Source organism: Salvelinus namaycush, chromosome 11 (genome assembly GCF_016432855.1).
Source record: "Salvelinus namaycush isolate Seneca chromosome 11, SaNama_1.0, whole genome shotgun sequence".
Lineage (NCBI taxonomy): Eukaryota > Metazoa > Chordata > Actinopteri > Salmoniformes > Salmonidae > Salvelinus > Salvelinus namaycush.
In genome coordinates, this window is record NC_052317.1 from 9,244,080 (window position 1) to 9,532,437 (window position 288,358).

Consider the following 288,358-nt stretch of genomic DNA (forward strand, 5'->3'; position numbering starts at 1 on the left):
GCTATCTACCCAACGTTTATTGACTTGATTATTCCCGTCATTCTTAGTTTAGCTAAGTGGTGTAGTTGTTGTGCATTCTCAATGGACATTCTGGTGCATTCGTAAATTCGCTCTGGCTATCTACTCCGATTTCAGAGCAGTCTCGTCTGAATGAGTGTACCTGTGCCAGATGAATAACTGATGAATTTTACGAACACTGGCAAAAAAAAAGCATAATTAAATTGTTCCCAGCAGCACGGTTACAGTCGCCAACGCTCTGGATAACATGAAAACAGCCTAACCAGCTCTGCTAGAATGAGGAAATGGTCAGAGTGAGGTGTTCTTTAGGATCAACCATACTCCTCGTGCCAGTGCGTCCGGCCAATCTGACAACACTCTGAATTAAAAACACCCAGAGCGCACTCTTGCACTCCAGATTGAACTCATGAACAAACCCAAAATCATAAAATGTTTAGCTAGTGACTTGTCATGGTAACAAGCTAGCAAGAGGTTGCAAAGCAACGGCATCAACTTCCGGTAGACAGGCGAAGCGCTAGTATGCTCAACTGAAACGAAACCGTTCGTTTACAGTATACTAAAATGAACTAATAGTATATACTCATTAAGTATGTAGTTTACAGTATGTTAGTTTGGGTATTCGAACACTGCTCAGGTGTACTTACGTATCTCATCTTCTGTAGCCAACGTAACAATGTAGCAAGCTTTCTCGCGGTAATGAGGAAATTAATCAACCACATCAGAAACTTCGGAGGTAGAATTTGTGCACAAAACATTTTTTACAAGATATTAAGACAAGTTGGGTGAAATTGAGGTACGTAAAGCCAGCGTTTTCTTCATAATAAAAAGGGAAAGTCTGTATTTTCCAAGCTATTAATTTGCCGCCAACATCCGGATAAATGTGTAGACAACAACTATGGATACAAATTCATCCCAGATAAAAAGTGTCATGCTGTTGGTGATTTCACGGCTGGTATGTAGTAAAATGTCGATATCAGCAGTTACTACAAGTGGCTCGTTGGTCTAGGGGTATGATTCTCGCTTTGGGTGCGAGAGGTCCCGGGTTCAAATCCCGGACGAGCCCATTTTTTGCCACCGTAGTCCTCACATTTTATTCAACATTTTCGGTATGTTGTAGCAAGGCTAGTTATCATAAAATGTTCTTCCCTCTAACATCGTTAGATCGTCTATCCATGAATGCATCTTGATCTGGAATGTGTTTTTATAGGTTGCTTAACTAATTATGTTGCCAGCCGTGACCTCTAAGACTGAAAGTAGGCCTAATCACACTTGAAAATGTCATGTCTCAGAAATAACACAGGGATGGATCTAACCTCACGGTTACCTATTTCCAAATATTTATTTAAATAAATGTACAGGTTACTTGCTGTATTATAGCTCAATGAATGACTGTATACTGATCTCTACTGGCCTTCTTCAGTACTGCAATCGTGTGCAGTTAAACAAATGACCTGTAGACCTAATCTGCCCTACCAAGCAAAAAGGCAGTAACTGCTCATTTGGTCGAAAATGAGGTAATGTCATTTTTGCAACCTTAAATACATGCTCAATCATGTGGAAAAATATCCTGCCTCCTGAACTAAATGACTATCGCCCCGCTGCACTCACTTCTGTCATCATGAAGTGCTTTGAAAGACTATTCAAGGATCATATCACCTCCATCCTACCTGATACCTTAGACCCACTCAAATTTGCTTACCGCCCCAATAGGTCCACTGACGATGCAATCGCCATCACACTGCACACTGCCCTATCCCATCTGGACAAGAGGAATACCTATGTAAGAATGATGTTCATTGACTACAGCACAGCATTTAACACCATAGTACCCTCCAAACTCGTCATTAAGCTAGAGACCCTGGGTCTTGACCCCGCACTGTGCAACTGGGTCCTGGACTTTCTGATGGGCCGTCCCCAGGTGGTGAAGGTAGGAAACAACATCTCCACCCCGCTGATCCTCAACACTGGGGCCCCACAAGGGTGCGTTCTCAGCCCTCTCCTGTTCTCCCTGTTCACCCATGACTGCGTGGCCATGCACGCTTCCAACTCAATCCTCAAGTTTGCAGACAACAAACACTACAGCGGTAGGCTTGATTACCAACAACGACGAGACAGCCTACAGGGAGGAGGTGAGGGCCCTCGGAGTGTGGTGTCAGGAAAACAACCTCTCACTCTACGTCAACAAAACAAAGGAGATGATCGTGGACTTCAGAGAACAGCAGAGGGAGCACCCCCCCATCCACATCGACGGGACAATAGTGCTGAAGGTGGAAAGTTTTAAGTTTCTCGGCGTACACATCACAGGCAAACTGAAATGGTCCACCCACACAGACAGCGTGGTGAAGAAGGCGCAACAGCGTCTCTTCAACCTCAGGAGGCTGAAGAAATTTGGCTCCTCACCTAAAACACTCACAAACTTTTACAGATGCACAATTGAGAGCATCCTGTCAGGCTGTATCACCGCTTGGAACAGCAACTGCACCGACCTCAACAGCAAGGCTCTCCAGAGGGTAGTGCGGTCTGCACAACGCATCACCGGGGGTAAACCTGCCCTCCAAGAGACCTACAGCATCCGATGTCACAGGAAGGCCAAAAAGATCATCAAGGACAACAACCACCCGAGCCACTGCTTATTCACCCTGCTATTATCCAGAAGGCGAGGTCAGTACAGATGCATCAAAGCTGGGACCAAGAGACTGAAAAACAGCTTCTATCGCAAGGCCATCAGACTGTTAAACAGCCATTACTAACATAGAGAGGCTGCTGCCAACATACAGACTCAAATCTCTGGCCACTTTAATAAATGGACTTAATAAAGGTATCACTAGTTAAAGAACGCCACTTTAATAATGTTTACATATCCTACATTACTCATCTCATATGTATATACTGTGCTATACCATCTACTGCATCTTGCCTATGACGCACGGCCACCACTCATCCATATATTTATATGTACATTTTCTTATTCATCCCTTACATTTGTGTGTATAAAGTAGTTGTTGTGAATTTGTTAGATTACTTGTTAGATATTACTGCATTGTCGAAGCTAGAAGCACAAGTATTTCGCTACACTCGCATTAACATCTGCTAACCATGCGTATGTGACCAATAAAATTTGATTTGATTTATTGTATTGTGTTTTGGAGAAAATGGGGGTCATGTTAGCAGTAACTGCATAAAGTTACTGTGAAACCAAGGTATATAAAAGCAATTTTTCTCAGTTCCACGCTATGAGCAGTTACTCCCTTTCTGCTTGGTAAATGCCTGCTGCTGGTCCTTTACACCTTACATCAATCAATCAATCAATCAATCAATCAATCAACTAATCAATCCATCAAACAAATTTATTTATAAAGCCCATTTGACATCTGCCGATGTCACAAAGTGCTTTACAGAAACCCAGCCTAAAACCCCAAACAGCAAGCAATGGAGATGTAGAAGCACATGTCATGTTATTGTCAGCACTAACCTCAGTGTGTGCATTGATTTTTCTTGGTGTGCTTCTCCAACTTGCTCTAAATCTAGATGCTTCTCCAATCATGCTATTGGGGTTTGTTTTCAGATTGGCTTTCTGTCGTGTCTTAGTGTTTTTTATCATGTCTCCTGTCTTGGTCATCATTGCTCAGTGTTTACTATGGAAGCAGGGGGAAATGCAAGAAATATGCTTCAGAGAAACACAACAACGAGGCACATTCATAAGGAACGTTTTGATAAAGAGGAGGATTACCAAGATTTTCCAGTCCCTTATCTTTTGCCTGTGTTGTGTATTGCGGAGCTCTACCCAGCCCACCTCAGAAACGGGCACAATGGCTCTGTCAAAAGGGAAATAAACAATAAAAATGAACAGTAAACATTACACTCACAGAAGTTAGAAATAATAAAGACATTACAAATGTCATATTATGTATATATACAGTGTTGTAACTATGTACAAATGGTTGAAGTACAAAAGGGAAAATAAATACGCATTTCTATGGGTTGTATTTACAATGGTGTTTGTTCTTCACTGGTTGACCTTTCCTTGTGGCAACAGGTCACAAATCTTGCTGCTGTGATGGCACACTGTGTGTGGTATTTCACCCAGTAGATATGGGAGTTTATCAAAATCGGGATTGTTTTCAAATTCTTTGTGGATCTGAGTAATCTGAGGGAAATATGTGTCTCTAATATGGTCATACAGTGGGCAGGAGGTTAGGAAGTGCAGCTCAGTTTCCACCTCATTTTGTGGGCAGTGTGTCTTCTCTTGAGAGCCAAGTCTGCCTACGGCGGCCGTTCTCAACAGCAAGGCTATGCTCACTGAGTCTGTACATAGTCAAAGCTTTCCTTAAGTTTGGGTCAGTCACAGTGGGCAGGTATTCTGCCACTGTGTACTCTGTTTAGGGACAAATAGCATTCTAGGTTGCTGTTTTTTGGATCATTCTTTCCAATGTGTCAAGTAATTATCTTTTTGTTTTCTCATGATTTGGTTGGGTCTAATTGTGTTGCTGTCCAGGGGCTCTGTGGGGTGTGTTTGTGTTTGTGAACAGAGCCCCAGGACCAGCTTGCTTAGGGGACTCTTCTCCAGGTTCATCTCTCTGTAGATGATGGCTTTGTTATGGAAGGTTTGGCAATCGCTTCCTTTTAGGTGGTTGAAGAATTTAACGGCTCTTTTCTGCATTTTGATCATTAGCGGGTATCGGCCTAATTCTGCTCTGCATGCGTTATTTGTTGTTCTACGTTGTACACGGAGGATATTTTTGCAGAATTCTGCATGCAGAGTCTCAATTTAGTGCTTGTCCCATTTTGTGAATTCTTGGTTGGTGATCGAACCCCAGACCTCACAACCATAAAGGGCAATGGGTTCTATAACTGATTCAAGTATTTTTAGCCAGATCCTAATTGGTATGTCAAATGTTATGTTCCTTTTGATGGCATAGAATGCCCTTCTTGCCTTGTCTCTCAGATCGCTCACAGCTTTGTGGAAATTACCTGTGGCACTGATGTTTAGTCCAAGGTATGTATAGTTTTTTGTGTGCTCTAGGACAACGGTGTCTAGATGGAATTTGTATTTGTGGTCCTGGCGACTTGACCTTTTTTGGAACACCATTATTTTGGTCTTACTGAGATTTACTGATTTACCTAGAAGATCTAGGTGCTGCTGTAGGCCCTCCTTGGTTGGTCTCTCTCTCTCTCTCTCTCTCTCTCTCTCTCTCTCTCTCTCTCTCTCTCTCTCTCTCTCTCTCTCTCTCTCTCTCTCTCTCTCTCTCTCTCTCTCTAACACACACTAAGGACATATGGATGGTGGTCACTCCTCTATGGGGTTTACGGTTTAGGAAGGGGGAGTATGGAGTATGGAGGCAGGAATAGTACTGACATCCTGGGATGTGCAGCGAACCAGTCTGTGATTGCAGCAGAGTGGTGGAATGCCACATTATCGCACCAGGGACACCTGAGCAGAACATGAAACTTTGTGTACACAAAATGCATTCAATGACCACATTCTTTGAAATCCATGAACTCTTTTCTCGTTCATACTCCACCACCTGCAAAACTATATATTTGCATAATATATCATGTGAGTAGGAATGAGAAAAGAGTTAATGGATTTCTAAGAATGTGGTCATTGAATGCATTTTGTTTGAAAGCAATGAAAAAATATTAATTGTTTGCTCCACGTACACTTCTGTTCACTGACAGTGTGAAGAGTTTTGACAATGTGACTTCAGTTTTGACCAATGCATGTTAGCAATTGAAAACAACTGTATTGCAACAAAAGAGGACAAGTCACTCTGTATGTAAAACGTGTGTCTCTTTTCCTTATCCCTTGGTAGGTCCCTGTTTCAAATGCAGTAGTTCATAAATTATGGAGTTGGTGAAGGATGACCTATCACAAAACTGATAGCCGTTCATGAGAAAGATCAATATCATCTTCACAACCTACCTTGTTTTTTTGTTTTTTAAATATGAGGAGTTCAATTCATTTGAGGTGGATATAAAATCAACTATGGGTTAGTATAACGCTGATATCAGATGTGCTAGTTTGAAAGTCGTGAATCATGGTCAAGAGTTGTGACGCTTTCGTTCGCTCCGATGTCAAGTGCCCCTACCGAACGCTCACCAAGGAGGATACAAAATGAACTGGACTGAATTTGAAGCTAATCCAACTGGGGAGCACTCTCACGCCCTTAACCACTCTGCCATTTAAAAGGAAAACATCGCCCCGTTTAGCCGACACCTTTCACTTTCAAGCAGCACTTAATTTACCGCAAGACATTTTAAATCTAGCCCGCATTATTATTTGTGCCCTGAGCTCTTTGTCACTTCCTACGAGTCGGGTTGTGACAAAAAACTCACACTCATTCTTATGTTTAATAAATGTATCGTATAGTGTGTGTGTGTGTGTGTGTGTGTGTGCGTGCGTGCGTGCGTGCGTGATGGAAGAAAAAACAAATTTGAGAGTGCGCAGCTGGAGGTTGAATGTTAAAAAGAAATTCCCGATGAAGGGCAATTTTTTTTTTGATAGCCTAGTCTTAAGACATCCTATCTGGGAACTGTGGTTTAAACCTGCCTTGCTCGAAGGGCAGGTCGACAGAATAACGTCGTCCGCTCTAGGCCTCGATCCAGCAACCTTTCAGTTACTGACGCTAGGCTCGAACCACTAGGCCATCTGGCGCCACAAAAGAACAAGTCGTATATACTCATTAAGTAGTATACAGTATGTTAGTATGGGTATTTGAACACTGCTCAGGTGTCCTTCAGTATCTCATCTTCTATAGCCAGCGTTACAAACTGGCTAATGAGGAAATTAATCAACAACTTCAGTGCTCGTGAAACTTCGGCGGTAGAATTTGTGCACCAAACATTGTATTGACTAGATATTAAGGCAAGTTGGGTGAAATGTAGGTATGTAAAGCCAGGGTTTTCTCCATAATAAAAAAATGAAAGTCTGTATTTTCCAACTTATTAATTTGTCGCCAACATCCGGATAAATGTTTTGACAAAATCGATGACTTCAAATTCATTCCATACAAAAAGTTTCAAGTTCTATGTAGTAATATATTGAAATCTGCGAATCTGTTCACGTGGCTCGTTGGTCTAGGGGTATGACTGACGTTTTGGGTGCGAGAGGTCCCGGGTTCAAATCTTTTGCCACCGTAGTCCTCACATTTTTTTCAACATTTTCGGTATGTTTGTAGCAAGGCCAATTATCATAAACTTTTATTCCCTCTAACATTTACATCGTCTGTCCATGAATTCATAGTGATCTGGAATGTGTTTTTAGAGGTTGCTTTACTGATTATGTTGCCAGCCCTGACCTCTAAGACTGAAAGTAGGCCTAAATGACACTTGAAAATAAATGTCTAGTCTCAGAAATAACACAGGGATGGATCTAACCTCACGTTTACCTATTTCCAAATATTGATTTAAATAGATGTACAGGTTACTTGCTGTATTATAGCCCAATGAATGACTGTTGTTATAACTGATCTCTACTGGCCTTCTTCAGTACTGCAATCAGTACTACAAATGACCTGTAGACCTAATCTGCCCTACCAAGTAAAAAGGTAATGTCATTTTTGCAACCTTAAATACATGCTTAGTCATGTGGACAAATATCCTGCCTCTATTTTATTGTGTTTTTGAGAAAATGGGGGTCATGTTAGCAGTAACTGCATAAAGTTACTGTGAAACCAAGGTATATAAAAAGCCATTTTTCTCAGTTCCACGCTATGAGCAGTTACTCCCTTTCTGCTTGGTAAATGCCTGCTGCTGGTCCTTTACACCTTACATCAATCAATCAATCAATCAATCAATCAATCAATCAATCAACTAATCAATCAATCAAAAAAAAAATATTTATAAAGCCCATTTGACATCTGCTGATGTCACAAAGTGCTTTACAGAAACCCAGCCTAAAACCCCAAACAGCAAGCAATGGAGATGTAGAAGCACATGTCATGTTATTGTCAGCACTAACCTCAGTGTGTGCATTGATTTTTCTTGGTGTGCTTCTCCAACTTGCTCTAAATCTAGATGCTTCTCCAATCATGCTATTGGGGTTTGTTTTCAGATTGGCTTTCTGTCGTGTCTTAGTGTGTTTTATCATGTCTCCTGTCTTGGTCATCATTGCTCAGTGTTTACTATGGAAGCAGGGGGAAATGCAAGAAATATGCTTCAGAGAAACACAACAACGAGGCACATTCATAAGGAACGTTTTGATAAAGAGGAGGATTACCAAGATTTTCCAGTCCCTTATCTTTTGCCTGTGTTGTGTATTGCGGAGCTCTACCCAGCCCACCTCAGAAACGGGCACAATGGCTCTGTCAAAAGGGAAATAAACAATAAAAATGAACAGTAAACATTACACTCACAGAAGTTAGAAATAATAAAGACATTACAAATGTCATATTATGTATATATACAGTGTTGTAACTATGTACAAATGGTTGAAGTACAAAAGGGAAAATAAATACGCATTTCTATGGGTTGTATTTACAATGGTGTTTGTTCTTCACTGGTTGACCTTTCCTTGTGGCAACAGGTCACAAATCTTGCTGCTGTGATGGCACACTGTGTGTGGTATTTCACCCAGTAGATATGGGAGTTTATCAAAATCGGGATTGTTTTCAAATTCTTTGTGGATCTGAGTAATCTGAGGGAAATATGTGTCTCTAATATGGTCATACAGTGGGCAGGAGGTTAGGAAGTGCAGCTCAGTTTCCACCTCATTTTGTGGGCAGTGTGTCTTCTCTTGAGAGCCAAGTCTGCCTACGGCGGCCGTTCTCAACAGCAAGGCTATGCTCACTGAGTCTGTACATAGTCAAAGCTTTCCTTAAGTTTGGGTCAGTCACAGTGGGCAGGTATTCTGCCACTGTGTACTCTGTTTAGGGACAAATAGCATTCTAGGTTGCTGTTTTTTGGATCATTCTTTCCAATGTGTCAAGTAATTATCTTTTTGTTTTCTCATGATTTGGTTGGGTCTAATTGTGTTGCTGTCCAGGGGCTCTGTGGGGTGTGTTTGTGTTTGTGAACAGAGCCCCAGGACCAGCTTGCTTAGGGGACTCTTCTCCAGGTTCATCTCTCTGTAGATGATGGCTTTGTTATGGAAGGTTTGGCAATCGCTTCCTTTTAGGTGGTTGAAGAATTTAACGGCTCTTTTCTGCATTTTGATCATTAGCGGGTATCGGCCTAATTCTGCTCTGCATGCGTTATTTGTTGTTCTACGTTGTACACGGAGGATATTTTTGCAGAATTCTGCATGCAGAGTCTCAATTTAGTGCTTGTCCCATTTTGTGAATTCTTGGTTGGTGATCGAACCCCAGACCTCACAACCATAAAGGGCAATGGGTTCTATAACTGATTCAAGTATTTTTAGCCAGATCCTAATTGGTATGTCAAATGTTATGTTCCTTTTGATGGCATAGAATGCCCTTCTTGCCTTGTCTCTCAGATCGCTCACAGCTTTGTGGAAATTACCTGTGGCACTGATGTTTAGTCCAAGGTATGTATAGTTTTTTGTGTGCTCTAGGACAACGGTGTCTAGATGGAATTTGTATTTGTGGTCCTGGCGACTTGACCTTTTTTGGAACACCATTATTTTGGTCTTACTGAGATTTACTGATTTACCTAGAAGATCTAGGTGCTGCTGTAGGCCCTCCTTGGTTGGTCTCTCTCTCTCTCTCTCTCTCTCTCTCTCTCTCTCTCTCTCTCTCTCTCTCTCTCTCTCTCTCTCTCTCTCTCTCTCTCTCTCTCTCTCTCTCTCTCTAACACACACTAAGGACATATGGATGGTGGTCACTCCTCTATGGGGTTTACGGTTTAGGAAGGGGGAGTATGGAGTATGGAGGCAGGAATAGTACTGACATCCTGGGATGTGCAGCGAACCAGTCTGTGATTGCAGCAGAGTGGTGGAATGCCACATTATCGCACCAGGGACACCTGAGCAGAACATGAAACTTTGTGTACACAAAATGCATTCAATGACCACATTCTTTGAAATCCATGAACTCTTTTCTCGTTCATACTCCACCACCTGCAAAACTATATATTTGCATAATATATCATGTGAGTAGGAATGAGAAAAGAGTTAATGGATTTCTAAGAATGTGGTCATTGAATGCATTTTGTTTGAAAGCAATGAAAAAATATTAATTGTTTGCTCCACGTACACTTCTGTTCGCTGACAGTGTGAAGAGTTTTGACAATGTGACTTCAGTTTTGACCAATGCATGTTAGCAATTGAAAACAACTGTATTGCAACAAAAGAGGACAAGTCACTCTGTATGTAAAACGTGTGTCTCTTTTCCTTATCCCTTGGTAGGTCCCTGTTTCAAATGCAGTAGTTCATAAATTATGGAGTTGGTGAAGGATGACCTATCACAAAACTGATAGCCGTTCATGAGAAAGATCAATATCATCTTCACAACCTACCTTGTTTTTTTGTTTTTTAAATATGAGGAGTTCAATTCATTTGAGGTGGATATAAAATCAACTATGGGTTAGTATAACGCTGATATCAGATGTGCTAGTTTGAAAGTCGTGAATCATGGTCAAGAGTTGTGACGCTTTCGTTCGCTCCGATGTCAAGTGCCCCTACCGAACGCTCACCAAGGAGGATACAAAATGAACTGGACTGAATTTGAAGCTAATCCAACTGGGGAGCACTCTCACGCCCTTAACCACTCTGCCATTTAAAAGGAAAGCATCGCCCCGTTTAGCCGACACCTTTCACTTTCAAGCAGCACTTAATTTACCGCAAGACATTTTAAATCTAGCCCGCATTATTATTTGTGCCCTGAGCTCTTTGTCACTTCCTACGAGTCGGGTTGTGACAAAAAACTCACACTCATTCTTATGTTTAATAAATGTATCGTATAGTGTGTGTGTGTGTGTGTGTGTGCGTGCGTGCGTGCGTGCGTGATGGAAGAAAAAACAAATTTGAGAGTGCGCAGCTGGAGGTTGAATGTTAAAAAGAAATTCCCGATGAAGGGCAAATTTTTTTTTTGATAGCCTAGTCTTAAGACATCCTATCTGGGAACTGTGGTTTAAACCTGCCTTGCTCGAAGGGCAGGTCGACAGAATAACGTCGTCCGCTCTAGGCCTCGATCCAGCAACCTTTCAGTTACTGACGCTAGGCTCGAACCACTAGGCCATCTGGCGCCACAAAAGAACAAGTCGTATATACTCATTAAGTAGTATACAGTATGTTAGTATGGGTATTTGAACACTGCTCAGGTGTCCTTCAGTATCTCATCTTCTATAGCCAGCGTTACAAGCTGGCTAATGAGGAAATTAATCAACAACTTCAGTGCTCGTGAAACTTCGGCGGTAGAATTTGTGCACCAAACATTGTATTGACTAGATATTAAGGCAAGTTGGGTGAAATGTAGGTATGTAAAGCCAGGGTTTTCTCCATAATAAAAAAATGAAAGTCTGTATTTTCCAACTTATTAATTTGTCTCCAACATCCGGATAAATGTTTTGACAAAATCGATGACTTCAAATTCATTCCATACAAAAAGTTTCAAGTTCTATGTAGTAATATATTGAAATCTGCGAATCTGTTCACGTGGCTCGTTGGTCTAGGGGTATGACTGACGTTTTGGGTGCGAGAGGTCCCGGGTTCAAATCTTTTGCCACCGTAGTCCTCACATTTTTTTCAACATTTTCGGTATGTTTGTAGCAAGGCCAATTATCATAAACTTTTATTCCCTCTAACATTTACATCGTCTGTCCATGAATTCATAGTGATCTGGAATGTGTTTTTAGAGGTTGCTTTACTGATTATGTTGCCAGCCCTGACCTCTAAGACTGAAAGTAGGCCTAAATGACACTTGAAAATAAATGTCTAGTCTCAGAAATAACACAGGGATGGATCTAACCTCACGTTTACCTATTTCCAAATATTGATTTAAATAGATGTACAGGTTACTTGCTGTATTATAGCCCAATGAATGACTGTTGTTATAACTGATCTCTACTGGCCTTCTTCAGTACTGCAATCAGTACTACAAATGACCTGTAGACCTAATCTGCCCTACCAAGTAAAAAGGTAATGTCATTTTTGCAACCTTAAATACATGCTTAGTCATGTGGACAAATATCCTGCCTCTATTTTATTGTGTTTTTGAGAAAATGGGGGTCATGTTAGCAGTAACTGCATAAAGTTACTGTGAAACCAAGGTATATAAAAAGCCATTTTTCTCAGTTCCACGCTATGAGCAGTTACTCCCTTTCTGCTTGGTAAATGCCTGCTGCTGGTCCTTTACACCTTACATCAATCAATCAATCAATCAATCAATCAATCAATCAATCAACTAATCAATCAATCAAAAAAAATGTATTTATAAAGCCCATTTGACATCTGCTGATGTCACAAAGTGCTTTACAGAAACCCAGCCTAAAACCCCAAACAGCAAGCAATGGAGATGTAGAAGCACATGTCATGTTATTGTCAGCACTAACCTCAGTGTGTGCATTGATTTTTCTTGGTGTGCTTCTCCAACTTGCTCTAAATCTAGATGCTTCTCCAATCATGCTATTGGGGTTTGTTTTCAGATTGGCTTTCTGTCGTGTCTTAGTGTGTTTTATCATGTCTCCTGTCTTGGTCATCATTGCTCAGTGTTTACTATGGAAGCAGGGGGAAATGCAAGAAATATGCTTCAGAGAAACACAACAACGAGGCACATTCATAAGGAACGTTTTGATAAAGAGGAGGATTACCAAGATTTTCCAGTCCCTTATCTTTTGCCTGTGTTGTGTATTGCGGAGCTCTACCCAGCCCACCTCAGAAACGGGCACAATGGCTCTGTCAAAAGGGAAATAAACAATAAAAATGAACAGTAAACATTACACTCACAGAAGTTAGAAATAATAAAGACATTACAAATGTCATATTATGTATATATACAGTGTTGTAACTATGTACAAATGGTTGAAGTACAAAAGGGAAAATAAATACGCATTTCTATGGGTTGTATTTACAATGGTGTTTGTTCTTCACTGGTTGACCTTTCCTTGTGGCAACAGGTCACAAATCTTGCTGCTGTGATGGCACACTGTGTGTGGTATTTCACCCAGTAGATATGGGAGTTTATCAAAATCGGGATTGTTTTCAAATTCTTTGTGGATCTGAGTAATCTGAGGGAAATATGTGTCTCTAATATGGTCATACAGTGGGCAGGAGGTTAGGAAGTGCAGCTCAGTTTCCACCTCATTTTGTGGGCAGTGTGTCTTCTCTTGAGAGCCAAGTCTGCCTACGGCGGCCGTTCTCAACAGCAAGGCTATGCTCACTGAGTCTGTACATAGTCAAAGCTTTCCTTAAGTTTGGGTCAGTCACAGTGGGCAGGTATTCTGCCACTGTGTACTCTGTTTAGGGACAAATAGCATTCTAGGTTGCTGTTTTTTGGATCATTCTTTCCAATGTGTCAAGTAATTATCTTTTTGTTTTCTCATGATTTGGTTGGGTCTAATTGTGTTGCTGTCCAGGGGCTCTGTGGGGTGTGTTTGTGTTTGTGAACAGAGCCCCAGGACCAGCTTGCTTAGGGGACTCTTCTCCAGGTTCATCTCTCTGTAGATGATGGCTTTGTTATGGAAGGTTTGGCAATCGCTTCCTTTTAGGTGGTTGAAGAATTTAACGGCTCTTTTCTGCATTTTGATCATTAGCGGGTATCGGCCTAATTCTGCTCTGCATGCGTTATTTGTTGTTCTACGTTGTACACGGAGGATATTTTTGCAGAATTCTGCATGCAGAGTCTCAATTTAGTGCTTGTCCCATTTTGTGAATTCTTGGTTGGTGATCGAACCCCAGACCTCACAACCATAAAGGGCAATGGGTTCTATAACTGATTCAAGTATTTTTAGCCAGATCCTAATTGGTATGTCAAATGTTATGTTCCTTTTGATGGCATAGAATGCCCTTCTTGCCTTGTCTCTCAGATCGCTCACAGCTTTGTGGAAATTACCTGTGGCACTGATGTTTAGTCCAAGGTATGTATAGTTTTTTGTGTGCTCTAGGACAACGGTGTCTAGATGGAATTTGTATTTGTGGTCCTGGCGACTTGACCTTTTTTGGAACACCATTATTTTGGTCTTACTGAGATTTACTGATTTACCTAGAAGATCTAGGTGCTGCTGTAGGCCCTCCTTGGTTGGTCTCTCTCTCTCTCTCTCTCTCTCTCTCTCTCTCTCTCTCTCTCTCTCTCTCTCTCTCTCTCTCTCTCTCTCTCTCTCTCTCTCTCTCTCTCTCTCTCTAACACACACTAAGGACATATGGATGGTGGTCACTCCTCTATGGGGTTTACGGTTTAGGAAGGGGGAGTATGGAGTATGGAGGCAGGAATAGTACTGACATCCTGGGATGTGCAGCGAACCAGTCTGTGATTGCAGCAGAGTGGTGGAATGCCACATTATCGCACCAGGGACACCTGAGCAGAACATGAAACTTTGTGTACACAAAATGCATTCAATGACCACATTCTTTGAAATCCATGAACTCTTTTCTCGTTCATACTCCACCACCTGCAAAACTATATATTTGCATAATATATCATGTGAGTAGGAATGAGAAAAGAGTTAATGGATTTCTAAGAATGTGGTCATTGAATGCATTTTGTTTGAAAGCAATGAAAAAATATTAATTGTTTGCTCCACGTACACTTCTGTTCGCTGACAGTGTGAAGAGTTTTGACAATGTGACTTCAGTTTTGACCAATGCATGTTAGCAATTGAAAACAACTGTATTGCAACAAAAGAGGACAAGTCACTCTGTATGTAAAACGTGTGTCTCTTTTCCTTATCCCTTGGTAGGTCCCTGTTTCAAATGCAGTAGTTCATAAATTATGGAGTTGGTGAAGGATGACCTATCACAAAACTGATAGCCGTTCATGAGAAAGATCAATATCATCTTCACAACCTACCTTGTTTTTTTGTTTTTTAAATATGAGGAGTTCAATTCATTTGAGGTGGATATAAAATCAACTATGGGTTAGTATAACGCTGATATCAGATGTGCTAGTTTGAAAGTCGTGAATCATGGTCAAGAGTTGTGACGCTTTCGTTCGCTCCGATGTCAAGTGCCCCTACCGAACGCTCACCAAGGAGGATACAAAATGAACTGGACTGAATTTGAAGCTAATCCAACTGGGGAGCACTCTCACGCCCTTAACCACTCTGCCATTTAAAAGGAAAGCATCGCCCCGTTTAGCCGACACCTTTCACTTTCAAGCAGCACTTAATTTACCGCAAGACATTTTAAATCTAGCCCGCATTATTATTTGTGCCCTGAGCTCTTTGTCACTTCCTACGAGTCGGGTTGTGACAAAAAACTCACACTCATTCTTATGTTTAATAAATGTATCGTATAGTGTGTGTGTGTGTGTGTGTGGTGCGTGCGTGCGTGCGTGATGGAAGAAAAAACAAATTTGAGAGTGCGCAGCTGGAGGTTGAATGTTAAAAAGAAATTCCCGATGAAGGGCAAATTTTTTTTTTTGATAGCCTAGTCTTAAGACATCCTATCTGGGAACTGTGGTTTAAACCTGCCTTGCTCGAAGGGCAGGTCGACAGAATAACGTCGTCCGCTCTAGGCCTCGATCCAGCAACCTTTCAGTTACTGACGCTAGGCTCGAACCACTAGGCCATCTGGCGCCACAAAAGAACAAGTCGTATATACTCATTAAGTAGTATACAGTATGTTAGTATGGGTATTTGAACACTGCTCAGGTGTCCTTCAGTATCTCATCTTCTATAGCCAGCGTTACAAGCTGGCTAATGAGGAAATTAATCAACAACTTCAGTGCTCGTGAAACTTCGGCGGTAGAATTTGTGCACCAAACATTGTATTGACTAGATATTAAGGCAAGTTGGGTGAAATGTAGGTATGTAAAGCCAGGGTTTTCTCCATAATAAAAAAATGAAAGTCTGTATTTTCCAACTTATTAATTTGTCTCCAACATCCGGATAAATGTTTTGACAAAATCGATGACTTCAAATTCATTCCATACAAAAAGTTTCAAGTTCTATGTAGTAATATATTGAAATCTGCGAATCTGTTCACGTGGCTCGTTGGTCTAGGGGTATGACTGACGTTTTGGGTGCGAGAGGTCCCGGGTTCAAATCTTTTGCCACCGTAGTCCTCACATTTTTTTCAACATTTTCGGTATGTTTGTAGCAAGGCCAATTATCATAAACTTTTATTCCCTCTAACATTTACATCGTCTGTCCATGAATTCATAGTGATCTGGAATGTGTTTTTAGAGGTTGCTTTACTGATTATGTTGCCAGCCCTGACCTCTAAGACTGAAAGTAGGCCTAAATGACACTTGAAAATAAATGTCTAGTCTCAGAAATAACACAGGGATGGATCTAACCTCACGTTTACCTATTTCCAAATATTGATTTAAATAGATGTACAGGTTACTTGCTGTATTATAGCCCAATGAATGACTGTTGTTATAACTGATCTCTACTGGCCTTCTTCAGTACTGCAATCAGTACTACAAATGACCTGTAGACCTAATCTGCCCTACCAAGTAAAAAGGTAATGTCATTTTTGCAACCTTAAATACATGCTTAGTCATGTGGACAAATATCCTGCCTCTATTTTATTGTGTTTTTGAGAAAATGGGGGTCATGTTAGCAGTAACTGCATAAAGTTACTGTGAAACCAAGGTATATAAAAAGCCATTTTTCTCAGTTCCACGCTATGAGCAGTTACTCCCTTTCTGCTTGGTAAATGCCTGCTGCTGGTCCTTTACACCTTACATCAATCAATCAATCAATCAATCAATCAATCAATCAATCAACTAATCAATCAATCAAAAAAAATTATTTATAAAGCCCATTTGACATCTGCTGATGTCACAAAGTGCTTTACAGAAACCCAGCCTAAAACCCCAAACAGCAAGCAATGGAGATGTAGAAGCACATGTCATGTTATTGTCAGCACTAACCTCAGTGTGTGCATTGATTTTTCTTGGTGTGCTTCTCCAACTTGCTCTAAATCTAGATGCTTCTCCAATCATGCTATTGGGGTTTGTTTTCAGATTGGCTTTCTGTCGTGTCTTAGTGTGTTTTATCATGTCTCCTGTCTTGGTCATCATTGCTCAGTGTTTACTATGGAAGCAGGGGGAAATGCAAGAAATATGCTTCAGAGAAACACAACAACGAGGCACATTCATAAGGAACGTTTTGATAAAGAGGAGGATTACCAAGATTTTCCAGTCCCTTATCTTTTGCCTGTGTTGTGTATTGCGGAGCTCTACCCAGCCCACCTCAGAAACGGGCACAATGGCTCTGTCAAAAGGGAAATAAACAATAAAAATGAACAGTAAACATTACACTCACAGAAGTTAGAAATAATAAAGACATTACAAATGTCATATTATGTATATATACAGTGTTGTAACTATGTACAAATGGTTGAAGTACAAAAGGGAAAATAAATACGCATTTCTATGGGTTGTATTTACAATGGTGTTTGTTCTTCACTGGTTGACCTTTCCTTGTGGCAACAGGTCACAAATCTTGCTGCTGTGATGGCACACTGTGTGTGGTATTTCACCCAGTAGATATGGGAGTTTATCAAAATCGGGATTGTTTTCAAATTCTTTGTGGATCTGAGTAATCTGAGGGAAATATGTGTCTCTAATATGGTCATACAGTGGGCAGGAGGTTAGGAAGTGCAGCTCAGTTTCCACCTCATTTTGTGGGCAGTGTGTCTTCTCTTGAGAGCCAAGTCTGCCTACGGCGGCCGTTCTCAACAGCAAGGCTATGCTCACTGAGTCTGTACATAGTCAAAGCTTTCCTTAAGTTTGGGTCAGTCACAGTGGGCAGGTATTCTGCCACTGTGTACTCTGTTTAGGGACAAATAGCATTCTAGGTTGCTGTTTTTTGGATCATTCTTTCCAATGTGTCAAGTAATTATCTTTTTGTTTTCTCATGATTTGGTTGGGTCTAATTGTGTTGCTGTCCAGGGGCTCTGTGGGGTGTGTTTGTGTTTGTGAACAGAGCCCCAGGACCAGCTTGCTTAGGGGACTCTTCTCCAGGTTCATCTCTCTGTAGATGATGGCTTTGTTATGGAAGGTTTGGCAATCGCTTCCTTTTAGGTGGTTGAAGAATTTAACGGCTCTTTTCTGCATTTTGATCATTAGCGGGTATCGGCCTAATTCTGCTCTGCATGCGTTATTTGTTGTTCTACGTTGTACACGGAGGATATTTTTGCAGAATTCTGCATGCAGAGTCTCAATTTAGTGCTTGTCCCATTTTGTGAATTCTTGGTTGGTGATCGAACCCCAGACCTCACAACCATAAAGGGCAATGGGTTCTATAACTGATTCAAGTATTTTTAGCCAGATCCTAATTGGTATGTCAAATGTTATGTTCCTTTTGATGGCATAGAATGCCCTTCTTGCCTTGTCTCTCAGATCGCTCACAGCTTTGTGGAAATTACCTGTGGCACTGATGTTTAGTCCAAGGTATGTATAGTTTTTTGTGTGCTCTAGGACAACGGTGTCTAGATGGAATTTGTATTTGTGGTCCTGGCGACTTGACCTTTTTTGGAACACCATTATTTTGGTCTTACTGAGATTTACTGATTTACCTAGAAGATCTAGGTGCTGCTGTAGGCCCTCCTTGGTTGGTCTCTCTCTCTCTCTCTCTCTCTCTCTCTCTCTCTCTCTCTCTCTCTCTCTCTCTCTCTCTCTCTCTCTCTCTCTCTCTCTCTCTCTCTCTCTCTCTCTCTAACACACACTAAGGACATATGGATGGTGGTCACTCCTCTATGGGGTTTACGGTTTAGGAAGGGGGAGTATGGAGTATGGAGGCAGGAATAGTACTGACATCCTGGGATGTGCAGCGAACCAGTCTGTGATTGCAGCAGAGTGGTGGAATGCCACATTATCGCACCAGGGACACCTGAGCAGAACATGAAACTTTGTGTACACAAAATGCATTCAATGACCACATTCTTTGAAATCCATGAACTCTTTTCTCGTTCATACTCCACCACCTGCAAAACTATATATTTGCATAATATATCATGTGAGTAGGAATGAGAAAAGAGTTAATGGATTTCTAAGAATGTGGTCATTGAATGCATTTTGTTTGAAAGCAATGAAAAAATATTAATTGTTTGCTCCACGTACACTTCTGTTCACTGACAGTGTGAAGAGTTTTGACAATGTGACTTCAGTTTTGACCAATGCATGTTAGCAATTGAAAACAACTGTATTGCAACAAAAGAGGACAAGTCACTCTGTATGTAAAACGTGTGTCTCTTTTCCTTATCCCTTGGTAGGTCCCTGTTTCAAATGCAGTAGTTCATAAATTATGGAGTTGGTGAAGGATGACCTATCACAAAACTGATAGCCGTTCATGAGAAAGATCAATATCATCTTCACAACCTACCTTGTTTTTTTGTTTTTTAAATATGAGGAGTTCAATTCATTTGAGGTGGATATAAAATCAACTATGGGTTAGTATAACGCTGATATCAGATGTGCTAGTTTGAAAGTCGTGAATCATGGTCAAGAGTTGTGACGCTTTCGTTCGCTCCGATGTCAAGTGCCCCTACCGAACGCTCACCAAGGAGGATACAAAATGAACTGGACTGAATTTGAAGCTAATCCAACTGGGGAGCACTCTCACGCCCTTAACCACTCTGCCATTTAAAAGGAAAGCATCGCCCCGTTTAGCCGACACCTTTCACTTTCAAGCAGCACTTAATTTACCGCAAGACATTTTAAATCTAGCCCGCATTATTATTTGTGCCCTGAGCTCTTTGTCACTTCCTACGAGTCGGGTTGTGACAAAAAACTCACACTCATTCTTATGTTTAATAAATGTATCGTATAGTGTGTGTGTGTGTGTGTGTGTGTGCGTGCGTGCGTGCGTGCGTGCGTGATGGAAGAAAAAACAAATTTGAGAGTGCGCAGCTGGAGGTTGAATGTTAAAAAGAAATTCCCGATGAAGGGCAATTTTTTTTTTTGATAGCCTAGTCTTAAGACATCCTATCTGGGAACTGTGGTTTAAACCTGCCTTGCTCGAAGGGCAGGTCGACAGAATAACGTCGTCCGCTCTAGGCCTCGATCCAGCAACCTTTCAGTTACTGACGCTAGGCTCGAACCACTAGGCCATCTGGCGCCACAAAAGAACAAGTCGTATATACTCATTAAGTAGTATACAGTATGTTAGTATGGGTATTTGAACACTGCTCAGGTGTCCTTCAGTATCTCATCTTCTATAGCCAGCGTTACAAGCTGGCTAATGAGGAAATTAATCAACAACTTCAGTGCTCGTGAAACTTCGGCGGTAGAATTTGTGCACCAAACATTGTATTGACTAGATATTAAGGCAAGTTGGGTGAAATGTAGGTATGTAAAGCCAGGGTTTTCTCCATAATAAAAAAATGAAAGTCTGTATTTTCCAACTTATTAATTTGTCTCCAACATCCGGATAAATGTTTTGACAAAATCGATGACTTCAAATTCATTCCATACAAAAAGTTTCAAGTTCTATGTAGTAATATATTGAAATCTGCGAATCTGTTCACGTGGCTCGTTGGTCTAGGGGTATGACTGACGTTTTGGGTGCGAGAGGTCCCGGGTTCAAATCTTTTGCCACCGTAGTCCTCACATTTTTTTCAACATTTTCGGTATGTTTGTAGCAAGGCCAATTATCATAAACTTTTATTCCCTCTAACATTTACATCGTCTGTCCATGAATTCATAGTGATCTGGAATGTGTTTTTAGAGGTTGCTTTACTGATTATGTTGCCAGCCCTGACCTCTAAGACTGAAAGTAGGCCTAAATGACACTTGAAAATAAATGTCTAGTCTCAGAAATAACACAGGGATGGATCTAACCTCACGTTTACCTATTTCCAAATATTGATTTAAATAGATGTACAGGTTACTTGCTGTATTATAGCCCAATGAATGACTGTTGTTATAACTGATCTCTACTGGCCTTCTTCAGTACTGCAATCAGTACTACAAATGACCTGTAGACCTAATCTGCCCTACCAAGTAAAAAGGTAATGTCATTTTTGCAACCTTAAATACATGCTTAGTCATGTGGACAAATATCCTGCCTCTATTTTATTGTGTTTTTGAGAAAATGGGGGTCATGTTAGCAGTAACTGCATAAAGTTACTGTGAAACCAAGGTATATAAAAAGCCATTTTTCTCAGTTCCACGCTATGAGCAGTTACTCCCTTTCTGCTTGGTAAATGCCTGCTGCTGGTCCTTTACACCTTACATCAATCAATCAATCAATCAATCAATCAATCAATCAATCAACTAATCAATCAATCAAAAAAAATGTATTTATAAAGCCCATTTGACATCTGCCTGATGTCACAAAGTGCTTTACAGAAACCCAGCCTAAAACCCCAAACAGCAAGCAATGGAGATGTAGAAGCACATGTCATGTTATTGTCAGCACTAACCTCAGTGTGTGCATTGATTTTTCTTGGTGTGCTTCTCCAACTTGCTCTAAATCTAGATGCTTCTCCAATCATGCTATTGGGGTTTGTTTTCAGATTGGCTTTCTGTCGTGTCTTAGTGTGTTTTATCATGTCTCCTGTCTTGGTCATCATTGCTCAGTGTTTACTATGGAAGCAGGGGGAAATGCAAGAAATATGCTTCAGAGAAACACAACAACGAGGCACATTCATAAGGAACGTTTTGATAAAGAGGAGGATTACCAAGATTTTCCAGTCCCTTATCTTTTGCCTGTGTTGTGTATTGCGGAGCTCTACCCAGCCCACCTCAGAAACGGGCACAATGGCTCTGTCAAAAGGGAAATAAACAATAAAAATGAACAGTAAACATTACACTCACAGAAGTTAGAAATAATAAAGACATTACAAATGTCATATTATGTATATATACAGTGTTGTAACTATGTACAAATGGTTGAAGTACAAAAGGGAAAATAAATACGCATTTCTATGGGTTGTATTTACAATGGTGTTTGTTCTTCACTGGTTGACCTTTCCTTGTGGCAACAGGTCACAAATCTTGCTGCTGTGATGGCACACTGTGTGTGGTATTTCACCCAGTAGATATGGGAGTTTATCAAAATCGGGATTGTTTTCAAATTCTTTGTGGATCTGAGTAATCTGAGGGAAATATGTGTCTCTAATATGGTCATACAGTGGGCAGGAGGTTAGGAAGTGCAGCTCAGTTTCCACCTCATTTTGTGGGCAGTGTGTCTTCTCTTGAGAGCCAAGTCTGCCTACGGCGGCCGTTCTCAACAGCAAGGCTATGCTCACTGAGTCTGTACATAGTCAAAGCTTTCCTTAAGTTTGGGTCAGTCACAGTGGGCAGGTATTCTGCCACTGTGTACTCTGTTTAGGGACAAATAGCATTCTAGGTTGCTGTTTTTTGGATCATTCTTTCCAATGTGTCAAGTAATTATCTTTTTGTTTTCTCATGATTTGGTTGGGTCTAATTGTGTTGCTGTCCAGGGGCTCTGTGGGGTGTGTTTGTGTTTGTGAACAGAGCCCCAGGACCAGCTTGCTTAGGGGACTCTTCTCCAGGTTCATCTCTCTGTAGATGATGGCTTTGTTATGGAAGGTTTGGCAATCGCTTCCTTTTAGGTGGTTGAAGAATTTAACGGCTCTTTTCTGCATTTTGATCATTAGCGGGTATCGGCCTAATTCTGCTCTGCATGCGTTATTTGTTGTTCTACGTTGTACACGGAGGATATTTTTGCAGAATTCTGCATGCAGAGTCTCAATTTAGTGCTTGTCCCATTTTGTGAATTCTTGGTTGGTGATCGAACCCCAGACCTCACAACCATAAAGGGCAATGGGTTCTATAACTGATTCAAGTATTTTTAGCCAGATCCTAATTGGTATGTCAAATGTTATGTTCCTTTTGATGGCATAGAATGCCCTTCTTGCCTTGTCTCTCAGATCGCTCACAGCTTTGTGGAAATTACCTGTGGCACTGATGTTTAGTCCAAGGTATGTATAGTTTTTTGTGTGCTCTAGGACAACGGTGTCTAGATGGAATTTGTATTTGTGGTCCTGGCGACTTGACCTTTTTTGGAACACCATTATTTTGGTCTTACTGAGATTTACTGATTTACCTAGAAGATCTAGGTGCTGCTGTAGGCCCTCCTTGGTTGGTCTCTCTCTCTCTCTCTCTCTCTCTCTCTCTCTCTCTCTCTCTCTCTCTCTCTCTCTCTCTCTCTCTCTCTCTCTCTCTCTCTCTCTCTCTCTCTCTCTCTCTAACACACACTAAGGACATATGGATGGTGGTCACTCCTCTATGGGGTTTACGGTTTAGGAAGGGGGAGTATGGAGTATGGAGGCAGGAATAGTACTGACATCCTGGGATGTGCAGCGAACCAGTCTGTGATTGCAGCAGAGTGGTGGAATGCCACATTATCGCACCAGGGACACCTGAGCAGAACATGAAACTTTGTGTACACAAAATGCATTCAATGACCACATTCTTTGAAATCCATGAACTCTTTTCTCGTTCATACTCCACCACCTGCAAAACTATATATTTGCATAATATATCATGTGAGTAGGAATGAGAAAAGAGTTAATGGATTTCTAAGAATGTGGTCATTGAATGCATTTTGTTTGAAAGCAATGAAAAAATATTAATTGTTTGCTCCACGTACACTTCTGTTCGCTGACAGTGTGAAGAGTTTTGACAATGTGACTTCAGTTTTGACCAATGCATGTTAGCAATTGAAAACAACTGTATTGCAACAAAAGAGGACAAGTCACTCTGTATGTAAAACGTGTGTCTCTTTTCCTTATCCCTTGGTAGGTCCCTGTTTCAAATGCAGTAGTTCATAAATTATGGAGTTGGTGAAGGATGACCTATCACAAAACTGATAGCCGTTCATGAGAAAGATCAATATCATCTTCACAACCTACCTTGTTTTTTTGTTTTTTAAATATGAGGAGTTCAATTCATTTGAGGTGGATATAAAATCAACTATGGGTTAGTATAACGCTGATATCAGATGTGCTAGTTTGAAAGTCGTGAATCATGGTCAAGAGTTGTGACGCTTTCGTTCGCTCCGATGTCAAGTGCCCCTACCGAACGCTCACCAAGGAGGATACAAAATGAACTGGACTGAATTTGAAGCTAATCCAACTGGGGAGCACTCTCACGCCCTTAACCACTCTGCCATTTAAAAGGAAAGCATCGCCCCGTTTAGCCGACACCTTTCACTTTCAAGCAGCACTTAATTTACCGCAAGACATTTTAAATCTAGCCCGCATTATTATTTGTGCCCTGAGCTCTTTGTCACTTCCTACGAGTCGGGTTGTGACAAAAAACTCACACTCATTCTTATGTTTAATAAATGTATCGTATAGTGTGTGTGTGTGTGTGTGTGCGTGCGTGCGTGCGTGATGGAAGAAAAAACAAATTTGAGAGTGCGCAGCTGGAGGTTGAATGTTAAAAAGAAATTCCCGATGAAGGGCAAATTTTTTTTTTGATAGCCTAGTCTTAAGACATCCTATCTGGGAACTGTGGTTTAAACCTGCCTTGCTCGAAGGGCAGGTCGACAGAATAACGTCGTCCGCTCTAGGCCTCGATCCAGCAACCTTTCAGTTACTGACGCTAGGCTCGAACCACTAGGCCATCTGGCGCCACAAAAGAACAAGTCGTATATACTCATTAAGTAGTATACAGTATGTTAGTATGGGTATTTGAACACTGCTCAGGTGTCCTTCAGTATCTCATCTTCTATAGCCAGCGTTACAAGCTGGCTAATGAGGAAATTAATCAACAACTTCAGTGCTCGTGAAACTTCGGCGGTAGAATTTGTGCACCAAACATTGTATTGACTAGATATTAAGGCAAGTTGGGTGAAATGTAGGTATGTAAAGCCAGGGTTTTCTCCATAATAAAAAAATGAAAGTCTGTATTTTCCAACTTATTAATTTGTCTCCAACATCCGGATAAATGTTTTGACAAAATCGATGACTTCAAATTCATTCCATACAAAAAGTTTCAAGTTCTATGTAGTAATATATTGAAATCTGCAAATCTGTTCACGTGGCTCGTTGGTCTAGGGGTATGACTGCCGTTTTGGGTGCGAGAGGTCCCGGGTTCAAATCTTTTGCCACCGTAGTCCTCACATTTTTTTCAACATTTTCGGTATGTTTGTAGCAAGGCCAATTATCATAAACTTTTATTCCCTCTAACATTTACATCGTCTGTCCATGAATTCATAGTGATCTGGAATGTGTTTTTAGAGGTTGCTTTACTGATTATGTTGCCAGCCCTGACCTCTAAGACTGAAAGTAGGCCTAAATGACACTTGAAAATAAATGTCTAGTCTCAGAAATAACACAGGGATGGATCTAACCTCACGTTTACCTATTTCCAAATATTGATTTAAATAGATGTACAGGTTACTTGCTGTATTATAGCCCAATGAATGACTGTTGTTATAACTGATCTCTACTGGCCTTCTTCAGTACTGCAATCAGTACTACAAATGACCTGTAGACCTAATCTGCCCTACCAAGTAAAAAGGTAATGTCATTTTTGCAACCTTAAATACATGCTTAGTCATGTGGACAAATATCCTGCCTCTATTTTATTGTGTTTTTGAGAAAATGGGGGTCATGTTAGCAGTAACTGCATAAAGTTACTGTGAAACCAAGGTATATAAAAAGCCATTTTTCTCAGTTCCACGCTATGAGCAGTTACTCCCTTTCTGCTTGGTAAATGCCTGCTGCTGGTCCTTTACACCTTACATCAATCAATCAATCAATCAATCAATCAATCAATCAATCAACTAATCAATCAATCAAACAAATGTATTTATAAAGCCCATTTGACATCTGCCGATGTCACAAAGTGCTTTACAGAAACCCAGCCTAAAACCCCAAACAGCAAGCAATGGAGATGTAGAAGCACATGTCATGTTATTGTCAGCACTAACCTCAGTGTGTGCATTGATTTTTCTTGGTGTGCTTCTCCAACTTGCTCTAAATCTAGATGCTTCTCCAATCATGCTATTGGGGTTTGTTTTCAGATTGGCTTTCTTGAAACATGTTGGTATTACAGACTCAGACAGACACTTGCCAGTTGGTCAGCGCATGCTCAGAGTACACGTCCTGGTAAACAGTCTGGCCCTGCGGCCTTGTGAATGTTGACCTGTTTGAAGGTCTTACTCACATCGGCTGCGGAGAGCGTGATCACACAGTCGTCCGGAACAGCTGGTGTTCTCATGCATGTTTCAGTGTTGCTTGCCTCGAAGCGAGCATAGAAGTAATTTAGCTCATCTGGTAGGCTCGTGTCACTGGGCATCTCTCAGCTGTGCTTCCCTTTGTAGTCTGTAATAGTTTGCAAGCCCTGCCACATCCAACGAGTGTCAGAGCCCGTGTAGTATGATTCAATCTTAGTTCTGTTTTGACGTTTTGCCTGTTTGATTGTTCGTCGGAGGGCATAGCGAGATTTCTTATAAGCTTCTGGGTTAGTCCCACTAAGCGCAAATCAAATGGGATGGCGAATCGCTGCAGAATGCTGTAGTAGTCCTGCTGGTTAAGTATGCCTTGAATTCTAAATAAATCACTGACAGTGTCACCAGCATTAGAAATATTTTATTTGACCTTGTTTCAATGTTGATAGTAAAATGGTATGTTTGAATCAACGTCATTGTCATCAATGTCATGATATCAATCTAAATAAAGAGGTATATTAAAATAAAACCTTAAGCCACAGTCCAATGATTTCTGCCTGAACAGTAACTCCTACTGGTACATGAGGAGTAACGAACTTCAATGAGAACAAGTCTACAATCCAGATGCCTACCACTATGTACGCTGCTTGGCTTTTGAAACAAGCTGTGTTGGTTTCAGCTGAGCTATCATGTCAACACATTGAGATATTAATCAGCTTAAATACAAATTTCTTTAGACTCCCTAAATAACATTGAATAGTTGAAAGTAACTCCTCTAACTTTTCTTAAACAAGTTGTATGTGAAAGTAAATTCGGAGTGAGGTTGGGTTTATATAGGCTACATTGACATCTGATTTCCCCAACAAAGGACACCATCATGTAGCTAGGTATACTGTCTTTCATCCATGGTTGATTGAATCTTTGGAAATTTAGAAGTAGTTACCATTAGCCTTATAAATAGGATGCCAAATTCATGATAATAATAATAGCTTTTGATATTGTCTTGTATATGAAGGATGGTTGGTTGATTTCAAATTTAATCTACACGTTATTAATGTGTTGGATTCACGTCTCCATCTCAACCAAAAATCAAAGTTGAAGAAAAGGATTAAATCAAACCAAACTTTATTTGAAGTGCATTTAAAGTGCTAACCCTAACTTAGATTTTTTGGTTGAGATGCAGACTTGAATCCAGCATATCAATCGTTCATGTGCAGGTGTTCCTAATGTTTTGTACTCTCAGTGAATATTATGAATAACATATATAAAATGCAATATACATTAATATCATGAATTTGTCATCCTATTTATAGGGCTAATGGTAACTACTTCTAAACTTCCAAAGATCCAATCAACCATAGAAGAATGATAGTGTACATCTCTACACATTGGAATGATGGTGTCCTTTGTTGGGCAAATCAGATGTCAATGTAGCCAACATAAACCCAACCTCACTCTGAATTTACTTTCACATACAGCTCGTGTAAGAATACTTAGAGGAGTTACTTTCAACTATTCAATGTTATTTAGGTAGTCTACGCAAATGAGTTTGGAAGCTGATGAAATATATCTAATCAAATATGTAATTCAGCATAATTTCAACCACCCAATAAACGTTATGAACACCTGCTCTTTTTATGACGCAGACTGACCAGGTGAATCCAAGTGAAAGCTATGATCCCTTATTGATGTCACTTGTTACATCCACTTCAATCAGTGTAGATGAAGTGGAGGAGACAGGTTAAAGATGGATTTTTAAACCTTGAGACAATTGAGACATGGATTGTGTGTGTGCCACTCAGAGGGTGAATGGGCAAGACAAAATATTTATGTGCCTTTGAATGGGGTATGGTAGTAGGTCCCCCCCCCAAAAATTACGTTTCTTTGTGGAATTTTCAATTCAATTTTAACGTATACATATTTCAGATGATTATGTTAAAATTAGATTGATGTGACAACCTGTTAGTCAGGTTGAGTCAATGTACTTAAGTTGAAGTTTTACCCTAATTTCAATGTTTACAACGCAGGTTGAAATGAGATGAAAACAGCAGTCTACTGGTTGATTACTTTTTTCCAAATCCAATGTACTTTCCACGTTGATTCCACGTCACAATACGTTGACAAATTAGGTTGAAACAACGTTGACTCAACCAGTGTGTGCCCATTGGGATACATGCCAGTTGTTAGTAGTTAATGTCAACAGAATAGAGCAGCAAGTATTTAACTCAAAATTAGCAGGGCTTGTTTACTTTTTGAACTCTGTGGTTACCTGTTTTTTGCCTTTTATCGAACAGAAAGTTCTTGGTGCCCTGAGGTACAGCTACCCCCACTTCTTCATTCTTCTCTTTCGTTTACTTTCTTCCCCCAGGTCTTTTGTACCAGTCAATTTCTCTCAACAGCGTGACTTCTTAATCCACCTGAGTGAATGGGGGACAGTTTTGACATAACAAGAAAAAGATAGACTCCCGAGGACCAGTATCTTCAGAGCCCGGATGATAACCGGATCATGTCTGCCATTTTGTGCTACTGGCAGTTTTTCTTATTACCCAAGGTTTTGTCGAATTTTAGAGAGGAAATGCCGTCCTCACAGAACATAGTCACACCAAACACTTACTTACACAGACAGACTGTACAGAAAACAACACATAACACTGCCATCATGTAGTTACATTTCTCAGAGCTTTCCTCATACAGCGTAAATCATTTCGGATGACAGCATTATTTATTTATTTAAAAAAAAAAAAAAAAAACTTTTTTTTTATTGAATATCCAAAACATACCATATACTTGCAGTGAAGCCGCTCAACAACTTCACCACACCAGTCATCCAACAGACTCCCATTCAGAGCGACACACAGAAGCATCCAGGGTCAACGCCCTGCTCAAGGGCATGTCGACAGATCTCCCACAAGCCCCCCCCCCCAAAAAAACGGGGACTCGAACCCTCCAAGATCCCCCCACAGTTCCCCATAGCTGTCCCTCAACCATCCGAGACCCCTCCCACAGTCAAACCCCCAAGATAAAAAATATATAAAAAAGAAAATGTATTCCATTCCCCACCCCCAAGAACCCCCCCTATGCACTAATGTAACAGTTTAACTTTACGGCGTCCCCTCGCCCCAACACGGGCGCGAACCAGGGACCCTCTGCACACATCAACAACAGTCACCCACGAAGCGTCGTTACCCATCGCTCCACAAAAGCCGAGCAAGGGGCAACACTACATCTAGGTTTCAGAGCAAGTGACGTAACTGATTGAAACGCTACTAGCGCGTACCCGCTAACTAGCTAGCCATTTCACATCCGTTACACTCACCCCCCTTTCAACCTCCTCCTTTTCCGCAGCAACCAGTGATCCGGGTCAACAGCATCAATGTAACAGTATAACTTTAAACCGTCCCCTCGACACGGGCGCGAACCAGCAGTATAACTTTAGTACGTCCCCTCGCCCCGACCTCGGGCACGAACCAGGGACCCTCTGCACACATCAACAACGGTCGCCCACGAAGCATCGTTACCCATCGCTCCACAAAGGTCGCGGCCCTTGCAGAGCAAGGGGCAACACTACATCTAGGTTTCAGAGCAAGTGACGTAACTGATTGAAACGCTACTAGCGCGTACCCGCTAACTAGCTAGCCATTTCACATCCGTTACACTAACAACTAAGACAATGAACTAAGACAAGAAAAAGACAAAAGAAAACAGAAAACAACAATGCAAAAAAAACAAAGGACATCAAGGATGACTAAAATCGTAACAGCAAGGCCAACTGTATATGTTTGAGTGCATGTCTGGCACTATTTACATATGTGTGTTTCCGTGTATGTGTGTATTTGAATGAGAGTGTGTGTATATGCATGTGTGCAAACACCTGCACAGCATCAGCCTCTAGCTGACAGCATTATTGGAAAGAGTGGCAGGGGTGTTGTCATTATCTGCACACTCTCCTACTAGGGGACTACCTGAATTTGTGTTTACACACTTTGTTATTTTAATCCATTCACTGATTTCTTCAAACTGCTGCCTTCCTAAAGCAGAAACCAACAGGATTTATACCCTGTTCTGTAGAAGCAATCAGCCTCGCTGCATGGTCAACGCCTCCTGTGTCTGAAGCTCTGAACTGAACTCACCACAGCAGATAGATAACATGGCTGTGGGGTTACTGTGGATCCACTGACCCATGCTGCCAGGCAGTTTATCCACACAGCCCTCGGGGAAGCCCAGAACGGACCACGCAGGTGGTTTATTAACGTCTTTATAACCTCTGCCCCAGTATCAATTGTTCTGTCTTTAAAGTGGCCCTGCAGTGCCACTGATGTACAGAGTTGAGTTAACCATGTTAGGTTGGCGCTGGATTCAAATAAAGAAGGCCTCCACTCTGGTTTAAGTGTCCTTTTACCCTCCACTCCCAACTCTGATCCACTGGTACCAAGTCTATCAGGGTAAAAAACTAATAATAATAATAATCTGTCTGACTTTAATAAATAATAATCCCTTCGGACTTTTTAGGGTTTTGTCGGATGGCCTAGGGGCTTCCACTTCTATTGAGGCACCCCCGAAGAGGGGTGTATTTCCCTTATCCCTCCAAAAAGGTGTCCCTCGTGGGACTAGATCTTTAGAAAGTTTAATCCTAATATAAATGTTTCTGTGTTGTGTACACATCTGCTCCCCCCCAGGACATTCAGGCATTTTGCCCTGTCCTATAATTTCAATATCAAGGAAAATTGTGTAAATATATATTTGATCAGATAAGGGATACTATTTGTATTTACCAGCATTTCAAAATCAATAGAATCATCAAGGACTATTGAATTATTTCTGTGATTATTATTGATTACACTGAGATAGGAATGGTGGCTGGGTCAGGTGAGACACAATTACACATATTAAGTCAATCGAGGGTGCAGTTCAGCAAGCATTTCTATGAACCTGTCATCTTTTAAGGGCAGTTTGAGAACTGTGGAAAGTGTGGGCATGAGTAGTAATTGTTTAAGTTTGTTAGGCTACCTGAAAAGACGTGGCATGACCTGGCAGTCACCTACTAATGTGGCCCTACTGTTATTTTGGCAGGTGATATAAACAAGGTTACACTTTCCTTAGCAATGTTTCCTGTTTCTTTCAGAGTGAAAAACATAAATGTCTCTGTTTGAGTGAAGAAACCCATTGTAATTTCTACACATTTTAGTTGGAGATTACTATTATTTTTGTTAAAAAATGTACCTTCATTTAACTAGGCATGTTAGTTAAGAACAAATTCTTATTTACAATGACTGCATACACCAGCCAAACCCAGACAACGCTGGGTCAAAATGTGCACCACCCTATGGGACTCCCAATCACAGCCAGTTGTGGTACAGCCTGGATTTAAACCAGGGTGTCTGTAGTGACATCTCTAGCACTGAGATGCAGTGCCTTAGACCGCTGCGCCACTTGGGAGCCCAAGACATGTCATGACACCTCTTGCATTTAGTTGTCATTTCAGGACCATGGAGGCCACAGTAATCCAGATGAGATGAGTATCTAAATTCAGAATACATTCTCTGCTGGTGGTGAAAAACAAACAGTGCCCTAATACTGTGTACAAATGTGACATAATGGTAGTGAGTGATTCTTCACGTCCGTGAAATGTATGTTGTCATTATAGGGTTTCAGGAACCAGGTTTCCATCAGCCAAACTTTTAATGCACATAAAGTACATGGCCTGATGGAAACAGCAAATTTGTTGGTAAACTTACTTTAAAAATGTCGTCAAAACAAAATACGCCAGACAAGGTGGCATCTTCTGTGTCGTTAAAATTATTTATGCAAGAAATGGCAGAAGAATCACCTATATGCGCAAATATGGATAACCATCATATTGAAGTAAACTTGGAGTCATGCAATGACATGTTGTTTGGTCCTCCCACTACGACTAGTGAACGCATGCAGTTTATTAGTCTACTGATGAAATAAGTTATGATGAACTTCACAGGGTGGTGAAACTGCAAGGTCATGAGCTTGATGTTCCTTTCCAATAAATATTAGAGGAACTTATTCTGGTGACATGATGATCGATGTTTGCCTGCCGTTTGACAAATTAAAATAACCTCGCTCTTTTGTCCATAATAATCTCAGAAGGTACGGAATACCACCGTGGTAAAGTTGGTTTCAGTTTTGATACACCAAAGGGTGTGCAATAATGGACAATTGAAATGAGGTTGCCAAGTCAAGTGGTTGAAGAGCTATTGAAATGTGAATTTTGTGATCATGCACATTGTTGACAATCCCTAACTAGTTGCATTGACGGTGCGCCAGGCTGCCCAAACCGTTGCGGTGTGATTATGATCAGAATCGGGAAAATAAGACCTGTGCAATGTTGTACACCTGTTCTTCATAAAGAATGGAACCTGAGATATGTAACATAAATCTTTCGCGAGCTATTGAAGTTTGAAGGTCCGCATGTCTGGCGAATATAGAAACCAATTTTACCACGGGTGGCTATACTAGCACTGTATCTGAGCTGTTGGCTGGAACACACGTGCCAAAACCAGAGTGGGCACATTCCCTATATCAGGGTTTCCCAAACTCAGTCCTGAGCCCCACCTTGTTTTTGCCCTAGCACTACACAGCTGATTCAAATAACCAACTCATCATCAAGATTTGATTATTTGAATCAGCTAGGGGCAGGACCAGGACCAAGTTTGGGAAAACTTGCCTGATAAAAGGCAACACTTTTTGTGACAAAACCCTCAGTAGAGTTGAAAATGCAATGGAAATCCATTTAACTTGTATTTTATTTATTTGGTACAGTAATGTTTATGTGCACTACTTCATCAGGCACAGACTTGAAGTAAATTTGATGGAAACATCTCTTTTGGGAAAATGCACATATTTTATTTATGCAGATTTTAGAATATTCACATGAAAACCTGTCCCCAATTGGATGGAAATCTAGCTAGGTTTGGCAAAATAAAATACAATAAAATTTATTTTGCATATAAACTCAGCAAAAAAAGAAACGTCCTCTCACTGTCAAGTGCGTTTATTTTCAGCAAATATTTGTATGAACATAACAAGATTCAACAACTGAGATATAAACTGAACAAGTTCCACAAACATGTGACTAACAGAAATGGAATAATGTGTCCCTGAACAAAGGGGGGGTCAAAAACAAAAGTAACAGTCAGTATCTGGTGTGGCTACCAGCTGCATTAAGTACTGCAGTGCATCTACTCCTCATGAACTGTACCAGATTTGCCAGTTCTTGTTGTGAGATGTTACCCCACTCTTCCACCAAGGCACCAGCAAGTTCCCGGACATTTCTGGGGGGAATGGCCCTAGCCCTCACCCTCCGATCCAACAAGTCCCAGACGTGCTCAATGGGATTGAGATCCGGGCTCTTCGCTGGCCATGGCAGAACACTGACATTCCTGTCTTGCAGGAAATCACGCACAAAACAAGCAGTATGGCTGGTGGCATTGTCATACTGGAGGGTCATGTCAGGATGAGCCTGCAGGAAGGGTACCAGATGAGGGAGGAGGATGTCTTCCCTGTAACGCACAGCGTTGAGATTGCCTGCAATGACAACAAGCTCAGTCCGATGATGCTGTGACACACCGCCCCAGACCATGACGGACCCTCCACCTCCAAATCGATCCCGCTCCAGAGTACAGGCCTCGGTGTAACGCTCTGACCATCACCCTCGGTGAGACAAAACCGCGACTCGTCATTGAAGAGCACTTTTTGCCAGTCCTGTCTGGTCCAGCAACGGTGGGTTTGTGCCCATAGGCAACGTGTTGTCGCTGATGTCTAGTGAGGACCTGCCTTACAACAGGCCTGCTGTCTTAGGCATCTCACAGTACGGACATTGCAATTTATTGCCCTGGCCACATCTGCAGTCCTCATGCCTCCTTGCAGCATGCCTAAGGCACGTTCACGCAGATGAGCAGGGACCCTGGGCATCTTTCTTTTGGTGTTTTTCAGAGTCAGTAGAAAGGCCTCTTTAGTGTCCTAACTTTTCATAACTGTGACCTTAATTGCCTACCGTCTGTAAGCTGTTAGTGTCTTAACGACCGTTCCACAGGTGCATGTTCATTAATTGTTTATGGTTTATGGAACAAGCATGGGAAACAGTGTTTAAACCCTTTACAATGAAGATCTGTGAAGTTATTTGGATTTTTACAAATTATCTTTGAAAGACAGGATTCTGAAAAAGGGACGTTTCATTTTTTGCTGAGTTTAGGTTCAACGTTTAGGAAAGGGATTATATTGCTTTCTACACTCCGATTGGTTTGCCTGAGTGCGACAGTCCTATCAGGTTGCGTGCAGCCCTGCCCAGCATCATTTCTGCTTTTCAACTTGGCATTAGCTTGCATTGCAAACAACTTTAGTTTCTTGAGAAATACACAAGTGATTCAACTCGCAAAGGCATTTGTATTTATCTTTTCTTTAAACTCTGTTAATTAGCCTATACCCAATTTGGTTAGCCTTCATTTTCTCTCCTGTACCACATCTCCACCAACACACCAAAGGAGTATGAGCAGTTGATGAGGTGAATACCTATACCTTTATATTTACATCTATAGATCTTTTAAACTTTTCTTTGATGTTGATGCTCATTTCACCGTGCGCTTTTGAGATAGCAAAACCTTTGGATCACATAAAGAGACCCATGAACGCTTTCATGGTGTGGTCTCGCGGTCAGAGGCGAAAGATGTCACTGGAGAACCCCAAAATGCACAACTTTGAAATCAGCAAAAGACTTTGCGCGGAGTGGAAGTTGCTAGATAAGCAACCATACATTGATTAGGCCAAGACCTTGCGAGCACAACACATGAGAGAACATCCCAACTACAAGTACAGACCCCGGCGCTAACCCAAGAGTTTGCTCAAGAAAGACTGTTTCCTTTTTCCCTTGCCCTTACTCGGGGATGCAGAACATTTGAAAGGATTTTCCACGGAGCCCCTTTTGGCTTCCGCAGAGAAAGCTAGAGCCATTTTGCCGCAGATGTCGTCACCATATTGGCTGCTTGGCCCTGGTAAATTCAGCACCGGCGCTGTCCCGAGGATCTCAGAAATGCCAAACTAGCTGGCTGCCAACGTCTTGGATTACGCGCCATCTTTGGGATACCAGATTTGCACGTTTGGGATCATGCCCCAGCCAGCAAACTCACCCGTCACCCACGAGCCCATGGTACGTCGTGCCCTGTAACTGTGGCGCGTGGTCGGCAACGAGTTTACAGCCTCATGTTGCATACATTATTTTTCCAGGTTTGAACAAGACTGGGATAGACCCGTACTCCTCCTTACCACGCTTTTCACCTTTGAGATGAATTGGAACGCCGACTGCGAGCCAGGCCTAATTGCCCAACATCAGTGCCCGACCTCACTAAAGCTCTTGTGTCCACCTGTGGTAAATTAATTTGATTGGACATGATTTGCAAAGGCACACACCTGTCTATATAAGGTCCCACAGTTGACAGTGCATGTTGGAGCAAAAACCAAGCCATGAAGTTGAAGGAATTGTCCCTAGAGCTCCGAGACAGGATTGTGTCGAGGCACAGATCTGAGGGAAGGGTACCAAAATATTTCTGCAGCATTGATGGTCCCCATAAACACAGTGGCCTCCATCATTCTTAAATGGAAGAAGTTTGGAACCACCAAGATTATTCCTAAAGCTGGCCGCCCGGCCAAACAGGGGAGAAGGGCTTTGGTCAGGGAGGTGACCAAGAACCTGATGGTCACTGTCAGAGCTCCAGATTTCCTCTGTAAAGATGGCAGAATCTTCCAGAAGGATAACCATCTCTGCAGCACTCCACCAATCAGGCTTTTATGGTAGTGGCCAGACGGAAGCCACTCCTCAGTAAAAGGCACATGACAGCCTACTTGGAGTTTCCCAAAAGGCACCTAAAGGACACTCAGACCATGAGAAACAAGATGCTCTGGTCTGATGAAACCAATACTGAACTCTTTGGCCTGTACTCCAACACCATCATTAAGTTTGCAGATGACACAACAGTGGTAGGCCTGATCACCGACAACGACGAGACAGCCTATAGGGAAGAGGTTAGAGACCTGGCCGTGTGGTGCCAGGACAACAACCTCTCCCTTAACACGATCAAGACAAAGGAGATGCTTGTGGACTACAGGAAAAGGAGGACCAAGCACACCCCCATTCTCATCGACGGGGCTCTAGTGGAGGAACGGGTTGAGAGCTTCAAGTTCCTTGGTGTCCACATCAGCAACAAACGAACATGGTCTAAGCACACCAAGACAGTCGTGAAGAGGGCACGACAAAACCTATTCGCCCTCAGGAGACTGAAAAGATTTGGCATGGGTTCTCAGATCCTCAAAAGGTTCTACAGCTGCACCATCGAGCGCATCCTGATTGGTTGCATCACTGCCTGGTATGGCAGCTGCTCGGCCTCCAACCGCAAGGCACTACAGAGGGTAGTGCGTATGGCCCAGTACATCACTGGGGCCAAGCTTCCTGCCATCCAGGATTTCTATACCTCTATACCAGGCGGAGAGTATGGCCACAGCACTCCAGACGGGTGGATTTGTCCTGGGCCTGATAGGTGCTGCCGCCATCATCGCTGCCACGGGGATGAACAACTGGAGCGTCAAGGACCGCCAGGGGGAAGTGGTGACTTCGGCCTACACTTATAAGGGACTATGGCAGAACTGTGAGACGGGCACCTCAGGCTTCACCAAGTGCCGGCCCCTCTACAGAATCCTGGGCTTCTCAGGTAAATTACTTGGGATTTATGCCTGTTTACACAGGCAGCCCAATTCTCATGTTTCCCCACAAATTGGTCTTTTGACCAATGAGAAGATCAGCTCTTTTGCCAGTAATTGGGCAATAGATCCAAATTGGGCTGCGTGTGTAAACATCATTTAAAGCTCTTTTCCAACTGATTTACATTGTAAGGTTGGGGGAATTCACTCACCACCAATGTGTAGTAGAGCCCACCTGGGTGATGCATGCCAACATGTCTACATTTAGGTTGGTGTGGTGGCTTTACCGAGACAGTCTTTCAGGGTTCTAATTACACATTAACTTGTAAGAGGGCCTCTGGTCCAATTGGGGTGGCCATGATTCAGTGTATGGAGAGCAATTCAGCTCCTCAAAGTTGAGTCATTCTGCTTTTTAGTTTGTCCTCTCCCACACTTTGCCCTGGCCTACTCCTACCAGTATGCAATTGTGTGTCATGGTTCTTTGCCAGGCTCATGTTCAGTCAGCACCATTATCACAGGCAAAACACATAACAGAGAATCAGATTCAAATACCAACAGAATACATTTCAGCGTGTTATTCATATTGCCTTGATCCCTGGCAATTTGACTGGTAAACTCCTACATTTATGTGGCTCATATTCACTGACTTAATTTCTTAGTTTCTGTTCTGAAGAGGATATCGCAGCTTGTTATTGATGGTGATCTGGTGTGGTCTTCCAGGTACCTTTCAGGCACCGAGGGCACTGACGATAGTGGGCATAGTCCTGGGTGTTATTTGGGCAATGATAGCCCTGTTCTCACTCAAGTGCTATAAAATGGGCAGCATGGACGATTCCCCCAAAGACAAGATGACCCTTACTGCAGGGGTCACGTTCATCATTGCAGGTAAGGGGACAAAAAAGGTTTATTTATCAATGCATGTTGCTTGGAGTACAGCAATTCAATTCTCTCTGAATTTCTTTGGCGATTATGTGTAACCACCCAAGTCCTCACTACATCAAATGTTAAAATAAATATACAATTCCAATTTTAGCAGCGTGCCTTAGTTAAACACTCCTATTGCCACTGATAGGATGAATTCTCCTCTCTTCCCCTCTCAGGCATTTGTGCCATTGCTGGAGCTTCCATCTATGCCAACCCGATAGTGACCAGTTTCATGACGACCGCCTACAACCCCAACTACGGAGGAGGGATGGGACAGGGGATGGGAGGAGGGAATATGATGCAGAGGTAAGAGTGGATGTCGTGTATCTGTATTTCCATATTTGGTCAGGGTTTTGGTATTAGACAGGTGAGTCAGGGTATCGCTATAGACAGGCGAGTCAATTCCTGACTGTGCTTTTTCTCTGTGCCACGTTTGGCCCCGTCCTCTTTGTTGCCTGGACAGGTGCAGCTTTCTGTTATTGGGTGGGATACCGAAGGGTGTGGCCTTCAGGGGACTGCAACCAGACAAGTCAACAACAGTTCTAAATCTTTCATAATTTTCTAGGTTTTCAGTATGTAAAAATATACATTTTGTGAAGACTTTTTCCCGCTGTTACACAGGAGTCACTTACAAAGCCCCCCCCCCCCCCCCCCCCCCAAGCCCACAACAGGCCAGTCAATCACCACCATGCAGAAGATGGGAAGAGAGACAACCAAAAATGTATCATTCCTGTTAGATTCAGCATTAATAAATGTGAATCTGCATTGAGGATAGGGTTAGGTCTTTAAATGTTGCTCAGAATATAGTGCTAGATTCATTAGAAGAGTTTTCATACATTTTACTGCATGTTATTTAAAAGTGTGTTCTGTTGTGGTTGAAAGTGGGCTCCATTTTTATACTGGCAATAACCATTTGTTTCAAGCTTTCATTTGTACAATGTAATAAACCAAATAAATCTGTAAAACTCCCTCTATGCATCAAAAGCGTATTTTCTGCATTTCAAATGGCCTACCATAACATTGAGTTAAACTGAGTAGTGGACTGTACTCATACCGGCCATGGAAATTATCAACATGTGATACTATTTTCTTCCACTAGATGGCATGAATGTTACACCCTTTGGCAAATCAAAGCTACCCTCCATGTCAGACATATGGTTTTCGTGAGTGTCAGACTACCAGAAATATGCAACACAGCACAATTAATTGAATGCAGTGTATGCTCAAACAGATGACACACAAAAAAATAACTTGAGTCATTTTATTAATTGTAGCGTTTTTCCTCCCCATTCAAATTCACACACTGGGGAATCCAGTCTCTCTCCACTGCAAGATGCCCAGAGTGACACACAGGGACATCAGGTCTCACATCCCAAAATGTGGTTTACTGTGAGGCCTTCACTAATGTGTTCCTCCCCGAAACATCTGCATGAAGCGAATGACTTGGCCCCCCCCACCCCAAGATCCCACCACTGAAACCATAAGTCATATTTCTTTTAAACTACAGAGACAACTGACAGATGGGAGAATAAACTACAAAAAAGGTAACAAGCAGTGAACATCTTTACAGTCTCTCTTTGTCTACTTCATTTCAATAATTTTGATGTTAATGCCAGGTATTTTGCAGGTAAGTTCAGGTAGTTCAATCTTTACAAATCTATAAACATCCGTTTTACATCCTGGCACATGTCAGTTCACAAAATCTACGGACGAAGTTCATGATTTTCAGTTACTACAAAAAAAAGTCCAATAGTGCATTCCCTTTAAACAATAAAATCCAAAACAGTGCACAAATTTGTAGCCCCCCCCAAAAAAAAAATGTTGGTGATGAGTACTACAAATCGGTATTATATACTTCCAACTTCTCGCTCAGGAATTCTTCCACACTATCCGTGTTCCACTTGAGGATGCTGAGTTCTTCAGCAATGTTCCCGTTATCGTCCAGCAGCTTTAGTATAGGGTCTGCGCCTCTCACATACTGAAACAAAAATAATAACAGAGGACTATCAGGACTGTGGCCAAACAAAGTTAACCAATTCCAACATAGCCATTGTAATGCCTATAAGATAATAAGAACTCCCTATACGGTGTAATATTGAAACATTATGGTGTGGCATAGGGTTCATTCCATAATGACAGGAGATTATGTTCAAGACAATGTGGTTATTTTCATTCCAAAGTTGTAGAAAAGCTGTCAGAGAAACAACCACTTCTTTATTGCATTTAACTCAACTAATTAATTGTACGCAACAGGCAAGAGTATCTACAATTCATGTTGTACCTTAATTTGAAGACCCTTGAACATCTTCGGCTTGTCAGACCTGACAAAAGCTGTGGACACAAAAGGTCAACAATATCAAAGTTCTAATGAATTAATCAATTGATGGACAGTTCTATTTTTTTTGCACAAAGCTTGTAAACAGAAGCCGTTGGGAAAACATTATTCGGTAATCAAGTCAAAAGGGACATACAGTTGTGAACGCGAGCGTGCAGCTGTCCGGAACACAAACAGTGCCATAAGGCAGAGAGCTCCGAGGCTCTACCCCACACAAAGGCAGGCTACAATAACAGCCCCTTCACAGCCAACTGACACCCAGATGACAACGGACACCAATAAGCGTTACCAGGTGGGTGGTCCCGCGACAACACGTTGACACAACTCACCTTGGACTTGAGGGAACCTCCCCAACTTTCATCCACACACTTCCAGGATGGCCCCAGGGTAGAGCTGTGGAGGGGAAAGTACTGTGTTAAGTCCTGTGGTTGGTCAGGGTGCGGCTCAGGATGCACATGTTGTTCTACTGGAGGAAGACTAAGCCCTGGGAGCTCAGCTCACATCAATTTGAAAAAAAGAACAAGAAACTTGACTAATACATCAGCTCATCACTAAAACCAGCAAAACAACTCCAGACGTCAGGGGCCACAAGCTAGTTCACCTCCTTGCCTTTTTAAACATACTTGATTACGGCGTGGTAACTAGCAATCACTGGTCAGTCAACGATATTAATTCATTCATTAAATTGCCAGGGAGAAACGAAGAAAAGAAAAAAACAGCAGGACTACGGCCCTCGAGAATTGGAGCATCTTTGTCCTAAACCATTGCTGAGATTTATCTTCGCAATCCTTTGGCCAATAAACAATCCAACTACCTTCCTGACTATTCATTTTTACACACTGACGCCCACCCACAGTGAAGCTCCTGGCGTTGAGTTGGGATAATGTGATTCTGGGCAGTCTAATTCGTAAACGTGGTAGACAGGCTCTTCATCAGGGTCATTAAACTGTGAGCCTCTGCATATGGAAGGGCTCTGACGGATGGCAGCTTTGTGACCCGCTGGTAATCAAAGCTCCACACCAAAACACAATAACTTAGCGGAAATTGGAGTGTCACAGCAGTATTTCACAGGCACGCTGTTACTGGGAACACAAATTAAATTACACCAGCAAGCTTCCTTTCCCTTAAGCCAGGACAGCAACATTTATTCTCACAACACACTGCATGGGAGGAAGTCACAGTTTTGTTGATTATGGGTGCATATCGACAAAGGCTTGGACACAGACTTGGCAGGGGGCACCTGACACACGCTAACTCGGCATACATCAATAAGTGCGCAGGAACTGGTCATATTTTATGTAAATCACCTGACTTTTCAGACATTGCTGTGAATGGAGGACTGTCGAACATTAAAACAGAAAGATTATAGGCATTGATTTGTATGGCTGAATGAGTAAATGTATAATCATCTCGCGATCGACTGGTTGGGCACCCCTGCGGTAGACCATTCCATACTTATGGGCCGGCTAAGGAGTATTGGTGTCTCTCTGAGGAGTCTTTGGCCTGGTTTGCTAACTACCTCTCAAAGAGTGCAGCGTATAAAGACAGAACATCTGCTGTCTCAGCCACTGCCTGTCACCAAGGGAGTACCCCAAGGCTCGATCCTAGGCCCCACACCTCTCAATTTACATCAACAACATAGCTCAGGCAGTAGGAAGCTCTCTCATCCATTTATATGCAGATACACTCTTCTACTCAGCAGGCCCCTCCCTAGATTTTGGGTTAAATGCTCTACAACAAAGCTTTCTTAGTGTCAAACAAGCTTTCTCTGCCCTTAACCTTGTTCTTAACACCTCCAAAACAAAAGGTCATGTGATTTGGTAAGAAGAATGGTCCTCTCCCCACAGGTGTGATTACTACCTCTGAGGGTTTAGAGCTTGAGGCAGTCAACTCCTACAAGTACTTGGCAGTCTGGCTAGATAGTACACTGTCCTCTCAGCACATATCAAAGCTGCAGGCTAAAGTTAAATCTAGACTTGGTTTCCTCTATCGTAATCGTCATCTTTCACCCCAGCTGCCAAACTAACCCTGATTCAGATGACCATTCTACCCATGCTAAATTACGGAGACGTAATTTATAGATCGGCAGGTAAGGGTGCTCTCAAGCGGCTAGATGTTCTTTACCATTCGGCCATCAGATTTGCCACCAATGCTCCTTATAGGACACATCACTGCACTCTATACTCCTCTGTAAACTGGTCATCTCTGTATACCCATTGCAAGACCCACTGGTTGAAGCTTATTTATAAAACCCTCTTAGGCCTCACTCTCCCCTATCTGAGACATCTACTGCAGCCCTCATCCTCCACATACAACACCCGTTCTGCCAGTCACATTCTGTTAAAGGTCCCCAAAGCACACACATCCCTGGGTGGCTCGTCTTTTCAGTTCGCTGCAGCTAGCAACTGGAATGAGCTGCAACAAACACTCAAACTGTACAGTTTGATCTCAATCTCTTCATTCAAAGACTCAATCATGGACACTCTTACTGACAGTTGTCGCTGCTTTGCGTGATGTGTTGTTGTCTCTACCTTCTTGCCCTTTGTGCTGTTGTCTGTGCCCAATAATGTTTGTACCATGTTTTGTGCTGCTACCATGTTGTCATCATGTTGTGTTGCTACCATGCTGTGTTGTCATGTGTTCCTGCCATGCTATGCTTTGTCATCTTAGGTCTCTATGTAGTGTTGTGTTGGCTCTCTTGTCGTGATGTGCGTTTTGTACTATATTTATTTTTAATCCCAGCCCCCGTCCCCGCAGGAGGCATTTTGGTAGGCCATAATTGTAAATAAGAATTTGTTAACCGACTTGCCTAGTTTAATACATTTTTTAAAAAGTTACAAAAATGGCCCACGACATGCTCACGAATCCGCGGCAGAAAGATAAAACAGTTCCGTAATATTGGACATAACTTTTAAATTATTTTATCTGGAGGTACACGGTCTTTAGCGATGTAAAGGCGCGAGGATTGAATGTAGCCGTGTTCCGTTCTGCGCTTACAAGGGTCCGTGAAGAAATAGTTTATCTGGTGCTTCCCTCTGCAATACAATTTTCAGTTGGCTCTCATTCAACTGACTCACTTACTAGGCAGGTTAGCGCGAGAGTGCGTGATACAACGACTAGAGCGAAGCGGCTCCCTCTGCGGGCCAAAACAAGCACAACACCCCTTGCCTATAAATACTGTGAATTACAAAATGCCATAAATTTGGTCTCTCCCACCCTCTACAGGAAACCTAAACATGAGCAAAAACAGTACTATTAATACAGAAATTACCCCTTTTTCACAGCAACTATTGTCTTTTCTTTGATGTTACAGACAAACTAGGACCAACAATAGTAGCCTGCCTCTGACTTCATCAGAAACGTGCCCATATGATTATAGAAATTAATCAAAATAATACCAACCTCTTTTGAACTGGGGTGGGGTTATTTATTTAATGCATTATACTGCCATTGTGCTATGGTAACGCACAATTAATAAAGATGGTACCATATGATAATTATTGGTACCATTTTTCATAATTGTGCATTACCATGGTAGAATGTATAATGCAGGTTAAAACCATGGAATTTCCATGATCCACAACTACCATGGTATAAATTAAGCGATATTATTATTTTGCGTGCATGGCAGTACCACCATACTTCAAGGCTAAAACCATGGTACATTTTCATGAGTCAGACCATGGTATAAGTGGAAGTACCATAGTAGTACCATATTGAAATAACCATGCCCATTTTTTGGGCATTTTCTAAAACGATTTGAGTAAAAACTCATTAGAATGGGCCAAAACCCCAAAAGGCCATTGCTGGCTTGCTCCACTAATGGAACTGGAGCGACAGTAATATTAGCCTGCAGAGAGGCAGCAGGGCCGTAGGTGCAACTGAAGGATAATTTCTGGACAAACAGAGAGATTTGATTGACAAAATGTCCTCTATGCTCATCGAGGCTCATTAAAACAATACAAAGTCCTTTCGCAAATATTAATAATGCAGCAGAATGTAGTAGTGCCATCTCCCAGGTCTCCTAAGGATTAAGAAGAGGGGCAGAAATGTGATGTTTTTAGCTCAACATGGAAAATGGCAACCACAGCCTTACAGTACATGTTTTCCTTTGTGGCACAGTTGTCAAGAGGGTGGCGCTCGTGAGGGTTCCCATACACAGTATAAACGTATGCACTTACTGTAAGTCACTTTAGGAAAAGTGTTTGCCAAGTGGCATATAATTATACATTACAGGACTGAGGTAACAATCAAGAAGTGACATGAGGTGTGCTGCTGCTCACACTGCTCTCTGTAGGCTTGCTCTCCTAAGTAGTGTTGCTAGGATACCACAGCACGTGGGCTTAGTTTAATCAAGCAGAAATGACAGTTGTTTTGTACTCCACCACCTGAATCAGCTTTCAGTCTATTTGAGTAGTCGAAGGCTTGTTAAGGACAGAGTGGTAGTGTGATGATACTGCTATAACAGCAACCTTTTACCAACTTTCAAACACTGGGACATGTAAGCTGCAGTGGCGGTCGTTGCCGTTTAAGATGAGGGAGTAGGGCTGTTCAACGTGGCCGTTTAGTCACGGTAATTAGGCTTCTGCAAGCTCTGATGCGGATGGTCATTAGTAGCCTACCAAACCTGCTACGCATCACTATTGTCTCTCTAACCACTCTGACATCAAAGCAAATGTAATGTAAAAGAGAGCCCACGAGGTCATGTTGCACAACAATTCTATAGGCAATAGCGTGAGAAAACCGAGTTAAATGGCCTCTATTAGAAAGAGGATCCCATCAGCTTTCTATAAGCTATGCCTACTATATTTATTTCTCAACTGTCCTAATATTAAGCACATTGCTTATCTTTACATGAGTATAGCCTACCTGGCTGACACGAAAATGAACCACACACACACACAGTACCAGTCAGTCAAAAGTTTGGCCACACCTACTCATTCAAGGGTTTCTTTATTTTTACTATTTTATACATTGTCGAAAAACAGTGAAGACATCAAAACTATGAAATAATACATATGGAACCATGTAGTAACCAAAAAAGTGTTAAACAAATCAAAATATATTTTATATTTGAGATTCTTCACCCTTTGCCTTGATGACAGCTTTGCACACTCTTCGCATTCTTTCAACCAGCTTCACCTGGAATGCTTTTCCAATAGTCTTGAAGGAGTTCCCAGATATGCTGAGCACTTGTTGGCTGCTTTTCTTTCACTCTGCGGTCCAACTCATGCCAAACCATCTCAATTGGGTTGAGGTCGGGTGATTGTGGAGGCCAGGTCATCTGATGCAGCACTCCATCACTCCATATTTTGGTCAAATAGCCCTTACACAGCCTGGAGGTGTGTTGGGTCATTGTCCTGTTGAAAAACAAATGATAGCCACACTAAGCGCAAACCAGATGTGATGGCGTATCGCTGCAGAATGCTGTGGTAGCCATGCTGGTTAAGTGTGCCCTGAATTCAGAATAAATCACTGACAATGTCAACAGCAAAGCACCCCCACACCATCACACCTCCTCAGTGCTTCATGGTGGGAACCACACATGTGGAGATCATCCGTTCACCTACTCTGCATCTCACAAAGACATGGCTGTTGGAACCAAAAATGTCAAATTTGGACTCATCAGACCATAAGGACAGATTTCCACCGGTCTAATGCCCATTGCTCGTGTTTCTTGGCCAAAGCAAGTCTCTTCTTATTATTGGTGTCCTTTAGTAGTGGTTTCTTTGAAGCAATTCGACCATGAAGGCCTGATTCACGCAGTCTCCACTGAACACTTGATGTTGAGATGTGTCTGTTACTTGAACTCTGACATTTAATTGGTCTGCAATTTCTGGAGGCTGGTAACTCTAATGAACTTACCCTCTGCAGCAGAGGTAACTCTGGGTCTTCCTTTCCTGTGGCGGTCCTCATGAGAGCCAGTTTCATCATAGCGCTTGATGGTTTTAGCGACTGCACTTGAAGAAACTTTCAATGTTCTTGCAATTTTCCGGATTGACTGACCTTCAAGTCTTAAAGTAATGATGGACTGTCGTTTCTCTTTGCTTATTTGAGCTGATCTTGCCATAATATGGACTTGGTCTTTTACCAAATAGGGCTCTCTTCTGTATACCACCCCTACCTTGTCACAACACAACCGTGTTGACGGTTCCCATTGATGATAGTCGGCGGATATGCTGATTTGAGACTCGTAGTATGATGGAAAAGTTTGAAGCGTAGGGGACGGTTCTGTCAGCATGACAAACTCTCTGACCTTGTCGGGGCGTTGCTACTTACTTATGTACAGTTTATAGGAGATAGGAATGTGATTTTAGGAGGTGTAATTGAATCCATCTTAACAAAAATACTTTCATCATTTTCATATTATATGCACAACTTATTGGATGGAAACTTGACAGATAAAGGGGATCTACTTTCCAAGTTAAAGTCTTTTGTTCATACAGTTAGTGACATCACAAAATGAAAACCAATATTACATTTGTTTTCCATAGCTCCATTGTTTTCCAATTATTGTTCCATTATTCACCGTTTACCGTGTTAGAGTTTCGGCGGGAAAAGTCTTAACAAAGAACATTCCTTGGGTTAAATACTGAAGCGGGAAAGAAAGTCTTCTTCTACAACAGGGCGTGAGGTGTCAAAACCCCCACCAGCTCCTTCCTCCCCTCTTCTGTGGGTGAGAAGGTCCGGTTATTGTCAACCATTGCCAAGCTGATCTGACCCATTGTGATCCTCACAGGACAGTCATGACACAACACAGGTCGAGAGAATTTTGAGTAATCAAAGTGACAGTGACACATTTAATACGCCTTGCACTCTTGCCCGCATCTAGCTGATCTAGGGTGTAATCATTCGTCCAACAGTTGCAAATGAGAGTTTCTATTCGAAAAATGTTTATCCCTGTTTGGTTTGCTTCCGTTCAAGAAAAGTTTTTGAACAGAAATCGGCAGAATGAATTCACCCGATCACACGCAAAACACAGTTCACTTTCATAGCAGCCACATAAAAACACCAAGATCACTTTGCTCGTTGTATATAATGCCTTCTCACAACTATCTACGCACCCTCCTCCTCCTCTTCTCACCTTTTGCTGTCACTTGTGGACTTCAGTGCACAACACATCAGCTTTCTGTGACCAGGCAAAAACAACTTTCCAAGCCAAACCTTTATATCATAACCGCTAACTGCTACACACAGCCTACATCGTTGTCATGTCATAGTCAACATACTAGAACACGTTAGTAAACCCGCTACAGCATGTTAAACCGGCGGCAATATATTATAAAACCAAAAGCTTACCTTGACTTGGAAGAGTTCCAGTGTTGGATTGCCATAGCCACCTAGCATCCCTCTGTCTGATTCTGGTGTTTGAGTAGGCAAAACTAGCTAGCTGCATTCACTAGCAAAAATTATATATTATATATATATATATATATATATATATATATATATATATATATATATATTATATATATATATATATATATATATATATATATATATATATATATATATATATATATATATACAGTGGGGAGAAGAAGTATTTGATACACTGCTGATTTTGCAGGTTTTCCTACTTACAAAGCATGTAGAGGTCTGTAATTTTGATCATAGGTACACTTCAACTGTGAGAGACGGAATCTAAAACAAAAATCCAGAAAATCACATTGTATGATTTTTAAGTAATTAATTTGCATTTTATTGCATGACATAAGTATTTGATACATCAGAAAAGCAAAACTTAATATTTGGTACAGAAACCTTTGTTTGCAATTACAGAGATCATACGTTTCCTGTAGTTCTTGACCAGGTTTGCACACACTGCAGCAGGGATTTTGAGGTTGGAGAGGTTGGAGTCTGTTTGATTGAGTGTGTGGACAGGTGTCTTTTATACAGGTAACGAGTTCAAACAGGTGCAGTTAATACAGGTAATGAGTGGAGAACAGGAGGGCTTCTTAAAGAAAAACTAACAGGTCTGTGAGAGCAGGAATTCTTACTGGTTGGTAGGTGATCAAATACTTATGTCATGCAATAAAATGCAAATTAATTACTTAAAAATCATACAATGTGATTTTCTGGATTTTTGTTTTAGATTCCGTCTCTCACAGTTGAAGTGTACCTATGATCAAAATTACAGACCTCTACATGCTTTGTAAGTAGGAAAACCTGCAAAATCGGCAGTGTATCAAATACTTGTTCTCCCCACTGTATGTATGTATATATATATATATATTTATTTATCTCTAAATGAATTTGTTCAAAACTTTCCAACTATAGTCTCTCTTGCTTTCTGAGTCAACTACTCACTACATTTTATGCAGTGCTAACTAGCTGTAGCTTATGCTTTCAATACTAGATTAATTCTCTGATCCTTTGATTGGGTGGACAACATGTCAGTTCATGCTGCAAGAGCTCTGAGGTTGGAGGATGTCCTCCGGAAGTTGTCATAATTACTGTGCAAGTCTATGGAAGGGGGTGAGAACCATGAGCCTCCTAGGTTTTGTATTAGAGTCAATGTACCCGAAGGAGAACAGAAGCTAGCTGTCCTCCGGCTACACCACGGTGATACCCTACAGAGTGCTGCGGAGGCTACTGTAGACTAGCGGTCGACCGATTATGATTTTTCAACGCCGATACCGATTATTGGAGGACCAGAAAAAGCCGATGCCGATTAATCGGCCGATTTTTTTTTCTTTATTTGTAACAATGACAATTACAACAATACTGAATGAACACTTATTTTAACTTAATATAATAAATCAATAAAATCAATTTAGCCTCAAATAAATAATGAAACATGTTCAATTTGGTTTAAATAATGCAAAAACAAAGTGTTGGAGAAGAAAGTAAAAGTGCAATATGTGCCATGTAAGAAAGCTAACGTTTAAGTTCCTTGCTCAGAACATGAGAACATATGAAAGCTGGTGGTTCCTTTTAACACGAATCTTCAATATTCCCAGGTAAGAAGTTTTCGGTTGTAGTTATTATAGGAATTATAGGACTATTTCTCTCTATACCATTTGTATTTCATATACCTTTGACTATTGGATGTTCTTATAGGCACTTTAGTATTGCCAGTGTAACAGTATAGCTTCCGTCCCTCTCCTCGCTCCTACCTGGGCTCGAACGAGGAACACATCGACAACAGCCACCCTCGAAGCAGCGTTACCCATGCAGAGCAAGGGGAACAACTACTCCAAGTCTCAGAGCGAGTGACGTTTGAAACACTATTAGCACGCACCCCGCTAACTAATCTCGGGAGTTGATAGGCTTGAAGTCATAAACAGCAGAGCTGCTGGCAAAACGAAAGTGCTGTTTGAATGAATCCTTACGAGCCTGCTGGTGCCTACCATCGCTCAGTCAGACTGCTCTATCAAATCATAGACTTAATTATAACATAATAACACACAGAAATACGAGCCTTAGGTCATTAATATGGTCGAATCCGGAAACTATCATCTCGAAAACAAAACATTTATTATTTCAGTGAAATACGGAACCGTTCCGTATTTTATCTAACGGGTGGCATCTATAAGTCTAAATATTCCTGTTACATTGCACAACCTTCAATGTTATGTCATAATTACCTAAAATTCTGGCAAATTAGTTCGCAACGAGCCAGGCGGCCCAAACTGTTGCATATACCCTGACTCTACGTGCAATGAACGCAAGAGAAGTGACACAATTTCACCTGGTTAATATTGCCTGCTAACCTGGATTTCTTTTAGCTAAATATGCAGGTTTAAAAATATCTACTTCTGTGTATTGATTTTAAGAAAGGCATTCATGTTTATGGTTAGGTACCTTTTTTGCGAATGCGCAACACGCTAGATAAACTAGTAATATCATCAACCATGTGCAGTTAACTAGTGATTATGATTGATTGTTTTTTATAAGATAAGTTTAATGCTAGCTAGCAACTTGCCGTGGCTTCTTACCGCATGCACATAACAGGCAGGCTCCTCGTGGAGTGCAATGAGAGGCAGGTGGTTAGAGCGCTGGACTAGTTAACCGTAAGGTTGCAAGATTGAATCCCCGAGCTGACAAGGTAAAAATCTGTCATTCTGCCCCTGAACAAGGCAGTTCCTAGGCCGTCATTGAAAATAAGAATGTGTTCTTAACTGACTTGCCTAGTTAAATAAAGGTGTGTAAAAAAAATATATATATTTTTTTTTAATCGGCCAAACCGGTGTCCAAAAATACCGATTTCCGATTGTTATGAAAACTTGAAATCGGCCCTAATTAATCAGCCATTCCGATTAAACGGTCGACCTCTACTGTAGACCATTGCAAAAACAGTGTGTTTTAATCAATTATTTGGTGTAGTGAATATATTTAGTATAGTTTTATCTAAAAAGGATAACTTTAATGTTTTCACAATTGTTATGAAATTCACTGAGGATGGACATCTCCTTCCTCCTCTGAGAAGCCTCCACTGGTCAGCTGATAATGGTGAAACGACCCAAAGATTATTATCTTCCCAGCAATCATAGACTACAGCGAACTAATAATAAAAAGGGCTGAGCAATATGGATAAAAATCCATATAACTGAATCTCTGGTGGTACTATACTTTCCGAATGCACTGTAGATCACAAATTAAAAGATAAAACCCACACACAGTAGCAATGTATTAATCTAACAGTACATTTGCTATCCAACTCATAATTGAGAGCTGATAAATTAAAAGTAAACCTACAGAAAGCTGAGAGCATCCTCTTTCCAGCTGTGACAAGAGGATAGCTGTGTTTCCCCAGCAATTGGATTTTAAAATGTTATTCAATCATAACACTTACGGAGCATTTGTCCCTCTGGGAAATAAGAGTGTGACTCACTCGACACAGCAGCAGGCCTCGGCGAAACAGATACATGGGCAGGCAGGCAGGCAGACACTTTCATTACAGGAATCATGACGATAAAGTACTATACTGTTTGACTAAATCATGGTTTTAGCCTCCTAAAAAAACAGGCCGTTTTAGTGAGGTGAATGTACAGCCCACACAAATGCAACCAATTCATTTTTTAAATTCCCACAGGCAGGTGTCAAAAGGTCGCAAAAAGGGACTAAAGGGTTGCAGTCTGGAGCCCTGCCTTGTAGGCTTTTCACTATATGCATACTCTAACTTTTGTTTCACTTCAATGAAAAAGGCCTCCATCTTTGCAATCAACACTAGCCTAGGCAAAGGCTCCTCTCTCGCTTTCTCTCTCTCCTCAGCAGCAGAGCAGCCCCGGACAATTTATTTTATTGGCCAAAAGCCAGCAATTACCTGCTAACGGAAACTCTGTGCCCCAGTGGCTTTCCATAGCACCCCTACACACATCGTGGTGCGCTCTGACTATTGTGCTGATGGCGCAAAATCTGTATTCTCTTCGCTAAACCTGTCACTCAATCATTTGAACTTTTTTTTCTATTTTTATACAGGGACATAAAACTAAAACTGAGGGGGCTAAGCCCCCTTTTGCCCCATCGTGGAGCCAGGTATGTACTGATATACAGTGCCTTCAGAAAGTGTTCACACCGTGACTATTTCAGAATGTTGTTGTGTTACTGCCTGAATTTAAAATGAATTAAAATGTAGGTTTTTTGGTCACTGGCCTACACATATACACAATACCCCATAATGTCAAAGTATAATCAAGTTTTTCAAAATTTTTACAATTAAAAAAGAAAATCTGAAATGTCTTTAGTCATTAAGTATTTGACCCCTTTGTTATGGAAAGTCTAAATACGTTCAGGAGTAAATATTTGCTTAACAAGTCACATAATAAGTTGCATGGACTCACTATGTGCAATAATAGTGTTTACCATGATTTTCAATGACTACCTCATCTCTGTACCCCTCACATACAGATAATTGTAAGGTCCCTCAGTTGAGCAGTACATATCAAAGACAGATTCAACCACAAACATCAGGGAGGTTTCCAATGTCTCGCAAAGAAAAGCAGACATTTAATATCCCTTTGAGCATGGTGAAGTTTACACTTTATATGGTGCACCTATACACCCAGTCACTACAAAGATATAGGGGTCCTTCCTAACCCAATTGCCGGAGAGGAAGGAAACCGCTCAGGGATTTCACCATGACGCAAATGGGGACTTTAAAACAGTTACAGAGTTTAATGGTTGTGATAAGAGAAAACTGAGAATGGATCAACAACATAGTTACTACACAATACTAACCTAATTGACAGAGTGAAAAGGAAGCCTGTACAGAAGACAAATATTCCAAAACATGCATCCTGATTACAAAAAGCTAAAGTAACACTGCAAAAAAATGTTTTTTTATCCTGAATACAAAGTGTTATGTTTGGGGCAAAACTAATATATTACTGAGTACCACTCTCCATATTTTCAAGCATAGTGGTGGCTGCATCATGTTATGGGTATGCAATCGTTAAGCACTGGGGAGTTTTTCAGGATAAAAATAAATAAAATGGAATGAAGCTAAGCACAGGCAAAACCCTGGTTCAGTCGGCTTTCCACCAGACACTGGGAGATTATTTCAATGCTATTCATTGCCTACAGCTCAGCATTCAGCACCATAGTGCCCTCAAAGTTCATCAATAAGATAAGGACCCTGGGATTAAACACCTCCCTCTGAAACTGGATCCTGGACTTCCTGACGGGCCGCCCCCAGGTGGTAAGGGTAGGTAACAACACATCCACCACGCTGATCCTCAACACAAGGGCGCGTGCTCAGCACCCTCCTGTACTCCCTATTCACTCAGGACTGCACGGCCAGGCACGACTCCAACACCATCATTACATTTGCCGATGACAACAGTGGTAGGCCTGATCAGTGACCACAACGAGACATTCTATAGGGAGGAAGTCAGAGACCTGTCAGTGTGGTGGCAGGGCAACAACCTCTCCCTCAATGTGATCCAGACAAAGGAGATGATTGTAGACTACAGGAAAAAGAGGACACGAGCACACACCCATTCTCATCGACGGGGCTGCAGTGGAGCAGGTTGAGAGCTTCAAGTTCCTTGGTGTCCACATCAACAACAAACTAACATGGTCCAAGCACACCATGACAGTCGTGAAGCGAGCACGACAAAACCTATTCCCCCTCAGGAGACTGAAAAGATTTGGCATGGGTCCTCAGATCCCCAAAAGTTCTACAGCTGCACCATCGAGAGCATCCTGACTGGTTGCATCACTGCCTGGTATAGCAACTGCGCGGCCTCCGACCGAAGGGCACTACAGAGGGTAGTGCGTACGGCCCAGTACATCACTGGGGCCAAGCTTCCTGCCATCCAGGACCTCAATAACAGGCGGTGTCAGAGGATGGCCCTAAAAATTCTAAAAGACTCCAGCCACCCTAGTCATAGACTGTTCTCTCTGCTACCGCACTGCAAGAGGTACCGGAGCCCTAAGTCTAGGTCCAAGATGCTTCTTAACAGCTTCTACCCCCAAGCCTTAAGACTCCTGAACATCTAATCAAATGCATTGCCCCCCCCTATTTTCCACCACTGCTACTCTCTGTTATTATCTATGCAGTCACTTTAATAACTCTTCCTTCATGTACATATTACCTCAATTACCTCGACTAACCAGTGCCCCCACACATTGACTCTGTACTGGTACCCCCTGTGTATAGTCTCGCTATTGTTATTTTACTGCTGCTCTTTAACTACTTGTAACTTTTATTTCTTATTCGTAGTTTGTAAACTGCATTGTAGGTTAGGGGCTTGTAAGTAAGCATTTCACTGTAAGGTCTACATCTGTTGTATTCGGCGCATGTGACTAATACAATTTGATTTTGACCTTTCAGCAGGTCAATAACCTAAAACACAAGGGCAAATCTACACTGGAGTTGCTTACCTAAGAAGACAGTGAATGAAAGAACATGACATGCACGCAAGTGACCTAGTCGATCCTTGCTTATACACCTCACTACATCCTCTCCTCGCCTCTCATTGGCACTGGTCTGAGTAGGACTGACCGGGTGAAACTCAGGCTATTGATGAGCTTCCAGCACATTATTGTCACCCGAAAATGATTTTCCAATAAGTGCAGATGAATGGACAGAGACAACAACAATTGATATACCCATAGATAGTCTAAATGCAGCCTAATGTCTTACCTTCCTGGACTCCATATGGGCCTCCTGCTGGCAGCACTGTTTGCAGACAGGCTGGATCGAGCTCAGGCTGAACTCCCCCAGCAGGTCACAGGAGCTGCACAGGAGGTTGCTGGAAAAGCCCAGCTCCCTGCATGACTCGGAGGACAAGTTGGCTCCATATGCCGACAGCTGAGCAGGAGACAATGGGAGACATTGGATTGGTTGTCACATTACTTATTGTTAAGTACATCTCCATTTAGCCACAACAGTGGCACAGATAGAGTATGGGCTGGCATACCAATCAGTAATGTGGAGGAATCTCACATTTACTTTTTATTTATTTAACTAGGCAAGTCAGTTAAGAACAAATTCTTATTTACAATGGATGGCCTACCAAAAGGCAAAAGGCCTCCGGCGGTGATGGGGGCTGAGATAAAAAAAAAAAAACTTATAAATAAAGGACAAAACTCACATCACAACAAGCGAGACAACACAACATAAAGAGAGACCTAAAACAGCATAGCATGGCAGCAAAACAACAACATGGTAGCAGCACATCATGGCAGCAACACAACATGGTATCAGCACAAAACAGGGTGCAAACATTGTTGGGCACAGACAACAGCACAAAGGGCAAGAAGGTAGAGACAACAATACATCACGCAAAGCAGCCACAACTGTCAGTAAGTGTCCATGATTGAGTCTTTGAATGAAGAGATTGAGATAAAACCGTCCAGTTTGAGTGTTTGTTGCAGCTCGTTCCAGACGCTAGCTGCAGAGAACTGAAAAGACGAGCGACCCAGTGATGTGTGTGCTTTGGGGACCTTTAACAGAATGTGACTGGCAGAACGGGTGTTGTATGTGGAGGACGAGGACTGCAGTAGATATCTCAGGGGGGAGTGAGGCCTAAGAGGGTTTTATAAATAAGCAACAACCAGTGGGTCTTGTGACAAGTATACAGAGATGACCAGTTTACAGAGGAGTATAGAGTGCAGTGATGTGCCCTATAAGGGGCATTGGTGGAAAATCTGATGGCCGAATGGTAAATCAAATCAAATTTTATTGGTCACATACACATGGTTAGCAGATGTTAATGCGAGAGTAGCGAAATGCTTGTGCTTCTAGTTCCGACCGTGCAGTAATATCTAACAAGTAATCTAACAATTTCACAGCAACTACTCGAGAGCACCCTTACCTGCCGATCTATAAACTACGTCTCCGTAATCTAGCATGGTCATCTGAATCAGGGTTAGTTTGGCAGCTGGGTTGAAAGAGGAGCAATTACGATAGAGGAAACCAAGTCTAGATTTAACTTTAGCCTGCAGCTTTGATATGTGCTGAGCGAAGGACAGTGTACCGTCTAGCCATACTCCCAAGTACTTGTAGGAGTTGACTACCTCAAGCTCTAAACCCTCAGAGGTAGTAATCACACCTGCAGGGAGAGGGGTATTCTTCTTACCAGACCACATGACCTTTGTTTTGGAGGTGTTCAGAACAATGTTAAGTGCAGAAAAAGCATGTTGGAAACTAAGAAAGCTTTGTTGTAGAGAGGTTATCCCAAAATCTAGGGAGGGGCCAGCTGAGTATAAGACTGCATCTGCATATAAATGGATGAGAGAGCGTCCTACTGCCTGAGCTATGTTGTTGATGTAAATTGAGAAGAGCGTGGGGCCTAGGATTGAGCCTTGGGGTACTCCCTTGGTGACAGGCGGTGGCTGAGACAGCAGATGTTCTGACTTTATACACTGCACTCTTTGAAAGAGGTAGTTAGCAAACCAGGCCAAAGACCCCTCAGAGAGACACCAATACTCCTTAGCCGGCCCACAAGAATGGAATGGTCTACTGTATCAAAAGCTTTGGCCAAGTCAATAAAAATAGCAGCAGAACATTTCTTAGAATCAAGGACAATGGTGACATCATTGAGGACCTTTAAGGTTGCACTAACACATCCATAACCTGAGCGGAAACCAGATTGCATAACAGAGAGAATACTATAGACATCAAGAAAGCCAGTCAGTTGACTATTTTTAAGTTTTTCCAACACTTTTGATAAACAGGGCAAAATAGAAATAGGCCTATAACAGTTAGGATCAGCTTGATCTCTCCTTTAAATAAATGACAAACTGTGGCTGCCTTCCAAGCAATGGGAACCTCCCCAGAGAGGAGAGACAAGTTAAAAAGGTCTGAGATAGGCTTGGCGATGATAGAGGCAGCAACCTTAACCTCTCTTGGGTAGGTGGCAGTATTTTGAATTTTGGATGAATGAGGTGCCCAATGTAAACTGCCTGTTACTCAGGCCCAGAAGCTAGGATATGCATATGCATGGTAGTATTGGATAGAAAACACTCTAAAGTTTCCAAAACTGATAAAATAATGTCTGTGAGTATAACAGAACTGATATGGCAGGCGAAAACCTGAGGAAAATCCATCCAGGAAGTGGGATATTTTTGATGTGGGTACTTTTCTATTGAATGCCTATACAGTATGTATTTGGATAGGACCCAAATTGCAGTTCTCATGGCTTCCACTAGATGTCAACAGTCTTTAGACATTGTTTCAGGCTTGTATTCTGAATAATGAAGAAGAATGAGACCATTTTTCAGTGGACTCTAGAATGAACCAGAGCTGTTTTGAGCGAGTGACCCGATTGCGCGCCGTTCGTTGTTTTTCCTTTCTATTGAAGACGCTATTGTCTGGTTGAAATATTAGCGATTATTTAGACAATAGACAACCTGAGGATTAATTATAAACATCATTTGACATGTTTTGACGAACTTTACCTGTACTATTAGGATGTATTCGTCTGCATGTCGTGACCGCCTTTGAGCCAGTGGATTACTGAACAAAACGCGCCAAAAAAACATTTTTGGGACATAAAGAGGAACTTTATCGAACAAAACTAACATTTATTGTGTAACAGGAACTCTTGTGACTGCAACCATATGAAGATCATCAAAGGTAAGTGATTAATTTTAATCGCTATTTCTGACTTTTGTAATTCCTTTACTTGGTTGTAAAATGTTTCTATGCTTTTGTAAGCGGGGCGCTGTCCTCAGATAATCGCATGGTATGCTTTCGCCGTAAAGCCTTTTTGAAATCTGATACAGCGCCTGGATTAACAAGAAGTTAATCTTTAAATCGATGTATAACACTTGCATTTATATGAATGTTTAATTTGACTATTTCTGTATTTTGAATTTGGCGCGCTGCAATTTCACCGGATGTTGGCCAGGTGGGACCCTACTATCCCACCTTCCCATAAGAAGTTTTAAAGAAGAAAGGGTCTAAGCCATCTGACCCAGATGTTTTTTTGGGGTCAAGTTTCAGGAGCTCCTTCAGCACCTTGGACACCTGCAGGGAGAAACTTTGTAGCGTGGCAGGAGAAATAGAGGGAGGAGCACTGTGGCTAGTCACATTAGAAGGGGTGGGAGATGAGGAAATGTTGGACGGGCAAGAAGGCATGGCTGAGTCAAATAGGAATCCTGACTTAATGAAGTGGTGATTAAAGAGCTCAGCCATGTGCTTCTTGTCAGTAACAACCACATCAACTTTAAGGGACATGGGCAGCTGTGAGGAGGGTTTATTCTCCAGGTCTTTAACCATTATCCAGAACTTCTTGGAGTTAGAGAGAGAACTGCTCCTTAAAGTAACTAACTTTGGCCTTCCGGACAGCCTGAGTGAACTTATTTATCATTTGCCTAAATGAGAGCCAGTCAGCCTGAGTATGCGTGTGCCAAGCCTTTCGCCAAATGCAATTCTTGAGGTGGAGTAACTCTGCAAGATCACGGTCGAACCAGGGGCTTAACCTGTTTTTAACTCTACATTTTCTATATGGGGGCGTGTTTGTTAACAATACCACTGAAAATGTAAAAAAAAGAAGGTCCAAGCGTCTTCGACAGAGGGGATCAAGCTGATTCTATACCATTTTACAGAGACCAGTTCATGAAGGAAGGCTTGCTCAAGTTTTTTAGCAAGCTTCTACGACAAATCAGGACAGTTCCTTTCATTGAGCATTCATTACTAACACAAAGTAGTGTTGTGGAAATTCCGTACATAAACATTAATTTATATACACGTGTTTATTATATACACATCATTGGGTCGTGTGCATGTAACCCGTTTAAATGATCGCGTTCATCTTCACAGAAATACAATAATGAGGTTAGCTAGGTAGAATGTTTGCATAATCTCAGCTGCTGACTGTCTCGCCGTGGTTGGCTCTTCCCTTTGTCACTTCAGTCTTTCATCTATCACAACTCGCGTTAAATCGGGTTTGCGTTAAAGTGCAGTATGTAATTGTTAACGTTTAAGATGTACTGTCATTTGTAGCTAACGTTAGCTGGTGAACGAATCAACTTTCGTAAACCGGTGCGATTTTGATAAGCCACGTCATTCGTTTCAAGATAGCTAGACTGTCGCGGCAACGGAGTGAGTATAAATCGAGTGTAACAAAAGAAAATCTGCCATCCGATAAACGCTGTGCTATGTATACGTGTGGATATTCTTATTTTTGTTGATAAACCTACCGTTTGTATGAGAGAAAGAAGCCACAGGAGATACACCTCCCCAGGCATTTTGGAGATTGCTTTGTTAGGGAAGGAAATTGAGGACCCATTAAAAGTAGGAAGTAGTACTGCCAACTGCCTGATGTCCTGTAAATTGCAATATACACGCTTTTTGGGTTCTCTTTATATTCAACACACTGTGATTTTATATTCGCAATAATAATATCTGATTGTTTATCATTATCGGTCTAAAAGTTGTAATTTGTTATTTTTCTTCCTCTTTTCATATGGCTAACAGAAAGGCACCTTTGACTTTTCTTCTTTGATCAGACACAAGTTACTACATTCCATTCGCACGTGGACACCGCCCCCTGTTGCCAAATTCAAGAACTGTTTAAAATGTGTCCAATCCCGTTACAACAGACTTGACTGTTGGCCAATGAAAAGCCTATCCAATTTAGTGGACTGTTGGTTCCACCAATAGGGATTTTGTAACTAATATAAATCATCTGACGAAGATAGGCGTGCGGAGTGAACTGAACGGGACACAGCTCTAGAGAGGAAGAATCGCAGACACGGAGGAACACAAGGCCGTTTCTGTTGAAACCCTTGTGTGTGTGTGTGTGGGGGGGCATCTCAACGTCAAGACGGTATTGAGGTTTCATGCAGTTCTCTTTTATGAGAGTACATTATCCTATGAAACAAATCATTTTGATCTGAGTGTGTTCCCTACTGAACAACCAGGGATGTAAACACTGGACAAGAACAATTCAAATGCACAGGGCCATACACAGACACAAATTCGCGCTGTGATTGACAACGTTCCACTTCCTTTTATGTAGTATTTTCTAAACAAGGAATGACCTGTTCTCACTGGACTGTTTGATGGGGCTTCTAAGGATCATGATGCCGCCAAAGTTTCAGCTTCTGGCGCTGTTGGCATTCGCAGTAGCCATGTTCTTCTTGGAGAACCAAATCCAGAAGCTGGAGGAGTCTCGGGTGAAGCTAGGTAAGACTGCGTTCTAACTGTCCATGTTAGTCATGCTGCGCGCAGAAGGTAATACAACAAGGAAAATGAGTCTGACATCCAATAGGGGTTGAATCATTGCTAAGCGTTTGTCAGCATGGTTGTCAATTTAGGGTTATCTTGTGACAATTCTGTCTGTGTGAAGTGACAAACTGGCATTTTGAGGGCAAACCCAGGTGTGAGAGTGTGTGTGTGTGATAGATATATATCCAATTTGCAGTCAGATTGTGTTTTTGCCAGAAGATGCCAACCATACAGCGTACACTTACGCTGTTTACACTAAACTGCACTGATGTCCGGACGCAGTCATGGTTACATTTAGCCCAATATTGGACTAAAGGAGCCTAAGGTTACTCCTTAGTCCAAGGACCTTACATATTCTGTTTTAAAGGGTGAATTGGCTCTGGGAGCCAAAACAGCCAAATACTCCATTTGAAATGTGAACTGATTCTCAATTGCTGTACAGTTCTAGAAATAGCCCTCTACTTTACTTTAATATCACATCAAAATCATTAAACAAATTTAAAATACACACTTACTGTACACTGTTTTAACAGTTGCAGCTGACAGTATTTTTCAGTGACAACGCATTTGTGATGTCTGTCTTGTTAAAACACAGGTAATTAGCACAGGTATAGTCCATTCGGTCTTCCATCTGTTTGTCACGTAAACAAGCGCTGTAACATGGAAATATGGTTGTGTGGCAACCCTAACCCTATAAAGGTGTGTATCTATTAAACCTTTTGAATTGAAAATGACTTCTCGCTGTTATGAAAGATAAGGTCCTTATGCTTCCAAAACCGTACCACAAGTGATGCGTGTTTATGTTCATACCAAGCGTCGCAGCTCTTAAACTACAGGAGACGCCTTCGTCCAATGACTCTTATATGTAATGGAAATGAGTCACGATCAAGGGCTAGGTTACATTAAGACACTGAAGCCTTGCGATACGTACCTCAGGAAAACGTACCTCGATGGTGTGTGTATATACAGTTGAAGTCGGAAGTTTACATACACCTTCAACAAATACATTTAAACTCAGTTTTTCAATTCCTGACATTTAATCCTAGTAAAAATTCATTTTTTTTTTAGGTCAGTTAGGATCACAACTTATTTTAACAATGTGAAATGTCAGAATAATTGTATTATTTCAGTTTTTATTTCTTTCATCACATTCCCAGTGGGTCAGAAGTTTACATTCACTCAAATAGTATTTGGTAGCATTGCCTTTACATTGTTTAACTTGGGTCAAACGTTTTGGGTAGCCTTCCACAAGCTTCCCACAATAAGTTGGGTGAATTTTGTCCCATTCCTCCTGACAGAGCTGGTGTAACGGAGTCAGGTTTGTAGGCCTCCTTGCTCGCACACGCTTTTTCAGTTCTGCCCACAAATTTTCGCTTGGGGTCATTGTCCATTTGGAAGACCCATTTGTGACCAAGCTTTAACTTCCTGACTGATGTCTTGAGATGTTGCTTCAATATATCCACATAATTTTCCTCATAATGCCATCTATTTTGTGAAGTGCACCAGCAAAGCACCCCTACAACATGATACTGTCACTATCGTGCTTCATGGTTGGGATGGTGTTCTTCAGCTTGCAAGCTTCCCTCTTTTTCCTCTAAATGTAACAATGGTCATTATGGCCAAACAGTTCTATTTTTATTTCATCAGACCAGAGGACATTTCTCCAAAAAGTACTACCTTTGTCCCCATGTGTAGTTGCAAACAGTAGTCTGGCTTTTTTTATGGAGGTTTTGGAGCAATGGCTTCTTCCTTGCTGAGCGGCCTTTCAGGTTATGTCGATATAGGACTCATTTAACTGTGGATATAGTTACTTTTGTACCTGTTTCCTCCAGCATCTTCACAAGGACCTTTGCTGCTGTTCTGGGATTGATTTGCACTTTTTCACCAAAGTACGTTCATCTCTAGGAGACAGAACGCATCTCCTTCCTGAGTGTTATGACGGCTGCGTGGTCCCATGGTGTTTATACTTGCGTACTGTTGTTTGTACAGATGAATGTAGTACCTTCAGGCGTTTGGAAATTGCTCCCAAGGATGAACCAGACTTGTGGAGGTCTACACATTTTTTTTTTTTGAGGTCTTGGCTACTTTCTTTTGATTTTCCCATGATGTCAAGCAAAGAGGCACTGAGTTTGAAGGTAGGCCTTGAAATGCATCCACAGGTACATCTCCAATTGACTCAAATGATGTCAATTAGCCTATCGGAAGCTTCTAAAGCCATGACATCATTTTCTGGAATTTCCCAAGTTGTTTTAAAGGCACTGTCAACTTGGTGTATGTAAACTTCTCACCCACTGGAATTGTGATAGTGAATTAATCTGTTTGTAAACAATTGTTGGAAAAATGACTTGTGTCATGCACAAAGTAGAAGTCCTAACCGACTTGCCAAAACTATAGTTTGTAACAAGAAATTTGTGGAGTGGTTGAAAAATGAGTTTTTTTTAATGACTCCAACCTAAGTGTATGTAAACTTCTGACTTCAACTGTATATATCCTAGCTTCACTTTGGCGGGCAAAGACTCAATTTCAAAACTCAAAAGAACAGACAACGACTCTTCTGTTTCCCCACTCTCGCCACCCTTTCTGCGTCGCATCACATACACCGGGAATCTTTCAGTTCAACTGGTCAAGTTTTATATTTACTGCCACCCCAGTTATCACTCCTTTCATTGGCACCCTTTTCTTGAGAGCGAAACAATTCACTTGTCTTGCCCCCATTTTTTTTATTTTTACTCCGAGCGCCTTCTCCCTCTGAACAGCAGAAACACAAACAATTATCACGACCCATTCTGGTTACCTTCACCGATTCCACAGTACCCAACTTATTTTTAAATACATTTTTAAAAAGACCCCCACCGTGAAACCAGAAATGGATCAGGCAAGAGTCCACTTTTTCCATAAACTTCACTCCTACTGTCAGACTCATCTTTATCCTGACCCTCGGTGCAAGACTCGGTCTCCGATAACTTCACCACACCTACCACCTCCGATACTTCACCCTCATTCACTTCCATTTCTCCTCTTGTCTTCAGCTCCTTCTGCTTACACTTTCTTCCCTTCTTTAACAAACCATCTCCCTTTTTTCCACCATTCTTACCTGACTCAAGCTCACCCTCTTCCCTCTCTCTCTTAGACCTTCTCACCGTCTCCATTTTCCAAGTACACGTCTCCTCATAATACTGCACTACTCCTAACCACCATCTTGTTTCCGCCATCTCCAGGGACTCCATTTCTGTTCCCCCGAGTCCGAGCCTCTCGTCTCTCATTGAATAACGACAGGCACTTCATTGATCAAACCCTACTGTTGACCAATCGCTGACGAGGGGGCTTCGGGTACCGACTTCGGCTTGCCTCGAGGGGAATAATTGTGTGCCCAAACAGGCTGTTTGGGTTTAGGCTAAGTCCAAAACAAACAAACAACGTCACAATGTAGTCATAAAATACAGTGCATTCGGAAAGAATTCAGACCCCTTGACTTTTTCCACATTTTGTTACATTACAGCCTTATTCTAAAATGGATTACCTCAATTATAATCCTCATCAATCTCCAGACAATACCCCATAATGACAAAGTGAAAACAGGTTTTTAGAAATGCCTTATGTACATAAGTATTCAGACCCTTTGCTATGAGACTTGAAATTGAGCTCAGGTGCGTCCTGTTTCCATTGATCATCCTTGATGTTTCTACAACTTGGAGTCCACCTGTGGCAAATTCAATTGATTGGTTATGATTTGGCAAGGCACACGTCCCTCTATATAAGGTCCCACAGTTGACAGTGCATGTCAGAGCTAAAACTAAAGCATGAGGTCGACGCAATTGTCAGTAGAGCTCCGAGACAGGATTGTGTCGAGGCACAGATCTGGGGAAGGGTACCAAGGAATTTCTGCAACATTGAAGGTGTCCATCATTCTTAAATGGGAGAAGTTTGGAACCACCAAGACTTTTCCTAGAGCTGGCCGCCAGGCCAAACTGAGCAATCGGGGGAGAAGGGCCTTGGTCAGGGAGGTGACACAGAACCCAATGGTCACTCTGACAGAGAACACCTACTCATTCAAGGGTTTTCTTTATTTTTACTATTTTTCTACATTGTAGAATAATAGGGAAAACGTCAAAACTATGATATAACACATGGAATCATGTAGTTGCCAAAAGTGTTAAACAAATCAAATTAAATGGCCACCCTTTTGTCTTGACAGCTTTGCACACGTCAACAGTGACGAGGCGACTCTGGGATGCTGTCCTTCTAGGCAGAGTTGCAAAGAAAAAGCCATATCTCAGACTGGCCAATAAAAAGGAAGAGATTAAGATGGGCAAAAGAACACAGACACTGAACAGAGGAACTCTGCCTAGAAGGCCAGCGTTACTGCGCACTCCAATAATTTGTTGACTTGGCAATACGTCTGCTTGTTCCGTCCACAGATCAAACGTCTCTGTACACTGGAGCAGTGAACTATGTGTTGCATGGTCAAATAGTTCTGAGGTTTTTAGGCAGGGCGACGTGATGGACACCCCTGGCTGTCTAACCAGGCTCTGATGCATTTCTTCTGTCTACATTGAGAAAGCAAGTTTTGTGTATTTATATGGCCCATTTTATTGCACACTCAAATATGACCCATTCACAACGTATTTTCTTATATGCTCTTTGCTCCCTTTGTCATTAATATCTTGTTACGTTACTCAGAGGTTGAATCACTTTTCCTAATATTTAGATTTTCTTCCAGGCATATTGCTAGTGGCTTGGTATCTGTGCCTTTAACGATATGTGTATCCTGTAGCTAGCATCATCTGTGTTATCTGGTGATATATATATATACTGCTCAAAAAAATAAAGGGAACACTAAAATAACACATCCTAGATCTGAATGAATGAAATATTCTTATTAAATACTTTTTTCTTTACATAGTTGAATGTGCTGACAACAAAATCACACAAATGATCAATGGAAATCAAATTTATCAACCCATGGAGGTCTGGATTTGGAGTCACACTCAAAATTAAAGTGGGAAACCACACTACAGGCTGATCCAACTTTGATGTAATGTCCTTAAAACAAGTCAAAATGAGGCTCCGTAGTGTGTGTGGCCTCCACGTGCCTGTATGACCTCCCTACAACGCCTGGGCATGCTCCTGATGAGGTGGCGGATGGTCTCCTGAGGGATCTCCTCCCAGACCTGGACTAAAGCATCCGCCAACTCCTGGACAGTCTGTGGTGCAACGTGGCGTTGGTGGATGGAGCGAGACATGATGTCCCAGATGTGCTCAATTGGATTCAGGTCTGGGGAACGGGCGGGCCAGTCCATAGCATCAATGCCTTCCTCTTGCAGGAACTGCTGACACACTCCAGCCACATGAGGTCTAGCATTGTCTTGCATTAGGAGGAACCCAGGGCCAACCGCACCAGCATATGGTCTCACAAGGGGTCTGAGGATCTCATCTCGGTACCTAATGGCAGTCAGGCTACCTCTGGCGAGCACATGGAGGGCTGTGCGGCCCCACAAAGAAATGCCACCCCACACCATGACTGACCCACCGCCAAACCGGTCATGCTGGAGGATGTTGCAGGCAGCAGAACGTTCTCCACGGCGTCTCCAGACTCTGTCACGTCTGTCACATGTGCGTGTGAACCTGCTGTCATCTGTGAAGAGCACAGGGCGCCAGTGGCGAATTTGCCAATCTTGGTGTTCTCTGGCAAATGCCAAACGTCCTGCACGGTGTTGGGCTGTAAGCACAACCCCCACCTGTGGACGTCGGGCCCTCATACCACCCTCATGGAGTCTGTTTCTGACTGTTTGAGCAGACACATGCACATTTGTGGCCTGCTGGAGGTCATTTTGCAGGGCTCTGGCAGTGCTCCTCCTTGCACAAAGGCGGAGGTAGCGGTCCTGCTGCTGGGTTGTTGCCCTCCTACGGCCTCCTCCACGTCTCCTGATGTACTGGCCTGTCTCCTGGTAGCGCCTCCATGCTCTGGACACTACGCTGACCTACACAGCAAACCTTCTTGCCACAGCTCGCATTGATGTGCCATCCTGGATGAGCTGCACTACCTGAGCCACTTGTGTGGGTTGTAGACTCAGTCTCATGCTACCACTAGAGTGAAAGCACCGCCAGCATTCAAAAGTGACCAAAACATCAGCCAGGAAGCATAGGAACTGAAGTGGTCTGTGGTCACCACCTGCAGAACCACTCCTTTATTGGGGGTGTCTTGCTAATTGCCTATAATTTCCACCTTTTGTCTATTCCATTTGCACAACAGCATGTGAAATTTATTGTCAATCAGTGTTGCTTCCTAAGTCAACAGTTTGATTTCACAGAAGTGTGATTGACTTGGAGTTACATTGTGTTGTTTAAGTGTTCCCTTTATTTTTTTGAGCAATATATATATATATTCTTAGCGTCCTCTTATGCCAGGTAAGGATGACACAGATATTTTGTAGAAACGTAAAGTGCATGAGCACGTGGGGGGGCTGACTGGATGCTTTCCCCATTGGCGGTAACTCTAGAGGGGAGTCATGCTATGCTTGCTAAGAACCTCGTAAATAGAAACGCTGTTTATAAACCTGTCACCTCATGGCCCATGTCACTAACTACGCTCTGTATCGAAGTTTACCGCCCACACCAGTCTCCACTATGGTCCCCATATGTTCCCCGAGGAGCAATGAGCTAAGTTAGTCACCAAGTAATGTTATAGCCAGTGAGTGTGGTTGGTTAGAGCTTGATTTAATTGTTTTTATCACATAGGACTTTTCCCCCTAGGTACAATCTGAAGTGAGGTCGCATGACACAAACTGTTACTCTAACACCAATTCGTTCATTGGCGTCAATTACACACGGGTGTCAAGAGTCCGAAAATACAGCCTTTTTGTATAGTCTAGGCCAGAGCTGTGTATGCAAATGTATGGCTCTGGTCGAGGCCTGGTTGTATCATTTAATTTAGCCTCGTTAGTAGGGTTAATTGAGGACTCCTCTCTCCAAGTTCAACTCTGTGCTCGCTCTCTCTCTTTATCGCCATTATCCAGCGCACTCCGACTCCCTTTGAACTCCTTTTGACACCATGGAGCCGTTTTTAGCCTCCCGGGGTTATAAAAAGGCCTGAGTCATGTTAATTGGCTGGCATTCAGTACAGAGTGGCTACTGTACATCTCTAAGTGTCTCACCCTCACCACTCTGAAACATGCCATTTGAGTGCCGACTGGATTGGATCCGATTTGTGGAAATGCAGGTGTCAGGAATGGATTTGTTGTGGGCAGAGTGCTAATGGCCCTAATCTCGAGCAGTTAGGGCCCTGATTGGTGTATTTATGGACATTGGCTTCCACTTTAAAGAAGAATGACTTCCCGTGAAGTTCTGCGCTACATTTTGTGCACAGTTGCGACCCAATGACTGACAGGCTAATCACGGTGCTGTGAACTGTTTCGCAACCCGGAGTGTAGTTGAGACCGCTCTCCTCGCGCGCATGTTGTTCCCTTGTCGGTTTCCAAGGGGTTTGACGAGCGATCTGGGGTTGGTGTGGTTAAGTATGAGGGGGGGGGGGAGAAGGTGTCGTTTAATCGAGGCGGGTGACTATCCCTTTTTATAACACTGCTCAACATCCCTATGAGAGACCCAGCTGAAACAACAGAGCTTCTGTAGACCGGCACTGTCACAACGGATAATCGTATTACTTTTCAGCGAAGACCTTCCTTTGCTGGTCAATAACCATAAATGGCCTCTTTTTATCTGGAGTCTGGGATGCTACCGCAGTGCAAGATTATAATCCCCTGTGGCCAAACAGCCTTTGGATCGGTCTCTCCCAATTTCAGACTTCTATCTCCCGCTTTAGAGTTTACAGTTGTATCAAAAGAGGGGGGGAGGGGATTACATTTTCATCTCAACACAAAAATAGTTAAACCCCTGGTAGCACCCATCATAAGCCTTAACAAAAGGAGGGGAGAGACACATGCCTGCAGCATTTTACAACCAATTTTATCAGAGAATAGAGGGATAAGGCAGTCTGCAGAACTGTTCCACTGCTCTCCTCCTGCCTTGCATTTAATTTCCACCTTCTATACAGCAACTGAATCCTACTATCAGCTCTAGGGCGAACTCAGTTTCTCTACTGCTCTCTGGCAGACTTTCTCCTCAGAATTGCAGTGCACTGTGAGTGCTGGCTGCCTAGGGACAGCCTCTTATCACAGAAGTGGTGTGTCATAGAAAGGCCAGTTGGAACACTCAAGATGTTCATGAATGATCTCTGTCAATTCATTAGCTGCTGCTGTTGTTCATGTAGCCTGGTTAACCAGACTAAATGGGACGCTTGTCGTTGTTTCACTTCACAATAGTGTGCAGTGTTCAGTCTGGTTTAACCAAAACCACCATGCTTGACGATTGGTATGAGGTTCTTACTGTGGAATGTATTGTTTTTTTTGTTGTGTTTTTTTGTCAGACATAATAGGAACCATGTCGTCCAAAAAGTTTCTCTTTGACTCATCTGGCCATAGAACATTCTTCCAGGAGTCTTTACGATAATCCAGGTGCCCTTAGGCACTTTTCGGCAAACTTGAGTCCACTTTTTGGACGACATGGATCCCGATGGCAAAACCAAACACTGAATTCCACAGTAAGAACGACGGTCAAGCATTGTGGTGGTAATAAGGATGTGCATTTGACTTTTTTTTTTTGTTGACTGTTCGAGTACTCGCATGATTTTTATTTTATTTTTGCAAGTACCCAAAAGGAGAAACATTTTAATATTTTAGAACACGAGGCCTGTTCTGGAAAAATTGTGTGTTTTATCTATACTGAACAACTAATAAATATATATCTCGCGCAACTTGCAACACTTTTTCAAAGATTTTACTGAGTTCATATAAGGAAGTCAATTTTTAAATGCATGTATTAGGCCCTAATCTGGATTTCACATGACTGGGAATACAGATATGCATCTGGCCACAGATGCCTTTAAAGAAACGTTAGGGGCATGGATCAGAAAAACAGCCAGTCTCTGGTATAACCACCATTTGTCTCATGCAGCACAAAACATCTCTTTTGCATAGAGTTGATCAAGCTATTGATAGTGGCCTATGGAATGTTGTTCCACTCCTCTTCAATGGCTGTGCGAAGTTGCTGGATATTGGTGGGAACTGGAGCATGCTGTCTTACACGTTGATCCAGAGCATCCCAAACTTGCTCAATGGGTGACATGTCTGCGTATGCAGGCCATGGAAGAACTGGGACATTTTCAGCTTCCAGGAATTGTGTACAGATCCTTGTGACATGGGGACATGCATTAACATGCTGAAACATGAGGTGATGGTGGCGGTTGAATGGCACGACATAACCCCACCGCCACCACGGGGCACTCTGTTGACAACATGGACATCAGCAAACTGCTCACCCACAACGCCATACATGCTGTCTGCCATCTGCCCGGGTACAGTTGAAACCGGGATTCATCTGTGACGAGCTCACTTCTCCACCGTGCCAGTGGCGATCTAAGGTGAGCATTTTCCCACTGAAGTCGGTTACGATGCTGAGCTGTAGTCGGGTCAAGACCCTGGTGAGGATGACGAGCACGCATATGAGCTTCCCTGAGACCGTTTGTGCAGAAATTCTTCAGTTGTGTAAATCCACAGTTTCATCAGCTGGCTAGTCTTTGATCATCCCGCAGGATGTGGAGCTCCTGGGCTGGTGTGGTCTGTGGTTGTGAGGCCGGTTGGACGTACTGTCAAATTCTCTAAAATTATGTTGGAGACACTTTCTCTACAATAAACAAACATTAAATTCTCTGGCAACCGCTCTGGTGGACATTCCTGCAGTCAGCATGCCAATTGCACGCTCCCTCAACTTGAGACATCTGTGGCATTGTGTTGTGAGACAACTGCACATTTTAGTGGCAGTTTTGTCCCCAGCACAAGGCGCACCTATGTAATGATCATGCGGTTTAATCAAATCCTTGATATGCCACACCTGTAAGGTGGATGGATTATCTTGGCAAAGGAGAAATGCTCACTAACAGATGTAAAAAAAAATGTGCACAACTTTGAGAGAAATAAACTTTGTGCATATGAAAAATTCTGGGATCTTTCAGCTCAGCTACACTTTACATGTTTATTTTAACTAGGCAAGAGATCACAACAATGCCTAATCTAGCATAACTATTACAGATAACAAATCCTAATTGCTGAATTGCCCCATATACAGTATATTCACTGAATAAAAAAGCAAGTGCCATTTTAAGATTAATTTATTGAAACCGTTATATGGTGGAACACAATCTTCAAAAAGGCAGTAACCTCAGCCATTGCGCTTTCTTGTAGAAGCCTCTGTATGTGCAATGGCATAGCCGTGTTTTGTTAATTTAGCAGACGAGCCTGTATCAGTCAAGACACACACCTATTTTATAGTAAAAAAAACATTAACAGAATATTTTTATAAATGAAAAAAGTTGCCAGTGCAAATGCACACTCGTGCCTGGAACAGTTATTCTCAGAGTGATCATTTTGAAACGTGGCTCAATTTGACGAGTTGAAAGACACTTTTTCAGGGTTACAAACCAAAATCTGTTTTTCTTTTCAATATACAGACATTTAGTTTATTCTGCCTGTTTGGATTTTTTTTTTAAATGGATGAACAATTCCACATTGAACACTGCATGTTGACGAATTACGCCCACGACATCTGGTGGGTAGGCATATGCTTAATGATTCTGATAAATACACATATTTTCAGTGTGGAACCGGTCTGTTTAGTGGGTTATAGTGTAGGCTAACAAATTCTAAATGGTAGTTTAAGCAGAAAATAGACTTGTGTGGAGGGAGCGGTCGGAATGCAATTGAGTGAACGAGACAGAGGGGAAAGGGAATTTGGGGAGAAGAACGGTTAGGTGCTCAGCTTGGTTGTGCCCGGCAAATGTACAAATGGAAGACTAGAGTCAAAGCAAATGAACATCGTATTCAAGACAATTTCACTTGTCCGTTCAGACAGCCACAAAGCACAGTCCACCAAATAGTTTTACAGTTTATGTAAAATAAATTATATATTTGGTTAAAGCGGCAAACAGCAGAAACAATGGCACCGCTGCCTCCCTGGTTCGGTAAAAAACTGAGGGATGGGGCTGGAGAGGACCCTCTCAAATTCATAGACTGAGCTATGGATGCAAGGACTGACTATCCATGACATCAAAATAAGTTGAGGCTATAAAGTGTTTGTTTACGTTGTTTACAAACATGGCGTAAAACCAAGCTTATATTTTGGGTTCTGTTGGTGTACGACAGTTGAACTAAGCTTGAGGCATTTAAAAGTTATGTTCAAGAATCTATGGGTACATCTTTAATTTATAAGCCAAAAAATATATGTAGCAACTGATTGCCTTTTTTTTTTTTTTTTTTTTTTAATAAGTTTTGATGTTGGTTTTGAGTACTCTTACTCATGACCCTCCCTAGGTGGTAGTGTGATGGTTTGGAGATGCTTTGCTGCCTCAGGATTTGGATGACTTGCCATCATTGACGGATCCCTGAATTCTGCTCTGTATGCAGATCATTCTAATAAGAATGTCAGGTCATCCGTCCGTGAGCTGAAGCGCAGCCGAGTATTGCAGCAAGACAATGATCCGAAACACACAAGCCAGTTTCTCAGAAGGGCTGAAAAGCAACCAATTTTTACATTTTGGAATGGTCTAGTCAAAGTCCAGACCTAAACCCAATTAGAGATATTGTGGCAGGACTTGAAACAAGCAGTTCATGTTTGAAAATCCACAAATGTCGTTGAGTTAAAGAATTTCTTTATGGCACAGTGGGCCGATGGAGTTGTCTGTAGATCTCTGAGACAGGATTGTGTCGCTGCACAGATCTGGGGAAGGGTACAAAGAGTTTCCTCCATTCTTAAATGGAAGAAGTATGGACGCACCAAGACTCTTCCTGGCTGAGCAGCCAGCTCCAAACTGAGCAATTGGGGGTGAAGGGCCTTGGTCAGGGAGGTGACCAAGAACCCAATGGTCACTCTGACAGAGCTCTAGAGTTCCTCTGTGGAGATGGTTGTCCTTCTGGAAGGTTCTCCCATCTCTGCAGCACTCCACCAATCAGGACTTTATGGTAGAGTGGCCAGATGGAAGCCACTCCTCAGTAAAAGACACATGACAGCCCACTTGAAGTTTGCCAAAAGGCACCTAAAGACTCTCAGACCATGAGAAACAAGATTCTCTGGTCTGATGAAACGGAGATTGAACTCTTTGGCCTGAATGCCAAGTGTCACATCTGGAGGAAACCTGGCACCATCCCTACGGTGAAGCATGGTGGCAGCATTGTGCTGGGGGCATGTTTTCAAGCGGCAGGGACTGGGAGGCTAGTTAGGATTGAGGGAAAGCTGAACGGAGCAAAGTACAGAGATCCTTGATGAAAACCTGCTGTAGAGCACTCAGGACCTCAGACTGGGGAGAAGGTTCACCTTCCAATAAGATGACTCTAGGCACACAGCCAAGACAACGCAGCAGTGGCTTCGGGACAAGTCTCAATGTCTTTGAGTGGCCCAGCCAGAGCCCGAACTTAAACCCAATCGAACATCTCTGGAGAGACCTGAAAATAGCTGTGCAATGACGCTCCCCATCCAACCTGACAGAGCTTGAGAGGATCTGCAGAGAAGAATGGGAGGAACTCTCCAAATACAGGTGTGCCAAACTCATAGCATCATACCCAAAAAGACTCAAGGCTGTAAACGATGCCAAAGGTGCTTCAACAAAGTACTGAGTAAAGGTTCTGAGTACTTATGTAAGTGTCATATTTCAGTTTATTTCTATAAATTTGCAAACATTTCTAAACCTGTTTTTGCTTTGTCATTATGGGGTATTGTGTGTAGACTTTTTTTTTATGTCTACAATTTTCGAATAAGGCTTTAGCATAACAAAATGTGGAAAAAGTCAAGGGGTCTGAATACTTTCCGAATGCACTGTGTATCGGCCTAAGATTGACTAAGTGTCAGGATATATGATAGAACCCTGCTTTGCATCTATGCGCACTACTCTCTTGAGCTCTTAATGGTTGCTAGGCAGCGTAGTTACTATCCTAGGTTTAAAAATACATCCTAGCTTCAACTTGGCTACTACATGCACTGTGTTAACCACAACTGGATGGATCCATAAAGAATGACTGTGTGAATAAAAATCACTGAATGACAAATATTATAATAAAGTAGGCTAATGCAATTTGAAGGCATCATTGTTGCTTACTGAGACTTGTTATAATACATTTGAAGCAATAGCTTACCTGCGTGTGGTCAACTATTTCAGCACCTTTTCGCGCTGCTTTGAGACAAGCGTGAGGACTCGTCTAGATAAATCGATTTATATCCAAATGGAGACCGGTTAGGCTACAATTAGGCTGTGGAAGTGTTCGACGAGGTGAGTGCTGCTCATGATGATCTTGTCTCGTTGGCTCATTTGTTAGCACTGATCATGACATGCTGGCAAAAATGTTCTGATAGTAGGCCTTGGCTGGGCCTACTAAACGACTGTGTGGAGAGAAATGATCCACTACTTCTGACAAAAAGCTTGTGACTTGTCTTACTCAATCAATGTGATTTTTGTTTCACTGAATCTGTATATTTGGTTAATTCTCGATCTGGGCAAGTAAGTGGAGGTTGTGTATCTGTTTGCTCATCTATCACTGATCAGATACGTTTTAACATGCTATAATGTAGCCTAAATCAAGTGTGGGTCTATTTGTTTTGCTCGATCGTGTATAGCAGGGGTGTCAAATTCATTCCATGGAGGGCCTAGTGTCTGCAGGTTTTTGGTTTTTCCTTTGTTAAGCCCTAGACAAACAGGTGTGGGGAGTTTCTTACTAATTAGTGACCTTAATTCATCAAGTACAAGGGAAGAGCAAAAACCTGCGGACACTCGGCCCTCCTTGGAATGTGTTTGACACGTGTAGTGTGTCAAACTCCAAAAGCCTGCGGAGGTTGTGTAGTATGAACACGGGACATGCATGCTTTTGAAAATAGACATTGCTATTTTCAATCGGTATCCCGACGAAGATGCTCTTAATGTAAGACCATACGCCTTCTCCCTAACAAAGCGGAGTGAGGGCAAGACAAACTGTTTTTTTTTTTATATATCACATTTATATGACAGCGGTTCCACACATTGCCTTAACGCAAGTTGTGTGGGAATTTTTCTTTTGTATTTTATTCTGTTACATTTCATATGGCCTACTAGAAAATATACAGTATGTGTGTTGACTGATCAGGGTAGGCTAAATGTGTCTTATCTGTTTTTATGAACAAAACAACTTGAGTTCATGTGTATGGCACAGCCATGTACCCTATAGGCTGCACAGACCAATAACATAATTCATCTCAATATGCCATTCGATTCTTTCGAAAATACATTTTTATTAGTCTTTTATGTTTCTTAGGACCTGCCTAAAACAAATGTAATAACGGCTTTCATTGTGATGGTGTATATTCAATGGATTTATTAAAATAGACGTCCACGTACTGCCACTCCTTAACTTGCCGGCACGGGAGATCTAAAAGGCTTATCCCGGCAAGAAGGTGGTTAAATGGCTTGGGGATAGAAGCTGTTCAGGAGCCTGGTACCGCTTGCCGTGCGGATTAGAGAGAACAGACTATGGCTTTTCCGGGCCTTCCTTTCAAACCGTCCAATATGGAGGGCCTGGATGGCAGGGAGCTTGGCCCCAGTGATGTACCGGGCTGTGCGCACCACCCTCTGTAGCGCCATGCGATTTGAGGGCAGTACTGTTGCCATACCAAGCAGCCAATCAAGATGCTCTCAATGGTGCAACTTTTTAAGGAAATGTGGACCTATGCCAAAACTTTTCAACTTCCTGAGGGGGAGGAGGTGCTGTCGCGCCTTCACGACTGTGTACCAATTTTTTTTTTTTTTTTTTTTTTAAGTCCTTGGTGATTTGGACACAGGAACTTATAGCTCTCAACCCACTCCACTGCAGCCCCGTGGACGGGGGCGTGCTCGCCCCCCGTTTCCTGTAGTCCACAATTGGCTCCTTGGTCTTTCTGACTTTGAGGGAGAGGTTGTTGTCCCGGCTGACCTCCCTGTAGGCTGTCTCATCAACTACAGGAAGTGTTTGGTTACAGACATTGGAGCTAAAGGAGGCACAACCAGTTATTGAGTGTAAGGGACAATTTACTTTTCACACAGGCATTGGGTGTTGCATGACCTCTAATGTTGATAAATAATTATGTTAATGTTCACTCAGGTTCCATTTATCTAATATTAGGTTATGGTTTAAGATCTGATTTAAGATTCAGTGTAAAAAAAAATATATATATATAAATAGAATCAGAAAGGGTGCAAATATTTTTCCTGGTCACTGTACAGCTGCATTGTTATATAAACTTTATTTTTCTGGGGTTTAAAAAAAAACTTTGGATAGCGGACGATAGTGTGGTTTCCCACATGATCAGTTTGCCTTACCATCTCTTAAGTGATGGTGGCCATGGAAAAATCTGTGCTGTTATTGAGAAGATATTCCCCTGCTTAGTCAATGACAAGTCCTGCCAAGAGATCCGGTCAAATCAATTGTCCACCCCACAGAGCAGCCATTTAACAAGGCATTGAATTATTAGTGTCTATGGCCTGCCGTCTGTGTAAATTGCTCTATATTCTTGTGTAACTGCCAGTTCTTTGGGGGGGATGGATGTGATGGAAGCTGTCTATTTTTTTCCTGAACTGACAAGGTAAGCTCATACTGTCAACTATGATTTGTACCCTTACAAGTGTCTGTTAAGCTTGCAGTGATACAGTAGCCTGGTACCATACTTTATGTACTGTAGACTCAAGACATGCTTGCATGCTATGGTACTTTTTTGGAGGATCGCTTAAATTAAAACTAGCACTTAAGAACTGACTAAATCCTTGTCAGCTATGCTAACCATCTGAGGGACTAGTATCCTAGAGACCAGTGTTGGGCCACAGCCTAACCAGTGGTTAAGAAACACTTTGGGGTTTTAGGCTGGGTTTCTGTACAGCACTTTGAGATCAGCTGATGTAAGAAGGGCTATATAAATACATTTGATTTGAATTAACTTGTTTCTCATTCTCAATTTATTTTTTATTTTATTGTACTAGGGGCTGGCAAGCTATGGTCCCTCTTGAGTCAAGTGCCGGCAGGAAGCTGTCTTTTCTTTCTTCCTTGGTGGGCTGCTTACTGTATGCAGACTAGAGCTGACTAAATTAGCAGAACCATCTCAGGGATGTGGTCAGCAGCATCCCACGGACCGGTTGTGAAACACTGAACTAGATAGGCCTAAGTCTTCTAAAACAAAGATGAGTTGGCTAAAGAACAGACTGCTAGTGCTGCTCATCTAAGGTCTCCATCTTTTCGAACAGATTTTTAAGGCCAGCTAGGTTGAACGCTCTCCATTGTGAATACCCGTAATGATACTAAGTTGGCCGGGGAATTGCCAGGGACCTCCCAATACGATATTGTCACGATACAGTTGACGTCGGAAGTTTACATACACTTAGGTTGGCGTCAATAAAAAAATAAATTCAACCACTCAACAAATTTCTTGTTAACAAACTATAGTTTTAGCAAGTCTTTTAGAACATCTACTTTGTGCATGACACAAGTACATTTTTTCCAACAATTGTTTACAGACAGATTATTTCACTTATAATTCACTGTATCACCAATCCAGTGGGTCAGAAGATTACATACACCAAGTTGACAGTGCCTTTAAACAGCTTGGAAAATTCCAGAAAATGATGTCATGGCTTTAAAGCTTCTGATAGGCTAACTGTCATCATTTGAGTCAATTGGAGGTGTACCTGTGGATGTATTTCAAGGCCTACTTTCAAACTCAGTGCCTCTTGGCTTCACATCGTGGGAAAATCAAAAGAAATCAGCCAAGACCTCAAATAATTGTAGACCTCCATGTCTGGTTCATCCTTGGGAGCAATTCCCAAACGCCTGAAGGTACCATGTTTATCTGTACAAACAATAGTACGCAAGTATAAACACCATGGGACCACGCAGCTGTCATACCGCTCAGGAAGGAGACATGTTCTGTCTCCTAGAGATTAATGTATTTTGGTGAAAAACTGCAACTCAATCCCAGAACAACAGCAAAGGACCTTGTGAAGATGCTGGAGGAAACAGGTACAAAAGTATCTATCTCCACAGTAAAACGAGTCCTATATCGTCATAACTTGAAAGGCCGCTCAGCAAAGAAGCCACTGCTCCAAAACCGCCATAAACAAGCCAGACTATGGTTTGCAACTGCACATAGTACTTTTTGGAGAAATGTCCTCTGGTCTGATGAAACAAAAATAGAACTGTTTGGCCATAATGACCATCGTTATGTTTGGAGGAAAAAGGTGAGGCTTGCAAGCCGAAGAACACCATCCCATCCGTGAAGCACGGGGGTGGCAGCATCATGTTGTGGGGGTGCTTTGCTGCAGGAGGGACTGGTGCACTTCACAAAATAGATGGCATCATGAGGGAGGAAAATGATGTGGATATATTGAAGCAACATCTCAAGACATCAGTCAGGAAGTTAAAGCTTGGTCGCAAATGGGTCTTCCAAATGGACAATGACCCCAAGTATACTTCCAAAGTAGTGGCAAAATGGCTTAAGGACAACAAAGTCAAGGTATTGGAGTGGCCATCACAAAGCCCTGACCTCAATCCTATAGAAAATATGTGGGCAGAACTGAAAAAGCGTGTGCGAGTAAGGAGGCCTGAACCTGACTCAGTTACACCAGCTCTGTCAGGAGGAATGGGCCAAAATTCACCCAACTTATTGTGGAAGGCTAGCCCGACACGTTTAACCCAAGTTTACAATTTAAAGGCAATACACTCAATTAGTATTTGGTAGCATGTAAACTTCTGACCCACTGGGAATGTGATGATAGAAATAAAAGCTGAAAGAAATAATTCTCTCCTATTATTCTGACATTTCACATTCTTAAAATAAAGTGGTGATCCTAAGACAGAATTTTTACTAGGATTAAATGTCAGGAATTGTGAAACTTAGTTTAAATGTATTTGTCTAAGGTTTATGTGGACTTCAACTGTACATACAATATGTAAAAAAATATATATATATTTTTTTTTAAATATGAAGGCATGTCGATATTGTGATTCGGTGTTCTATACATGTATTGCTCACTGTATGTCTGCAGCAGAGTGACGAGAGCGATGAGAAAATGAGCTTTGAACAGTCATGGAAATAAAAGTGCTGACAACAGATTGTCTTACCATTTTAAAAAGAAGATGGAGAACAAGCTATAGGATGAAAAATACTGGAATTCTGCCGCTGGCACAGCCGACTAGTGCAAGATTATTGTGATACCGGCAAAAATAATATTGCGATATATTGTCAAAAATAATATCCCGACATGTAACTAACTTTCTTTTTTTTATTTTTTTTTACCCCGTCATAAGGCTAGAATCAGACCATCACAAGACCTTTTTTCCCCCAAACAACAACCTCCCTCAAAACTGCCTGCAAAGGGGTTGCCGTCTGCCCTTCTCTAACTGAAAAGGGCATGGTTTTGTCTGCTGACAACAGATTGTTTGTTTTGTCTCGCTTCACTGACAGTAGAGGCTTGTGTGAACTCCCATGAGGAAAATAGGCCGCTTAACAAGATACCTTTCCACCAAGAAACAGGCTACTTCCACATGCCCCATTTCCACATGCCAATACAAATCTGGTATCTGAGCGCTTGGTTACACGGTTGCCACCTCAACTCTGACACCAGAGAAATATCTGCACTTGCTTGGGCTAGGCTGTACAAGCCAGCTGATTTTTGTAGTTTCTCGTTTACTGCCTTGACTCTCTCTCAGATGTCTAGACCTCAAATGCCAGGGTAGACGTGAATGAGCGCTTTCATGGGCCATCAAAGCTGCAGTTGTCTCCAAGCCAGGAAAATCCCCCCCAGCTACGGTAATCTGGCCTAAAAAGAGCACTTACGACTTAATTGCTTTAACTCATTCACTTCCTGTCATTTCTTCACAAACGCTGCAAGATTCTGATGTTTGTGTTTTGTCATGCATTTGTTTGAAACGGTAGTTCTGTACAGTCTTTGAAGCATTTAGTTGATCAGCCTGTAAATTTCTAGTTGCTGTGAAAAGTTAGCACATGGGTCCCTCATACAGTATGCTTGACATTTCATGAATAATGTCTATGCAGGTCTTCAATAGAAACTGAGTGTATCTCTCATCTTGCTCCTCCTCAACTAATCACACACTTTTATTCACTCCTGGCTGTATATGCACTACGGTAAACAAATAATGCATGTGCGGCGTGAGCAAGAATTTGTCACACCTAATTATCCACCAGGAAACACAGGGCAAATATAATGTTGGGGGGAAAAAACACAACTTCTACTATTCTTTATTTGTATTTACAGCTGCAACCTAGATCTCCCCCCTGTCATACTCCATTTGATTTTGCAATCCAGCGCTATTGAAGCAGAACAATACAAGGCATCTACCTCTCAGGCTGGCGATAGCCAATCTGTATTACCCCTTTGCCTAGACTTTGGCTCGGGGGGCTAACAAGGCTGAATAGCTGCGGAGTATGATGGATGTATGAGCTGCCTGGAGAAAGGCTAATCACCCCTGTTTTTATTATCAGATCTTATGAGATGGCCATAATATATAACAAACTGTCATATTTGCGGGTTTCCCACCGAGTATGACTGATTTTGAAAATTCGAATTAAGTGTGAAATTGTAGTAAATAGCTTATTGCGATCTCGGCCGGTGTTTAAGAATGTGTTCAGAATAATAGGTATCGGCTTAGTCTTTAAGACTGTGTTGCCGCCATAGGTCATTAATTAGCTGGAATTATATGGAGGCGAGGGGGAATCAACGGAAATGGGAACTGAATGGAAGCGCACTGTGTGGCCAGAGTGATTATTCTTTTAAGAGCGGGCCTTTTGTCCAGTAATTAAATTACCTCAGTCGACCATTAGCTAAAGTGTCTGGCGCCCTCTACTCCGATACAGTGGGTTTCTACCTAAGCTTGTTCAACACCATGGACTACAACAAGGCTGTAACTCATGCTTTGTTGTTGGTACTGAACACCATGCCCTTAACTTTTGGTTTGGGGCCTGTTTACGTTCAGCTCATTATGCTTTAGAGCTAGGGAGAGCTGATCTTGATTCAGTTGTTACAGATAGTGAGTAGTCTCCAATATTAGGACATGCCATGGGAATAGGCTAAGGCCAGGGGTAGGTAACTAGATTAGATTCCGCCGCGGACCATTTTTATTCAGAGCGGCGGGTGGGCTGAAAAATAATTTGAAAAATGTGTACACTGCAAATTGATCACAACTAAGCACAAAAATAAATTGTATTTGAAAATAACAATCATTTCATGCTTTGCTTACATTGAGACACGATCACATACAGTGCCTTCAGAAAGTGTTCGCACCCCTTGGCTTTTGCCACATTTTGTTGTTACAGCATGATTCAATTGAGATTCACTGGCCTACACACAATACCCATAATGTCAAAGTGTAATTATGTTTTTAGAATTTTTCTCCAATTATACTGAACAAGAATATAAACGCAACATGTAAAGTGTTGGTTTCAAGAGCTGAAATAGAAGATTCCAGGAATGTGCCATATGCACAAAAAGCTTATTTCTCTCATTTTGTGCACAAATTTGTTTATACCATGTTATTGAGCATTTCTCCTTCGCCAAGATAATCCATCCACCTGACTGGTGTAGCATATCAAGAAGCTGATTAAACAGCATGATCATTACACAGGTGCACCTTGTGCTGGGGACAATAAAAAGGCCACTAGAATGTGCAGTTTTGTCACACAACGCCACAGATGTTTTGAGGGAGTGTGCAATTGGCATGCTGACTGCAAGAATGCCCACCAGAGTTGTTGCCAGAGAATTTAATGTTAGTTTATTGTAGAGAAATTGTCTCCAATGTTGTTTTAGAGAATTTGGCAGTACGTCCAACCAGCCTCACAACCGCAGACCACGTGTAACCATGCCAGCCCAGGACCTCCACATACGGCTTCTTCACCTGCGGGATCATCTGAGACCAGCAACCCAGACAGCTGATGAAACTGAAGAGTATTTATGACTATAATAAAGCCCTTTTTGTTTGGAAAAAGTCATTATGATTGGCTGGGCCTGGCTCCCCAATGGGTGGGCTTATGCCCAGTCATGTGAAATCCATAGATTAGGGCCTAATGAATTTATTTCAATTGACTGATTTCCTTTTATAGTAACTGTCGGTAAAATCATTGAAATTGTTGTGTTTTTATTCAGTATAATTACAAATGAACACTAGTATCTTCAGTCAAGCATTCAACCCCTTTGTTATACCCTACATTACTCATCTCATATGTATAGACTGTACACTATACCATCTACTGCATCTTGCCTATGCCGTTCTGTACCATCACTCATTCATATCTTTATGTACATATTCTTTATCCCTTTACACTTGTGTGTATAAGGTAGTAGTTGTGGAATTGTTAGATTACTTGTTGGTTATTACTGCATTGTCGGAACTAGAAGCACAAGCATTTCACTACACTCACATTAACATCTGCTAACCATGTGTATGTGACAAATTTGATTTATGGTAAGCCTAAATAAGTTTGGGAGTAAAAATGTGTCACATAAGTTGCATGGACTCACTCTGTATACAATAATAGTGATTCTTTTTAACACATTTATTTTTATTTTTAATAACAACCTCATCTCTGTACCCCACTCATACAAATCCCTCAGTCGAGCAGTACATTTCAAACAGATTCAACCACAAAGACCAGGGAGTTTTTCCAATGCCTCACAAAGAAGGGCACCTATTGGTAAAAATGTGACATTGAATATCCCTTTGAGCATGGTGGAGTTAATAATTACACTTTGGATGGTGTATTGATACACCAAGTCACTACAAAGATAGGAAGGACGACTAAATTCATTGCCAGAGAGGAAGGAAACCACTCAGGGATTTCACCATGAGGCCAATGGTGACTTTACAACAGTTACAGTTTAATGGCTGTGATAAGAGAACTGGGGATGGATCAACAACATAGTAGTTGCTCCATAAAACAAACAGTTGACAGAGCAAAAAGAAGGAAGCCTGTACAGTATTTTAAAAAATACCCAACATGCATCCTGTTTGCATTAAGGCACTAAAGTAAAACGGCAAGAAATGAGCTTCATGACCTGAATACAAAGCATTATGTTTGGAGCAAATCCAACACATCACTGATACTCTTCGTATTTTCAAGCATGGTGGTGGCTGCATCATGTTATGGGTATGCTTGTCATCGGTAAGGATACAAAAATAAACAGAATGGAGCTAAGCACAGGCAAAATCCTAGAGAGAAACCTGGTTGTCTGCTTTCCAACAGACACTGGGAGATGAATTCACTTTTCAGCAGGACAATAACCTGAAACACAAGGCCAAATATGCACTGGAGTTGCTTACCAAGACAACATTGAATGTTCCTCAGTCGCCTAGTTACATTTGACTTAAATCGTCTTAAATATATGGCAAAGCTTGAAAATGGCTGTCTAGCTATGATCAACAACCAACTTCACAGCGCTTAAAGAATTGACAAATTATAATGTGCAAATTTTGTACAGTCCAGGTGTGCAAAGCTCTTAGAGACTTACCCAGAAAGACAGCTGTAATTGCTACCAAAGGTGATTCTAACATGAATTGCCTGGTGGGAATACTTATGTAAATGATATTTCTGCATTTTCAATAAAATTGCAAAAATGTCTAAACCATGTTTTCACGTTGTCATTATTTTGGGGGGGTGGGTTGAATTCCTGATGATATTAGTGCTTTTACCCCCCTAAAATAAATAAATTGACAACTTTGGAGGTCCCAAAAATGTCACACTGGATGGTTTTGGCCCGCGGGCTGCTATTTGTCGACCCTTGTTCTAGGCCTAGAGATCTGCGCTCGAATCTCTGAGTGAGAGTGCTGATCTAGGATCAGCTACCCAACTGTCCATATAATCACATTCATTTTGATCTAAAAGGCTAAACTGATCTTAGATCAGCACTCCTACTGTGGATACGGGCCCTGATTTATGAAATTGTAACGGTCCGATAACAGCTCTTTTATGGCTATGTGCTTTAGGTGGGGGGGGGGTGTCACTTAGCTATTTTGGGTGTTACTCATGACCATATTTATCGACGGACGACCATAGACAGCCACCTGTCACAGCCCAGTATCGTGGCTAGCACCAGTTGTTAGCACGGTTGGTTAGCGCTAGCTTTGATCAGTGGGACATAAGCAGACGCCTGGGAGGGGGCGGTGTATGTGGGGATGGCGGTGTATGTGGGGATGGCAGAGGGGGAAGCCGAGTGATCACAGATTACATCTTAATTTCCCCTCTACCATGTGCCAGCGTGTCTACATGGATAGGCATGACCTGGGCTGACTTGGCTCTGTGTTCCCACGAGTATTAGGTGCTGGAGTGTTTTTGTGTTCCAGCACAGATCTGAGCCATTGTCACCACCAGTCAATCTGAGACTGATTTGACACAGAAGCCTATTTTTGTTTTAGTCACACAATTGTTTTGATAGTAGGTGCTGAAGGCCCTTAAAGGGATAGTTTACCTAAATAGAAAGTGTCCTATGGACCCGTAGAGTTTTTATATATATATATATATATATATATATATATATTTTGCTACTAGTCATTTCCATGTGAAATGACCCATGAGCACCAACATTAAGTTTATATGAGCATATCAAATTGGGTGTTAAATGAAATCGAAGAGTCTACATTTTGAGGAATTAAGGCATATATACATTTCCTGAAAATTAGGAATAAGCAAAGGCTTTGATTTATTTTCAAATAGATTACAAAACATCTACCAGAAAGTCTTAAACTGTATTAGAAATACATCCATACACAATGTTGAAGTGAAGACCCCTGCCCACATCTTTTAGATATTTTCTCATTTCTTTCCCTCAATTAGGGAGGATAATGAAAGGTAGACCCTATCTATTAGTTAGTGTTTTAACTGATATTCATTTTGAATGAAGTGATTAACACTTGAAATTCTGTTACCAAAATGGCTTCTAATCATAGGCTTCTATGTTGCACAAGTTTGGACAGCAGAGTAGAGAGTAGTTCAATAGAGTGAAGTACACAGAGCACACTAGAGTTGAGTACACTATACTGCCCTACCAAGCAAAAGGGAGTAACTGCTCATAGCGTGGAACTGAGAAAAATGGCTTTTTATATACCTTGGTTTCACAGTAACTTTATGCGGTTACTGCTAACATGACCCCCATTTTCTCCAAAACACAATAAAATAGAGGCAGGATATTTGTCCACATGATTGAGCATGTATTTAATGTAGCAAAAATGACATTAACTATTTTTCGACCAAATGAGCAGTTACTGCCTTTTTGCTTGGTAGGGCAGTGTAATGTACTGAACTATACTCTACTTGACTGTACTGTACAGTTATGTGTTATACTGTACTCCTACTGAGCTCTACTTTGATGTTCAAACTTGTGAAACATAGACGTCTATGATTGGGCGGCAAGTAGCCTAGCGTTTAGAGCGTTGGGCCAGTAACTGAAAGGTTGCTGGTTTGAATCCCAGAGCCGATAAGGCTCTGTTGATGTGCCCTTCAGCAAGGCACTTAACCCTAATTGCCCCTGTAAGTCGCTCTGGATAAGAGTATAATGTGTGTATAATAATACCCAAATATGCAAAGGAGGATATTGCATATTTCTACCTTTTTTTTGTGTACCAAATTTAGGACACATCACCATGAAGAGAATGACATTCATATCTATAATTATGCATTTCTGTGTAGTACAGATCAGGGACCGAAGATGAAATTCAATTAAAGCAATTATTATACCGCGTGTAAATTCACTTCACTTTGGTTCAGTAACCAAAATAGATTTTTTTTCAAACTCAAGGTGTCACGTCATAGCTGACACCCCGTTCTTTCTGCAGACATCTGTGAATCTTTCATTTTTGAGCAGATATATTTTAAGAGTTTTTGAAATACGTGGTCACATAAAACACACTGAGGGAGATTTTACCAAAATTCTGTTACCAGACTTTGCATCTGCATAGTTCTTCCAGTAAAACTTTGAAGATGATGGTTTTTGTTTGGCATCCATTTTTTGAAGTGGAAAAAATTGTCTATAATACGGTGGACTAACCCTTTAACTCCTCTTCTGGGCAGAGCGGGCCATCGCCAGGCACGAGGTGCACGAGATCGAGGAGAGGCACACGCAGGACGGCCTGCGGGAGCGGGAGGCCCCCTCGGCGGCCGGCGGTGAGGACATGGTGGTCATCTACAACCGCGTCCCCAAGACGGCCAGCACCTCCTTCACCAACATCGCCTACGACCTGTGTGGCAAGAACCGCTACCACGTGCTGCATATCAACACCACCAAGAACAACCCAGTCATGTCCATGCAGGACCAGGTGAGCGAGTGAGGCCAGAGGGTCAAGGGTGTAACGTCCCTCTATATGTAGCTGATTAGAGGAAAATATTACATACGGTGGATGCTGATGGAGGGAGAGATCAGAGGATTAGCTCTTTGTAATGACTGGAATGGAATGAATATAAAGGCTCCACACACATGGTTTCTTCCATGATCCATTCCACCCATTGCAATGAGGCCATCCGCCGATTTTTAAAGTGACACCAGCTGCCACTCGTCGCCCACTGTTTACATGCTGCCAGAATTCTAATGTAGCAATGTTTTGACCTCTGGAAGAGTGAGAGAGAGGTATAGAGTGACTCTATATGTCTCTCTCACTCTTCCACAGAGGTCAAAACATTGCTACATTAGAATTCTGGCAGCATGTAAACAGTGGGCGACGAGTGGCAGCTGGTGTCACTTTAAAATCGGCAAGAATGAATGCGAGGGGAGAGTGGAAGCGAGGGAGGGAGAGATTGATGAGGGGATTGCATAGGCACATGTCATGTATTAATTGCCGTTGTCTACCTGCTCAGGTGCGGTTTGTGAAGAACGTGACCGAGTGGGGGGAGATGAAGCCGGCGTTCTACCACGGCCACGTCTCCTTCCTGGACTTTACAAAGTGAGAACCCCTCACTACTGCACACATCCTACCAGATAGACTTTTGCTGCTGTCTCCCCCTTGTGGTCTTATAGAATACTACATCACTATTGCGCAACATTCAGAATGTCACAGATAGAGTTGCATTCTATCGAAGGGATACGGCTTTAAATCATATGAAAAGGGGTGTCGTAATGGCAAGTTGAAGCAACACTGTCCTATTGAACAGGGCCTAGATTTGTGACGTGTTCATAGGTCATCTTAGATATGTAATTTCTAGCATCTCTATGCTAGACGTAAGTCCTTATACAATAAATGATAACACCATCTCCTATTGAACAGGCCCACGATATTAAGATATTGTCTGTTCATAGGTCATCTTATACAATATATGTGTAATATACGGGTCGGGTAGGACATCATTATACAATTTATTCTGACACTAGCTTTCTGTTTTGACGCAGGTTTGGAGTAAAAAAGAAGCCCGTCTACATCAATGTGATCCGCGACCCCATCGAGCGCCTGGTGTCCTACTACTACTTCCTGCGTTTTGGGGACGACTACCGGCCCGGCCTGCGACGCCGGAAACAGGGGGATAAGAAGGTCAGTCCCACAGTCCTCTGCATTATTTCGTACATCTTTGCATGCGCGGTAGAACAGCGGAATATCTACTGCCATTTTATTTATTTTTTAAATTTCACTTACTGCTCGATGCACCTCACCTCCGTTTCGTCCACAAAACAAAAACGATAACAAAGGTGCTGGGGCGGACAGTAGGACTGTTAACCTTAATGCGGATTCCGTCTTCTGGGTTCCACTTAGAGCAGAATTATTATATTTTATTTATTAGCAGTAATATATACAATATATTTGAACAGTAAAACACGCTTCCATAGGTAATGCTACATTACATTTTTCGTTGATGTGATTCAGACCTTTGATGAGTGTGTGTCGGCGGGTGGCTCAGACTGCGCCCCGGAAAAGCTGTGGCTGCAGATCCCTTTTTTCTGTGGTCACTACTCCGAATGCTGGTATGTACCCCTCTTTACGTGACATCCATACCCTGCATTCTTAACCTATAAAACATTTCTTAATGAGCTGGGATATGGACAGAATCCCTTTAACATCCATTTAAACTTACCTCCATTATACATACAGTACTATTGCATGCCTTTTGATAAGCTTTTTCTCTCGTGTGATCTGTATCATCCCCCCCTCTCTTTCTGCCCCCTGTCTCAACTGTCGAATGCGAGGCTAGCCTATTTGCTTGATTGTAACGCAGTTTATTGATTTTGTATTTGTTTACCGTACTTGTACTGTATACTGCAATTCAGCTCGGAGCTGCCAATGTATCCAACGTGAAATCATTCTCTACGTAAATCTGAACATCTCACGTACAGCCGGTGTAAAAAGGGCTTTCTGAATACATTTGATAGACAGTCAATCAATCTTTTCCCCCGTAGGAACGTGGGCAGCCACTGGGCCCTGGAGCAGGCCAAATATAACCTGGTCAATGAGTACCTGCTGGTGGGGGTGACTGAGGAGCTGGAGGACTTTGTAATGATGCTGGAGGCGGCGCTGCCGCGCTTCTTCAGGGGCGCCACTGAGCTCTACAAAACGGGTACGCTACCAATGCCTACTTCCTACTGAGAGGACATTTTAGATTAGGACTTTATTCAGGATTATTTATCACAAAGGAGATTGATTTAGTCTTTTTCCAACTTTTTTTATGTTAGTGTCAGCATGTAGAATGATGACGTACCTGTTTTTGAATGTTGAAGCATGTACAGTAGATGTACCTTTTGTCACAGGAGAGGTGATTTTAAGTGTGTAAACAAAACTACATTTTCACTTGTTGCTGCTCTGTGAGAGACCAATTCTCACTTTTTTTCACAGCTCTAACAGCTCTTCATTATATTGGACAATTTCTACATACCATCTTTAACTTAAAACGATATGCCCCTTACCCAACAGGGAAGAAATCCCACCTGAGGAAGACAAGTGAAAAGAAGCCGCCCACCAAGGAATCCAGCGCCAGGCTGCAGCAGTCCGCCATCTGGAAGATGGAAAACGAGTTCTACGAGTTTGCCCTGGAGCAGTTCCAGTTTGTCCGGGCTCACGCCGTCCGGGAGAAGGACGGGGAGCTCTACCTGCTGGCTCAGAACTTCTTCTATGAGAAGATCTACCCCAAAACTAACTAGCGCACATGAAAGATGGACCATTCTTCTAGGCTTCATGCCGTAGTCACACACACTGGGGAGAGGACAGAGGAGAGGAGGAAAACTAAGATCATCAGTGGATCTGTGGAACTGTCTGTGTTAGACGTTGTTAGCAGTTTCTGAATGTCGCCCGCTTCACTGACTCCTCCGCCTCCATAGTAGCCAACAGAACCAGGAAGCTGCCTCTTCCTGGTGCGAGAGTGCCGATAGGGCATGTTCCCACCAGCATCTAAGTTCCAGGACTACCTTTCTCCTTCCAGGTGAAAGTTCACAGGAGTGATTTGCTTGACAGACACATGGCAGGAGACGAGTCTACTTGGCACTGGCCATGTCCTTTTACTTCTGGTCACATGATTTGTATTTTCTGTCCAGAGGGCAGGTTTTTATTGGCTTGTTCTGTTTGTTTGCATTTTATTTGTATTTTCATTCTACTTTACTATCATCGTCTATGGGGACATTGTCGTCCCATATTTTATGTGTTCAAATGATGTAACCGTCTAAAAATTAAAAGTTGACTACAATGTTATCTTGGAGTTTATCTATATGAATTGAAGACGTTTTTACAAAATCTGAATTCTGTGGCCTCCATAGACTTGGGTGACTGATACACCTTGTTCACTACTGTGGTACTACTATTCAGTGTTTTATACTGTACTTATTTACTTGTATTCATACTCTTTGACCCAGTTGGATTATTGCTAGGTGGAATGTGAAGTGTTTACACATGATGTAATTAAACTATGGAAGAAGACAATTCAGCTGCTGTACATATTACTAATTTCAATACATCTGGCTCAAAGTTATTTTATTTCAAGAGGACTTGCTATGATTTCAGATTTGGTATAACACGTTTAGTTAATGAGCCATTTGTACATTTTTCTCTCCGCTTTTGTTATTTTCTCTAGATTGGCGAGGGACCATTTTTCATTTGAGTGCTTTTATTGTCAATATATCATATGTTTGCTATCATTGGGCCACTATTGAACCCAACGTGCCCCCAAATCCATTGTTTTGCTGCTGTAAACTCATTCCCTTGTTGCATTTCTCCAAACAAAGGGTGACGTTGACCATTTTTTATTCATGACAGATTTTTATTTTATTATCCCAGATTATTTTCATTTCTTTATATTCCCCTTTAGGATAATGAGTTGCAATCCATTTTCATTTATGTTTCTATGGTTATCATGTAAGACTAACTTTACCTAACCCATGCGTGCCCTGCTAACTGCTGGTGCTGCTAATGGCAGTTCCTGTTCTTCTATTGATGGCCTACTAACACAGACACTGATCAGATCATCTCTAACTCAGCCCAGCCAGTGACTGCAGTGCCGGAGCACTAGAACAGCCCTTAATTAATCAAGCCTAGCCCAGACTTTCAGACAGCAGGAGTACGGGAAAAAAAGGGAATTTTTTCCCCCACAGTGGATTATAAAAGAGAGATTGAATCTCCTGAGGTAAATTGTGATGTTGGGATGGTAGGCAGGCAGTAAAAACTAAACATGGCTTGTGTTCTCATGTTATTAAAGGGGCACTTCACCATGTGACATCATCAGGAGTCATTCTCTCAGTCATCTTTTTGTAGAAACATGCTGATTTCAGACACTGGTATGGTGAATGAGAACTCTGGATAAAAGCATCTGCTAAATGGCATACAGTTGACGTCGGAAGTTTACATACACTTAGGTTGGAGTCATTAAAACTCGTTTTTCAACCACTCCACAAATTTCTTGTTAACAAACTATAGTGTTGTCGAGTTGGTTAGGACATCTACTTTGTGCATGACACAAGTAATTTTTCCAACAATTGTTTACAGATTATTTCACTTATTATTCACTGCATCACAATTCCAGTGGGTCAGAAGTTTACATACACTAAGTTGACTGCCTTTATTAAACAGCTTGATAAATTCCAGAAAATGATGTCATAGCTTTAGAAGCTTCTGATAGGAAAATTGACATCATTTGAGTCAATTGGAGGTGTACCTGTGGATGTATTTCAAGGCCTGCCTTCAAACTCAGTGCCTCTTTGCTTGACCAAATTTGAAAATCAAAAGAAATCAGCCAAGACCTCCACAAAAACTAATTGTAGACCTCCACAAGTCTGGTTCATCCTTGGGAGCAATTTCCAAATGCCTGAAGGTACCACGTTCATCTGTACAAACAATAGTACGCAAGTATAAACACCATGGGACAACGCAGCCGTCATATCGCTCAGGAAGGAGATGCGTTCTGTCTCCTAGAGATTAATGTATTTTGGTGCGAAATGTGCAAATCAATCCCAGAACAACAGCAAAGGACCTTGTGAAGATGCTGGAGGAAACATGTACAAAAGTACCTAAATCCACAGTAAAACGAGTCCTATATCGACATAACCTGAAAGGCCGCTCAGCAAGGAAGAAGCCACTGCTCCAAAAGAGCCAGACTATGGTTTGCAACTGCACATGGGGACAAAGATTGTACTTTTTGGAGAAATGTCCTCTGGTCTGATGAAACAGAAATAGAACTGTTTGGCCATAATGACCATTGTTATGTTTGGAGGAAAAAGGGGGATGCTTGCAAGCCGATGAACACCATCCCAACCATGAAGCATGGGGGTGGCAGTATCATGTTGTGGGGGTGCTTTGCTGCAGGAGGGACTGGTGCACTTCACAAAATAGATGGCATCATGAGGGAGGAAAATGATGTGGATATATTGAAGCAACATCTCAAGACATCAGTCAGGAAGTTAAAGCTTGGTCGCAAATGGGTCTTCCAAATGGACAATGACCCCAAGCATACTTCCAAAGTTGTGGCAAAATGGCTTAAGGACAACAAAGTCAAGGTATTGGAGTGGCCATCACAAAGCCCTGACCTCAATCCTATAGAAAATGTGTGGGCAGAACTGAAAAAGCATGTGCGAGCAAGGAGATCCTACAAACCTGACTCAGTTACACCAGCTCTGTCAGGAGGGATGTGCCAAAATTCACCCAACTTATTGTGGCAAGCTTGTGGGAGGCTACCCAAAACATTTGACCCAAGTGAAACAATTTAAAGGCAATGCTACGAAATACTAATTGAGTGTATGTAAACTTCTGACCCACTGGGAATGTGATGAAATAAATCATTCTCTACTATAATTCTGACATTTCACATTTTTAAAATGAAGTGGTGATCCTAACTGACCGAAGACAGGGAATTTTTACTGGGATTTGTGGAAAACTGAGTTTAAATGTATTTGGCTATGGTGTATGTAAACTTCCAACGTCTACTGTATAATGAATGTGAGGTTAAAGTGGTGAAGTGCCCCTTTAAGGTCTATGTTATACAGAGGCTACTCCTGTAGTTTTGGTTACTCAGCCTATTTTCCCTTCCTCCCTAACCAACAAAAAATCGCTGCAAAGACAGTCTCTCTCTCTCTCTCTGTGTAGTATCTGTTGGAATGTCAACCTCACCATGTTTTTGTTATCATTTTGTCATTCCCATGTTTTTGTTGTCTTATAAAAAAAATGAATTGCCAATTACTGCATGCTTTTTATTTAATTATTTGTTAGTACATTGATCGACACTGAAAATGTTGGCTGCTGTTCTCGCTGTACTACGGAGGGAGCTCATTGGCTAATTTTTGTCTTCACCCGCCTGGAGTGGAGACATCTATGGGTGACATTATCCAGCCCATGGTGATGTGTGTGTGTGTGTGAGTGTGTGTGTGTGTGTGTGTGTGTGTGTGTGTGTGTGTGTGTGTGTGTGTGTGTGTGTGTGTGTGTGTGTGTGTGTGTGTGTGTGTGTGTGTGTGTGTGTGTGTGTTATGGAAACAGCAAATTAACACTTGGCTACTGTAAATGAAAAGACATGGATCAGGCTAGGTGATACCTCTTCCTGAAAAAAGCAGATTGAGACCAAATGACATGGGGGTTTCCAAACTGAGGAAAAGAATGGCAACAAGTATACATCAACTTCTCTGTTCGAAGAAAAGGGTAAGTCACAGTCCCAGGGCTGCCTGATGCACACTGTTGAATCGGTGTCTCACCAGCCAGGCCCAGGTAATCTCATGCTCGTCATCAGTTACTGAACCAATCTCCTATTAATCCCATCATTAGATAGCCAGCCTACAACAACTTCCTGTACTTGTCACTGTGACCCAATAAAAAGGGTTTCCCTGCCCTCTGTCCAAGCCCTCCCAGACTGATCTCAGACCTACTTCATGAGATTGGATCTCTTCATCTGTAAGATGACAAAACTGATCCAGGACCTGTAATGTAAAGTAGTGTAACAACTTTCTTATGTACTGGTGATGATACAGAAGCAGGAAACCAACAGTGTTGGGGAAGCAACTCTTAAAATATAGTTTACCAAGCTACCAATTACGTTACACTTGAAGAAGTTAAGCTACACTAATTGCTACCCTTAAGAAATATATAGTTTACGTTCACTACATCCAAACTACTTTGTGAAACATGATATCTAAATCTGAAATCTCACAGATTACAAATTCCAAGACAGATCACTCTGGGGCCAAATGTTAACAGTGTGTAATTTAGCCTATTAAACACAAAAACAATGTTTCAAGTGAGAATTACGGAGGTCTGATGCCGAAAATAAATCATTATTGCCTACTTCACCCATATTTGATTTTCCGTTTGCAAAGAAAGTTGTCTAACATGTAGTTCCAGTAGTTAGCTACACCGCTACATGGTAAAACAAGTCATTAACTACTGAAAACACTACCAAGATTTGATGTAGTTAAATTACTCAAAATATATGTAAACTCAGCAAAAAAAGAAACGTCCTTTCACTGTCAACTGCGTTTATTTTCACCAAACTAAACGTGTAAATATTTGTATGAACATAAGATTCAACAACTGAGACAGAAACTCAACAACTGAGACATAAACTGAACAAGTTCCACAGACATGTGACTAACAGAAATGGAATAGTGTGGCCACCAGCTGCATTAAGTCCTGCAGTGCATCTCCTCCTCATGGACTGCACCAGATTTGCCAGTTCTTGCTGTGAGATGTTACCCCACTCTCCCACCAAGGCACCTGCAAGTTCCCGGACATTTCTGTGGGGAATGGCTCTAGCCTTCACCCTCCGATCCAACAGGTCCCAGACGTGCTCAATGGGATTGAGATCCGGGCTCTTCGCTGGCCATGGCAGAACAGTGACATTCCTGTCTTGCAGGAAATCACGCACAGAACGAGCAGTACAGCTGGTGGCTTTGTCATGCTGGAGGGTCATGTCAGGATGAGCCTGCAGGAAGGGTACCATATGAGGGAGGAGGATGTCTTCCCTGTAACACACAGCGTTGAGTTTGCCTGCAATGACAACAAGCTCAGCCAGATGATGCTGTGACACACCGCCCCAGACCATGACGGACCCTCCACCTCCAAATCGATCCCGCTCCAGAGTACAGGCCTCGGTGTAACGCCCATTCCTTCGACGATAAACGTGAATCCGACCATCACCCCTGGTGAGACAAAACCACGACTCGCTAGTGAAGAGCACTTTTTGCCAGTCCTGTCTGGTCCAGCGACGGTGGGTTTGTGCCCATAGGCAACATTGTTGCCGGTGATGTCTGGTGAGGACCTGCCTTACAACAGGCCTACAAGCCCTCAGTCCAGCCTCTCTCAGCGTGTTGCGGACAGTCTGAGCACTTGTGCGTTCCTGGTGTAACTCGGGCAGTTGTTGTTTCCATCCTGTACCTGTCCCACAAGTGTGATGTTCGGATGTACCGATCCTGTGCAGGTGTTGTTACACGTGGTCTGCCACTGCGAGAACGATCAGCTGCCCGTCCTGTCTCCCTGTAGCGCTGTCTTAGGCGTCTCACAGTAGGGACATTGCAATTTATTGCCCTGGCCACATCTGCAGTCCTCATGCCTCCTTGCAGCATGCCTAAGGCACGTTCACGCAGATGAGCAGGGACCCTGGCCATCTTTCTTTTGGTGTTTTTCAGAGTCAGTAGAAAGGCCTCTTTAGTGTCCTAAGTTTTCATAACTGTGACCTTAATTGCCTACCGTCTGTAAGCTGTTTGTGTCTTAACGACCGTTCCACAGGTACATGTTCATTAATTGTTTATGGTTCATTGAACTAACATGGGAAACAGTGTTTAAACCCTTTACAATGAAGATCTGTGAAGTTATTTGGGTTTTTATGAATTATCTTTGAAAGACAGGGTCCTGAAAAATGGACGTTTCTTTTTTTGCTGAGTTTAGTTCACTACTACCCAACACTTGAAACCAACCTATTACCACATCAAACCCATGAACTACTGTACTATTGTTGGATTGAAAAGATCACATTTCAGGTTATCAGAAGCTTAGTTGATTTTGGGTAATGGGTAATGGGCACACACTATGGAACACTCTCCCACATTCCATTGACGTCTATGCATGACGTCTCACCTAAGCGAGAGGTAGAGTTCAGCACAGCCTTACATAATACACTGGGGCCAGACCAACATCCCAGTGTCTCAGGTTATGACGGATATTATTGAACAGGGCGCAGATGTTCAGAACTTTACACATGGACTATTGTATAATGGACATGACTTGATTCTTTATCTTGTTGGGGCCATTTCTGTAGAAGGCCTGCCTACACATGGACAGCGTGGTGCCATTGGTATCAAGTGCAGTCAGTTGATAGCTATTTTAGATTGGCATCAGCAACTGGACAGATTTGGTTACAATCATGATAGTTATTCTCTGCAACTACTACTACTGTACTACTACAATGTATGAGGCCAGTGATTCCCAAACTGCAAGGGATCGGTAGAGGGGGCGCGGGGTCTCTTTTTTTTTTAAAGAAACTCATTACGGCTTTAAGTTGTAATAGTAGAATGCAGAAGGTGCAATTTCGAAATTGCAGAGCATCATCAGTTAATCTTGTCATGTTAGTTATTGTAGACCTTAGAGAGCTATTTCTAACTTGTCAGAAATGTTCAGATCAACTAACGCTTTCATGTATTTTTTTTTTAGCCCATAGATATTGTTGTAATTTTTTTGTCAGTCAAATATCACATGAATACACATTAGACATGGCAAAATGTATAGAATTGCAAGAAATTTTGATTTAAAACTGCTATATTTTCTTTGGGCCCCATGACAAAATGTGTAGAATTGCAGGAAGTAAACTTTAAACCTGCAAAATGGTCTCCACCAACAAGAGGGGTGTGAACAGCTTGTATCACGAACAGTGCTTGTGCCCATAGAAATAGGGGGGCCCTGAGTGAAAAAGTTTGGGAACCCCTGTAGGCTATCACTATACTACTGCTGCTTTTTATATTTGGTATCCTATAATAAAATTAGGAAGATGATGTCATTGAAGTTTCCTGCACTATTTTCAGCTACTATATCATAGTATAACCTCCTGCTCATAATCTTCATCGTTTTAATCTAGTCCTAGAATTGTTAAACTATTCCATAAACATTTTTTACATGGGATTGCGGGGTTCATGTGTGTGTGTGTGAAATGTATGATCACGTGAGAGAGTGTGACTATAATCTGGCGGCGAGAGTGGGCTATGGGTTGAGTGAGTGCATAGCTCCTATGGGCGGACGCTGATGTATTTCCACACAAACCACCGCTGCTCTCTCCCAAAGCAGTGGGACAGATTTATGGTGCTGCTTCACTTATGTGGACTATAGAACAACTTTTCGTGCCTTGGCCTAAGCGAAAAAAGACACAAGGATTCAAAGAAAGGCATGGAAAGTCAAGTATTTCCAAGATGACCGATGGTTTGGTCACCGAATAAGTAATTTTTGTCGCACGAGAGGGAAACTCAAAACAAGCCTGTTTTTGGAGTTCCACCTCCCCTCTCTCCGTAGAGTTTGATTCAAAAGTCGAAAGCCAAGATGGCCGCCGATTCCGTGCAGGTAGGAAAAGTTGACAACTGTTACAATAAACGCGTAAAGTTGTAATGCGCGTTTTCCAATTTAGTAGACTAACTTTATTCTATCGAACAGTCGCAGTAGGTTCAAATCTTGAGTTTTATAAATTTCTGAGGGATTTATCCACCCTTTCCCGAAGGACTGGGAATTATGGATTGAGGCCTGGAAAACAATTAGGGAAAAAAAATCCAGTTTTGCATTATTGTGCACTTGAGCACGCAACATCTGAACTACTGAATTCATCTGCTATAGATTATTTAAATGTCCTAAAATAAATGTAAAATATATTATGATAGTAAAATGTGTTTTTTTACATTTTGGTAAACAAAATTGTTTAGAACGAATTGGAAGAACATTTTCCATTTCATATCCCATTTTAAACCGAGACGGTAAAAGTAATGTTCCATTTTAAACTCCTTTGTAAATAGTGACACACTTGAGTCAAGTGGGCGCGTGGTAAAGCCCAAAGGTGTCTATTAAAAGAAACATGTTTTACTTGGTTGGAGCCTAGATTTAACGTAGTTGAAAATAATGTCTCAAGTAACGTTATAGGCATGCATATCCTAAATGTTAGCTAAGCATTCTTAAACATGATTGAATTTGGAGCTAATCATACAATGCAACATTTCGAAACCTCACAAGTGGCTGACTGAAAATAAATTAGAAAGTTGCATGTTTCAATCTATTTTTCGCCTCTGAACTGTAACAAATTAGTCAGAAGAAAGGTTGTGGTCACCACTACTGTCACTGGGATGACGTCATCTGTCAAATCTGCCCATTTGTATCGAAAAAAAAGGATACATGTCCATCAAACAACAATGTAGCCTTGAAGCATAATGATGTTATCTGACCATGCAATTTAGTAACTTTGTATGGTACCCCAACATAACTTAATTAACTCTCTCCTAAACATTTACATTTGAGGACATTAACCTGTGAAAATGTTGCCTTTGTTTGCGGTTTCCATAATTAGATTGAAGCTGGTACACTGTTTGGAACCTTATTTGTACCCACCCAGCAGCACCCATGAATGCAGACAAGTCTTTGCAGACATGATTTCACAAGACTCGTATTCTTAAATGGGTGACGGCTGAGATTGTTTGGACAGTGAGTGGAAGGCTCTTGTATTTGTCATGTTAATTATGCTGCTATCAGCCACTAAACAAAATAGTCTATTCGGAAAGTATTCAGACCCCTTGACTTTTTCCACATTTTGTTACAGCCTCATTCTAAAATATATATATATATATATAGCAAAAAAATAAAATAATCAAAAAAATAAAATAATCAATCTACACAAAATACCCCATAATGACAAAGCAATTTATTGTATATATATATATATCTTATTTACATAAATATTCAGACGCTTTGCTATAATACTCTAAATTGAGCCCAGGTGCATTCCATTTCCATTGATCATCCTTGAAATGTTTCTACAACTTGATTGGAGTCCATCTGTGGTAAATGTATATTGATTGGACATGATTTGGAAGGCACACCTGTCTACATAAGGTTCCACAGTTGACAGTGCATGAAGGAGCAAAAACTAATCCATGAGGTCAAAGGAATTGTGCATAGAGCTCTGAGACAGGATTGTGTCGAGGCACAGATCTGGGGAAGGGTACCCCAAAAAAATGTGCAGCATTGAAGGTCCCCAAGAATATAGTGGCCTCTATCATTCTTAAATGGAAGAAGTTTGGAACCACCAAGAATCTTCCTAGAGCTGGCTGCCCGGCCAAACTGAGCAATCGGCGGAGAAGGGCCTTAGTCAGGCAGGTGACCAGGAACCCGATTGTCACTCTGACTGAGCTCCGGAGTTCCTCTGTGGAGATGGTTGTCCTTCTGAAGGTTCTCCCTTCTCTGCAGCATTCCAAGAATCAGGCCTTTATGGTAGAGTGTGATCTGATCAGTGTCTGTGTTAGTAGGCCATCAATAGAAGAACAGGAACTGGCATTAGCAGCACCAGCAGTTAGCAGGGCATGCATGGGTTAGGTAAAGTTAGTCTTACATGATAACCATAGAAAAATAAATAAAAATGGATTGCAATTTATGATCATAAGGGGAATATAAAGAAATTAAAATAATCTGGGATTTAAAAAAAAATCTGTCATGAATAAACCACCCTTTGATTGGAGAAATGCAACAAGTTAATGAGTTTACAGCAGCAAAACAATGGATTTGGGGGCACTTTGGGTTCAATAGTGGCCCAATGATAGCAAACATATGACATTGACAATAAAAGTACTCAAATGAAATGTTCTCTCGCCAATCTAGAGAAAATAACAAAAGCTGAGAGAAAAATTTACAAATGGCTCATTAACACTCTACCAAAAGGCACATAAAGGACTCTCAGACCATGGGAAACAATATTCTCTGGTCTGAAGAAATCAAGATTGAACTCTGGCCTGAATGCCAAGTATCATGTTTGGAGGAAATCTGGCTGCCATCCCTACGGTGAAGCATGGTGGTAGCATCGTGCTGTGGGGATGTTTTTCAGCGGCAGGTACTGGGAGACTAGTCAGGATCGAGGCGAAGATGAACGGAACAATGTACAGAGAGATCCTTGATGAAAACCTGCTCCAGAGCGCTCAGGACCTCAGACTGGGGCGAAGGTTCACCTTCCAACAGGACAACAACCCTAAGCACACAGCCAAGACAAAACAGGAGTGGCTTCGGGACAAGTTCTTGAGTGGCCCAGTGAGAGCCCGGACTTGAACCCGATCGAAGAGACCTGAAAATAGCTGTGCAGCAATGCTCCCAATCCAACCTGACAGAGCTTGAGGATCTATGGGAGAAATTCCCCAAATACAGGTGTGCCAAGCTTGTAGCGTCATAACCTCGAATCTTCTTGAATGTAATCACTGCCAAAGGTTCTTCAACAAAGTACTGAGTAAAGGGTCTGAATACTTATGTAAATGTGATATTTCATTTATTTTTTAAAGTTTTTTTATACATTTGCAAAATTTTCAAAACCAGTTTTTGATTTGTCATTATAGGTTATTGTATGTATATTGATGAGGGGGTCTGAACACTTTACAAATGCACTGTCACTAGTGCATGTGTAGGAGTGACGAAGTTGTGTTATTGCCAATAATCTATGGCCCACAACTTCTTGCTCATCAGTAGTTTGTGTCTTGTTGTAATCCTGCCAAGAAAGACAGGCGAACCATGCACTGTTCCCAGGTATCACTGCACAGTTTGGCTTGTGATGTAAGAGCAACACATCCAGTTAGACATGTACCGGAACCTTGATGACAAACCTCCCGCTTTGGGCTTAATGTGTCTGTGTGTAGTTTATATGTGTATAGTCAATAAGCAGAATTGCTGTCTTACCTCAATTAGCCATGAATTCCCTAGTTGGAAAGCGGCGGTTTTCTAGAAGCTGTGCGGTGCCATTTTCCCAAAATGTTCCCCGACTTGGGCCAGCTCCCTAGCACTTAGAGTTTCAGCCAATGAGCTTCAGCCCCTCGCCATTTGAGTGACAGCTAGCAAGATGCGCACACACAGCAGAGAGAGAGCAATGACGTGGTGTGCATATCTGCACATACAGTACCAGTCAAAAGTTTGGACACACCTACTCATTCAAGGGTTGTTCTTTATTTTGTACTATTTTCTACATTGTAGAATAACAGTGAAGACATCAAAACTATGGAATCATGTAGTAACCAAAAAAGTGTCAAACAAATAAAAAATATATTTTAGATTCTTCAAAGTAGCCACCCTTTGCCTTGATGACAGCTTTGCACACTCTTGGCAGTCTCTCAACCAGCTTCATAGTGCCCTCAAAGCTCATCACTAAGCTAAGGACCCTGGGACTAAACACCTCCCTCTGCAACTGGATCCTGGACTTTCTGACGGGCCGCCCCCAGGTGGTAAGGGTAGGTAACAGCACATCTCCCACGCTGATCCTCAACACGGGGCCCCTCGGGTGCGTGCTCAGTCCCGTCCTGTACTCCCTGTTCACTCATGACTGCACGGCCAGGCACGACTCCAGCACCATCATTAAGTTTGCTGATGACACAACAGTGGTAGGTGACACAACAGTGGACAGCCGATAGGGAGGAGGTCAGAGACCTGGCCGTGTGGTGCCAAGACAACATCCTCTTCCCTCACCATGTTCAAGACAAAGGAGATGATTGTGGACTACAGGAAAAGAGGACCGAGCACGCCCCCATTCTCATCGACAGGGCTGTAGTAGAGCAGGTTGAGAGCTTCAAGTTCCTTGGTGTCCACATCACCAACAAACTAACATGGTCCAAGCACACCAAGACAGTCGTGAAGAGGGCACGACAACACCTATTCCCTCTCAGGAGACTGAAAAGATTTGGCATGGGTCCTCAGACCCTCAAAAGGTTCTACAGCCGCACCATCAAGAGCATCCTGACTGGTTGAATCACTGTCTGGTATGGCAACTGCAAGATTTCCGACCGCAAGGCACGACAGAGGGTAGTGCGTACGGCCGAGTACATCACTGGGGCCAAGCTTCCTGCCATCCAGGCTTCTTAACAGGTTCTACCCCCCAAGCCTTAAGACTCCTGAACATCTAATCAAATTGCTTCCCAGACTATTTGCACCCCCCCTCTTTTACGCTGCTGCTACTCTGTTATTATCTATGCATAGTCATTTTAATAACTCTACCTACATGTACATATTACCTCAATTACCTCGACTAACCAGTAACCCCTGCACATTGACTTTGTACTGGTACCCCTGTATACAGTTGGTTAGGACATCTACTTTGTGCATGACACAAGTAATTTTTCCAACAATTGTTTACAGACAGATTATTTCACTTATAATTCACTGTATCACAATTCCAGTGGGCCAGAAGTTTACATACACTAAGTTGACTGTGCCTTTAAACAGCTTGGAAATTCCAGAAAATGATGTCATGGCTTTAGAAGCTTCTGATAGGCTAATTGACATCATTTGAGTCAATTGGAGGTGTACCTGTGGATGTATTTCAAGGCCTACCTTCAAACTCAGTGCCTCTTTGCTTGACATCATGGGAAAATAAAAAAAAATCATCCAAGACCTCAGAAAAAAAACACGTTCATCTGTACAAACAATAGTACGCAAGTATAAACACCATGGAACCACTCAGCCATCATATTGCTCAGGAAGGAGACGCGTTGTGTCTCCTAGAGATGAACGTACTTTGGTGAGAAATGTGCAAATCAATCCCAAAACAACAGCGCTGGGGGAAACCAGTACAGAAGTATCTATATCCACAGTAAAACGAGTCCTATATCGACATAACCTGAAAGGCCGCTCAGCAAGGAAGAAGCCACTGCTCCAAAACCGCCATAAAAAAGCCAGACTATGGTTTGCAACTGCACATGGGTACAAATATCGTACTTTTTGGAGAAATGTCCTCTGGTCTGATGAAAAAAAAATAGAACTGTTTGGCCATAATGACCATCGTTATGTTTGGAGGAAAAAGGGGAAGACTTGCAATCTGAAGAACACCATCCCAACCGTGAAGCATGGGGGTGGCAGTATCATGTTGTGGGGGTGCTTTGCTGCAGGAGGGACTGGTATACTTCACAAAATAGATGGCATCATGAGGGAGGAAAATTATGTGGATATATTGAAGCAACATCTCAAGACATCAGTCAGGAAGTTAAAGCTTGGTCGTGAATGGGTCTTCCAAATGGACAATAACCCCAAGCATACTTCCAAAGTTGTGGCAAAATGGCTTAAGAACAACAACGTCAAGGTTTTGGAGTGGCCATCACAAAGCCCTGACCTCAATCTTATAGAAAATGTGTGCGAGCAAGGAGGCCTACAAACCTGACTCAGTTACACAAGCTCTGTCAGGAGGAATGGGACAAAATTCACCCAACTTATTGTGGGAAGCTTGTGGAAGGCTACCCGAAACATTTGACCCAAGTGAAACAATTTAAAGGCAATGCTACCAAATACTAATTGAGTGTATGTAAACTTCTGACCCACTGGGAATGTGATGAAATAAATAAAAGCTGAAATAAATCACTCTCTCTACTATTATTCTGACATTTCACATTCTTAAAATAAAGTGATGACCTAAAACAGACAATTTTTACTAGGATTAAATGTTAGGAATTGTGAAAAACTGAGTTTAAATGTATTTGGCTAAGGTGTATGTAAACTTCCGACTTCAACTGTATATCCTCGCTATTGTTATTTTACTGCTGCTCTTTAATTATTTGTTACGTTTTTTTTTTCTTAACTGCATTGTTGGTTAAGTGCTTGTAAGTAAGCATTTCACTGTAAGGTTGTATTTGTATTTGGCGCATGTGACATACAATTTGATTTCAATTAACAGTCCATCATTACTTTAAGACATGAAGGTCAGTAAATGCAGTGGCAAAAACCATCATGCGCTATGATGAAACTGGCTCTCAGGACCGCCACAGGAAAGAAAGACCCAGAGTTACCTCTGCTGCAGATGATAAGTTTGTTAGAGTTACCAGCCTCAGATTGCAGCCCAAATAAATGCTTCAAGTAACAGACACATCTCAACATCAACTGTTCAGAGCAGACTGTGTGAATCAGGCCTTCATGGTCGAATTTCTGCAAATAAACCACTACTAAAGGACACCAATAAGAAGAAGAGACTTGCTTGGGCAATGGACATCAGACCGGTGCAAATCTGTCCTTTGGTCTGATGAGTCAATTTTTGAGATTTTTTTGTTCCAACCGCCGTGCCTTTGTGAGACGCAGAGTAGGTGAACGGATGATCTCTGCATGTGTGGTTCCCACCGTGAAGCATGGAGGAGGAGGTGTGATGGTGTGGGGGTGCTTTGCTGGTGACACTGTCAGTGATTTATTTAGAATTCAAGACACACTTAACCAGCATGGCTACAACAGCATTCTGCAGTGATACACAGTCCCACTAAGTGAAAACCAGATGGGATGACAATATGTTTTTCGACAGGGCAATGACCCAACACACCTCCAGGCTGTGTAAGGACTATTTGACCAAGAAGTAGAGTGATGGAGTGCTGCATCAGATGACCTGGCCTCCACAATCACCCGACCTCAACCCAATTGAGATGGTTTGGGATGAGTTGGACCGCAGAGTGAAGGGAAAAGCAGCCAACAAGTGCTCAGCATATGTGGGAACTCCTTCAAGACTGTTGGAAAAGCATTCCAGGTGAAGCTGGTTGAGAGAATGCCAAGAGTGTGCAAAGCTGTCAAGGCAAAGGGTGACTTCTTTGAAGAATCAAAAATATATTTGGGTTTGTTTCACACTTTTTTTGGGATGTGTATTTCATCGTTTTGATTTCTTCACTATTATTCTTCAATGTAGAAAATAGTCAAAATAAAGAGAAACCCTTGAATGAGTAGGTGTATCCTAACTTTTGACTGGTACTGTACATGTGATGACATATGCATTTATCAGGGACCACTTTTGGCTACTTTCAGAACTACTGGCTTAAAAAGTAATATACAAAAGTACCGGAGAATCTCTCTAAACTGACCAGGGTTGTAATTACACCTGTCATCGATGTATTTGTGATGGACCGTAATTTCCAAGCACTGCAGTCTTTTAAATGCTTTAGTCTGGCCTGGAGGTGAGGTTGTTGACCTGATGTAGCCTATGTGCCATTTCTGTTTTAAATGCAGCTACCAATCCAAATGTGTTGAAGCCGGTTTAGGATAATACTTTGTGTAACGGTTGAATGGTGTTCAAGGTTAGTCAGGATTTAAAAAAATAAATAAACGTATAAAAACGGGTACCATTGCGCTCTACCATAATCCCAATAGTCTTGGTTTCTAAAGTCAGGCTTTTGGCATAAGTTCATGTCAGCCTGACCAACTTTTCAATTGTCCCTCAAATTTAATTGAGCTTTTGTTGGCATTTCAGTTGAAAACTATTTAGCCTGCTTATAGTGGAAATTCATAATTTTTATGTTAGCTTTGGTTTCGCTTCATGTTTTAAGGTGACATTATTTTAGGTGCATGAGAAGTAGGCTAAGCTAACATATTAAGGAATAAGGACACAAGCTTTTAATCGACGATTAAAACTCCTATGCAAGCCTGTCCAATTTCAGTGTTCTCCTCAGTCAGATTTTCTTAGCTATTTTGTTGCTTAGAGGGAAGAATAAGGCTGGTCTGCGTCTTTGTATTGTGTTCAGGGGTAGCCTAGTCAAACAGAGTTACGGAAAAACCAATTGGGTTGAGCTGTCTTTTTACCTCTTCCAGGAGTTGAGTTGTTTACCTATGAGTCATACAAGGAGGCGGAGCCTGTCTCCCTCTGGACTGGAATGTACTATAGGCCTAGGCATTGCATATTTCCTCTGTAAAGCACCTTTATGGGAGGAGAGGGTGGAGTTAAAGATGGAGAAGGTTTAGCCACTAGCCAGCCAAAACAGGGAACTACTGTGCACTCTAATGTCAAACACACACTAAGCCTGGGTTTTTTACTCTAACTGGGTCAATCAGAGCATATCAATTAGGCAAAATAATTGTTGGCTACTTTGACACAAATACAATAGCTCTACGTTATTCCATTGGCTGTTGGTTGAAACACGGTGCTTGCTTGCACCACCAAAGTAGTGGATTAGATTCTTTCATTAGCCATATACCGAACAATTAACAGTACTAAAAGCTGTAGACTGCGTTGGGAAACGACCTTGGCAAAAAATTACGTTACGAACTCTTTCCCAGGCTCCCAATCTTAACCTTACAAGAAGCCATTTACATGTAGCTGTACACAACTGCAAAGCCACCTCCTACTCCCTCACACGTCGCTTCATGGGGGAGGCCATTGGACCGCTGGCTTTTTTTTCTTTTTTTTAACCAATGTTTATTTTAAGACTCAACTCTCTCCCAGGAGTGAGATTAGGTCCCATTCTCGTCTCCTGTGACCTCACAGAGCGCGAGGCTAAGCAGGATTTTGTTGTCCCTCAGACGGTTTGTGTGTGTGTCTGTCTGTCTGTCTGTGAGATTGGGAAGGGTTGGACAGAGAGAGTATGTGTCCAACTTGCTTTTGAGTCACCCAGACATGTTGCTGTTGTAGAGGATAACTGTTTTTAGAAAAGAGAGAACTTATGTTATTGTGATGAGAGGAAGAACAAAGCAGAACTTCAAAACATGCATGGACGGGCTTCTGTTGCAGATGTGATGGAGACAAGGTTGATGGAAATTGATGATGTGATGGTAAGGAACATAGATTTGTGTACGAATAGTAAAATATAGGAATGGGCACTTGAAACGATTTCAGTATTCGAATAATATATTTTTGGGGATATCCGGATAGTTGAAATATATTTCTTTTTTTAAAGAAGTTTTATTTTTGTACAACCAAATCTTTCCTTTTTAATGTAAATGGCATGTTATAGAAGGTTCCCAGTATAGTGATGCAAGTCTTTCGCTGTTGTATATATGAAATTGTGTCATTCCGAACTGCAATGTTATATTCCATTTTGTTGCGACTAGCTAGCTAAAGTAGCAATGCTAATTGAGGCTATTTTCCTGCGCTCCCCTTCCAGTGTCTACAACAGCTCCATTCACATGAAACAACAGCCTACCTATTGGTTGGTCATTCTGATTTAGCCAACTTAATTCCGTAATTTTAATTACATTTTGCTAGTGTTGCACGGTATACCGGTACCCGGTAATATCATGGTACCAAAAGGTCATGATACTTATGATACCAACATTTTAGAATACCGTAGTACCGTTTCATATGATACTACCAACTTTCAGCCCTACCGATATAAAGAACCTGATGGCTTCTATTATAAAATGTTTATAGATGTTTGTTTATAGATAATAATATCCACTTCACTTTCATGCATATATCAGGTGTGGCAGCTGTAATCAGTCAACCGCATCCCCTACATGCCCTTACCTGCTTCTCTCGGTCCGCTTTTCACGCGCGCCTATTCCTCCCGTCAGTTTAAAAAATATATAATTCAGCCGATGGTGAATAGGGATGCAGACCAAGACCCTGATGAGTTTTCAGTAGATTTGTACATTTGTTACATTGGAGCAGCACACAAAGCAAACAATGTTGATACATTGTATCATTTCATCGCCGCCTGTTATAACCAAGGGCACAGACCAGTACACTTTGCAAGTTCACTGTCATGCAGCCTCTGAGTGTCAGAGAGGGGAAATGGAGCACCGCTTCGCGACAGGCATGCTTGCACCTTTACAGCAAAGAAAAACGTCTTGTCTCTAAAAAATTAAATATGACCCATATTACCTGAGATGCATTTTATATAATTTCAAAAAACAAAGTCGCAGGCCATTTTTTAAGTCATCCTGGGTCACTAATTATTGGTTTGATAACAAACAACGTTGTTCAGTCATGTTACCTAGCTAGCTAACAACCTGGTAACTTGACAGTAGGTTTAGGCTAATTTGATTGGAACAGGAAGAAAGGAAAAGGGTCTGCTACTCATGAGATGTGTTTCAAAAGGTATGATTCATATAGGTCTAAAATATACTGAACAAACATATAAACAAAACATGTAAAATGTTGGTCCTATTTTTCATGAGCCGAAATAAAAGATCCCAGAAATGTACTATACTTTGTGTATTTCTCTAAAATTTTGAGCACAAATTTGTGTACATGCCGGTTACTGAGCATTTCTCCTTTGCCAAGGTAATCCATCCACCTGACAGGGGTGGGTTATCAAGAAGCTGATTAAACAGCATGATCATTACACAGGTGCACCTTTTGCTGGGGACAATAAAAAGTACTAAGGAGTATTTATGTCTGTAATAAAGTCCTTTTGTGGGGAAAACTAATTCTGATTGGCTGGGCATGGCTCCACAGTGGGTGGACCTGGCTCCCAATTGGGTGGGTCTATGTTGCTGGAGGGACCTCCTGACTCCATATACAGTACATTTGGAAAGTATTCAGACCCCCTGACTTTTTCCACATTTTGTTACGTTACAGCCTTATTCTAATATGGATTAAATTAAATCCTCATCAATCTGTCTATATAAGGTCCCAAAGTTGTCAGAGCAAAAACCAAGCCATGAGGTCGAAGAAATTGTCCGTAGAGCTCCGAGACAGGATTATATCGAGGCACAGATGTGGGGAAGGGTACTAAAACATTTCTGCAACATTGAAGGTCCCCAAGAACGCAGTTGCCTCCATCATTCTTAAATGGAAGAAGCTTGGAACCACCAAGACTCTTCCTAGAGCTGGCCGCCCAGCCAAACTGAGCAATCAGGGGAGAAGGGCCTTGGTCAGGGAGGTGAACAAGAACCCGATGGTCGCTCTGACAGAGCTCCAGAGTTCCTCTGGAGATGGGAGAACCTTCCAGAAGGACAACAATCTCTGCAGCACTCCACCAATCAGGCCTTTATGGTAGAGTGGCCAGACGGAAGCCACTCCTCAGTGAAAGGCACATGACAGTCGCTTGGGGTTTGCCAAAAGGCACCTAAATGACTGACCATGAGAAAGTTCTTTAGCCTGAATGCCAAGCGTCAAGTCTGGAGGAAACCTGGCACCATCCCTATGGTGAAGCATGGTGGTGGCAGCATCATGCTGTGGGGGTGGTTTTCAGCAGCAGGAACTGGGAGACTAGTCAGGCTTGAGGGAAAGATGAACAGAGCAAAGTACAGAGAGATCCTTCATGAAAACCTGCTCAGGACATTTGCCCTAAGCATAAAGCCAAGACAACGCAGGAGTGGCTTCGGGACAAGCCTCTGACTGTCTTTGAGTGGCCCAGCCAGAGCCCAGACTTGAACCTGATCGAACATCTCTGGAGAGACCTGAAATAACTGTGCAGTGACGCTCACCATCCAACCTGACAGTGCTTGAGAGAATCTACAGAAAAGAATGGGAGAAACTCCCCAAATAAAGGTGTGCTAAGCTTGTAGCGTCATATCCAAGAATACTCGAGGCTGTAATCGCTGTCAAAGGTGCTTCAACAAACTATTGAGTAAAGGGTCTGAATACTCATGTAAATGTGATATCTGTTTTTTTAATTTGTTATACATTTTCACAAAATTTTGAAAAACCTGTTTTTGCTTTGTCGTTATGGGGTATTTTGTGTAGGTTGATGGGGGGGGGGGGGGGGGGGGGGATCTATTTAATCCATTTAGAAGAAGGCTGTAATGTAACAAAATGTGGAAAAAGTGAAGGGGTCTGAATACTTTCCGAATGCACTTGTAGGTTGACCTTTCATTGTAATTCCATTCAAGAAGACTCACAGAGCTCTAATCCTTCCCCAGTTAAGACTGTCCATAATGATGCAGGTCAAGGCCCATACTAATGCCCAATTCCAAAACAACTCCACGCTACTAACCCCTAGTCACTTATGTAGATCTGAAAGGATTGGATAGGTATGGGGCCAGAAGTTTTTCCACAGCCTTTAATTTGGGCTCACAATAGCCTAATTTCCCTAGTCGGATCATGTGGTCAAGAAAAAGTCCTGGCCAGCCATGGTGAACATTTCACCTAGCCTGTATGGTCACAGAGCTATGACAATATTGCAATGTAATCATCCTATCCAGTCCTTTCATATCACCACATGTGATTAAGTGGCAAAGGTGGCCCAATGACCTGCGTTCCATCTTTTAGTTCTTGTTAAAATATAATAGATCCTAGCCATTGACTCAGCTGACCAAAAAAACTGTCAGAGGTTTGGTGGGAGTGAGATTGCTCCTAACCACAGATCTAGGGTCAGATTACCCTACCGAAAGGCCAAGGTGGGATGAAAAAATATCTGATCCCTTATCAGTGGTTAGGGGCTTACAACCTAACCACTACTTCAAGATGAAGTTCAGCTTCAGGTGGTACTAACCAGAAATGTAGTCTTGATCTCTTGAGAACAGTCGAGAGACTACATAAATGCAGTCTCAGTCTAGGGCTCCGGTCTTGACTCCATCTATACTACTATTCTCCTTCCAGTGCATCCATTCTAACCCCCACCTCTCTTCTCTGTTGTCCTCCAGGGTGATGCCAGGGGCCAGCTGGTGTCGGAGCGGCTGGGCCTGGGCCACAATCTGGACCTGTCGGACACCATGGTGCAGCAGAAGCTGGACGAGATCAAGGAGCAGATCCGCCGAGAGATTCGCAAGGAGCTGAAAATCAAGGAGGGCGCAGAGAACCTGCGCAAGGTTACCACAGACAAGAAGAGCCTGGCCTATGTGGACAACATGCTGAAGAAGTCCAACAAGAAGGTGGAGGAGCTCCACCAGGAGCTCCAGGAGCTCAATGCCCACATCGTGGTCAAGGACCCCGATGAACTGCTAGGTATGGCTCTTGTTCACTGGGCATGGGTGGAATTAAGGTTGCACAACTCTGGAAGCTTTTCCAGGTTTATCAGAAATCCCGGCTAGAGTATTCCTAGTTAGAGGATTTCCTCCCTGCTTATTTTCTCCAGATTCCAGGAATCCTTCAACAGAAATTTTGGAAAAACCTGGGAATTTTGAATGTGAAACTTATTTTTTTGATATGAGGTGTATGCACTGATCTAAATGCCCCCCTCTTCCCTCCTCAGTCCTGTCCTGTTCTAACAAACTGCTAGGGACTGTATGGTCCACTGATTCATGGTGAGAAGTGAATTGAGTGGAATACAGTACCCAAATTCACTTTAGTTTAGGGCTGGGCGGTATAGTGTATTTTGCTACAGTATATAGAGGTATTTCAATGTTTGGTTTGGTAAATGTGACATGCTACTCCGCCGTGTGTAGCGTCCTTTTTTCTAGTTTACTCCGCTATTTGAGTTGTCTATATCCTCTCGCTCTCTCTCCATGAGGCTTTCCACACAGACCAAGCCCCGCGCCGATCAATCAAGGAGTGCAGTTAGTGTTGCTCGACCAGAAGAGCCGCTTGTTCAGTCTGCATGGTCAATGCAGTACATGCAGCATGATGGAAATGATGCAGACAATTACATTGATGGAAACTACAATCTATCTGCAACATTACATCTGATCTACCCCCTATAAAATAAAAACATTTAATAAAAAAGGTAAATCGTTTTAGCCGCTAATGCTAATCGCTTGTTAGTGGGCTAGCACGCTAATATATGTACTGATTCAGAGAATCGCAGCTAGTTAATAAAGCCTGATGCTAGTGGTGGTGGAGGCCTAAATCGGCATGTTTTCTGTGGAACATTATATTCTAAATCAAAGAAGAATAGATGAAGCATGAATATGGTAGCTACATAAAGTAGCTAAGAGAACATTGAATGTAGCCAAAGGTTACAGGGTCCCCTAGGAAACGGTGACCAACACTTTGGTTCTTAATAACACCTCCCTGGCTTTATCATTTGTTGTCATGACAAACAACACTGTATTCAAAGTGGCCGTTATTATATTCTAACTATTGAATTATAATAATCATTATATTTCCATGATTCCTACAGTTCACCCAATTGTTTTGCTCTAAATCGCAAGTCAAATTGCAATTCCAATATTTGGTTAAAAATAAGGCCTCGATTTTTTTTTTTGCCCATATCCTGCAACGCTATGTGGCAGTGTGGAAATGATCTCAAATGAGTGCAGGAAATGCAGAAATGTAAAATGCTGGGGGGAAAAAATGTGGGTTGAAGTTTGATTGAAAAGTATAAAACAATCAGAATGCCCCGTTTGAAAACACTTAGAATGTACTGAATGGGTTGCCACCCTAGGGTCATGCACTATGTATAAAGCAAATTCAGCAAAACATAAAATACCAGCATAACGTCAAATCAAAAAATATAGTAATATGATATTTTGGCAGTATCACCCAGCCCTACTTCAGCTGTGGTATTTCTTGGTACATGGACACTCAATACATGATACAGCACATAATTACTCATTTGACAGCAGCAACACAAGTCCCCACAATGCATGACAAATGCACAGAATACACAAATAAGACCCACACATAATGAATGCACTCTATTGTGGTGAGTCATCTTCTAGGAGCTGACACTGATACATCCCACATTCCTGATTGTGTTATTGCCTCCATTAGTTACTTTCGAGGCTGTTGGAACCTGCTACTGTGAATTTGTGCGCGACAATGTTTTTTTTCCCGTGTTACTGGAACTGGGGAAATTCATTCTTGTGTTGTTACAGTGGATGGGCAGGGAATAGCTTCTCAAATTGATAATGGGTAAGAAGGAGAGAAGGAATGGGTTTCTCTGCTGCTATTGCATATTCTACTAGACATTGGAAATTGGGGGGGGGGGGACCTTTCTCTATGTAATATTAGTCTTAAGTGGGAACAAATTTAGCCTGACTCATTGAACCCTTATCTGATGAGAAAGGGCTTTTGTTAGCTGACTCATGGCCAGTGGAATGTCACAAGGCGTCTTGGAACTAGGAACTGACCTCAGGTCATCTCCTCAGCAGCCAAGTTCTTGTTCACGTCTGCTCTTGATAACTGATCAGCTCCCCCTTCACTCCCAACATAACTATCAGAATTACAAAACATTAAACAGGTCTTGGGTCAGTTATTAAATGGCACGATGTCACTGTATACATTACATGACCAAAAGGATGTGGACACCTGCTTGTTGTTACATCTCCGTTCAAAATCATGGTCATTAATATGGAGTTGGTCCCCCCTTCTATAATAGCCTCCACTCTTCTGGGAAGGCTTTCCACTAAATGTTGGAACATTGCTGCGGGGACCTGCTTCTATTCAGCCACAATAGCATTATTGAGGTCAGGCACTGATGTTGGATGATTGGGCCTGGCTCGCAGTTGGTGTTCCAATTCATCCCTAAGGTGTTCGATGGGGTTGAGGTCAGGGCTCTGTGCAGACCAGTCAAGGTCTTTTCCACACCGATCTCGACCAACGATTTCTGTATGGACCTCCTTTGTGCACGGGGGCATTGTCATGCTGGAGGAAATTACCTTCCACAAAGTTGAAAGCACAGAATCGTCTAGAATGTCATTGTATGCTGTAGCGTTAAGATTTCCCTTCACTGGAACTAAGGGGCCTACCCCGAACCATGAAAAACAGCCCCAGACCATTATTCCTCCTCCACCTAACTTTACATTTGCCACTATGCATTGGGGCAGGTAGTGCTCCCCTGCCATCCGCCAAATCCGACAAACGATTTGTCCGTCAGACTGCCAGATAGTGAAGCGTGATTCATCACTCCAGAGAATGCGTTTCCACTGCTCCAGAGTCCAATGGCGGTGAGCTTTACGCTACTCCAGCCGACGCTTGGCATTGCGCATGTTGATCTTAGGCTTGTGTGCGGCTGCTCGGCCATGGAAACGCATTTCATGAAGCTCCCGACGAACAGTTCTTGTGCTGACGTTGCTTCCAGAGGCAGTTTGGAACTCGATAGTGAGTGTTGTAACCGAGGACAGACGATTTTTACACGCTTCAGCACTCGGCGGTCCCATTCTGTGAGCTTGTGTGGCCTACCACTTCGTGGTTGAGCCATTGTTGCTCCTTAACGTTTCCACTTCACAATAACAGCACTTACAGTTGACCGTGGCAGCTCTAGCAGGGCAAAAATTTGACGAACTGATTTGTTGGAAAGGTGGCATCCTATGACGGTGCCACGTTGAAAGTCACTGAGCTCTTCAGTAAGGCCATTCTACTGTCAGTGTTTGTCTATGGAGATTGCATGGCTGTATGCTCAATTTTATACACCTGTCAGCAACAGGTGTGGCTGAAATAGCCGAATCCGCTAATTTGAAGGGGTGTCCACATACTTTTGTATGGAATATAGTGTATGTCGAGGGCTCCCCTATCTGTGGCTGACCTGGGATCAGGCATTTGTCTTGGGGAGTGTTCCCCTGTCAGCGCTCCAGGAGTGACATCACCCTGCTTGCTATTCAGTGACTCAGCACTTGTCGGCCGGCCCAGCGTGGGCTGTGGAGAGGAGGAGGCCGTTGACTGGTCCTGACCCTCGACCAAACCCCTCTCCTCTGGAGGGAAGCCCAGGTTCACAGGCACACGCGTGGATACACACTGAGATGCACACGAGATGCGCGCACACACAGATGATCAAATGTCAGTCTGGACTGCAATGGTGACTGCAATACATTCTATACACACATACACACACAAACACACACACACAACATGGCTGAGTATCCACCATCTATATTTGCATCTGCTGACATTCCGTCTATCTGATGCTGAACACAGTTCAGTCATATTGTCTGAGGAACCTTGCGGACCCGTAATCATTCTCATTAGCGTCAGACTTTATTACTGGTGTTGCCTAGAGCAACCTGACGTACTCTTCTTTCATCTCCCCTATTTAAAGCAACCACAGAGATTCATTGCCAGCTTAATGGATGATTAAATGAATCATTAGGCTGTGTTTGAATGAATCTGCGACCCCTGAGGCGTTTTAAAGATTCTGCAGAGACCCCAATGTTTAACAGGATGCGCTTCTCATTAAGGTGTTGTGTGATAATTGAATGCTAACTGGTTAGTGCTGTTGACTGGGTATAGGCCTAGAGCTTGTCAGCTGTGGTGCCATTTCAATGAAGCGTTGCAGGGGGGATGTGATGCTATGGGGTCAAGTCAATTCCACTTTCTAAGCTTTTAATTGGACCTGTTATTGCTCATTTTTTATTTTACCAGAAATATGAAATTTAGCCCTCAAACTGTCACGAGCCAACAGTAAGAGCCAAGAAAAGCCAGTAGGGCAGGTTTTTCCCCACGTGTGTGATGAAGTGAGTGTTCACTCGGCTCTCTTCGGGGTATAGAGGAGGTGTTCCGCTCAGCAGCCATTCGAGCCCAGGCACGAAAAGCAGTGAGCTCATGCCTCAGCACCGCAGCTTGACTGAAATTATACACTTTTGTTTTTGTGAGTGAGTGGGTTGCACACAGCTGGAGACCCAACAGCTCCTTGGGCAGGAGGAGAGCATGGAGCTCCTGGGTGGTGTTAATTTGGGTTCACCGTTGCAAAACACTGACAAAAACACGGAGGGACTACCTGAAGTCGTCCAGCACGAAACGCTTCATTTTCCGTAGCAATTTTCTTCTGTTTTGTGCCTAATGGACAAGACCCCGACTTTAACTGCTCTCACAACTGTGGCGAAACACCATGAGCGACATCAGGGGCATTGAGCAAAAAGGGCCTCTCAGTCATACCATAAACAGGCATGTCGTATTTGCATGTACAGTACCGTCACATGTAGTTTTCAGCAAGTTCATTCTTGTTTTACTACGGAGACTGCCACGGCGGGTTCCCCTAACTTCTGTACAGTTCGAAACAAATCCAAATGCTTTAAGGCATTTTGTCACTTCCTCATATTAGGGGTGGGCAACTCCAGTCGTTGGGGGCCGGAGTGGTGTCACTTTTTTCCCCCATCCTTAGAAAACGCAGCTGATTAAACTAATTGATTTCATGATTAGTTGATTATTGTTTGTTAGCTGGGGCAAAAGTGACACCAATCAGGCCCTTCACCTGAAAGTATAAAAACAAGAATTCATCTCCAATAGTTTTCATACCAACAGGCCTTCTGTTTTTACACAAATTGAAATCCCTAGCTTGAAAGCGACTGTTTTTCTGGAAGCTGTGCAGCGCAATGTTCCCTACATTTTCCCCCACGTGGGTCCAGCTCCCTAGCAATTAGAGTTCCAGCCAATGAGCTTCACCCCCTCACCATTTGAGTGACAGCTATTAAGATTCACACACAGCAGAGCGAGAGAGAGAGAGCAATGATGTGGTGCACATACAGTACCTGCACATAGTGTCATGACTGACCACGAGTTTCTAAATAGGTCCGATTCAGTTTTGCAATTAATAACTTAAATCAGACCCCCTCTCACCTGTAGAGGGGGAAGGAAAGAACTAGTGGGGATTAACAACTCATGTCTTGTTGTAAATCAAGGGAGAAGATCCAGGCCTGCGCTCTCCAAATTCACCAAAGGAATGTGCTATGTCTCAACAGACCTTTTTCCCGCTGAAACTCTTAACACGTTTAAAAGCAAATACTGGAACAATATTTCTAACATAGAACGTGGGGAATGGTCAGAGGCGATCTATAGAACACTAATGTAATTTTGTTTATTTTGTGACGTCATTAAAAAAATGAAGTAAATACTGTAACTTGGAAAGTATACCCACTGCATATATTTTACGATGCGTTGTGCATGTAAAATAAAAAATTATGAAAGTGTTTTGTTAAGAGAGGGATGTGATTTGAGAAGTTATAAGAGATAGTTGTTTTCCATGACTTTGCACAGTGAGTAATCACCGCCCCTGAGTGTGATCAGGGAGCGTGCCAGCGTGCCGGAACGCCACTCTCGAGCAAACTGTATAAATGATGGGTTAAGAAAAAAACACATTGGACCAGAAAAGCGTGAAGCTGCAGCTGCGCGTTTAAAATGGTTTGAACTTTAAATCGCAACACGAGGTGGAGACTATAAACTCACCTCCCGTACAATCACTGGTACGGCTGATTAGCTGTCTTAAGTATGAATATGATGAATATGTATGAACTTTCCAATTTGTAAGTCGCTCTGGATAAGAGCGTCTGCTAAATGACTTAAATGTAAATGTTAAATGTAAGTAAGTTATCTTCTAAATCGAATTTTAGTAGGACCATCCTGTTACTCTGCTCAAACCATCGTATTACGCTACTCTCATCAACCCATTGGGGAAACATCGATACGGCTGTCTAGCCTATCTTCAAAGAAGCATCTTCAAGAGTGACTGGAAGGAAAATCAACTCTGTTCAGGAATACACGACAAGTCACTGGATACCGGACAACTACGAGGAAGGACAACAGTAGAAGAGTTGTTAGAACCATTTCAGACAATCGGATCCTTACAAACGTGCCTCAAAAAGGCCCAACCCCCTTTCCAAGGCTGCCCCGGTCACCGAGAGATCCCTGGCGAACAAAGGCATTTCACGTAAATACATTCATGATTTCTTGCTCAAAGCAGGCGGTGGTTTGTGTGCAAAGTATATGGTTATTGTAGGTGAAAGTAGTTTCTGAATGTGGCAATGTTAAGTGTCTCTGTCCCTCTCTCTCCCTCTCCATCTCTTCTTTAACAAGTATCCATGCTGTTGTCATTCCGCTAGGGACCTGTTTTCAGCATATTATATGTTTATCCTGTGTACCCATTTAATTAGCTCGTAAATAAATAATTAAACGAATTTGTGTAGTACTGAAACATAAGTAAGGCTCAGGTTTTTGCAGATGCAAGGTTATGACGGTTCAGAATGATGATATGATACGAGGTGTGATTAATAAGTTGACAGTTTATAGATGTGATAGGTAAAGACCTTTTTTAGAGTTTAATTCGGGAGATGGTAACTCTTTAAAGAACGCTCTCATGGTGCCCCAGATCCTAATGAGTTAATTGTTACATGATTAATTTAATAGGGTAACAACTAAACATAGTTAATTAGATAAATAACAGTCTTGAGATTAATGTTAAAGTCAAGTCACGCCATTTTCGGGGACCACTTTTGGCTCATTACCACTACTTTCAGAATTACTGGCTAAAAGGAGTGATCACCGATATGGCATTTTTGGCCGATACCGATATCCAATATTTTCCTTGCCAAAAAACCCGATACCGATAACTGATATTAAAAAATGTTGTGGCCTTTTAAGCATTCTAGTACAGTTAAATAGTTAGACCGCTGCGTCTGTGTGTGTGTTAAGGCACTGCATCTCAGTGCAAGAGGCGTCACTACAGTCCCTGGTTCGAATCCAGGCTGTATCACATCCGGCCGTAATTGGGAGTCCCATAGGGCAGTGCACAATTGGCCCAGCGTTGTCCGGGTTTGGCCGGGGTAGGCCATCATTGTAAATGAGAATTTGTTCTTAACAGACTTGCCTAGTTAAATAAAGGTTACCACACTGACCAAAAAGTTATTTTGTTGGCATTTAAGTATGTCCCCATTACCAGTAAAACATAATCAAAACCTATTTCTTTCACTTACTTGCTGTGCTGTTTTGTTGTTCATTTGTTCTGTCGTTTCATTCTCAACCATGATTTCTATGGAACGCCGTTTGGGTCTTTGCCACTATTTGACTTGTCAAATAAGCTTGTTGACCAATCAGGACCTGAATATGACTGCACATAATAAATTAATGCGTTAAAAAAAATGTATGTAGTTATTACGCGTTGATTACACTATCACTCGTATTTCATATGTCACAACGATTCATCGATATGTATGCTGGTAAGTGGTCTCGCGCACCTACAGTGCTGGTCATAAAATAAAGCTAGATAGCTCATGGATGCAATCAATGTTCTTCCCCAAAAACATAGCAAAACGACATCATCCGTTTCAGTAGCTATCGTTAGCTAGCTAACTATATATCTCGGTGTCATCTAAAATAACCCTAATTTATAAGACAGTTCTTATTTGATTAATGGTGGTCGGACCATCTATGACCCGGCTGGCTACTTATAACATTGGCTTTGGGCAACAGGGTTAAGTAGCTGGCTAGCTATTTATTTTCATGAACTGAAGTTCAATTTCAATAGGCGAACAACAAGTGGCTACCTAGCTAATACTTACTCACAAGGATTCCTAAATCATTGCTAAGAATAGTGAAAATTACTGCAGTTTCTACTGGTCATTGTTTTCAGGCTGGTTGTATTGGTGCTAGCTAGGGACCAAGCTAAAGCTAGCTAGCTACCCCAGAAGTTGCGGTCGAACAAATAATGCTTTATTACCAACGCGGTATTGTAAACACGGTGTTTGCAGACTTTTTTGTACCGCTTTGACAGTGCTACTGATAGTAGTGGTGGCACGTGGCTTGCACGTGCAAATTCAGAACACACAACATTCTCATAGAACTGTGTTATTTGACATGTCAAATTAAAAGCTTATTTAACATGTCAAATAGTGTTATTTGACGTGTATCTTTTTTGACACGCAAAGACCCAAACGGCGTTCCATAGTATGTCGTGAAGCTAATAGCAGTGACGCTATTACTGTGTAACTCTGGTAGGGCAACATCTGAACGATAGCGCACTTGGTAACGTTAGTGTGTACCGGTGGTCGACCAGTCGCGAAAGCCAACATCACCCACGACAGAGAACGGTTGATTGTCAAGGGCAATGAATTCCATTATCTGAAAGTTTCTTATTCTTTCAAATGACTGCTCGACTTGTTGACTGCTTGATCCACACGGCAGACATTGTGGGCTAGGTTAGGAATGCTGTGTTGCACATGTAGCGCAAAATTTTACGTGGCGTCATTACTTCATGTACCTACGTTATATAGGTATGCACGTCAGCTTTGACATTGGTTTTTCACATCGGCATTAAACGAGACATCGGGCCGATACCGATGTTGGCATTTTTAGCTAATATCGTCTGATTCCGATATGTTAACCGATATGCCGTGCATCCCTTGCTAAAAGTATACAAAAGTATCAGAGAATCACTTTTTAAAGTTTTAATAGCCCAGCTTCATATCTTCCCTTCTGATCTTCTACCTTGTTTTTAGAGTGCCCTTTGACCCCGGACACCCCGGCCAGTGAGATAAGGATGTGCACCAGCAGCAGCCGCCTTGCCGCCCTGAAGAAGCAGAACGACATTGAGCTAAAGGTCAAGCAGGGGGCGGAGAACATGATCCAGATGTACTCCAATGGCTCCTCCAAGGTACGACCTCTAACCTTTTGACTCACAAAGTCCTTTTCAGTAGTGAACTCAGGGGACATGTTCATTTGGGCTCTCAATTTTTTTTATTTTTATGAGTGTGTCTTATTGGTCAAGTGCAGCTAGTCCCTCCCTGCAGTCTCTTGTTCACTTGACCATTCTTGTAAATAATCAGGTAGGGTTTTTCCAAAGCTTAAGAGACCACAAAAGCCATTATTCAAAATGTTGAGCTCAGTTGCCACCATTCTAAATATGCAGGAATGCAAACTCGTCACTTTTCAGCGATGTTAGCCATTTTGATCCCAAAATAGGCCATTGTGTAGGTCTGTAAACAAAAAAACTTTGGGGTGTGGAGGTCTGACGAAGAGTGTATCACCCATTGAGCTATAAAAGAGAGGCGCGAACAGATTGTTTCCCTGTGTAATCACTACTTCCTCTCTTGAAATGAATGACTGAGCACAGAATGCATCCCAACACGTCCTACAAATATAATATCAGAGTTCAGAGTGTAATGCCAGATACAGTGCCTTTTAGAATGTATTCACACCCCTTGACTTTTTCCACATTTTGTTATGTTACAAAGTGGGATTTAATTGTCTTTTTTTTTGTCAACGATGTACACCAAATACTCTGTCAAAGTGGAAGAAATTATATATTTTTTGTATTAATGGAAAATATAACACTATCTTGATTTAGATAAGTATTCAACCCCCCTGAGTCAATACATGTTAGAATCACCTTTGGCAGCGATTACAGCTGCGAGTCTTCCTGGGTAAGACTCTCAGAACTTTGCACACCTGGATTGTACAATATTTGCCCATTTATCCTCAAATTGTCAATTTCTGTCAAGTTGATTGTTCATCATTGCTAGACATTTCTTTTTTAATCTTGCCATAGATTTTCAAGCCAATTTTAGTCAAAACTGTAACTAGGCCACCCAGGAATGTGTTTTAGGTTATTCTCTTGCTGAAAGGTGAATTAGTCTCCCAGTATCTGTTGGAATGCAGACTGCCTGTGCTTAGCTCTATTTGGTTTCTTTTTAACCTAAAAAATATCATGATGCAGCCACCAACATTCTTAAAAATATAAAGAGTGGTGCTCAGTGACGTGTTGTGTTTGCTCCAAACATAATGCTTTGTATTCTCTCTGTCTCTCCCTCACATATATTTATTTATGTAGCCAACCCTTATGCTGAGGGAGACTACCTAGTTAGTTACCACCAACCCTGCACAAACCCGTGGCTAACTCTGCTGCTGTACGTTGACTTTCTGGTTGTTCTGCCCTCTCGACCTCATTCACTGCTGCCCAAACCTTTTTTTTGCCACTGTTTCGGAAGTAGTTCAGAATATCCAGACTCTGACTGAGTGACACGTGTTTTGCTGAGTGATGACAGTGACATCTAACCAGTGCTGTAGGATTGGGAAAAGGGGTCAAGGGATGTGAGCGGTCCAGTGCATTGGGAATCTCGACCAGTCACAACAGGCACTACGTCACTCCAGGGGCTTCTTGCAGTGCCTACTGCCTAGTGCAGTATATAGATATATATTTTTTAAATTAAAATGTCAGTATATATTTTTATACTGCAAAGCGCAAGTGGTGTGTGGTTATGGAAACTCGTATTAGACCTGGAAGCCCAGGTCCAATGATACCACTGGGCCCGCAGGCCACCCACTTTTGTAGGCCCGCCGATCAATTTCACCCCAAAACATTGTATAAAAAAATAAGTACTCAGTCCGAGTCTCAACTTACAGTTGAGAGATTTAGAATAGTACAATACACAAGGTGCATTTTTTAAAATTTGGTTGTTCATCAGCAGTTTCTCTGGTTATGCGTCACTGACAGTCACTCAGTTGGCCCATGTCAGTTAAAACATTTTTGATCGCTAAGTTAGTCTAGCCAGCTATCTAACCTATGTCAGAATTACAGGAAATTAGTTATACAATTGCAAAATCCTCTCTCCGCCACATGGAAAAATGTGTAGAATTGCACCAAACTTGCTTTAAAACTGCAACATTTTCTCTATGTCCATGGCAAAATGTGTAGAATTGCAGGAAATTAACTTTAAAACTTTACTTTCAATTAGGGCCCTCAAAAGGGCAGGCTCTGACTGTTTGTGTGGGTATGGATGTGGGTACGCAGACCCGCGAGCCACTGTGGCCCCTCATGATGATTTGAGATGTTTTTGTTGTGGCCCTCACCCCCATCAAAGTTCCACATCCCTAAAGTTTAGAATTTTGGCGACCCCAGTGCTAAAATCAGCCATAGCTGACCCTGTGTGAGCTAACCGCTGTATAATAAGGTGTGGAATGTTGGCGACCCCCGGTCAGTGGTCCCCTGCCGGAGCGCTTGTAGAGATTGGCACCATCCTGTGGGAAATAGCAGTGCCTGATGTCAGCCAGGAAATGCCTGTCAGACGGAAGCCTTTCCTGCCCGCTACACCGGCATAGCATGCGCCGCCGCCAGAGGAATTCTGGGTGGAGTTGACTAGTTTACTCCACGGACCAGTGTGTGCATGCTTCGAAGGTCACTGATAACACAATGACATTCTACTTTAATCTGTAGTGAATAACTTTTTCCATCCACACTGTGAAAAATGTTGCTCCAATTAAGGTCGTGATTTGAAGAGAAATGGGCTACTTTTGTAGATGTGGAATTTAGGTCAGGTGTGTTGTTATTTTTTTCATGTTTTCCCATAAAGCTGTTTGAATCAGATACTATTGAACATCACACTGTACAGTTACCCTATATGCTAGATGTGGACTGTTAGCCTGTATGCTAGATGTGTATACCTATTAGTGATAGTGTGTGTTTAAATTTTTCTAACAGGACCGGAAATTGTTAGCGACTGCTCAACAGATGCTCCAGGACAGCAAAACAAAGATCGAGTTCATCAGGATGCAGATCCTCAAAGGCAGCCAGGCCAGCGAGTTGAGCTTTGACAACAACGACGTCATGGGTGAGAGACACACACACACACACACACACACACCTGCCTGTGACTCATTGAGTCCGTGGCCTCTCCTGCCCTGTGTAATCCCCTTTGACGCATATGGACACACACACAGTGTGTATTTGAGAACGACTACATTGCAGTCGAACTAGGCAGAATTGCAGATCTACAAATGACCTTCCATCCGAAAGAACTATTCATTATGTGATCAAGATGAGCGATTCTGCTGAAATGGATCGCCGAAAATGTGCTGATAGACTAACAAGGTCCTCTTTCTCCAGCCAAGCCCATCATCAGCCCGTTGGACCTACGGGTGGAGGAGCTGTGTCACCACGCCAGGATAGAGTCAGCCGTGGCCGAGGGTGCCAAGAATGTCATGAAGCTCCTGGGCTCTGGCAAGGTCACAGAGAAGAGGGCACACTCAGAGGTACAGGCCAAAGCCATACTTGAGTAAGAGTGCTGATCTAGGATCCCCCCCCCCCCCCCCCCCCCCCCCCGTCTATATAATTATGATCTTAAAGGCTAAACTGATCCTAGGTCAACACTCCTACCCTGACCCCAAGAACAATTAGACCAAAAAAGGTATTCTAAAGCTATTGCTAAACTGTTAGACAACTCACTGCTCAACAAACTTATACCCAAAATGGAAGCAAACACTTTCAAATGGCTGGGATGAACTCAAGGATTAAAAATACCTTTTCTGTTTGTTAATGTGTTTTTCCTGGATCATGCTCTGTAAAAACAAGTATGGGAGCAAACACATTTTTTTACTGAAAAAAAGAGTACCTGCACCGTTTCAGAGCTTTCACCCATTTTGTGCCTACTGAAGATTATCCTGTTTTTACCTTTGACCTTGCCGTTCTCCCCAGGCCCAGGCCCGCTTCAACGAGTCCAGTCAGAAGCTGGACCTGCTCAAGTACTCCCTGGAGGAGAGGCTGAGCGAGCTGCCCAAAAACCACCCTCGCAGCAGCAGCATAGTGGAGGAGCTGTCCCTTATGGCCTCGCCCACCCTCAGCCCGCGCTCCAGCATCATCTCCACCCAGAACCAGTACAGTACCGTGGCCAAGCCCGCCGCGCTCACAGGTAACGGGCCGATATCCCACAGCAGTGGTTACCATTTTCAAGCTGTAAACCTCTCTGAATTTAGGGCTGAATGTTAACTTGGGATATGCGTGCTTAATTTGACGATAGTGTTGATCATGTATTAATGTCAATGGAAGATTTGTTCACACGGAGTTCAAGTTCTAGCGTTTTACATACTGGCATCTGGATTTCAGTCTTTAAAAAAGTATGCCGTTACCAATATATCAAGACAGCAGACCTGCCAACCTGCACGCATTTTGCGTACCATGATACGCAATTTGAGGTCAAAGCACGCTGGTACGAAAAACGACCCTAAAATCGGCAAAAATAGGCTTCTAGTTGGCACGTTGTGGTTTTGAAGTTGGCGCTGAGCCAATCAGAGGACTTGACTTGGGCCAGGAGAAAACATCTCTAGCTCTCCACTCCGGACCAACCCCCGTAGTTGTTGTCCTATCAACGATGGTGGATAAATGAAGATAGTTCACTCAGGGTGTTTATTGTTGGAAAAATAATATGTGCCTGTTTACTTAAGGGGGTGGCTCTCCCATAGACATTAATGCAATAGCAGCTGGGTCTGGTCAAGTTAGTTTCATTCCTCTTCTATCTCTGGAACTATTTTCCTCCCTTGAGCTGGTTGGCAGCTCTCTACTTCGTCCGTTGATACCACTGATGTGTGAGGAAAAAGGGGGTAGGGAAAGTGGAGAACAAACTGTTTGCCAAATACATTTTCCAAAGTTGTATGCGATTGTCAAGCACATAACCACTATTATTTCATAGTTCGCTCCTTAGCTAAGGTGTCATTACAGTAGTTAGCTACAGTTAGCTACAGCGATGTTTAGTCAACTAAGCAAGAACACTTTCTTGCCCGCACATCCTTTGATCGCCTCAACTGTAGTAGGCGCAAGCGCCTTGACGAGAAAACGCAAGATGGTGAGGTAGTTCAGTGCGCATTGCTGCGTAGATGAAACCGACATGGCAGAGAGAGCTGTTCCACTAATACCATCCTTCACAGAAAGTTATGTTAGACTGTTTTAAAGATTAGTAGGCCTATGTTAATTAATCCATTCTTAATCTGTCCTCTAGATGTAGTTTTATGTCAACAGTAGGCTGCTAACGATGTGATAGTAGTCAGTTCACCAATGATGACGAGGCATGTTGAATGAATGGCAGCCTAGTAGTCAGACCTAACTTGATGGATGAGGTCAGATGGAGCTCATATAGGCCTAGTCCAGTTGTTTCATATTCCAAATAGCCTAATGTAAGCTAGACGACTACATTGCATCCAGTAATTTTCTCCCCAAACACAATTTCAGCAGCCAGTTTACATTTTCACTAGACTATCCACATAAAGACACCTATCCATTAGAATAATCATTACCCTGAAATGTAACCCCCAAAAAATGTGAGTGTCATTGATACCACCTCAATTTAATTTAGGCTCAAACACAAGACTTCTGTGTTGGCTAAATTGTTTGATATAATTTAAGGGTTGACTAACCCCCTCCGGACCTTTCCCCTACCTAACCTTAGGCCTACATCAGCACCACCTTGTTAAAAAATCCTAGGCAGAGCCCTGTTTTCCATTTAAACGTGTTTCTAGTTAGCTACTGAAAAGCAGCCAATTACCAAGTACCCATAAGTCTATAGTCTACCATTTCTACTGAGGCAGTCTGCTAACATCATTATCAGGTTGAAAAAAGGTGTGTTTGCCTATGATTTGAGCAGTGTGGGTGTCGCACGCACGCCGTCATGGGTGCCGCTGCCTCGCTGAAGTGGTACTCATAAAAATGACCATAAATTGGTAGGTCTCGGTCAGTATTTCTGTAGTACTGTGTTTTGCCCATCCTCTCCAAATCTCTCGTATTCCCCAGGCACATTAGACGTCAGACTCATGGGCTGCCAGGACCTGCTTGAGAACGTTCCAGGTCGTTCAAAAGCCGGTTCCGTGCCACTGCCTGGCTGGAGCCCCAGCGAGACCCGGTCCTCCTTCATGAGCCGGGGGAACCGCAACCGAGGCGCCAGTGCACGGAACCTCTCCAAGAGTGAAGATCTCTCTTGTGAGTCTCCTAACACCAGCAGTCTCTCCTACTATCAGCCCTCGATCAATAAGTGACTCAATTTATGTGTTTTTTTATCACCATCTGAAATCCAGGGATTTACAATGTTACAATATTTATACATATACTGAACAAAAATGCAGTGTTGGTCTCATGTTTCATGAGCTGAAATAAAAGCCCTCCTAAATGTTCCATACGCACAAAAAGCCTATTTCTCTAAAATGTTGTGAATAAATATGTTTACATCCCTGTTAGTGAGCATTTCTCCTTTGCCAAGACAATCAATCCACCTGATAGGTGTGGCATATGAAGAAGCTGATTAAACAGCATAATCATTACACAGGTGTACATTGTGCTGTGGACAATGAAAGGCCACTCTTGAAAATGTCCAGTTTTGTCACACTACACAATGCCACAGATGCCTCAAGTTTTTAGGGAGGAGGCAATTGGTATGCTGAATGCAGGAATGTTGCCAGATAATTAAATGTTAATTTCTCTACCATAAGCCGCCTCCAATGCCATTTTAGAGAATTTGGCAGTGTGGCCAACCAGGTTCACAACCGCAGACCACGTGTAACCACGCCAGCCCAGGACCTCCACATCTGGCTTCTTCACCTGGGACAGCTGATGAAACTGTCTCAGGGAAGCTCATCTGCATCCTCGTCGTTCTCACCAGGGTCTTCACCTGACTGCAGTTCGGCGACGTAACCAACTTTAGTGGGCAAATGCTCACCTTCAATGGCCACTGGCACCTGGAGAAGTGTGCTCTGAATGGATGAATCCCGGATTTAACTGTACCGGGCAGATGGCAGACAGCGTGTATGGCGTTGAGTGGGTGAGCGGTTTGCTGAACGTTGTGAACAGAGTGCCCCATGGTGGGGTTATGGTATGGGCAGACATGAGCTACAGACAACGAACACAATTGCACCTTATCGATGGCAATTTCAATACACAGAGATACCGTGATGAGATCCTGAGGCCCATTCTCGTGCCATTTATCTCATGTTTCAGCATGATAATGCAGAGCCCCATACACAATTCCTGGAAGCTGAAAATGTCCCAGTTCTTCCATGGCCTGCATACTCACCAGACATGTCACCCATTGAGCATGTTTGGGATGTTCTGGATCAACGTGTACGACAGCGTGTTCCTGTTCCCTCCAATATCTAGCAAATTCGCAGAGTCATTGAAGAGGAGTGGGACAACATTGCACAGGCCACAATCAACAGCCATAGATTAGGGCCTAATACATGTATTTAAATGGACTGATTTCCTTATATAAACTAACTCAGTAGAGTTTTTGAAATTGTTGTATGTTGCGTTTTATATTTTTAGTCAGTGTTGTTGCTTCTGAAATGGCAACCTATTCCATATATAGTGAACTATTTCTGACCAGGGCTCGTTTCCGATGCAGCTATATGCATACTTGACAAAAAAAAACACATTAGAGAAACCTGAAACCTGTCCAGTGACTGATTTTCCCCTGCCATCATCCCCTCAGCTTAAAGAGTATGGATTGTAGAAAAACTATAAATATACTGAGCCGCAGCACTCTATGTAGTTTATCCTAAAGAAAGAACACCATGTTAATTGAAATGTAATGTCATTTGAACAATGTATGTATTGACCAATACTGTAATATGTCGATTTTTGACTGGAAATGGTATTTCATCTTTGTGTTCCTCTCCAGATGAGATCAGTGCTGTGCTGAAGTTGGACAACACAGTGGTGGGACAGACCAGCTGGAGACCTGTCAGTAACCAGTCATGGGATCAGAAGTTTACACTGGAGCTAGACAGGGTATGACATACAGACAGACATACTTTTTGTGTTCTTTTGATTAGTGAATGATGGTATACTTTTGCCTTTTTTAAATACCCTAGTGTGTGCGTTTTTTCACTTATTGTGCTTGCTAACTACTATGGACAAATTTTCTTGATGCAAAAAAGCGCAGATCTGTGCGAGAAATATAGCAAAACCTAATCTGGCAGCGCAATTTAAATTTGGGTATTTTCAACAACAATGTGTTTTACGGAGACTACTATTTATGTATTGCTCAGTTCACCAGACGAGTTAACGAATCGCCTTCTAGTAATGCACATTGTTGAAGAAAGGTTTAAATTCAATCACGCTGCCACATTATAATGAGGTTGATGGTATTTGTCTGCACAGATCTATTTGCACCATGAAAATGTCGCATGAGTTTTAACTCTGCTTGCATATGCGTGTGCTTAACCTTTTGTGCGTTGTTTGACCTGCAGTCTCGTGAGCTGGAGATCTCGGTGTACTGGAGAGACTGGCGCTCGCTTTGTGCCGTCAAGTTCCTGCGACTGGAGGACTTCCTGGACAACCAGCGTCACGGCATGTGTCTCTACCTGGAGCCCCAGGGAACCCTGTTTGCAGAGGTAGCCCACTTTGACACTACACCAGGGTTGTGTTCAGAGCAGACTGAAACAGGGAGGGACTACCTCTGGACCTGTACAATTAAGAAATGTTCCTCTTTGTTTTCGGTGCTAGCGGTTTAAAATGTTTTCCATTGCTTGCCCTAATGAACACGACCCAGTTATCGATACCCTCCTATGATGAAGACTGTTTACTTGGTAGGCCTAACTATTGCTTTTTGTTCAGGTCACATTTTTCAACCCTGTCATTGAGAGGCGACCCAAACTGCAGAGACAAAAAAAGATATTCTCAAAGCAGCAAGGTAAATCATTGTTGTCTGAAGAAAAAATATATATATAATAGGGCCCAAAGTATAAGACATCTTGTTTGATATTCAATAGGAAGTCCACACATTATTATATTTTTGTTTTTATATTCGTTTTTATTTCTATTCATTTTTTAAATTTCTTTTAAATTGTGTTTTCATTTTAGTTCGTTTCCAGACCTGATTTGCTTGTTTCTATTTAGTTAAAGTTGTATAAAAAATATATTTATATTTTGTTTTTATGTTATTTAGTGTTAGGGACAGAAAGCATGCCTGGGAGGCTAGGAAGCATTTGTGTTGTACAGTTTTTTGGGATGTCACTTCTTCCAACTAGGGGGCAGTAATACAATGTGCAAGTGACGTCTTCATACTTCCGGTTCCTGTCCCCTAATCTTTTGAATGGGCTTGATGATTATATCATAATTTGTGAAAACACGGTCATTTTAAGATATACAGTGCCGTTGGAAAGTATTCAGACCACGACTTTTTCCACATTTTATTACATTACAGGCTTCTTCTATGGATTAAATACAGCAATTTCCTCAACAATCTACACACAATAGCCCATAATGACAAAGCAAAAACAGATTTTAGAAATGTTAGCAAATGTATTAAAAATAAGAAACGGATCACTTATATACATAAGTATTCACACCCTTTCGCCTCCCGAGTGGCGCAGCTGTTTCTTATTTTTAATACATTTGCTAACATTTCTAAAATAATTTCTGCCAGATGCCTTTTATTAACGGTTCAGTGCAGTCAAAAACCAAGCTTTTCTTGTGGTTTTCTTTATATTTCCACACTCTGTGATTGGAATAATGTGCGACAATATGCGCAAATTCTTGAGAAGTTGCTCTTTGTAAAGAAGCATTTTAATTGAGCATTTTAATTGAAAACAATTAAGGTCCTTACCAAGAAATGATTTGATATTGAGATTAAAATGGCTGTGTTTTTGCGCTTTTTAAAAACTATTCAAAAAGCATACGAAAGTTCAAAAACTACAAGGCTACTTCCTGGTAAGTTACGTCACTTTCGTAGGGTATACATAAGGGGTGCGCTCAGCAGAACGCAACGTTTTGGAACGTTCCGATAGAAATAGCCTATGTAGAACAAACATGTATTTTTGATATGTAGAATAAGGAATCACATCAGCTTTCTTCATGGCATTTCAATCTGCAATGTTTGAGTGTTTGGCATCTGAACGTAGCCAAGGTCATTGGTTAGGTTGAAATTATAAATTCAATCTCAATGTGACTTGGATTTAAAAGGACTAACACAGGGACTGGTGCAAAAAATGTGACGGAAGGAAGCTCTTTCTCGCCCATGTTTACACCAGTAGGGGTTTACACCAATCCAATGCTTTTTAACTTTAGTAGTACATGTAAGAAGAATCAAGTTAGCTACCTAGCAGATTCTTTTTTCCTTGATAGCTAGTGATAGTGAAACATCACCATCTCCTGGCAACATTTACCTGCCAGATTCATTAGCTTGAAACCCCTTTAGAATTCTTTGGCCAAAGCCGAGGAGGAAAAACATAACATAATTCATAATGGTTTTTATTTTTGTTAGTTTTGGAGTCGAAGGTAATAGTTTCAGTATAGTTTTAGTTTTTCAAACAGGTTTGTTGATTATTTTATATTATATTACTAAATAGTTTTTATCATGATAAGGTTTAGTTTACTATAATAACCTTGGCCCAAACGGAGAGAAACTTTATATGTTTTTATGGAAAATATACATTCATTTCACGTTACTCTGAGAAATCATACAGTTGTCTTAAGTTTTCGTTGTCCACTTTGGATGGTTTAATTAGGTCTTTTACACTAAATATAGGTAATCAAATAGTGGGGAGGTGATGATCTCCATGGTCACCCAGGGTCATAAGGTCATGCCCTGTAGGGGTGTTGTGATGATTAGTGTTCCCCGTCTGGCTTTGTGACCGGTGTTGAGGTTAATGTGCCACTTACCTACCCTGTGTTCCCTCCTCAGGGAAGACGTTCCTGCGTGCTCCTCAGATGAACATCAACATCGCCACCTGGGGCCGCCTGGTCAGAAGGGCCATACCTACAGTCAGCACTAACTCCTACAGCCCACAGGTGCCTGAGATCGGGCCCAGCAGTCTTCCGGGATCTCCAACACCCACCAGGTATATATAGAACAGGCATGAATGCACACTCACACACACACATAGACACAAACACGCACATAGGTCCAACAGACTGCACTTGGCAACCTGGGCCACACACACACTGTCACATGCCTTCTTAAAGTCTTTATCCCACATGCAAACAGTGTGGAATACAGACATATACAATGCCTTGCAAAAGTATTCAGACCCCTTGGATTTCTTCACATTTTGTTACAAAGTGGGATTAAAATGCATTTAATTGTCATTTTTTTTGTCTACAATCTACACAAAATAATTTGTCAAAGTGGAATATATTTATTTATTTAAGATTTTTTTTTAAATCACATCTTAAATATAGTTGTTGCATAAGTATTCAGCTCCTTAGTTTAGGCAAGCCAAAATTGGCTCAGGAGTCAAATGTGGCTTAACAAATCACATAATAAGATACATGGACTCATTCTGTGTGAAATAATTGTGGTTGACTCGTGTGGCTCAGTTGGCAGAGCAGGGTGTTTGCAACGCCAGGGTTGTGGGTTCAATTCCCACGGGGGACCAGTATGAAAATATATTAACTCACCACTGTAAGTCATTTTGGATAAGAGCGTCTGGTAAATGACTACAAGTAAAAAGTATTGCATTTCAAGCAAAGATTAAACCACAAAGACAAGGGAGCTTTTCAAAAGACTCATAAAGAAGGGCAGTGATTGGTAGATGGGTAACAATAACAAATCTGATATTGAATATCTCTTTATGGTCAAGTTAATAATTATGCTGTGGATTATGTATTAAACCACCCAGACACATCAAAAGATAGTCGTCCTTCTGAACTGAGCCGCAGGACAGGAATGAAACTGCTCAGGGATGTTACCATGAGGCCATTGGTGATTTTAAAACAGCTAGAGTTAAATGGCTGTGACGGAAGAAAATGTAGGATCAACAACATTGTAGTGACTCCACAATAATGACCTAAATGAGAGAGTGAAAAGAAGATTACAAAGAAGATTACACAATAAAAATATTCCAAAACATGTATTGTATGCAATAAGACACTAATAATACAAGTAATACTGCAACAAAAACACAGCAAAGGAATACACTTTTTGGCTTAAATGCAAAGCCTTATTTATGGGCAAACAGAACACATCACTGAGTAACTGCTATTTTCAAGCATTGGTGGTGGCTGCATCATGGTATGCTTGATATTGGCAAATACTGGGGACTTTTTCAGGATGAAAAGAAACAGGATGGCGCTAAGCACAGGCAAAATCCTAGAGGAAAACCTCGTTCAGTCTGCTTTATTCCAGAGACTGGGGGAGGAATTCATCTTTCAGCAGGACAATAACCTACAACACAAGGCCAAATCTACACTGGAGTTACTTACCAAGAAGACAATGAATGTTCCTGAGTGGACAAGTTACAGTTTTGACTTACATCTGCTTGAAAATATATTTTGATAAAAATGATGGGCAAATATTGCACAATCTAGGTGTGCAAAGCTCTTATAGACTTACCCAAGAAGACTCACAGCTGTAATCGATGTTAAATGTGGTTCTAACATGTATTGGCTCAGGGAGCCAAATACTTATGCAATGACTATTTAAAATTTCTTCCAATTTTACATTCAAGTATTTTGTGTTATTTGTTGACAACAAATGACAGATACATTTAAATCCCACTATGTGAAGGGGTCTGAATAATTTTGCAAGGCACTTAATTCCTCTGTAATTAAGATGTGGCACCTTCCCTTCCAGTGACATTAGTGACCCGTTGGTGACCAAGCTGGACTTTGACAAAGAGCCCACCTCAGGACCCAAGCACTACCCTTTACCCGTTGGCATCAGAGAACCACTGGTACAGGACAACAAACTGCCCGACAAGGAGGAAGTACAGGTACGGACATGGGGTTACCATGGAGATGCCCGATTTGGAGGAAGTAGTGACATGTAGTCATATATGGTAATGGACATCCCAGTTCAAGTGAATTAAAACATGAAACAACTGTCAATGGAAACCTGAGTCGTGTTCGGTAAAATAACAACACAAACGCTAAACGGGGGATGTACTGAACCTGAACATTTTCCGTCACAAAACATTTTACTACAGTTTGCCATACTGAACACAACCCCACTGCCCCATCCTCCTAAGAAGTGTGTTCTACCTTTGCAGGATGCACTGGCATCGTTTGACTTCTTGAACAAGAGGAACAGCATAGCGGTGAAGTCGTCGGACCTTGACAGACGAGACAATGTAGTAGAGCCGGAGATCCAGCCTCCAGACCTGGAACTCACAGCCATACAGAATGACACAGAGATAAGGTAGGGCTCACTTAACAACGTGCATGTTTGGGAGAACGACTACGTTGCAGTTGGACTGCGCAGAATCACCCATCTACAAATCACCTTGCGTCCCAAATAACTACTCAGTATGTGATCAAGATCAGCGATTCTGTGCCTTTCCTAAAACTGGTCTCCTCAAATAGGCTGAATATCTGCGACTCCAATGCTGTTTGGGGAGAAACTCGGATGCATGCATGACTTGCTTTTAATCGATGTTTGGTTTGTTACAGTTCATCTATTGGGGCAGTGTGTTTTGCCCAGCTTCCATGAGAATGTGCATGATTTCTTTGGGGGCTTATTGAAAGCAATAGTTTGTATTTTTCCATGTAATGTGATATCTACCTCCATTTCCAGGGAAGAAGAGCAATTTCAGTTTAGTCTCAAAGACTTCAAATGTGTTGCAGTCCTTGGTCGTGGTCATTTCGGAAAGGTACATAGTACACACCCAACCCATTTCTCGATCCTTTATACAGCCCTTCTAGAGAAATGAGCTGTTTCTGAAAAGAACAACCTAGCTTACCTAAAATGTATTCTCTCTTCCCTCACTCCACACAGGTATTGTTAGCCGAGTATAAAAGCACGGGAGAAATGTTTGCCATCAAAGCCCTGAAGAAAGGAGACATTGTGGCTCGTGACGAGGTGGACAGGTAAGGGGCTCAACCTGAGCACTTAAACCAATTAGGCCTGATACTGATGCCTTTTTAACTGTTTGTTTGCTGAGCGTAACAGCTTACCTTTGTTCAACCGTGTTATTCAGTTCAGAGTTGACTACGGCTTTCGGTTTTGTACATCACCTTCAAACAGCCGAAAATACTATGACATACTCTGACAGTGTGATTAGTAGTAATATAATTATCAGTAGTAATCAACAGGGTTAAAGTACAGTTTTGTCTGTCAATGAAGAGTAGGTATAAATGTAAAGTTGAAGGCATTGTGTGATTTTTGTTTTCTTTTTGTGTGTTTTTTTTTAATGGATAGTCAGTTTCCTTGTGTTACATACAGGACCCTAATGTATTTTCTAACAGCCTTCAAAGAATGTCAGAAATTCAATGTGTCCTCATAAATATATTCCTGGAAAATCCATCAAATGTTTCTAGAGACTGAGTTGGAAGACATTTTCAGGCCCGGTGGGGGTTAGTAACACAAATTTACTGCTGTAGTAAATTGTACATCAGCTTCAAACAGCCGGAAGTACGATATTTTTGGTTATTAAAAATATATAATTATTCTTTGCTTGTTTTGTCACCTAAACTGAAATTAGGCAAACATTTTAGAATTTTAGCAACCATGTAATGGCAGAGTGATGTCTACATATTGCTCCTATAACCGTTTTGTTTTTTTCCACCTGGGGAATAAGATATTAGCTTAGCTTTCTGACCAAGAGTTTGGGCTGATTTATTTTCTGGTCCTCTGTAGCTCAGTTGGTAGAGCATGGCTCTTTCAACGCCAGGATAGTGCGTTCGATTCCATGTGGCACCTATGCGTAACAAATGTGTGCACACATGACTGTAGGTCGCGTTTGGATAAAAGTGTCTGGTAAATGACTTACTGTATATTATGCATTTTCATTTCAGGAATTGATTTACACATGGGATTTGAGTAGCATTGAATTCCTTTTGTAATCTAAGAAGAGCCTTGCTCAGGTATCAGGGGCTTACATCTTTGTTTCTCTGTCTTCCCCCCCTAGTCTGATGTGTGAGAAACGTATATTTGAGACGGTGAACAGCGTGCGCCATCCGTTCCTGGTCAACCTCTTCGCCTGCTTCCAGACGCAGGAGCACGTGTGCTTCGTCATGGAGTACGCAGCCGGGGGAGACCTGATGATGCACATCCACGCTGACGTCTTCTCCGAGCCCAGGGCCATGTGAGTGACACCAGGGTCCTGTTCATTTACATTTTAGTCATTTAGCAGATGCTCTTTTTCAGAGTGACTTACAGGAGGAATTAGGGTTCAGTGCCTTGCTCAAGGGCACATTGTCAGATTGTTTACCTTTTTTTACCTTTTGGTTACTGGCCCGACGCTCTTAACCACTTGGCTACCTGCCGCCCTGTTCATTAGACAGACAACTTTTTGATGCAGAGCGAAACAGGGAGGAACTACCTGGATTTGTCCAATAAGAACACTGATTTTCATTTTCCTTTTGCAGATGTTTTTTGCTACAGTGTGCCTTACTCAATATACAAATATTATGCAAAGCAACCCATATAATCATGACTTGCATTTGTAAAATGACTTGACTTACATTTTTTTGGGGGGGGGGTTAAAGACTCACTTGCTCACACTGAAGTTTTGCTGCTGCACTGAGATTATTTTCAGGAGCACCCTCACCAATAATGCTGGCGCAATTGGCTTTGAACTAGTGTCTAGCCACATATCCAGTGTCATGTATTCACTTGTACCCTACATCATAATATAAAAGTTGATATATTATAAAGTGGATTCTCTCCTGATTTCTCTGATTCTTTGCTGACTCCAACTGTTTATTTGTATTTTTTTGTCTTTGGTAGATTTTATGCAGCTTGTGTCGTATTGGGATTACAGTTTTTACATGAACATGAGATTGTGTACAGGTAAGCATATTTCCATTCACTGGGTGAATATATGCTCTGATATAACATATATTGATGGTGATTCTCATGATTTTGTTTCACTTTCAGAGATCTGAAGCTTGACAATCTACTATTGGACACTGAGGGCTATGTAAAAATCGCTGACTTTGGCCTTTGCAAAGAGGGTAAGTGGGACAACCTCAACTTAATGTCACTTTTCCAACACCATTGAATGTAAAATAAATGTATAATAACCTACATCTGACTCAGTCAAAACCTTAAAACTCTATCTAAGGTCTCTACTGATCTGAACCTTATGTTGGTGTCAAACGTACATGCCTGGTGGCTCCCGAGTGGCGCAGCAGTCTAAGGCACTGCAGCGCTAGAGGCCTCACTACAGATCCGGGTTCGATCCCGGGCTGTGTCTCGACCGGGAGACCCATGAGGCGGCGCACAATTGGCCCAGCGTCGTCCGGGTTAGGGGAGGGTTTTGCCGGCGGGATGTCCTTGTCCCATTGCGCTCTAGCGACTCCTTGTGGCGGCCGGGCGCATGCACGCTGACTTCGGTTGCCAGCTGTACCGTACAGGTGCGGCTGGCTTCCGGGTTAAGAGGTTAGTGTGTCAAGAAGCAATGCAGCTTGGCGGGGTCGTGTTTCGGGGGACGCATGGCTCTTGACCTTCGCCTCTTCCGAGTCCGTACGGGATTTGCAGCGATGGGACAAGAATGTAACTACCAATTGGATATCACGAAATTGGGGAGAAACAGGGGTAAAAAAAAAAAAGTACCCAAAAATATATATATTAACAATTTACTTGTCTGGGTGTAAAGTTTCTGTACTAAACATGTGTCATGGTTATGTGTATTCTGGCAGGAATGGGGTTCAGGGACCGCACCAGTACGTTCTGTGGCACGCCAGAGTTCCTGGCCCCCGAGGTTCTGACGGAGACGTCGTACACGCGTGCTGTGGACTGGTGGGGTCTGGGGGTCCTCATCTTTGAGATGCTGGTTGGAGAGGTTAGTGGGTCTCACCTTCACACCTGGCATATGGATACCTACTCAGTGTTATGACTGGTCAATACTTTGTCAGCTCTGAGAACAGAATATTTTAGAATCTTGGCATTGAATTGACAAGATTAAGATTTTTTGTTGTTGTTGCCTTTATCACAATTGTCATGACCTTTCTAACATTATATACATATCCGGTCTGGTCAGTACATTCCATGTAAAAAAAAAAATATATATATATTATATATACTTGACTGAATGTGGGGGGAAAAACTTTTTTGCCCGCCCCACAGTCTCCCTTCCCCGGGGATGATGAAGAGGAGGTGTTTGACAGCATCGTCAACGATGAAGTCCGCTACCCAAGGTTCCTCTCAACGGAGGCTATCTCCGTCATGAGAAGGGTGGGTTCTGGATCCCTTAATAAACTAACCTCAAATAGTGCACTAACCTCAGATTGACCCTAATGAAACACAACACCTCAAACTACTGCTATCGGAAAGTGTGAAATGAGAAGAAACAAAAGACAGTTTTGAATTACAGCTTCAATGTTTATTCTACTTTGTTATGCTCTTTTTGTTTGTAGCTTTTGAGGAGGAGTCCAGAAAGACGTCTGGGGGCAGGAGAGCGAGACGCAGAGGAAGTCAAAAAACATCTGTTCTTCAGAGTAAGTAAAGAATGTTCTACTTTCTCATATTTAATGTCTTTCAACATTCTAAACACAGCCACAATTTTAGGCAATGTGGATACCACAAAATGACATATGTAGTCTCCTGTTCATGAGACTTGCCTAATCTTGGTTATTGTCGCAAACAGTTTTTCTCATTAGGTAGATACAGTACAAGTCTATCCTGAGAGTTTACATAAATTCACTATTTCCTCACCCATTTTCTCTCTCCCCCCCAGAATATGGATTGGAACGGACTACTGGCCAAGAAGGTTAAGCCTCCATTTGTCCCGATCATCCAGGACTCCAACGACGTCAGCAACTTCGATGACGAATTTACCTCAGAAGCGCCCATCCTGACCCCACCCAGAGAACCAAGGGCGCTCAGCGGGGACGAGCAGGACATGTTCTCTGACTTTGACTACATCGCAGACTGGTGTTAGCCCCCCCTTCTCCCTCCTCCTCCAAATGTGTTGAACAAACACACACTGTGAACCAACCAACACAGCGCTGACTGACTGTAGCTCACCATTTTTAAAACGCCTCTTTTCCAAACCAACGTCGCAAGACAGGGGAACAAACGGCACTCTGCCATTTAAAGACCCCCCCCCCCCCCCCGCTCCCACAACTGAACCCCCGAGGTTATTCTTTAACAGAAAGAGAACAACATTTCTCTTCTCTTTAGAAACTTTGGGGGGGAAAAGAGGAGGAGTGAGGCCTCCAGCGCAGGTCATGTCTATTGTCTGACCACTGAGAATGTTGTCAAGTGAACTCTGTCAAAGGAAATGCCGGCAATGTAACCGTGATATTGAATAACATGATTGTTCCGTTTTTTTGATCATGTACAGAATAGTATTCCTCTGTGTTTTTAACAAGTCATTTCGCAAACCCACTGCCATAACTAAATGACTTATCCCTCTGTAAGGGTTAACATGTATGCCATGTTGTATTACGAATTATGAGCGCTTTGAGCATTTTTATCACTGAACCGTCACTTAAGGTTAAAGACAACAAACATCTTGACTACTACTGCCTCGTCACTTGAAACCCAAGGAAGGTCTCCTTTTTAGTTTATCCTGGTCTTTCTCTGCTCCAGTTGTTTATTTTTATTTTTTAAAGATGCCTTAAAATCTTCCTGTTTCTACCAAAGCGTAGAGCTATGTCTAAGAACAGAGCCCAGAAAAAAGTTATTTTTAAACGGACGATCATTACACAAAAGCAGTGCATCCAGTGTTAGTCCTCGTGGTATTACAGAAACTCTGTCCCTCATGTACTGTGCCCATGCCAGTTTCACATGAGCTTTAACTGTATCGTTTTAATGGGTTTCTTTATGTAGTGCTGTATGGTTGTTGAAATACAGTATCATTATTGCGGTAGAACAGTTCTAGACTACACAGCATACCACACATCAACGGAGACGGCACCGTTTTAAACGTGGTCATTTGTAAGGAGCGCACGCACACTACGGAGACCTATCCTGACATGGCTCCTTCTGGTGGATTCCTAGCACCAAAAAGCAGTGGCCATATGTATCAAGCGTCTCGGAGAAAAGGGCCGATTTAGGATCAGTTTTGCCTTTTGGATTACAAATAATTTTATATGGACAAGGGGACCTGATCCAGAATCAGCACTCCTACTCTGAGACCCTTGATATATACGGCCCCAGATCTAATTCTTGAGGGGTAACAATGCATTCAGCTAGCAATGTTGTACTCTTGAGGGTAGAATCAATTCCTCTAGCATTTCTAACAGAGTTTGTCAGTTCCATTCCAATCGAATTGAAGCCGAGAGTGAATTTAGTATTTCTGTTGACTTTCCATTCACTCCCCGAATTGACTGAGTTGAAATGGAATTGATCCCAACCTCGATACTGCAATCATTCTCTTAACTGAAGAAGATACAAGAGCAAGGAGATCTCACAGGCTGCAATGATTGGACATGGTCAAATGGTGGTTCTGAAGTGACTGATACAGTACAGCTGATTACCAAAACCCATCCCTCCAGTCCTGACAGTGGGACTATGGAAAAGCGTGATGGGTGAAGTTGCCTCTTGGTTAAAGTTAGGATTGGGTAAGTGGAACCTAATCCTAGGGGAAACTTTTACTCTGGAGTGTAAACTAAGCTCAGTGCCAGTTTGTGCAGACAATATGTAAATGAATCACTACAAGGGAGGGCAGGGTATATTTTATATATATATATATATATATGTACACACAATTAAGCTGAAAGTACTAATTTTATCAAGATATTTTTTAATTATCTATGTTTAGCGTAATTATGAAAAAAGATTGTACAGTTTTTTTGGGGGGGGGGCTGTTTGAGCATGTTACAAACATACAACCTTTTTTTAATGGTACACCACATTGAAGTTACACAAGACTGTTGAACCTGGTGTATAGAAGCATTTTGCAGTCGTCGTTTGTCGCCTATCATGAATGCACAAATTAAACGTTGTTAGAGTGGTGCTACTTCCTTTGCATATCGTATTCCATTGGTGTCACCTCACACAACTCTGCCGTCTTTGCTTTAAGAATCTCCCATAGAAACTGGCCATCAACATACTATGGCAATCCACTGTCCATCCATATCCCAGAGAGTATATATCTTACTGAACTCAGACCATAGAGGACTCATCTGTGCCATTTTATAGCGTATGTGACAGCATAAGGCAGCGCCTTTCAGGCTACAACCCATAGGAACTCCCACGCAGTGGACTGTGTTAAAATGGCGCTGCCACATGCTTAAACAGCCTTTTGGCCACTAGAGGCCTCTATCATTCTCTATGGCCCCTTTTATACCTGGTTCTAACATGCATCCTTTGTCCTGATCTTGTCCTCCATTCTGATTGTGCCCACATTTTCAGATTGTTGTAAATGACTAAAAGATGCATTTTGATCAGATTGTGATGTTCCTGGCCACCCCCAGAGGTAGTCAGGCATGCATTGTACCTTGATATCTTACAAGTGTAGATGGTGAAAACATTTAAATAATTATTCCGTCTTCTAAAAACATTGACAGGTGGAACCATCGACTTATGGCATCAATATCTCTTTAAAAAAATATTATTTTGAAAGAATAGCTGTTAAATCATTTGCATGCAGGGATGAACCAGGAACTTGTCAGAGGACGAATATGAGACACATTTTAATAGGCTTCCACCATGTGAAAATATGGGCACAATCAGAATGTGGACAAGATCAGGACAAAAGATACATATTAGCGCCAGGTATAAACGAGGCTTACAAAGCTGGGGCTGGCTTTTGAGAAATAGCATGGAATTTTACTGAACAAAAATATAAATGCAATATCCAACAATTTCGAAGATTTTACTGAGTTACATAAGGAAATCAGTCAATTTGAAATAAATTAATTAGGCCCTAATCTATGGATTTCACATGACTGGGCAGGGGTGCAGGCATGGGTGGGCCTGGGAGAGCATAGGCTCTCCCAGGCCAATCAGAATTTGTTTTTTTCCCAGCAAAGGGGCTTTATTACTTTATTAGACAGAAATACTCCTCCGCACCCTTTTATTGCCACCAGCACCAGGTGCACCTGTGTAATGATCATGCTGTTTAATCAGCTTCATGATATACCACCCCTGTTAGGTGGATGGATTATCTTGGCAAAAGGAGAAATGCTCACTAACAGGGATAAAAACATTTGTGCACAAAATTTGAGAGAAATAATTTCTGGGATTTTTTATTTCAGCTCATGAAACATGGGACCAACACTTTACATGATGCATTTATATTTTTGTTCAGTGCATGGCGCTAATATGTATCTTTTGTCCTGATCTTTGAAGTCAAGGTAAGTGGATAACTAAAATGTGATCTGTTTTATAAGTATCTACACCTCTGGCAGAAGAGTAGTTGGCACTAATTTACCTTCATTAATCCAGGAGAAGCATTGAAAGCAAGTTCCCCTTATTAAGCTACAGTGTAACGTTTAGTCAGGTTCAACTTTGCAAATACGTGATGTAATGAAAGCCAGATGACCTTTGACTCCCTTAAAATATTTTCTTTTTTTTAAAAGATGCAATGGTGTGTTGAACGCTTGCTTTATTTGCAATGCTAGGCCCACAACTGTACACCAGGCAGTGGGAACGAGACTAGCTGAAACTAGATAAACTTGGGCTGTCCTCAAAGGCCAGAGAGGTACTGATCAATGTACTCAATGGAACTTCAGCTTAGTAATAGAGAAAAGTTTCTTAACACTCCAAATGGTACATAAGCAGTATTAGTCAACACACAGATAAAATCTCATTCTGTAAACAAAGTTTAATGTTAATCAATGCATGAGGTGTTCAACATGCTTTTCAGAAAAGCATTTAATTTACTTAATACAAAGCAAACAAGCTAACAAAATAGAACCTGCATTTCCTACAAAAGAAAATGTATATAGTATGAAACCAGCCTAATATTGCAAACACCAATTACATTTTCTCACTTGGACATACAGTGGGGAAAAAAGTATTTGATCCCCTGCTGATTTTGTACGTTTGCCCACTGACAAAGAAATGATCAGTCTATAATTTTAATGGTAGGTTTATTTGAACAGTGAGAGACAGAATAGCAACAAAAAAATACAGAAAAACGCATGTCAAAAATGTTCTAAATTAATTTGCATTTTAATTAGGGAAATAAGTATTTGACCCCTCTGCAAAACATGACTTAGTACTTGGTGGGAAAAGCCTTGTTGGTAATCAGAGGTCAGACGTTTCTTGTAGTTGGCCACCAGGTTTGCACACATCTCAGGAGGAATTTTGTCCCACTCCTCTTTGCAGATCTTCTCCAAGTCATTAAGGTTTCGAGGCTGACGTTTGGCAACTCGAACCTTCAGCTCCCTCCACAGATTGTCTATGGGATTAAGGTCTGGAGACTGGCTAGGCCACTCCAGGACCTTAATGTGCTTCTTCTTGAGCCACTCCTTTGTTGCCTTGGCCGTGTGTTTTGGGTCATTGTCATGCTGGAATACCCATCCACGACCCATTTTCAATGCCCTGGCTGAGGGAAGGAGGTTCTCACCCAAGATTTGACAGTACATGGCCCCGTCCATCGTCCTTTTGATGCGGTGAAGTTGTCCTGTCCCCTTAGCAGAAAAACACCCCCAAAGCATAATGTTTCCACCTCCATGTTTGACGGTGGGGATGCATCCACGACCCATTTTCAATGCCCTGGCTGAGGGAAGGAGGTTCTCACCCAAGATTTGACAGTACATGGCCCCGTCCATCGTCCTTTTGATGCGGTGAAGTTGTCCTGTCCCCTTAGCAGAAAAACACCCCCAAAGCATAATGTTTCCACCTCCATGTTTGACGGTGGGGATGGTGTTCTTGGGGTCATAGGCAGCATTCCTCCTCCTCCAAACACGGCGAGTTGAGTTGATGCCAAAGAGCTCCATTTTGGTCTCATCTGACCACAACACTTTCACCCAGTTGTCCTCTGAATCATTCAGATGTTCATTGGCAAACTTCAGACGGGCATGTATATGTGCTTTCTTGAGTAGGGGGACCTTGCGGGCGCTGCAGGATTTCAGTCCTAAACGGCGTAGTGTGTTACCAATTGTTTTCTTGGTGACTATGGTCCCAGCTGCCTTGAGATCATTGACAAGATCCTCCCGTGTAGTTCTGTGCTGATTCCTCATCGTTCTCATAATCATTGCAACTCCACGAGGTGAGATCTTGCATGGAGCCCCAGGCCGAGGGAGATTGACAGTTCTTTTGTGTTTCTTCCATTTGCGAATAATCGCACCAACTGTTGTCACCTTCTCACCAAGCTGCTTGGCGATGGTCTTGTAGCCCATTCCAGCCTTGTGTAGGTCTACAATCTTGTCCCTGACATCCTTGGAGAGCTCTTTGGTCTTGGCCATGGTGGAGAGTTTGGAATCTGATTGATTGATTGATTGCTTCTGTGGACAGGTGTCTTTTATACAGGTAACAAACTGAGATTAGGAGCACTCCCTTTAGGAGTGTGCTCCTAATCTCAGCTCGTTACCTGTATAAAAGACACCTGGGAGCCAGAAATCTTTCTGATTGAGAGGGGGTCAAATACTTATTTCCCTCATTAAAATGCAAATCAATTTAGAAAATTTTTGACATGCGTTTTTCTGAATTTTTTTGTTGTTATTCTCTCTCACTGTTCAAATAAACCTACCATTAAAATTATAGACACATTTCTTTGTCAGTGGGCAAACGTACAAAATCAGCAGGGGATCAAATACTTTTTTCCCTCACTGTATATACAGTATATATACACTCAAATGAAATACTGTAAGTACAGTTTGCAATCTCATTTTTTAAAGTATTGGAATGTGTGTCCTGTACTTGTCTGTATTCCTGCAAAAAGTGCCTTCACAATGGCCTGAAGTCTTAAGTTAATTAACAAGGGGGGGTGGAAATCGCTAATAGAATAAAAACTAGAAAAATAACCTTTAAAGTGTCGTCGGGGCGAGTGGGTCTTCACAGCTGGGGCAGTTTGTCCACAGGGGTGTGGAATTTGAAGTCCGGGGGGAAGAGGTCGGCTGCTCGGGGGTAGATGAGTCGGTACGACTGTCTGATTGTGACGTCTGCCACACCGGCGATGTCTCCAATCTCTGTCCAAAAAGGGAGAGGACTTGCAGAAATGACTACTGGTGCTTCAAGTCTTCAGACCATTGGTGATAATTGTGTTCTCAGAAATACACTGCTCAAAAAAATAAGGGAACACTTAAACAACACAATGTAACTCCAAGTCAATCACACTTCTGTGAAATCAAACTGTCCACTTAGGAAGCAACACTGATTGACAATAAATTTCACATGCTGTTGTGCAAATGGAATAGACAAAAGGTGGAAATTATAGGCAATTAGCAAGACACCCCCAAAAAAGGAGTGATTCTGCAGGTGGTGACCACAGACCACTTCTCAGTTCCTATGCTTCCTGGCTGATGTTTTGGTCACTTTTGAATGCTGGCGGTGCTCTCACTCTAGTGGTAGCATGAGACGGAGTCTACAACCCACACAAGTGGCTCAGGTAGTGCAGTTCATCCAGGATGGCACATCAATGCGAGCTGTGGCAAAAAGGTTTGCTGTGTCTGTCAGCGTAGTGTCCAGAGCATGGAGGCGCTACCAGGAGACAGGCCAGTACATCAGGAGATGTGGAGGAGGCCGTAGGAGGGCAACAACCCAGCAGCAGGACCGCTACCTCCGCCTTTGTGCAAGGAGGTGCACTGCCAGAGCCCTGCAAAATGACCTCCAGCAGGCCATAAATGTGCATGTGTCTGCTCAAACGGTCAGAAACAGACTCCATGAGGGTGGTATGAGGGCCCGACGTCCACAGGTGGGGGTTGTGCTTACAGCCTAACACCGTGCAGGACGTTTGGCATTTGCCAGAGAACACCAAGATTGGCAAATTCGCCACTGGCGGCCTGTGCTCTTCACAGATGAAAGCAGGTTCACACTGAGCACATGAGCACATGTGACAGACGTGACAGAGTCTGGAGACGCCGTGGAGAACGTTCTGCTGCCTGCAACATCCTCCAGCATGACCGGTTTGGCGATGGGTCAGTCATGGTGTGGGGTGGCATTTCTTTGTGGGGCCGCACAGCCCTCCATGTGCTCGCCAGAGGTAGCCTGACTGCCAATAGGTACCGAGATGAGATCCTCAGACCCCTTGTGAGACCATATGCTGACACATGCACATTTGTGGCCTGCTGGAGGTCATTTTGCAGGGCTCTGGCAGTGCACCTCCTTGCACAAAGGCGGAGGTAGCGGTCCTGCTGCTGGGTTGTTGCCCTCCTACGGCCTCCTCCACGTCTCCTGATGTACTGGCCTGTCTCCTGGTAGCGCCTCCATGCTCTGGACACTACGCTGACAGACACAGCAAACCTTTTTGCCACAGCTCGCATTGATGTGCCATCCTGGATGAACTGCACTACCTGAGCCACTTGTGTGGGTTGTAGACTCCGTCTCATGCTACCACTAGAGTGAGAGCACCGCCAGCATTCAAAAGTGACCAAAACATCAGCCAGGAAGCATAGGAACTGAGAAGTGGTCTGTGGTCACCACCTGCAGAATCACTCCTTTTTGGGGGGTGTCTTGCTAATTGCCTATAATTTCCACCTTTTGTCTATTCCATTTGCACAACAGCATGTGAAATTTATTGTCAATCAGTGTTGCTTCCTAAGTGGACAGTTTGATTTCACAGAAGTGTGATTGACTTGGAGTTACATTGTGTTGTTTAAGTGTTCCCTTTATTTTTTTGAGCAGTGTATGAGTTTGTGAACATTCAGAAACAGTTTGTGTGAGCTCTCAAGTCAGAAATACAAGTGTGGACCACAAACAGCACACTGTTGTGCTGTTGTTCGTGCCTGAAATTTACTGAACCATGTTTTAAAGTTTATAGACAAACACAAATAGTTCAGATTCAGCCCATCAAGAAGACCTTAAAAAGACAACCACCACCACTATCTCCACCATCCTCCCACCCACAATCTCACCTTTCTGGGTCTTCTTCTCGGCGGAGGCCTGGGAGGCCATGTAGATGGCGGCGGCGGCCACAGAGATGGGGCTCCTGCCGGGCACCAGGTCCTGCTCCACGGCCTTCCGTGCGATGTAGGTGGCCGCCATCTGCACCTGCTTAGGCAGGCCCAGGTTGGAGCAGAAGCGGGACATGAAGTCTCCGGTGGTGATGAGGTCCACGCTGGTCTCCAGGGCCTTGAGGATCAGCTTGAAGCAGCGGCCGATCTCCTTCTTGGAGATGCGGGACACCGCGCAGATCTCTGCGGGGGATGGATGACAACAAGGGAGTCATTAGTGAAACCTTCAGGGTTGTTTTAATAAGACATGCAAGGGAGAACATTTGAAAACGAAAGACGAAAATAAAAATCCCTGTTTCAGTCAGTTTTCCTCTGTTTGGTGCCTAATGAACACGATCCAGGTCAATTTCATAACCGTGAAGTCTTGATTTAAAATTTGTAGCGACCGAAACAACAAGCACTCACTCTAAGACGTTGCTTGGAACATGCTAATGTGATATTAAAACCATAGATGATTCGATATGTAATTCCATGCTCTAAACATCCTTTAGAGGAGCTCACCTTTAAACGTCCGAGGCACGCCCTCTTGTCTGCAGGCGATGTAAAGGCAGGCTGATGCGATGGCATCGTTGGCCCGGCCCTTCAGGCTCTTCTGTTCGTACACTTGCTTAAATAAGTTATTTGTTCGGTCCTGTGGATCAAAGACACCATTTACCCTCAGTTTGCTGTGAACATTCATATAGTTTAGTTCAGAGAAAACCTGCCAAAGAACTTGAGTTTTGGAAATAGATGAATCAGCTAGCTAGCTGCTAGGTTCCACAAAGCTAAACATGAAAGTAGAAGAGAGAATGGGACTCACTATGATGTTCCTTGGTAGGTTGATCCGGTCGGCCATGGTGGTAATCTCTTTGAAGGCGTTTAGCATGGCACGATCTGAACTGCTCATAGTCCGCCGGTTCTGGTACTTGGAGTTGCCGAACTCGTCAAAACTAGCCGCGCCTGTTCCCTATGGTGACAACAGAATTGCTGGAAACATTAGTGATATAGACTTACTACCTGGTAAATCTTACGACAATTAAGTATCTTATGGAAATCTGTGGAACCTGATGTAGGCCATATCACACAAAAAGAGGAGCATACATTTTATTTTCATTGAATTTCTTTGTCTGGCGCCACTAAGACCACAAACATAAAAATTGTTTTAAGCATCTTTCTCTGTAAGTGGTGACTATAGCCAGGTGGCAGGGCCTCTGTGCCAGTTGTGGCGCCAGGTAAGATGGCCAATGTGTGTACTTACCTTGCTGATCATGGTGGTCAAGTCTCCCCCGTTGAGGAGTGGGTTCTGGGCGTCGCCCACTCTAGACGGGTCTTTGGTGGCTTTCTCATTGGTGAACGTCCTCCACTCTGAGCCGACGTCAATCACCCTGTCACCTGGGGAACCACACACATTACTGGGCTCCCGAGTAGCGCAGCGGTCTAAGTGGTAGAGGCGTCACTACAGACCCTGGTTCGATTCCAGAATGTATCACAACCGGCCGTGATTGGGAGTCCCATAGGGCGGCGCACAATTGGCCCAGCGTCGTCCTTGTTAGGGTTTGGCCGGGGTTATGCCGTCATTGTAAATAAGAATTTGTTCTTAATTGACTTGCCTAGTTAAAAAAAGGTTAAATAAATAAATAAAAACTACATGGGGCTAAGCTCAAATACGTTTAAACAACTTCCTTTCCCCATTTACCTTACTCTCCTTCAGCACTTACATGAATACATAAAGGAGGTAAAAGCCATAAACATCAAGCACCCACTGTATTGATTTCACCATCATAGCATAATAGCGTGATGTATTGTTGTCTCTACTTTCCTGCCCTTTGTGCTGTTGTCTGTGCAAAATAATGTTTGTACCATGTGTTGTGCTGCTACCATGTTGTATTACTGCCATGTTGTGTTGCTACCATGCTATGTTTTCATGTGCTGCTGCCATGCTATGTTGTTGTTGTTGTGTTGTTGTTGTGCTGCTGCCATGCTTTGTGTAGTGTTGTGGTGTCTCTCTTGTCGTGATGTGCGTTTTGTCCTATATTTTTATTTTATTTTTAATCCCACCCCTGTCCCTGCAGGAGGCCCTTTTTCCTTCTGGTAGGCCGTATGTTCTTAACTGACTTGCCTTGTTAAATAAAATAACTTGGTGGAAGCATTATTTTATTGAAGTCCTTCCTTCTGTGACAAAAAGAGAAGAGGAAATTCAATATTAGGAAGGGAAGCGGTATTCAGTGACATTGGGACCAGGGCTAACACTTCATAAATGTAAATAAGAATAGTAACTACAGTTGAAGTCGGAAGTTTACATACACTTAGGTTGGAGTCATTAAAACTCGTTTTTCAACCACTCCACAAATTTCTTGTTAACAAACTATAGTTTTGGCAAGTCGGTTAGGACATCTACTTTGTGCATGACACAAGTCATTTTTCCAACAATTGTTTACAGACAGATTATTTCACTTTATAATTCACTGTATCACAAATCCAGTGGGTCAGAAGATTACATACACTAAGTTGACTGTGCCTTTAAACAGCTTTGAAAAGTCCAGAAAATTATGTCATGGCTTTAGAAGCTTCTGATAGGCTAATTGACATCATTTGAGTCAGTTGGAGGTGAACCTGTGGATGTATTTCAAGGCCTACCTTCAAACTCAGTGCCTCTTGGCTTCACATCGTGGGAAAATCAAAACAAATCAGCCAAGACCTCAGAAACAAAATGGTAGACCTCCACAAGTCTGGTTCATCCTTGGGAGCAATTTCCAAACGCCTGAAGGTACCACGTTCGTCTGTACAAACAATAGTACGCAAGTATAAACACCATGGGACCACGCAGCCGTCATACCGCTCGGGAAGGAGACGCGTTCTGTCTCCTAAAGATGAACGTACTTTAGTGTGAAAAGTGCAAATCAATCCCAGAACAACAGCAAAGGACCTTGTGAAGATGCTGGAGGAAACAAAGTATCTATATCCACAGTAAAACAAGTCCTATATCGACATAACCTGAAAGGCCGCTCAGCAAGGAAGAAGCCACTGCTCCAAAACCGCCATAAAAAAGCCAGACTACGGTTTGCAACTGCACATCGTACTTTTTGGAGAAATGTCCTCTGGTCTGATGAAACGGAAATAGAACTGTTTGGCCATAATGACCATCATTATGTTTGGAGGAAAAAGGGGGAGGCTTGCAAGCCGATGAACACCATCCCAACCGTGAAGCACGGGGGTGGCAGCATCATGTTGTGGGGGTGCTTTGCTGCAGGAGGGACTGGTGCAATTCACAAAATAGATGGTACCATGAGGAAAGAAAAGGATGTGTATATATTGAGGCAACATATCAAGACATCAGTCAGGAAGTTAAAGCTTGGTCGCAAATGGGTCTTCCAAATGGACAATGACCCCAAGCATACTTCCAAAGTTGTGGTAAAATGGCTTAAGGACAACAAAGTCAAGGTATTGGAGTGGCCATCACAAAGCCCTGACCTCAATCCTATAGAAAATGTGTGGGCAGAACTGAAACAGCGTGTGCAGCAAGGAGGCCTACAAACCTGACTCAGTTACACCAGTTCTGTCAGGAGGAATGGGCAAAAATTCACCCAACTTATTGTGGGAAGCTTGTGGAAAGCTACCCGAAACGTTTAACCCAAGTTAAACAATTTAAAGGCAATGCTACCAAATACTAATTGAGTGTATGTAAACTTCTGACCCACTGGGAATGTGATGAAAGAAACAAAAGCTGAAATAAATCATTCTTTCAACTATTATTATGACATTTCACATTCTTAAAATAAAGTGGTGATCCTAACTGACCTAAGACAAAGCATTTTTACTAGGATTAAATGTCAGGAATTGTGAAACTTAGTTTAAATGTATTTGGCTAAGGTGTTTGTGAACTTCCGACTTCAACTGTACGTAGGTGCGATACAATATGTATTGCAATTCTATTCGAATTCGATCCTGGGCTGTATCACAACCGGCCATCGGGAGTCCCATAGGGTGGCGCACAATTGGCCCAGCGTCGTCCGGGTTAGGGGAGGGTTTGGCAGTCATTGTAAAATAAGAATTTGTTCTTAACTGACTTGCCAAGTTAAATAAAGGTTAACGACCCTAAGCACACAGCCAAGACAACGCAGGAGTAGCTTCGGGACAAGTCTCTGAATGTCCTTGAGTCGCCCAGCCAAAGCCGGGGACTTGAACCCGGTCGAACATCTCTGGAGAGACCTGAAAATAGCTGTGCAGTGATGCTCCCCATCAAACCTGACAAAGTGTCAGAGAAGAATGGGAGAAACTCCCCAAATACAGGTATGCCAAGCTTGTAGCGTCATACCCAAGAAGCCTCGAGGCTGTAATCGCTGCCAAAGGTGCTTCAACAAAGTACTGAGTAAAGGGTCTGAATACTTATGTAACTGTAATATTTCCGTTTTTTTTTATACATTTGCAAAAAATCTAAAAACATGTCTTTGCTTTGTCATTATGGGGTATTGTGTGTAGATTGATGAGGGGGGGAAACAATTTAATCCATTTGAGAAAAAAGGCTATAACAAGGTCTGTATACTTTCCGAATGGGACTCAAAATGGGAGTCCCGTAGGACTGTTACGTTCAGATAGAGCCCTGTAATGCAATCTGTTGCTCTAACTAGGGTGGCTTTCCAAGGCCGTCTAAGGAAGGCGTGGACAGATTTGATTCTATTGTATCTTTGAGAGGATGTTATGTTTCTATAATTTCCTGGTATTATGCACTCTAGCTATGTGACAGGTCATACATGACGTCTTTAGTCCCCCTCTGCTCCCAATTTCTTTTTTTTACCCTATCGTGTGTGTACTTTACTGTATTTATACTTGGAATATATCTTTTCAACATGAACAATTCAAAAATCGCTGGAGGACATCTGTAAGGGCCTTGCTACTCAAGTCACATGTCATAATAACAGCACAAACACATCACTCCCCCTGAACTAGAGGTTAGGACTGTCTCTATAGAAGTGTAGGCCCAGAAGTTTCAAGTTTTAATGTCACGGGCACAAGTACAGTGAAATGCCTTTCTAAACCCAACAATCCAGCGATCAATATCAATGTAGAACTAACAAATAACACAAGGAAGAACAAAAATACACAAGAGATAAAGAAAATAAATAAGAAAACGAGAAAGTAAGAGCTATATACAAGGTCAGTTCCAATACCATATAGAACAGCGTGCAGGAATACTGGAGTGATAGAGGTAGATATGTATAGGGGTAAGGTGACTAGGCATCAGGATGTATGATAAACAGAGTAGTAGCAGCGTAATTGAGGAAATAAAAATGCATTAAAGGGTCAACTCAGTACGGGTAGCCATTTTGTCAAGATGCTCTCGATGGTGTAGCTGTAGAACTTTAAGGATCTGAGGGCCCATGCCAAACTTCCTGAGGGGGAGAGCCGCTGTCACGCCTTCTTCACGACTGTGCGCTTGAACCATTTTAAGTCCTCAGTGATTTGGACCCCGAGGAACTTGAAGCTTTCAACCCGCTCCATTGCAGCCCTGTCGATGTGGATGGGGTCGTGCTCACATGTCTTAATGACGCGGAATTAACAAGGCAGCCAGCTTCCGGATGCAAGTTTTCTTGCTTGTTTACAGCCTCGTAGAGTTGGTTAAGTGCCAGCTTGTTAGATTTCATGTCCTGAGGTGGAATTTATACAACAGTCATGATAACAGCTGAAAACTCCATCGGGAGGTAGAAGGGTCGGCATTTGACAATCAGGTATTCCAAGACTTGTGAACAATGGGTCGAGACTACCACTGCGCTCGAGTCAGAACACCATTTGTTGATTAAGAGGCTTATCGCTACCCTCTCGATTTCCCTGACTCTACTGTCCTGTCCGCTCGGTTAATGGAGAATCCATCGGAGGTCATCCATCTTATTATCAATTGGCCAATAGAATGAAGGGAAGAGGTAGCCGGTTTTCCTTTCACCTTAATCTCGCCAGGATGTCCCCTCTCATGCCTCTAACACTGGTGGTTTCTTGGGTACCCTGAAAATTGGGTCGGAATTACAGGAAGAGCCCAGGGCAGATGAGTCAAAGTTGAAGCTGGAATTGGGGTGAGTAACTGCTGATCCGATGTTCAAAAGTTATTGTCGGTTATAAGAAATGAAAGCGAATTAGAGAAAATAAAGTACATAAGGCCTCTGTGTATGTTATGTTACGCTATTTACCTACTGCAAAGACATCTCCTCCATACAGATAAGGCTTTGTGTCAGTCTGTTGACGTGTGTGTGTGTGTGTGTGTGTGTGTGTGTGTGTGTGTGTGTGTGTGTGTGTGTGTGTGTGTGTGTATTACTATCCTCATGGGTACCAGAAATCCCCAACAGTCCCCACAAGGATAGTAAAACAAGGATAATTCTCTCTCATGGGGTCATTTCCCACATCCCCACGGCGACAAAGGCTATTTTAAGCTTAGGGGTTAGGTTTAGGTTTACAATAAGGGTTAGGTTTAGGGGTTATGGTTAGGGAACACAGGATTCTGAATGGAAATACATTTTAGGTCCCCACAAGGATAGTAAAACATATGCTATGTGTGTGCAGCCTATCACTCACCCACTACAAGGCCACACTCGGGGCAGATCATATCCCCTGCTCTGTAGTCTTCCACCAGCATGGAGTCTGGGTGGTTGGGGCACTGCACCTTAGGAAGGGCCTGGCCGTCTCCACTGCAAGTAAAGAATAGATCCCAGAGGTCAGCCAACAGTTACCTCTTACCTTTGACCCTGCTTAGTGAGAGTTAACCCAGCACTGGGTGTGATTGTACTTATCTCCATAAAGCTGGTTTACTGCCAAGGACATGGTATTAGTTTACTTAACTCTATACACTTCAGTGAACACTGCACAGTTGATAAAGCCGATTGACACTGCTCAAGGTGAGGAAGTATGTTTAGTGAGTTGGCGAATTATGATAATGATAAGGAAATCGTATAGGCCTGTTAAAATCGTACACAAATTGTTAAGCATGTCAGACTGCCTTTCCCTTAATCTGAGAAATATGAGGATCATATTTACCTTTAATAATATAAAAACAAAAGGCACTTCTTGAAAATGACATACAATGTTGCAAAAGCAATTATGGCTGCTTGTTTTACAACAGTAACTGTTCACAAGCATCAACACCAGTCATAATGTTACTTGTTTATTGATCGAATATGTATATGCATACCAAGATAAATGGACTGGGAAGTAGGCCTACTACAATACTAATGCAGAAAAGCCACTGCAGAGATTGTGTCAACATAATGTAGATGAGTTTCCAACCTAAATTATGATTCAGTGGTGATGTGTCCAAAAAACGTAGGACAATGTTACCCAAAAAATGGGCTTCCAGCGTTTCAGAAAATTATTCTCGACACCAATTCGATTCTACAATACCAAAACATAACCCATTTAGCTAACGGACTTGGTGGCAACCTGTGGCTAGTGAAAAGTGAAAACAAGCTATTTTGAGACAGCCAGTGAAATAAATTGCTGGTTAAACAACCCAATCAACTTGCAGTGTCCTTGTGACAATTATCTATTCAATGGCTGAATAACTTCTCATGATTAAATCACTGTCTAGGTGTCCGTTGACACTCGGCTACTGTAAATACATTAATGTAGCTAGCAAATTGGATTTAGTCAGCTGAGCTGGCCAGACAACATCACCTTGCGAAGTTGCGACATCACCCATCCCTAAAAACATTGCTTATTGACACTCGCGTTTGCATCATGATTTGGAAGTTAGATATCATGTTGCGCTACCTAACATTATATCGGATGTTTACAAACAATATGATCAAGTTGACATGATATACGATAGAGACAATGTGTAAAACTGTGATTTGATAACGTTAGTGTTTTTGGTAGGCTAGCGAAGGTTAGCTAAAAGTCAGTAATGGACATTCCGGCGGCTATGATGGAAAACACATAGAAACAAGCGTCTCTCCGTGTTGATCGCCATCATCATTGTTCAATAACTTCCACTTTCCCATATGAAAAGACACTGATGCAAAACACAGAAAACAGCTTGGGATACATATTGTACACACCGGCTTGTTGACGCCATGTTCACTAGCTACTTCTTTATATCGGGAACAATGGCCTCTTCTACCTTTTATATATGTATTTTCGGCCCACGTGGTTAAATGACGACGGAAAGGCAAAAGGCTCAAACTTCAAAAAGCGATTCAAATATGAGGACTGGATGTAGGCTACTTGTAAAAGTATAATGTACTGTCCCAGACCAATACTTTTGACACTTCAAAATTGATAAAACAATTATCATTATCAAATTAAATCATATGACTTCCTAACCGTGTCACCTTCAGTCACTGAGCGTAACATGGAAGTGAATAAAGATAATCAAGTGTAACCAAAAGGCAAAACCATTTAAACAAACTTGTGGATTTTTGTGTGTTTGTGTCTCTCAAACTTTATAAAGAAAAAGTAATCTTATTATTACATGCTTGCTTATTTTTGCAATGAATACTAGCCAACACCTCTTCAAGCTGGACAGCTGGAACAAATCCCCCAACCCTGTTCCCATCAGAGATTATTATTTCCACTTGCCAGCCACTAAAGAAAAAAAGCACTTACATGCTGGGTTATGTGTACCGTGTTGCCTACATGGGAAAACATCATTGGAAAATGTGCTCAAACAGCAATGGTAGTGGCATAACCTTACTTAACCCCATTCAACAAACTGACTCAACTCTGAGCAGCCAATACAGCAGTCTCACGTTGTAAGAGCCGTAGCAGACAGGCCTGTCTATGAAGCTGTCAGAGGTGGCATTGTCTCTGTGTGCCAGCCTGTGCTCCTATCCTCGTGCTAGTCTCGGACTGTATTGCCTTGATTCTCTCTCACCGACACAACCCCCGTACTATTGACCTCAAAATCTCTGGTTGGACAACCACCACATAATGAGTCATTGGCAAGAGATCCATTGACAGAGAATTTAAAGAGAAATCAAATGTTTCACAAATCATTTATGGCTGTATTACATTGACTGTGGCATGCACCTTGAGCTGTTTGGATTACATTGATTAATGGATTACATTGCCATGAATACACAAGCCTTGTCAGCAGCACATATTTTATTCAATTGCACATTGTCCAATGACATTGAAGACTAGTAGGAGGTGAATAGAATTATTCTCCTTTCACCTGTAAGACAACAGCAGGTGGAGCTAAATCCAAAAATGTCAGATACGGCCATTATTAAAGGCTCTTTCAGGCTTTCAAATGCTAAATACTGAATCATATTATTATTGTACTAAAGTCTCATGATGAATTAACATACAGAATTAATTTGTATCAATTATGTAAAGATTCATTCCTCTGAGTATCTGAGATTCTCAAAGGAAAGGCATTGCTGACGCCTGCCAGATCTTACAACACCAGGATGCCTGGATATGTATTTTACGTGTCAGCTAACCACATCACATTGTTCATGTGCTTGTCGGAACTAGTGCCGTGATCAACCCCGTGGCATATGTTATAGCAATCTGTCAGTCGATGACACAATCAATGACGTGGCACGCAACCATTGGTTGATGCAAGCAACACACTAGTGACACATTAGTGACACACTAGTGATGATGTCACACTAATGGCGATGCGTCATCCTGGTGAGCAATCTCATCCAACTGTTGCTAATGCTGCCAGCACTGTGTGGTGTGAGTCCCTGAGTCCCATCTAAGGGACCTCTGTTGGATCCTCTACCCATTGCCACAGCAGCACAACGATTATTATCTCATCTGCACTGATAAACACAAACAACACTCTCAATGAGTCACACAGAACACCATACAGCTAGACAGTACATGGCAGGCGGTACCGGAGCGCCAAGTCTAGGTCCAAGAGGCTTGTTATCAGCTTCTACCCCCAAGAGATAAGACTCCTGAACATCTAATCAAATGGCTACCCAGACTATTTGCATTGCCCCCCCTTTTTTACACTGCTGCTACTCTCTGTTATTATCTATGCATAGTCACTTTAATAACTCTACCTACATGTACATATTACCTCAATCACCTTGACTAACTGGTGCCCCCGCACATTGACTCTGTACCGGTACCCCCTGTATATAGCCTCACTATTGTTATTTTACTGCTGCTCTTTAATTATTTGTTACTTTTATTTGTTATTCTTATATTTATTTGTAAGTTTATTATATATATATATTTAACTGCATTGTTGGTTTGGGCTTGTAAGTAAGCATTTCACTGTAAGGTCTACACCTGCTGTAGTCGGCGCATGTGACAAATACAATTTGATTTGATTTACATGTTCTTACCATTGCAGACTGCTGAGGGTAGGATGACTCATGATAATGTCCGGAATGGTATTAAAGACATAATGTGTTTGAAACTATTCCATTCACTCCATTCCAGCCATTGTTATGTGCCGTCCTTCCCTCAGCAGCCTCCATTGGTTCTTACATCAGCCTACATCAACTGACTGTTCCTCACCTGAGCCACCCCAGGCTGTTGACATTCTTTATCAGCCATGATTACTGATTCAGACTGTGTCAGGCACTGTCTCAGGCAGCCTCATTCGAAGAACGTGAATATGCACAGACATCTCAGTAACCGTGAATATAAGGCTGTAGCTGTAGTCACTTGGTGTTATTACTTATAATATTACAATCTGGTATACTGGGATTGGGGACATGTCGTGCTTACTAGTCATCAATTGTCATGGAAAGAGGTGTGTCTGAGATTGTGTTTTCATCTGGGAAGTTCATGCAAATTCAGGAGGGACTGGGCTACTAACTAGGTAGTTATAATGTGTGCACTTTCCAGACAGCACATAAAATCATTAACTGTTATGATTGCCTCAGGTGTTCCTCAAGGGATGATGGGTGAAGGGTGTTGTTGTATGAGAATTTATTTGGTAAGGGAAGGAGGGATCTCTAGCTTTGTCAACACATGACCTGGTTGCTAAGTGGTGGGTATGTCTGTACGTCTGCTGCTGCCCCTGGGGGCCGGTCCTCATTACACAACGGCTCCACCCATTCCCCATTGCTGTGACCACGACCACAACCCTGTATGCAAAATTTCCTTTTGCAAAATAGCCGGAGGCAAAGTCATTAATATTCATGAGTTACGTTGGGTGATTGGTTGGGCCTTTTTGGGTGAATGAGGTCACACAGATGCGCTGCAGAGCCATCTGATTGGGCGCATTTCTTTGCCCAGGCGTTGCTGACGTATTCCAGATCTTACAACACCTGGATAGGTATTTTACGTATTAGCAAACCACATCATATGTTATAGCAATCTGTCAGTCGATGACAGACGATGACGTGGCACGCAACCATTGGTTAATGCATGCAACGTCTGAGCAGGGGAATGTAACCTTTAGCTTGCTTGCTGGCATGAGCAGTGAACACTCTCCATGTACTTTTAAGGGCCAGCCGTGCTGCCCTGTTCTGAGCCAACTGCAATTTTCCCAAGTCCCTCTTTGTGGCACCGGACCACATTACCGAACAGTAGTCTAGGTGCAACAAAACTAGGGCCTGTAGGACCTGCCTTGTTGACAGTGATGTTAAGAAGGCAGAGCAGCACTTTATTATGGACAGACTTCTCCCCATCTTAGCTACTGTTGTATCAATATGTTTTGACCATGACAGTTTACAATCCAGGGTTACTCCAAGCAGTTTAGTCATCTTTGATCATCATTTTCTCTCAGCCAATCATCAGTCATTTGTGTAAGTGCTGTGCTTGTTGAGTGCCCTTCCCTATAAGCATGCTGAAAGTCTGTTGTCAATTTGTCTACTGTAAAATAGCATTGTATCTGGTCAAACACCATTTTTTCCAGAAGTTTACTAAGGGTTGGTAACAGGCTGATTGGTCGGCTATATGAGCCAGTAAAGGGGGCTTTACCATTTTTGGGTAGCGGAATGACTTTAACTTCCCTCCAGGAGCCGAGTTGGCTTTTTTCCAAAAATGTAATTTAAGGTAGTCCAAAGCTTTTTACTACCATTATTTATGTAATTTATCATTGATTCATAGTATAGTTTATTTTAATTTTGTTTAGTCACATGATTTCTTAATTTGCAGTACATTTGCCAATCAGTTGGGCTGCCAGACATATATGCCATACCTTTTTCCTCATCCCTCTCAACCATACAGTTTTTCAATTCCTCATCAATCCAGGGGGCTTTAACAGTTTTTACAGTCATTTTATTAATAATGGGTGCATGCTTATTAGTAACTGGAATAAGCAATTTCATAAATGTGTCAAGTGCAACGTCTGGTTGCTCCTCATTACACGCTACAGCTCATGTAACCCAATATTGCATGCTCTGATATTGCAAAAATTGAAATACAAGTAGTCAGCTATTGGGTTCAAGTCCGGGCTCTTGCTGGGCCACTCAAGGCCATTCAGTGACTTGTCCCGAAGCCACTCCTGCGTTGTCTTGGCTGTGTGCTTAGGGTTGTTGTCCTGTTGGAAGGTGAACCTTCGCCCCCGCTCTGGTTCTCCCATCTCCACAGAGGAACTCTAGAGCCCATCGGGTTCTTAGTCACCTCCCTGATCAAGGCCTTTCTCCCCCGATTGCTCAGTTTGGCCAGGCGGCCGGCTCTAGGAAGAGTCTTGATGGTTCCAAACTTCTTCCATTTAAGAATGATGGAGGCCACTGTGTTCTTGGGGACCTTCAATGCTGCAGAAATGTTTTGGTACCCTTCCCCAGATCTGTGCCTCGATACAATCCTGTCTCAGGGGGCTCTACGGACTATTCCTTCAACCTCATGGCTTGGTTTTTGCACTGACATGCACTGTCAACTGTGGGACCTTATATAGACAGGTGTGTGCCTTTCCAAATCATGTCCAATCAATTGAAATTACCGCAGGTGGACTCCAATCAAGTTGTAGAAACGGCTCAAGAATGATCAATGGAAACAGGATGCACCTGAGCTCAATTTCAAGTCTCATAGCAATAGTTTTAAAAACCTGTTTTTGCTTTGTCATTATGGGGTATTGTGTGTAGATTGCTGAGTATTTTATTTAATCCATTTTAGAATAAGGCTGTAACCTAACAAAATGTGGAAAAAGTCAAGGGGTCTGAATACTTTCCGAAGGCACTGTACACACATACTGTTAGCAACCTTAGGATATCTTAATGCATCTTGGAAATATAGACCTGTAAACACAGAGAGAGATACACTAGGCAGAATTATCAACTATGAATATTTATGATGAATGTAAGCTTAACTTTTTGGTAGACAGCCTTTCAAGTCAAAATTAGCTCTCATTCAGTGCTGTATGGCTGTGCCTGACAAAAATACATACAGTTACACAAGTGGGCTGAGACAGTCAAAGGTTTCTCTGTGGATGTAATATGTTCAGCCTCTTGCAATTACATTAGCCCCCCACAGATTTGATTCCAAATCCATTATGGCATCCCAAATCCAATATGGTTGCCTGCATATTTAAATGAGAGATCTTTTAGATGTGTGTACTGTACTTATGTACTTCATACTATTTTGTGTAATTCAACTATGTTAGGAATCCAATAGGCCTACCATAATTACACTCAAACACCATTGTCTGGATATACTGTAGAAAAGGCAGCAGATTGCTTGGCAACACCATGCATTCCAAGTCACGAGCCTTTGAGGATCAAGGAAAGAGAACTCTGGACACACTACCTAGCACTGCAACTTGCAGTATACCAACTGTGGTATAACTTGTTCCTCCAGGATTGGGCTCTTAAGTAATCTCATTATTTAGAAGTAAGCTGAGATTCATTGCTAGTCTAATACGGCTGCCTGAATTCAACATGACCTTCCTCTGGCTCACTGCATTTGTAATGCGCATTGCGATGTTCCTGTGCACTCTTACGCTGTTTGCGTTGAGTGGGCACATTTCAAAAATGTCAAAAAATAATTTCCACGATCCTGACTGTCTGTCCTGGAGTTGTTGATTTGGTGACCTATTAGTATAGGTTGGATGCAACTACACATGATGACAAGCGCATAAGGCAGGTGTTCACTACAATAAACAAACACAACCTGACAGTCAATGACAAGCAACAGGCCCCTGAGGATGGTCAAACATAAACAAAGCTGCTGTATGTGATCGTGCATGGTGACTGGGGATTGACTGTGATGAGTGGTCTTTGTTCACCATCCTCGACCAGTTCCGCCACCTCTGCAACCCCTTTACTTTCCATCGATGCCCAGTCATCATCTCCAAATGGCGCTGTGCTACGTCTCTCATAATCATGGTCTATGACCTATACTCTAAGTAACCTCTAGGTCACCCTCACAGGTTCTGTCACTCTCCTTATCTCCTGCTGGGCCTGCCCCAGACCGTAATCCCAGCCAGCTACCCACTGTAAATATCGGCCAAATAATCATACCTGACTTAAGAATTATTATACAGGAATATGTAGCATGTGAACACCACAACCTTTTACCACATTCAGCATTTAAAAAAACACAGGTCCATTAGGTGTTGGAAAGATCTAAGGGCAGGTCTGTTTGTGACAGCCCTTTCACATTCTCTCCTTCACAACCAGACAACCAACAATTACACTACTGGTGTATCCCATGCATAATTCAGGCTAAGATAACATTCCAGTTAGTCAATGGGTCTCGTTGGCATGCAAGCTGCATCTGCTGAGTGCCTGCACCCAACTGTTGTAGAAATGGAAACTGATCACCACACAGCACTGAATACCCTGCCAGTCATACAGGAAGGATACTGCCCTTGTCGCTGCAGCTTGCCCAGAATGACCAGTTAACTGTGCAACCTGGTCAGGCCCCAGAACTACAACCACTACTGGCTACTGTGTCTCCTCAACCTGTTAGGACACACTCATGTCTTGCTCACCTCAAAGACTTAGAATTCACCTTGCACACTTAGTTTCAGTGGGGAAAAGAGGGGAGATGTTAGAGCTGTACATATACGCTACTAGAGTGGCTGACTGCTGTATTACAGGTTGCTTTCCTGTAACTTGGTTACTCTACTATTTGCTTGTATCCTAAAAAAACATGAACACACATTGAACAACTAGTTGGCTTCAGCTATTCAAACACAACAGTGGCATGGCGGTACCACTCATAGTCCTAGTTATACCAAGAGCCGTATGAAACATTTTGAAAGACAGAATAACACAATACAAAATTAACCGGGGCAATTTATATGCTGGCACAGGTGTTTGAGTGTAATTATGTTGGCCATATTGGATTCAGAATAAAATGTATTTACACCAAAACAGTTATGGGCATGAGTGTTCTACACAATTTTTAAAAAATGCTTCTCATCTACAAAAATTAATATTTACATGTGATTTGACCTCCATCAAATGGTAGTATGACAGCCATATTGGACCATGCTAAAACAGGTTATATCCATGAGTCTTCTATCTCTTTGACAACGTGCACAAAGTCATCCACCTATGTCAGTGCATTCGTAACAACCTAACCATTACAAAACTTCTGTTCGCTCAAATAAGCCTCAAATTGAAAATGAGCAATTCATTGTTTTGTTGCCCAAATTCAACGCTCTCTCATCAACCCCCCCCCCCCCCCCCAAAAAAAAAGATCTGGGTTGAGTAAAACCTCTTGCCTCGCCTCTTCCTCTCTGGAAAGGTCTAGGGTGGCCTCAAAGAAAATACTTGACCCCCTGACTGAATCGCAAGAGTAGGGTGTAAAGATACAAAATCCTTCAAGGAACCTTGGACCCCAAAAAAGGAAGTTTCAATGTCTGAGCCCACTTGTTGACCTTAGTGCCGATTACAATAGCCAAAACATCAAAAGATGTGTAACTGTATTTTTTGTCAGGCAGGACCATACAACACTGAATAAGAGCACATTTGACTTGGAAAGCTGTCAATAAATCAGCTACTAAAATGGTAAGCCTACACAATTATTAATAGTTGACATTTCCACCTATTGAATCTCTGTGTTTACATGTCTATATTTCCAAGAAGCATTAAGGTATCCTAATGCTGTTTGTGTATGTGGGACAGACAACTGTCTATATCAGAGCTTGCAATATCGGGTTACATGAGTTTCTGGCCCATCTCCCCTCAAGCCGCAAATTATTCTGCACTTCTAGCGGTAAGGGGTGTATCGCAATATCGATCAACTTAACCACTTTTGCAGATCCATTTTGTAAATGGGAGACATTAGAGATGTGAACAAATGTGTTTGTTTTGTTCTACCTTGGGTAGTGGTATCTCAAAAATGTATAGGCCTTGCCACTAGCTTAGTGTAAAATGTCTCTTCTGTGTGTCTGCCACTATATACAGATCTGGCATCAGATCTCTGCTGTTTGTTAATCACAATCCATCTCCGGTCACTGTAGAATTCTCTCTTTGTTATAACAGTATCCCCCACATTCTGAAACTGCATTTTTGTCCCCCCCAGTTTTATCATTGGAATGTGATACAAAACGAGGCAACAGTGTGCTTTAGGACCATGCGGACGCCTCCGAGCATCGGGTAGGCTGTTTTTACAATTTTTTTGTTTTGTCCCCCCACTTCTAAAACCAAAGTTGCACCCCTGTAATAAACAATAATAATATAAAATGTAAAAACAAGTTTATATGCAGATTTTTTTTTTTGTTGCAATTTCTGTCATAATAATATATTTCAGTATGTCTGATTGTTACGAATCCCTTTGGACCGACAGTCTTGAGGGGGGATGGTAATGAGACCTGTAACATAACGCATGCAAATGATAGTAGTGAAAAAGTAAGAGTGAGAACGAAATAACCACAGACAACTAAATTACCGTCAAACACTCATGGTTTATTTGAAAACATGGTAATGGGGGGGGGGGGGGGGGGGGGGGGGGGGGGGGGGGGGGGGGGGGGGGGGGGGGGGGGGGGGGGGGGGGGGGGGGGGCAGGAAAAAGGGGCTGAGCTGGACCCAAGGAAAGAAATAATAAGTATCCAAAAACACCCCTAAGCTAGACTAGCCTACTTCACCAACAGCTAACTAACTAAAAATAGGGGTGGTCCGCCCAGTTCTAACTAGTGTTTTTATACAAAGTATTCCTACTGGTAATCTATGCCCATGGGCAATTTATCTTGGTACCCCCTTTTCCCACCATCAAACAAACACCACAACAAAACGAATACTCACAGGTGGGGACAAAGTGACATGTAGTTGCAAAAACCAAACAAGAGCTCTACAGACAGATGGCATTGACAGAGATTGACTCTAGAGAACACAACTGACAGGGTTTTTAAACCAAAGGAAAGGGACTGTGATTGGGTAAGGGAAAAGGAGCAGGTGTCTTCCGATTAGCGACTGATTGGTGACTGATGAATTCCACCTGTGAGGGGAGAAGGAGAGAAAAGAAATACACACACAGGATACACACACAGGATACCTGTATCCGTAACACTGATCATTGGGCAATGGCAATGGCAATGGCTGCCCCCCCCCCCCCCCCACCTACCAAGATGGGCTGGCCCAGTTTTCTGATAGGCTGAGCTAAAGTGGTGCAAAAATTAACATTCAAATTCAAACGTGCATCAGCAGAGAGACCAGCTCTCACTCTCTGTTATCAGTTAGCTAAGATCATGGATTGGAAAAAAACGATAGGTGGTGTTTAAAAAGTTAGAGACCAAAAAAAGGCTTGAGGCCGTAACCCACTTTTTTCCTTTCTTTTCTGGTTCTGCTGGTCCAAGTGCTATGACCTTGTCTGTGCTGAGAAGTTATGCTAGGTTTAGCACCGACAGACCAGCTGCTTCTGCAGAAGACAGTGCAGTCGAGGTAGGGAGAAAACAGAAAAAAAGAGACACCCTGACACAGATTTAGCCTACTGCTGCCAGTTAATATTGTGGCTGTATATCGTATGAAATAGTAGGCTAATTAACACTTAGGCCCAATTTAGGGAAGGGGGGATTCAGGGAAATGCATATGACAGGCACTAACTAGCAATAGTCTAAAAAGTCATTAGATTGGATTTTATAACACATATGCCAATAGCCATCTATTAGACATTACATACAGTGCTACTGCTTTTTATCAAATACAAGTCATTATGTATTACAATGAAACACTGAATTAATGCATAATATTTGCTAAATAATCTCTGTTAAAGGTAAATTCAGGGCCTGTGTATTTTAAATGTTTATTTTCTTCTGAATATCAGTTTCTTCAGCCAGCGAGTGGCTCTTATGAGCTGTAGTAATGACTGACCCTGGTGTCAAATTACATTACATAGCCACTGCAGGCTGGAAAGCCCTGCCTATATCCTGTCTATTTCATTTGCTGAAAGGCCTGTCACTGTCAAACGAAGCACAACGCTGGAAATCTATCTTCATAAACTAGTCCCGGCATCATTCTATGACAAACACAGAAGGAGAGAGAGAGAGAGACTCACCCAGGGGACCAGGAACCACCAGCCTGAGAAGGGAGACCTGAAAGGAAGGTAAGATAGTCACTGGGGAGCTGTAATCTATACGTCATCTTGTTGACCCTCCGGAGAACCTTGAACAGCCCCACAAACCGGGGGCTCAGCTTCTTGCAGGGCAGGCAGAGTGGGAGGTTTCTGGTGGAGAGCCAGACACGATCACCAGGATGGAACAAGGGAGTCTTACTGCGGTGGCGATCCGTCTGCTCCTTCTGACAGTGGACGGCGCACTGGAGTCTCACGTGGTCATCGCTTCACACTTCTGCGCGCCTGAACCACACGTCCCAGACCACAAGGGCTATGACCCGAGAGGGAGAAATTATGGGTGCATTCAGGACCCTCTCCTGAATGGTAGAGACGGGACAGGGCATTGGCTTTGGTGTTCTTTGAACCTGGGCGATAGGTTAGCGTGAAGTCAAATCTAGTAAAGAAAAGGGCCCACCTTGCTTGGCACGGGTTCAGTCGCCTCGCTGTCTATATGTACTCCAGGTTCTGGTGGTCGGTGAGTATGACGAACGGGTCCTTGGCACCCTCCAGCCTGTGTCTCCACTCCTCTAATGCCAACTTCACCGCCAGGAGCTCTCAATCGCCGACGTCATAATTTCTCCGCAGGAGATTATTTCTTAGAGTAATATGCACAAAAATACAATTTCTGTGGATTACCTTGTCATTTATTTTTATTTTTATTTCACCTTTATTTAACCAGGTAGGCTAGTTGAGAACAAGTTCTCATTTGCAACTGCGACCTGGCCAAGATAAAGCATAGCAATTCGACACATACAACAACAGAGTTGAGACAGGACAGCCCCCACACCCACCTCTGAAGCGTCCACCTCCACCACAAAGGGTAGCGTCGGATCAGGGTGTTTGAGCAATGGGGTGGAGGTGAAACGCCCCTTCAGTAGGCGGAAGGCCTTGTCAGCTGCTGGACTACACAACAACCTATGGGGACCACCCTTGAGGAGAGCGGTGAGAGGAGAGGCGATGGAGCTAAAGTTCCTGATGAAATGGTGGTAGAAGTTGGCAAACCCCAAAAACCGCTGTAACCCCTTTATGGTGGTTGGGACTGGCCATGACCTGACCACATCTACCTTCTTAACGTCCATCATCACTCCTTGAAGGCTGATCTGGTAGCCTAGAAAGGAAACAGCTTCCTGATGAAATTGGCACCTCTGCCTTGACATATAGTTGGTTGGCCAGGAGGCATTCCAGAACTACTCGGACGTGAGCGGTGTGATCCTCCAAGGTAGCAGAGTAGACCAGGATGTCGTCGATATACACGACCACCTGGCGTCCGAGCATGTCCCGGAACACCTTGTTAACGAATGCCTGGAACACAGAGAGCATTGGCTAAGCCAAAAGGCATCACCAAGTACTCGTAGTGACCAGATATCATGCTGAAAGCTGTCTTCCATTCATCCCCCTCCCGGATGCGGATGAGATTGTATGCACTCCGCAGCTCTGTTATCAATACATGGGCATAATCCTCCATCCTTCTTCGCCACGAAAAAGAAGCCTGCAGATGCAGGAGAGGTGGACGTGCGGATGAATCCCTGGTGGAGCACCTCATGGATGTACTCCTCCATGGCCTTGGTTTCAGCCACCGACAGAGGGCAGAGCCTGCAAGCAGGTCAATTGCATATTACCTCCCGCAGGTCCTGGTATACCTCCGGGATGTTGGGCTGAAGAGCAACCACAGGACTTTCAACCGACATAGAACCACCGGGGATGGGAAAGTAGGTCCTCCGGCATTCGGGTGCCCAGTCTGTGATTTTCATCCTCAACCATGAGATGGTAGGGTTATGACATTGGAGCCATGGGAGGCTGAGGATGATCTTGTGAGCTGGTGCACTAATGATGAAGAAGGGAATGTTCTCTTGATGGATGGACTCCACGGTGAGGTTGAGTGGTGTGGTGATGTGTCTGATGGTCCCGGAGCCTGGCGGCAGATTTATCAAGGGCTGGAACAGGAAACGGAGAGGAGAGCGGGTATGAGGTGATGTTATGAGAGGAGGCAAGGGTTTGGTCAATAAAGTAGGCATTTATTTTCTTCTTTGTCTAATAGTACCGGATGGGTAACAAGATAGTTCAAAGGTCCATAATAAACCATTTACAGGGCATTTATAAATTGTGTGTTCACCAAGTCTTTTTGCAGTCCTTAATCTAAAGTAAGTGCTCTTTATAATGTAGAAATACTTAATAAATGTCTGAGTGACCAGTAATAATTTCTCACAAAAAGATTGGCATGCCATTGGTAGACATTCCTGCAGTACCTGCAGTGGTGACCCGTCATCCAGGACAGGTGGGCCATTTTTGGGGGGGGTTGCATATTATTTTGGCATTAATACGTGTCACATATCAGTTTGCAAACAATGTAGAAACAAATATTTGTGATAATAAAGCTGCATGCAAACATGGTCTCTTTTTTGCAGCTCCAAAATGCAGGTGTTTCAGCCTAGCTCAGTGCTTTCTGTGGTGTTGGTGGGGCAGCCAGCGGAAAATACGGAGCATAGGGGTTGGTAATGTTCTCTAGTTGCGCCATGATTGGCTCAGTGTTCTGTCACTCATGAGGACACTACGTCACCTGCAAAACCGCAAAAAAATGGGGAGAGCTGTCACGTTCCTGACCTGTTTTCTGTTGTTTTGTATGTGTTTAGTTGGTCAGGGCGTGAGTTGGGGTGGGTATTCTATGTTGTGTGTCTAGTTTGTCTGTTTCTGTGTTCAGCCTAATATGGTTCTCAATCAGAGACAGCTGTCAATCGTTGTCCCTGATTGAGAATCATATAAAGGTGGCTTGTTTTGTGTTGGGGATTGTGGGTGGTTGTTTCCTGTCTCTGTGTTTGTGTTCTGCACCAGATAGGACTGTCTCGGCTTTCACGTTTGTTATTTTGTTATTTGTTAATGTTCATTGTTTATTGGTTAATTAAACATGTTGAACACTAACGGCGCTGCATTTTGGTCCTCTCCTTCATCCCAGGAAGAAAGCCGTTACAGAACCACCCACCAAACAAGGATCAAGCAGCGTGGCAACGGGCAGCAGCGACAGCAGCAGCGGTACCAGGAGGAATGGTCATGGGAGCAAATATTTAACGGAGAAGGACCCTGGGCTAAGGTTGGAGAAGATCGCCGCTCTCGGGAAGAGATGGAGGCAGCTAAAGCCCAGGAGCGGTGGTCTGAGGAGGCAGCACGGAAGCGGGGCTGGAAGCCCGTGAAGAAACCCCAAAAATTTATTGGGGGGGGCTAAAGGGTAGTGTGGCGAGGGCAGGTAGGAAACCTGCGCTCACTTCCCATGCTTACCGTGGAGAGCAGGAGTACGGGCAGACACGGTGTTATGCGGAAGAGCGCACGGTGTCTCCTGTACGGGTGCATAGCCCGGTGCGGGTTATTCCACCTCCCCGCACTGGGCGGGCTAGAGTGAGCATTGAGCCAAGTGCCATGAAGCCGGCTCTACATATCTGGCCTCCAGTACGTCTCCTCGGGCCGGTGTACATGGCACCAGCCTTACGCATGGTGTCCCCGGTTCGCCAACACAGCCCAGTGCGGGTTATTCCACCTCCCCGCACTGGACGGGCTACGGGGAGCATGCAACCAGGTAAGGTTGGGCAGGCTCAGTGCTCAAGGGAGCCAGTACGCCTGCACGGTCCGGTATATCCGGCGCTACCTTCCCGCCTCAGCCCAGTACCACCAGTGCCTACACCACGCACCAGGCTTCCAGTGCGTCTCCAGAGCCCTGTTCCTCCTCCACGATCTCTCCCTGTGGTGCGTGTCTCCAGCCCAGTACCACCAGTTCCGGCACCACGCACCAAGCCTCCTGTGCGTCTCCAGAGCCCTGTACGCACTGTGCCTTCTCCCCGCACTCGCCCTGAGGTGCGTGCCCTCAGCCCGGTACCACCAGTGCCGGTACCACGCACCAGGCCTATAGTGCGCATCGAGAGTCCAGTGTGCCCTGTTCCTGCTCCCCGCACTAGCCTTGAGGTGCGTGTCTCCAGTCCGGTACCATCAGTTCCGGCACCACGCACCAGGCCTACTGTGCGCCTCAGCAGGTCAAGAGTCGGCCGTCTGCCCAACGCCGCCTGCACTGCTCGTCTGTCCAGCGCCGTCTGTGCTGCCTGCCTGCCCAGCGCCGTCTGAACTGCCTGCACTGCTCGTCTGCTCAACGCCGCCTGCACTGCTCGTCTGTCCAGCGCCGTCTGAGCTGCCTGCCTGCCCAGCGCCGTCTGAACTGCCTGCGCTGCTCGTCTGCTCAATGCCGCCTGCACTGCTCGTCTGCCCAGCGCTGTCTGAGCTGCCTGCCTGCCCAGCGCCGTCTGAGCCATCCGTCTGCCCAGCGCCGTCTGAGCCATCCGTCTGCCCAGCGCCGTCTGAGCCATCCGTCTGCCCAGCGCCGTCTGAGCCATCCGTCTGCCCAGCGCCGTCTGAGCCATCCGTCTGCCCAGCGCCGTCTGAGCCATCCGTCTGCCCAGCGCCGTCTGAGCCATCCGTCTGCCCAGCGCCGTCTGAGCCATCTGTCTGCCCAGCGCCATCTGAGTCATCCGTCTGCCACGAGCCATTAGAGCCGCCCGTCTGTCCCGAGCCATTAGAGCCGTCCGTCAGTCAGGAGCCGCTAGAGCCGTCCGTCAGTCAGGAGCTGCCAGAGCCGCCAGCCAGTCAGGAGCTGCCAGAGCCGCCAGCCAGTCAGGAGCTGCCAGAGCCGCCAGCCAGTCAGGAGCTGCCAGAGCCGCCAGCCAGTCAGGAGCTGCCAGAGCCGCCAGCCAGTCAGGAGCTGCCAGAGCCGCCAGCCAGTCAGGAGCTGCCAGAGCCGCCAGACAGTCATGAGCTGCCCTACAGTCATGAGCTGCCCTCCAGTCATGAGCTGCCCTCCAGTCATGAGCTGCCCTCCAGTCATGAGCTGCCCTCCAGTCCGGAGCTGCCCTCCAGTCCGGAGCTGCCACTCAGTCCGGAGCTGCCACTCAGTCCGGAGCTGCCACTCAGTCCGGAGCTGCCACTCAGTCCGGAGCTGCCACTCAGTCCGGAGCTGCCATTCAGTCCGGAGCTGCCATTCAGTCCGGAGCTGCCATTCAGTCCGGAGCTGCCATTCAGTCCGGAGCTGCCATTTGTCCGGAGCGATCTCTCTGTCCTGAGCTACCTCTCTGTCCTGAGCTACCTCTCTGTCCTGAGTTGTCTCCTCTATTTAGGAGGGGCCTTGGTGAAGGTTCCTGGACCATGGTCGGGGGCGAGGGTCGCCACCCAAAGGACGCTAAGGAGGGGGACAAAGACAGTGGTGGAGTGGTGTCCTCGTCCACCGCCGGAGCCGCCACCGCGGACAGATGCCCACCCAGACCCTCCCCCTGAGTTTTAGGGGTGCGCCCGGAGTTCGCACCTTGAGGGGGGGGTTCTGTCACGTTCCTGACCTGTTTTCTGTTGTTTTGTATGTGTTTAGTTGGTCAGGGCGTGAGTTGGGGTGGGTATTCTATGTTGTGTGTCTAGTTCGTCTGTTTCTGTGTTCAGCCTAATATGGTTCTCAATCAGAGACAGCTGTCAATCGTTGTCCCTGATTGAGAATCATATAAAGGTGGCTTGTTTTGTGTTGGGGATTGTGGGTGGTTGTTTCCTGTCTCTGTGTTTGTGTTCTGCACCAGATAGGACTGTCTCGGCTTTCACGTTTGTTATTTTGTTATTTGTTAATGTTCATTGTTTATTGGTTAATTAAACATGTTGAACACTAACGGCGCTGCATTTTGGTCCTCTCCTTCATCCCAGGAAGAAAGCCGTTACAAGAGCTCGAAAATTCAAGCCCCTTGGATGCTGCCATAGATTTAAAATTAGAAGTGCTCATTCAAGAAGGCTCAAGGTCACTGGCCACAGACAAAATGACGTCAAATCACATATCTACCGTAGCTTTGATTGGACTGATCATGTCAACATCATACTTTCAAAATCTTAGCTAGCAGTCATCATCATGAATCAAGTCGACAATCTACTGGCAAATCCATTTTAATCCTTGTCATATGAAGAGAAATTATAGCTAAAACATATCGGTGCTCATCGGCCATTGGACATAAACATTACACAACAAGTTGGAAATCGCAAATTCAACAATGACTGGTTGGTAGGAATCAGTGGCTAACTGCAAACGTTGCAAAGCAATCATTAGCCTGCTATTCAGTGGAGAGGGTGTGTGGTTTAAGGGTCTCTTTTCCAAACTTAAAAGGATAAAAATGAACTCGCAACACACCATAGGCCAGAAAAGGTTGCATACATTGGCCATGCTGTCAATCCAGCATGACTTCTGCCGCGTTCAATACAACTGGGAACTCGGGGAAAAACGAGCTCTGACTGGGAAAAAAACGTTTTGAATTCGGAACCCAATTCGGAATTCCAAGTCGGGAACCCGGGCCTCTTTCTAGAGCTACGACCTGAAGATCACTGATATCATGATTCGACCTTGTTTTTTCTGAGTTTGCGGTGTTCTTGAAAGCACCATAAATCCAGAGAATGCCAGACTTTGATGACAAAGTTTGATGACAAAATTTGCCCACAAGAAGGACCACTTTCCTGCACCACCTTCCTGTTCAAGTGAGCACAGCACCACAAGGTGAGCCCAAACATGTATTTTATGCTGCTGCATAAATTATGTTATGCCAGGGAGATATGTACGCTGTAGCTAAGAAAGGAATACTAAATGTATGTTGTATAGTAAGCTGTTAGTAGCCCATGTGCCTCACCCTAATAATTTGGTTTTAATTTGGTCTCATTACTTAGCCTACTGTTCTGACTTGATGGTGCACATATAGCCTGTTTTAGAGAAATGTAATCATTGAACATTGTAAGAGCTTTCATTGTCTGCTTATATTTTCATTAGATTTTATTTAACCTTTATTTAACTAGGCAGAACATGCCCCCTTCATTTATCCTATGGTTCTGACTTGGTGTACAGGGAGAATACTGTAAGAACAGCCCATGTTCTGAATTCTGTCGCAGTACATTTCAAAAGTTCTGATTGAATCCCCGAACTGACAAGGTAAAAATCTGTCGTTCTGGCCCTGAACAAGGCAGTTAACCCACTGTTCCCTGGTAGGTCATTATTGTAAATAAGAATTTGTTCTTAACTGACTTGCCTAGTTAAATAAAGGTTGGAAAAATATATATATATCCTAAGGGTTAATTACTATTTGATATATAATATAGAGCCAAAATATTACAACTGGAAGTACATCTGTGTCAGTGTCTCTCTCTCTGTTTTTTTCCTACATGACCTGAGCTGCTTACTATTTTTTTAACAGGTACTCAGTGGCGATGTTAGTAAATCCTGGAGGGGCAAACTCAAAAAAATGTTTTTCGATGCATGCCAGCAAAGCCACTACACAGAAAAACAGTAAACAACACATAAATTGCATTATAATGGTGACAAACGGTGCCCACAAACTGTTATGACCTACATAAAGCTGCCCCAACAACAGAGCTTTCTTTTCAGCACCATGGAGTGAATCCTTACCACCGCTACACCTGGCTACTAGCAGAGCCTTGTCTGGCAGTGAAACAGTTCATTCAGCCTTAAAAAACATAGCTGATATGGCTGACTTGCTTAAACAAATGTGGTTTCTACTGACAATTGAGATATACAAACTATGGCATAAGGAAACGACGATTAAGAGCTAGGACAATATTTAAAATTTCAATTGTTTAAATTTAACCTTTATTTACCTAGGCAGGTCAGTTAAGAACAAAATCTAATTTACAATGATTGCCTACCCCGGCGATGCTGGGCCAATTGTGCACTGCCCTATGGGACTCCCAATCACAGCCGGATGTGAACCGGGGACTACAGTGATGCCTCGTGCACTGAGAGGCAGTGCCTTAGACCACCGCGCCACTCGGGAGCCCGATAAGGATAGGGGGGACATGTATGAAATCCAGGAATTTATCTTTTCAATAATGTAGTTAGGCTTTTATGAGGTATTATGAGCCAATTGTAATCTATTAGGCATTTATTCAGTAAACAGAGAGATACAGTTCCTTAATATGTTGGCTCTATATGTAATAGCAAATAACACTTTGGAGTGACAGACAGACAACAATCGATTAACAAGGAGAAGCAAAGACAGACAGAGTGACAGACAGAAAGAGACAGTGACAGCAGAGAAGATACAGAGACAGACTGCACAACAGGCAGGCATGATGCACAGTTATATTTGTGAGTTGTATCTCCAGTGATGTTTTTACATGTTGTATTTGTCTTTTAAACATGAGCTGGTTAAAAAAGGAGGAGAACTATGTTTCACCGGTGACTGGTAAAGTAAAAGTTACAAGGTGATGTGGGCTGGTGTGGCTAAAATGCCAGGGCTGAATTTTTGTCCCAGTCCGCCCCTGCTCCATGGACTTGTTTTTATTCACTTCCTCTGAGAGTACAAGGGTTGAGAGGAGGGTAGCCCACTCTTTTTACATGATCTAGCCTGGACCGGTTGGAACCTGTACCATACTCAAGAGACACTTCCTCAACAGTGTGCAGTGCACCCGTGCAGCAAGCAACCAAATCCAGACATAGCTGGAAATCCAGCATGACTTCAGTCGATAGCGAGTTACAGCAAAAGGGTTCTAGATTCCTAACGTCTTCATATTTCACAATTAGGCTGGCTATCTAGCCTAACTACAGACAGACAGGGCGAGAGCTAGCAAGGATTGTTACATTGTGTAGCTTACTGGGGCAGCAGATATGATGTGCCGGATACAATGTATTCATTTACAGACTGAAAAGTAGTAATTGCTACATAGTTACTGAACAGATGGTTACAGTTCAAAGCTTCCGAATGAGTTATATTGTAACAGAATGTTCACGCGGGAGAAACATTCGACCAAGTCGTAGTAGAGTAGGTGGTGCCCTAGTTTTCATTATTAGGCCTATCTCGAATTTGGTGGCATCTGAGACAAGCACATTGTGTCTTTAGGACGTTGATCTGTGGCATCCACCATCTTATAAACGCCGGTAATAGCGCTTTAATGTTAAAGTTGGACTATCCTTTACTTTGAGTTACATGCGTACGGAGGCAGACGTTCTGCGCATATTATACACGTAGCTAGTGTTTGTCAGGTAGGCAATGTATTGAGAATGGTGCTGACATTCGCACTGTCACGAACATAATATTCTTGGTCACAAGCGTTATTCCATAGATGATGGTTTAATTATTTGATCTGAACCGTCGGAAGGAACTGTCTTGACCGTAAAAGTGGAATGGAGTGCCGGAAATCTAATTGATAAGAGATAACGTCACCAAGATAGTAAGTATGATATTTTTTTTATCGCATTTACCACGCTGTAAAAACTGTAAAATCCTAATTTATATTTGTTTGATGTTGATTATCATAATGTGCGGTTATCCCAAGGTAGTTTATTTAGGCTATCGCAAGTGGCAAGATAATATAAATGGTTAAGGAACAATAAATGTTTAACTATGGGCACATGCTGTAGTTGAGTTACAGTTTAAGTTTACCCCACGTTACAGCAAGTCACCTGACCTCAGAGTCAGACAGCAACAGAAAAATGAATGCGCAAGATCTCTAGAAGAATCTCAAGAGTTTATTAACATGTGTCTAATAGTTTATATTTCCTAAATTAAATGACTGTAAATATGTTCGATCAGTAGCCTAGGTGTATTCCACAACTGGTCTCTCTGCTCTTCTCTTTTTTAGACCAAGTCTGTCTCTATGGTCTACTACACGCTCTCACCTACAGATCTTCTGCTTTGATTATATGCAAAACGTATTTAATGATGGCTTACTCTTACTGGGATGTCACCTTAAAGCATTTTTTATTAATATTATACTATAGTTATAAATATAGCCTATAGGCTACTAGCCTATAATATCAAAATATGTATTGATATTACTGTAATTCTTTAGTTCAACTATTAAAGGAAATTATGAATGAAACCAAATAACATCAAGTTTTACCATACCATATTTGTTTTAGAATACTGGTAAGGAAAAGTGTATGGCATAAAATCACTCTTAATAGTGTTGTAACAGTTATAAATATTAACAGTAGTGATCATTATCCAGGCTACCTAGTTTGGGCAATGTATCTTCACTGTCATAAAACAATTTTAAACATTTAATTTTTTTTACCGTGGGGGGAAAGGATGAGAGAAGGAAGTGCTCCCACATGTTGAATCTGGGCACAATGACCTTTTCTTCTTAAAACAGCACACCAACATTATAAACTGCTCCGTGACTTACAATAGTTTGTAGACAAACATCAAAGCAACCTTTGCCATTCCTGTATCCACATGTCCTAACTAGTCTAGAACAGATGTAGACTCTAAGCTTTGTCATCAGATGTTTTCAAATCCTTTATAGAGATGCATGAGAGAGAGTAATAAGCCAATGCCATTACTAATGCTGTTTTTGTTTTTTTATAAGCCACTTTGTCATGGAGAGCCATTCAATTTAGTTCAACAAAAAAAATGGTGTCAACCTTTATTACCTTTTTAACCTTTATAACCATACCAACATAACCAACATAACCAACAAAAATCGATTTGATTCCAAACAAAAACACACATTTGATGTGCTTGTTTTATTTATAATTAGATTGTTTGAGAAAGAAGTGCTTTCCATACTAGCTAAATGCCCGGTCTTCTTCCATTGCAGGAATGTTTACCATCACTGAGTTAGCATCGCTGAATGACATCCAGCCGACCTACCGCATCCTAAAACCATGGTGGGACGTCTTCATGGACTACCTGGGGGTGGTCATGCTCATGTTGTCCATCTTCGCCATGACGATGCAGATCACAAAGGACCAGGTGGCGTGCCTTCCCTGCCTGGAGGAAGCGGAGGAGGCTGCGGCAGGGCCAAACTCTTGCACAACCCAATGTCAGCAAGAAACCACCTCATCAGCAGTTAGTATGACGACAGTGCTTGCTACACCAATGGCCACGAAAGATCTACCAGACAGTGCAGTACACGAGATCCACAACACCCAACCCATCGTTGTGAAGCGAGAGAGCAAAATGCAGCAACCTGAGCCCACAGGAATCCGAACCAACTTAGATTATCAGCAGTACATCTTTGTCAACCAAATGTGTTACCATGTTGCCTTGCCCTGGTACTCAAAGTACTTCCCGTACCTCACCCTCATCCACACCCTTGTGCTTATGGTCAGTAGTAACTTCTGGTTCAAATACCCCAAGACAAGCTCAAAGATTGAACACTTTGTGTCCATTCTCGGACGGTGCTTTGAGTCTCCATGGACTACAAAGGCTTTGTCCGAGACAGCCTGTGAGGATTCTGAGGAGAACAAACAGAGACTGACTGGCACCACTTCAGCACCGAGAGAGATATCACAGGAAAATAAAGACGAAAATGCTGCCAACACATCTACTCCTATGCTTGGGAATACAGGAGTTAAGTTCTCAGCAGATACGCCCGTTGCTGAGGCACCAAGTATGACTATCTTGGACAAGAAGGATGGAGAGCAGGCCAAGGCTCTTTTTGAGAAGGTGAGAAAATTCCGTGCCCATGTGGAGGACAGCGATTTCATCTACAAGCTCTACGTAGCTCAGACCGTGGTCAAAACGGTCAAGTTCATTTTGATTCTGTCATATACGTCAACTTTTATGGCTGCCATCGACTTTCGCCACAAATGTGAGCCCGATATCAAACACTTAACCGGATATAAGCAGTTCTTTTGTACCCACAACATGGCGTTCATGCTGAGAAAGCTCCTCCTCAGCTACATGGCCCTCATATTGATCTATGGGATGGTGTGCTTGTATTCCCTCCACTGGCTTTTCAGGCGCCCCCTTAAAGAGTACTCATTTGAGAAAGTCAGAGAGGAGAGTAGCTTCAGTGACATTCCTGATGTGAAGAACGATTTTGCGTTCCTCCTGCACATGGTCGATCAGTACGACCAGCTGTATTCCAAACGATTTGGTGTATTCCTCTCAGAGGTCAGCGAGAACAAGCTGAGGGAGATCAGTCTGAACCACGAGTGGACATTTGAGAAGCTCAGACAGCTTGTGATCCGAAATGCCCAAGACCAGCAGGAGCTCCACCTCTTCATGCTCTCTGGTCTCCCCAATGCAGTGTTTGATCTCACCGACCTGGAAATACTTAAACTAGAACTAATTCCTGAGGTCAGGTTTTCGGCAAAGATTTCCCAAATGACCAGTATGCATGAGCTGCACCTCTGCCACTGCCCTGCCAAAGTTGAGCAGACAGCCTTTGTCTTTCTCCGTGACCACCTCCGCTGCCTTCACGTCAAGTTCACAGACGTCGCTGAGATCCCCACATGGGTTTATTTGTTGAGAAATTTGAGGGAGCTTAACTTGGTAGGGAATTTAAGCTCAGAACACAACAAAATGATAGGACTAGAGTCCATGCGAGATTTGAAACATCTAAAGACATTGTATCTGAAGAGCAACCTCACCAAGATGCCTTCAAGCCTAACTGAGCTGTCCCCACACCTGATCAAACTGGTGGTGCACAATGATGGTACTAAACTACTGGTACTGAACAGCCTTAAGAAGATGACAAACCTCACCGATCTGGAGTTGCACAACTGTGAGCTGGAGAGGATCCCCCATGCTATTTTCAGCTTAACCAACCTTCAAGAGCTGGACCTCAAATCCAACAACATTCGCACCATCGAGGAGATCATCAGCTTTCAGCACCTCAAGAGGTTGACCTGCCTCAAACTGTGGCACAACAAAATCATCACCATTCCAGCCTCCATAGGCCAGGTCAAGTGTTTGGAGTCACTTCACCTTTCGCACAACAAACTGGAGACGCTCCCGCCGGCGCTGTTCCACCTCCCCAAGCTGAGGCACCTGGACGTCAGTCAGAACTCCATCACAGTGATCCCGCCGGACGTGGGTCTCCTGCAGAACCTCCAGCACTTCGCCATTAATGCAAACAAGGTGGAGGTGCTGCCCAAGCAGCTGTTCAGGTGCACCAAGCTGAAGGTCCTGTGTCTGAGCAACAATGGCCTCACCAACCTGCCTGAGACAGTGGGTCAGTTGGTGCAGCTCGCTCAGCTGGAGCTGAGGGGGAACAGTCTGGACCGCCTTCCCTCGCTACTGGGGAACTGTCGCCTTCTACGTAAAAACTGCCTCATTGTCGAGGACCACCTTTTTGACACTTTACCCGTAGAAGTAAAGGAGAGCATCAGTCGGGAGACCAATGTGTCCTTTACGAGTGGTTTATAGCTTATAATCTCTGATATCTTAAACCCTTACGGGACAGTGATTAACTGAAATGTGTATTATAACTCACTGAAGCAATACGCCATGAAATTAAGATGTTATTCACCAGGAAGTAGCCTTGTAGTTTTTGAACTTTTGGGCAAAAACGTGGCACAATGGTCTTCAAGCCAAATACTTCATAAAAGGCATCTTCTTAAAGGACCCTGTTTTCACGAATTTGATTATATAACTTCAAGCCCATTGAAAAGATATGGGGACATGACCCGGAAGTAAAGCGGAAGTGGTGGTTACTTTCACAGGGTATTGAACCACATTTTATTGATTATAAATTGCACTATATAGTTTGTTTCTTGACACTTTTAACTTAATAAAGTGAGAGAGAATGCTTCTCCTCAACGCAGACTGCAGAGCACTATAATCACGTAATGACATTTTTTGCATTTATCGTTTTAAAGTAGTATATTTTTCAAATATTTAAGAATGTTCAGGATAAAAAAACGCTTTCAGTTGCTTCCTAGGGTATTTATCGCATAATATTGTAAACGGGAATTGAATTTTTGACTTATTAATATATATTGTATTAGCTACTCAGGTATAATGTTAACCATGGGCAATAGCTTTTCATCCTTAACTGCTGCTATTTCTCAGTGAGGGCTTTAATAAGAAAGGCCCAAACAGCATGTTTGTCTAAACATTCACTGTCATTATTCACATCACCATTCAATGAGAGAACAAATGCTCTCTTTTCAGTAGTAAATCACTTTTGTTTAAATAACGTTTCATTCATTTGCTTCAATGACGTCCTGCAGCCAAGACATGGTCTGTCAGCAGAGTGACAGTTGTTGTGTGTTGATAAGAGGGGGATCCTCACTCTACTGGGAACTGTTTAGAACCGCTTCGTCACAGTCTTGCCTATGTGATGTCATACTAAGTTCACTGGGGGAATAGAAGATACAGTCTGAACTTTTACCCCCTCTTGGGGATTACGCTTGAAATTGGGAGTACTTTGCACAACCAATATTTGCTTTTCTCATAGATTGTTGAATGTTTTCTATGGATTACACTCGCCTATCACAGACCATACTAAACCTAATTTATTTTTTAAAGATGTGTGATTGAAAAGGGATGAGGTTTGACAAAAGGGAGAGAACAATGGGACAAAGATTGTTATTGCTTTTTTTTCTATGCATTTCTGTACTGTACATGAACTGTTCACATTTGCCACCATACCAAATTACTGATCATACGCTCAAAGTCCATTAATTTATGGCACAATAAAACTAGATTTTAGATAAACTTTTCCCATTCTTGTCACTCTCTGTTTCAATGCATTTCTCAATGGTAATTGGACATTATTTATGGCACCCAGGTCTCACAGCCCACCAACACAACCAACTTGAGAAGATCCAAAGATGTGCAACCTGGCCTTGCAGTCCCTGGAGTCCCGCCATACCTACCTCTGCAGATCCTTTGCACAGAAGCTTGCAAAATCCCAGGATTACAACAAGTGGCATATCTACCCGATTCGTCTCAGACTGACAGATTCTACAACAGCCCTATGCCTTACTTTGTGAGACTGCTTAATGCTGCTTAACTGTGATATTGTACACCACTTCTAATATATATATATATATATATATATATATATATATATATATATATATATATATATTACATTAACTGAATTTCCTTGATCAAGCAAAGGTACAATGTACACTACATCTTTAAGGATGATGTCATGCCAAAACAATAGGGAAATTTGAATAAAAAAGAAGAATTAGCATCTTTTGAAATACAATCTGGAAGTTAATGCCTGTAACTCTGACAACAGGGCAGATGAGATCAATTCAGGCTTTGCAGAGAACACTATCTTGCCAGTACTTTGGTAATTCAATATCATAGTCAAGTTGAGTTTCGTGTGTGACTTTCTTTATCTCCTTTCAAGGATGATGGCAAAAATCCCTGCACTTTGTTGGACATTTTCTTGCTGCTGCCCCTGGTTACACTTTATTGTAGCTAATAATGGCATTAAAAGCAAGCCACAGATAGCCTGGCATATTGAGATCTCTTGTCATTTTAATTCATAGTCTACATACCTTTTACCAGGGCCATTGCGACTAACAAGTTGAATCATAAATAAAAAGCTGTTTGGAAATTTGGAACTGGAATAGAAATCACTGGTTTCATTGCAGAGTAGTCTAAATAGTCCAGCATGATAGGTGGCAGTAATCATTCATAGTTTAGAGCCTAGAAGCAGCATCTTCGTTGACTAGCTACTATCACGGAGTAGGAAAATGCTGCTCCCATCCACCCATAGAGAATGATAGAGGCCTCTAGTGGCCATAAGGCCGTTTTAACATGTGCAGCACTATTGAGGGCTTCCACCATTTTAATGTAGTCAGCTGGGTGGGACTTCCAACTTCACTGGCTGATCCCTCCTGGTGACCCTGTTGGAGTCATGTCCAATTGGGTCATAAGGAGGGATCAGCCAATCGTGAAAAAGAAAATGGACTACTTTAAAATGGAGATTGCCTCAATTCGCTTAATTCACACGACGTGACACGTCACTTCCGGCTGAAAGAAAATGAGGACCAGGGTGGGAAACAGAGGCCGGAAACCTAGGCAACATAGTCAAAAGTCATACTGCTGTGTCCCTGGATGTAACTCATACAAAAGGAGAGAGTCATGCAGAGAATTAACTTTTCACAGTTTCCCCAAAGACTGGGCAATCTGACGCCAATGAGTGGTGAAAATAAAGAGAGTTGTCAGGCCACATTATAAGGTAAGCTAAGATTTTTGAATTTAATGTTGCTAGTTAGCTTAGCTAGTTAGCTAGCTATCTACTGGCCAGCCAGGCTAACAACACAGCCACCAGTTAGTTGAGAAATGCTAACATTGGTTAATTTAGAACATTTTTTGCATCTCTAACCAATATAGCAAGTTATAATGCTTGATAACTAAACTGGATCAATATTTCCCTACAGAGTTAACTGACAACAACCAAAGTGTGTTCAAAACACTGTTGTGGACTACTAACTACTAGTTTATTAAACAACTTGTCAGGTAGAATCATTAATCAACTGTAATGTAATTTTCTGTGTTACAGTGAGGTTGCCCGTCATGGAAAGGATGCACCTGCTGAGGAGCCAGATGAGTTAAGGTAGTTGTTTATTATTACATATGTATCGTTTCTGTAATTTTCAATAGTTCATAGCAGGTATATGTAACCGACTCTTGTATCTACAGTGACTCACTGGATCAAGCTGAGAACATGGCTTGCCAAATCATGTTTAGGTATAGACTTGCTATCTGAACTTCAGTCACTTTAGTGTTTTTGTGAGTTTACAATATTTGGTTTAACCTCGGTCACTAGCTCCCATTTACAATCATTCACAATGAATACATCAGTATCTGCCCTTCTACTCTACATAAAGGCCATGCAAGTTAATTTTGAGTTGTTTTTCTGTAAGCGTTCTACTAACAGAAAAGGAACATGTATTAATTTGCATGGCCTGTATTTGGAATAGAAGATGTAGAGCTGATAGTATTCATTTTAAGAGCATGTAGTTGGGCTTTTAAAGCAGCTTGAAGAGGTCGCTCCTCAAGCCGAGGAAATTGTGAAGCTTCAGGCAAACCAGTTCCTCCTTCAATGCTTCCTGTGTGACAAGAATAACAACATGTTTTAAATGGGATTTAGGGACTACAGTACTCTAAAAGGTGTTTTTCTGGCATTACAGCCAACAACAGAGACCATGGTTAGATGGAGTCAGGTACAGCGCTTAAACAAAACAGATGAACACACACTTAGAGTTGGCTTTAAAGGAATGAGAAGCTTCCTTATTTTCCCACCCTCGTTTTCATTGTCGACGTCATTCAATATGGCTGCATTAAGCTAATGGCGCTGCCAGTGCTTTCACAGATGTTATAAATGGCAGAGATATAAAAATGTGTTCTCTATCTGTCTCTATGCTGCTTAGACCTCTGGTCCACACTCCAGTCCTGTTGGTGGCGGTAATGCACTTTAAAGTTGGTTGCCAACTGCCTTAAAAAGTACACAGAAGAAGAAAAATAATCTCTATACTGCCACCTCCGTGCTCCTGCAGGGAGAAATTGAAAGTGGTGTTGTCTAATGTAGTTTATTTGTAGCATGAGGAAAGCTTGCTAGACTTTTAGCCACCTGCAGCCACGTAAACCAGACAGTAATGGAATAGAAATATGAATATCCGTAATCCTTCGGACCGCGACTAGGACGTTGAAGGGACATTGGTGTCACGACTTCCGCCTTGTTCGGGCGGTGTTCGGCGGTCGATGTCACCGGCCTTCTAGCCATCGACGATCCACTTTTCATTTTCCATTTGTTTTGTCTTTGTTTTACACACCTGGTTTCAATCCCCCAATTACTTGTTCATTATTTAACCCTATGTTCCCCCCTTGGTTTTTTGTGAGTGATTGTTTGTATGTATACGGTCCGTTATTGTGGCCTAGTTTATTTGTGTTGTATTTATTGATTCCTTGAGTAAATTACGTTCCTTACTCATATCTGCTGTCCTGCGCCTGACTCCTCCACACCAGCTACACACAGGCCGATTACAATTGGGCACATAATATGTTGTTAGCTAGTTGATCAAAAATTCTTAAAAGCCATGTAGTTGATGATAAAGATGTCGATAGTTTTTTGTTTTTTTTCGTTGAAAATGCAAATATGCCAGCAAAAATAATTAATGCAATAACATTAACTGTTAGCTAGCTAGTTATTATTATGAATGGCCAGCTAGCTAACAAACTATAATCAGCACCGGCCTGTACCCTACCAGCACTAAGCTCTCTCCTGGCCCCTTTAAACTAAATCTGAATTTGTCCTGCTAGGTGACCTAAACTGGGACATGCTTAAACCACCTTAACAAGTCCTAAAGCAATGGGACTCAATCAATCTTTCTCAGATTATTACCAATCCCACAAGGTATGACTCCAAAACCCCAGAAAAGGCTACTCTCCTCGATGTTATCCTCACAAATAATCCTGATAGGTATCAGTCTGGTGTTTTCTGTAATGACCTTAGTGATCACTGTTTTACAGCCTGTGTTCGTAATGGCTCCTCAGTGAAACGACCTGTCCTGATTTGTCATAGACGCTTTCTAAAAAAACTTTAATGAGCAAGCCTTTCTTCATGACCTGGCTTCTGTAAATTGGTATAGAATCAGCTTGATCCCCTCTGTCGAGGAGGCTTGGACCTTCTTTTTTGATATTTTCAGTGATATTGTTAACAAACACACCCCCATAAAGAAAATGAGAATTAAAAACAGGTTCAGCCCCTGGTTCGACCATGGTCTTGCAGAGTTACTCCACTTCAAGAATTGCATTTGGCGAAAGGCTCGGCACACACATACTCAGGCTGACTGGCTCTCGTTCAGACAAATGACAAATAAGTGCACTCGGGCTATCCGGAAGGCCAAAGTTAGTTACTTTAAGGAGCAGTTCTCTCTCTGTGGGTCTAACTCCAAGAAGTTCTGGAAAACGGTTAAAGACCTGGAGAATAAACCCTCCTCACAGCTGCCCATGTCCCTTAAAGTTGATGATGTGGTTGTTACTGACAAGAAGCACATGGCTGAGCTTTATAATCACCACTTCATAAAGTCAGAATTCCTATTTGACTCAGCCATGCCTCCTTGCCCATCCAACGTTTCCTCATCTCCCACCCCTTCTAATGCGACTAGCCCCGATGCTACTCTCTCTTTTTCCCCCACTACAAAGTTTCTCCCTGCAGGCGATCATTGAGTCCGAGGTGCTAAAGGAGCTCCTTAAACTTGACCCAAAAAAAACATCTGAATCAGATGGTTTAGACCCTTTCTTCTTTAAGGTTGCTGCCCCTCTAATCGCCAAGTCTATCTGTTTCTCCTCTTTGGGGAGGTTCCCATTGCTTGGAAGGCAGCCACGGTTTGTCCTTTATTTAAAGGGGGAGATCAAGATTAATCCTAACTGTTATAGGCCTATTTCTATTTTGCCCTGTTTATCAAAAGTGTTGGAAAAACTGAATTAACTGACTGGCTTTCTTGATGTCTATAGTATTCTCTCTGGTATGCAATCTGGTTTCCGCTCAGCTTATGGATGTGTCACTGCAACCTTAAAGGTCCTAAATGATGTCACCATTGCCCTTGATTCTAAGCAATGTTGTGCTGCTATTTTTTGGACTTGGCCAAAGCTTTTGATACGGTACACCATTCCATTCTTGTGAGTATTGGTGTCTCTGAGGGGTCTTTGAGTATTGGTGTCTCTGAGGGGTCTTTGGCCTGGTTTGCTAACTACCTCTTTCAAAGAGTGCAGTGTATAAAATCAGAAGATCTGCTGTCTCAGCCACTGCCTGTCACCAAGGGTGTACCCCATGGCTCGATCCTAGGCCCCACGCTCTTCTCAATTTACATCAACAACCTATATCAGGTAGTAGAAGGCTCTCTCATCCATTTATATGCAGATGATACAGTCTTATACTCAGCTGGCCCCTCTCCAGATTTTGTGTCAAATGCTCTACAACCAAGCGTTCTTAGTGTCCAACAAACTTTCTCTGCCCTTAATCTTGTTCTGAACACCTCCAAAACAAATGTCATGTGGTTTTGTAAGAAGAATGCCCCTCTCCCCACAGGTGTGATTACTACCGCTGAGGGTTTAGAGCTTGAGGTATTCACCTCATACAAGTACTTGGGAGTATGGCTAGATGGTCCTTCTGTCGGCACATATCAAAGCTGCAGGCTAAAGTTAAATCTAGACTTGGTTTCCTCTGTCATAATCGCTCCTTTTTCACCCCAGCTGCCAAACTAACCCTGATTCAGATGACCATCCTACCCATGCTAGATTACGGAGAAGTAATTTATAGATCGGCAGGTAAGGTTCCACTCGAGCGGCTAGATGTTCTTTACCATTCGGCCATCAGATTTTCCACCAATGCTCCTTATAGGACATCACTGCACTCTATACTTCTCTGTAAACTGGTCATCTCTGTATACCCGTCGCAAGACCCACTGATTGATGCTTATTTATAAAACCCTCTTAGTCCTCACTCCCCCCTATCTGAGATATCTACTGCAGCCCTCATCCTCCACATACTACACCAGTTCTGCCAGTCACATTCTGTAAAAGGTCCCAAAAGCACACGCATCCCTGGGTCACTCCTCTTTTCAGTTCGCTGCAGCTAGCGACTGGAATGAGCTGCAACAAACATACAAACTGGACAGTTTTATCTCAATCTCTTCATTCAAAGACTCAATCATGGACACTCTTACTGACAGTTGTGGCTGCTTTGCGTGATGTATTGTTGTCTCTACCTACTTCCCCTTTGTGCTGTTGTCTGTGCCCAAGAATGTTTGTACCCTGTTTTGTGCTGCTACCATGTTATGCTGCTGCCATGTTGTGTTGATACCATGTTGTTGTCATGTTGTGTTGCTACCATGCTGTGTTGTCATGTGTTGCTGCCATGCTATGTTGACCTCTTTATGTTGTGTTGTCTCTCTTGTCGTGATGTATGTTTTGTCCTATATTTTTATAAAGGTTAAATAAAAAAATATTCGAGTACAGCATTACACCAACCCAGAAAAGTGGAAGTAGGTCTACCTAGCTTTGGTCCAATATTGGCAATACATTGACAATACCTGTCTGATATGGACAAGAAACCCGATTACTTAATGATTGACTACATTGTGTTATTGTTAATCACTTCAATGAACAAAACGCATTTTACTCCACACAGAAACAACCCATGGTTATACCCACCACACAAGACATTCGACTGTAAGCCCAGCATCTTACAACTCTCAGTAAACAAGCAACTCAGAAAAGTAAGATATTCACTTTTGCTTTGGATGTATCCATTCTAAATGTACCAAGCAGAGGATTTCCTGCAAAATGTGATTTAGACTTGTTTGGAAAATCACTTGGTATGTTAAATGGCTATTGAAGACACGGCCTAGTTCTAGTGTAAGGCCTCCTTAAAAGTGGTACCATATACTGTAGAAATGTGAAGATCTGAAAATCGTGAAATACTTGTTTTCTCCAGGGCTGAGCTCTACGACCTGTATGATCCTGGCTCATCATCAGACTCCGAAGTGGCTCCACTCCACTCCGTCATTGGACAGAGCAGCTGCCTGAGTACTGGATATCAAGGCTCCGCTTCAGTAGCTGGGCATCATGACGACCTCATCTGGGACTTGTCATACTCTTGTTCTGGCACCAGACATGAGCAGTCGACCCATGGCACTAGACATGAGCAGTCGATCCATGGCACCAGACATGAGCAGTCGATCCATGGCACCAGACATGAGCAGTCGAGCCATGGCTCAAAACATGACCAGTCAAGCCATGACCACCCAGCCTGGCCGTTGCCCACAACAGAAACGACACTATTCCCCCTCAATGCATATGGGGTGCGGGAGAAAAATGGGAGAGAAATGTCCACAACCACAGTACCTGACAAAGAGGTAAGAGGTTCAGAGGTTCCCTGCAGTCAGGTTATTATTTGGGGAAAAGGATCAAAACAAGTTGCTGAGGCTTGCGTCGGTGCTGCGTTGTGAGGTACAGTCAAAGTCGGAAGTTTACATACACCTTAGCCAAATACATTTAAACTCAGATTTTCACAATTTCTGACATTTAATCCTAGTAAAAATTCCCTGTTTTAGGTCAGCTAGGATCACCACTTTATTTTAAGAATGTGAAATGTCAGAATAATAGTAGAGAGAAGGATATATTTCAGCTTTTATTTCTTTCATCACATTCCCAGTGGGTCAGAAGTTTACATACACTCAATTAGTATTTGGTAGCATTGCCTTTAAATTGTTTAACTTGGGTCAAACGTTTTGGGTAGCCTTCCACAAGCTTCCCACAATAAGTTGGGTGAATTTTGGCCCATTCCTGTCACGGCCGTTGTAAGGAGGAGACCAAGGCGCAGCGTGGTAAGCGTACATTCTTCTATGTTATAAGAACGAACAATGAACAAACGAACAAAATAACAAAACGAACCATGAAGCTAATATGAGTATTGCATACAGGCAACTAAACATAGAACAAGAACCCACAAACACCAAAGGGAAAATGGCTACCTAAATATGATCCCCAATCAGAGACAACGACAAACAGCTGCCTCTGATTGGGAACCATATCAGGCCACCATAGACATACAAATCACCTAGACCTACAAAAACCCTAGTCATACAAAAAACCCTAGACAATACAAAAACTAACGTACCCACCCTAGTCACACCCTGACCTAACCAAAATATAAAGAAAACAGAGATATCTCAGGTCAGGGCGTGACAATTCCTCTTGACAGAGCTGGTGTAACTGAGTCAGGTTTGTAAGCCTCCATGCTCGAACACGCTTTTTCAGTTCTGCCCACACATTTTCTATGGGATTGAGGTCAAGGCTTTGTGATGGCCACTCCAATACATAATTTTCCTCCCTCATGATGCCATCTATCTTGTGAAGTGCACCAGTCCCTCCTGTAGCAAAGCACCCCCACAACATGATGCTGCCACCCCCGTGCTTCACGTTTGGGAGGGTGTTCTTTGGCTTGCAAGCCTCCCCCTTTTTCCTCCAAACATAATGATAGTCATTATGGCCAAACAGTTCTATTTTTTTTTCATCAGACCAGAGGACATTTCTCCAAAAAGTACGATCTTTGTCCCCATGTGCAGTTGCAAACCGTAGTCTGGCTTTTTTCTCATGGCGGTTTTGAAGCAGTGGCTTCTTCCTAGCTGAGCGGCCTTTCAGGTTATGTCGATATAGGACTCGTTTTTACTGTGGATATAGATACTTTTGTACCTGTTTCCTCCAGCATCTTCACAAGGTCCTTTGCTGTTGTTCTGGGATTGATTTACACTTTTCGCACAAAAGTACGTTCATCTCTAGGAGACAGAACGCGTCTCCTTCCTGAGCGGTATGACGGCTGCGTGGTCCCATGGTGTTTATACTTGCATACTATTGTTTGTACAGATTGCTCCCAAGGATGAACCAGACTTGGGGAGGTCTACAATAATTTGTTTGAGGTCTTGGCTGATTTCTTTTGATTTTCCCATGATGTCAAGCAAAGAGGGCACTGAGTTTGAAGGTAGGCCTTGAAATACATCCACAGGTATACCTCCAATGGACTCAAATAATGTAAATTAGCCTATCAGAAGCTTCTAAAGCCATGACATCATTTTCTGGAATTTATCAAGCTGTTTAAAGGCACAGTCAACTTAGTGTATGTAAACTTCTGACCCACTGGAATTGTGATACAGTGAGTTATAAGTGAAATAATCTGTCTGTAAACAATTGTTGGAAAAATGACTTGTGTCATGTACAAAGTAGACCTTCTAACCGACTTGCCAAAACTATAGTTTGTTAACAAAAAATTAGTGGAGTGGTTGAAAAACGAGTTTTAATGACTCCAACCTAAGTGTATGTAAACTTCCCACTTCAACTGTATCTGTCCTCAGCAGACAAGTAGTCCACCTGGTTGTATCCAGTCCAACTGGAATACCAACCCCAATCATCGCCAATCAGAATCTAGTGGAAGAGGTAGAATTGTCAAGCAACTGTTATTTTGATAATGGTCTGAGCGAGTTGTGAAGGGATAGAGTGTATGTGTGTGATTGTTAGATGTTCCTTTTAGTAGGGGACCAAATCAAGTCTCCCCCAGAGGTCACAAAGAAGACAAGTAGAAGCCAAAATGAGGACTTAGCCAGGTAAAGAACAAACATGATTGGAGGAACCATCATTTGAATAATAGTGAAGACATCAAAACTATGAAATAACACATATGGAAGCATGTAGTAGCCAAAAAGGTGTTAAACAAATCAAAATATATTTTAACAGTCTTTAAGGAGTATGCTGAGCACTTGTTGGCTGCTTTTCCTTTACTCTGTGGTCCAACTCATCCCAAACCATCTCAATTGGGTTGAGGTCGGGTGATTGTGGAGGCCAGGTCATCTGATGCAGCACTCCATCACTCTCCTTCTTGGTCAAATAGCCCTTACACAGCTTGGAGGTGTGTTAGGTCATTGTCCTGTTGAAAAACAAATGATAGTCCCACTAAGCGGAAACCAGATGGGATGGCGTATTGCTGTAGTAGCCATGCTGGTTAAGTGTGCCTTGAATTCTAAATAAAACCGACAGTGTCACCAGCAAAGCACCCCCACACCATCACACCTCCTCCTCCATGCTTCACGGTGGGAACCACACATGCGGAGATCATCCGTTCACCTACTCTGCGTCTCACAAAGACACGACGGTTGGAACCAAAAATCTCACATTTGGACTCATCAGACCCAAGGACAAGTTTCCACTGGTCTAATGTCCATTGCTTGTGTTTCTTGGCCCAAGCTAGTCTCTTCTTCTTATTGGTGTCCTTTAGTAGTGTTTCTTTGCAGCAATTCGACCATGAAGGCCTGATTTACACAGTCTCCTCTGAACAGTTGATGTTGAGATGTGTCTGTGAAGCATTTATTTGGGCTGCAGACTGAGGTGCAGTTAATTGCCGATTTCTGAGGCTGGTAACTCTAATGAACTTATCCTCTGCAGCAGAGGTAACTCCGGGTCTTCCTTTCCTGTGGCGGTACTCATGAGAGCCAGTTTCATTATAGCGCTTGATGGTTTTTGCGACTCCACTTGAAGAAACTTTCAAAGTTCTTGAAATTTTCCAGATTGACTGACCATGTCTTAATGTAATGATGGACTGTCATTTCTCTTTGCTTATTTGAGCTGTTCTTGCCAGGATATGGACTTGGTCTTTTACCAAATAGGGCTATCTTCTGTATTACAACCCTACCTTGTCACAACACAACTACAAAGCCTGAAAATATGACGCCGAAAGAGAGGGCATTCTCACTTCTAGTCCTTAGGAAACTGCAGTATTTCGTTTCTTTCTGTATTGTTTCTTACATTGTTAGCCCTGAATATCTTAAGTGTTATTACTTACAGCCGGGAAGAACTATTGGATATCAGAGCGACGTCAACTTACCAGCACTACGACCAGGAATACGACTTTCCCTGAAGCGGATCCTTTGTCTGAACTACCCAGGGCATTTTAACTGATTCCAGAGGCTGACCCAAAACAACGCCGCTGGAAAAGAGAAAGACAGGGGCGCGCATACCACCCACCGCTTCCGAGTATATTACTCACTAATGTCCAGTCTCTAGAGAACAAGGTCGACGAAATCAGGGCAAGGGTTGCTTTCCAGAGAGACATCAAGAATTGTAACATACTCTGTTTCACAGAAACATGACTATCTCAGGATATGCTTTCATAGTCGATACAGCCACCTGGATTCTTTTTGCGTCTCGCCGACAGGAATAAACATATCTCCGGGAAGAAGAAGGGCGTTTCATGATTAACAACTCATGGTGTAATTGTAACAACATACAGGAACTGAAGTCCTTTTGCTCACCTGACCTAGAATTCCTCACAATCAAATGCCGGCCATATTATCTCCCAAGGGAATTCTCTTGGGTTATTGTCACTGCCGTGTATATCCCCCCTCAAGCCGATACCACGACTGGCCTCAAGGAACTTCATTGGACTTTATGCAAACTGGAAACCATATATCCTGAGCCTGCATTTATTGTAGCTGTGGATTTTAACAAAGCAAATTTGAGAACAAGGCTACCTAAATTCTATCAGCATATTGACTGTAGCACTCGTGTTGGAAAAACACTGGATCACTGCTACTCTAACTTCCGCGATGCATACAAGGCCCTCCCCTGCCCTCCTTTTGTAAAATCTGATCATGACTCAATTTTGCTCCTCCCTTCCTATAGGCAGAAACTCAAACAGGAAGTACCCATGCTCAGGACTATTCAATGCTGGTATGACCAATCGGAATCCACGCTTCAAGATTGATTTGATCACACGGACCGGGATATGTTCCCGGTAGCCTCAGAGAATAATGTTGACGTATACGCTGATTCTGTGAGTGAATTTATAAGGAAGTGTATAGGAGATGTTGTACCCACTGTGACTATTAAAACCTACCCTAACCAGAAACTGTGGATAGATGGTGGCATTCGTGCAAAATTGAAAGCATGAACCACCGCATTTAACCATGGAAAGGTGACTGGGAATATGGCTGAATACAAACAGTGTAGTTATTCCCTCTGCAAGGCAATCAAACAAGCAAAATGTCCGTATAGAGACAAAGTGGCGTCGTAATTCAACGACTCAGACACGAGACGTATGTGGCAGGGTCTACACACAATCACGGACTACAAAAGGAAAACCAGCCACGTCACGGACACGTCTTGCTTGCTTTTCAATCTCTCCCTATCCCAGTCTGCTGTCTCCACATGCTTCAAGATGGCCACCATTGTTCCTGTACCCAAGAATGCAAATGTAACTGAACTAAATGTCTATCGCCCCGTAACACTCACTTCTGTCATCATGAAGTGCTAAGTGAGACTAGTCAAGGATCATATCACCTCCACCTTACCTGTCACTCTAGACCTACTTCAATTTGTTTACCTCCCCAATAGGTCCACAGATGATGCAATCACCATCACACTGCCCTATCCCATCTGGACAAGAGGAATACCTATGTAAGAATGCTGTTCATTGACTACAGCTCAGCATTCAATACCATCGTACCCTCCAAGCTTATCATTAAGCTTAATAAGGCCCTGGTCTCAACCCCGCCCTGTGCAATTGGGTCCTGGACTTCCTGACAGGCCTCCCCCAGGTGGTGAAGGTAGGAAACAACATCTCCACTTCGCTTATCCTAAACTAATACAGAATACCTGTTTTACTTGAGTGTGAGAGATCCATTAGATATCAAGTAGTTGGGAACTTGTAGTCATTTTGTTATATGTGGAAAATTTCATGCATGAACACCCATATTTAACTGTGGACTTTTATTTTTCAGTTGGAAATGATTTCAATAGATATTATTGAATGCAGAGTAGCGCAAATCTTCAGCGCTACGGATTGAATCAAGCCCCTAGTTAATGGATGACAGCAATCTTTCCATCAATGGCTGCGTTTACACAGGCAGCATAATAACGATCCTTTTGCCGCTAATTCAGGGTTTCCCTAACTCGGTCCTTGGTTTTTGCCCTAGCACTACACAGCTGATTCAAATAATCAACTAATCATCAACATTTGATCCTTTCAATCAGCTGTGTAGTGTTAGGGCTAAAACCAAAACTTGTGCACCTTATGGTCCTGGGACCGAGTTTGAGAAATGCTGCACTAATTGGTATTTTGACCAATCAGATAGTTATCCAATAATTGGGCAAAAGAATAGGGCTGCCAGTGTTAAATGTAGACAGCGAAATTGCCACGAGTAGCATCGCAGCTATTGAGATGATTGAGATGCAAGACTTCTGTGCATGGGACCAAAACAGCTGAGAAGTTGAGCCTCAACTCTCTTACCTGTTGCAGAAATCGACCCACTATGCTGTTTACTTTCTGCATCTATGTCATATAGCCAAGTCTACCTGTAACGCAGCCATAGACAAACTATACTGAACAAACATTTAAATGCAACATGCAACAATTTCAAAGATTTTGCTGAATTACAGTTCATATAGGAAAATCAGTCAATTTAAATAAAATAAATTAGGCCCTAATCTATGGATTTCACATGACTGGGCAGGGGCGCAGCCATGGGTGAGCCTGGGAGGGCATAGGCCCACCCACTGGGGAGACAGGTCCAGCCAATCAGAAGGAGTTGTCCCAACAAAAGGGCTTTATTACAGACAGAAATAGTCCTCAGCACCCCCTGCCCCCTCAGACGATCCAGCAGGGGAAGAAGCCAGATGTGGAGGTCCTGGGCTGGCGTGGTTACACGTGGTCTGTGGTTGTGAGGCCGGTTGGACGTACTGTCAAATTCTCTAAAACAACATTGGAGGTGGCTTATGGTAGAGAAATTAACATTAAATTATCTGGCAACAGCTCTGGTGGACATTCCTGCAGTCAACATGCCAATTGCATTCTCCCTCAAAACTCATGGCATTGTGTTGTGTTAAAAAACTGCAGTGGCCTTTTAGGTGCACCTGTATAATGATGTTTAATCAGGTGGATGGATTATCTTGACATAGGATAAAATGCTATGTCATTTGTGCATAAACACATTTGTACATAATTTGAGAGAAAAAAGCTTTTTGTGTGTATGGCAGTGGTGGAAAAAGTACCCAATTGTCATACTTCAGTAAAAGTAAAGATACCATAATAGAAAATGATTCTAGTGAAAGTCAACCAGTAAAATACAACTCCAGTAAAAGTCAAAGTATTGGGTTTTAAAAATACTTACAGTAAGTATCAAAAGTAAATGTAATTGCTAAAATATACTTAAGTACCAAAAGTAGAAGTATAAATCATTTCACATTCTTTATATTAAGCAAACCGGACAGCACGATTTTCTTGTTTTATTCATTTACGTATAGCCAGAGGCACACTCCAATTTACAAACGAAGCATTTGTGTTTAGAGAGTCTGCTTAAGTAGTACTTTAAAGTAGTTTTACTTAAGCACTTTACACCACTGGTGTATGGAACATTTCTGGGATCTTTTATTCATCTCATGAAACATGGGACCAACACTTTACATGTTGCGTTTATATTTTTGTATACAACAGTGGGCCACTGCTAAAGAAAACACCAACAGGTCAATCCAGATGACAAAACCATAGTTTATTTAGAACATCAAAAAATTGTTTCAGCATAATATCGGTATGATATACATTTAAACAAATTATTTAAAAACATTAAATACAGGTGACAGTTATTCATGAAAGGCAGCAACAATCCACGCTGTGACTGCATCATCGAGAACACAAACTGTGACTGATAAACCCTATTCATTTAGGAGTCTGAGTTCTTATGCAGATAACTGCTGTGTGTGACACTCTCTCACACCCCCCAAAAAATGTCATCCGTGTTTTGATCCTTAAATTCTGTGATTAACTCACACGCCATACTTACCAATATTGATAGTCATCAACTAATCCTCAGGCAGATTTCCTATCAAATTTTTTCCTCCAGAACCCCCTCCACGCATAAACAAATGGTAGCAATATGATCATGATTTGAATACAGAAGAAGATTGTATTTGTCCCATTTTCATGTGTAGCATAAATGTAAATATATTATTATACAGATAAAGGGTGCCCCCAAACTGGACCAAATGGACAGAGAATTGAGTAATCTGAGGTAAGAGTTGTCTCTATTGGAAATGGCTTCCACACGACATTACTGCATAAACACAAGAAAACAGTCAGCCCACATGGAATCATATTCCTAACATGGGACATTTAAAATGCTAATAAAATGTAACAATATACCAAAAATAAAAATGTGTTTTAAGAGATTAGGTAGTCAAACTCCTGAAATTGTGTGTTGTAATAGTGGCCATTTTTTTTTCTTCAATTATGACTGTATAAAACTGAAGGAACATCCAATGTACAAACACATACACTCAGGTGAACCAAAATATATACTTTTTTAAAAACCTTGGCTTAGGAGGCAGTGTGAGTTGCCAGTGACGGGGTCTGTCTGTCAGAGGTGGGGTAGGACGGGTCCCTGGGCAGTGAGGTGACCTCCCTCATGCCTGCTCCTGTGTGGGGGACACTGGCGTTCATAATGTGCCTTTGTAGATGCTTTATCCAGTCCTCCTGGACCGACAAGGGGCCCTGGAAGACCAGGTCACAGAATCTGCAGAGGATCCAAACAAAGTAAGACCCCCCATTCAGAAGTGGGCCTCAAAGACAGTAGAAGCTTCAACCAACTCTTTGAAAGCAAATATCTTTGGTCAACTTAACATTCCTTTTAAAGCATCACTACAAATAATGCATTGAATAGAGCTTCGCCCCAACTTAAAATCTGAGTAGTAAAAATGTAAATGAATAATACAATAATTTACACCAATGACATAGACAGTATGGGGTCAAACTTTGTGGCATATAAGATGAGGTACAGAGTACCTGCAGGTTAGTCTATACATCTCCTCTGGTGCGTGTGGCATAGTGGGGGACATCTTCTTCTTGGAACCAGGCCTTGATCTCTGCCTCCTTTGTTTACAGTCATACGCTGAAACATTAAGAACAAGGCAAGAGCAATAGGCTCAGGTAAGTTCAGTCGTGACTGGTGACCATGTGTGCACTTAGGCAGGGAGTCTGTGTGAGGCAGTGACATTAAGGAAATCATTGTGTTCGCATAAGAAATGTGCAGTAGTGATATTACTTTGTGAACATGTGCCGCTGACGATGCGAAGGCACTTACTTGTTCCCTCCAGCAAGGCAGTGCTCTTTCGTTTTGCGTATGCCCGCAAGTGATTGGACAGACTAACACCGCTGTGGAAGGTTGCATTGCAATGGACACACACCTTCCTGTTGAATTCACCTTTCTCTGTGAAACAATATTGAATGAAAATCAGTCACATTTTTGACCACATCGGCAATGGTTTTGCACGCAAACATAATCCATTTGGCATTCACATCTTTCATGCTAACATTTTGTCTTTGGTTAACTAACAGCCCTTTATCCCAAACATTACATTTAGCCTTGGTCTCACCCGATGTAGAGTTTGAGAGTGTTGAGTTGACTTGTGCTCCTCTACTGTACTCGCTGGCGGAGGAAACTGCCAGGGCGCTTCTTGCCGTTTGAGATGAAGTCCTCAACTTTGAGTCCTCCTGACACTTCCTCTTCTTCAGAATTCCTATCAAGGCACTCGAGAGTGAACCCTTTACCTCCAACTTAGTCTCTGCCTGTTTCTTATCCAATGTTTCCCCTGACAGATAATACATGGGCACCAGTGGTTTGGCATTGTTGTAGAGGTTCTGAATGGGATTCCGTTTAGGGGGTGTCAGGTGATTAGAGGTGACCTGCTTTGAGGCGATTCTGGAATGGGAGGGGATCCGTTTCTTGCCCAGAATCTGCAGAGCTCTCTGGAACTCTCTCTTGTCACGCATCAGCTCCCGGAGCAACAACATTGGGGACTTGGACTTAGTGGCAATGGTTTTTCCGAGCCGTTTCAGATGGCCCCGAACATGGTTAGATAGCCCAGTCTTATTATCAAAAGAGTCCCCACATAGTGGACAGGAGTGCCCTCGGACAGGAGCGCCCTCAGACCCAAACTTGGGTTCTGAAAACATAGCAACACAGCAGAAATAATTGGTCAAAACATTTTTTGTATGCCAAGGAAATTAGTTCCCATCCCCATTCAAAATTAAAGACTAAAAAAACGAATTATTGAGTAATGTTTTCCACAAGTACATAGAGTAGCTAGGCAAATATGATAAGTAACCAGCCAGGTTCCCTGGGCCGGAGGGCGAGGAGTTTTTGGTGGCCTCTGGTACATTCTAATGTCTTGATTCCAACCGAAATACACAGCGAAATTAATGAATAGTTTGAGTTTACCTCATATTGGAAAAATGTGTTGTGGTAATGTGTATTAAGACTTTACAATTTAAATGACTGAAAATGTATTTATTCAGTGTATTGTAGGGTGTCCAATCAAAAACGCATCTTTTGAACAATGGTTCAAATAACATGTTAATTGTGTAGATAATCCTCTAAGAAAACAAAAAGGTCCAAACCTCATGTCTCTTATCATAATCCGTTAAGAACTTATTGGAGTTTTTACCATTATAGAAGGGTCAAAATTAGGGTGCTTAAATGAATGGAGAACAGAGAAAAAAAGTGGTCATAAATCAGGAAAATAGCATGGCATCAGCTAGGCTGGATGCTGTGTGAGAATTAAGGTTACAGACAGGTTAGGTTCACCATTGAACTCGTCATCTTTCTTCTCAAATCCGGAGGACATAAAACCAATATATAAAAAGGTAAGCTAGATGATGATTTTGAAACAAGATGTAGTATTTTCATATTTTAGTATACGCTGTTCATATTAATACGATGTTCCTGTTATTTTTCAAAGACTTCTCACAAAAACAAGCGTATCTCTGTGAAATGTTAACGTGTGTACCCCACGCTTTATAATTTAATTCAGCTTGTGTCATGCTAATTTTTCTATTTGCGACCCGCGGAAACAACTTGGAAGACACGACCACAAAATGTAAAATCCTCAAAAAATCTCTTTAATGTCACTTATTTACAGTTTTACTGCAATATATGCATTGCCGCAATGTTTGTTCTTCAAATTATGTATTTTATTAAAACTGAAATATGAAGTAAATAGCCCACATTATCTTGAAAATTTATTAAAGGTTAAATTGAACAAATAAAAGGGTTATATCAGTCTTAAGTATTATCTTTCTGATTTAACATAGCCTAAATGTATTTAAAATTATTATTAGGTAGGGCCCTTTAAAATCTGTTTTATTTTTTGTCCGATTCCATTTTCTCTCGTCTTTCCAGGTTTATGTTTTCACACTAACAGCTTACAGAAGGTAGGCAATTAAGGTCACAGTTATTAAAACTTAGGACACTAAAGAGGCCTTTCTACTGACTCTGAAAAACACCAAAAGAAAGATGCCCAGGGTCCCTGCTCATCTGCGTGAACGTGCCTTAGGCATGCTGCAAGGAGGCATGAGGACTGCAGATGTGGCCAGGGCAATAAATTGCAATGTCTCTACTGTGAGACGCCTAAGACAGCGCTACAGGGAGACAGGACGGGCAGCTGATCGTCCTCGCAGTGGCAGACCACATGTAACAACACCTGCACAGAATCGGTACATCCGAACATCACACCTGCGGAACAGGTACAGGATGGCAACAACAACTGCCCGAGTTACACCAGGAACGCACAATCCCTCCATCAGTGCTCAGACTGTCCGCAATAGGCTGAGAGAGGCTGGACTGAGGGCTTGAAGGCCTGTTGTAAAGCAGGTCCTCACCAGACATCACCGGCAACAACGTCGCCTATGGGCACAAACCCACCGTCGCTGGACCAGGCAGGACTGGCTCTTCACTGACGAGCCGCAACTGGCAAAATGTGCTCTTCACTGAAGAGTCGCGGTTTTGTCTCACCAGGGGTGATGGTCGGAGTCGCATTTATCGTCGAAGGAATGAGCGTTATACCGAGGCCTGTACTCTGGAGCGGGATCGATTTGGAGGTGGAGGGCCCGTCATGGTCTGGGGCGGTGTGTCACAGCATCATCGGACTGAGCTTGTTGTCATAGCAGGCAATCTCAACTCTGTGCGTTACAGGGAAGAAATCCTTCTCCCTCATGTGGTACCCTTCCTGCAGGTTCATCCTGACATGACAATGCCACCAGCCATACTGCTTGTTCTGTGCGTGATTTCCTGCAAGACAGGAATGTCACTGTTCTGCCATGGCCAGCAAAGAGCCCGGATCTCAATCCCATTGAGCACGTCTGGGACCTGTTGGATCGGCGGGTGAGAGCTAGGGCCATTCCCCCCCAGAAATGTCTGGGAACTTGCAGGTGCCTTGGTGGAAGAGTGGGATAACATCTCACAGCAAGAACTGGCAAATCTGGTGCAGTCCATGAGGAGATGCACTGCAGTACTTAATGCAGCTGGTGGCTGCACCAGATACTGACTGTTACTTTTGATTTTGACTCCCCCTTTGTTCAGGGACACATTATTCTATTTCTGTTAGTCACATGTCTGTGGAACTTGTTCAGTTTGTCTCAGTTGTTGAATCTTGTTGTGTTCATACAAATATTAAAATAAACACCGTTGACAGTGAGAGGACGTTTCTTTTATTGCGTCCAGGTTAAACGTGAGACGTTTAACAGTCGGTTAAATTCATTATAAACAGTCGGTTAAATTCATGGTTATTGCATAATTTTCAGATCTATTAGAAGTGATTAATAGACGGAACAAAAATGTAATTTTACCAATTGACTGCCCAGAGATCAGGGCATTCATCAGCAAAGACACAGTGCAAGCTGATAGTATTTTGAACAACCAAATTGAAGTCAAATGTTATTGATAAATCGAAGTGTGTCAGCTGTACATTGATTTGCGATTCATAACTTACATTTTACCGGTACTACCAGTAGGCCAACCGATAACACCATGACAGAATGCCTTTGAAGTGATGATGCGCTACCGAGAACAGCTAGCATGTCCAGCAAAGTACATCGCTAGTGGCACGCACACACTTCGTGCAGATCAGCAGGTGGGGGCTTTTCGTGGCAGCCGAGACGAGACAATCGAAGGAGGATGCGGTGAGCAAAGTTACTGGGCTCGAATTTAGTCACGCTTGATCTATATATATTGATGCTTCTAATTGTGTATGTTATAAACCACTTTTTTTGATGATAGGTTATTCTCTATGGCTGGATTTATGGATTTTTTTTCTCCCAATGCTACATTAATTTAGATCAAGGAAAATAAAGGAAAAAGATAATGGAAAATAGTACCTTTTTTCAGTCGTATTGCACCCATCTTTCGACGGATGCGAGGTTTCCTGTCTTGAGAAGCCACCTGCTCTCGTGATACCACATGGCGTGCATTGTAATTCAGTCCAACTCTATGCAGATGCCCTCTCACGTGATTGGATAATCCCACACCTGACTCGAACTCTGCAGGACAGTAAGGACAGGTCTTCCGCTCCCCACCCCCTTCTGAATCAGCATCTAAAAAGGATTCACTTAGTGGCACCGAGTTGGGCGCAAGGTTCTCTCCAAAAACCTGTGTTTCTATGCACTCTTCCTTGACAACAGGCTTCTGCTGAGAATTCCTGTTTTGACCTTTCTCAAACAGGTCTTCAGAGGTTCCAAGGACTCCTTTCATAGACATTCTTCTGCTAAAGGAATTACCAATGTACGGTTTCTCTTGCTTGATTTCACTTTTAGCGGGAACTTTATTGTTGGCATTTGTGGTGTCATCACTATACTGAAAGACATCCTTATTATCACCGTCTTCCATCTCCTCCACCATATTTTGCATTTTCTGACTTTGCAAATGTTTCGGTAAAATTAAGTAAGAGTCCTGGTCAACGGTATTGCGATAAGGGGTGGACATTTTTCTTTTGGAAGGTGATTTTTTCATAACTGGCATTTCTACGACAAGTTTAGAGACATGTTTGCTGTTGAGGTCTACACTATTACCTTCACTTAAACTGGAATCACAGCCAGAATTTAAGATATTATTCTCCAACTTAGATGCCAATAAATGTTTGTGGCCATTTGAAGAAGAATTTGGACTTTCTGAAATTCCTGACAATGTTTGTCCAAAATCATGATCATGGTCACCATTTGTGCCCTCGACAAAAAAACAACCTGTGGTGCCATTTTTTTCATCCCTCTGCTTGTCACGTCTTTGTCGAGACAATAGATTATTTATTGACTTGTCAAGTTTTGACTCTGTGGTTTGAGACTTGAAGCCTCTTTGCGCTCTGTGAACTACCTTATCCTTTTTGAAAAGATCAGAAATGTCATTTGAATCACAAGGCAAATCTGTTCTTTTTCTGAAAGCCATTTTTTTCACAGATAATTTTGATGTCAGCTCTGAAGAAAATGAATTTACTACTGTGGGTTTCCTAATGGGGAAGTGCTTCTCAGAAGGTGATTGTGCATCCTCATTTCTTTCTCTACTCTGGAAAACGTCATATTCCTCGTATGTCTGATTATGACGAATCTCAAGATGATTTTTAAAGATGTTTTTGCTTGAGGTGCCATAAGAACAATGGTTACAGGAGTAGGAATGAGGTGTTTTATCATCTTCCTTTGACCTAAACACTCTGGGTTTATCTGGCTTGTCCAGGTTTTTACAGAGACTGTGTTCTTTGTTCATGTGTCTCTCAAGTTCCAACACAGTCACAGCCATATAGTTACAATTCTTACAGTCGTAGTACCGCTTGTCCTTCTCATGAGTCTTGGCATGTTGAACAAATGTATTTGGACAATTTGTTCCAAAAGTGCACTGGGGGCACTGTAGCCTTGCATCTGTGCCCTCATCCTTCAATTCATTCATGCCCTTGATCTCCTCCATGAGTCTCTCTCTTCTCTCCTGGTGAATGGTCATGTGACGAAGGAGAGAATTCCGAAAGCGGAACGACTGTCCACACTCCCTGCATATAAAAGGCTTTGGAATGTTGATCAGACTGGGCGGATCTGTGTGAGTCCTCATGTGCCGGTGCAAATGGTTCTTCTCCTTGAAATTGATGTTGCACTTTGTGCAAGGAAAAAACAATGGCTCCTCCTCTGAACAAGAGTCAGTCAGCGGATTCCCTTTCAGCGTTTTAAGCCTGTGAGCCACGCTTTTCTCATGTGGATTTCTTGCAGGCGCGTTGAAAATAAGTTGCTTGATGGCCTCTACAGTTCCATTGGGATACGGTGCTTTCTTCCTCGTCAGTGATTGAGGTTTGCAGCGTTTTCTCAAGGATTGGACCTTGTTGATGGGAACAGGGTCTTCTAGATCCTCCTCATCAAATACGTCCTTTGTTGACTTGAGGCTCAAATCAGAGAACAGTTCCTCTGAGGGATCTACCATGACCACCATGTCCATTTTGCGTTTCCTCCTCCTTTGGCTGTTTGGGGGAGGATCTGCCATTGGTGGCTCCTCCATGGGAGAATCATCGTGGTCGTCCCACAGAAACTGCATGAATTCTCTCTGAGGGTCCCAGCTCAGGGGACCCTCATAATTATCCATCGAGTTCTCTGAAGATTCTACATCGAAACCCCATATCCCTGTAGTGTCAATGTCCTGCACAGTCTTCAACTGAGTAATACTCTTCTCCTCCTCCTTTTCTGTTGACAAGCTGTTGAGTTCATCTGATTCGAAGGCCTGGTGTAAAGGTCCATTCACAGACAACACATTTGTGTTTGAGAGAACATCAAGGACACTGCTATTTTCTCTCAGAGGAGAGGTCTGAGGTCTGTCCAATGTTTCTATAAACAAGGGCGTCTGATTTCTCATTAGATCTTGAAAGAGATCTAAAGGGTCAATCACAGGATCTGCATCTTTCTCTTCTTCATCAATACCGGTCAGATCAGACATTTCTGCAGCTGAACTCTAGGAAAAAAAACAAAAAAACAGAACAGAAAGTTGTTTACTTTGCCCATCAATCATCTAGCTGGCTACACTTGCCAAATATGGTACCTCTCCTTTAAGAACGCTCTACCACCACCAGTGGTGCCTGCTAATGGTGCACAGCAAAAAAAACATGACTTCTGAGAGCTGCTGCAAAATATGATCTCAATTGTATTTATGCACAGTACCAGTCAACATTTTGGACACACCAACTCATTCAAGGGTTTTTCTTTATTTTTACTATTTTCTACATTGTAGAATGATAGTGAAGACATCAAAACTATGAAATAACACATATGGAATCATGTAGTAACCAAAAACAGTATTAAACAATCTAAATATATTTGAGATTCTTCAAAGTAGCCACCCTTTGCCTTGATGACAGCTTTGCACACTTTGCATTCTCTCAACCAGCTTCTTCCCTATATACATCACTGGCTACTCTAATAATGGAACACTAGTCACTTTAATAGTGTTTACATATTTTTGCTTTACTCATCTCATATGTATATAGTATATTCTACTGTATTTTAGTCTATGCCACTCCGACATTGCTCATCCTAATATTTATATATTCCTTAATTCCATTGTTTTACTTTTAGGTTTGTGTGTATTGTTGTGAATTGTTAGATATTACTGCACTTTTGGAGCTAGAAACACAAGCATTTCGCTACACCTGCAATACCATCTACGAAACATGTGTATGTGACCAATAAATACATTTGATTTGATGAGGAAGTCACCTGGAATGCATTTCAATTTACAGGTGTGCCTTGTTAAAGGTTAATTTGTGGAATTTCTTTCCTTTTTAATGCGTTTGAACCAATCAGTTGTGTTGTGACAAGGTAGGGGTGGTATACAAAAGATAGCCCTATTTGGTAAAAGACCAAGTCCATATTATGGCAAGAACAGCTCAAATAAGCAAAGAGAAATTACAGTCCGTCATTACTAAGACATGAAGGTCAGTCAATCCGGAAAATTTAGCAAAAACCATCAAGTGCTATGATGAAACTGGCTCTCATGAGGACCGCCACAGGAAAGGGAGACCCAGAGATCACTCTGCTGCAGAGGATAAGTTCATTAGAGTTACCTGCACCTCACAGGCTGACCACACCGCTCGCGTCGCGTGCGGGAGCGTTGCAAAATACATTTAGAAATCCATGTTATTCAATTATGCACCCACACTGCTCGCGAGCGTCTGCGTTGCCAAGGTCTAAAATAGAAATCAGTTCTATTTCTGACGCAGATCGCGCTGCAAGTCCTGCCTCTCCCATCTCCTCATTGGTTTATAGAAGCAGGTACCCACGTGCCATCTCCTCATTGGTTATACCCACGTGGGTGACTGAAAGACGAACGAGGTCGGTGGCGGTAATGCACCTAATTTATGAAAGTTGCCAATCGCAATATAAAGTCAAAAGAAGAAAAAGCCTGGAAGGCAACGATTCGGTTGACCGTTTTGTGTGGATTACTTGGCGGAGTAGAGGACCTTGTGCATTTCAGGTAAAATAACTCAATGTTTATATCCCAGGACAAATTAGCTAGCAACAGCAAGCTAGCTAAATAGGACAAATTAGCTAGCAAGTGCAGGCTAACTAGCTAAATTGCCATAAATGTTTAATGCATTTCAACCTGTCCACAAATTAATATAATTGGTTCAGAGTTTGTTTTGATATTTTAACCTGCGTGTCGTGATCGCGTTTGGTGTGGGGCGGGGGACAAAATAAATGTATCCACGATGGCGCACGCGCGCAGCCGGTTTGGGTTCCGTGTCAGATTGCAGCCCCAATAAATGCTTCACAGAGTTCAAATAACAGACACATCTCAACATCAACTGTTCAGAGGAGACTGCGTGAATCAGGCCTTCATCAAATCAAATTGTCACATGCGCCGAATACAACAGGTGTAGTGACCTTACAGTGAAATGGTTACTTACAAGCCGTTAACCAACAATGCAGTTAAGAAAAATACCCCAAAAAGATAAGAAATAAAACAAATAATTAAAGAGCAGCAGTAAAATAACAAGTGAGGCTATATACAGGGGGTACCGGTACAGAGTCAATGTGCGGGGGCAGCGGTTAGTCGAGGTAATTGAGGTAATATGTACATGTAGGTAGAGTTATTAAAGTGACTATAAATAGATAATAAACAGTGGCAGCAGCGTAAAATAGGGGGGGGGGGGGCAACGCAAATAGTCTGGGTAGCCATTTGATTAGATGTTCAAGAGTCTTATGGCTTGGGGGTAGAAGCTGTTTAAAAGCCTCTGGACCTCTGGACTCAAGACCATGGTCGAATTGCTGCAAAGCCACTACTAAAGGACACCGTGAAGCATGAGGGGGTGGTGTGATGGTGCTTTGCTGGTGACACTGTCTGTGATTTATTTAGAATTCATGGCACACTTAACCAGCATGGCTACCACAGCATTCTGCAGCAATACACCATCCCAACTGGTTTGCACTTAATGGGACTATCATTTGTTTTTCAACAGGAAAATGACCCAAAACACACCTCCAGGCAGTGTAAGGGCTATTTGACCAAGAAGGAGAGTGATGGAGTGCTGCATCAGATGACCTGGCCTCCACAATCACCCGACCTCAACCCAATTGAGACGGTTTGGGATGAATTAGACCGCAGAGTGAAGGAAAAGCAGCCAACAAGTGCTCAGCATATGTGGGAACTCCTTCAAGACTGTTGGAAAAGCATTCCTCATGAAGCTGGTTGAGAGACCAGCTTCATTGAGAGAGTGTGCAAAGCTATCATCAAGACAAAGGGTGGCAACTTTGAAGAATCTAAAATATATTTTGATTTGTTTAACACTTTTTTGGTTACTACATGATTTCATGTGTTATTTCATAGTTGAAAATTGTAGAAAACTGTAAAAATAACGAAAAACCCTTGAATGAGTAGGTGTCCAAACTTTTGACTTGTACTGTATACTGAACAAAAATGTAACATGTAAAGTGTTGGTCCCTTGTTTCATGAGCTGAAATAAAATATCCCAGAAATGTTCCATATACACAAACAGCTTATTTCTCTAAAATGTAAACAAATTTGTGCACAACATCCCTGTTAGTGAGCAATTTTCCTTTGCCAAAATAATCCATCCACCTGACAAGTGTGGCATATCAAGAAAATTATTAAACAGCATGATCATTACATAGGTGCACCTTGTGCTTGGAACAATAAAAGGCCACAAAACACAATGCCATATATGTCTCAAGCTTTAAAGGAGTGTGGAATTGGCATGCAGACTGCAGGAATGTCCACCAGAGCTGTTGCCAGAGAATTGAATGTTCATTTCTCTACCATAAGCCACCTCCAATGTTGTGTTAGAAAATTTGGCACTACGTCCAACTGGCCTCACAACCGCAGACCTTTCAAGTGTATGGCGTCAGGTAGGCGAGCTGTTTGCTGGTGTCAGAGTGCCCCATGGTGGCAGTGGAGTTACAGTATGGGCAGGCATAAGCTAATGACAACAAACACAATTGAATTTTATCTATGGCAATTTAAATGCACAGAGATGCTGTGACAAGATCCTGAGGCCCATTGTCGTGCCATTCATCCGCCTCATGTTTCAGCATGGCCCCAGCTGCTATAACAGCCTCCACTCTTCTGGGAAGGCTTTCCACTAGATGTTGGAACATTGCTGCAGGGACTTGATCCATTCAGCTGCAGGGACTTGATCCATTCAGCCACAAGAGCATTAGTGAGGTCGGGCACTGATGTTGGACGTTTAAGCCTGGCTCGCAATCAGCGTTCCAATTCATCCCAAAGGTATTCAATGGGGGTGAGGTCAGGGCTCTGTGCAGGCCAGTCAAGTTCTTCCACACCTATCGACAAACCATTTCTGTATGGACCTCGCTTTCTGCACGGGGGCATTGTTATGCTGAAACAGGAAATGGCCTTCCCCAAACTGTTGCCACAAAGCTGGAAGCACAGAATCGTCTAGAACGTCATTGTATGCTGTAGCGTTAAGATTTCCCTTCACTGGAGCTAAGGGGCCCAGCACAAACCATGAAAAACAGCCCCAGACCATTATTCCTCCTCCACCAAACTTTACAGTTGGCACTATGTATTGGGGCAGGTAGCATTCTCCTGGCATCTGCCAAACCCAGATTTGTCCATTGGACTGCCACATGGTGAAGCATGATACATCACTCCAGAGAAAGTGTTTCCACTGCTCCGGCGTCCAGTGGCGGCAAGCTTTTGTTCGGTACTGTTACATCGCTGGGTTCTTCTTTTTGTCATGCTATGCCCTTGCATGGTGAGGAGGATGTCCCTGGTCCCGACGATTGCATACTGCAGGGTAGATTGAAAAATTCAGAAACTGGATGTTTTAGATCGCCTTCTCGCTCATCTACCTGCTGATAGGCGAGACGAGTTGGTCGGTCTGATTCGGAGTTTTCCAGTTTTGATTTCTGATACGCCGACACGTACAAACTTGATAGAACACGATATTGGCGTTGGGGATGCTGACCTCATCCGTCAGCCGTTCTATAGTTTCTTCAGAGAAACAGAGTTGTCTGGATGCTGAGATCAGGTACATGCTGGAGAGTGATATTGCAGAGCCTTCTTTCTCCAGCTGGGCTTTTCCCTGTATCTTGGTCAGTAAACCGGATGGGACAAACAGATTTTGTACGGACTACCGTAAGGTAAACAGTGTCACTAAGCCAAATTAATTTCCTCTTCCTCGGATGGAGGACTGCGTTGATCAGGTCGGAGTAGCGAAGTTTGTGAGCAGGTGCCACTGACGCGTAAGGCACGCAAGATATCTGCCCTTATTACACCCTCCGGGCTGTACTCGTATTCGGTTATGAGTTTCGGCCTGCGGAACGCACCTGCCACTTTACAGCGCCTTATGAATAGGGTTGTCTCCGGTCTGGTCGGGGGCACTGTTTGTCTGGACGATGTATTGGTTTATGCAGATACTTGAGGAGCATTTGTCCCGTATTCAAGCCTTGTTCGACCGCCTGGCTGTGGTTCGCCTCACTATCAACTTGGCAAAGTGGGAGTTTGCTCAGGTGACAGTTAGATACATACCTTCGTAAGGTGGCTGGGCAGGGTGAGGTGCGTCCTGTTTGGGCTAAAGTGGTAGCTATTGGTGCTTTTCCACCGCCAACCACTAAAGAACTGATGCGTTTCTTGGGAACGATTGGTTATTAGCATCGTTTCAGTAGGAACTTTTCTACATTAGTCGCTCCCCTGACAGATTTGCTGAAAGCTAAGTCGGTTTAATTCTGGTCTCCTCTCTGTCGCAGGCTTTTGATGACGCAGAGAGGCTGCTTACCTCACCTCCTGTGCTGGCTGCTCCTCCCGTGGCTTCGTCATTCCTCTGCAAATCAGGTTGTGGGGCAGATGTGTCCGGTGTTAAGAGGCCCGTTAGTTTATCTTCAAAGATAACTACTCTGTGGCGGAAAAAGAAGTGCTAGCACTCATATGGGCGCTACAACACTTCGAGGTGTACATCAGGTCGGGTGTTGTACCTAATGTAGTCTACGCCGACCATAACCCTTGAGGTCTATGATGTGTCCTAACCAGAGGTAATGAGATGGTGTTTGTTTTTACGGGATTTCCATCTCGATGTGCGGCACAACAGGGGGTCTGATAATGCCATTGCTGACTCTCTCTCTCGTGCACCCTGTTCCTGAACGCGTCTGGTCCTATTGATCAGTGGACACGCATTTTCTTATGCATGTGGTCCCAGAGTTGTGACGTATGCGTGTCATTTACGTGACCAGCTACTGCTTATTTTGTGTTGTCCTGTCATTGGTTCCCTGCTGTCCTCGTTTCCCCTCCCCCTCTTAAACGTTGCTTCCTGTGCACAAAGGTTGCTGAGGTCTGGGGAGGACAAGGTTGGCTGTGGCAGATGGGTTAGCGTTAACCAGAGCAGTATTTTGTTGGTGTTATATATATATATATATATATATATATTTGTTGTTGAATATTTACATTTCAAGTTTTTTGGTTGGTGTGGTGTACCAGTGTCCTTGGTGGTCCCCGGTTTTATGAGGGGTGACGAATTCTTTCTCTCTGCTCGTTTTTCTTAATAGGATGTCGGTGGGCGGAGCTGGGGGGGTCGTCAGCGAAATGGAACACCTCTGGGCTCAGGTGTGTCCCGGGGATAAATACACCTTTCCCCCATACATTGAGGAGACTCTCCACGCAGACATGCTTATTTTTGGTTGCGGCATTTTGTGGCTTCTTTGTGATAGTTTGTTTTGGCACCCCTCCTTATCACCATCTATGCACGCATCTACTCACTTACACTACTGACTTCACACACACACCATTGTTACTTGTATATAGTTTTACCTCCGCGTTGTCTCCATCTTTGTTAAGGGTTACGAGCCAGTTGGTAACAGTAGTAATTAATAAATTGGCAAGATTTCTTTAAACTGACAATTCTGTGAACTGTCTTGTGCAAGTTTAGCAAAGGTTTCAGCGAGAGATGATTCAGCTAGGCGCTTGCAGGGATCTGTAGTCTTGCATGATGTCTTCTTTGATGCTAATGAGAATTTCGAATCTGAGAGTAAATAGACCCAAATATATTGATACGTCACCTTGTCTAAGAGAGATTTAGATGGTTATCAAAACGTTACGCCAGTGTAAGCCTACATGAAACACAGACCTTATTTTAAGTGAAAATGAATGATGGAAAAACAATTTCCCTCTTTGCCCGCTAGGTTTTATGGGTATTATGACACCTCCACTGTGGGGCTCTATACACCCCTGGTAAGCATCCCATGAGGGTTTGAATACCCACAACACTATATACAGATACATTTTCAATAGAAAAAAATATTATTTTTCATGTACATGACGACAGCAAGGTGAGCGATGAGTGGGCTAAATATGCCCATTTAAGGACACCTGTCAAGCAAGCCATAAATGCATGCATGTCACAACATATATCTTATAATAAAATGCTAATCGATCACCCCTTGCTCAAGACCGATGGGTAACGTTGTTGATGAGCAGTTGACAGTTATGCATTCTATAGTAAACTTTCTAGCTATGCGTTGTAGAACTGTAGCCCAGCTATGCCAAAACACAGCGCAACCTTTACACTCGAGCACCAACATAGTTCCTCGAGCCCCATAAAGATCCAAAGGTGCTTTACTTCTCTTTAAATCTTTCTGTTGTTGGACGCTTGTAATAGCCTAACGTTACCCAGTCCATAATGTCCATACCAAAACAAAAACCTCCACCAAAACCACACAAAAAACACCGGACATGTTTGAGCAATACCGAGAGGTGACAATATTGTTAGAGAAGACTTGAAACGTTACCTTTGAACGGTGTAAATGCAAACGATATGCACTTTAATCGTTGCATTGAATTATTGCTCACTTTCGTCTTCCATCCATTCTACAGTCGCCATTTTCCTTGGTCTACGTAGGTTAAACCATTTTTTTTGAGAGGGAATACAAGAACGACACAAATGCATTAATGAGTGCACTTTTTAATTGCACAACATTTTTCCAGTGTAGAAGTATGGATATAATATAACATTCACAATGTAAGTAATCATTTCATTATACTTCCGTGATCTTTCATAAACTTTTTGTCACCGTGATAAGCTTTCCCCGCAAGTGAGAGTGGTTTGTCCCAGATAGGCGGCATGAAAAATCCCGAGTTGATGATCATCTACCTAGTTTATTATAGGTAGAAGATTGGGTGGACGCTACTGATAGCCGGTTTGAAATGGTTATTTTATTCAAATCGAATACATTGACATGTTAGATGGTCATTTCCATTCAATGTATATATGTCTCTTTTTCTCTCTGTCTGGATCACATTTGGGTTTGTGAACACCTTGCGGATACAGTTATAGCTACTCAACAGTCATAGTAGCACATGATTACTGGCAATCAAGACAAATATTTACTCCCAATGTTTGATATTTTTTGTTTGTTTTACACAATTACACAGCCTCTTTATCCACGCTGTGTATTAACGTGTCAGCTAGGCTACGGTTGTGAGCTCTTACCTGTTAATAAACATTGTAATATTTTTTCCACTAATTCTACCCCCCCCCCACTCATCGTTTTACAGGATATTCATATAACGCATAAAATCTTCATGTACCTTTGTATAGCCAACACTCAATGCATGTTGTTTTGAAACCTGCCAGTCGTTTTGGTGTCAAGAGGCAGCCGCAACGCGCGGCACACCAATCAATCAGCTGGCCTATGGCTTAGATATTTAGCTAGTTGTCAAATAAATAAACGAACGGTCTATCGAGCAGCTTGATTCGAAATAGATTTTTACAATACATTAATTATTTTTGTGTTAAAACGAAAAAATGCTAATAATGTTTTGAGTTACCGATTAATCTGAGCTGGCAAACGTTTCTCCATAGATATAACAATAAGACAGATATTTCACCGGATGTATAAATGTGAAGCGTCCGCTTGGCGTTTCCACTCTTTACCAAATATGGTAGTGAGAGGAAGCCCACTGGCCGGCAGTGGAGAAGATGGAGCGAGATGGATTTTGGCCGACATTCTGCACATTTTCTCATCGATGAAACATTTTATCTCAATACAGTTTTCTGTTCCCAAAACTAGAATATGTTATGAACATGGTGGATTAAGTTTTTTAAAATCGCGCTGTTTATAAGGGGTGCAAAGGCGAGGTGAATTATTGCACACGCGCACTTCACAGAGGAAGCGTCCCTAACGGAAATATGCAGATGAGCTAGAACGCTCCAATAGGATCTCGCTATCTCGTGCTTGGCTCTGCCCACCTCTTTTCTTGTTCTGCCCACAATTACTCATTAGTTCCCGTTGGAAACGACAGGCTGTGGTTTATCTTGGTTTAGTTATTGAAATATTTGCTATCTCCCTCGAGCAAAGAGCGGGTATCGTCAGCTTCTAGGCTCGAGACTAGTTAGCTATAGTAGTACACCCACCGAAGGTAGGCTAAAAATGATTTTACTTACTTGAATTATCTATTTACACGCCACCCGTCAGTTTGAAATATAATACGAATTAACAGGCGGTCATTATTATGGTCATATAATACACTTTTATATTTTGTCAAGTCGCTTAACTACATGAAAGTGAGCCAACTTGCCTGCCTAGTTAGCGAACGTTAGCTTGCTGGGGTTTCCATTAGTTACCACAGCCACAAAGTCAAAATATTGTAGAAATTCGTGAAAACAAAAATGTGCTTTTTGGTCTTAATTTAAAGTCAGGGTTAAGCATAAGGTCAGCAGTGTGGTTAGGTTTAAAATCTAATTTTAAGAAGATAAATTGTAGAAATAGGCGGGGTTTATGACTTTGTGGCTGTGGTAACTAGTGACTATCCTTGCTAGTCATTTAAGTCATTTAGCAGACGCTCTTATCCAGAGTCCTGACCAAGAGACTGCCATCTTGCGTTGATCTGGTGTAGGGGTTTCAACACCTTAGGCCTTTGCACAAAAAACATTTAGGCTTTACAGTATGTTTAAGATATTTTATGAAGTCTAGTCAGGCTACTGACACATTTTTTACATTTCTTACAATCTCTCCCAGTTGCTGCAAACCTAGGCAGTACCTATAAAGACTTTCCTGTTGTGGCAACATTGTCCGTCTCCTTGGTGCCCTGAAATGCCTGTCGGTGTCTGCTGCATACAGCGCGTTCGGAAAGTATTCAGACCCCTTGACTTTTTCCACATTTGTTACATTATAGCCTTATTCTAAAACTGAATAAATACCCCATAATGCCAAAGCGAAAACAGATTTTTAGAAAAAACAGAAATACCTTATTCCCATAAATATTCAGACCCTTTGCTCTGAATACTTTCCGAATGCACTGTATACCATGATTACTCTAACTTTGTAATTCTACAGATGACTGTTGCATAGGCCTACATGATCTAACGAGATGTTGGACTCAGAAGACTGCACTTTGTCCCTGGATAACCTGTTCTTTGAGAGGCCAGTTGTCCACAAAGTGTGAGTCGTCAGAAACAACCTGCATCCCACAGTCATGCCCCACTAGATTTGTATTTAGCAAGAGCAAAGTTCCAAGCCATGTTAAGCTTTGCTTAACTCTTTTCCTGCCCTCCTCCCGTCTCCAGAAAGCCACTTTGTCAAGAGCAGAGTTCTTGGCAGTTGGAACCCCCTTTGTCCCTCTCCCAGATCCCAGCCACTCAGGACATCCAGAAAGAGGCAGAGGGTCTTTCATCATTAAGTAAGTGGCATTTGAAGTGATTAAATCATTTTAGTTAATTCAGTCAATACTGTAAGGGCCAGTTTCCCGGACCCGGACTAAGCGGAGTCCTGGCCTAAAATGCACTTTCAATGAAAATTCTCTTTTGAAAAGGATTTTTAGTTCAAGACTAGGCTTAAACTGGGTCTTGTTTTAAGTCATGTCCCTTCCTGTCAATTATTGCATTATCATGTCATCTATCAAATCCCTTTCTGACCATCTCCAATGCAGGTTTCTCTCAGAAGTCCAACAAATTCCTTCCCCCTTTGAAAAGAGCAGTTGACGGTGATGGTTTCACTCCCAAGAATAACAAATTAAATCAGAATACCAGTGATGGAAGAAAAGAACCTGAGGCACAGGGCGGGTGTGCCCTTTGGGCTCGGGAAGACTTCATGAATAAATCCCAGGATACCACAAAGGTTAGAGGTCGAACTAAAACCCCACAGGAGTCTGGTCATGCACTGGAGCAGAAACATTTCCCTCTGGAGTTCAGCCAAAGCCCACCTCTACGGAGAAGGTAAGCCGTTCAAATGAAACTAATGAGTGTGCATACTGTGCGTTCAGAATACATAGTAAATGTCAGTGTCCCCCATCATGTGTCTTCGTCAGATACTATAGTTTTGAAATGTAATGGCGTCTGTCAGAGCCCTTCTGAAATGGCACCTTCTTTATCAAATACATGGCTGTACTAGTTACATCATGATATGTGGGATATCACTGTAAGCACTTATGAGCTCTATACCTATAAATTAAATAATCTCTTTGTCGTTACAGTTTGTTCAAACCTTCCAGTGGTCAGGTGTTGAACAGCAGCGCAAACTCAAACAGAGGCCTCAACCAGGCAAGACCCGGAGTGCAGCAAACCTTCGACCATGTTTCTATGGCGACAGAGCCTCGGCTGGCAAAGCAGTCGGCAGCAGGCCCCGGCTCCCTCACCGGTCTGTGCCCGCCTACAGCCCGGGGACCACCACAGAAGACACAGGACAAGGGCACCAAGAGGGCTCATGTTCTCCCCATGACACCCCAACCCCTTCACATACAAAGTAGTACCGCACAGACTGAACCCAACACCATGTCTGTGTTTATATATATATATAAATCATATACATATTGCTATGATGAGGTGTTGTAGCTGAAGAATGTACTCAGATGTAATGGTCATGGCAGCAGCCTGTCACTGTTCGTTAGAGCTTGATGAGGTGAAACGAGGTGAGCACTACCCAATGCCCTCTTTGCTGTAATGACAGAAAAATACCACTAGGGGGTGGACAATATCTGCCATTTTGACTGGGGTTGGGTTGCCACTGTCAGTGTGAATGTAAAATGAGATGTCTATGGATTTGTTTTCATATTAGGTACTTCTGGGCCTGGGATACTCCGACCAATCTCTGAAATCCGTATCCTTTCACATCTGTATTATCGGTAATAACACAAGGAATGAAAAGTTAATGAATGCTTGATTGATGCATGCTTAATGATGACTACGTGAAGTCTAAGGAACAATTGTGGGTTGTTTGTTGGGTGTCCTTAATCAAATGAACACAGCTGCTAAATTTAGATCGGTCTTCAAAGAGTTCCCTTACTTCAACTACGTTCAATCAAATGCCCTAGATGACGTAAGCATTCAGAATTGTCATCCAATTAAGAACCTTTACAGCAAAACAGTATCCTTGAGACATTTTTATGAGCCATGTATGTTTTGCAGGTTCTATACACAGGTAAGAACTTTGTGGCTTGTGCTCCTACGGGCTCTGGTAAGACTGTGCTTTTTGAGTTGGCCATCATCCGCCTACTGATGGAGACCACAGAGCCCTGGAGAAACGTCAAAGCTGTGTACAGTAAGGCCCTCCAATTACAGTACTTAGTATCCTTGTCAAAAGCACTAGGTAAAAAGCACTAAGACATTAAGAGCTGATTCATGCTACAGTATAGGTTAGCCTGTATGCAGTCTTGATATCTGGTTTGTTGTTTACATGTTGTAAGTAATTTATGACCTGACTTCACCCATACTTTCTACGTGTTCAAAATGTAAATTGATAACATTTTATAAAATGAAAACTGTATGATGAGATGCATTGATTGTGAATGCTTCTGTCGTCTTCAGTGGCCCCCATCAAAGCTCTATGCAGCCAGCGCTTTGAGGACTGGAAGAAGAAATTCGGGCCTCTGGGCCTGAGCTGCAAGGAGCTGACCGGAGACACAGAGATCGACGACTTCTTTGAGATTCAGGACGCCCATATCATCATGACCACACCTGTAAGTGACACCGTATCCCAGTGTACAGTATACTGTATGTGGCATAGCCTGTCACCGGCGGACATTTTTATTTGTGTGTAATATGTAGCGCAATGAGGTGGCTGATCCTGTGACCATAGCAGGCGTGATATCCATGTTGCAATAGGGGTTTGTTTGTGATGCGAGGATGGATAAATTCAGTTGTATCGAGACAATTCATGACCTGCAGTCAAATGACCTAGTGGCCTCATGGGTGGAATCTTATTAATATTTTTCATAATTTCATAATTAGTCCCCCCAAAAATTAAACCAGACGAAAATCCGGTGTTTCTATGTCAAACGGTTTTGTTATATTTCAGTCTTCTGTGATGTATATAAAGTGAAATATTGGGATGGGAACTCAAAATGGAATACATTTCAACTCTATGTTGTTTGTTTAAGCCCACAACCATGTGTGTAATGTGTATACTTTTGTTTCAAAGTAGATTTGTTTAAGGCTACAAAGAAACACTCTGTGTGACCCTGATTTAACCCACTGCAGGAAAATGTTAACACTTTATTAACCAGTTCTTGATAAAGCACAGACACATTTCTCTGTTTCTCGCAGGAAAAATGGGACAGCATGACGAGGAAGTGGAGAGATAACTGCCTGCTGCAGTTGGTCCGGCTTTTCCTTATTGACGAGGTCAGTGGATACGTTTTTAGTATTTGATGTTCTGTTCAAAATTCCCTCAGGTAGTACTGCAACCATATACAGTACTTGGTCAAATAACACTCAGAAACAGCTTGGATAGAGTGAAACATTCTTTCCCGGATTGTGATCTATAGAGGGCTTGCAGATGCGTGATGTTGGAAGACCAAAGTCAGTCTGATGGAAGTCCTCCAATCGTCCACATGGCTGGCTGCGTTTTGCTACCACCGGAAACTTTGGGAATATTGCCCATTATTTAGTTTGTCTAAGGACCCAGAAAACGGAGGCAGTGGGAGAACCTATTCAAGTAAGTAAATATATTTTGAAAATGATCGAAAACGTTGTATTATTAGCTAGCTTGCACCAGAAACTTAGTGTGCAGGGTAACTCAAATGAGTTGCTAACGTTATGTTTGCTAGTTAGAAAACTTTACATACTGTATAGCTAGCTAAGTGAATTAAATATCACCAGCTTGCGAACTTCATATTAGCTAGTTAGCTAGCTATTGTGATATATTTATTGTTGTAACTCTAAATATATTTGTAGCGAGGTAGCTAGCCAACAGCCATGGAATAGGGTGAAAGGATTAGCTATCAGTCGTTGCTGTCACAGAATGGAGAGTAGGCTACTCTGGATAGGGCAGGTACCTTTGTGGGAGGACATTTTGAAAATATTCTCCAGTTCCAGTCCCCAGCTAAAAAAAACTAAGTACAGAGAGGTATATCTACATAATATTCAGTGATGTCTAATTTGAGGATAATACAGCCTGTTACTTTGTAATGTCTTCTGTCCTCAGGTACAGAGAGCTGTGAAACCCTGTCTGCAGATGAAGAGGTCCCAAGAGAATAAGGGGACATTCTTATATACCATGGATTATATGTGTACCTATGTTTGCAAATTTAGTGAACAAAAATACAGTTTAAAAGTCACACAATGTATAAACCTATTACAACTGGAGCAGGCCAACCCTGCTGGGTGTGCAGGCTTCTGTTCCAGCCCAGCACTAACACACCTGATTCAAATCACATTTTATTTGTCACATACACATGGTTAGCAGATGTTAATAATTCCCCAACAAGTACCTAATAAACACAAATCTAAAAGGGTGAATGAGAATATGTACATGTAAGTATATGGATGAGCGATGGCCTAGCGGCATAGGCAAGGTGCAACAGATGGTATAAAATACAGCATATACACTACCGTTCAAAAGTTTGGGGTCACTTAGAAATGTCCCTGTTTTTGAAAGAAAAGCAAATTTTTTGTTCATTAAAATTTATCAGAAATACTGTGTAGACATTGTTAATGTTGTAAATGACTATTGTAGCTGGAAACGGCAAATTTATGATTAAAGAAGGAATAAAACTGGCCTTCTCTAGACTACTTGAGTATCTGGAGCATCAGCATTTGTGGGTTCGATTACAGGCTCAAAATGGCTAGAAACAAATAACTTTCTTCTGTTCTGACATTAACAATGTCTACACTGTATTTCTGATCAAATAGATGTTATTTTAAAGAACAAAAAATTTGCTTTTCTTTCTGTCACGACTTCCGCCGAAGTCGGCCCTTCTCCTTGTTCGGGCGGTGTTCGGCGGTCGACGTCACCGGCTTTCTAGTCACCACCGATCCATTTTTCAGTTTTGTCTGTATTACACACACCTGGTTTCAATTCCCCTATCATGTTCCCTATTTAACCCTCTGGCATTCATTTCTGTTCTGTCCGTGATTGTTTGTTTCGTTAGTGGTTGTTGTTAGTACGTGTGTGTTTGTTATATTCCCATTGAGCAATATTTGCTTATTTTTGAGTAAACGCTGTGGTTTCGCTCAACACCTGTGTCCTGCGCTTGACTCCGCTACTTCTCTACACACAACCCTGACACTTTCAAAAACAAGGACATTTCAAAGTGACCCCAAACTTTTGAACGGTAATGTACATGTGATATGAGTAATGTAAGATATGTAAACATTATTAAAGTGCCATTATTTAGAGTGGCATTGTATAAAGTGACTAGTGATCCATTTATTAAAGTGGTCAGTGATGTAGGCAGCAGCCTCTGAGGTAGTGATTGCTGTTTACCAGTCTGATGGCCTTGAGAGAACCTGTTTTTCAGTCTCTCGGTCCCAGCTTTGATGCACCTGTACTGACCTCGCCTTGTCGCGGTAGGGGATTTTGCTATAAGACCGTTATTAAGGTACCCCCGTCGAGAGTGATACAAGTCGTCTCACTCAAGTTCTTATGTCACCCGGCTAACAGGTGATTCACAGGTCCGCCGGACTGACCTGGTTATGTATCCTGCCCTTTATTCGGAGATTAGCCTTATGTGGTGCCGTTAGGCTTTTTTCGGGATCTTAGATAATATTAATCAGACTTAGAGTACCTCTCGTTTTACTTTCACCTTTGTATGCCCTTATATCTAGACTCACTCAAGCTATAACTTGGTTACGATTTACAGTCTATGTCCGTCGACTAATACTACTTGAATATTAATATAGAGGATATCTGTTACAATAAAATGATTATTCTGTCCAGACCATTATATTGTCTTTAGTGTAGAAACTAGACTTATTTCCCTAGATTTGGGAGTGTCAGAGGCGTTCTCCCCCATAGGGCTTTAGATCTAGTTTCTACGTTTTATTCAATGTTTGCAATTCACACAGTTGTACATGTTATTCCAGTTTCTTTACGTCCTTAATCTATAACATCAAACATCAAAACACTTACTACTATTAATGCCTTATTACAACAAGCGGCTAATTACCTTAGCGTAGGTTGACCTGGTTGATTCCCAGAGAGTATGTTCTTCAACTCACAATTGCTCTACCGGTATAGCCAATTACTTCAGTATCTGTTTCTCCTGCTACTAGTTGTACTATGACCTTTTTTCTTTTTTTGTATATTTTTTCTGATTAGTAACGAGACTGCTATCGTAGATCAAAACCCTTTGTAACACCACTAAGAGTGTACAGGGTAGTTGTCTCTGTAGGTCTCGCCCAAAAACCAGCGGTCAAAAGATACAATTGTTCTAGAGTATGAAAGTATGATATGCATCTGTTTCTCCTACTAGAAGTTGCACTATGATTTACTAATTAGTGAAGAGACGGTTCGAGAACAAGACCCTTCACCACTGACGCTATTCATCCACTCCTATTAGGTGGATATATTCAGCGCGAGGAGTGTATAGGGTAGTTGACTCAGTCTCGTTCAGAAATCAGAAGTCAAGAGGTACAATTGTTCTAGAGTATGAAAGTCAGATATTACCTTTTAGGTTGATGGTAGTTTGAAGTATCACGAGTTCAGTGATAAGTCAAGTAGCACTACCATGCCCTCTTAATGAAGGCATTCTCCTTATATACTCTTTTCGGACCAGGTCAGCTTTAGCGCTGAGCCACATTCTAACCTTGTGGCGAGCTATTTCTGTAAAGTGTCAGTTTGGCATGTCACTGCAAGATATCTCATCCAACCAGTCATTTGTCCCCCACCCAAGTGGCAGATCCAGTGGTGAAGATGTGGGCAGATCCATTGAGGGAGGTGTCATCAGATCCTTTTTTTGTGCTCCCGCATCAGCCTTCCGGATGGTAGCGGTGTGAACAGGCAGTGGCTCGGGTGGTTGATTTCCTTGATGATCTTTTTGGCCTTCCTGTAAGTGTCATGGAGGGCAGGTAGTTTGCCCCCAGTGATGCGTTATGCAGACCGCACCACCCTCTGGAGAGCATTGCGGTTGAGGGCGGTGCAGTTGTGATACAGCCCGACAGGATGCTCTCGATTGTGCATCTGTCAAAGTTTGTCAGGGTTTTTGGTGACAAGCCAAATTTATTCAACCTCCTGAGGTTGCAGAAGCGCTGTTGCGCCTTCTTCACCACACTGTCTGTGTGGGTGGACCATTTCAGTTTGTCTGTGATGTGTATGCCGAGGAACTTAAAACTTTCCACCTTCTCCACTGCTGTCCCTTCGATGTGGATAGGGGGGTGCTCCCTCTGCTGTTTCCTGAAGTCCACGATCATCTCCTTTGTTTTGTTGATGTTGAGTGAGAGGTTGTTTTCCTGACACCACACTCCGAGTGCCTTCACCTCCTCCCTGTAGGCTGTCTCGTTGTTGGTGATCAAGCCCACTACTGTTGTGTTGTGTCGTCTGAAAACTTGATGATTGAGTTGGAGGCGTGCATGACCACGCAGTTGAGGGTCAGCGAAGTGGAGATGTTGTTTCCTACCTTCACCACCTGGGGGCGGCCCGTCAGAAAGTCCAGGACCCAATTCACAGGGTGGGGTTGAGACCAGTGCCTCCAGCTTGATGATGAGCTTGGAGGTACTATGGTGTTGAATGCTGAACTGTAGTCAATGAACAGCATTCTTACATAGGTATTCCTTTTGTCCAGATGGGATAGGGCAGTGTGATGGCGATTGCGTCGTCTGTGGACCTGTTGGGGCGGTATGCAAACTGAAGTGGGTCTAGGGTGATATGATCCTTGACTAGTCTCTCAAAACACTTCATGATGACAGAAGTGAGTGCTACGGGGCAGTAGTCATTTAGTTCAGTTATCTTTGCCTTCTTTGGTACAGGGACAATGGTAGCCATCTTGAAGCATGTGGGGACAACAGACTGGGATAGGGAGCGATAAACACAGCATCAATGTATCGAACATAATTAGTTAATAATCAAGTGTGCTATTGCTGGCCTGGAACAGAAGTCTGCTCACCCAGTAGATCAGGGGTCAGTGGAACGAGGTTAGCCACTTCTGGTATTGACTTTTTTTTGTTCCCTTGAAATGATGCTTTAATAGTAATAGCCTGCTTGTTACTAAAATGTCAAACCTTTACATATGAGTTAGCTTACTTGTACACTTTGACATTTATATGAAATAGTGTTGATTCTTTGAAGTGTTTAAAGTTGTTTTACTTGTTAAGTTAACTATTATTCAAGAATAACTAGTGTCGATGTTGATTAATCACAGATCACAATCCTGCAATAAAGAGGGAGGGGACTCTGTCTCTAGTTTGTGTTGTATTCTCAAATTAACAGTACCTTTTTGTTCAGTCATAGGCTCTCCAATTAGTTTTATTTGATTGTCATAATTTTTTCAGGGTATGTGAACCCATTTTTTAGCTGATAATGGCATGCAGTGCCATTGCAGCTATATGCCTACAGCAGTGGTTTCCCAACTCCAGTCCTTGAGTACCCCCAACAGCACATATTTTTGCTTTAGTCCTGAACAAACATACCTGATTCAATTCATAGGGCCTGATGATTAGTTGAAATAGGTGTGTTGGTCCGGGGCTACAAAAAACTGTGCTGTTGGGGGTACTCGAGGACCGGAGAATGGGAACCACTGGCCTACAGTATGATGGCATTAGCCTTATGGGCATTTGCAATGCACCCCTTGACATTGTGCATCTGAAGCAGAGAATAGCTTAACTCACACATTGTAACGGCAGTCTAGCTCTTCCTCCTCCTCCTCGAGAAGGATCGGAGGACGAGAAGGATCGGAGGACCAATGTGCAGCGTGGTAAGTTTCCATGATTTAATATACACGAAGACAAGACACTATACAAAATAACAAACGTACTAACCGTCACAGTCCCGTGTGGCACAAACACTGACACAGGAAACAACCACCCACAAATCCCCAACACAAAACAAGCCACCTATATATGATTCTCAATCAGGGACAACGATTGACAGCTGCCTCTGATTGAGAACCATATTAGGCCGAACACAGAAACAGACAAACTAGACACACAACATAGAATGCCCACCCAGCTCACGTCCTGACCAACACTAAAACAAGCAAAACACATAAGCACTATGGTCAGGACGTGACACACATTGTTTACATATTGTTCAGCTCTTTGTTCTCAATTTAAAAACAATACCAGTAGACAATGTATGAAGCTAATCAGTTATACTAAGTTTTGTACCTGCCTTGGGCTGTGCAAATCCAACCCTTGTAATCTCTGTGGAAGCAGATAATGGGATCCTTCGCTTCAAACACACACACAACTACTACCACCAAGTTCAATGCCAGATGCTTTTCTCCCAGAAGGTCTGAGTGGCTACCACAGAAATTACATTGTCTCTGTTAAATGTGTTTAAATTGTAAAAGAAAGAAAATAGTTGGGCTATAAGAAATATGTTTTATTCAATGGGGCTAGTCAAAGCATTGATGACAACGCTTTTCATTTCACCCATACAACAATACAGCCTATTATTAAAGTACAGTATGTTTACAATATCATAAACAATAGTCTTTTACACGTTCCAAATGACATTTTATATATCCACATGGTCTAAGGAGGCTGTAACGGCTTTCTTCCTGGGATGAAGGAGAGGACCAAAATGCAGCGCAGTTAGTGTTCAACATGTTTAATTTGACGAACTGTGAACACTTACAACAATACAAAACAACAAACGTGAAAACCGAGACAGTCCTAATCTGGTGCAGAACACAAACACAGAGACAGGAAACAACCACCCACAATCCCCAACACAAAACAAGCCACCTATATATGATTCTCAATCAGGGACAACGATTGACAGCTGCCTCTGATTGAGAACCATATTAGGCTGGACACAGAAACAGACGAACTAGACACACAACATAGAATTCCCACCCAGCTCACGTCCTGACCAACACTAAACAAGCAAAACACATAAGAACTCTGGTCAGGACGTTACAGTACCCCCCTCCTGAGGTGCGGACTCCGAACGCACCCCTAAAACTCAAGAGGAGGGTCTGGGTGGGCATCTGTCCGCGGTGGCGGCTCCGGCGGTGGACGAGGACACCACTCCACCACTGTCTTTGTCCCCCTCCTTAGCGTCCTTTGAGTGGCGACCCTCGCCCCCGACCTTGGCCTAGGAATCCTCCCCAAGGCCCCCACATGATTTAGGAGACAGCTCAGGACAGAGAGGTAGCTCAGGACAGAGAGGTAGCTCAGGACAGAGAGGTAGCTCAGGACAGAGAGGTAGCTCAGGACTGAAGGGCAACTCCGGACTGAAGGGCAGCTCTGGACTGAAGGGCAGCTCCGGACTAATGGCAGCTCCGGGCTGAGGGGCAGCTCATGACTGGAGGGCAGCTCATGACTGGAAGGCAGCTCATGACTGGAGGGCAGCTCATGACTGGAGGGCAGCTCATGACTGGAGGGCAGCGCATGACTGGAGGGCAGCGCATGACTGGAGGGCAGCTCATGACTGGCGGGCCGCTCATGACTGGAGGGCAGCTCATGACTGGAGGGCAGCTCATGACTGGAGGGCAGCTCATGACTGGAGGGCAGCTCATGACTGGAGGGCAGCTCCTGACTGGCTGGCGGCTCCTGACTGGCTGGCGGCTCTGGCGGCTCCTGACTGGCTGGCGGCTCTGGCGGCTCCTGACTGGCTGGCGGCTCTGGCGGCTCCTGACTGGCTGGCGGCTCTGGCGGCTCCTGACTGGCTGGCGGCTCTGGCGGCTCCTGACTGGCTGGCGGCTCTGGCGGCTCCTGACTGGCTGGCGGCTCTAGCGGCTCCTGACTGGCTGGCGGCTCTAGCGGCTCCTGACTGGCTGGCGGCTCTAGCGGCTCCTGACTGGCTGGCGGCTCTAGCGGCTCCTGACTGGCTGGCGGCTCTAGCGGCTCCTGACTGACGGACGGCTCTAACGGCTCGGGACAGACGGGCGGCTCTGACGGCTCGGGACAGACGGGCGGCTCTGACGGCTCGGGACAGACGGATGGCTCAGATGGCGCTGGGCAGACGGATGGCTCAGATGGCGCTGGGCAGACGGATGGCTCAGATGGCGCTGGGCAGACGGATGGCTCAGATGGCGCTGGGCAGACGGATGGCTCAGATGGCGCTGGGCAGATGGATGGCTCAGATGGCGCTGGGCAGACGAGCAGTGCAGGCGGCGTAGGGCAGACGGCCGACTCTGACCTGCTGAGGCGCACAGTAGGCCTGGTGCGTGGTGCCGGAACTGGTGGTACCGGACTGGAGACACGCACCTCAAGGCTAGTGCGGGGAGCAGGAACAGGGCACACTGGACTCTCAATGCGCACTATAGGCCTGGTGCGTGGTACCGGCACTGGTGGTACCGGGCTGAGGGCACGCACCTCAGGGCGAGTGCGGGGGAGAAGGAACAGTGCGTACAGGGCTCTGGAGACGCACAGGAGGCTTGGTGCGTGGTGCCGGAACTGGTGGTACTGGACAGACCGGACCGTGAAGGCGCACTGGAGGTCTTGAGAGCAGGGCTGGCACCATCCGCCCTGGCTGGATCTTCACCCTAGCCCGGCAGATGTGGGGAGCTGAGATGTTGCGCACCGGGCTAAGCACACGCACCGGGGACACCGTGCGCTCCACCGCATAACACGGTGCCTGCCCGGTACGACGCCCTCTCTCTCCACTGGAAGCACGGCTGGGAGAGCTGTAGCGCCGAGCTGGCAGAGGACGTGCAGGGCTAGGAAGGCGCACAGGAGGCCTGGTGCGTGAGGCTGGCACAGTCTTAACCAGACGGCTAGCACGCACCTCAGGACGAGTATGGAGAGCTGTCCCCGGTGACATCAACTCCCCGACACGTTCAGTCGGGCGGATGTCGTGCCTCATGCACCAAACCAGCAAGTCCCTTATAACTCTTTCCTCCAATTTCCCCATTAACTCCTTCACTGTCTCTGCGTCGCTCACCTCCAATTTCGCCCTGACCGGATCCTTACGGTAAGCAGGGGGAGTTGGTTCAGGTCTGACTCCTGACTCTGCCACACTCCCCGTGTGCCACCCCCCCAAGACATTTTTGAGGCTGCCTCTCGGGCCTCCAGCCGCTCTGCCGTGCTAGCGCCTCATAATAGCGCCTCTCCGCCTTCGCTGCCTCCAGCTCTTCTTTGGGGCGGCGATATTCCCCTGGCTCTGCCCAGGGTCCTTTGCCGTCTAATTCGTCCTCCCATGTCCATTCCTCCAAATAGTGCAGCCTCTCCTGCTGCTGCTGCTGCAGCCTCTCCTGCTGCTGCTGCTGCTTCTCCTGCCGTTTACCACGCTGCTTGGTCCTGGTATGGTGGGTGGTTCTGTAACGGCTTTCTTCCTGGGATGAAGGAGAGGACCAAAATGCAGCGCAGTTAGTGTTCAACATGTTTAATTTGACGAACTGTGAACACTTACAACAATACAAAACAACAAACGTGAAAACCGAGACAGTCCTAATCTGGTGCAGAACACAAACACAGAGACAGGAAACAACCACCCACAATCCCCAACACAAAACAAGCCACCTATATATGATTCTCAATCAGGGACAACGATTGACAGCTGCCTCTGATTGAGAACCATATTAGGCTGGACACAGAAACAGACGAACTAGACACACAACATAGAATTCCCACCCAGCTCACGTCCTGACCAACACTAAACAAGCAAAACACATAAGAACTCTGGTCAGGACGTTACAGGGGCACTTTTGTCATGACGACAAAGGGAAGGCGCTCTACTCAAATGGCATAACAGAATCATTGAAATTGTCCAAAGCACAGCATATGACAACCATCTCGTATAACTGAGGGATGTTTCCTAAAGAAGTAGTAGAAGCTGCTGCTGCTGCTGCAGCACCGCTCATCTTCACAGTGGGAAATCCCGTCGACGTGGGTGTCTTGATAAGAAGTCAGCTGGTGAACCTACAGTAACCAATTAAAAGCACTCCTGATGTTAGAATAGCACTTATTTAGGTCACCTATACCACCAGGGCTCTTAATTGTTCGGTTGTGTTTAATTCATTCAGGTGTTTTAGTGTCACATAAAGATTAAATCTATTGTTGGGATGGAACAACCAATAGTCAACACGGCAGGTTGTCCTATACCATTGAGGCGTCGATCCTATGCGCTAATGTCCATACATTTTCCCTCTTATGAATAAAGTTATCAACAAAATATAATTGGGTTATCATATGAATATATAATAACCACTGGAGTTATTTTGGTCAATAATTGTCCTCCAGGCTATATGGACGTCATATGCTGCATCTCCCCTTTTCATGGTCATGGCTAGAAGGGATCAAGCTTTTGTCAAATTAGTGTCATATTTTAGATTACATGGTTGCATTCGAGACAAGGTCGTTTTTCTTGATCTGTTGTCAGTAGAGTAGACCATCGTATCAAATAATATTCTGCTAATGTCTCCAGTCATATAAAGTGTAGAAGAATTGCATCAAATGTTTAACAAAGGCCACATTTTTTCCGGTGCTAAGCGTTTATTTATAGCCTAAATTATCACTATCCAATCTACTAATCACATTAGGAATAGTATACGTACAATAGTCTGCAAATGCAATGATAGAGGCATGCAATCCCTTGTTATAAAGGTGCCTTTTTATGGTGGAACAATTTTAATTGCTTCCCCAAAACTTGAAACTCACTCTACACATGCTAATAGCTAGACTATAAACTATATAGTTAGCTACTTTTGGCTAACTTAGTGTTGTTAACACCTGGATAGCATAACAGCTAAACTAAATTCGAAATTGATCAGACTTGATTTACCAGTGATGAAATGATCGTAGCAGACCCTGTACGGAGAGCTGTCTGGATTCAGGTATTGACGGGCAAAAAGGTTTCTTCGCATTTCTGACAGTTCTTGATTGAGTCTTATCTCATTGGCGTAACCAATTGTGTTTCATGATTGCGGGGAATCTGCAAACATATTTCCCCCCCGTTGAATCAACTAGTTTTAGGCACTGTTATCGTGTAGTTTGGGGTAGCAACTCGGCTGTTGACGGAATTAATTTGGTGGTCTTCCAATATGGCCGCCAGGAGGCATCGTATGTCAACTGCAAGCCCTCTAGTGTGGCATGTGTGGTCCAGCGGTTAAAACCACGGACCCCAGCACACATTTACAGCCTGCATAACCAGATGTTCCACTGCCCTTTTGACTCGCAATCTCTCCTACCTTTACTGTCTCCTCTTCACTGTCCTATAGAACATTTTTAAATAAAAAATTGTGATCTATTGTTTCTTGATTTGTCATTGTACTGAGCATATCTGTCTATTATTGTGTTATACATGTGTTACATTGACAACTAAATATAATCCATCTTGGCTCTGTGTTTCTAGGTGCACGTGGTGAAGGACCCTATGCGTGGAGCCACACTAGAGGTGGTGGTGAGCAGGATGAAGGCGGTCCATGCCTACCGTGCAGCAGAGAACCCTCAGGAGGACCTCTCTATGAGATTTGTGGCCGTCTCTGCCACCATCCCCAATACCAAGGATGTAAGTGGCTGAGGGTCAAAGAGGGGTGATGTCACACTTTGGCCATATGCAAATACTCTAAAGAGACTTCCTTCACTATAGTCATTCTTTCCCTTTCTGTTCATCATTTGCCATTCCGACACATGCATCTCCGTGTCTTGTTATGTTGTTATTATGTCCGCAGTCCTGTCTTATTCAGAAAGAGTAAGGGAATAGGAAATAGGGAAGGCGGGAGCTCGATAGTATTGCTAGTTACTGATTATCATTAAACTGAGCATTTATTTGAAGAAATTACTTCTCCTTACTGTGTTCAATGGTTTGGCATGGCAGATAGCAGACTGGCTGTGTGACGACAGAGACCCTGCTACTTGTCTGGAGATGGATGAGAGTCACAGACCGGTGAAACTGAGGAAAGTAGTGCTGGGTTTCCCCTGCAGCAGCAACCAGACTGAGTTCAAGTTCGACCTGTCACTCAACTACAAGATGGCCAACATCATCCAGACCTACTCGGACCAGAAACCAACACTTGTTGTGAGGAACTCTCTTTGGGTCTCTGAAATTTAGACTTGACCAGTATCATATTTATACGTTTCAGTAAGTATTGCCATTGTTAATATTTCACACATAGCATTTATTTTTTATTTTTACAGTTTTGTTCAACAAGGAAAGGAGTCCAGCAGTCGGCCACTGTTCTGGCCAAGGATGCCAGGTTCATCATGAGTATTGAGCACAAACAAAGGTTGAGCTACTTCCCTTTTCATTATTTACAGATGTACAGGTATTCAATACAAATTTCCTGCTGTTTAGTTTGATCTGATTGAATTGATGGAATCCTCTGTTTGCAGGTTGGTGAATTATGCAAACTCTCTCCTGGACTCAAAACTCAGAGGTCGGTGGAGAATTTATAATAATTTATATTCCTTCTCTTCTGTACCATGTAGGCAAACATTGCTCATTGATTTGAATATAACTACTTTTGCGTTAGAAGTGTGAAATTACTAGCCCAGTGTTTTCTCTTTTCCAGACTTGGTGTTGTTTGGGGTTGGTTTCCACCACGCCGGAGTTGACGTGTCAGACAGGAAGCGGATCGAGGAGGCCTTCAACATGGGAGACCTGCCTGTGCTGTGTGAGTATCTGGGTCGTTCCATGAATAGAGTACATGCTAAAACAGTTATAGAGTTGAATTGCTGTTCGCCAGACACTGGGAGATTCATTCACCTTTCAGCAGGACAATAACCTACAACACAAGGCCAAATCTACAGTGGAGTTGCTTACCAAGAAGACAGTGAATGTTCCCGAGTGGCCGAGTTACAGTTTTGACATAAATCTGCTTGACAATCTATGTCAAGACTTGAAAATGGTTGTCTAGGAATTATCAACAACCAATTTGAAGAATTTGGGAAAAAACGATTGCCAAATATTGAACAATCCACGTGTGGTCTTATAAGAGACTTACCCAGAATGAGTCACAGGTGTAATCGCTGCTAAAGGTGATTCTAACAGGTGATTCCTATTGTTTGTATTGACTCAGGGCTGTGCATACTGATGTAAATGAGATATTTATGTATGTAATTTTCAATACATTTCACTTTCTCATTATGGGGTATTGTGTGTAGATGGGTGAGGAAAAAACATATATTTAATCAATTTTGAATTCAGGCTTTAACACAGGAAAATGTGGAATAAGTCAAAGCTGGTTCTACTCTTTTTGGCAATTTTCTGGTGGTGGAAAACTGAGCGTGTTGAGAATAACACTTCCAATAGATAGATAGGCTAGAAATGTTTAAACATTAAATCTTTCTTTGTTGTTGTTAAGCTCTTACACATAACAAGCTTCACAAGGGGATTATGGCTGGTTTAAGATGAAAACTGTAACCCTGTTACGGTCAACCCAGTTAGTTTCATGGCACTTGCTGAAGTAATTTTATTTAACCCCTTGAGACGGGAAAGCATGTTTTTTTTTGCTCTTTATGAGATAATGTTAAAATGAGATTAAATGAATAGTTATGTTTTTTTTTAATGAAGTTACACTACCTAAAATGTACTCTATTCGTGGAACGACCCTTCTATCCTTCATTACACGCCAACCATATGTGTTACCAGTCACAGTCATGCCAGTATAGAGGGTTTAATAAAGATTAGTGTCTATACTAGTGTCTATAATATACTGTGGATGTGGCTAAATATAGAAAAGCTTTTCGTTATCTCAGCCTATATTTAGTGCATCCTTTACCGACAATCTTCCTCCATACTTCAGGATCAGAAACATTATTGACCTTAACATTGTCATGGCACATGTTTATGTAATATGAAATACCAAAGAAACATTGTGTGAAGTTATTGGGGAAATGTCTCAGTTACAACTAGTACTCTGGCGATGGGGGTGAACCTGCCAGCCCACCTGGTGGTAATCAAGTCCACCATGCACTACATCGGGGGCGCCTGTGAGGAGTACAGCGAGGCCGACATGCTGCAGATGATTGGCCGAGCAGGCCGGCCACAGGTATGGAGCACAGACAAAACCTCAAGTAGTCCCAGACTCCCAGCATGCTTAGCTCATCAGTGTACTGTACAAGTGCCCAGTCTTAAAACAGCCCTTTTTGCACCTTTTCAGTTGCTTTGTGAACTGTTTGTGTACCGCTCGCAAAAAGCATAACCTCTATCTACAGCTTTGCCTTCGATGTCTCCTCTCTAGTTTGATACATCAGCGACCGCAGTGATCATGACCAAGACTCAAACCAAAGACAAGTACATGCAGTTCATGAATGGAGCGGAAATCATCGAAAGCAGGTATGGGGACATTTACATTTTCCAAGACCACCAAAACCTAATTCGACTTAATTTTGTGTTACATGAATTTACAGTTGAAGTCGGAAGTTTACATACACTTAGGTTGGAGTCATTAAACCTTGTTTTTCAACCACTCCACAGATTTCTTGTTAACAAACTATAGTTTTGGCAAGTCGGTTAGGACATCTACTTTGTGCATGACACAAGTCATTTTTCCAACAATTGTTTACAGACAGATTATTTCACTTATAATTCACTGTATCACAATTCCAGTGGGTCAGAAGTTTACATACACTAAGTTGACTGTGCCTTTAAACATTTTGGAAAATTCCAGAAAATGATGTCATGGCTTTAGAAGCTTCTGATAAGCTAATTGACATTATTTGAGTCAATTGGAGGTTTACCTGTGGATGTATTTCAAGGCCTGCCTTCAAACCCAGTGCCTCTTTGCTTGACGTCATGGGAAAATCAAAAGAAATCAGCCGAGACCTCAGGAAAAAAATTGTAGACCTCCACATGTCTGGTTCATCATTGGGAGCAATTTCCAAACGCCTGAAGGTACCACGTTCATCTGTACAAACAATAGTACGCAAGTATAAACACCATGGACCACGCAGCCGTCATACCGCTCAGGAAGGAGACGCATTCTGTCTCCTAGAGATTAATGTACTTTGGTGCAAAAAGTGCAAATCAATCCCAGAACAACAGCAAAGGACCTTGTGAAGATGCTGGAGGAAACAGGTGCAAAAATATCTGTATCCACAGTAAAACGAGTCCTATATCGACCTAACCTGAAAGGCCACTCAGCAAGGAAGAAGCCACTGCTCCAAAACCGCCATAAAAGAGCCAGACTAGGGTTTGCAACTGCACATGGGGACAAAGATCATACTTTTTGGAGAAATGTCCTCTGGTCTGATGAAACAAAAATAGAACTGTTTTGCCATAATGACCATCGTTATGTTTGGAGGAAAAAGGGGAGGCTTGTAAGCCGAAGAACACCATCCCATCCGTGAAGCACGGGGGTGGCAGCATCATGTTGTGAGGGTGCTTTGCTGCAGGAGGGACTGGTGCACTTCACAAAATAGATGGCATCATGAGGGAGGAAAATGATGTGGATATTTTGAAGCAACATCTCAAGACATCAGACAGGAAGTTAAAGCTTGGTCGCAAATGGGTCTTCCAAATGGACAATGACCCCAAGCATACTTCCAAAGTTATGGCTTAAGGACAACAAAGTCAAGGTATTGGAGTGGCCATCACAAAGCCCTGACCTCAATCCTATAGAAAATGTCTGTGCAGAACTGAAAAAGCGTGTGCAGCAAGGAGGCCTACAAATCTGACTCAATTACACCAGCTCTGTCCGGAAGAATGGGCCACAATTCACCCAATTTATTGTGAGAAGCTTTTGGAAGGCTACCCAAAATGTTTGACCCAAGTTAAACAATTTAAAGGCAATGCTACCAAACACTAATTGAGTGTATGTAAACTTCTGACCCACTGGGAATGTGATAAAATAAATAAAAGCTGAAAAAAATTATTCTCTCTACTATTATTCTGACATTTCACATTCTTAAAATAAAGTGGTGATCCTAACTGACCTAAGGCAGGGAATTCTTACTAGGATTAAATGTCAGGAATTGTGAAAAACTGAGTTTAAATGTATTTGGCTAAGGTGTATCTACACTTCCGACTTCAACTGTATATGCTACTTGTGTAGATGATGGTGATGGTGATGTCCTATTGTTTGACCACTCAGCTTGCATACCCACCTGGTGGAGCACCTGAACGCTGAGATTGTCCTCCACACCATCTCAGACGTCAACATGGCCCTGGACTGGATCCGCTCCAGCTTCCTCTACATCCGAGCTCTGAAGAACCCCAGACACTATGGTCAGGGAAAAGGAGACACTGGACAGACCCCGGTCTCTATTAGTATTAGCCAGCAAATGTACAGCATTAGCATGGATGCTAGTCTATTACATTCCAGTTATTAGCCTGTGCTTACATCTCACAACATAGTGTCAAACAGTTGCTCAAAAGACCTGAGGACATACAGTACCAGTCAAAAGTTTGGACACACCTACTCATTCAAGGGGTTTTCTTTATTTTTTACTATTTTCTACATTGTAGAATAATAGTGAAGACATCAACACTAAGAAATAACACAAATGGCGTCATGTAGTAACAAAAAATGTGTTAAACAAATGAAAATATTTTTTATATTTGAGATTCTTCAAAGTAGCCACCCTTTGCTTTGATGACAGCTTTGCACACTCTTGACTGGTACTGTACATGAGGAGAAAACAACTTACTGTCCGTGCGTTTTATGCAGGCTTTTCCACTGACTTGGACCGGTGTGGAATCGAAGCCAAATTGCAAGGTGTGGCATTGCTGTTTTTTTCTTTGTTATATGGACTTCTTATCTGAGAAGACAGAATATCTCCATCACGATAGCATTTGTGTGACTGAAGAATCTCTCTCCCCATCCTGCTTCAGAGCTCTGTCTGAAGAACTTGCATTCCCTGGCCTCCATTGGTCTGATCTCCATGGATGAGGATGTTAACATCAAAGCTACAGGTTGAGAGAGGCTCACCATTTTGGTTCAAGAGGCTACTATGGCCATTTACTGTTTGTTACATTGTTTATCATCAGAAGTGTAAAACAACTTACAAACCCTGTACATGTTTGGTGTTATTCAATGATACAGATGGATGTCTCCTTAATCTCTCGTGGACAGACTAGGTAAACTTAAATGGCACCGTAGACCTGTCATGATACAACAGGATGCGTGAGATCGAGCTGCATTTGTTCCGGGGCTTGGGTTTTTCATCACTGGTTATTTGGACAAATCACGATTTCGCAGGTGTTGGCATATTTCAAATTTCGTCAGGGGAAGGGGACATTTGACCCATAGACTTGCCCGAAACTTGCATGTGCTTTCCAGCATCCCAAAGCCGTTAATTGAAATCTGTTATTTTCTTGACGTGTAACTATGTTAATCCCGTACAGAGGCAGGCAGGCTGATGGCAAGGTACTGTGTTGCGTTTGACACCATGAAGCAGTTCAGCAAGGTGACTGGCACTGAGACCTTACCTGAGCTGGTAGGTATGCAGTAACACTGTAGCGTCTCTCATTATACACTGTTTATATTGAGTTTCTGTATTGTGGTGTTTGTTACACAGGAAATTCGAATAGATGAGTTGAGTAGATTCTGTATTCCACTCAAATGGAAGCTGGGTCTTCTTCACACAGATAGAATTGATGGTGAAGGGCAGAGAGTTCACTGACGTGCAGCTGAGAGTGAACGAGAAGAGAACCCTGAACACGTTGAACAAGGACAAGAACAGGATCACTATCAGGTTATAGTGGAATTCAAGAAATGATATTCCAATAAAATGCCCTGAAAATGGTGTAAATGCTGATATCTGGGCTTTTGTTTATCCAGGTATCCCATGGAGGGAAAGATCAAAAACAAAGAGATGAAGGTGAACTGGTAGGTCAAGCAGAGACCCCTACAGTGTACCAGCATGAGAAAATGGAGGTTGACATTGGAGAAGGCCATGTATTCTCTTTGGGTGAATCTCAAAAGTCTTTCCTTGAACCTTGGGTCTTTTCCTCCCTTGCGTTTTGAGGCGGAGACGAGGAATTAGGCACATGAGGAATCAAGGAAAGACCTTTGAGATTCATCCCTTCTGTCTCTCTACCGGTCTTCCCCCTCAGTTTGATTCAAGCCCAGTTTGGCTCTATTCCAATCCAAGAGTTTGGACTTGCACAGGACACAGGGAGAATCTTCAGAAATGGAGTCCGAATCAGCAGGTGTAAGTCATCAATCACTTCACGTTAACAGTAGATGATTAGCAGTGAGCCTCATTTGATAGACAACCTTCGCTTGAAAACACTCTTCAGTTAGATATTGTCTATGTGTTTTGAACTACATTAGGCTTGGCAGAGTTCCTAAACCAGCGCTCCAAGACAGGCTTCTCTGCTCTACTCAACTCCCTGATACTGGCCAAATGCTTCAGGGCCAAGCTGTGGGAGGACTCTCCTTACATCTCAAAGCAGCTGGAGAAAATAGGTAAGAAGACATAGAATACTGTCAATGAATACAGAACATGTGTGCAAAATACTGTCAATGCTTGTAGAACAGTAGTAGGTTATCCTACTGTTGCTATGAGACCACAGGAGGTTGGTGACACCTTAATTGCGGAGAACGGGCTCGTGGTAATGGCTGGACGCGGAATAATGGAATGGTATCAAATACAGAAAACGCATAGTTTCCACGTGTTTGATGGCAATCCTTTCGCTCCTCTCCAGATATTATTGTAAGTTTTCCTCCCCTTACCAGCCTCCACTGTCAGACACCCCTTTTACAAACGGAGTGGCTGCGGATCCAACTTTTTTTTTCTCCTGCGCATTTATATATTCTCTACTTTACGCACAGAGAACAGGCTACTCAGGCGAATGGGGCTTGTTTAGTCAAGCTAGATCAAAGCTGAATCGATGTCTGCAAGGTCACATAAAGATAGTATTCTACATAACAGAACCCAACATAATAGTATAGTGTAACATTACTGGAAGACTGTAAGCATTTCACTGTAAGCATTTTCTCTCTTGTGGCCAATACTCAACAGCCAATACTGACACCATCTGCTCCGGAATTCGCTCACTGTACATCATTCGCAAAGACACTGCTACTTCGAAGCAACACTGTGTATCTCAAGAAGATCTAAATGCGTATCGCCATCAAACTGATTGAGATCAAATGGTCGGTATGCAGATGCCGGATCCGCAGCCAAGGCCTTTTAAAAACCCATTGACCAACTGATTTTATTCCCAGACAAATGAAAGTCATGAAAATTGCTGTAACCATAGACATATGATGACACTGAGATTGAGATGCTAAAAAAATAGATTTTATTTATAATATAATTTTATATATATGGCTGTAACAACACAGATATCTGATCCAGGGTTGTCTCTGTCGACGGCCATGGTGAATGCTGGGCTCACCAGCTTCAACAAGATAGAGCAGACCAACGCCAGGGAACTGGAGCTGGTGAGAATAGCATCAACTGAGAATGACTGTAACTACAAAGTCATTAAACACCACTGTTGTCTCTATCTCCAAATGGTTTATTGACATTTCCCCTGAGACCAACATGCAGTGTCACGGCTTTCGATCAAATCAGTCAGTTAAATGTTTTGCTTAAAGACCTTTTTACATCGACAGTTGTCACAATGTGCTTTCACGTGCAATTAAAGCAAATATTTGTTGTCTGTTTGTTTTCTAGATTGTCAACAGACATCCTCCGTTTGGAAACCAAATCAGAGACGCTGTCATCAATCTACCCAAGTATGAAGTTAGTTTGGAGCAGGTAAAAAGGTTTGCTTTGGTGGAATTGTAGTTTGAACGGAAATGGTCATCAAGGTGAATCGTTATAGAAATATTTGGTAGCAGGACATAGCAGAATATTTTCCATACTTATATCATTTAACATCACAGGAGCTTTCAATTACTGATAAAGGAATACATCTCCCCAACAAGCTTTCATTTAATTTTTATTTTTCACTTTTTAGCTTCCAAGATACAACATCGCCACCGCAGAGATTGCCGTGACCGTGAATGTAAAAAACCACGAACAGCTACTGTCAAAGAGAACCACTCATGACCACCACTATGTCACAATGATCATCGGGGACTGTGACAACAACGTGGTCTTCCTGCAAAAACTCACGTAAAGATTAGGACTGGCATTTCCAGAAATGTCGTCACACACAGACACAACCTGATCCACACATGCATAGAGACACACTTTACCTAAAGCTTGTAGGTAGAGACAGAACATATTAAAAGTGTATTATAAAATATTTAAAAGGTCATACATGCTTATAACAAGTTAGAAAGCATTGTACCTGCAGGCTTTAAGTAAAATGTTACCGTCATACACTCATACAAGGAAAACAGTGAAGGAAAGAGAGCAGAAGAGGGAGAACAAGAAAGGGAAAGAAATATGTAAGGGAGAGTGACTGTATTGTGTGTTCATCCAGAGACTTGATGCTGTTGAAGTCGGGAAACTGGTCAAAGAAGATCGAAGTGGCGAAAGCCTTCAAAGGAGAGGAGATCAGCGTGAATCTAATCAGCTCAGAATACGGTCAGGCAGTTAACTATCAGGATTTTACATTTGTTATTGTTCAAAATAGACTTGTACAAACTACATAAAACTTCTAAAAGGCAGTTTAAGTCGAATGAAATTGTTTCAGTCAAAATTGTAAAAAGTAAGAATATACACCTTCTATTAACTACGTTGAGATCTTCCTCTGCAGTGGGGTTGGACATTCAGCAGAAGTTTAGTGCCTTCTACTCTGGACCAAAGAGGTACGGAGGTGAATCACTCACACCTGAGCAACATGACACGATGCAAATAGCACAGGCTAACGCTCAGAGATCACAGGGTGCAACACAGAGAATACAGCCAACAGGTCAGCAAACACAGGCTACGGCACAGAAGAGAACCTCCACATCCACAGAAAAGGGTAGGCTGATTTTACACCAAACATTAGAATGCTTTGAGCTATTACTGTTTTTGTTGTTGTTTTGAAACAAAATGTGCTATATCTTTTTTTTCCTGCTGAAATTCCGGTTCCTCACAACCAGTTCCAGGCAAAAGACAATGTAACCACTTCTGCAAAAACAAGGATCAGTGTGGCCACGACTGCTGTGAGTCAAGTTTTTAGTCCTCAAAAACTGTCCATTCCATTGCTCAATTGGCACTTAAAATAATTAAAATGTTTGATTAAAGTATTATAGTGTACAGTGCCTTCAGAAACTATTCATACCCTATGACTTTTTCCACATTTTGTTGTTTTACAGCCTGAATTCAAAATTGATTTCATTCATTTTTTTCTCATCAATTTACACACACTACCCCATAATGACAGTGAAAATATGTTTTTAGGCATTTTTGCAAATGTATTGAAAGTTAAATACAGAAGTGTTCACACCCCTGAGTTAATACTTTGTAGAAGCACATTTGGTACCGATTACAGCTGTGGGTCTTTCTGGGTGAGTTCTAAGAGCTTTCCACACCTGGATTGTGCAACATTTACCCATGTATTATTTTCAAAATTCTTCAAGCTCTGTCAAATTGCCATAGATTTTCAACTCGCCCACTCAGGAACATTCACTGTCTTCCTGGTAAGCAGCTCCAGTGTAGATTTTTGTGTTGTTGTCACGCCCTGACCTGAGATATCTCTGTTTTGTTTATATTTTGGTTAGGTCAGGGTGTGACTAGGGTGGATACGCTAGTCTTTGTATTGTCTAGGGGTTTTGTATGTCTAGGGTTTTGTAGGTCTAGGTATTTGTATGTTTATGGTGGCCTGATATGGTTCCCAATCAGAGGCAGCTGTTTGTCATTGTCTCTGATTGGGGATCATAATTTAGGTAGCCATTTCCCTTTGGTGTTTGTGGGTTCTTGTCTATGTGTAGTTGCCTGTCTGCACTATTTCATATAGCTTCACGTTTCGTTCGTTTTGTTGTTTTGTTAGTTTGTTCAGTGTTCTTTCTTTAATAAAGAAGAATGTACGCATACCACGCTGCGCCTTGGTCCGATTCATATGACAAACGTGACAGAAGAACCCACCATAAATGGACCAAGCAGCGTGTTCAGGAGGAATGGACCTGGGAGGAGATTTTGGATGGAGCAGGACCCTGGACGCAGGCTGGGGAGTATCGCCTTCCGAAGGAGGAAATAGAGGCAGCAAAAGCGGAACGGCGATATTACGAGGAGTTATACCAACGAGGTAGGCCACAGAAACCCCAATAATTTTTTTTGGGGGGGGGCACATGGAGCAGTCGGCGGAGCCGAGGAGCGAACCAGAGCCAGTCAGGGAGTCGGATGAGGAGTTCGATGCAAGATTCCGGAGAGAGGTGCTAGCATTGAGAGCGCTGCAGAGTGGGCGTGCTGGGGAGCGTGTGACTGGTCAGACACCGTGTTACGCACGGTGTCTCCAGTTTGCATTCATAGCCCGGTGCGCTCTATTCCAGCTCTTCGCACTTGCCGGGCTCAAGTGAGCATCCAGCCAGGACGCATTGTGCCAGCTCTACGCTCCAGATCTCCAGTGCGCCTCCACAGTTCAGTACATCCTGTGCCTCATCTCCGCACTCGCCCTGAGGTGCGTGTCCCCAGCCCGGTACCACCAGTGGCGGCACCACACATCAGACCTCCAGTGCGCCTCCACAGTCCAGTACGTCCTGTGCCTCTTCCCCGCACTCGCCCTGAGGTGCGTGTCCTCAGCCCGGTACAACCAGTTCCGGCACCACGCATCAGGCTTCCAGTGCGCTTCCACAGACCAGAGCTTCCGGCGACAGTACCCAGTCCAGAGCTTCCGGCGACAGTACCCAGTCCAGAGCTTCCGGCGACGTTTCACAGTCCGGAACCTCCGGCGACGGGCCACAGTCCGGAACCTCCAACGACGGGCCACAGTCCGGAACCTCCAACGACGGGCCACAGTCTGGAGCCTCCGGCGACGATCCCCGGTCCGGAGCCTCCGGCGACGATCCCCGGTCCGGGGTCTCCGGCGACGATCCCCGGTCCGGGGTCTCCGGCGACGATCCCCGGTCCGGGGTCTCCGGCGACGATCCCCGGTCCGGTTCTACAAAGGCGGAGTGATCAGCGTAAAGGGGGGGGGCGGCGGCCAGAACCAGAGCCGCCACCAAAGGCAGATGCCCACCCAGACCCTCCCCTATAGGTTCAGGTTTGTGGCCGGGTGTCCGCACCTTTGGGGGGGGGGGGCTGGGTACTGTCACGCCCTGACCTGAGATATCCCTGTTTTCTTTATATTTTGGTTAGGTCAGGGTGAGACTAGGGTGGATACGCTAGTTTTTGTATTGTCTAGGGGTTTTGTATTGTCTATGGTTTTTGTATGTCTAGGGTTTTGTAGGTCTCGGTATTTGTATGTTTATGGTGGCCTGATATGGTTCCCAATCAGAGGCAGCTGTTTGTCGTTGTCTCTGATTGGGGATCATACTTAGGTAGCCATTTCCCTTTGGTGTTTGTGGGTTCTTGTCTATGTGTAGTTGCCTGTCTGCACTATTTCATATAGCTTCACGTTTCGTTCGTTTTGTTAGTTTGTTCAGTATTCTTTCTTTAATAAAGAAGAATGTACGTATACCACGCTGCGCCTTGTTCCGATTCATATGACGAACGTGACAGTTGTAGGTTATTGTCCTGCTGAAAGTTAAATTCATCTCCCAGTGTCTGGTGGAATGCAGACTGAACCAGGTTTTCCTCTAGGATTTTGCCTGTGCTTAGTGCTTAACGATTACAAGCATACCCATAACATGATGCAGCCACCACTGTGCTTGAAAATGTGGAGAGAGGTACTCCCTAATGTGTTGTATTGGATTTGCCCCAAACATAACACTTTGTAGTCAGGACAAGAACTTAATTGCTTTGCCACATTTTTGCAGTATTACTTTAGTGCCTTGTTGCAAACAGAATGCATGTTTTGGAATATTTGTATTCTGTACAGGCTTACTTCTTTTCACTCTGTCAATTAGGTTAGTATTGTGGAGTAACTACAACGTTGTTGATCCATCCTCAGTTCTCTCTTATCACAGCCATTAAACTCTGTAGCTGTTTAAAAGTCACCATTGGCCTCATGGTGAAATCCCTGAGCGGTTTCCTTCCTCTCCGGCAACTGAGTTAGGAAGGACACCTGTATCTTTGTAGTGACTGGGTGTATTGATACACCATCCAAAGTGTAATTAATAACTTCACCATGTTCAAAGGGATATTCAATGTATGCTTTTTTTATTTTTACGGATCTACCAATAGGTGCCCTTCTTTGTGAGGCATTGGAAAACGTTCCTGGTCTTTGTGGTTGAATCTGATTTTCAAATTCACTGCTCATCTGAAGGACCTTACACATAATTGTATGTGTGGGGTACAGAGATGAGGTAGTCATTCAGCAATCATGGTAAACACTTACTGCACACAGAGTGAGTCCATGCAACTTATGTGACTTGTTAAGCACATTTTTACACCTGAACTTATTTAGGCTTGCCGTAACAAAGGGGCTTAATACTTATTGACATATTGAGTAAATTTTTCTAAAAACACAGTCATTCCACTTTGATATAACAGGCTATTATTGTGTGTAGGCCAGTGACAAAAATATTAAAATGAATACATTTTTTATTCATGCTGTAACGCAACAAAATGTAGAAAAGGTCAAGGGGTTAACTTCCTGAAGGCGCTGTATTTTCAGATCCTCCTAATTATGTTTCCCAGGTCAAAATGGAGTGCCAGTGGTTCTGAAGAGGCCTATGAATCAGCATTCGAGTTTCTCTTCCTACCTCCAAGACCTGAAGACCAGGAGTGACACACTGACGGAGACTCCAGTCAAACGCCTCAAAGTGAGAGAACAACTGACAAGAACTGCAGCAGTCCTTTAAAATATAACCCCTTTGGGCTGAATTCTAACTTAAGAGACTCGCACAAGACTCATTTGTACTTTGGCATAAATCATGCATTGAAATCAAAGGCGTAACATGTTTTAGCTTTTTTAAATGGTTTGTGTCAACTGAATTTGTGTTTTGTCTGCCTGTTACTTGTTCCTTTAGATGAGAATGAGTGGTGGGACTGGGGCTACGAACATTCAGCAATTTTCTTATACGCCTGCTGCTTGCAGGTACATACACTCTTTTTCCACATCCAAAACATACAGTTCATCAGGTTGGAGTTAATTGATTACCGATGCAAACTGTATCTGACACTGTCCTCATCTTTTCTTAAAATGTTTTGAAGGTATGTAGGTAATCATCATGGCGCTTCATCAATACAACATAGTGTGGAATCAGCTGAGGACTTTGCAACGCCCCAAGAGATGGCATATCTTGAGAACTATGACCATGGTAGGTTTAGTATCAGAATGCTTCTAGAGCAGAGATGAGCAACTTTGATGGGGGTGGGGGCCACAAAAAATCTGAACTCATCATGAGGGGACGCAGTGGCTCGTGGGTCTGCGTACCCTCATCCATACCCACACATGCAGTCAGAGCTGGCCCTAGCCTTTTGGGGTCCCCAAGCAACATTTTGTTGTGTGGTCCCTCACCATACCTTGCTAGCAAAACATTTTAGTGGCCCCCCTCTCGACAGTGAGATAAAAAATTGAAGTTTTAGAGTTCATTTCCTGCAATCCTACACATTTTGCCATGGGCGTAGAGAAATATTTGGAGTTTTTAAATACGATATCTGAGTGAAAGTAACTAGCAACATCAATTGGGGTCCCCCAGTGGGTAATTTGACCATGATTACTACAAGTTTAGATAGCTTTCCACTAACTTACCAATCTATACTGAACAAAAATATAAACACAACCTGCAACAAGTTCAACGATTTTAGTGAGTTACAGTTCATATAAGGAAATCAGTCAATTGAAATAAATTCATTAGGCCCTAATCTATGGATTTCACATGATTGGGCAGGGGCGCAGCCATGCCCACCCACTTGGGGGCCAGTCCCACCCACTAGGGAGCCAGGACCAGCCAGTCAGAATTATTTTTTCCCCACAAAAGGGCTTTATTACAGACAGAAATACTCCTCAGTTTCATCAGCTGTCTGGGTGACTGGTCTCATACGATCCCGCAGGTGAAGAAGCCGGATGTGGAGGTCCTGGGCTGGCGTGGTTACAGGTGGTCTGCGGTTGTGAGGCCAGTTGGACATATTGCCAAATTCTGTAAAACACCATTGGAGGTGGAATTTAATGTTCATTTCTCTACCAACAGCTCTGGTGGACATTCCTGCAGTCAGCATGCCAATTGCACACTCCCTCATAACTTGAGACATCTGTGGCATGGTGTTGTGACAAAACTGCACATTTTAGTGACCTTTTATTGTCCCCAGCACAAGTTGCACCTGTGTAATGATCATGCCGTTTAATCAGCTTGTTGATATGCCACAAGTGTCAGGTGGATGGATTATCTTGGCAAAGGAGAAATGCTCACTAACAGGGATGTAAAAAAAAAAAAAAAAAAAATGTGTGCACAAAATGTGAGAAACATTTCTGGGATCTTTTATTTCAGCTCACAAAAGATGCGACCAACAATTTACATTTTGCGTTTATTTTTTTCTTCAGTATACATTTTCTTTGCTTTCAGTGACTGGCATAACAAGAGAAAAGCTGCTGATGCACAACCAAATTTCAAAAATTGCACCTTGTGTATTCTACTATTGTAACTCTTTACTATTTATATTTTTGACTACTTTTACTTCACTACATACCTAATGAAAATAATGTACTTTTTACTCCATACAATTTCCCTGACACCCAAAAGTACTCACTCATTACATTATGAATGCTTAGCTGGACAGGAAAATGGTCCAATTCACACACTTATCAAGAGAACATCCCTGGTCATCACTACTGCCTCTGATCTGGTGGACTCACTAAACTTTGTTTGTAATTTATGTCTGCGTGTTGTATTGTGCCCCTGGCTATCCGTAAATTAAAAAATTAAAAATAAAATAAAAACGAGATAATGGTGCCAGCTGGTTTGCTTAATATAAGCAATTTGAAATGATTTATACTTGTACTTAAGTATCAAAAGTAAATGTAATTGCAAAAATATACTTAAGTATCAAAAGTAAATGTATATTTAAAACCAAATACTTTTAGACTTTTACTCAAGTAGTATTTTACTGGGTGACTTTCACTTAATTTAGTTATTTTCTTTTAAGAAATCTTTACTTTTACTCAAGTATGACAATTGGGTGCTTTTTCCACCACTAGTATTCTAGTATTCTAATCCTTAACATATTTCTATGAATTATTCATTTTTGGAGGGAAATTGATTGTCAAAAGAGGGGCCATGCGGGCTGCCAGTTTCCCATCCCTGTTAGAGACTCGTACCTTCTATACAGCATTGTGGAAAAGTAATGGTAGTTAATGGACACTTGAGAGGAGTAACTCAAAAGATATCTCTACAGAGTATAATGACTACCTGGAAGACATATATCAGACAATGGGAGAAGAGGAACCACCACCTATTCAAACCCCTACAGAGTCACAAAGTAGGACTTCTCAGTTACTAAAACTTTTTTTTACAATCATATCCCATGATTCCAAGTCGTACTCCCTTGTAGATTCAATACTGTTTGCACATATTATTTTCCAGTAGACTACTTACTTCAAACACTGCAAACAGACATACATTTTACATCAACATCTCATCTCTCAACATTAATCAACATCTATGTTTTCAGGCACTTCAATGTGGAGGAAACCCAGTGCCTACAACGGAGGGTCACTCAGCCACAGCACCCCCCAAAGCCAGGGCATGGGTTACTCCCAAAGCCACAGCACTACTCAAAGCCAGATCACTGGTTACCCACAGAGCCACAGCACCCACCAAACCCATAGCATGGGTTACCCCCAAAGTCATTTCCCCCTTCAAAACCAGAGTAGGGAGGAAACCCAGAGTCACAATACCCCCCAAAGCCAGACTAGCGGTTACAGCACTCCCCAAAGCCAGAGCAGGAGTTACTCTCCGAGTCCCATCGTAGACTTGACCGATGACAGTGGCTTCCTCTCGTCGTCACACACCCCCAGCGTGACCTTTGACCTGGGAGACGAATGGGATGATTTTGACGACGACAACTTAGTTCACGCCAGTGAGACATCATGCACCACTGTAGCTAAAACTCAGGGGATGGACCGTGACAGGCTGAAAGGTATTCTATTACAGAACATCCAGGGTTGGAGTCAATTTAATTTCAATTCAGGAAGTAACATTCATTCCAATTCTTCCTCATTGAAAATAATTAAGAAAAATTGGAATTGAAATCAGAATTTCACTTTCCTTCCTGAACTGACTGAATTGAAATATAAATTGGCCCCAACCCTCTGTTCATCAATTACAGTTTGATTGGTAATTTTGATCTGATCTTCAATTAATTATGAAATGATGGACACGTGTTTTCAGGTCACTCAACACCACTACCATCCACTTATGTACAACCCAAACCCCGCTTCACTGTGTCCAGTGCCCCACTCAGGTGAGTTCAACTTGTACTAAACTTCACTGTGTCACAAGATGTCAAATCACTGTCATTACACTGAATTAAATATCTATTATCTTTGCCAGCAGGCTAAATTTGGCACGGGACGTGATAGTGATGTTATTTCCCGGTTGTATGCCAACTAGTTTCTGGTTATAGCGATGTCAGCAAGTAGAAACTTGGTACTGTACAGATGTAAGATCTTAATTTGAGCCAGTTTGCTACAGCAGGAAAATAATCCTGCAGCAACAGGACATGTGAATTATTATGTGGATTATAATGAATGCAATTGTTTGGAGAGTTGATACATTTTTCATAAGGGGAAATCAAATCTGAAATTTCAAAGTGGAAATTACTAACTTCAGAAGCCTTTTTAATCCTAAAATACACTACTAGTTTTATATTTCCTGCCTTGCAGGAAAGTTCTCCTGCAACACGGCGATCAAATTAAGATCCTATATCTGTAAATACTTGATAAATGTGTCCTAAACCAAATGATTATCAATGTAAAATGTCATGTTTGATTTGTGTGTCCCAGGTCAACCTCCCCAGTTGTTCCTCAGATAGCAGTTACTAGTCTCTCAGTCAGACCACATAACCTCCAGGCTTCTGCTCCCTGGAGCCACTCTGACAACAAGGCCACAGTGAGTTACTAACTACCCCTAGCAACTCAGTTGACTTCATCTCAATGCTGAATCTGACATCTAAATTAAACTGACGACAGACAAAGCCAATGTTTTTGTTATGATATAGAATGAAAAGTACGTTTTTTTTACACAAATCACATGATTTTAAATGTGTTAGCCCATTTGTTTCCAAACACATTTGAAAAGTAATATTTTCCCTCTGCAGAGGACATTCATTGAACCCTCTGTGAAAGCACCCTCCTTCCCAAAACAGACTGATGCACGCATGGCTCCGCTGGGAGGACAGTTTGATTTCTTCTCAAAGACGACTACCCCAAAAAATGACAATGCGACTGGCAAAAGGTAAGGAGGAACTATAGAGAAAGAATACTTAATTTCCTTTACTTTTTATCAATACAACTTGTAAGCAGATTATGCATTAACTTGATATCATTGATAGATAGCATGATTCCTCATCATTGCAGGCTCCAGGGAGAGGACAACAGCAAGGAAGTGGAGGCATTCATGGGTATATTTGATGGACTATTTTAGAAGTGTTTATAGTTGTATGGACGGGTTCCATGACGATGTTTCATGTTACTGTGTATGTTATACTTTATTTATGCTGTTTGTTGTTTGAGGTGAACTGTTAGATTTACTGTTGATCCTATTTGAAAATGTTTCTATCATTCAGGAGTAGGAACATTCGATCATCATTAGCAGGTGGTCTAAAAAGGATTACAAAAAAGTATTATATATCTATGTACTTAATTTAATAAACACAATATTTATTCAGAGGAAGTCTGAGGGGATTATGTCTGAATATTATCATTTTTATATTGATATCTAGAAAAGTATCAAACCTGAAAAATGTGTGTGCGTGAACAATCCTAAGGGTGAAGTGTTTCAGCACGATATAGGTAAAGTTTAATGTGGTAGGGGGGCTGGCGAGTGGTATTTTGGGGGGGGGGTAGAAGTTAGTAAGGAATTATTTGGTTTTGAATTTTATTTTCATGGTTGTATAGAATTGGGCAGATCATGATTGTTCGTACACAGTGGCGATTTTAGCTTAAGTCTTGGTGGGGAAAACTCCAATTTTATTTGTTGTTGTTGATGCATGCCAGCAAAGCCACGAAACAACACTAAACAATACATTTATTGCGCTATGACGGTGACACACGGTGCCCACAAACTGTTATGACCTACGTAAAGCTGTCCCAACAGTAAAGCTTTCTTTTCAGCACCAAGGAGTGAATCCTTACCACCGCTACACCTGGCAATCAGCGGAGCCTTGTCTGGCAGCAAAACAGTTCATTCAGCCTCATTTACTGCCTTTTAAAAAAACATAGCTGATATGGCTGACTTGCAACAAGTGTGGTTTCTATGGACAATTGAGATGTACAAACTATGGCATAAGGGAACGATAAGAGGCAATACGTAATTTCGATGAAGACATTAATGAGCGAGCTAAGACGGACGTTGTCAATATAACTATTCGTTCAGCACTTTTGAAATATACAGTGACAAAATTCAGAACATGGGGCGTTCTTACAGAACCGTAGGATAAGTAAAGGGGGCATATAAGAAGACAGTGAAAGCTCTTACAATATTCGATGATGACATTTCTCTAAAACAGGCTATATGATACATGTGCACCACCAAGTCAGAACAGTAGGCTAAGTTATGAGGGGGAAAGGGACCAAATTATTCGGGTGAGGCACATGGGCAGCTTACTACACAACATACACTTAGTATTACTTTCTTAACTACAGTATACATATCCCCTTCGCATATTACATCATTTCTGCAGCAGCATATAAGACATTTTTGGACTCACCTTGTTGTGCAGTGCCCACTTGAACAGGACAGTGGCGCGGCAGTCATTCTTGTGGTCAAATTTTGTAATCAAAGTCTGGCATTCTCTGGATTTATGGTGCTTTCATGACAACTGGGAACTCGGGAAAAGGTTGCTCTAAAAAGAGGCCCAAGTTCCCTTGGAATTCCGAGTTGGATGACCGTTCAAAACGTATTTTCCCAGTCAGAGCTCGTTTTTTTCTGGGTTCCCAGTTGTCTTGAACTCACTGAAGTCTGAGATTTTCCTGTTCCTAGTTTTTCAGTTGTTTTGAACATGGCAGAAGTCATGCAGGATTGACAGCATGGCCAATGTATTTAACATTTTCTGACCCATGGTGTTGCATGTAAATGTTTATCCTTTTAAGCTTGGAAAAGAGACCCTTAAACCCAGACTTGGACCACACACCCTCTTCACTGAATAGCAGGCTAGTGATTGCTTTGCAACGCTTGCAGTTATCCACTGATTCCTTCCAAACCACTCATTGTTGAATTTATGATTTCCAACTTGTTGTGTAATGTTTATGTCCAATGGCCGATGAGCACCGATACGGGGCGGCAGGTAGCCTAGTGGTTAGAGCGTTGGGCCAGTAACTGAAAGGTTGCTAGATCGAATACCCGAGCTGACAAAGTAAAAATCTGTCGTTCTGCCCCTGAACAAGGCAGTTAACCCACTGTTCCTAGGCCGTCATTGTAAATAAGAATTCATTCTTAACTGGCTTGCCTATTTAAATAAAAGGTTAAATAAATAAAAATGCGCAAACCAGATGGGATGGCGTATCGCTGCAGAATGCTGTGGTAGCCATGCTAGTTAAGTTTGCCTTGAATTCTAAATAAATCAGTGTCACCAGCAAAAGCACCCCCACACCTCCTCCTCCATGCTTCACGGTGAGAATCATTAAAAGTTCTTGAAATTTTCCAGATTGACTGACCTTCATGTCTTAAAGTAATGATGGACTGTCGTTTCTCTTTGCTTATTTGAGCTGTTCTTGCCATAATATGGACTTGGTCTTTTACCAAATAGGGCTATCTTCTGTATACCAACCCTACCTTGTCACAACACAACTGATTGGCTCAAACGCATTAAGAAGGAAAGAAATTCCTCAAATTAACATTTAACAAGGCACACCTGTTAATTGAAATGCATTCCATGTGACTACCTCCTGAAACTGGTCAGGGAGGGACTCCCCGATGCCCGACAGGATGCCATGCAGAACACACACACAATTACAGGAGAAGTAGGGTTAGCCCTATATTAGTTATGCCTACCCCTATACAGGGTGAAGTTACCTCTAGTTGAATGAGAACTTGTCAAATATAGTCAAATATAATCATGAAGAATAGTATGAAAGAGCTAGCCTGTTTCCAGATCTGTTTGTGCTGTATAGCCACAATTAACCAGCCCCTACGGTCTTTGTCAATGGCCGTAGGATTTGGATATACCATATATCATATGCGACACAAACAGATCAGGAACCAGGCTATGAGAGGAGCAATGGTCACAATCTGAGCCGGCTTTTTACCAGAATATCTGTGGCAAAGTTCCTGAGGGGAGATTATGCTAGGGTTTCAGGACCCTTCATCTGCACCTCCAGAAGAGGTTCACAAATACTCTTCATACTGCTAGGGAGACAACATGCACAAACGGTATAGACAGACTATTCATGCAGCTATGGACACATAACATACCGTACACTCCACATAGAAGCACAGACCGAACTGTACTTTAATGCTAATCTGATAAGGTATGACAACGGTCTTTGGATCTGTCACTATGTTTAAAACAAAATATTAACAACGCTTAACCCAATAGCCCCCCCCCCCCCAAAAAAAACACGGCCACCTGCAACTTGAGCAGTTCTGTCCTCAGCTCGTCCTCTTTGGCAGTGGGCGTCCCGTTGGTAATACTGGTATGCCGAACACGTCATACTCCTCCTGTTCCTTGGTCTGGGGCATGGGCAGCCTGGCCACCTGGCCCAGCACGGTGGCGAGAGCCACGCCCACCGAGGAGGCCTTCCGGGCTGCACAGCCGCAACAACGAAGAGATGGAGAGGTGGGGACAGTAAGAGAGAGGAGTCAGGGTGGGTAATGGGTGGGAGAGAGTGATGAGACAGGGAAGTGTGAAGAGGGGAAAAGGGTAGGACGGTGGGTGAGGGGAGGAAGGAGTTGTAGGCGTAGTAGGAAAGAGGTAAGAAAGTTGGTAGGATAAGGGATGTGTGGACTGAAAGAGTGGTAGGAAATAAGGTATGGGAAAGGGAGAGGATCATCAAGAAAACCTTCATGGCTGCTGTAATTGTGCTATGCTTCTTCCTGAAGCCCGATTGGTACATTGATAAAATAGAGTTATTAAATAAAAACTATTTTAGCTGTTCACTCACAAGGGTTTCAAGTATTTTCAGGGGTGACAGCTTTGAGATTGGCCTATAATTATTTTAAAGAGTTGGATCTCCCCCTTTTAAAAGTGGTAGGACAAATGCTAATTTCCAGATCTTTGGAATTTCATTACATTCCAGGGTTAGATTGAACAGATATGTAAGTGGTTCAGCTATGAAATCAGCTGCCAGATTTAAAAAGCAGGAATCAAGAAGATCAGGACCTGCAGGCTTTCTCTGATCTAAGGATTTCAAGGCTTTATACCATTAATATTCAATGTATCAAAATGTATGATCATACACAAGGAATGTGAGCAATATTTACAGTAATACACATACAATATTCAATTAGGATTAAAAAAAAACAATTTAGACTTATTGAAACTATAAAAACGGTTTCAAGTCAAACTCCTCATTAAGGCCAAGAGGAGACAGTGTGTTGAGCCTGTGGGTCTAGAAAGATTCCCTTTGAAGAAGTTTCCTCTCAATGTCCCCTCCCCTGTGTGACATCTTGTCCATTTATATTCCAATGTATCTGGGAGAACTAATAGGATGTCCAACTTGTACAAAATGAACAGCAACCTGATTTTTTTTTTGTCTCACCTGTCCGTATATTGCTGCGGTGCTCACTTATTCGTGTCTTAAGGCTTCTACGGGTATTCCCTATGTAAGACAGACCACAAGAACATTTCAACATGTAAATAACATTGGTGGACATGCAGGTAATCAGGCCCTTGATCTTAAATCGTTGTCCTGTGCTGGGGTGAGTAAATGAGTTGCATTTGTACGTGAAGCTGCACTGAACACATTGGCTACATTTGTAATTACCCTCCGGAACCTTGTCCAAGAGAGTTTCCCTTTTCTCTGGAGGGTAATCAGATTTAACCACAATGTCTCTCACATTTGGGGGTCTTCTAAAGACCATATGTGGGGAATATTTAAAAATGGGTTTCAATTGTGAGTCAATTTTTCATTGATAATCATCCTTAATGCCTTCCCCAATGGTGAGTATTGGGTGAAGCATGATGGGACTGCTTTTTGTTCTGCTTTTTCTTTAACTTTTGGTTGAAGGCTTTCCAACTGTGTTAGTCCTTCAAAACGATCATTGGCATGTTTTACCCAATTGTCTTTCCTTAAACCTTTGTGTGAGGTCCCTGGTCTGTTTCTGATAAGAGGCATCGGAGCTGCATATTCTTCTGATGCGGACTGAATTGACTTTTATTAAGTGGACGTAGATGAAAGCTGTCACCTCTAAGGAGGGCATTCCTGTCAGTAAGAGATCTGTAGAGGGTGGTTTTGTCCTTAATAACCATCACATCAAGAAAACTGATTTGTGATAGGTCATAGTTAATGGTGAAATGAAGGGGTTCATTTATAGAGTTTAGATAAGCATGGAATTCCAAAAGTTCTTGGAATTCAACGACCTACGGGTCGAAACGTTGTTATAAATAAATATCACCTGGGAGCATGATGCAGCAGTGTGCGGCGTTTTCCGTTCTGTTTTCCATGAGTTTGCCTCCAACTCCAGCACCTGCGGAAAGTACCTGGATGTGCGTATGTTCTTCAGCTTTACTACTCAGAACCTGAACATTATCTCCCCTTTCTATACAGGTACGTCCAGCCATCTGGAAAACGTCATAATCCTCAATCGTATAGTTGTCATTCTGGATGGCTTGCTATGACAGATGGATAGGGAAAGAGAGAGAGGGAAAAAAGAGCGATGGAACGGGGGTTAGGTTGGTTTGTCCTTTACTAACCTCGTCCCCAAGCTATTGCACACAGCACATAGGCAATACCGAGAATCCGTACCTGGGGAGGAAGTCTGGTGCGTGAGACAAGTCATTTTACACAACGCTCTAGTGGAACTAATTTGCCAGAGGGGGGACTCAAGAGTAATGACTTACACATCTCTGGACAACATCGCTAAACACTCCTGTGAGTGGGGAAAATGCCTCTTGCACTGAGATGCAGTGTCTTAGATCCTAAATTAACAAGGAAGGAATGGTAAAATCCCTCAATTATTGTAATAATCTACAAAGGATCTACAGGCTTATTTCCATGGTAAAGTATTAATCGATTTAATTAATTAGGGGAATTGTTACTTACATTTCAATTATCGGAGATTGAATAAATCGCATGTGTTTTTGCCCTTGACTCTGATGCTTGCCGTCGATTTAATGTCACAAGTCAGAATTTGCACAAAACCAAATATTTTTATAACTAAACCAAGAAAGACGACAGCTTGTCGTTTCCAATGGGAACAAATTAGTCATAATAGGCAGAACAAGCAAGGAAGTGGGCAGAGCCAAGCACGCGCTAGCGATATCCTATTGGTGCGTTCTAGTTACATCTGCATATTTCCGTTAGGGAACGCCTACTCTGTGAAGTGCGCGTGTGCAATAACTCACTTCGCCTTTGCACTCCTAACAGCGCGATTTAATTTTTAAAAACTTTTGCAAAGGGTGAAGTCTACAAAACTTAGTCCGTTCTGTTCATAACAGATTTTAGTTTCGGGAACAGGAAACTGTATTGAGATCAAATGTTTAGTTAATGAGAAGATTTGCAGAATGTCGGCCAAAATCCATCTCGTTCCATCTTCTCCCACTTGCCCGCCAGTGGACTTCCTCTCACTACCATATTTGGTAGTTAGTAGAAACGCCAACCGGATGCTTCACATTTATACATCCAGAGAAATGTCTGTCTCATTGTTCTATCTATGACAAAACATTTTACCAGCATGGAGAACGAGCCACGAAAAAGAGTCGCTCGCTCTTCAAAACCAGGCAAAAGGGGTTTGTTTTTATAAGATATCATCCGACCGGTATTAACATTGTGTTTAGATATTGTTGGGTCCTCAAAAAGTGATGGAAACGAAGCTATCGTTCTTTCAACTAACGTTACGGTTGTGTTTACGTAGCTCTAGCTAATTTAGCTAGCAAGCTGCAAATGCAACCATAGCATAACGTTAACTGGCTAACGTTACTTTTATGGGTAAATTACAGTATACAGCTATCTTCCTTATATGAGCACCGACACCTAATTTCACTTATTTGACAGATGGGAAGAGTGTCAAAGAAGCACAGGCCGCAGCAGAGGAAGCAAGAAGGTATTTAACGTTAGCCTGGGTACCAGTCTCTTATGCTAGTTACAGTGCCTTTAGAAATTATTCATACCCGTTGACTTATTCCACATTTTGTTGTGTTACAGCCTAAATTCAAAATTGATTAAATATTTTTTTCTTCTCAATCATCTACACACAATACTGCATAATGACAAAGTCAAAACATGTTTTTTGACATTTTGTCAATTGTTTGAAAATTAAATACAGAAATAACTGTACATAAGTACTCACACCCCTGAGTCAATACACGTTAGAATCACCTTTGGCAACGATTACAGCTGTGAGTCTTTCTGGGTAAGTCTCTAAGAGCTTTGCACACCTGGATTGTAAGATATGTGCACATTATTCTTTAAAAAATTGTTCAAGCTCTGTCATGTTAGTTGTTGATAATCGCTAAACAGCCATTTTCAAGCAGATTTATGTCAACTGTAACTAGGCCACTGAAGGACATTCAATGTCATCTTGGTAAGCATTCCAGTGTATATTTGGCCTTGTGTTTTAGGTTAATGTCCTGCTGGAAGGTGAATTTGTTTCCCAGTGTCTGCTAGAAAGCAGACTGAACCAGGTTTTCCTTGAGGATTTTGCCTGTGCTTAGCACTATTGCGTTTCTCCTTATTGATAATTTTTTTTAATTTTTGTACTTTTTACCCATTTTTCTCCCCAATTTTCGTGATATCCAATTGGTAGTTGGTACAGTCTTGTCCCATCGCTGCAACTCCCCTATGGACTCGTGAGAGGCGAAGGTCGAGAACCATGCGTCCTCCGCAACACGACCCCGCCAAGCCGCACTGCTTCTTGACACACTAATCGCTTAACCCAGAAGCCAGCCGCACCAATGTGTTGGAGGAAACACCGTCCAGCTGGTGACCGAAGTCAGCTTGCAGGTGCCCTGCCCGTCTTAGACCGCTGCGACACTCAGGGGGCCGTTTGTCCTTATTTTGAATTGAAGCTATACAGAGTTGGTTACAATTCCAATTTTATCCTCCCAGAAGAGGCAGCATCTGTATTACAGCAAATAATATTGCTAAACTCCAATGTACTGATAGAGGATAAACCAATTGTCTTGGAGAGAATGTATAAGAAAGGTATCATGTTTATGAATGACATTGTAAACAACGAGGGTAGAATTATGTCATGCAACCAATTAATTCAGGTGTATGGACATATTGTTGTAACTTTAATGGGTTACAGAGTTACTGTTTAAGTTAATTCATCGAGCTCTATGTAAAGATATTTGTAATTGTATTAGAATTTGTGTGTTGGAGATTGAGAGAACTACATACATATTTTGTTGTATTGAATTACGCTTTTCACTGCAAGTTCCAGAATGCCTTGCGGCAGGAAGTAGAGAGAGAACGCGCTACTTAAGAACTAGTGTATCTTTCATTTGCTGTCCAACATGTATTTTTTAGTAAAGTTTATGATGAGTTCTTTGATTAGATTAGGTGACTGTCCAAAATAGCTCCGGAGATTCTGGTGAATCGATGCTACATATTCACAATGTATAACCACGGTTTGCAGCTCAAAATATGCACATTTTCGAACAAAACATAAGTGTATTGTATAACCTGATGTTATAGGACTGTCATCTGATGAAGTTGGTCAAGGTTAGTGATTAATTTTATATATTTTTGCTGTTTTTTTGCGATCGCTACCTTTGCGGTGAATGAATGCGGTTGTGTGTTTGGCTATTGTGGTAAGCTAATATAATGCTATATTGTGTTTTCGCTGTAAAACACTTAAAAAATCGGAAATATTGGCTGGATTCACAAGATGTTTATCTTTCATTTGCTGTACACCATGTATTTTTCATAAATGTTTTATCATGAGTATTTAGGTATTTCACGTTGCTCTCTGTAATTATTGGCTGGCTGCTTTGGTGATATTTTTGATGGTAGCTGCAATGTAAAACTATGATTTATACCTGAAATATGCATATTTTTCGAACAAAACATAGATTTATTGTATAACATGTTATAAGACTGTCATCTGATGAAGTTGTTTCTTGGTTAATGACTAATTATATCTCTATTTGGTCGGTTTTGTGATAGCTACCTATGCGGTAAAAAAATTGTGAAAATATGCGGTTGAGTCTTTTGCTATTGTGGTTAGCTAATAGAAATACATATTGTGTTTTCGCTGTAAAACATTTTAAAAATCGGAAATGATGGCTGGATTCACAAGATGTTTATCTTTCATTTGCTGTATTGGACTTGTGATTTCATGAAAATTATATTATATGATATCCCTGTTGCGTTAGGCTAGGCTATGCTAGTCAGCTTTTTAATGATGAGGATGCTCCCGGATCCGGGATGGGTAGCAATGAAAGGTTAAGTGCAATTGACAAGTGATTATCTTGACCTTTTCGCTAGAAACTCATTATTCATTGTTCTGTAGAATCTAAAGTTTGTAAATGTAACGTGCACAAGTATTATTACTAAAAGAAGCTTTCAAATCAAACCCGACGTCCCGAGTCATTACTTTGAAGATAGTTATTCTAAAACATATATGCTCAATACAAAATTATAACCAACTCATCGCTGCCACAAAAATGGAAAAGGCAATTACTTAAAAAAGGAATGAATTAGTTTGTCTGCCACCAATATTTTTTTTTATATAAATGGCGTAAAATGACTCGTATAAATCGTAAAATGAATCAGTTTCACTTACGGTCTAGAGGGTTAACAACTATGCCACATAAAATGCAAGATATTTGTCCCAATACCATGGCATCGGGTTTATGAACTGATATACAAAGCAACAACTGATAAATCAATTCACTCTTTTCAATTTAAGCTGTTATATAACATTTTCATTACAAAAATAATGCTCAGTATATGGGGTGTTCAACAGTCAGACCGGTGCAGAGTCTGCCTTGTGGAACCAGAATCAATAGAGTATCTCTTTTGGTACTGTCCATCGCTGTCTTGTTTTTGGAGTCAGGTCCAGGAATGGTTGTTATGCCATAATATCAGGGTGTGGTTGGACCTGCAAACTGAATTGCTGGGGGATTTGAACAACCACAGTCAGTCAACAAGAAATATCATTGTGCTCTTGGGTAAAATGTTTATTTTTGGGGCAATTTCGGCAGACATGTTGCAGATGGGGAGGTTCAAGTCCCTAATGAGACACCATGGTATAATGGAGGAATGTATTGCAGAAGGAAATGGTAGAATGATTTACTGGGGAAGATGGGTTGACCTGTGGCTGTCTGACGGGTGGAATTGATATATATATACACGTGTAAAAATGTTGAGGTCCTCCAATCAGGGGTGAGCATGGGATTATTGTATGTTTTTCTTTTCGTTATTTACAGTGCATTCAAAGTATTCAGACCCCTTGACTTTTTTCACATTTTGTTACGTTACAGGCTTATTCTAAAATGTATTAAATTGGGGGTTTTTCTCATCAATCTACACACAATACCCCATAATGATGAAGCAAAAACAGGTTTTTAGAAATGTTTGCACATCTGAAATATCACATTTACATACATACATTTTCAGACCCTTTACTCAGTACTTTGTTGAGGCACGTTTGGCAGCGATTACAGCCTCAAGTCTTCTTGGGTATGATGCTACAAGCTTGGCACAGCTGTATTTGGAGAGTTTCTCCCATTCTTCTCTGCAGATCCTCTCAAGGTCTGTCACTGCACAGCTATTTTTAGGTCTCTCCAGAGATGTTCGATTGGGTTCAAGTCCGGGCTCTGGCTGGGCCACTCAAGGACTTTCAGAGACGTGTCCCGAAGTCACTTCTGTGTTGTCTTGGCTGTGTGCTTAGGGTCGTTGTCCTGTTGGAAGGTGAACCTTCGTCCCAGTCTGAGGTCCTGAGCGCTCTGGATCAGGTTTTCATCAAGGATCTCTCTGTACATTGCTCCGTTCATCTTTCTCTCGATCCTGACTAGTCTCCCAGTCCCTGCCACTGAAAAACATCCCCACAGCATGATGCTGCCACCAACATTCTTCACCATAGGGATGGTGCCAGGTTTCCTCCAGATGTGACGCTTGGCTTTCAGGCCAAAGAGTTCAATCTTGGTTTCATCAGACCAGTGAATCTTGTTTCACATGGTCTGAGAGTCCTTCAGTTGCCTTTTGGCAAACTCCAAGTGGGCTGTCATGTGCCTTTTACTAAGGAGTGGCTTCTGTCTGGCTACTTTACCATAAAGGTCTGATTGGCGGAGTGCTGCAGAGATGGAGGAACCTTCCAGAAGGACAACCATCTCCACAGAGGAACTCTGGAGCTCTGTCAGAGTGACCATCGGGTTCTTGGTCACCTCCCTGACCAAGACCCTTCTCCCTGATTGCTCAGTTTGGCCGGGCTGCCAGCTCTAGGAAGAGTCTTGGTGGTTCCAAACTTCTTCCATTTAAGAATGATCATACCCATAACATGATGCAGCCACCACTGTGCTTGAAAATATGAAGTGGTACTCCGTAATGTGTTGTATGTTTGGGGAAAATCCAATAACACTTTGTATTCAGGACAAAAAGTGAATTGCTTTGTCACATTTTTTGGAGTATTACTTCAGTGCCTTGTTGCAAACAGGATGCATGTTTTGGAATATTTGTATTCTGTACAGGCTTCCTTTTCACTCTGTCAATTAGGTTAGTATTGTGGAGTAACTACAATGTTGTTGATCCATCCTCAGTTTTCTCCTCTCACAGCCATTAAACTCTAACTGTTTTAAAGTCATCATTGGCCTCATGGTGAAATCCCTGAGAGGTTTCCTTCCTCTCCGTCAACCGAGTTAGGGAGGACGCCTGTATCTTTGTAGTGACTGGGTGTATTGATACACCATCCAAAGTGTAATGAATAACTTCACCATGTTCAAAGGGATATTCAACGTCTGTTTATTTTATTTTTAACCATCAACCAGTAGGTGCCTTTTTCGTGGATGCATTGGAAAACCTCCCTGGGCTTTGTGGTTGAATCTGTGTTTGAAATCCACTGCTCTACTGAGGGACCTTACAATAACCTGTATGTGTGGGGTACTGAGCTGAGGTAGTCATTCAAAAATCATGTAAAACACTTATTGTACAGTTAGTCCATATAATTTATTACTCCTGAACTTATTTAAGCTTGCCATAACAAAGGGGTGGAATACTTATTGACTCAAGACATTTTCAGCTTTTCATTTGTAATCAATTTGTAAACAATTCTAAAAACATAATTCCACTTTGACATTATGGGGCCTTGTGTGTAGGCCAGGACACAATCTCAGTTGTATTTATTTTACGTTTAGGCTGTAACACAACAAAATGTGGGAAAAGCGTGTGAGTACTTTCTGAAGACACTGAACAACCACGCCTTGTCATGCCAAACAATTTGTCAATATGACACGGAGTACAAGGAGTGGCATGTTAACACAAAACGGGTCTGGATTTCAGGCTAATATGACATCAGTGGATCCCAAACATATGAAGGTTGCTGTTGTCTTCACATTTTTTGGGGTTGAATGCTGTTGCCAATGTTGCTGGACTCCCATTTGTGACCAGTCTTTGTCCCTGATATGGTCATGCGTCTCTCTGACTGTGGCGCTGACCGCGTAGAACCCCTGTCTCCCTAACCCCAGGAGAGAGGCAGTGAGGGAGACCCTGAGAGAGAAGCTGGATCTGGAGAAGAGGGCTCTGCAGGTGGTGGAGCGTCTCTTGGAGGACAGCGTAGCAGACGACTTCCTGGTTGACTGTGTGAGTACCTATGGTCAATACTGCAGGGTGATCTGTGGGTAAGACGGTGACTGCGAATGAATGAAGCACTCAAGAGTTGGAGCGGTTCCAGTCTTGTGAATTAGAAGAGGATCTGTGACCTCGTGGAAAGATTCACAGTCACTGTCCATAGATATCAGTTGATGGAGGAGCGCGGCATTGTTATTTTGAGGTGTTGTGGGGGCATCTGCCATGTGTTCATGATGTTTCTTTCAATGTCCTTGATTTGCAGGCAAGGTTGATCACTGCTGCCAATTACAAAGACACAGTTGAGGAGAGGTCCATTGTGAAGCTGTGCGGTTATCCTGTCTGTTCAAACAAACTGGGCAAGGTAAGGTTTTGTGTATTTCTAAAGGGCTTTACCTTTTTATTACCTGTCTTCCAGTTCATGATTGGTCAGAACTAACGTATTCAGGTATTTTTTTTCTTACTAGGTCTCCACTCAACAGTTCAAAATTTCCACCAAAACCAATAAAGTCTATGACATCACGGAACGCAAGGTAAGTGCTCAGTCAGACACGGAGTCAGATACTTTGCTGTGTTGTGCCCAGCACCGCGAAAGAACGTGACTGACGTAAGACCGAAACGCGGCCCTTTCCCCCTCTGACCCAGAGCTTCTGCAGTAACTTCTGCTACAAAGCCTCCAAGTCCTTTGAGCTGCAGATATCAAAGAGCCCTCTGTGGCTGAGGCAGCACGAGAGGTAAGCCTGCACTGTTTTACTTCAGCATATATATATATATATATATCAGTGCTGAGGTAGGCAGCCATTTTTTTTAGGTCCAAATTTGACCTAAACGTTAACTCCTCTTGTCATTTGCAGCCCCCCAGATGTGAAATTAATGAAGAAAGGAGATGGGTATGTACATAACTTTTTCCCACAATGTCATTCAGTCTGGATGAATTGATACGATGTGGAGCTGTCATTCAACTGATTTAGAAGGTTTGGATGGATGGATAGGTATCGATCCATTTATCAAATCCATTCCTCAATCGTTTACGGCATAAAAATGCAATAATTCGCAGACTGTGAACATCACATTTTTTTTAAACTACGGAACCATGGATATATCGATTGAGTGATTTGCTTGACTGACTGACTTCCCCCGGATTCCCTCCCCCTCTGTTTAGCGGTAGCACCGGAGAGGAGGTGAGGCTGGCTGAGAGGCGTCTCAGAGAGGACGATGTGGAGAACCCCCTTCCCTTGGACTTCGTGTCCCCCGAGGCCCCAGAGGACCCCAGGCGCTCCCCTACAGCCGGCCACAGCGACGACAGCGATGCAGAACACGACTTTGTCTCAAGCGTGGTCTCCCAGCGACGGGGACCCAGGGTGCACTGGGGCGATCTGCCCAAGCGCACCGCCGAAGGGCAGGGTAGGGAACCTGGAGAGGGGGAGGACAAGGAGAGAAGGTCGGGAGGGAAGGACACAACGGTGCCCAAGCAAATACAAACAAACGAGGCGGAAGACAAGGAGGAGGAGAATACAGAAGAATCACAGAAAGCACAAAGGAAGCCAAGCAATGGCACAGATGGACACCAACAGCACACCACAGATACGAACCACCAGAGTGAGCAGCAATCTTTCCTGGGAGAGAGAGGCTCGCCAGAGGGCCAGTCTATGGAGGAAGCCGCAGAGCTATTGAGCCAAGTTACAATACAGGATCGAAACCCAGCCACAGCTACGTCTCCTGCACTAACAGCCTGCAGTGTACAGAATCAAGACCCAGCTCCAAACCGCAGTCCACAGGGAGCCCCAGCACAGCCCACCCAGCCTGGCATCAACATCACCCAGGTGGGCATGAGCAGAAGGGGAGCCCAGGGGCTCCGGGGGCTCCTCAAATGCCACGAAGCCGGGACTAAACCTGTCTCGGTCCGGCTGAACCTTCTAGAAGGCCTAAGGAGGACCTTCACTGAATGGATGACTGAGGAGACTATGAAGTTCCTATATGGCCCAGACCACTTTAGTAAAACACTGATAGAAACAAAGGAGGAGAAGGAGAAGGAGAAGGAAGAGGAGCTAGATGAAGATGACTTGGAGGACATTGTGAAGGATGGTGGGGAGGAACGTGAGACTGACTCCCAAGGGGGTCCAGGAAGGCCCTCGGCCCCGGCCCCAGACTACGACACCCTACGCAGGGAGACAGAGGAGATGGGGTTGAGGGTGAGGGAGTTCTACAAAGGGACGAAGGAAGTCCAGCGGGTGTCAGGGAAACAACATGCCAGAGACGAAGACTCAGAGGTGAGTGGGGGAGGAGTGTATTGCCAGTGTCCAGATGGGGGCACTCTGTATAAGCATTGGAGAGATGTGACATGAAACTATCTCCTGTCTGTCTCTCTGTCTCTCTCTCTCTGTCTCTCTCTCTCTCTCTCTCTCTCTCTGTCTCTCTCTCTTTGTCTCTCGCTCTCTCTCTGTGTCTCTCTCTCTCTCTGTGTCTCTCTCTCTCTCTGTGTCTCTCTCTCTCTCTGTGTCTCTCTCTCTGTGTCTCTCTCTCTGTGTCTCTCTCTCTCTCTCTCTGTGTCTCTCTCTCTCTCTCTCTCTCTGTGTCTCTCTCTCTCTCTCTCTGTGTCTCTCTCTGTGTCTCTCTCTGTGTCTCTCTCTGTGTCTCTCTCTGTGTCTCTGTCTCTCTCTGTGTGTCTCTCTGTGTGTCTCTCTGTGTCTCTCTCTGTGTCTCTGTCTCTCTCTGTGTCTCTCTCTGTGTCTCTCTCTGTGTCTCTCTCTGTGTCTCTCTCTGTGTCTCTCTCTGTGTCCTTCTCTGTGTCTCTCTCTGTGTGTCTCTCTGTGTCTCTCTCTATCTCTGTGTGTCTCTCTCTCTGTGTCTTTGTCTCTGTCTCTCTCTCTGTGTCTCTCTCTTTGTCTCTGTCTCTCTTTCTCTCTCTTTGTCTCTGTCTCTTGCTCTCTCTCTCTGTGTCTTTGTCCCTGTGTGTCTCTGTCTCTTGCTCTCTCTCTCTGTGTCTTTGTCCCTGTGTCGGTCTGTCTCACTCACTCATTGTATTCCTATCCTCCTCTCCAGAACCAGGGTGGGGCACTCCCGTTGGTTGACTCCCATTCCCAGCACCTCATCCAGAAACGGATTACGGTGGAGAAGCTCACTAAAGGGTGTGTGTGTGTGTGTCTGTATAAAAACACTGCAACGGTTTTCAAAGTGCAAAGAACTGGGTTTCTGCGCTGAATATATGTTCAGCCGATGTGCTGACAATTGACAAACAGCAATATTACAGAAGCATTGAAGAGGACTCAGTCTTAAAGCTGGGTGAATGTAACTTAGCGTCTCCACATATGAAGAAAGTGAACAAAGTTGTTCTGTCTGTTTCTCTTTGCGGTCCGAAGCCTGAGAGACATCGTGGGCCCTCTGCGTCTCACCATGACTGACGTCTCCAGTGACCTCAACAGGCTGGTCAGAACCTTCAGGTCAGCGCCAGTGTGACCTTTTAACACACCTTCTCCAACGTCTGGAACGTTGTAGACTGGAACGTTGTACAGTCAGTATTTTACCTGGGCCTGTATTCATAAACCATAACAAAGTAGAAGTGCTGATTTAGGATCAGTTTTGCTCTTTTATATCATAATGAATAAGATGACATGGACTGGGGGGGGGCTGTTCCTAGATCAGCACTCCTACTATGAGACACTGTGAATAGGGGCCCTGGTATTTATGGAGAAGTTATGTGGTATCAAGGCTTTCAAGGACTGCGTGGACTTTCTGGGGTGCCCCAAATGGGCCAGAAGTGAACTCTTCTCCTGTCATGGGCACTAACTGGGCTCTGATTGGCTGATTTTTAGGTGCTGTCAACAGGAAGCGGTGATTGGCAGAGTGCTATTGACTTACTGTAGCTCTGTTTTTTTATTTTATTGAATAGCGTACCACTTGTCACACCTTTAGTGAGAGGCCTGTTTCCAGGAATTCACCACTAGCTGCTGTGTCCTGCTGGAACGGCCCCCTGAGCTCCAACAACAAACTGTCATATCAATCAACTATAATTGTTTTGTCTGTATGATTTTGTCTCTGACATATGGTTGGACTTCATGGTGATTTGGACTGCCGAGTTGAAGGAAAGGCCAGATATTTTGACTTGTTTTTGTTTTATGGAGAATCATCGTGTTGTCAGGCCTAAAGGCACTACTCATTTCTCTCAGCTTCTCAAAACCTGTGCTGTTTTTTATAGATGATTTATTTTACTGTACTGTCTCTTTATTTCCATGGCAGATTTACAAACACCAACATCATCCACAAAGGCCCAGAGTGGACCCTGATTGCGGTGGTGCTCCTCCATTTGTAAGTGCACCTTCCCTTGTGTGTGTGTGTGTTTGTCCTGTTGCAGGAACAGCTGGAGAGGCCTCTGTGGGATCAGTACAGAGGAAACCAGGGAGAGAGAGAGAAATCCCTGGAGGAACACCCTCTCAACAAACCCTACCTAGAGGGATTTATCTGTGTGTGTGTGTCCAGGGTGCACTGCAGAGAAGTGTGTGTTCTTTTGGATGTCCTCTTTGATAGATCTCAAACAATGTGGAAGTCAACCTGTTAAAAAGTATAATTTCATTTATCAACATATGAATAGAATGTGTACATTATTCTGAAAAACGCATACACAGGCCCTCATAGATGCAGCAACGCAAAGGTTTACGTGTGTGTGCGCATGCATGTTTATGGTGGCCTTTGATATATACACACACAGTGCGGTATACAGTACATGGCACTCTCTGGTTTATGGCATCTCTAATCTACAGTGTTTGTGTGCCCTTGCGTTGTTTGCCCTGTGCCAGATGGCGTGTGTGTGCCACTTCCCCGGGCAGGGGCGTGAGCCTAGCAGGCGCTGTGCGGGACAGTTCCATGCTGCTCCCGTTTGTGTACACACAGACACCTCTCTGCCTTACCTCATCCACCAGATTGCCCCCCCCCCCCAGATCCGTGATGCAGCAGCCAGGGACGACGACACACACACAGGCAGGCCCTGGGAAACATTCCACCCCATCCCTAGCAGACCCACTGTGTGATCCAGTCCTGTAGTCGCTGACTAGTAAAGCAACACGCCCTATCGAGTAAGACGCTGACGAAACTGACGGCTCTCACAACGATTTGAAAGTGGCGCTGCTCTCAGGCGCAGTTTGGTTTCGACTGACTCACAATGTCTGTTACTTAGCCCTGAGCATTAAGACGCGGCCGTAATAAGACGCCTACGAGAGAGACTCTTATGAACACGTCTTACGTTGCGTGATAAGCTCATCGTAAAGCATTATACCTGTTCACAAGGCAATGCGGTGGATTTCCAGTCGCTCCCAAATCCTGGTCAGTGGTGCCCTGAAATCTTTAAAAACATGTGCATTTCGCTGTTGATGAGATTTCTGAAAATGGTCACGTTATCCCTACTGCCATCTAGAAGTCTTGTACTTCTCGATTTTTTTTTCCTGACCATGTTGCGTTTGTTTTGCAGGTTATCAGAGGTGTCCCCGGTGGTGCGGGAGGCCCTGGAGAGGCCGGCCTCAGTCGATTACCTCTCTACTCTGATGCAGGAGCTCCCACTGCTGGACCAGGACCTGCAGAGCCTGGTCCAGCTACTCAGAACCGCAGAGCTCTGTCCACACGAGCACACAGAGAAACGGCAGACAAATCAATGAAAGTATTCTTCTTCTGGACAACATTTTCCCCTTTTATAAGAACTGCGGGGAGACGTCAGTCCGGTTATCCTTTTTACTTGTTTTTGTTGCTTTTTCGGTTTTGTTGATTTCTATTTGATTGATTGTGTTCTATTATTGAGAATTAAGAGTCAAATAATGACTTTTGTCTTCTCCCGGGCAATGTACAGTGCTCGATGTGGTTGTAGTTCTCTGAAATGAAGACCGTGTAGGCATACCGTATCACTGAATAGGCTTGTTTTCAAACGTAAATTCTTACACTTGTGCATAGTTGAGTGAATCTGTGGATACAGTGAATCTATTGATGCTGTAAATGTTTAAATCAAATCTTTAAAGTGACAAGCCTCTGATGTTTAACCCTGTGCCTCTATACAACCAAATCAAATCACACTCAGGTTTTACACTGTCTAAAAACGTCATGTGTTGTGGACTATATTGCCTAACTGTAAGAGGATGGTGCAATAAAAGTGATGCTGTTTCTCCCAACTTCCTTAACATGAAGTTTATGTAATTTCATCTGTTCCAAGTGTGTTAACAAAGTGTCTGATAATATTTGCTTTGGACCAGGTAGCTCGCACGAATGGGAAATGAACGTGAATCATTTTATTTGATTCAAACATTTTAGGATCATACAGACATATCCTAGTAGTTCTGAAGCATTTTGCTTGTAGGCCTTGAGTTAAATATGTTAATTTTGTTGGTGTGAGTTTATTCATTTTTTCCCCTTGTTTATTTCAAGAATGTGTTGATACAGAAGGTTTTGACAATTCCACTGCACCACCTTCATTCAACTCACTGACAGGCCTACTATTCATTAAGAATATACATATTTTAGCATGTTTGGTTTAGATTACTGCACTTTTGAACTTAAGCCCTTTTATGTTTTACAAAAGATAAGGGGCCATTAAAATTGTATATTGGATTTTGTTACACACTAAAAGTGATAGTGTGACAGTGTTATAATTTAAGCTGGAATAGAATGGGCATTGATTAATATGACATTTTCACAAATAGCCTACTAGGTATTAAATTGCTGAGTAGTATTGCATTTAATCGTTTTTTTCTGCTAGGGAAGAAAACAAGAAAAATTATTAAGCACAACTATAAATAGGCCTAGTTGGGCATCACAACCAACACTTCTAAATCGTGTATTTTATGTTGTGTAAAATGTTAAAGACAATTTGGCCTATTAACAATACTAGTATCCTCCACACAATTTTTGCTGTTCAGTTTATCATTTAAATCAATGTTGTGTATCCTTGTGCCTCCTCAGATCCACTTTCCGTTGGAATCCCTTGACGCAGAGGTCGCAGCAGAACGGTTTATAGCCCGTGTGCTTGCGGCTGTGCGTGATGAGGTTGGAGCTCTGACTGAAGGCCTTCCCGCATACCTGGCACTTGTGCGGTTTCTCACCTGATAATGTAAACAAACAAGTTGCATTATGAAAGTGTCCATTTGAGTTCTCCATATTGAAGTGTTGTGACTGTTTTCGTGCGTAATTATACGTGTCCATTTGAGCTCTCAATATTGATGTGCTGTTATTCTCGAAATTGTCTGACTTAGAAACTTAATATGTTAACTTTTTGTTTGGTTGACACTTTTGAATAATAGGCTAATACAAAACGGTCTATATCATTTTTTAAAATAATGATCGTATTTTTTTGTGGTGGGAGCGTAATCTCTCACCTGTATGGATGAAGGTGTGTTTCTTCATGTCCGACTTCTGATGGAATCTCTTACCGCAGTACTGACAGGGGTAGGGGCGCGTGTCCGAGTGGATGAGGAGGTGCGTGGACAGCGTGGACGATCGCTTGAAGCTTTTGCAACAGATTTTGCAGTCGAAGCTCCTCTCCTGAGAATCAGGTAAGATGTGAGAAAGTCAAGTATATGAGAGTGTGACTTGTTGCCATCTACAATTTAGGATTTCGTTGTTTTTTTTTACAAATACGGAGGCATTTGAGCCCTAATTACCTGTGAGTGAACGGCTTTATGTTGTTCCAAGCTCACTGCGTGCCCAAATGTTTTCCAACACATTCCACAGGTGAAGGGTCGTGCTCCGCTGTGCGACCGACGGACGTGAACTTCCAACCCGTGCGGTGTCGAGAAGACCTTTTGGAGAAGATGAAAGCAATCATAGTTAATAGCCTACCAGATTGACGCCGAATGTTTTTATTAGTGGAAACCATCTCATTCAAATCGAACAATTTACCTTAGTATGCGTTATGGTGGAGGAGTATGGATAGGCTTACCTTGCAACACTTAATGCATTTGTACGATCTGCTTGGTTCTATACGGGAACAGATGAGATCGGATTCAGACTTGATTTTAGAGACCTTGAGGTCCGAGTATAATTGGTCGGCGTCCCACATTTTATAGGTAGGGAACACCGTAGACCCTAAATCCCGGTGAAATCCTGTGTGCGGGCCCCGCTGTGCGTAAATGGGGGAGTTGGAGGCACCATCCTCGGATCCATCGATACCCATCTGTGTGTCAGGCTCCAGAGTTGTGGAGAGATTGTGTTGGTATGTTCGCTGCACAAGGTGCCTGAGCTTGGAACCAGAGTAGGTAGTCCATGCATAAGGGCGGAATGGAATGGCGAAAGGGTGAGCGTTGTCTACTGACGGAGTGAAACATTGTTCCAAATCTGGAAAACATTTGGACTATGAGTCGTCACGTTTCCATATACTGTTTACGAAAATAGCCAATAAGGACTCAATAATACACCCTTTTATATGCAGGTAAAACCCCATGGGACAGGATGAAAAGTGATAAATATTAAAAGCTGGGGGACATTCTCAAATAACCATGTCTGGAGATGCATTGCGCATATGCGTAATGGTGATCAAGGACAGAGCAAAGATAGACATCACAACAAACTGTAAACACAGACCTTGTGATGCAGATGGAGATGGAGGGCGCATCCAGTAGTAGTCATAGTCCGGGAAGCGGTCGCACACGTTGCCTTCGCAGCTCAGCGGGGAGGTGGAGAACAGGTCAGCCGTGCGCACTAGATAGGACTCGGGGGAACGCTTGCCATGCTTATGAGCATCCTGCGCGTCACAGCTCCCTTCAACCTGCGGTTTGCGCTCTACAGTCTCAGAGAAAGCAAAGATTAGCACTTAGTTCAAGCTCATAATATCCGTCTCAGATTTATATTGTATTTGTGAATTCTAAAGTGAAACATAATACATTCCACGCGAATTTAGCGAAATGAGAATCGTATCATTACAGGTAGGTTTTTAAAACAAACGTAGGCTAATTATTCCTTGTGTGCGTAAAGGCTAATGGATAACAATTACGCATGACACTTATTCAAAGCACTGCAGCATCATAAATGGACGCACCTGCGCATATAAGGGATACATTAGTATCCAGTCTTATGTACTCATCATCCAGGTATCGGGGTTGGTGGTAGCTATGTGCCCGTTTACTCTTCACCAAAAATGACCTCGGCATGGTTACTATTCGCTGTGTGACACTCAAGGTCCCTGGTCACTTGTGATGAAATCCTCTCCGTCCACACCGCCTATTTTATCTCCGGAAAGATTTGAACACCATTGGTTGAAAAGGCACCTGCGCGTTTACAAGGTTTTGTGAGCATGTGAGGCAGGTGGCCAAAGGGACCACTGCCCCCCACGGTCTCCGTTTGTGATTGTAAACCACAACTTATTATATTTTCTAAAATATAATTTAGAGAACATATAGTTGTTTCCTTTAATGGCAGGTGACATTTGCGTTGGTTCAGATGACATGATTCTATATGGTATATTTTTTACCGTGGTTGGCGAGTTAAAATCGTTATAAACTTACTGGAACTTCCCCTTGCCTACGCTATAATGTGGAATATTTAGACTATTTGTGACTTTTATGCCCCCAACCCTCCCTTCCTCATGGCCCATGCCACAAGGCCCATGTCGATGTAAACGGATCCTGCGATACCTTCTCTCCTCGGAGCTCACCTGCGATGATATCCCATTAATGACGCACGTGACTGTCCCTCTCCTTGTAGCAGTCTGCAAATGCGGACATGAGGTATCCCTTACAAGAGCCTTTGTCAGTTAACGTGCTGGCTCATTCACCCGGATAGATCCAATAACTTCGTCCAAATGTATCATATCGAGAGCTTGGGACTGTAAGATTCTATCTGCAAAAAGATGATTCTGAGATGACTGACTTTAAAGTTCCCGATCCCTCATTGGTTTGAATGGTGTGAGCCATTTTTAAAAAATCGTGTATTATTTTTTAACTTAACAACATTAAATTGGCGTATTTAGAGTACTGTAATGAAACAGGCAGGGAAGCAGGTCTCGAACCCTCGACCTTCTAGCCCGAGGTCCGGCGCGCTATCGACTGTGCCGCAAAAGCATGCTCAAGCGGCAGAGTCGATTTCCGCGCTTATAAACCCAGGGTCGTTACAGTACTATATAGGTGAACAGAACAAGGCTAAGTCAATAACTAAATGTTCTCTCAAGCTCTCAATATCCAAATGCAAGATTATGATTTCAGTAGGATCTCCCTGATAAAACAATGTCGGAGTGAACTGAGATGTTGTCATTTTGCCTATTTCAGACATCAGAACGCTTCAAATGAAATCATTGCGAGGAATTTCGTGTTCAAGATTGTCTGAAAGCAAAGTGATATCGATTTCTCGGCCATGTAGGAATAACGTTGTTGGTTGTACCTGTAGAACAACTTGAGAAAGGTAAAGTTGGAACACATGCTCGATACCCAACAGCTTAACTGCGCTTAGATTTTTTGTTTCTTTTGAGAGGGCAATTTGAGTTACAAATAACATCTCCCACAGCCTACATTGCAACTTTTATTAATTGATCATCTCTTCTGTGTAGCATATTTCCTCCACAAAAAGTAATTTCATTCTTTACCCTAAAACATTTGACACTCAACCACGTACACAACGAGGCATTAACAGTTATTATATTATTACACTTGTCAAGAAACAAAACGACTTCAGTCACATTTTAAAAAATATATAATAATTGTTATTTCATGTCTAATGCATGGAGACCTTACTGTACACAATATCCACATAGACTCAGCTCACAGCGCCCCCCCCTCTCTCATCTGAACATAGCGGCTGTCATGACCCTTAATTAACTGAGAACTTCCTGAAAGTCCGATTTTTTTCACAACTTTCAGCAGATAGACATTGATTATTTGGCCTTATCGCTAATAGCCATGACATAAAGTCTATTTTAATCATTTGTACACCTATTTCAATTGTCCTACCTTGTTTGAAAATCAAGTCATATGAAATGGCTTTAACCAATTTGATTTAGTGTTAGAGCAAGTTTATAAATCCTCTTTCATTACCAACAACACCCAATGAATCATAATTTAAAAATTCCCACAGAGAAACCATGCTCCAAGTCATATCCCAATTTTACTCTGTTTGTCTATTTACAGCTCAAGGTGGGGCTGTGCGTTTGTAATTATGTTTCCAATATTAGACCTAGCCTGGCTAGACTCATCCTTAGTTGTGACAGTGCCACTGCCCACACAGAAGCTGTGTAATTTCAGACAGGTCCTACACATTCCTTTAAATGGATCTCGTATCCATTCATTATCTGTACTATTTGTGTACTTAATTGACCAGGCATCTTGACTGAAATGAATAGCCCATTGTTGTCTTCTCTCCTGGTTTTCACTTTTCCTACAGGTGGCAGTTCACGGGCATGAGGGCTTCCACCGTTAAAGCCAGAAGGACTGTCACTAGTTCCACCCATGCCTACTCTTACACACAGAGCAGGGCAATTGTGGCCTTCATTGTTTCCCTTTATGGATTTGATATCAGACCTAGGTTCAAATCATTTAGTTGGCTTGATTGAGCTTGCCTGGTGAAATGGAACCAATGGAATAGACCCAAGTGCAAACCTCGCCATCTGGCACTCCAGACAGACTTAATCAAACACTCAAAAGACTTGAAAGAAAACATAACAACTACTATTTGAACCCGGGTCTGTGAAATCTGTTTAATCTTCAGAGTTTTTTGTTCCCCTGAAGTTTTATCTGCATCTAGAGTATCTGGAGAGAAATATCCCACACCCTTTCCCTTTCCTCAGCGGAGGATTTACCTATATGTGCCTTTTAGGGTCTTGAGAATGAGACTGAGTAGACAAATAGCTTGACATGTACAGTTCTGTGCAGACTTAACATGGTGTGTCTGCATTGCACAAAAAAATACACAAGATCAGAGCATCAAATACACTAAGTCCCACACTCTGGCCTGTACTGACGAGCTCAGTTTCTTTCAACGTGGCACCGTCATAGGATGCCACCGTTCCAACAAGTCAGTTTGTCAAATTTCTTCCCTGCTAGAGCTGTCACGGTCAACTGTAAGTGCTGTTATTGTGAAGTGTAAACGTCTAGGAGTAACAACGGCTCAGCCACGAAGTGGTAGGCCACACGGGACTGCCTAGTGCTGAAGCGGGTAAAAATGGTCTGTCCTAGGTTGTTACACTCACTACCAAATTCAGCACAACAATTGTTCGTCGGGAGCTTCATGAAATGGGTTTCCATGGCCGAGGAGTCGCACACAAGCCTATGATCACCATGCGCAATGCCAAGCGTTGGCTGGAGTGGTGTAAAGCTCGCTGCCATTGGATTCTGGAGCAGTGTAAATGTGTTCTCTGGAGTGATGAATCACGCTTCACCATCTGGCAGTTCGACGGACGAATCTGGGTTTGGTGGATGCCAGTAGAACGCTTCCTGCCTGAATGCATAGTGCCAACTGTAAAGTTTGGTGGAGGAGGAATAATAGTCTGGGGCTGATTTTCATGGTTTGGGCTATGTCCCTTAGTTCCAGTGAAGGATAATCTTAACGCTACAGCATACAATGACATTATAGACAATTCTGTGCTTCCAACTTTGTGGCAACAGTTTGGGGAAGGTCCTTTCCTGTTTCAGCATGACAATGCCCCCGTGCACAAAGCAAGGTCCATACAGAAATTGTTTGTCGAGATCGGTGTGGAAGACTGGCCAGCACAGGGCCCTAACCTCAACCCCACCGAACACCTTTGGGATGAATTGTAACGCAGACTGCGAGCCAGGCCTAATCGCTCAACATCGGTTACCAACCTCATTAATGCTCTTGTGGCTGAATGGAAGCAGGTCCCCGCAGCAATGTTCTAACATCTAGTGGAAAGCCTTCCCAGAAGAGTGGAGGCTGTTATAGCAGCAAAGAAGGGAGCAACTCCACATTAATGGCTATGATTTTGGAATGAGATGTTCGACGAGCAGGTGTCCACATACTTTTGATGATGTCGTGTATCTATCCGAGGAATTGGAGAGTGTAAACTCTCTGAGACAGAACAGGAAACCAGCAACAGAGCAGAGCAAGCACCATCAGTGCTGCTGTGGCAGGTCAGCCAAGCTCTTTTATTTCTTCACCATACAGAGATCTTGATGGTATACGCTACAGTCTCTTAGCACAAACACGTGATTGAAATAGCTGCAAAGAATCGCCGTGATAACAGCTTGTGTTTTTTTTCTTTCAACTTTCTCAAACATGCTATAGAAATAAACGTAGGCTTTGGCTTGCGTCTCTGAACCACCAGTCTATTTCTGCTGCTCAAGCTAAAGTTCTTCAACCCATATATGTGCACAGTGAGAAAGTATGTGACTGCTGTTCCTAGATATTAATATAGAACTTTTCGTGTGCAGGGCGGTTGCTTCAACACCACGTACATGTGAATCTTCAAGAAGACAGTGTTTCAGTTCAAAAGAGCCTATTCAAAAAGACTTTACTGTGCAATATGTTAGTTATTTGAGGGTAGGTTTCCCAGACGCAGATTAAGCCTGTTACTCCAAGACTAAAAAGCAAGCTAAATGTAGATTCTCCATTGAAAGTGCTGTTAAATCCAGGACTAGGCTTAATCTTGGTCTGGGAATCCGGCCCTGAAAGTTTTCAACAGAATCTTCTTGACTGTGAGCCCCCACAGTCCATTTTGAATCTCATGCAACTTAATTGAAGGAAGTTTGGATTCTTGTCCAATTTACCATAGAATATTTAGCCACATTCAGTATATCAAAATAGTCTCCCTAAATCAAGCAGACAAAAGTAGATCAGGGGGGTTGGAATCATCCAGTGAGCAGAGCCTGTTGTGAAGCCTCCACAGTGTTGAGACATCTCTATAAAAACCACATGACACTATCACAATTTCACAAGTTCCTCCTCTGGCCCACTCACACAAACCACACAAACGTGAATGGCTAAAGAAACACACACACACACACACACACACACACACACACACACACAATCTGATCTTACTTTAACTTCACCCACAGGCTCCCCTCGTTCAACCACAGCCCAATGGAAACGGCAAGCCAAATCTGACCGAACCCCCAGCTGCCCAAATGCCAGCACAATGCATGACTTACTGTGTTCCAGTCGAAACAAAACAGCAAGACAGTTCTTCTTTCAGGGTAAACATCTTGTTTTTCCTTCAAATTTTGTCATCAAAACTATTAAATTAGTGGCTATGAGGAAAAAAATACCCTACAGGCCCCTTCTGTCCACACCTTGTCTAGTTTCCTCTCCGACTGTTATTTCTTTGAATCAGTGTGATTATTTGAATCTTTACAGTTTCTCTATAAATCACTCACCCTTCTTCTTTTGTTGAGGTTTCCCCATATTCAATGTTAAGAGACTATGAAGCAAGACAGATTAAGTCAAGAAAGTGGACAAATGTGGCTTTCAAAATATACAACTTGTGTATATTTTCCTTAAGCTGTACAGGTATAAAGCTACAGTAGTCCTATTTGTCTATTTTACGGCAACATTTTTAGTGTTTGAGTTCTTGACAATACAAAAATGCTCTCTCCTGGACTTGTTGAATGCTATAAACAATTTACAAATCATCACCTCAGAAAAGGAGACCCTCGACGATCTTACTGATCAACAAGACCCCTCTTTAGCAAGACGCCAGGACAGCTTCTGGGTGTAAATGATCCAAAATGGGCAAATACTAGGAATCATGGAAGCAGACGTGTGAAAATCTACTCAGAATTTCCTAGTTATTGTGCCCCTGTTTAGGAGCATGCTGGATTTTGTTGCTTAGAGGTCAGGGTTCAACCACACGCTCCGCTTGGTTTTCTGATGCACTTGGCTGTCGTCTTGGTATTGATCATGTTAGAGGTGGTCTCCATCATTAAAAGCATTCTTAACAGAACATCAGGACCTTTTGCTTGTTGTTGACATTGATGAGATTTTTTACTTGTTTGGATAGCAATAAAAAACATTTTTCTTTACCATACAAACACATGGACATAACACGCACATGCACGAATACACTAATAGGAATACATTCACTGATGCACTCAAATCTTTGTTTTGGCAGAGAGGTTTGCTCTGAGAATAAATTATGTCTCTCCGCTCGTCTTTCTGCAAATAGGTGTAAAAAGTCTGGTCAATGTGTCACAAAGATCTAGGTTTTGCTTGATCGCGACACCGTCTCAGCTATTTCCGATATATTTGGCAAGTCCTAGTTTTTTTTCAAATGTACTTATATTTGTACAGCCATTTATTGTACTTAGGCCCACATAAAACCCTTCTGTTGCAGCACCAGCTGACCATGGACTGCTTGTAACTCAACTACCAATAGGCCTATTACAGCCACTATAAGATGACTGGACTGTACCACTCCCATATGGCTGCACTTTCTTGCGAAATCAGTTCTGCAGAACAGAGCTTCAGAACAGTAGCTGATGTTCAGTTACTGAACAACAGCAGTGATGTTCTCACTGAGAGTGAGAGAGAAATATCTTGTCTGTCATTTTAGCCAGAAAAGGAGAAGACACTGGTTCCTTTTTAGGGTTACGTGATCTATAAACAGGACTTATTTGGACAAACTCATAGTGCGATGAAGAAATCGAGAATGTTTTATCTTTCTATTGTGAGAAAAGGGTTTGAGTAAACCCGGCCAGGCGGTTGTTTGTTATGTACCTTGAATAGACTTATCAAACTCTGGAAAAAGTTATTTAATAGTTGATCCTTCATTGATGTGCTAGTGTTTTGTCATCTACAGTGAGCTCAAAAAGTATACAGTGACACATGTTTTGTTGTTTTGGCTCTTTGGGTGCAACTCAATATTAGGAAGGTGTTTCTAATGTTTGGTGTACTCAGTGTATACCATTACAAATGAGAAACAATGTAATGTTTGCCTTTATTGTGCCAAGAGAACATCATTTGGCTAATCAAGGTTTCAGGCAGAACAGTTGAAACTGGAGCAGCAGCACGACCAGGTGGACTGGGGACAGCAAGGAGTCATCAGGCCAGGTAGTCCTGAGGCATGATCCTAGGGCTCAGGTCCTCCGAGAGAAAGAAAGAAAGAGAAAAAGAGAGAGAATTAGAGAGAGCATACTTAAATTCACACAGGACACCGGATAAGACAGGAGAAATACTCCAGATATAACAGACTGACCCTAGCCCCCCAACACATAAACTACTGCAGCATAAATACTGGAGGCTGAGACAGGAGGGGTCGGGAGACACTGTGGCTCCGTCCGACGATACCCCCGGATAAGGTCAAACAGGCAGGATATAACCCCATCCACTTTGCCAAAGCACAGCCCCCACACCACTAGAAGGATATCTTCAACCACCAATTTACCATCCTGAGACAAGGCCGAGTATAGACCACGAAGATCTCCCTCACGGCACAACCCAAGAGGTGGCGCCAACCCGGACAGGAAGATCACGTCAGTGACTCAGCCCACTCAAGTGACGCACCCCTCCTAGGGACGGCATGGAAGAGCACCAGTAAGCCAGTGACTCAGCCCCTGTAATAGGGTTAGAGGCAGAGAATCCCAGTGGAGAGAGGGGAACCAGCCAGGCAGAGACAGCAAGGGCGGTTTGTTGCTCCAGTGCCTTTCTGTTCACCTTCACACTCCTGGGCCAGACTACTCTCAATCATAGGACCTACTGAAGAGATGAGTCTTCAATAAAGACTTAAAGGTTGAGACCGAGTCTGCGTCTCTCACATGGATAGGCAGACCATTCCATAAAAATTTACCTCTATAGGAGAAAGCCCTGCCTCCAGCTGTTTGCTTAGAAATTCTAGGGACAGTAAAGAGTCCTGCGTCTTGTGACCGTAGCGTATGTGTAGGTATGTACGGCAGGACAAATCGAGAAGATAGGTAGGAGCAAGCCCATGTAATGCTTTGTAGGTTAGCAGTAAAGCCTTGAAATCAGCCCTTGCCTTAGAGAGGCTAGCACTGGAGTAATATGATCAAATTTTTGGTTCTAGTCAAGATTCTGCAGCCGTGTTTAGCACTAACGGAAGTTTATTTAGTGCTTTATCTGGGTAGCCGGAAAGTAGAGCATTGCAGTAGTCTAACCTAGAAGTGACAAAAGCATGGATAAATTTTTCTGCATCATTTTTGGACAGAAAGTTTCAGATTTTTGCAATGTTACGTAGATGGAAAAAAGCTGTCCTTGAAACAGTCTTGATATGTTTGTCAAAAGAGAGATCAGGGTCCAGAGTAACGCCGAGGTCCTTCACAGTTTTATTTGAGACGACTGTACAACCATCAAGATGAATTGTCAGATTCAACGGAAGATCTCTTTGTTTCTTGGGATCTAGAACAAGCATTTCTGTTTTGTCCGAGTTTAAAAGTAGAAAATTTGCCGCCATCCACTTCCTCATGTCTGAAACACAGGATTCCAGGGAGGGCAATTTTGGGGCTTCACCATGTTTCATCGAAATGTGCAGCTATGTGTCGTCCGGATAGCAGTGAAAGTTAACATTATGTTTACGAATGACATCACCAAGAGGTAAAATATATAGTGAAAACAATAGTGGTCCTAAAACGGAGCCTTGAGGAACACCGAAATTTACAGATGATTTGTCAGAGGACAAACCATCCACAGAGACAAACTGATATCTTTCCGACAGATAAGATATATACCAGGCCAGAACTTGTCCGTGTAGACCAATTTGGGTTTCCAATCTCTCCAAAAGAATGTGGTGATTGATGGTATCAAAAGGAGCACGAGGACAGATGCAGAGCCTCGGTCTGACGCCATAAATGGGAATTTATCACCTTCACAAGTGCAGTCTCAGTGCTATGATGGGGTCTAAAACCAGACTGAAGCGTTTCGTATACATTGTTTGCCTTCAGGAAGGCAGTGAGTTGCTGCGCAACAGCTTTTTCTAAAATTTTAGAGACATTTTTACAAAGTCCTTAGTGTTCCAAAATGTTTGAATGTTCTTCAACTGAACTGTTGACCTTTTGCATCTCATCTCAAAAGCCTTTTCACAAACATGACAAGGAGGTGGACAATGTTTACTTATTGTGGATGGCTGGGTAATGGGATTTGAATATAAAGAAAACTTCAAAATGTCTGGTAATACCTTTTTTTGTTTTGTTTTTATTATCAAATAGATATCAATGTTAGGTACACCAGGGCCTGCGCCAGAACGAATCAGTTGGATGGGCCTTTGATATCCATAGGCAGGGACGTTTTTTCACTTGGACCTCCTATGAGCGCATATAACTCAAATATAGCCTATAGGCCAATGCAACAGTAGGCATATAACTTCCATCGTCAACTAAGTAAAATACATAAAGCCGACAAATAAAAACAGTTGAGAAAATCCTGATGAAAATTCCGGTTCTTTCAGTCTAATTCATCTCTCCTGTCTCTACCTTTCTATCTTTCTTGACTTGAGTTATTGCTAGTGAAGTGCAACGTTGTAACAAATCATCAACTGGATCCAGCTCCAAAAGAAACTGTCTCTAGCGAACTTGCAACATTGTATCAACTAGCCTATTCCAGGCCCTTATTTTCCTGTGCCAGTAAGCTTGGGACAGACAGCTGTTTTTGTGTTTCCACTGGATATATGGGATCATTAGATTATAATAGTTTGCTCTTTCATAAAAAGATTGACAAAACTCTTAATGGTTATGAAATTAACTAAAACTTGTTTCTCACAAGTGTAGCAGGTTGTGAACTCTGCAAACAACGTTTCCACTATGAGAATGGTATAGGACGGTAAATAATACATTCATTAACACAAATGTATGTAACCAAATGAAAAAGGATTAATGGTACATTTACTAGGCCTACTGGTGACATATATAATAGGGAATTGATACAAAAGAAACCATCAAAGGGCAAACAATTCACACAATGAAACAATGAATGGGCAAGAATTGGCGGGAGACAAACGAGCTCATTCTGGAGAGCTGAGTGCGTGCATTCTTGAAAGAGACACACAATTTCTTCGCCACACAGCCTTCCCCTTCTTGATGCTCATTTTTAATGATACTCAAGACACATTATCTTCACACATATTTTAGATGCTTTTCACTCACAGCCGCAACTCAATCAGCTAGACATATTGCCACGCTCGCTGCCCAAATTGCGGGATTCACCAATAGGCATATGCATACGCTTGTAATTTGAAAGAATCCACAGCAATTAAAAATTTCACCTCTCTGGTGAAATATTTTGAATGTTTTTATTTAGACAAGAGTAAATATAATTTTGGCAAAAACCTCAATTTACTTTAGGGCAAGCCAGCATCCGCCAACTTCCTTTCCAATTCGCGAGGCTGAAACCAAAGATCAGATTTTGCTGAGAGTGAACCGTCTCACTTCGCCTCTTGCTCTCTGCTGAAACTACTGTATGTCACCATGAGAAAGCATCCGAGTGAGCAAAACAGCGCCCCTCTATATTTAGCCCATGTATCTGATGCTGTCTGGTCAGAAATACTATGACATGCCATACTCTTTTGGTCCAGACAGCATTAGATACATGGTCTACACATACAGAAACAGAGGGGCGCTGTTTCGCTCGCTCAGAAGCTTTATCTGAGATTGATGCATCTTCCTTTGGGCGTGCGTCTCAATCAAATAAATGATCAATATTTTAATATTTTATTTCGAGGGTAAGGCCGGCCTTGAGGTACACACACAGTAGTGATTTCTTTTAAATCAACGTTTCAAGCACCCTGTCCTATAGTTGACCCCTGGGACACGTGGAGCAAGGCCTCCTGGAGGCTTGACTGCAGCATGACACTGCTCTGATTAATCACAGTATATTGCTCATTGGTGAGTCTTCACATATAGGTCAATGATCTCTACTCATCACCAACTGGCCCTGCCAGGGAGGAGCTGGATCAGCAGAGCGGACACTTCACTGGGCATGGCTGCTTCAACGACAAGGGAGTCATTGGCTCTGACTCAAGAAATTCACACTAGCATACCATTCATTATGAAGCAATGAATTGAGCATGTATTCTAAATGCTATACTTAGTAATGGTATTGGAACGTGGCCGTTTTTTTCTTAAGAACCCGATTCCAACAGTGAACACATTTTGGCCAAACAAATTTCTGATGTTAGGCTCTTAAAATATACTCACGCTAGCTGAACTGGGTGTGGCTGTCCCTGCCATCACTGCATGACTTTGAAGCCACAGAGTAGCAAATATACATGGACAACCAAGTGGAACATTGGTTCAGTAGCCAGGGTGTGTACATCCAGCAGGGTGCATCCAAAATGCATAAGAAATGTTATATTGACACATCCCCTTATGATGACGCAGCTCAACATATTCACAATGCCTCACACTCTGATCAGTGGAAATAGACTCATGTTGACTCAGACCTGTGGGCAGAAGTTACTTTCAAATTCACTCATAATAGGTGGCTGCTGTAAAAAAAAAAAAAAAGTCAAATAGAGTTCACAGATTTGTTGCAATTCTGTCTCCATCCACCAATGACGAACTGACTGATTATTTGGACATTGAGCGTTCTTAAATTCAACCCAACATTCTCATGAGTCAGACGATATTTCACAATGCAGTTTGTGAGATGGTGATTTCTTTAAAAAAAAAAACATATACAGTGGGGAGAACAAGTATTTGATACACTGCCGATTTTGCAGGTTTTCCTACTTACAAAGCATGTAGAGGTCTGTAATTTTTATCATAGGTACTCTTCAACTGTGAGAGATGGAATCTAAAACCAAAATCCAGAAAATCACATTGTATGATTTTTAAGTCATTCATTTGCATTTTATTGCATGACATAAGTATTTGATACATCAGAAAGGCAGAACTTAATATTTGGTACCGAAACCTTTGTTTGCAATTACAGAGATCCTACGTTTCCTGTAGTTCTTGACCAGGTTTGCACACACTGCAGCAGGGATTTTGGCCCACTCCTCCATACAGACCTTCTCCAGATCCTTCAGGTTTCGGGGCTGTCGCTGGGCAATACGGACTTTCAGCTCCCTCCAAAGATTTTCTATTGGGTAGGCCACTCCAAGACCTTGAGATGCTTCTTACGGAGCCACTCCTTAGTTGCCCTGGCTGTGTGTTTCGGGTCGTTGTCATGCTGGAAGACCCAGCCACAACCCATCTTCAATGCTCTTACTGAGGGAAGGAGGTTGTTGGCCAAGATCTCGCGATACATGGCCCCATCCATCCTCCCCTCAATACGGTGCAGTCGTCCTGTCCCCTTTGCAGAAAAGCATCCCCAAAGAATGATGTTTCCACCTCCATGCTTCACGGTTGGGATGGTGTTCTTGGGGTTGTACTCATCCTTCTTCTTCCTCCAATCACGGCGAGTGGAGTTCAGACCAAAAAGCTCTATTTTTGTCTGATCAGACCACATGACCTTCTCCCATTCCTCCTCTGGATCATCCAGATGGTCATTGGCAAACTTCAGACGGGCCTGGACATGCGCTGGCTTGAGCAGGGGGACCTTGCGTGCGCTGCAGGATTTTAATCCATGACGGCGTAGTGTGTTACTAATGGTTTTCTTTGAGACTGTGGTCCCAGCTCTCTTCAGGTTATTGACCAGGTCCTGCCGTGTAGTTCTGGGCTGATCCCTCACCTTCCTCATGATCATTGATGCCCCACGAGGTGAGATCTTGCATGGAGCCCCAGACCGAGGGTGATTGACCATCATCTTGAACTTCTTCCATTTTCTAATAATTGCGCCAACAGTTGTTGCCTTCTCACCAAGCTGCTTGCCTATTGTCCTGTAGCCCATCCCAGCCTTGTGCAGGTCTACAATTTTATCCCTGATGTCCTTACACAGCTCCCTGGTCTTGACCATTGTGGAGAGGTTGGAGTCTCTTTGATTGAGTGTGTGGACAGGTGTCTTTTATACAGGTAACGAGTTCAAACAGGTGCAGTTAATACAGGTAATGAGTGGAGAACAGGAGGGCTTCTTAAAGAAAAACTAACAGGTCTGTGAGAGCTGGAATTCTTACTGGTTGGTAGGTGATCAAATACTTATGTCATGCAATAAAATGCAAATTAATTACTTAAAAATCATACAATGTGATTTTCTGGATTTTGGTTTTAGATTCCGTCTCTCACAGTTGAAGTGTACCTATGATAAGAATTACACACCTCTACATGCTTTGTAAGTAGGAAAACCTGCAAAATCGGCAGTGTATCAAATACTTGTTCTCCCCACTGTATATAAAGTACCAGTCAGAAGTTTGGACACACCTAGTCATTCAAGGGGTTTCTTTATTTTTACTATTTTCTACATTGTAGAATAATAGTGAAGACATCAAAACAATGAAATGACACATATGGAATCATGTAGTAACCAAAAAAGTGTTAAAAAAATCAAAATATATTTTGGATTTTAGATTCTTCAAAGTAGCCACCCTTTCCTTGATGACAGTTTTACACAATCTTGGCATTCTCTCAACCAGCTTCATGAGGAATGCTTTTCCAACAGTCTTGAAGGAGTTCCCCCATATGCTGAGCACTTATTGGCTGCTTTTCCTTCACTCTGCGGTCCAACTCATTCCAAACCATCTCAATTGGGTTGAGGTCGGGGGATTGTGGAGGCCAGGTCATCTGATAAAGCAGTCCATCACTCTCCTTCTTTGTCAAATAGCCCTTACACAGCCTGGATGTGTGTTGGGTCATTGTCCTGTTGAAAAACAAATGATAGTCCCACTAAGCGCAAACCAGATGGGATGGTGTATCGCTGCAGAATGCTGTGGTAGCCATGCTGGTTAAGAGTGCCTTGAATTCTAAATAAATCACAGACAGTGTCACCAGCAAAGCACCCCCACACCATCACACCTCCTCCTCCATGCTTCACGGTGGGAACCACACATGCGGAGGTCATCCATTCACCTACTTTGCGTCTCAGAAAGACATGGCGGTTGGAGCCAAAAATCTCAAATGTTGACTTATCAGACCAAAGGACAGATTTCCACCAGTCTAATGTCCATTGCTCGTGTTTCTTGGCCCAATCAAGTCTCTTCTTATTATTGGTGTCCTTTAGTAGTGTTTTTTTTGCAGCAATTCGACCATGAAGGCCTGATTCACACAGTCTCCTCTGAACAGTTGATGTTGAGATGTGTTTGTTACTTGAACTCTGTGAAGCATTTATTTGGGCTGCAATTTCTGAGGCTGGTAACTATAGTGAACTTATCCTCTGCAGCAGAGGTAACTCTGGGTCTTCCATTCCTATGGTGTTCCTCATGAGAGCCAGTTTCATCATAGCTTTTGATGGTTTTTGCAACTGCACTTGAAGAAACTTTCAAAGTTCTTGAAATGTTCCGTACTGACTGATCTTCATGTCTTAAAGTAATGATGGACTGTCATTTCTCTTTGCTTATTTGAGCTGTTCTTCACATAATATGGACTTGGTCTTTTACCAAATAGGGCTATCTTCTGTATACCCCCCTACCTTGTCAAAACACAACTGATTGGCTCAAACGCATTAAGAAGGAAAGAAATTCCAAAAATAAACTTTTAAGAAGGTACGCTTGTTAATTGAAACGCATTCCAGGTGACTACCTCTTGAAGCTGGTTGAGAGAATGCCAAGCGTGTGCAAAGCTGTCATCAAGGCAAAGGGTGGCTATTTGAAAAATCTAAAATATATTTGGATTTGTTTAACACTTTTTTGGTTACTACATGATTCCATATGTGTTATTTCATAGTTTTGATGTCTTCACAATTACTCTACAATGTAGAAAATAGTAAAAATAAAGAAAAACCCTTAAAGGAGTAGGTGTTCTAAAACGTTTGACCGGTAGTGTATATACCAAATCTGCAGTCAATCTGGATTATGGTTAACATTTTTAATACTTTTACATTAGAATATGTGCTAACGTGCATTTATAGGTACAGTGCGGACATTTTTGAATGCAGCTACTTTTTTTTCTCAAAACCATTAAAGACTGATGTTATGTCTAAACACAACATCTGGAGTGAATCTCATGTAGGGTTCATGAGGTGAAGATGATTGCAGATGATTTTGAGCATTTCTTGTTTGTATTATCAATACAAATTCGGTGTTGTTCATTTTAGGCCCATCCATGATAGCGATGACAAGTTTGATAGGCCACTGTGGAGTGGATTTCCAGTGGTTTAAATTGACACTTAATAACTGATTTTTGATTTGTCAATAACTCAGCCAACTTTTGACCAATAACTTAGTTTCCCTCAAACTAAATTAAGACATGTACCATGGGCATACATTCCAAATTTGATCCTATGGTTCATGAGAAGAAGATTTTTTGCATAATGTAGCATATTAGCGTGTGTGCTAATATGCATCTACTGGTAAAGTGTGGCCATCTTTGAATGCATCAACGTTATTTTCTCAACTCTTTAAGGACTATTGTGAAGACTATTGTGAAGACTATTGTGAAGACCAAATTTGGAGTGAATCTGACTTTTAGTCAATGAGAAGAAGATCTTTTATGGATTATTTTAAGCATTAGTGTTACATAGTCAAAATGTGAAATGTGAATTTAAGATATCAATGCCAAACTTAACATGATTCATTATGGTAATGTCTGTGATGACCCTAAACTTTTCAAGTTGATAGGCCATTGTGGAGTGGATTTACAAAGGATTTAAATGATTTCCTGATTTATCAATAACTCAGCCATCTCTTAACCAATCCCTTCGTTTTTCTAAAACTTTGTTAAAACCGAAGTTGGTGTCATTTGTACTTATTGTTCATGAGAGGAAAGGTTTTCCAAATTGTCCAAGATGGAGGAAAATCTATGCTGATGGACCTTATGCGTCCTTGAGGCACATTTTTTCACCATGAGGAAAACCACCTACATACAAAGTTTCAAGTCTCTAGATAAAAACGGGGTGACGGATATGAGGGTTTAAGTGAGACTGCTTAGAACAGAACCCCCTATTGGCCAATTAGTGCCATTCTTTTTGTCCAGTTTCTGTATGTCGAAATTAGAAAAAGTTACCAATCTATGCTTGAGTTATTTGACCATGTAAAGAAAAAACATGTAATAATTAAGGCAATATACAGCTTAGCTGTGAACCCCTAAAAAGTAAAAGAGTACAAAGTATAGGCTATAGGTTGAAAGGTAGTTCACTATGCATAGCTACATGTTTAGCATGTAGCCTAGGGAGTGGAGTGGCTCAAATGCCTTATTCTGAGATCACAAACTGTAGGGCTACTTACTGTACATTCAAATGGGTTGCTGCTGCTCTCTGCTGGTGTCTTGGTAAATGTAAGCCGGTACAATTACATTTACCAAGACATATAATGGTACCAATTTACCTGACACTTAGTGTCATAACACGTTATGATACAGCAGTGGTGGGAAAAGTACATAATTGTCATACTTGAGTGAAAGAAAAGATACTCTATGATAGAATTCCCAATCATGTTCATATAAGACATAAGACATAAATTACTACAGTTTAAGACCATAGAATGTACTATATGCCAGTGAAACTGAATATCCTGCACTCAGACATTGTATTATTCTGCTGGAAGTGTAAAACACAAAAGGGGACATATTTGTATGTTATGATCTTGTGAAGGCTGGCTGAATTCTGGCAAAGATTATGTTCTTTTATCTCAGCATGTCTACAGATTCTCACGGTTTTTGTTTGCTTGGAAATGTTGATGCTGGAGACTGTTATCAGAAGAAACTGTGTAACATAGCATTTATAGCAGCTAAGAAATGCTTTGCCATTAACTGGAAGGTTGGTTATCCTCCCACAATGGACGGCATAAATGTCAAGGGGGAAAGGGGAAAGGGGGATAACTAGTCAGTTGTACAACTGAATGCATTCAACTGAAATGTGTCTTCCGCATTTAATCCAACTCTTCTGAATCAGAGAGGTGCGGAGGGCCGACTTTATCGACATCCACGTCTTCGGCGCCCGGGGAACAGTGGGTTAACTGCCTTGCTCAGGGGCAGAACGACAAATTTTGACCTTGTCAGCTCGGGAATTCGATCCAGCAACCTTTCGGTTACTGGCACAATGCTCCTACCCGCCAAGTTATGTATCACTAGATTTGATTTATTACAAGATTAAGGGTATACTGTGCAACTTTCATACGGTCTGGAGGCCTTATATGGAATACAGTACGACAAAAGGAGTCTCTATTGGAAACATGCCCACATCAGGGGCGATACCTATTTAGGCAATCCCTAGCTGCTGGGCTGCTCAGTCCTGGCCCTGGGGGTCTGCCGTACTGTTGGTTGTCACTCTGGCCTTGGCCTAACACACCAATATCCTAAAGTTGAGTGGGGTGTGTTGGGTTGTGGTGCTGCAGGGCCGCCGAGAATGTACTGTTTTTGTGTGTTTTTATTAAACTTCTGTTTTTCAAACCTTTCTCTTGAGACATAAAAAAAAAGGATGAGAAGGAAATTGTTGGGGAGAGAGTTGAGTTTTTGACTAGACTGGTGGGGGTCGGGCGTGCAGGCGGCTCTGGCTGGCTGGGCAGTCTGGCTGATATTTGATATAGAAGATGTCTTAATAAAGATAATCAAAACACAGGTCTTTGTACTTTATTTGTAGGAGTTGTTCATTTGTTAGGCTATTGGTTAAAGGTGCAACACAATGTTTATTATTGAATTATCATTGATCTAGTTCAGTCTTATCAATCACTTAAACTGAATAATGGTCTCTTACCTAGCTTGATGACTGTGGGCATTTTTGCTTACTTTTTGTTCTAAATATAGACGGCTAGAAACGCAGATAATGAGCTTTAGATGCTCCCCCCAAAAACGCCCCCCCCCAAAAAAAACATTACATTACACCATAGCCTACTTGTCAACAGTATCTTTATGTTATATAACATTTTCTGAAATGTACCATATTAAATAGTCGTTGTAATTGAGCACACGTTATGTCAGACATGCACCTACACCAATTCTCTGTTGCTGATGACTGGGATGAATGCAGGAGCAGATTTCAGGAGCAGGACAAGACACCCTCTTTTTGACTGATGACTGACATAAGGGCTTGTACGTGATAGGCCTATCTGGCTTATAAGATTCTGATGGTCATAATGCTTCTTGACAGTGTCATAAAGTGAATTTTCTTAGTCCAAGTAAAGTGACACAGTGTGGTCATAATGCTACTTGACAGTGTCATAAAGTGTAAAAACATGACTTTAAAGAATTCATTACAACAACGAAGGATTTAAGAAACAAACTTTTGAAAGAAAGGAAACTTCTTGGTAGGGAAAAAATACATTTGAATAAATGTGGGTTTTGACACTTTTTTTGTAGGTGTCATAATCTGCCATAAAATAACACAATATATGTCACAACAGGTGTAAATATATGGGTCATGACAGTGTTATGACCATATTCTGACAGGTTATGACAAATTATGTTAGCTGTTATGACATAGTATGACATGGTTAAGTAAAGTGTTACTGATATAATATTCTAAAAGCACATATCACAGCATACTACATACAGGTCGCAGAGGGACCTACAATTTCTGTGGAGATAATAACTGTGAGAAGGTGAATTCTTGTGACTTTTTTAAAGGATACCTTACCCCAAAATGAAGGAATGAGCCCAATAACATATTGGTCCATATTATCAGGCAGGTGTAATATTTAGCAATAAGCATTAACACATGTTGTAGCCCAACTGATGCAGCATAGTGGCTATACTTACGTACACTGAACAAAAATATAAACGCAACATGTAAAGTGTTGGTCCCATGTTTCATCAGCTGAATTAAAAAATACCAAAAATGTTCCATAAACTCAAAAATAGTATTTCTCTCAAATTTTGTGCACACATTTGTTTACATCCCTGTCAGTGAGCGTTTCTCCTTTTCCAAGATAATCCATCCACCTGACAGGTGTGGCATATAAAGAAGCTGATTAAACAGTATGATCATTACACAGGTGCACCTTGGGCTGGGGACAATAAAAGGCCACTCTAAAATGTGCAGTTTTGTCACACAACACAATGCCACACATGTCTCAAGTTTTGAGGGAGTGTGCAATTAGCATGCTGACTGTAGGAATGTCCACCAGAGCTGTTGCCAGAGAATTGAATGTTTATTTCTCTACCATAAGCCGCTTCCAACGTCATTTTTGAGAATTTGGCAGTACGTCAAACCAGCCTCACAACCGCAGACCATATGTAACCACACCAGTCCAGGACCTCCACATCCTGCTTCTTCACCTATGGGATCATCTGAGACCAGCCACCAGGACAGCTGATGAAACTGTGGGTTTGCACAACTGAAGAATTTCTGCACAAACTGTCAGAAACCGTCTCAGGGAAGCTCATCTGCATGCTCGTCATCCTCACCAGGGACTTGACTGCAGTTCAGCGTCGTAACTGACCTCAATGGAAAGAATTTCACCTTTGACGGCCACTGGCACCTGGAGAAGTGTGCTCTTCCCGGATGAATCCCGGTTTCAACTGTACCGGGCAGATGGCAGACAGTGTGTATGGTGTGGTGTGGGCGAGCGGTTGGCTGATGTCAACGTTGTGAACAGAGTGCCCCATGGTGGCGGTGGGGTTATGGTATGGGCAGGTTTATGCTGTGGACAACGAACACAATTGCATTTTATCGATGGAAATTTGAATGCACAGAGATACTGTGATGAGATCCTGAGGCCCCTTGTCATGCCATTCATCCGCCGCCATCACCTCATGTTTCAGCATGATAATGCACGGCCCCATGTAGCAAGGATCTGTACACAATTCCTGGAAGCTGAAAATGTCCCAGTTCTTCCATGGCCTGCTGTAACGTCTTTCGTCGGTGGAAAGAGAGGAGGACCAAAGCGCAGCGTGGTATGTATCCATATTTATTAGAATACTTCTTCAATAGGAACAAAACAATAAACAAACAAAAACCAACGAAGCTGAACTAGAGAACATAGAACACATGATCGCACGAACAGGAAGAATCACCCACAAACAAACAGTGAAAACAGGCTACCTTAATATGGTTCCCAATCAGAGACAACGTAAAACACCTGCCTCTGATTGAGAACCATATCAGGCCAATTGACAACCTAAACATAGAAACACATAACATAGACTACACCCACCCAGCTCACGTCCTGACCAACTAAACAAAGACTAAACAAAGGAAATAAGGTCAGGAACGTGACACCTGCATACTCACCAGACATGTCAGCCATTGAGCACGTTTGGGATGCTCTGGATTGACGTGTACGACAGTGTGTTCCAGTGCCGGCCAATATCCAGCAACCTCGCACATTCTGATCAACTCTATGCAAAGAAGAAGTGTCGCGCTGCATGAGACAAATGGTGGTCACACCAGATACTGACCGTTTTTCTGATCCCTACCTCTACCTTTTTTAAAAAAGGTATCTGTGACCAACAGATGCATATCTGTATTCCCAGTCGGCACTCAGCCAATGATCATGTAGAGTGAATATTATGTAGGCCTACCTGGTACATTCAGCCCCGGTCTCCACTACGCATCCAATGCCATTGGCACCATTGCTGCTGCTACAAACTCTGGTTCTATACAGTTTACTACCCATACAGTAGGTGGCGGAATGCATATTCAATGTGTGTGAACGCCATTATACCAGAGAAGAAGAACACTGATTCTAAAATGATGCAGTTCACATATTTTGGGGATTTGAGAAATAAGTGTAGTAACACTAAATAGCTCTGTGATCCTCCTCTTTTCAGAGGTGTGTTTTCCCGCAACTGCATTAAGAATGTTGTACAATGACTGGGCATGATTTCTGTTCTGTGCGGCACTCGCAATTTGAAAGTGCTTTGAGAGGATATTATTTTCTCTCATAGAATGCGATGAGCTGACCTATTGAATAGATAAACAATTATACTATGGGATTGTCGGATTTCGCTGTTGCTTTCTCGTGACGTTGACTGAGGAAAATTAAACGTGGGCAACAATGTTTCATTAGATAATTTAAAAATCGCATAACCAAAGATACTGGGTCTCAGCTCTGCCGGGCTCTCATTTGGATCATAGGTACCGGGACCCGGCCCACTTTATAAATTATCAATCAATCCAATGTATTCATAGAGCCCTTTTTACAACAGCAGTTGTCACAAAGTGCTTATACAGAAACTGAGCCTAAAACCCCAGATGTAGAGGCACATTGGGTAGGAAAAAGCCAGGTGGAGATTATAACAGTATATGGCTATAGAGGCTAGATCGTTCTTCAAGATGTTCAAACGTTTATAGATGACCAGCAGGGTCAAATAACAATCACAGTGGTTGTAGAGGGTGCAAGAGGTCAGCACCTCGGGAGTTAATGTCAGTTGGCTTTACATAGTGTTTAGAGGTCGAGGCAGCATGTGCGGGGGGGAGGGTCTGGTGAACAGGTCAGGGTTGCATGGCGTAGGCAGAACAGCAGAAACTGTGTCAGCAGCACAACCAGGTGGACTAGGGACAGCCAGTTGTTGTCATGCCAGGTAGTCTTGAGGCATGGTCCTAGGGCTCCGGTCCTCCAGGAGGGAGGGAGCGAGAGAGAGAGAGAGAGAGAGAGAGAGAGAGAGAGAGAGAGAGAGAGAGAGAGAGAATTTGAGGGAGCATGTCACAGGAGATCACACAGGACACCAGATAAGACAGGAGAATTACACCAGATATAACAGACTAACCCTAGCCCCCATCCCATAGACTATTGCAGCAAAGATATAGGAGACTGAGACAGGGGGGGGTCGGGGGACACTGTGACCCCGTCCAAAGTTACCCCCGGACAGGGACAACCAGGCAGGATATAACCCCACTCACTTTGGCAAAGCACAGCCCCCGCACCACTAAAGGGATATCAACAGGCCACTAACTTAATACCGAGACAAGGCCGAGTATATCCCACGAAGATCTCCCCACCGGACAAGCCCGAGGACAGGAAGGATGGAAGAGCACAAGCAGGCCAGTGACTTACCCTCCGTGATTATCACCCATAGTAAATACAGCCAGTGGTGCTATTCAGGGTTGGTTAAATGTAATCCTTTACAGTTAGTAGTTACCTGTCCAAAATTGTAATCAGTAATGTAACCTTTGGATTTAAAAAAAACTCTGTAGCGTAATCTGAAAGTATATTACTTTTATATTATGTTCACTTTAAGGAGCATTAGAAGACAAAAAAGGATCCATCAAATGCATTTAGTGTGCCATCAGTGGTCTCTGACTTGTGTTCAGACTTGTTCAAGTGGAAAAAACTTAAACGTGCTCCTTTTTTTCAATCCTGAATTGAATGTCATTGAGAAAACAGAAAGGTGTCCTTGTATTTTTTCACAAACATCCTTTCTGATTTTAAAAGTAGAACTAATCCAAGAAGTAATCGAGTTTTTCAAAAGTAGCTGTAATCTGATTACAATAGTTTTGCTGGTAATGTAACCGATTACAGTAAAACATGTTTTTAAACTGATTACATGTAACCAGTTACTCACCAACACTCAAATAAAATACAATTGTATTTGTCGCATGCTTCGTAAACAACAGGTGTAGACTAACATTGAAATGCTTACTTACGGGCCCTTCCCAACAATGCAGAGAGAAAGAAAATAGAGAAATAATAGAAAAATAATAACACAAAGAATAAATACACAATGAGTAATGATAACTTGGCTATATACATGGTGTATCAGTACCAAGTTGATGTGCTGGAGTACGAGGTAATTGAGGTAGATATGTACATATAGGTAAGAGCAAAGTGACTAGGCAACAGGATATATAATAAACAGTAGCAGTAGTGTATGTGATAAGTCAAAAGAGTTAGTGCAAAAATGGCCAATGCAGATAGTCTGGGTAGATATTTGGTTAACTATTTAGCAGTCTTATGGCTTGAGGGTAGCTGTTCATGGTCCTGTTGGTTCCAGACTTGGTGCATCGGTACCTCTTGCCATGTGGTAGCAGAGAGAACAGTCCATGACTTGGGTGGCTGGAGTCTTTGACAATTTTTTGGGCCTTCCTCTGACATGTCAGTGAAGACACTTGTCAGCTGGTCAACACATGTTCTGAGTACACATCCTGGTAATCAGTCTGGTCCCGTGGCCTTGTAAATGTTAACGTTTTTAAAGGTCTTACTCACACCGGCTACGGAGAGCGAGATCACACAGTTGTCCGCAACAGCTGGTGCTCTCATGCAGGGTTCAGTGTTGCTTGCCTAAAATGCAGCATAGAAAGCATTCAGCTTGTCTGGTAGGCTTGCGAACTGGGCAGTTTGTGGCTGGGTTTCCCTTTGTAATCCGTGATAGTTTGCAAGCCCTGCCACATACGACGAGCATCAGAGCCGACATAGTAGGATTCAATCTTATTCCTGTATTGACGCTTTGCCTGTTTGATGACTCGTTGTAGGTAGATGCAAGATTTCTTATAAGCGTGCAGATTAGTATCCCGCTCCTTGAAGGCGGCAGATCTAGCCTTTAGCTCAGTGCGGATGTTGCCTGTAATCCATTGCTTCTGGTTGGGATATGTACGTATGGTCACTGTGGGGATGACTTTGTCGATGCACTTATTAATGACGCCAGTGACTGATATGATAAAATCTTCAATGCCATCGGAATAATCCCGGAACATATTCTAATCCATGTCCTTGTTTGTCTACGACTTCAAGAGACATAGAATATTACAGTTCTTCAGGTCCCGGCGATATTATAGTCTCGAACGGAGCTCGTCCAGTTTGTTCTCTTGTGACTGTATGTTCGGCAACAGAATGGAGGGTAGAGGCCTCTTATTTACTCGCTAACGTAGTCTCGTTAGGATGCCGGCTCATCTGCCTCTCTTGCGCCATCGCTTCCTCTTTCGAGTCCCGGGGATTAGTGCCCGGTCCGAGTAAACAGAACGTCTATAGCTGCCAACTCGTTGAAGTAGAAATGCTCATCCAAATCGAGGTTGGTGATCACTTTTCTGATGACCAGAAGCTGTTTTCAGTTATAGGAAATGATGGCAGAGACATTATGTAAAATACAAAGGCGAACGCTGCACACTGCTTCTCATGATCCCAGGTGATTTTATTATAACAAGTGTGCAGCTTTTTCCTTTTTATTTTTCATAAATTCACCTACAGCTCCTGTAAAAAAGGCAGCCGTGCTCCTCTCCTCTTTACTTAACTTCCCCTCACAGTCCCTTCAGTTTTCAGAAGTCCTGTTAGCTTGGCTGCTCAGCCTACCTAAGTTATCCCTCACGCATCATAGCCCTGCCATTCCCAACCAATCAGAGCGCTTGGAAATGTGCATCTGGACACTGCACCCTCCCACTCAGGTCAGAGAGTTATCGTCATCCGAAGGGAGAAGACACAAGTTTCTGAGGACATTTTATTGTCGGCAGTAACACAAATGTCTGAATGTTGCGCGTGCATCGAAATGTAAGTTGCAGGGTGGTTTATTGGGGGTTTTACATGCTGTGTAATAATAGGTCATTACCACCAATTACTTCCTGTTACTTTGATAGCTTTCAGAAATATGTTCTACTGTATGGCTGTTACTATTCTTCAATGTTAGAGTTGCCAATACTGATTTGCTTATTGTTTATCGCATGTAGTATTATTCCGTACTCCCATAAGTGTTATTGCATTGGTTGCACAAGGAGTTTTGCCGAAAGGATTTAATTGATGTATTGGTAAACATAGTATTGTAATGAAACAGGCAGGGAGCAGGTCTCGAACCCTCGACCTCCTAGCCCGAGGTCCGGCGCGCTATCGACTGTGCCGCAAAAGCATGCTCAAGCGGCAGAGTCGATTTCCGCGCTTATAAACCCAGGGTCGTTACACTACTCCCTCCTTTCAAAGAGCGCGTCCTCGCGCTAGCTTGCGACTTTACGTCTTACAGGAACG

The 288,358-nt window shown here is 42.7% G+C and overlaps 9 protein-coding genes, 1 non-coding gene and 2 pseudogenes across 12 annotated transcripts; 8 read left to right on the top strand and 4 right to left on the bottom strand.

Annotated features, from left to right (window-relative positions):
• The first annotated feature begins 1,009 nt into the window (after positions 1–1,009).
• Positions 1,010–1,081, top strand: trnap-ugg. The gene has a single exon. It is a non-coding gene; the product is annotated as a tRNA-Pro (tRNA).
• A 33,678-nt stretch (positions 1,082–34,759) lies between these two features.
• LOC120056267 lies at positions 34,760–35,453 on the top strand (annotated as a pseudogene).
• Positions 35,454–36,679: 1,226 nt separating this feature from the next.
• Positions 36,680–38,366, top strand: LOC120056268 (annotated as a pseudogene).
• Positions 38,367–39,056: 690 nt separating this feature from the next.
• On the bottom strand, positions 39,057–58,832 carry LOC120055774 (selenoprotein F-like). Its single transcript, XM_039003726.1, has 5 exons — positions 58,742–58,832; positions 54,237–54,404; positions 40,474–40,537; positions 40,091–40,140; positions 39,057–39,787 (listed from the first exon to the last, which is right to left on the bottom strand). Exons 1-5 carry the CDS (start codon positions 58,787–58,789, stop codon positions 39,644–39,646), a joined length of 474 nt encoding a protein of 157 aa, XP_038859654.1. The 5' UTR covers positions 58,790–58,832; the 3' UTR covers positions 39,057–39,643.
• Positions 58,833–59,261: 429 nt separating this feature from the next.
• LOC120055775 (heparan sulfate 2-O-sulfotransferase 1-like) lies at positions 59,262–88,756 on the top strand. Its single transcript, XM_039003727.1, has 8 exons — positions 59,262–59,370; positions 59,563–59,729; positions 84,939–85,183; positions 85,719–85,804; positions 86,248–86,386; positions 86,717–86,814; positions 87,247–87,404; positions 87,758–88,756. Exons 2-8 carry the CDS (start codon positions 59,606–59,608, stop codon positions 87,982–87,984), a joined length of 1,077 nt encoding a protein of 358 aa, XP_038859655.1. The 5' UTR covers positions 59,262–59,370; positions 59,563–59,605; the 3' UTR covers positions 87,985–88,756.
• A 6,809-nt stretch (positions 88,757–95,565) lies between these two features.
• On the top strand, positions 95,566–138,314 carry LOC120055776 (serine/threonine-protein kinase N2-like). 3 transcript variants are annotated; one of them, XM_039003728.1, is made up of 22 exons: positions 95,566–95,851; positions 108,776–109,076; positions 118,214–118,368; positions 121,192–121,321; positions 121,597–121,742; positions 122,185–122,398; positions 124,270–124,455; positions 126,146–126,255; positions 126,717–126,860; positions 127,084–127,159; positions 129,152–129,308; positions 131,042–131,180; positions 131,457–131,605; positions 131,981–132,056; positions 132,182–132,273; positions 133,314–133,490; positions 134,135–134,197; positions 134,285–134,361; positions 135,049–135,191; positions 135,476–135,583; positions 135,766–135,846; positions 136,086–138,314. In XM_039003728.1, the coding sequence occupies exons 1-22, from the start codon at positions 95,831–95,833 to the stop codon at positions 136,287–136,289; spliced, it is 2,949 nt and encodes a 982-aa protein (XP_038859656.1). In that variant the 5' UTR covers positions 95,566–95,830; the 3' UTR covers positions 136,290–138,314. The 3 variants fall into 3 exon arrangements, with proteins under 3 accessions (XP_038859656.1, XP_038859657.1, XP_038859658.1); XM_039003729.1 differs by lacking the exon at positions 135,476–135,583; XM_039003730.1 differs by lacking the exon at positions 124,270–124,455.
• Positions 138,315–142,033: 3,719 nt separating this feature from the next.
• On the bottom strand, positions 142,034–152,502 carry LOC120055491 (transcription initiation factor IIB-like). Its single transcript, XM_039003354.1, has 7 exons — positions 152,436–152,502; positions 150,958–151,070; positions 145,655–145,788; positions 145,217–145,363; positions 144,919–145,048; positions 144,319–144,600; positions 142,034–142,434 (listed from the first exon to the last, which is right to left on the bottom strand). The coding sequence occupies exons 1-7, from the start codon at positions 152,450–152,452 to the stop codon at positions 142,301–142,303; spliced, it is 957 nt and encodes a 318-aa protein (XP_038859282.1). The 5' UTR covers positions 152,453–152,502; the 3' UTR covers positions 142,034–142,300.
• An 18,700-nt stretch (positions 152,503–171,202) lies between these two features.
• LOC120055778 (volume-regulated anion channel subunit LRRC8D-like) lies at positions 171,203–177,246 on the top strand. Its single transcript, XM_039003731.1, has 2 exons — positions 171,203–172,017; positions 173,389–177,246. The coding sequence occupies exon 2, from the start codon at positions 173,391–173,393 to the stop codon at positions 175,944–175,946; it is 2,556 nt and encodes an 851-aa protein (XP_038859659.1). The 5' UTR covers positions 171,203–172,017; positions 173,389–173,390; the 3' UTR covers positions 175,947–177,246.
• A 14,320-nt stretch (positions 177,247–191,566) lies between these two features.
• Positions 191,567–207,241, bottom strand: LOC120055779 (zinc finger protein 644-like). The gene is made up of 6 exons (XM_039003732.1): positions 207,145–207,241; positions 197,245–199,840; positions 193,467–194,036; positions 193,175–193,300; positions 192,877–192,982; positions 191,567–192,607 (listed from the first exon to the last, which is right to left on the bottom strand). Exons 2-6 carry the CDS (start codon positions 199,823–199,825, stop codon positions 192,412–192,414), a joined length of 3,579 nt encoding a protein of 1,192 aa, XP_038859660.1. The 5' UTR covers positions 199,826–199,840; positions 207,145–207,241; the 3' UTR covers positions 191,567–192,411.
• Positions 207,242–209,725: 2,484 nt separating this feature from the next.
• On the top strand, positions 209,726–242,427 carry LOC120056269 (probable ATP-dependent DNA helicase HFM1). The gene is made up of 37 exons (XM_039004517.1): positions 209,726–209,796; positions 210,827–211,095; positions 211,381–211,449; positions 211,598–211,668; positions 211,758–211,890; positions 212,157–212,308; positions 212,895–212,972; positions 224,026–224,181; positions 224,491–224,691; positions 224,811–224,899; positions 225,006–225,049; positions 225,185–225,286; positions 226,518–226,663; positions 226,856–226,950; positions 228,707–228,840; positions 229,283–229,330; positions 229,447–229,527; positions 229,960–230,051; positions 230,203–230,309; positions 230,396–230,443; positions 230,671–230,768; positions 230,891–231,025; positions 231,921–232,006; positions 232,242–232,325; positions 232,528–232,685; positions 232,999–233,102; positions 233,275–233,484; positions 233,606–233,668; positions 237,243–237,367; positions 237,575–237,642; positions 237,759–237,865; positions 239,940–240,023; positions 240,216–240,683; positions 240,935–241,007; positions 241,549–241,654; positions 241,863–241,999; positions 242,122–242,427. Exons 1-37 carry the CDS (start codon positions 209,726–209,728, stop codon positions 242,186–242,188), a joined length of 4,359 nt encoding a protein of 1,452 aa, XP_038860445.1. The 3' UTR covers positions 242,189–242,427.
• A 6,169-nt stretch (positions 242,428–248,596) lies between these two features.
• rpap2 (RNA polymerase II associated protein 2) lies at positions 248,597–260,792 on the top strand. The gene is made up of 12 exons (XM_039003733.1): positions 248,597–248,651; positions 248,917–248,965; positions 254,550–254,664; positions 254,915–255,013; positions 255,117–255,182; positions 255,295–255,383; positions 255,504–255,539; positions 255,812–256,919; positions 257,692–257,777; positions 258,009–258,089; positions 258,886–258,954; positions 260,111–260,792. The coding sequence occupies exons 1-12, from the start codon at positions 248,597–248,599 to the stop codon at positions 260,292–260,294; spliced, it is 2,037 nt and encodes a 678-aa protein (XP_038859661.1). The 3' UTR covers positions 260,295–260,792.
• A 677-nt stretch (positions 260,793–261,469) lies between these two features.
• LOC120055492 (zinc finger protein Gfi-1-like) lies at positions 261,470–263,768 on the bottom strand. Its single transcript, XM_039003356.1, has 6 exons — positions 263,657–263,768; positions 263,203–263,400; positions 262,562–262,956; positions 262,284–262,421; positions 261,999–262,164; positions 261,470–261,725 (listed from the first exon to the last, which is right to left on the bottom strand). The coding sequence occupies exons 1-6, from the start codon at positions 263,766–263,768 to the stop codon at positions 261,556–261,558; spliced, it is 1,179 nt and encodes a 392-aa protein (XP_038859284.1). The 3' UTR covers positions 261,470–261,555.
• Between the last annotated feature and the right edge of the window lie 24,590 nt (positions 263,769–288,358).

Coding starts and splice junctions, on each gene's coding strand:
- LOC120055491 (XM_039003354.1), bottom strand. Junction 145,789..150,957: donor CGAGTGTGGCCTTGTAGTGG/GTGAGTGATAGG, acceptor GTGGTTCCCCAG/GTGACAGGGTGATTGACGTC. Junction 145,049..145,216: donor ACCTACCAAGGAACATCATA/GTGAGTCCCATT, acceptor TTTGATCCACAG/GACCGAACAAATAACTTATT.
- rpap2 (XM_039003733.1), top strand. CDS start 248,597: ATGGAGAACGAGCCACGAAAAAGAGTCGCTCGCTCTTCAAAACCAGGC. Junction 257,778..258,008: donor GTGGAGAAGCTCACTAAAGG/GTGTGTGTGTGT, acceptor TGCGGTCCGAAG/CCTGAGAGACATCGTGGGCC. Junction 258,955..260,110: donor GCGGTGGTGCTCCTCCATTT/GTAAGTGCACCT, acceptor TTTGTTTTGCAG/GTTATCAGAGGTGTCCCCGG.
- LOC120055776 (XM_039003728.1), top strand. CDS start 95,831: ATGGCCGCCGATTCCGTGCAG. Junction 131,181..131,456: donor CCGACAAGGAGGAAGTACAG/GTACGGACATGG, acceptor CTACCTTTGCAG/GATGCACTGGCATCGTTTGA. Junction 133,491..134,134: donor TTCTCCGAGCCCAGGGCCAT/GTGAGTGACACC, acceptor TGTCTTTGGTAG/ATTTTATGCAGCTTGTGTCG.
- LOC120056269 (XM_039004517.1), top strand. CDS start 209,726: ATGTTGGACTCAGAAGACTGCACTTTGTCCCTGGATAACCTGTTCTTT. Junction 211,096..211,380: donor CCAACCCCTTCACATACAAA/GTAGTACCGCAC, acceptor ATGTAAAATGAG/ATGTCTATGGATTTGTTTTC. Junction 237,368..237,574: donor CTCCAGTCAAACGCCTCAAA/GTGAGAGAACAA, acceptor TTGTTCCTTTAG/ATGAGAATGAGTGGTGGGAC.
- LOC120055492 (XM_039003356.1), bottom strand. CDS start 263,768: ATGCCGAGGTCATTTTTGGTGAAGAGTAAACGGGCACATAGCTACCAC. Junction 262,422..262,561: donor AATGCATTAAGTGTTGCAAG/GTAAGCCTATCC, acceptor CTTCTCCAAAAG/GTCTTCTCGACACCGCACGG. Junction 262,165..262,283: donor ATAAAGCCGTTCACTCACAG/GTAATTAGGGCT, acceptor CCTGATTCTCAG/GAGAGGAGCTTCGACTGCAA.
- LOC120055779 (XM_039003732.1), bottom strand. CDS start 199,825: ATGTCTGATCTGACCGGTATTGATGAAGAAGAGAAAGATGCAGATCCT. Junction 193,301..193,466: donor ACTCTCAAACTCTACATCGG/GTGAGACCAAGG, acceptor ATTGTTTCACAG/AGAAAGGTGAATTCAACAGG. Junction 192,608..192,876: donor ATGTATAGACTAACCTGCAG/GTACTCTGTACC, acceptor GATCCTCTGCAG/ATTCTGTGACCTGGTCTTCC.
- LOC120055775 (XM_039003727.1), top strand. CDS start 59,606: ATGGGGCTTCTAAGGATCATGATGCCGCCAAAGTTTCAGCTTCTGGCG. Junction 85,184..85,718: donor TCATGTCCATGCAGGACCAG/GTGAGCGAGTGA, acceptor CTACCTGCTCAG/GTGCGGTTTGTGAAGAACGT. Junction 86,387..86,716: donor GGAAACAGGGGGATAAGAAG/GTCAGTCCCACA, acceptor GATGTGATTCAG/ACCTTTGATGAGTGTGTGTC.
- LOC120055778 (XM_039003731.1), top strand. CDS start 173,391: ATGTTTACCATCACTGAGTTAGCATCGCTGAATGACATCCAGCCGACC.